We start from the raw sequence: 288,358 nt of genomic DNA, 5'->3' as shown, positions 1-288,358 counted from the left end.
AATTTTACATTAATCAATAGGTAAATGAGTATAAATCACCCTCTCTAAATCAAATCAAATAGTTATTGTACTGAGTTCTATGATATTTATAACTAAATTAATCAAATATATATCTTACTTACATAGCATCCAATAAACGTTTAAATTTTTCACGTGCCAAATCCATAAGTGCACTAACTTCTTCTTCGCTTCTCTTAAAGTTTTCTATACTGAAGGCGTAAACTGTAACTTCAGGTATACCAAGATCAAGACACCACTGAAAGGAAAAAAAACCATCTAATCAAACAAACAATCATAGCTTGTTTAAATATGTACTATATTAATAATGTAAATTACACAAACCTTCAAGGTTTCCGACAGTTTATCAAATCCTTTGGAATGTCCATCACTCGTTTTTACACTGACTTTTTTTGCATATCGACGATTTCCATCCATAATGAATGCTATATGCTGGGGCACTCGCCCTGTTTTTACAATTTTAATACATAAGAGTTGGAAAAACGATACACAGTTTTCGTTGACCCATTCGGATGTTGACATATTTATAAAATAATTGGAAGGGATTTTATCGCCGGGAAATATTTGGATGAAGAGAATAATTAAGACTTATTTATATGAATTATCGCAAGTTTTAATAAATCGGGATATTTATGTAATGTAACAAAACAGCTGTGTATTCGAACTATAGTTGACTGAAAATAATTATTGATAAAATTGTCAAATTTTTGACATGAAATTTAGACAACAACATGACAACACAACAATAAAAAACTGTGTTATAAAATACATATGTCACAACACACAGATTATATATTTCACATGGCATTGGTGTAGTCAAAATTGTGCCAATTTCGGTCTGTGGTTATGAGTTATCACAGGTAATGACAGCTGTCAGCCGTGAACCGGCAGCTGTTTATATAGATGTTAGGTGTCTAAAATTATTATTTTTAACTTAGAATTTCTAAAATAAATATAAAGTAACGTAAGTAAAAACATCGTGTTTTAATTCAAGGCAAAATGAGCAATATCTTCAAGTTAAAGTTGTCTGCTCTTGGCCACCCGAATCCTGAAAGTTTCAATTGTGAAGGTACGACTGCATTTTCTTGTTCATGTCTTAACATTATATTTTATAATTATAATTTTAATTAACTAACATATTAAAACATGCATGTCTTGCAATACATAATGGTTTTGTTACGTTTAAAATTATATTGAACTCGCAGATGAAAAAGAATATAGAAGTGTAGTTTTATGGCTTGAGGATCAAAAAATAAGGCATTACAAGATCGAGGAGAGGGAAGGTCTTCGGAATATAGACAGTAATAGTTGGCAAGAAGCATATGACATATACCAAAAAGACTTAGTCAGTCCTGTGGTAAATGGAACATTAAATGAACAATTGAATTGGCTACTATCTTATGCTGTGCGATTGGAGTTTGCGGACAATGGTATGTTTTATCTTTTACTAGTACAACTAGACTAAACTCTAAATGGTCATAATTGTTCTCATTGGTCTTTGAAGATATGATCTCTGGATATCTACACAATTAGTAAAGGCTGATAAAGCAGAGGTTTATGTACATAAATAGTTACAAATAAAAAAAAGTCTCAAGATCACTGTAACATAAAAATGCTACTATAAATTTTATTACTATCAAATGATTAAACTCTTATCACATAAGCTATTGCACGCCTCATAAGCGAAGCGTTGAGGTGGGTACTACTGTCACTTTGCGCAAAACATCTGATTTTTCAAACTTAAAATGTCTTTATGTATCATACATTGCACTTGTAAGATAATACATACACACACATATTAAGAAAAAACACTATTTTTAACGTTCATGATATTTTTGATGTCATTTTTGTTATTTAAACTAGTTAAAAAACAGTTTAAAAAAGTTCTGTCTTGGACGTCCGTGTGTCTGTATGTGCGGAACCTTTTTCTTGTTAACACGATAGCGACCGAAATACTTTACTAATCGAGTCTTTTTTTTTCTCTTACGCTTGAGTATGCTCAGGAATAGAACCCTTTCATTTTTCAGGGTCTGATTCGATGTGGTTTAATTGTTATTAAATAAACAAAAATAATAATTAATAAATATTTATTAAAAAAAATTATGAGGCGTGCTCTTTTGGATTTTCCAAATTATTTTGGTTTATTATTACACATTAATCATCTACTTTCAGTCACCAAATACAAGGAAGTGAAATTGGATCAACCAAAACAGGCTGTGCCTAATGTAGTGTCTTCTAATCCTTTGGATAACTTAAACTGTGAGTAATATTATGTAGATTACTTATATTTATAAATTTTGAAATATTTAAGTGAGAAGGCTATGTAAGTACCTGAATTTGAAAGTTTTGAAAGGTTATAGTTATATTTATACAATTCAAAGTATTTGATTCAAAATAGGTCTCTTTATGTGGTGCTTAACCTTGGCCAATTAAATTTTTTACCATAAGACTATATTATATGCACGTAAAATAATCATAATATAAAAAATTCAAATATTTTTATATCCAACTTCAGATGTGGTTAATTTTAAATCTTTTATTTTTCCAGTTGATAGTCCCGCATTTAAGGCTGGTGTTGAGAGAGTTTGCACTCTAGCCGGTGTGGGCCCACACCCAGATCCAAAATTCCGTTTAGCAGCTCTCGCTAAAATCCTTAAAACCACACCACATCCTGATCCTCCAAAGACTGATGCTATTCTGATTAACCAGCCAATAGATGTTCTTAACCTCTTGTTCATCCAAGATATAAGGGAATTACAGACAAAGATTAATGAAGCACTAGTTGCTGTACAAACTATAACAGCTGATCCTCGCACTGACACTAAATTGGGAAAAGTTGGCAGATAAATGTACTGCCATCAAGATAATGTTGATAAAAATACTGATTTGTATAAATCTATGCTTTACTAATTTATAAAACCATATTACTAATGCCATGAAAATAAAAAATTAAATAAACCAAAACTTCTTTTATTTATATCCTTCCTTATTGACTAAAATGCAAAATTAATGCAACAATATCACTACTAATAACTATAAATTTGGAAATTGTAAAATACAATTTCTCAGTAACAATAATATTTGTTCAAATAAACATTTGTTTTATGAACACATCACATGATAATTAACTTATGTTCACTGCATGCCACCTCCCTTTTCTAGCATTTGTGCAAATCTATTTGTAATAAGTAATGAAACATCAATAAATCTCTCGACACAATTTGTGATGCAGGTTTCCGTTTTGGAATCTAATTTTGATCCTGGTTTGTCCACACATTTATCCCAGCAAAAGTCGTTGAATTCGTGAATCTGGAATAAAGAATCAATTTAAAAAGGTAAAATTTTGATTAACTCGAAAATTTAATACTAGCCTGATGCAATACATATTTTAATATTGATTATGAAACAGTTAAGAATAAAACGAAGTCGTTTTATGGTTTTCAAATAATAGAACAGGCTCAAGAAAAGCATTTCTGTAAGAAGTTTTTTATTGAAACGAAACAAACGAATATTTTTACAAAATACCTGAGCATGAAATTGAGCCTTTTGCTTTTCCACCAATAAGAAATCCTGAAGTTCAGAATCAGCTCCTTTAGAACTTGAAAAGTCTGGTAAATCAGTCATTATGTTTTTTTTAATTGAGTGGGTTTTTAAAAAATTAATTTAATATTAGTTAATATTTCTAGGTTAGAAATTGGAAACTGGAAATGATTACGGACAGCCACAGCAAATTATACTATAGAATACAGATTATAAATGAAAACGCTTCATTTCGTTCATATAGTTCGTTCATAGTTCATAGAAAGAAAGCTTGAAACTATAAGCGCTTATCGGCGCTTGTCAGCGCTGGTAACCCGCGCGGGAAAATATATGAACATGACAAGCGCCGATAAGCGCTTATAAGTTTCAAGCTTTTTTTCTGAATACGCCCATACACAGCATTACACAGAGTACTTTGTATAATATTATACAGGGCTTCATAGACGAAAGAACCTTATTACCAAAAATACTTACCAGTCTAATTATGTAAACAGTAAAAAAATGTTTCCATTCGTAGTTTGAGCGTATACGCACTATGCGGGTAGCCGCATTGCGGGTAGTCGTCCGGCTGACCGCAATCACAATTATGTACGTAATATTCATTTCTATGCGCACTGCGATGCGGCTACCGCAGACCGCACAGTGCGCATAGAAATGAATATTACGTACATAATTGTGCTTGCGGTCAGCCGGACGGCTACCCGCAATGCGGCTACCCGCATAGTGCGTATACGCTCTTTGGGCCATGGAAATATAGTATACTTCGTTTAGGCTGTGGGTCGACTAAAAACGTTAATACAGTTTACAGTTAAAATATGATCAATTGTTAGCTAAAGGCTTGATATTTCCTTATTAGCAGAAGCTAAAAAAAAACGATTCGAGCGAGAGGTCTCCCAGCTGTAAATGGTCCTTGTCTAATGTTTTGACAACTCAACTTATCATTGATGATTGTAGAAATGATATGATGATAGGATGACCATGAATTTTGTTTGACTTTACACCGTATCAAGAATTATGTATCCATAAAAAATATTTAAATTTAAGACTTATGGCATTCGCGGACGAGGGAATTTAGTCCGCGGACTTTTTTGCCGCTAAAATAGATTACTTAACGTGAACGAGGGATTAAAAGAACCGCGTAAAAAAATCACCCAAATAACCGTTGACTTGCAGGGAGAGCACATATTTCAACATAATATGTACACTACCTAATTAATTAAGTATATACAGGACATTTACACGCTCGAGTAACAAACAATTTGTCCCTAATTTTGTTTGGCCATGGTCACCTTATTAGAAAGAGACAAGTTGGGGACAAGAACCTTGTTCGTTAGTTTATATATATTATTGTTAAATATGTATTCTAAGTATTACGGGCGTGAACGTATCCGTGTGCAGTAATTCCCTCCACATTTCACTTAGTACATATGGCACGTAACTACAAACTTACAAGTAGTTACTTTCCATATTTTGCTCTGCTTGTTCATAAACAAACAGGTTTTTAACATTGTGATTGCATTTCTATGTAAATTGTAACATTTATGGATAAATTAATGTGCAATAAAAAACGCATAAACATAAAACATTCTCTAAAGAATTTTTATTTATAAAATTCATCATTTTTTCCACAATGCTTTTGCGTTCATCAACAGCAAATATATAGTTGACTGCATTAAGAGCTAATTTGGCTAACTGTGGTGGTTGCAATCCAAATATATCTGCACATATTCTGTATTCTTGGGATAGGGATGTAGAAAACACTCCTTTGTCATCGGTCTGCAACACCAAACATTTTTTATATAAGTATCTTGAACTTTAATAATAAAATAAATATATAATTTTTTAAAGATTAGGAAAAATTCGATCATGAGGTGGAAAATTTTATAAAAATAAAATAAATAAATAAAACAATTTTTTTTAAGTTAAACTATTTCTAACACGAAAGGCTGAAACGATTTTAATGATTTTTGGTTCATTGGTTCCGTCCCCGCTGGGATTAGGATACTAACTGATAACATTTTAAAAATTCCAGGTGGAGCTGGGACGAAGAGCTTTTAAAAAATAATGAGCTTTATAGCAATTAAGTTCATGAAAATCTAAGTTTTCTTCTCTTTCATTTAGGTCTTAAAAACATATAAATGGGAATACTAACACATATTATAACAGGAACATTTGCATTGTAGAGCTCCTTAAAGTGGTGTGAATTATAATCAGAAGTAGATTTTGTATTCACATTACTTGTCAAGCAGATTTCTAAAAAAAAAAGTAAAATACAATAATTTATGATTGGTTGAATTTTGATATTTTTATGGCATTCAAAATGCTATAATAAATATAATTTTTTAAATAATAGAACAAAATTCCATTACGAGGCGAGAGTCGAACCCGCATCTTCCGCCAATCCGGGGCGATGGCCAATCCCACCAGAGATTCAATAAAATTTATTCGATTTTTTCAGTTTTTTGTCTAAAGCACAGTCCGCGCCATCTATAGGAATAATGATTATTGATTAGTTCTTTACCAACTGGTATCTGTGATTTACACAATGCTTGCCATGTTTCCTCAGTGCCACCAAAATCAGGGTGAATACAGACCCCATGGCCGATACGGTCTGGTTTGAATTGTAACATCTCTAATACTTCTGTAGGGTTACACACCTCACCACAATGCAGGGTTACCTGTAATAAAATATATAATATAGCAATTTTTTTTTAATTAATGCTTAACATGCAATTAATTATAATAAAATTAGTTCTGTATTTTAAATATCATTTTTTGTGATGAATGAGTCGAAGTGACATTATTTAAAATCATTGAGTAAACTGAAACATGCTATTAGTAAAACTTTATTCTATGTATATCATAAAAAAAACTCATGGAATATCATTCAGTATGTGATAGACAATCTGCAGGGCTATTGCGTATCTCATTTGACATTTCATAGTGATGATAACTTTGCACGGTGCTCAACGATTTCTTGTCAAACCATGTTTTTCGTATTGGCTATTTTATGTTATCAACTGAAATGACGTCATGAGCACCAAATCAACTTGAAAGCCACCGTAACACATTTGACAGGTGTTTTTGTATCGATAGTTTAAAAAGTGGTATTCCGTAAGCCAAGTGACCATCAAAAGGTTGATCACTATATTATTTTTATCTGCTGTGAAAGGAACTAGTATTGAGCAGTGTTTTGTAAATTCTCAGTGATCGACACTATAATCCGGATAAGTTAAATATTAAAAATTTATGAACAAAATATAGGAAGAATAGCACGTATATGATTTAACGTCTTATTTCAAGTGTTTCTATACTATAATCAACAAAAAATATAAAGATAACATTGAGTTAATATGTACTATCAACTATGATAGATAATATAGCCATTTTCTTTTTTCCAAAAGGTTTTTACTGAGCAATAGAAGCGTAGGTATCCATATAATTAATTATAAAGTATGGCCCGTGCTTTTTTACTTGGATTTGCGGAAGAAGAAAGAAAGAGGAAAGCATTAAGAATTGAAAGGCGACGCTTACGTGATGCTAGTGATCCTGTGGTGATCCTTTATAGCTGCCTGAAAGAGAATTTATAGCGAATTTTCGTTTGACAAAGGCTGGTTTTCAACTGGTGGTGGAGATGTTGAAATAGGAAACATTTTCCTTCATTGAATGTATTAATAGTAAGTCTAAAAATAGCCATGTCTTTTGTTTTTCCTTTTTTATGTGTAATTTATTACTGATGACTTACAAATCAATAAAATTACTATTCAACATTAATAATTATTATCTGTATTAGGTTTAAAAGACATTAATAACTCATTTATAAATACTTAGATATACCTACATAGAAAATAATACAATAATTAATGTATATCTTTTCAGTTATGTGATTCCAAATTAAACATAATGTATGTGGAACAATTATCATTAAATACTAAATCTTCATTTAATTTCTGTGAGCATCATATGAAGTACTTATGCATAGAGTATAAAATATTATACCTGTTTTTAGGTGACTCAGGATATGCGCAATGGCCCTGGATGATGACACCAATATTAGGAGCAGGACCGAAGAATACTATACCGACCTTCATTGCCATGTCAGGAATACTGTTGAACGGTGTTTAGGGTTATTCAAAGCACGTTGGAGTTGTTTGTTGCACGAACTTTGTTGGCCCATAGAGTACTTCATTATGATCCAGTTACTGCTGGTAAAATAGTGAATGCATGTGTTGTCCAGCACAACATTGCAAATATGCAGAATACCAAAATACCCGAAATACAGGCATGTCTCAGGATTTAGGAGAGGATGCTATAGTTGAGGTTATACAAGATCTTACCGAACAACTATTACAGAGACTATGGAATTCAAGAAGATGATATGTTAAATAAATATTTATTGTGCTTAAAAATGTATTAGTTCTGAAAATTATTTATACTTGTATCTGTGATTAAACATATTTTCTTACTTAGATAATGTTATAGCTTCTAATCGAATATGACAATATTTCTTGTATAATTTATAAATTATCATACTGATTGTTAAAGCTCTGATATTATAAGTGTGATGTAGTTGTGTCAATTAGGTAATAGTGAAAACAAGGTATTTAAATAATTAAACTTTTGATATCTAAAAAAATATTTTTTATTTATTTTTAAAGAAATTTACACCATAATCTATGTAAATTCAATAATTGTTATTTTTAGTTAAGTAAATCTAGACAGTTATTTATGAAAAACTCAGAATAGAGTTATAAGTAAATAATTAATAATAATAAATTACATTCATGTTAACTATAAAAAATAACAAAAACTATTTAAAATCATTTTAATTTACTAATAAATAATATAATATAATATTATATTATGTATATCTTCCTGTATCTTGGTAAGTGATGCAGCTAATTTTTCTATAGCAGCTGTATGCCTTTCCTCAACAGCCAATCGCTTGCTTTCCAACTCATAGGCCCAACGAGGCACTCTCTCATCTTGGCTTACTGAAATAACAATAGCATAATAATTCACTTACATTTTCAAAATTAAATATTGTACTCAGTAGTTTCTTTGAGTAACTAGAGCTAAGTACTATTTTCGATTTCAATACTTACATTAAAAAAATTGTCACAAATAATTATATAAACTTGTTAATCAACTAACTATCTATAGTTTATAGAAAGGTAAAACACATTATTACAATAACAAGTATATTTAAAAATAATGGATAATTTAATGGGAATTAAATAATATTTACCTAATTCTCCTCAAGTACTGTTTTCCGACAAATCTATCTAATTTAGAAGCTCTCATGAATAGTCATTTTCAAAAAGAGATTAGTTAAAGATATAAAGACAATATATTTGTGCTTGAAGTAAATAACTTACATTTTATTAGATGTACTTTAAAATAGATTTTTGTCAAACATTTCATAAAACTATACAAAGCAATATAAAGGATGCAAATATTAAAAAAATTCAAAATTATTTTTAAATTAATGTTAATATTTTTCTAAAAACAAGGGTAATAAGACTTACCTCAGTTTTATTCATTTGTTACTGTTTCTAACTTTCAAATACACTTGTGTACACAAAACGACGACCAAAATTGTAATTGTAGACAGACCAAAATTCAAGAGTGTTATGAATTTAGCGCCATTTATTAGTAAACATTTCAAATCCCAAGTGTTCCGGTTAATATAACACGTAAGATTTAAATATGCTCACGTATTTATGGAATGTACGACCAAATGTATATATATTTAATTTTGCTGCATAATGTCGATAAAAAATAGTGACGTTCGGTGTCATCGTTGATAAGCACCGTAATACACCGTGACATGATGTCCACTTATAAAGATACGCAATACCAAATCTTTAAATTTTTAGTGGACATCAAAGTTCAGTGATCATCAAAACTATGTTGATCACTTAATGTGTCAAAATTAGACAATAGCCCTGCTGATTTTCAAAACTAATAATTCAAACACAAATTTGTAAGATGAAATTATAATAATACATTTAACCCAGCATTTCTAGCTTTTGTCAATGCTGGTGCAAAATCTTGAAACTTCCCCACACTGGGATTGCCACTTAGTTCAATACCAACAATAACATCAGGGTACTGTTTGTAACAGGAGATAGCTAGATCGGCAATTGTATCCGCTTCTTTTATTGTACTACTTCGGTTTATAGATACAATGAGCCGAGATTTAATAGCGAGATGAGTATTTCTGGAATGTTATAATAAGTTTATATTATGACTCAATGATAATAAAAAAATTGCATTCATGTTTTGTATGTGGAATTTATATTGATAAACAACAGATAGTAATACTTTAAATATTTTGAAAATATACCTCATAGTATCGGCAATAGTTTCAATATACTGTTTACTCGTCATAAATGGTGTCTCTCTAGGTGTGCTACGCAGTTCAATATAACAACAGCCATCGTCTTGAAATTCCTTTAACGTCAATTGCGTTGCTAATGATAATGTTTCTGGTGTTTTTGTTAATGAATGTGCTATGTTGAATACTTGGAAACAGCTGCAAAATACAACACATAATCAAATTCATTTAAAAAATGAGGTTGCATGAAGTTATATTATAGAATAAGATGTATATTTTTTATGCTGTTGTAAATTGAAATTCCTAAAGCAAGCATTAAAATACTATTATATTATGTATACGCATCTAAGGTATATGCACACTCTTGTAGTAAACGATTAAAATGAGTACAAATTGTTATCTTACTCAGTTAAATTTCTAGTATCACCCGCACCTATTTGAAATTCATCCAAGAATGCATTGGTTGTATCGCTGACACCAGAATCTGCATAACAGCGTTTAAGTTCAAGTAAAGTTTTTCGACTTAGAGAACCGTTCAAATGAGCGTGTAATTCCTGGAAATATTTTATTTTTGTAGGATAGAGACAAGAAGAGAATTTCAAATAAAATAAATATATTAGGTATATAGAATAGATAAAAAAACCTACAACTTTCGGCATTTCAGGACACAATTTATTTAGATCCATTTTTTAGTATTTAATATAATATACTTATGTTGAATTAAAGAAATAGCCAATAGGTAATGGAAACGAACAAATTGTTGTTGTTGATAACGAAAATTATAAAAATTCTCTCACAGTATTACTTTTCTATATTCTCTTTTGAGTTTTGAGTTTTGACGATAAATAAATATTGTGATTTGTGAATAGAGTGTAGATTAAACTAGTGTCTATGGTCTACTCATTCATAATTCATATGAATGAACTTAGATGAATGAACTGAAAAGTAAAAAACAAAATTTTCTCATTATTATTTATCTCACAAATGAGTATATCTGTAAAGCCTTTCGTAAAACAAATTTAATTCACACAGGAACAGAAGCAATGACTGCAGTCGAATAATTTTGCTATTAACAAAATCATAATTATCAATGTAATTATTAAGGTAATTATATAGTTCGTCTCTCGCGTCGTTCTACAAACGTCGTTGTACATGCATATAAATTTAAAAAACGCGCGGTCACTATTGGAATTTTAAGTCATAATTTTAATGACAACGACTTTAAATTACTTAAATTGTCAATAAACTGTGGTCACTGGTCAATAATATGTCAATAACTTTTTAATTTATTCAAAACCTTCAAAACCAATTCAAAACAATTTTAAATTTTTACTTTATCAACAGCTGTGTGGTGTGCGAGATACGCAACTTGCAACAATTTCGATTTTCAAATTTCATTAAAATTGAGATACAAGGACCCTAAGCAAGGACCATGAAGAAATCATTAATCCTTTTATTTTATTTATATATTGCATTAAATCAAACAAATAGTGAATTAAATATACCTATTGTTATAACAACTTGGAAATTTGAAAACTCCACAATCGGAGGTAAGGATTAAAAAAGATAATATCTTATATTTTCTATATAATATAATAAATCTGGATTTAAACAGCTGATTGATTTAGAAATTGTTCTTAGCTTGGGATGTGCTTAAGGAAGGGGGCTCAGCTTTAGATGCTATTGAAAGAGGGGCGTCAATCTGTGAAAGTCAGCAATGTGATGGAACAGTTGGCTTTGGTGGAAGCCCTGATGAAAATGGTGAAACAACACTTGATGCTCTTTTAATGAATGGGTAAGTGTACCATTATATTGTAGCTTGAATATTCCTAATAAACATTGAAGTAATCTTTAATTATCTAAAATATATTTCCTTAGCAAAACAATGAAAGTAGGTGCAGTTGGTGCTCTAAGAAGGATAAAAAAAGCTGTATCTGTAGCAAGACATGTTCTTGAACATACAAAGCATTCTATATTAGTGGGAGAACTCGCTACACAGTTTGCAGTCCAGATGGGTTTTGAAGAAGAAAATCTAACTACAAAACATTCAAAGAAACTGTGGATGAATTGGCATAATTCTGGTCATTGTCAGCCAAATTTTTGGATGGTAAATATTTTTTGAAGTTTTATAATATTTTATTTAATACTTAACACTTTTTTTTATTTGATTTAAACAAATGCAAAATTGATTAGTATATTTAGTAGCAATGATAATGTTATTTATATGGGTTAGAAATAATCTTGATAAATAGTAAGTGCATCTTAAGTGCTTTATCTAATCTAAGGATGTCACTCCTGATCCAAGCCAATTTTGTGGACCATATCAACCAAAACAAAACTTGCAAGATAGAAGTAAAATGATAAAAGGAGATAGATACAACCATGATACTATTGGTATGGTTGCTATAGACAAAAATGGTGACATTGCTGCAGGCACATCAACTAATGGAGCTAAATATAAAATTCCAGGGTAAATCATAAAATTATTCAAACAATTTAGTTACTATTGTTTTTGTATTTGTTTTTATAAGTTAAAGTTACAAAGAAAATATCTGTGAACACAATTATCTAATAAAAAGTACTATAGTGTTGTATGATGTATTTTCTGACTTGTGGTGTTGATTCTATAAAATATTAGGAATTTATATTTTTGGAATGTTTTCAGGAGAGTAGGTGATTCTCCTATTCCTGGAGCTGGGGCTTATGCTGACAATACTGTTGGTGCAGCCACTGCAACTGGTGATGGTGATGTCATGCTTAGATTTTTGCCCAGGTATTTTTTTTTTAATCTTTGTCTATTAGACTACAGGCCCATGTTGAAAAATTTATGGGTCATTTGAACCACCAGCAGGGCTATTGTCTAATTTTGACACATTAAGTGATCAACATAGTTTTGATGATCACTGAACTTTGATGTCCACTAAAAAAGATTTGGTATTGGTATCACAATTGGTATTGGTGGTTCAAATTACCCATAAATTTTTCAACTTGGGCCAAATTTTTCAACCTGTCTATATTGTCTATGTTTAAAACTACATAAGTATTTATTATTTCATTAAAATCTTAGACATTTAAATTGTGCAATGTGCAATGCAATTTTGCAATTGAATCAGAATAATAATGCACTTATAATTTTTTTAGCTTTTTGGCTGTAGAGGAGATGCGTCGTGGAACATTACCAACGGAAGCGGCGCAAGTAGCGATTAAAAGAATAGCAAAATATTATCCCAATTTTATGGGGGCTGTTGTTGCATTAAGAAAGGATGGAAAATATGGTGCTGCCTGCCATGGACTTGGCGGCATGCCCTTCCCATTTGTGGTACAGGGTGACTCTATGGATCACCATAAAGTTGAGCTTGTTGACTGTTTTTAAAATATAATAAAAATGTAAATAAATTTTTATATATCAACGTGCGTTTTTTTTTTGTTATGATTTTTATTGTTTTTATTGGTTATAGAATATGCACCAGAATCTACCAGAATACACACTTAAAATTTAATTAAATCACAATTATAATAAGAAGAATAGAGAAATTGAGAAGATGCATTATGCTTAAGTTACACGTATTTATGCTTACGTTACGTAATATCCGCTTGTTTAAAATCTGTGTTTAAAATATATACTTATTATAAGCTATATATATATCGACTGGCCGGTTGGCTTGGTTGGTAGTGGCCCTGCCTTCCAAGCCAGAGGTCGTGGGTTCGATCCCCACCCGGGGCAAATATTTGTGTGATGAACATAGATGTTTGCTCTGTGTCTGGGTGTTAATTATCTATTTAAGTATTTATTTAAAATTATATATGTATGTTTATCAGCCATCTGGTTTCCATAACACAAGCGAAAGCTTAGTATGGGATCAGATCGTGCCGTGTGTGAAAATTGTCCCGAAATATTTATTTAATATTTTAAATATATATAAATATCTTCAGATTATCAGAACTTGTCCAAATTTAAATGGGACGGGAGGCACCAGCTTTCAAATAAAAAAGAATGACCAAAATCCCGTTCCCAAAGTTCCCATAGTCACAGGTTAAAGGCTTTGTCAGATAGGACGCGTATTTTAGCGCTGCGTAGTCGCGCGAGGCTTCGTCAAACAGAACGCTTTAGCGCGCGTTAGGACACAGCAATTGATATCATTAAAGCTGCATGTTGTTTACATAATTATTACTTACGAACAAAACAAGGTACAGCGATATTAACTCCGGAGTCGGAAGAATTTTTTACTTACCAGTTTCATTAATTTCTTCTCCGATTTGTGCCCACAATTTTGCCTTCATTGATATATCTTTATAGTTTATATGAACTATCCTTCGTATTATATAAGCATGGATATTTTCTAACCAATTCTATCAAATTTTCGGTCATTATGCAGTATTTTATTATGATTTTACGCCTATTAACTACGACGCTAAAATAAAATTTGTAAAAAAATACAACACCCGACGTTAAAGCGTCCTAACGCCGCGACAGAGCGTTGCGTACTCCTAGCGCCGGCGCTCTGTTTGACGGTATTCTACGATGGTAGTAGAACACATCTTAGCGTCATATCGCGGCGTCAACTTAACGCTCTGACGCGCGCTAAGTACGCGTCCTGTCTGACAAAGCCTTTAGAGATAGCCAAAAAATCACCAAAAAATACAGTCAAAATTGAGAAGTCGATAGAATGAAAAAAGTGAGCAGCCGTGGTGGGCAGAAACATCTAGCCCGCTGGCCGCTTCATAATCTGTGGAATGTGAGTGAATGAAATGAACGAAACAGGTCAATAGCCGATTGGCGTCTGGCTTTGTCTCGCGGTCTCTGCCATTTTGAATTTGACCGTCTTATTTAGCTCACGGCTCTACGTAAGTGAACAATTTTTCTTTTAATTTAATGAAATTCATAACAGTTTAAAATTAAAAATGTGATTTTAACTAAATTATAAGCTGAATATCGTGTAAATTGTTTTAAACTATTATCTCTATAGTGAGAATGTTTCTTTTTTGTAATTTAACCTATAAACCACGTGGTTGACGTGGTTCAATGATGAGAAATAAAAATCAAATTCATTCGTGGTATCTACCATAGTGTTTACACGGTGATGGCCTTAACGCGTCTGATTTTATTATTTAATTGATCAGAAGGTGTTACGAAATTCGTTGTATTAATATTTTAGTATCGTTTACAGAATGGCGGACGCAGCTCCAGCCGGTGGACGTGGCGGTTTCCGCGGTGGATTTGGTTCTCGTGGGGGTGATAGAGGCCGTGGTGGTCTTCGTGGTCGTGGACGTGGTCGCGGTCGCGGCCGTGGACGCGGCAAGGAAGACCAGAAGGAATGGGTTCCAGTGACCAAACTTGGACGCCTCGTGCGCGAAGGAAAGATCGACAAACTGGAGAGCATCTACCTGTTCTCCTTGCCCATTAAAGAATTCGAAATCATCGATTTCTTCATAGGAACTTCACTCAACGATGAAGTGCTGAAGATCATGCCCGTCCAGAAACAAACCCGTGCCGGTCAGCGTACCCGTTTCAAGGCCTTTGTGGCTATCGGAGACAACAATGGGCACATTGGTCTCGGAGTTAAGTGCAGCAAGGAAGTAGCGACCGCCATCCGTGGTGCTATCATCCTTGCCAAGCTCTCCGTACTCCCTGTTCGCAGAGGATACTGGGGTAACAAGATCGGAAAGCCTCACACTGTCCCATGCAAGGTAAAGATTTATTTAAATTTATTGATATTGTTAAATATACAGTAGTTTAACCTTTTATGATGAAACTAATCAATCATTTCATTCGTGGTATCCACTTGAGGCCAGTCCGATGAAGCTTTAATGCGTCTGATCTCCTACAACATTATTAATAACAACAAATTCTTTGTTCAAATATTAATAACTGCATTTGAATTTTAGGTCACTGGCAAGTGTGGTTCAGTCACTGTAAGGCTGATCCCTGCTCCCCGTGGTACTGGTATTGTGTCTGCGCCAGTCCCTAAGAAGTTACTTCAAATGGCTGGTGTTGAGGACTGCTACACATCTGCAAGAGGCTCAACTGGCACACTTGGAAACTTCGCGAAGGCTACATACGCTGCCATTGCTAAGACCTATGCCTACTTGACCCCCGACTTGTGGAGGGACATCCCATTGACCAAGTCACCCTACTCTGAATTCAAAGTCTAAAATATGAAATACAACCACTTTGATTAAATTATTTTGTTTTATTTTATCAATAATCATAAATGAATAAACAATCATTTCAATTGATACAAAATTTATTTATACTTATTATGTAGCAAAAGTTAAACAAGGAACTAGATACAGACTTCATGATATTTTATTAAATTTTACACTTTCTACAAAGCTATAAATTAAAGTATATTATCTGATCTAGATAGAATAAATTCTGTTCTAGCTTTGCTATTTCATAGTCTTTCATTATTAAAAACAAAAATGTATATTATATAGCGGTATATTATATCATACTAGAGGTCCGCCCCGGCTTCGCCCGTGGTACATATTATTTCGCAATAAAAGGTGTAGATGTTCTTTCTCAAGGTCTAGAGATTATCTGTGCCAAATTTCATCAAAATCGGTCCAGTAGTTTATGCGTGAAAAGTGAAAACCATACATACATACAAACCTTTCCTCTTTATAATATTAGTATAGATATGTAATGCCCCTTACCCCACTTGGGGACACGGGACTTCAACCTATCTTTTATGAATAAATAAAACGATAGGTAACTAACTATCGAAAATTCACCAACTGTAAGTTACAGTACCTAGGCCAGGTAATAGACTGCCACAGGCCACTAGGGATTGATAGTCTTGTTTTATAATATGTCTTTTAATGTTTTTTTTTTTGTATTCAACATTTCATTTTAAGCTATACATACTGATTTTCCTTTTTATGTGATAGAATAACTTGAGGAATAATTAAGTAAAAACAAAAATTACATGCTTCAAAAAGGTACTAATGAGATAATTGTATTGTTATCCACTCTCGGTAAGCGAACCTACAAAGTATGAATTAAATCGCCCGATCGGGCCGCTAAACTTTTGTAAATTCCTTTACTTCTTTTTCAAATACATTTAATGTATGATCACAAACTTTCTGAAGATCTTGTAGTCCTCTTTTTAATACTTCTAAAGCTGGTGTTTCATGTGCCTGTATCCTAAAATGAATTTTCGATTCTGCCGGGTGAGGTAATGTGTACCCACAGAATTGAACATCTTCACTGCAAAAGACCATAAAAATTAATTTTTTATAATATAATATTACGGTCATAATATTTCATGACATTAAACAAGTTCTCAAAACTTAAGAAAATGATATTTTAATTTTCTTAATAAATAAATTATTAGTGTTGACAAGTAACAAGTGATTGAGTAAGTAACGAGAGGTGGTGGCCAAGACCCAAGGTTCATAGTTACTCAATTAATAAGTTGTCAGATCTTCACTTATAAATATTACAATGTTCACGAGTTCTACAAAGTGTTTTTGAACGGTTCTAAACAAGTCTATTGATCTATTTATTCATTTTTTAATCCATCAAAAATTCCTTACTATCTTGATTCAAATGTGTACTTACTATCTATTTATGATACATTTTAAGGCATTTCCTAGGGTGTGACTTTCATTCTGTATAACGTACGTCCGACAGGTTAAGTCAGAGTTTTCATCACCTGGAAGCTGCAAAAAAAGTTATATCAATTGGCATATTGAGGATAATTTTGCAATATAGTTCATTGTAATATCGTAGTATATTTTAATAAAATACATCGTGTTATATTTATCAGGCATTCGTTAAATTTTATTAAATACTTTAGTGAAATAGGTTATAATTTAGTTCACTTGTATTTACCTCAGATATTTTCATTTTAATACAAATTAGGACTTATTTGGTTTAACTTTGGAATGGGTAAGTTTAAGATTAAAATTTCACTAGTACAAAATAATTAATGTGCCGAGTCGTTTTTTAGAAGACAATGTTTCTGTTTACAATTTTTGACTTGTTAATTGTCAAATGGCAGCGGGAACTGTCAGCTGCCATGTGACACCCAGTGACACCCATCAACAAGCCCATCAATTATGGTGCACATTCACGCCAAGAGATTTTTTTTTCTCCCTGTTGTTGAATTAGAGTTTTTCAAGTTCTATTCGGTTTTATTTATTATTTTAAATAATTGTTTATGTTATAAATTAACGTGACATAATATACTTTTTTTTATAGTGGGGAAATCTTCCAAAGATACCCACGGCCCCCGGGGAAGGAGCCATGGGTTATGTCGGACTCTTACCGTGTACCCCACCGTGTACCAACGCGCTGCTTTAGACGGGATGCGGGTACACATTTGCAATCTTCCGCATGTCCCGCCCATCAGTTGCCCGTTTCCAGGCCCTCCACCAAATGCCCACCCCGGGGCGGCGCAAGCTGTACACGAGCTCACGCCACCCGTTCGCCGATGATTGATTGTTCCCCGTTCCATCATCGGCGTTCCCCAAACTCTCGACCCCAGTACCAACCGGCCGAAGGGCGCGCGCCGAAAGGCCCTCCGAAACGTGATTCACGCGTCTAAGGACCCTCCAGCGCACTTTTATATAATTAGCATCTTAGGTTAGCATAATATTATTTGGAAAAATTGTCACTACAGTACTTAGACTTTTACTTATATACTAATATTTTAAATATACCTATAATTAACACTTTTAATAATGTCTATAAACTATGGAAAAGCCTATTGTGAAGTTGTACAAAGGAAAGTCCATTAATTTAGATAAGGGCTTAAATCGTATTCTGTTTAGTAAAGTTATTTCGAGAGTAAATTAAAGGACACCCATTGACAAAGGTTGCTTTTAATAAGTAAAATACATCCATGAGGGATATATTATATTATTATAAATATTGAACAATATTATTTTGTCAATAAAATAGATATCTATGAATGTTAGGGACGCATCAAAAGGTATCAACCAAGTATTATCACGATTTTTTGTGTTGCTTTTATTATCTTGGTATTTCTAAGGTGTAGTTAGGTGGTGTTTCTATCGTCTACTCACCCTCCACTCGTCAGCTTTTATCAGTTTTCTCTCTGACATTATTTTTAATCTATTATTTGTTGCTTGTTAATCGTAGATGAGCAGACTAAATGCACTAAGTAGTATTCCAACTATCTCTTATTAGACAGTTACTTCCAATAAGAAGTCATAAGTAATACATTTTACAAAATAGACTTATTAGGCAATTATTTAGCGTAGGTATATCTCTTGCAATTGTTTTATTATAACCCTGGATCACACTAAATCCGTATACGTCAGGCGACTGGGGGCGTAAATCGTAAAAGTTAAACGGTGTACATAAACACTATTATGGAAGGTAGACGCTTTTATTAAGTCGACTAAGCTCACTCGACGCTAAACCACACCTAAATGTCACTCTACCCATCCGTTGTACACGTAATATGATACGAACGTATGCGTACGTTTTCAGAATAAACCTATTAGTTTGCGTACAGTCAACAACGAATATTTACTTTGAATAAATACTAAGTATAAGATTGTGTGTGTAAAGATCCCGATAGAGTGCAGGTGCTATTTTAAATTTATATTAGGTAGGTACGTAGGTACTTTGTTCATAATGTACACACCTTATAGCATTGCGAATATCTTTACTAATTGTTTACTAACTTATAAATAGACTAGCTTTCCACCCGCGGCTTCGCCCGTGCAGTCAAAGAAAAACCCGCATAGTTCCCGTTCTCGTGGGATTTCCGGGATAAAACCTATCCTATTTCCCGGGGTAAAATGTCCTATCTCGAGTAATAAAATATCTCTATACCAAATTTCATGCAAATTGGTTCAGTAGTTAAGGCGTGATTGAGTAACAGACAGACAGACAGAGTTACTTTCGCATTTATAATATATTAGTATTAGTATGGATATAATATAGCCTGTCATGTTATAGGACATGCTCAATATTTGAAGAAACTATAAAATTTGTAAGTTTTTACTTACAGTACCTCGTGATTGAACAATATAGAAAAGTTCTATACGTTATTCTTCTTATATATAAAAATGAATCGCAAAATGTGTTGGTAAGCGCATAACTCGAGAACGGCTGAACCGATTTCCATAATTCTTTTTTTATTATATTCCTTGAAGTACGAGGATGGTTTTTATGTAGAGAAAACGTAAGTACCACGGGCGAAGCCGGGGCGGACCGCTAGTTTTAAATAAAGTGTACCATTAAATATACAAATTAAACATGGTTCTTTAATAGATAACTATAATATGCAACCATATTCACCGCTCGGCGCTCACATTATTTTCAGACTTTAGAGGGGAACTAAAAGCCACAAAGCCATGCCGAAAAGTTTTGTTACAATATGAAAATTGTTGGGTTTCATATTGAAAGTAAATTTATGGAGCTCTTTTATTGTTATGACAGTTACGCCAAGGGCGGATCCAGCTTTAGTGCCAGGGGGGGGTCACATAGACGTGGTCAATTTTCAAAAGCTATATTTTGGTAATTTAATTGATACGTAGATTAAAAAAAATGGTCAAGTGCGAGTCGGATTGGCGAACCAAGAGTTCCATACAAACATTTTTATATGTTTTAATATTAAATTTATGCTTTTTGCGATTTTTCCTTTATCTGTGCTATAAGACGTAAGTTTATATTAAATAAAGATTAAATATCAAGATTCTGTGTTCACGGGAAGTACCTACCCTGTAGGTTTAGATTCCTGGCAACACTTGCGAATGTTGATAAGCATGAAATGTATGTTTTAGCAATTTTTCCTCCATCTGTGCTGACATTGCTTTTAACCAAATTTCAGAACTCTGTGTTCACAGGAAGTAGTACAATACCTATAGATTTTGATTCCCTTGCGATAATGTCGAAATTTGCGATAATTTACGGCATTAACGGCTGTATCTTTTGAATGGGTTGGCTTATAAGTTTGATTTTTTCACAGCTATAAGGAACCGTAGATTTGAGTATTCGGTATGAATTTCAGATTGATACCTCCACGCGTTCCTGAGAAAAAGGGTCTTGACAGGCAGACAAACTTGAAAAATATATATTTTTTGCAATTATTCCTGTATCTGTACTATAAGATGTGGCTTTGTACCGAATTTCAAGATTCTGAGTTTACGGAAAGTACCCTGTAGGTTTTGAGTTTTGATTCCCTTGCGAATGTCGAAATTTGCGAAATTTTTCGGCATTTACGGCTGTATCTTCTGATTCGTTGACATAGAAGTTTGATTTTATTATAGCGTACTGCGTAAAGGATTATAGACTTGAGTTTTTGGTATGAATATCAAGTGAATACATGTCAGCGTTCATGAGTAACAGGGTTGTAAGTTAAAATTTTTTTTAAATATTTTTTTATAAATTTTCGCAATTAGTAAACAAAGTCGTTGTCTCTGTGCCTATGTATGATTTAATCTTTAAAACTACACAACGAATTTCGATGCAGTTTTTTTAAAGATAGAGTGATTCAAGAGGAATAGTATATAATTTATAAGGTTTTAGAGAAAGCGGGCGAAGCCGCGGGCGGTAAGCTAGTCTGCGTTATAAGACGTTTGATTGTACTAAATTTCATGACTCTGTGTACTCGGGAACTACCCTGTAGGTTTTGATTTCTTAGGGAGTGTCGAAAAATTTCAGCAATTACAGCTGCATCTTTTGATTGCGTTGGCTAAAACGTTTGAATTTTTCACAGCATCAAGGGACCGTAGACCGTAGGATTTCGACATTAGCAAGGGAATCAATACCTGCAGGGAGCACCCTGTCCCGTAAACACAGTCTTGAAATTGAGTAAAAAGTATCGTGTTATAGCACAGATGTAGTAATAACTGCGAAAACCCTAATTATTTAATTAAATTAAATAAAAATATATTTTTTTAATTATTTTAAACTTACAATCCCTTTACTCATGAACGTCTACATGTATTTAATTGATATTCACATCAGAACTCAAGTCTATAATAACTTAAATCTGTTATTTAATTCAAATTCTATGTCAACGCAATCTGAAGAAAAAGCAATTAGAGCCGCATATTCTGTAATTCGCAACTACTTGCAAGGGAATCATCAATCAAAACCTACAAGGTACTTCCCGTTCCGTGAACACAGTCTTGAAATTTGGTTAAAAGCAAAACCACAGATAAAGAAAAAAATCCTTTAAACAAAATAATTGTAAGATACAACTTAATGAAAAAATATGTTTGCTCGGAGTCTTCGGTGCGCGAGTCCGACGCGCACTTGGCCGATTTTTTGTTGTAATTTGACTGTATTTTCTATTGTTCATTTAAAAAAATTTTTGCTATTTTATGTCTTATCCACGAACTGGGATATTTCGATATTTGAGGTTTTGTGTGAAAAGTGTAATAGCAAAAGTTGTAGAAAAAAAATTAATTACATATTTACAACTTTACCATTACATTTTATTCCGCAGTTATAGTTTTTTTTTTAAATCGGAAATCCTGTTATATTTTGTCCTTAAATTACGACCACAGGTCGACCCTAATAAACTTTTTCTATAATTTTTGTTATATTCTCTTCCGTTACCGTTTGTAATTGATTTCATTGTTCTATATTACTTTTATTTCTCAAAATTCAATAAAAACATCATATTGAACAGTATTATTTTTTTAATTTAAAAAAGTTTATATTAAATTAGTGGTCCACTTAGGTCGTGGACCTATCACCTAGCCCAGGGGGGGGTCATGACCCCGTGACCCCCCCCCTGGATCCGCGCTTGAGTTACGCAGACAATGGAACAAATACATTTAGAAAGTGGAATATTATTTCACAAATCCCAATAATGGTTAAGAACATGACCATTTTCGGAAAAACTCTGTTTAAATATCTTTGGATTGTTTGTATTTCTGATCGTGCCTTTATCACGAAAAATAATGCTGTTCAAATGGATCATTTTCATTTAATTTGAATTAGGCGAATTCAGTTCTCTGCAATAATGATTTCTTAAAGATACCGTTTTCAGTAAATTATTATTTTTAAGTTTACATAGAAATAAAAAAAAATGCGTTGAAGTAACCTTATCCCTTAATTTCTAAGTCTTAAAAGTCTTAATTAGCCGAATCGTTAAATTGGTATTTCACTTTATTGCGCATAAAGAAAACGTGACAAATGTTTCTGAGTTTAGACCGTTTTAATGGTCGATTATTTTTAACAAGTTAATTATCTCGTAAAACTTTACGTACCTACCTTGCCTACGGGGTACCTACCTATTTCCATTATTTATGACTATGACAGATATATAATAAACCAAAGTGAAATTATTGAATGAACTGAAAGAATGAGATTCAAATTCCTTTCATTCAATTTAATTTTTTAATCTTTTTTTAATGGTAAAACTTGGGTAAAACCAAACCAACCACTCTTTATTTCAGCCCCATCAAGTTCGGATTTTATGTATATCTTTCTCAGAGACAAATTACTCTCATTATACAAAATTTTTAGGAATCACTATAAACAACTTCTGTAAAAATTTATGAAAAAAAGAAAATGTTGGTATGTATCGAAGACTTATCGAAGACAATAATTAACTACATTCTTGTATAGTTTTTTATGTGTTTTCCAATTCCCTAGTTGAATTAGCCTTAATTAATGTGAATCCCCAAATTGCGAAACCATATTATGTGTAAAGCAATATGATTACTCTATATTATAATTACTATACGAGTAGGTACACTAAAGCGACATAAAGAAAAAGGAAATATACTTATAGATCAAGAGCCCACGACGGCCAGACTTTCCTTTCTTTCAGAAAGTTGAAAGTTTCTCTGTATATGTCTCCTATACAGATAAGAACGACCAGCGACTATCAAGTTTGGGTTGTGGTTACTTTGGCAGGAAACAGGTAGTAAAGGTGTATAAAATAGTACCTAACTTTCATTATAGTTTAAAAGCTAAATTTTATATATGTTACTTGGGGACCCATAAAAAGATATTACCTTAAGAGCCAGACAGTTTTCATGGTTCTTACATCTAGCCAGACACATTTAAAAAATAACTAACATATCATCAAATTCACATAACTACCTAAAAGCGTAACAAATATGAAATAACCCACTAAAACATTAGTTAACTATAATTATTAAAAAAATAAAAGTATAATATATAAGTAATAAAGTTATTACTTATCTTTTACGGGGGCTTATGTTGATGGAATTTCACGTATCTCGATGACACAATAAAAAAGTCATCGGGATACGTGAAATTCCATCAACATAAGTCTAAGTAAAAGATAAGTAATAACTTTATTACTTATATATTATACTTTTATTTTTTTAATAATTGTAGTTAACTAATGTTTTTAGTGGGTTATTTCATATTTGTTACGCTTTTAGGTAGTTATGTGAATTTGATGATATGTTAGTTATTTTTTAAATGTGTCTGGCTAGATGTAAGAACCATGAAAACTGTCTGGCTCTTAAGGTAATATCTTTTTATAGGTCCCCAAGTAACATATATAAAATTTAGCTTTTAAACTATAATGAAAGTTAGGTACAATTTTATACAACCTTACTACCTGTTTCCTGCCAAAGTAACCACAACCCAGACTTGATAATCGCTAGTCGTTCTTATCTGTATCGGAGATATATACAGAGAAACTTTCAACTTTCCGAAAGAAAGGAAAGTCTGGCCGTCGTGGGCTCTTATATTATTATATTCTGCTGTCATTATTCTGTTAATCCATTTAACTCCTGAAAGTATTTAATTAATATAGGTAAGTAAAATAAAATGAATCGACTTTAATCGATATAAATTAAGGCTTCGCTGCAACAACAATTTGCCCCATAAAAAGAGAGATTAATGTCTCGATTTAAATGAACATTCGGCAACTTTATTAAATGAGCGTGGGAACAATTTTCATTGTAACAAAGTTTAAATTTCATTTAACATCACCGACGGAATTTGGGTTCATATTTTATAAATTTCGAAATTTGTGGTGCCTTTCATAAATTAGGAGCAGTAGATTTGCAAATCGCGTTTATCTTCATGAATAAAATATGGCTGTCGTTTTATTTAATAGAAACATTTTTCTAATTAATTAAATTGGTGCAGGTACCTAATAGCATGTGATTAAAATCTGTATAATCATGTGTATAATATAATAAAAATGAATCACCAAAATATGTGCTCGAGAATGGCTGAACGGATTTCGTTAATTTTTTTTTTTATAATTTTCCTTGAAGTACGAGGATGGCTCTTATGGAGTGAAATCCGTATTACAATATTCCGGGCGAAGCCGGGGGGACCGCTGCGCCGTATTATTTATAAGTAAGTAACCTGTGTAAGTAACATTGTCTTATTTATTTTGTACGTAATAGAGAATATAAAATGTAGGTAGTAGTCATACTGATATTTTGATCCAAAAAACATTCAATATCTTAGAAACGTATTCCTAGAAATAATAAACGATTTTACCAACATTGTTACAGATTCATATAAAACATTCATAAAAAGTATTTCTCTCATAGGATATCGTATAAGACAGATGGAGATAATATTTTATGTCAGAATTCATAATGCGAGTGGATTTATTATACTAAAAAGCCTAGCGTAACGCGATATATTATTACTTTTTATCATTTTGTAATACGGGAACAATACCTATACGTTTCTTTATAAGCTGTGTTCAGACTTCAGTGTTTTATTAAGTATCTGTATTTTTTATTTTTTTGGAGACAATATAGTTGATAAAATAGGGGTGACCAAGGGGTGACATACTTACATGATTACATGGCACGATGTTTGATTACGCTCATTAAAGATAGTATAAGTAATTTATATTAAATTTGTTTCAAGAATTGGTTATTGATATTGGTTGCACCTTTAATTGTGGTAGTGGTACTTATGCTATATTAAAATCTAAAATGAGTAGTAGTGTCTGCGGACGCGGTTCTACCGAATACCCGCGGCCCCGTCAATAAAGCGGCACGGCGGAACACAGTGGAGTTTAGTCGGTAGGACCTTGCACTCAGCTGGGTGAGTCCGACATAACCCAGGGCTCTTCCCCCGAGTGCTCTGGGTATGCCTAAATGCATTCTCCACTATAAAAAAAAAGGATGAGTAGTAGTATATATAATACAAGCGTGGGTCCGGGGTCGGCGTCCGGCGATTCCCGGTAGTACTTAATAGTTCAGTAACAAGTTATATTTGGTCTGTGGCCCTTCGGCTACTGTTTGATGAAACTTTTATTAATCTAGATGGATCTGGATTTACACTTCATTATTTTTTGGAATAATTATAATTTATTAACAGGCAACTATTGATTTAGTTTTGGTTATGATTCTCATTTGTAAATGTTCGTGTTCGGTAGGTAATGTTATTTTCTCACTTATAATACCACAAGAGCTTCAAAATTATCGGGTATTTTCCGATAGGTTCGTTGCAAACAAATGAAGGAGTCAAGTTTTTAAAATTTCTGAAAAACTTGTCGACTTTATTTGTTTGCAGGGAACCTTGAGGGAAATGCCAGATAATTTTGAAGCTCGTGTGGTATTCGGGGGATTATTTTTCCGTCCCAAATGTCGGCCAATAATTTCAAAATTGAATTCAACCTGTCAGTTTGACGTCAACTACCAGATAAAATTTTCAAAAAATTATCAGTATAATACCCTCAAATACCATGTAGGTTGTACCACGTGACGTCGAATGGTGCAATTCTATTGGTCGATATTTGGGTCGGAAAAATAATCACTTATAATACCACAAGAGCTTCAAAATTATCGGGTATTTTCCGATAGGTTCGTTGCAAACAAATGAAGGAGTCAAGTTTTTAGTCAAGGTTAAAAAATCACGAGCGCGAAGCGCGAGTGATTTTTCCTGAAAAACTTGACGACTTTATTTGTTTGCAGGGAACCTTGAGGGAAATGCCAGATAATTTTGAAGCTCGTGTGGTATTCGGGAGATTATTTTTCCGTCCCAAATGTCGGCCAATAATTTCACAATTGAATTGAACCTGTCAGTTTGACGTAGGTTGTACCACGTGACGTCGAATGGTGCAATTCTATTGGTCGATAAAATAAATTGGTCGGAAAAATAATCACAATTATTTTCAGGGTAAAGAAATTGTCAAAATGTGAATAAAAGTAAAAGTATTAAAAACTAGTGATTAAATGAATATTGACGAATAGAATAAATTTACTGTGCATTTCCCTTTCAAATTCAACCAAATCCTATTGAAAAATTTGAATAAAGGCTTAGCAATAAAAATACTATCGCTACATTTGAAATATTCATATTTTAATTTTTAGCAGCGTGTTTTAAATCCCTTATAGGTGAAAGGCCATTGCACGCTAAATAAACAAAGGACTACGAGTTACCAACAGGCAACAGCTTTAAAATAAAAGCTAACATTTTAAGGATGAAAAGGTATTTAAACGTACGAAGAGACGTCATTATTAAAACGACTCTGCGGTTTAGCGCCAAACCTAGCAATTTTAATATGGGGGAGGCATGTGTTATTACAGTCGGTGAGGCTCTAATGAAAGTGTATCTATACGTAAAGACGCCGCTTGTCACCTTTGTACGGTTGGCAACACAAATTCAGGAGCTTCATCATTTATATTTGTATGATATGGGAGCAGTATTCTTATTGCGTGATGTGTGTGGCTTCTCGCAATTTGTTTAAATATACGTGTGCCATGGTTGCTCTTCTATGTTACATTAAGGTTTGGGAAATATGACAATCGAAGAAATCAGAGAGGCATTTTCAATTTCTTTTGTATTTAACTAGATGGTTGATAAAAGGGGTAAGCAGTATCGATACGATTTAGAATTCCCTCAAAAGGATCAATAAACGATGTATCCTCGTGTTGTAGAAATAATATTATGTGCTTATAAATACCAGAAAACTGTCCTTCCCTATTGCTCTTAGCGTCATATCCAGTATAATTGGAACATTGAAAAAATACTTCATATTTCATAAAGTGAGTCATCAGTTAATGCTTCAGTCTCTTTAAGTCAAGGATAATTTGACACTCTGCTGCTATTTACATCTCGTTGATTGCTTTTTATGTTTTATTTTTCTTAACGCTGTTTATTAATAATTTTATTGTAGTGTGATGTAACCATGTAGGTATACCATGTATAGGTATTGTCTTTTTGTTGTATTTTCAACAAACAATAATGTAAGAAAACGTACCTACCAATATCTCAAATTGCTAACATTTCGTAGCGGATACAAGATAGGTTTCCGGGTTTATCGATATTGAGGTTGCTACTCGCTGTTTATTTAGAAACAGGGAAATAAATGTTTTTATCACTTTCTGGCTGATCTTTTATTAGTTATGTACATACTTACATTTATGGTAAAAAATTTTAAGCTTATACATAAAAATATTCGTAAACGAATGAAATTGATAGGTATGGCTTTAATCTGTTTCGAATGTAGATACTAGGTATTTTTTTATAATTGACATGGCAATTAATATTTATAAGATAAATTAAAATATATAAGAGTATCTGATTATTTATTCAATCTAGGTAGAAGTTTCCTTTATAATATTAATTTCCACTGAAGTCGAGATTGCCAACAGCGATTAAAACTTAACAAAACTCCTCTATCTTTCGACATAATTTCCAAGCCCTCCGTGTTTAACTTTATGGGGAATTTAAATAGAAATTATTCAAAGCCTTTCCTTAATTATAAGTCGATTGTCGATCAACATTACAGCAGTTTCGCATTAAATATTGGCTCTTGGCACACCTAAAAGTTTTAATATTAATTAGGTACTTAGATATATTATATTTTTAGAACTACAAAATTAAACTTTTGGAAGCGTGAAAGAAACGATTCGATATCTTTAAGTTAGTCTCAGTTGTATTGGTATTGTATTGAATTGTTTCTTATAGAAAAAAGGATACGGTACCTCCTCATATATATCTAGGGTTAGACTGTCAGGGGAATATCCGGAATTCTTTGTTCCATAATACTTTACTGGTATAAAATATAATTGATAGAGAAATATTCTCAATGGAGAAATATTGTGAGATCCAAAGAAAATATATTATATTGTAGAAAAGATAGTTTTGATCCACACTAGAAGTTATTATAAAGTAATTTTGACCGGTCCAAATCGGACAGTATTGACGAAGTTGGCCCAACTTTAATTGGATCCTGACTTCTCACGCCCTCGCCTACTCGACCTTACAAAACTTTGGCGAAATGTATCCAAAAGTTTTAATGTAACTTAGCAAGTTCGCAAACACAATTTGAGTATTTTTATGATATTTAATCCGATACGATAACGGGTCAATGGTATAAACCAAAGATCGAGTTTTAAGAATTTTTAAGTGGGTCACTATTTATAAGAATTGAAAGAAATCTATACTAATATTATAAAGCTGAAGAGTTTGTTTGTTTGTTTGTTTGTTTGAACGCACTAATCTCGGAAACTACTGGTCCGATTTGAAAAATTCTTTCGGTGTTAGATAGCCCATTTATCGAGGAAGGTTATAGGCTATATTTCATCACGCTACGGGCAACAGGAGTGGAGCCACGGGGGTGAAACCGCGCGGAGCAGCTAGTATATTATATTTTCATAACAATTATGTGAGATGAATAATAATATACAGAATAAAAATGTTTGAGTTTTGATAAAACAAATTTCAATACATTATTTAAAAACGACACGATAAGTAAGACCATATTTGTGATTTTAAATAACAAGGAAGAATAAGCAATTTTGCATAACCTTCGGAAATCTGAAAGATCAGAGAAGTATGTTATGTTTGTACGTGATACTACTTGTAGGTAAAATTTTATACAAATAAACAGAACAACATTCTATAGTAGTCATTAAATAATCAGGTTCTTCAATTTAACAAAATAATATCAGTAGACAGTTATAGTAACGGAGTTAGACCGCACTCCCCAAGAGTAAGACTAACTAAACGAATCCACGTAGGTACAAACTGTACCAAAGTTAGCAAATGCAAGGAAATTATATTCAAGTGATATGGTTTAAACTCCGGATTCTCAACACGTACTAGTATACATTACGGTTATTAAAACTTACATATCAAAGCTCTTAGTTTCAGCTTAACTAATAAATGGCTGCAGTTTCGTATCGCTTTGCTCGACACTTACTAAGTTGTGTTACTTTTATTTCTTTGCAAATGTACGGCGTTTTTTTATTATTATTATTAAAACCACACATTAAACTGAATTTAAATATTATACTGGTATGAAATATAATTTTTTTTAGTAATGGTAATCAAACCGTAATTACGAAAAAAGGATTCTATTTGGTTTTAATTAATTTATCTGAAAACCTACAAAAATGGCGGGTTGCTAGGTTTTGAATTCAAATTGTATCTTAAAAATATAGTGGCTATTTTAAATAAGTATTATTACTAAAACGATAAATAATAATAAGGTCTGTTTTATATATCGTATTTATGTATCGTAGTAGCTTTCCTAAGGTTAAATAATGTTAAAGCCAAAAAAAAAAAAAAAATTTTTCCCTTTCTAGAAAGTAAATTGAGGCTTTGTTCCTGATCTTATATTTCACAAAATTGTAACAGAAAAAAATTCCTGTCTAAAATTCCGCATCAGCAGGCCACTGATATAATGTTATTTTTTAATTTGTCGGATTTAGAGCGCTTCAACATCAGCACCCATTTATCCGTTTACACGGCTCCACTGTTTGCGGACTGCCTGAATCTAAATTTCCATTATTCAGTGTTTGGTTACATGAACCCTATCGGATTGCATAATTATGATGAACTGGTCGGCTTGTTTGTTTTGCATTTTATTAATTATGAATTTCCTTTGTACTACCCATAGCAGTAATATGTTATTGCTTCAAGTTACAGGTCAACTTGAGTTTAATAATTGGTAGATACCGTGCGGTGATTTCTTTCTTTTACGACTGTATTCAATCATTTTATTATATTAGTAGCTGTAGGTACTATTCCGATTATAGCATTATACCTAATATACCTATTGTCTATAGGATTGAATAGTGAAGGGGACATTATTACAAAAAAGGAAAATATATAATATAGGTTTATATTTTTCGAATGTATCCTAGGTATAGGTACACAGGTAGTATTCTGTTAAAGTTAAAGTATCTTTCTTTCAATAATATTCGAATTTCGAACAAGATGTACTGTAAAATACCTTTTAAATTTTCAAGAAATTGCCTCTCTATATGACAGTAACTACATCGAATTTACGCCAAGAAAAGCGCGAACTTATTTACTTTCCGCACATCTTGGTAATGGGATGTGGAATAAGCCATTCTTCGTAGTCCATGAGATCCGTATTTCATATCCATTAGGCTTAAATAAATATGAACCTGATTATGTTCTTTTTGTTGCAAGATTAAAAAGAAAATCAAAGATTCCTGTTATCCAATATTTTTCAACGAATGGACTCTTTCTTTAGTAATTCATCATTTCCTTAGTAAGGCAAAAAGATTGATGCTTGAGATTCCAAATATTGGAAGTTGTGATTAAGGTTAAATGAAAAAGTATTTGTTGATGAAAATCTCGATGTCAAATGAAGGGAAACGCGCCACGTTAACTGAAGTAAGGATAGATTGTTAATAACCTTAAAAGCTTTGTAGGCTTCCATGAAATTTATTTTCTATAACGGATTCAGGGACCTAGTTTGTCAGCGTTTTTATTTGTTTGAAAACATAAAGATTGTAATAATATTTATTTAAATTGACCGTAATATTAATTTTAAAGTGCGTCAATATACATTCGATTCGACTAGATTTAGAAAATTTTAAATAAACATTAAAAAAGGAATCAAAAATCAATTATCAATATCATTTATTTAGAGGATATGTTTTACTAATTGTAGATATAGTTAGCACTAGCTGCTATTAAGTATTCTGTGGCATAGTTATACGTTTATTTTATCAATAGCCATATCGATTATATATCAAATGATATATTGAAGGTTTTAAGAGGTATTTCACTAGTCTCATACAGGCTTTGTTTGTATTAACGACTGGTAGCCCGGCCCTGTTTGTTTATAGGCTCAATATAGGTACTGATATAGGTAATGGTGCTTGCGTGCTAGTCGTACTGCACATATTCTTATATAGTGCCCTTGCCAGTTATCAATGTCAAATTAACAAAATTAATTTTAATAGTTCTCTAACTTGTTATTAGAAATTTTTAGTTTATTAGTTAAAAAGTTGTGCTATGAACTGCGGGGATAAAAAATGATTTTATCAAGGGCTAGAAGAAAAAGGAATTCAAAAAAGGTAAAGCAATAGCGTCACTTTCATTCAATTTTATGTGACAAGAAATACGATTATGTAAAACTATTATGAGATTGTGCGGAAAATCCCTCGAGACCTGGATAGTAGGGAAAAAATCATTTCTGTTTAGTATGAGTTGGCACGGAGGGAAATTCAATTTTTCCACCCATACATATTTTCCTTATGTAAATTTGTTTGGGAATACATATCATAGTCTACGTGACGACAGTATTCTTAAATGAATTAGGATAATATCATTTATATTCATGCTAGTATGATTCCGTACATTTACAATATTGTATACCGTATATGTGAATGAAGTGTAAAGAATATTTTTTCTAAATTTTAGCAGAATACGTTAAAAATAAGTAATAGTACCTAATAATATAATAGTACCTAACCTAGCATTTAAATCTGAAATTAAAACTATATTGAAGACGTAGAGCTACATGTATCATCATTTTAATTAACTTATTTTCAGAAGGGATTCAACAACGGTAATGTTGGAATATTTGAAATATGTATAAACGGTAACGTTGGAACTTGGAATATTTTAAATACAATGAACGTGAACACTTTGCTTAATGCAAATGAAAACTAGTAACATTTACGTTAATATTTACTTTAGAATGTGTATAACTGTTCTGTGGTAGATACTTTATTTATTAGGGTACTTAAATTAATTATAATCAGAAAGTTTGGATATAATTTACGAAAAATAATCATACATACTTCATCTGATTTATATGGACATCTTGATTGAAAGAAATGGTTTGTTGTGTAAAATAACAATAAACCAAAGCTATTTCGAAATCTGTTTAAAAATCCTTCCGACTTCTCTTTTATCCTAAGAATAATTTGAACGAAACACAAAAAGTGAAATGTAAAAGATTACACCAATGATTACAGCTTCGATGTAAAATAAAAAGAAAGAACATTTATACAATGGGTTTGTTCTAACTTGCTATCTCAGCAACACCTGGAAAGGCAAGTTTAAATTACTTTTGAACTTTTATTTAATTTATTGAGAGCGTTTGCATAATGTTGATTCCGTCTGGCGAATCTTGAAATCAGGTAAGTAATGAAATGTTTTTTACTAAATTAGGATCTTGTGGAAAGTTTTCTATATTAAATTTTGTCTTGTTAGTTTTATGTTCATTTATTTGGACGCAGATTTTAAACCATAATTGGGGTCTGCGTGAATTTCATTTCAAAATTTTCCAATAATCTAATATGAGCCTGAAAGTTTGTTTGGGTGAATATCAAAATGTTTGTCGCTTTTACTTTGCATAAAACTATTGTTGTTTTTGTTCATCATACCATAAAATCTATAATATAAAAATGAATCGCAAAATGTGTTGGTAAGCGCATAACTTGAGAACGGCTGAACCGATTTCGTTAATTCTTTTTTTATTATATTCCTTGAAGTACGAGGATGGTTCTTACGTAGAGAAAGCGTAAATATGTACCACGGGCGAAGCCGGGGCGGGCCGCTAGTCTTATATATAAAAATGAATCGCAAAATGTGTTGGTAAGCGCATAACTCGAGAACGGCTGAACCGATTTCAATAATTCTTTTTTTATTATATTCCTTGAAGTACGAGGATGGTTTTTATGTAGAGAAAACGTAAATATGTACCACGGGCGAAGCCGGGGCGGACCGCTAGTACTAAATAATAATAAAATTAATAAGACATCATTACTAACAAGCTTAAATACATTATACAAAATCATAGAATTCTTTAAAACGAATATTTTATTGTTAAAAGATTAAAGTAATAAGAAACTTTTAAATTTTATTCCGTTACGCGTTCCGTATAAAATAAATTAGATTTTGAAGAAAGATTTCTTGCGGGAATAAAAAATACGTAGACAACCGACGCTGTACCATTCTGGGTGATTTCCTTAATGCAGAAATGTCTTGCATTAAACCAGGATGAAATGGAATTGTCTCATCTCAAGGGAATATTTTACGGACAAAAGATTTATAAACCATTTATGACAATATGAGTTGTTCATTTGCGGCTACTATATCAATTGAAATTTGGCTTCAGTATGCAGGAGAGATCGATCATCATTATCTTCAGCCGATATTTGATTCCACTGTACACATTGTATATGTGTTGACTGTTGACCATTCAAAATTGTGGGTTGGTATAGTATAATATATGGTCGCACATTTCTTTCACGGTTTACCTCTAATCGATTTGAGCAATGGTCACGTAATTCATAAAACTTAATGCTTGCATTCTTATATTTAAGTCAAACTGCCGTTAAATTGAACTGGGGGTCTATACCCATGAGCTACAACCGATCGTCTTTTTATAATGCTCGCTAATTCTGTAACCAAAACCTGCAACAAACTGAGTTTAACACCCATTAGAGTAAAAGGTCCTCCTGTAAAATGATAGTATAAATGTTGAAATAACAGTAGTTTACGTAGCTACACTCTGCCGTTAGATACCGATGTACTGGCCCAGTTGAAAACCACTCCGAGAATAATGACTGTCATAAATTGCCTGCACTTGCAGTTTATGCATACAGCGTGTGTATCAGCTTTTTAGTATTTACGGGTGTACAGAATTTTGGTGATGTTAGTTATTATTGAATCTATAAATATTTGGTCATAAATTTGGTGACATTAATATAAGTTTATTGCATTAGAAATTATTTTTCTCTTATTATAAGTCACGTAGGCTTTCAATAACAATAAGTCTATTAGATGGGTATAATATTTAAAATTTACTTTCGACCGTAGTTTTCAAATATCTACTTAGTTAGGATTAGAATTTTTTAATTAACCTCATGAAATATTGTTCTAAGACCTTTAAGATATCAGGTAAGCAACGAATACTAAAACCGTGGATTACACCTGGAATTCTCCGTTGTATAAAGACTCGAGACAACATGCACATAAGACTGAAAGACGTTCCTAATAACCAAATTCTAAGGATTACTTACCTACGTTATAGAAACTTTTGTACGAAATTATTAAAAAACTTGAAAAGAGATTATTACAAAGCTGAACTTCTAAAACATCAAAACAACATCAAAAAAACATGGCAGGCAATAAAAAAAGTCACTAATACTGAAAGAGATGAAAATAAAAATGTGGGCCTAATTAAAGTAAAGGATAATCCAACTAGTTCTATCAACTTTATAAACGATTACTTTGTTAGCGTGGGAAAGACACTAGCTGAGAAGATTAAAGCCCCAGCTATGTCAACTAAAATAAACCATACTCTTTCACAAACTAATTCCATTGTCATGTTAGAAACAGACCCAGACGAAATACTTGGCATAATTAAAAATCTAAAGAGTGATTGTGCAGCGGGATATGATGGTATCACAGCAGAAATCATTAAGAGCTCGGCTACTGTGCTTGTGCCCGTCATAACTCACATTTGCAACCGAAGTCTCACGACAGGGATTTTCCCTGATGCTTTTAAAACTTCTATAATTGTTCCTATTCATAAGGGTGGGTGCAGCGATAGTGTCGAAAACTACAGACCCATCTCTATTCTCCCGGTGTTATCCAAAGTGCTTGAAAAAGTAATAAACAAACGACTAATGAGTTTTCTCGAAAAATACCAAATTCTATCTTCATCGCAATATGGTTTTAGGGAGGGCCGATCAACTGAAAATGCGGTATCCAATATCTCAGAATACATTGTTGATAATTTGGACAAACGAAAAAAAGTAGTTGGAGTTTTTCTTGATTTAGCAAAGGCATTCGATACGGTTTCCATACCCGCCCTTGTGGATAAACTAGAGAAAGTAGGTATCAGGGAGAATGCACTGTCTCTACTAAAAGATTATCTGACAAACAGGAAACAAAAAACTAAAATTGGTGACTATATAAGTGAAAAACGGGAAGTTAGCTATGGTGTACCTCAAGGCAGTGTACTCGGCCCGAGTCTCTTTTTGGTCTACGTAAATGACCTCTTTAGTATCTCCTTGAAGCAAGGTAAAATCTTCTCCTATGCTGACGATACAGCTCTAATATTCACTGGGAACAGTTGGCAGGAGGCTCAGTCAAATGCTGAGGAGGGATTAAAACAAGTAATTACTTGGCTTCAGAATAATAAGCTTTCCCTGAACATAGCAAAGACCAAGTATATATAGGTAAAAGAAGGAAAGATAAAGTCTTCTCTAAGCCCAAAACAAGCACTAAACTTGCTCAACGCCAGCAAGCATTTCTTGGACCTCTTGTATACAATAGAATGGCCAAAGATATTGTAGCTCTGCCTTCGATGTCCATAAGAGATGCCAACAGTGCCATTAGAAACTGGTTGATTGAGTGTGATTATGAAGCTATTGAGAAAATGCTTAAAGTTATAGTCTGATCCATGTTATTTTCTCTGTCTTGCCACAAATCGTACACACACACGCACACACGCACACACACACACACACACACACACACATGCACGCGCGCTCACACACACACACACAGGTTCACACATAGTTACACACTTATAAATAAAGGCGTTAATATAGGCGCAGATTTCATTTAGTTTATAAATTAATAAATAAAAATGTAAATTTAATCTTAATATGTATAAGTAAATAATGTCTTATCTTTATGTATAAATAATTTTTGATTGATAATATTAGATAATTTTTAATACCTGATATATAATGAGTACCACTTACCTTATTGTGTTATCAGGAAGGGTTGCAGGCCTACGATACAAGCTGTCTTAGTGTAGGTCTGCAGGTCATATTATCTTTTTAATCATCAGGTCCTATTATGATATCCTTGTATTTTTATGTTTAATTAATTAAGATAATTATTTCTATGTATTTAATTTTGTATTTATGGTGAATAAATGATTATGATTATGATTAGTTAAAGTTGTTATCCATATCATAATAATATGTATCATAAAATCAGTGTAAGTATATGAATTTGCCTAAAATTATACGAATACAAAATATAACACATGTATTAAATATTTTGTATAGTACATATCACCTACTACCTATAGTATACTCCTAATAATAAGTGGTCGGTGGTAAACCATGCTGAAGCAATGGCATTCATGTGATAGAAACGAGCTGGAACGACAAGTATGAAAATCCAGTAAAATACTGATGCTAACCGAATTTATGTCACAAAATTCCACCCTGAAATGTAATCTCGCTTAACGAAGCTTATAAAGTATTCATATTTCAAGTTAGTTCAGAAGTTCTGATGTCTTACTTTGATATCATTTTCTTAGTGGCAATGTGTTTTAGGTTATTTTATGGGTTTGTACTTTTAGTTTAATATTATTATAATTGTCGCACCTCGGCGGCTCGTACTTCGCACAGGAGTGTATAAGAAAATAAAAATGTTTATTATTGTCTCTAAAATATATTTTAAATAAACTTGTAAGGGTGTAATATACTTGAACGTTAACTTGAACCAAATTACTGGAGAAAACTAGCTTTTGTAGAGACAATTGAGTTGAATTCACAAAAGTGCATTGCAATCCACCCACGCTCGTTAAAACTGAACAAGATGGTAAATTGAACTGAAAATAGATTTTGACTCGATCTCATGTCGACTTATAGTTCAAGTTAACATTGGCTATTAAAACTGAAGTTTACCAACCGTGGTTAGACAATCTCGTAACTGTCTACACAAAAGCTATTTCTACACGATTGCAGTTACATTGTTAGTATTTCCATCGAAAAGTTTGGTTAGGTTTTAATGGCACTTTGTGTGCTCACATATGAAACTATTACGGGCGGGTAATATGAAACTTGTATTTAATAATGGAACGCTTGCTTGATACAGCTGTACCCTAGAAAACTTATTTCATATATTACTACCTATGAGATTTCGATAAGGTCTAGTTTCTAATAGCTGTGTGTGCAAGTAGGTATATTAAATTGACAAGATTCCAATGCAATGTCTTTCGAAATAAAACTATACATACATCTTCCATATGTTTGTATCAAATTATTTGCAATATGCTTGTGTCATCTGCATTATCAACTGCCAGTTTCACAACTTCTGATTATGACATTCTGTTTGCTTATCTTTCAGTTAAAATTACAAATAATTACAAATAAGACAGAAAAAAACAATCAGTTAAAAACAATAGACGCTCTACAATTTAATTAGGAACTTAAAAAGTTAAATATGAATGGAGTTTTCCTATAAAATTTGTTATTCTTTTAAAACTATTTTTTTTGTATGGAATAATTAACATTCGAATGCGTTTGTATGTTATATATAATATTTTATGACTTGCACATTTATAATTTTAAATATAAGATATGCAAAAGGTTGAAATTCTATTTATAAATTTGTATTTCTAAGTTTATAATGTTTACACACCAGCGCTTCATTTTTAATAAGCGGGCTGAATTTTCTCTGAGGCAAAATTTCAGACCATTTAATAAACCAAGACTTAATAATGGATGAATGGATGGAGGCGAGAGCGGATTCATAAGATGCAGTATTGATTTTGTCTACCTACAGTTTTCATGAGCAATAGCGAGTGTGAAATAAAAAGCCGGATACCTCTATCTTTTAAGTACAATAATATGAGTTAAATGTCTAAAATAGACTAAAGTGTTATAAAATTATTTCTGAAAAGATTTTGGCATTCCTATAGTATATTGAGATCGTAAAAATAGATCTAATAACTGCTGAATATCTTCTAAACGACACCTTTTATCGACATAATATCACACATATTATTAGAATTATGTCGACGAATAGGTCCTTCTAAAACAGTATGTCGTAGAGTCAAAATATTTTTTTTTGTTTGAATATTATCAGTTTGTAAATTAATAACCAAGTTTCTGTTCTCACTATTTATATACTTTAACTTTAATTATTTCAAATTAAATACCTATACGTACCTATACTTCCCGGTCGCGGCTCGACCTACCTAGAGATGGTTACGTGCGTACTACTTGTATACGTAGTATATTATTATTAGTCTGTGGTACTACATAAAATAACCTTTGTGTCTTGGTTTTCAAGTAAAGAAATAAGGCAAGGTAACACGTCCATGATTTACGAGGTCTTGAAGAAAGGATGCTTTAAATGAACAAGCGTAACGTGCACTCACTTTACTATTGAGAGGCTGAGTGACGAGATTTGATGATCCGTAGTACTTTAACCTGCATCTTATTTGACAAAATGGCTTACTTTACTTAGGTACCTGCTTGTTAAATTAAGGACTTTTTACATCTACTAAAAGTATGTTAATTTTAAAATTTGAAGAGAGCTTTTTTGAGAATCCGCACATAATATGTTTACACAAATACACAACCTATTTTATTGACACGTCTTCTACTTTTCTGTGTAGGGAATAAATTTTTAATGTTTTAAAGGTTTTAATTACATAGTTAGTCTGCGTATCGTTTGTAAAACTGTATCATAAACTAGCCTATCACTTTGTTACAAACTATTTCTTCGTAAATCCAACCACCCTCCCTGTAAGCTGTATATAGAGGCATATTCTATCCGAGGCCGTAAAACGTAAGTAACGATAAAGTAAAATAATAAACAAAGATTTCTCGGAACTTCCGAAGATATCACCCATAACGTTTGCCCTCTATGGCGTGATAACACAACTTAGCATATAACTACAGGCTTCTAAACCTTATGTTTATATGTTGAAGACCATCTTGCCTCGTAAACAAGCTACGCACGTAAGCAATAAATGGGAAACTTCATACGTGTTTAAAGTTTTATTATAGCTGTTCTTAACTCGGAGCGTCTGAGCTAAATTGCGGTCTTCATTTCTTCACTTCGCTTAGTCATAAATTCTACTTCAACAACTTTATTGAATTTATATTATAAGTTTTCAAAAGGGTTGTAAATTTCATTACGGAATGTTGGAGTTTATTCTGTTCATAAGAGTATGCTGCAGATGCAGACAGCTGCATCGGAGAATTTAATTTTATCTCTACATATTGTTATATTTATCACCTTTCTATTCGCAAACAGCTAATGTTATATTCAGATTTGTTCTGAATGTTAATCTTGAATGATTTTTTTTCTAATTTTCCACCGATTAACAATTATCATTATATACATTACATTACATTATCATTATCATAACATTTTCCTTATTTATAAAAAAATCTTAAAATTTTTAATATGCAGCTGGGACATATTCAAATGCTCACAAATGTAGGTATCGCTATATTGTGAAAAAACTAAGAATTGGAACAGATACATATCGATATCGATAAATTTTGGGAAAGTGACTGGCAGAGAGAAATGGAAGTCCTTTCCCGAGGGAGATATAAGTTATGTCGTTTTATATATTGTTATTGAAACCCAAAAAACCTTTAACAAATTTGAATACGATCATTTAAATTTCATCTTTTAAATATATAAAAAACATACAGTTTTCTTTGCAGTTGATAGTTCGATTATATACCTAATATTCGGTAAAGAAAGAAGAATTTTCTGTTAAACTAGGACTTACAATTGTTTAGTTAAAAGTCTATTTAAAATACCTAGAGTTCCAGTTATTTTTACACTTATGAATTTATCACTTATCAATATCCAAGTTAGCTATTAAAACATAAAATCAGGTAGAAGGGGAATCAGTTCACATTGTTTGTCTTAGTTCTATTCGAACTATTTGCTCCGTTCCAACTCGAACGGATTCCCGCTTGCAATCCAAACCGTCTTGCCTACTTCTCAATGGGGTCATCTGACGTCTTATTTGAATAGCCTTTATTAAGTAAATAGTGAATTGTGAACTTTATTATAGTTCTTTTTTGTGTGTTTGTTTTTGTGTTCGGAACAATGAATCAATGTCGGTGTTAAAAACTTTTATATGTAGGTATAGCACATAACAATGGTGTGATTCTTTAAGTTTTACGTGGTTTTACAGATTATTCCAAGCCTACACATAACTTGTTGGTCGACAGCCCATAAACTGAGATATCTTCGTTCTAATTAATTAAGTTATAAAGCTATGATACTTAGAAGTAAGCAAACCATACTTTAAATCCCTATCTATAAACCCTTAATGATTTAGCTATAATTTCCTTCACCATTAGCGAGTAGAAGCAATTAAATCGCTTAAATGGAAATCTCGCAATTTCTGTTTATCCAATACGGGTGATAATTTAAATAACAATGTGGTTTTCTCAGAGGGATCCGGTGGGTTTAGCTGAGCGATTAGATCGTATAAATAACCTCTGGTAATCTTGATGCAGATTCTAAGATGCACAAAGCTTGCTGTTCTATAATGTTATTTACATTGCAGATTGCGTTTATTTAACGAAGAAAAACAATTTGCGTAGAGACTTAGATTCCACGAAATTCGTCTATAAATCTAGAGGATTAAATATATAGTTTGAGAGGTGGATACTGTTTATTTTGATAAGGGTCGGTGACAGTATGCTAATGTTAATCTAATTACGAAAGCTAACATTATTAATCCGAATGTTTGCTCAGATATATTGGCTTGTGAAGGTGTGGTATGCAAATATATGGGAACTGGGATTACAAATAGGGCACTTTATAAACGAATATCGAATTAGGAATACCTATACTAAAAGTATATATTGTAAAAAATATTGTTAGTTTAATATGCAAAATGCGCAGTCCTATAAATTGCTACTGAAAAATGAAAAATCAACCATTAAAACAACTGACTGAAAAATAAAGAGGATTAGAATAACCAATAATGATAAACATATTTCCATATTTTTTCATTAGTATTATCGATAATATGACGTTGTGACAGCAATCCCCGAAGGATATCGACAGATCACATGCCTCAGAGCGCTGGCCCTTAAAAGAGGATTACTTTGCGGTTCCGTGTTTTATGATTTTATATACTTATGTAACTTAGTACCTCCTACATGAGATAAAGATATTAAAATTGCCAAAATAATAAAATTATGTTCATAATTAATGCAATGTTGATTCATTCTTTCGCTTGCAGTCCGCAGAGTATCTTCGCCTATTTCGTATTCAAAAGTTATATTTTTTGCCTCCATGAATTAAAAAATAAAACAACCTTTCAGTCATCATCAGACGTTTATTTATTAAATTAATAGTTGCTAATTAATAATCATTTCAGGTCCTTAAACACAAAATTAAATGGTCCCTTGAAGTAGTTGAGAGAGCTCTGGTACATGGTGGGCGGTGGTCCGACCCAACTGATTTGGAAGTTTTCCACCATCTTGGATATCAGTGTCTCTAGCTCCAGATCGGCTATTCTACGACCTATGTAAATAGATGAGTTAGTTTGTATGGATATATATAAATTGAAAACAGATCAATAACTGATCTTTCCTACCCTTCTTTATGTATTCTACAACTTTGTTAATTATAGTATTGGAAAGGATGGCTGGACTACGAAGGAAGGCTGGCTATATACTGAATATTATAATATATTTGGATACTTTTACTTATAACGAAAAAATGAATTAAAAAGAAATGTTTAGAAAATTGATAAGGCAATAGAAGAGTGCCTGAACTGAAATATTAATAAGTTGCTACAAAACAATTACTATTTTATTCTATAAAATATAATATAAAAATGATTATGAGAATCGTGTATCATGCAACAAATAATTTTATAATTGCAATAGTGATAACTGATACATTACCAATACATATTCGTGCTCCAAACCCGAAAGGGCTGTACGCAAAAGGATGCGCGTTTCCATGATACAAGGGATCGTCTTTATCCACGATCCATCTCTCCGGAATAAATTCATTCGCTCGAGGATACTGCTCTTCCATTTTAGCAAGGTATTGGTGAGGAAATACTAGAAACATCTGTATAAAGAAATAAAATTGATTGACTTAATAATAATATTTCGGTTCTCAATGAAATAATCCATAGGTACCTAATTAGGTCATGCCAAGGGTCATGCATATAAAAAACATACAGTGATAATAATAGAGATGCCAAAAACATTATCATACTTAAATGTATTTTGACAATAAATACGTACATCCAAATTAATGATTTCAGTTTTATAAGCATGGGAAAGAAAAAATGTTACAACTATGAAAACTGCATAATTTTCATTTGATACTGAACATTTTAGTTTTAAATTCGCTGGCTAGTCACTACTGTAACTATCAAAATTTTATTTTATTTTTAGTAACAAAATACTTTTATCATAGAAATCTAAATAACAAGACACATAGAAGTGCTATAATGTCATAATTCGTATGAAAACCGCTGTCGCCAAAATCAACACATTCAAACCGAAAGCTAAACAGTACACACAAGTAAACTATGCCTTTTATTGGACAGCTTGATTTTAGTGAAAACTAACTTATCTATTAAATTAAGCTTTTGAATATGTATCCTAACGCACGAATTTACGGTTTATTTTAGAATAACATCCCTAAGTATATGAGACTTTTTGCTGCAATACGAACAAACGTGATAATAAGAATGGTCGACTGTGTCATTCATTGTTATTTCGATTACTATGGTGACACTCGTAATACTTGTAAATATTCTATAATTTTAAGGAAAAACGGCATTATTTCTAAAAAAAAATATTTTCCGATGAAATATTATTCCTTTATAAGTATAATTACAACTTGTGGAAGAATTTCCGCAATGGAAATTGCTGAAACACACCATGTATACACTCATACGTCTCCAGAGCAACTGAACAGTGACGAATGCACTGGTGATGTGCAAATCACCTGAGTGGCGACAAGGTCACGCACGCTTACGACTTCTAGTGTCTTGATATTTAGATTTCTATGACTTTTATATTTCTGTTAAAAAGCACCGAAGAATGAACTTAATATATTTGCATAATGAAGGAGACGTGAATTTATAATATAATTTAAAAAACTTTCGAAGTGAAAATATTACCTTTAAATTTTCACCGCTCTCTTTGAGCGATAAAATTATTTTAAAATTGACAGGTCCTTTATAAAGTTTAAAAGAAAATAACTTGTTTCGATAAGAAACAATCTTACAAAGAAGTCTCGTCAGTAAAGGTGAAACGAATATTCAAGTTTAAGTGAAATGGACTTAAAAAAGTTATATCAAGTGTTCACTCAAAGTACAATTTGAATCTATAGGGTTCATCCACTAAGTGTGGAGTACACTTTAGTCGAAACCTCTCCGAAGTCCGCACTAAATTGATTCTTGGGTTTAATTGTTTAAAGACGATTCAATGTAGTTTAGATTTCACAAAGCGTTTTATTTTCTCAGCTTAGCTCTTGAGCGTAATGAAGTTGGTATTTTTAGAAAAAAGCTTTTCCTTTAGTATGAAATGAAGCATCAATAGTGGGATGATGTAAATTAGTTTAAAACATGTTGCTTTGATATTTTCTTATTATGGTCACGTCGACGATCTTAATTATCCTGTCAGACTGAAATGTATTAATACTAACTAAGCTTCGCCTAGAAGACTTGTAATAATTAGAGCGACTCTATGCGATAATTGGTTTGTTTTTTCATTTAAGTGAACATTTAATTTAAGATATTATTTATATTCTAAAAAAATATGAAATAAAAATGTCAATGTACTGAAAAAAGTGCAACCAAATTGCTAATCTTCTTAAAATTTAAGATAAAAAAATACTTACATCTTTAGGTATTTTATAGCCCAAAATGTTATATTCCTTCGTAGTGAGTCTTGCATTCCCTCCCGTTACAGGCATCGCTCTCATTGATTCTTTTATACAAGCTTTTAAATATTTCTTTTCATTCCCAGAGAGAACTTCATCCCGTAATTTGTTTTGTTTCTCCGGGTTACTCGCGAGGAGGTACAAGGTTGCGCTCATTGTGTTACCGACCTGTTGATTAAAAATTACTCATTATTAAAATTAAAATTAGTAGTTAATTAATTTAATTAATTACTCCTATTAAACTAATTGTTAATTAAATAATTCAATTAAGCATAAAATATATTGCTTTTACTGCAATTTAAATAAGTCTTTATTCATTGATGTTTTAAATCTTTGTGTAATTGGCTTAATATAATGCCCAATTACTTTTTATTTGTGCAGTTATTTCCTTAACGTACGTGAATTAATGGTAAAATATATGCGGCTTTTGGCTGTTCCCCTTGTGTTGTCAATCACATACAATTTTATCAGTTAAGTTCTACAATTGTTTACAGAAGTAGTGTATTTTAAAAGTACAAAACTATAATAAACGAACACAATTAAAGTGATATATCGAGTACCGTATCGACGCCAGTGAACAGCAAATCGCTGGCCATTATGAGAGCAATCCGTTCGTCTATCTCCAGTAGTTTTTCAAGAACACTTTTTTGATCTTCGGCCTTTTCACATTTCCCTTTCAATTCCTCTCTGGCCTTTTTAACAAAGCCTAGTGTTATCCTGAAAGGTGCTGTCGATAAAGTATTGTATTCTATGAAAGCTTTTGACGGAAAATAGTCATTCGACTTTGTGACTGCAATATTGTGTTGGATACGATCAGAAAAGATCTGAAATCTTTCATGACTTTTGTACGCATATTCTTGAAATTTGTCCACTTTTGGAATTAACTCATTATGGTCGAACCGTGTTAAAGTTTTAGTTGTTGCAGTCATTAAAGTAAAACATTTAAAGATTAAAAGAAGAAAGAAAAATTACAGTCAATTAACTATCGACTATTGTAGTTTTCCAATTAAATAATAAACAACCTAAACAAGCTTACATTTCTACAAATATTAATTAGCTAAATACTTACTCATCAATACTGCTGAAGACCTTCATAGCCCGTTTAAACGACGGGGTCGAAATATACCTCCACAAGCTGGGTTTATAATCTAAATTCTCAGCAATCGAAAAGAACTCATGTACATAATTAATTAATTGTTTAGCAGGAGAGTTGTCTGCTAAAGTATCGTCTAACGCGTGAAGTCTATCTCCGAGAGCGATCGCGCTGACCGACTCGAGAGCCCAGAGGTTCATTTGGTAGTCGAAATTGTCTTTTATCATGTTGTTTTCGTCGCGGAGTTTACGAAGCCTGAGTATATGTGAAATAAAGAAAATTAGTTATTGTGTATATTGAAGGACCCTTTATAAAAACAGTGTCCGCGAAAAACAAGGTATGCTAAATGTCCAGTAGTCTATGAAAAAACTATAAGTTCAATAATTGAGCAGCCTGTATAAAACATGATAATGTATGTAATGCATAATTATAAGTGGAATACATGCTGTAAATTGTAATAGTTATAATTTTGAGGATATTATAATTTTAGGGTGTTTATAGGTTATGGCTTAGAGCATTATGTTCTACTAATAATATATTATTATGTAGAGACACCCATTTCAAATTTGTTTAAAGTTAAAAAAAAAAAATAGTTTCTTGATGTCTTATTAATTTGATCAAATAAACTTAGTTTATATTCAATGAAGTGGAATGCTACCTTTTGATCAAATCTTCAGCAACTTCTGCGCTGACTTGACTGTACAATTTGACGATATTGGGTTGCATTACGATCGGATTCACCATGGAGCGCGTTTGCTTCCATTTCTCTCCATGACTAGAAAAAAGACATGTATCTATGGATAAATGGATAAAAATGAACTATTTTCGTGTTAAATGTAATCCTTTATATCGCTAAAATGTACTAAGTTATTTACGGTATAAGTATTCCTTTCTTGGTTCTATTTCAAAGAACTAATAATGTTTACAACCGCAAACCATTTTCATTAGGGATGTTTAAAATTTCGGGCCTTTTTTGCATTTTCCATTGATGTTCTTTGTGACTCAACACGATGTTTGCTATAAGATTGTAACCATTATTTACGTTATTCAAAACCTTTCCACGTTTCTTATTCTTGTTTACATTTTCCGCGAAAAAGGGTCTCTTGTAATTTTAGTCTTACATGGGAATTAAAGGCAGTCCCTTTACGTGCCGCGTTTATAAATTTAGAGATACCCTATTCAAAGGTAGGGTTTTCCCAAGCTCTGTTTTATTAAAAGGCAGGATTATACTTTTAATAAGCAGAAGAGGTGCTAAATGTTACTTGCAATGATTTGAGTATTGTCTGAATTAATTACTTTTTATACAGATCTGGAATTTTATTTTATTATCTGAGAAATAAGTATTTATGTATTTTGATTACGTAAAAATTATTTTGTCTACCACAAGTGAAAATACTCTAAAACTACTATAGATACCTTATTATTTTAACTATTTAATCATAATCAATTTAACAACATACTGATAGTAATATAAGAAAAAATCTATCAGTTATCATTTCAGGTAGGTAAAAAAAAAAGAACTCACTCGCTAATCAAGCCTGTTGGCTCTTTAGCGCCTCCCTTTGGTTTGTTATAAAAGTTTCGGTAATAATACAGAATTTGAAATCCAGGTCGAACAGGCAGCCAATTTTCGCCTCTAAGAACCTACAAAAGAAAAAATTTAGAAAGGATATTATTGTTTGGTAAGAACAATATTGAAAATGGAACGAAGAATAACGAATAATGTTTTGTTTTGTTTGAATAACGATCTAAGTTGTGAAAACCATTGAAGCTAGCTCAATACCAACTCAATACTCAAGTACCTATTGTTGAGAATGGGGATTTACTTTCTTGACATCAAAAAGAATAGAAAACCTACGACGATCTTATACTCTGCAACAAAATTAGCTAAGAACCGATCAATGCATAATTAATAACGAATTAATCCTGTTTGATTTCAATTCCGACCTTTGTCTATCTCGAAATTATTATTTAAAAATCAAAAGTAGAAGCTATGGAAAGATTAAATTATCTAAAGAAATACTTTACCACTTCAGTCCTGAAAGTTAGGTCTTAAAATTTTAGGATCAAATAAATTTTTAGGCTTAACTTCCATGAAAACTTTCGTTAATGTATAAAAAGTAAATGGTACTCTGTAAATTTCGCGCTGTTGACGTTAAAACGTTCCTATTACTGTGCCAAAGAGAAATGTGCTATCGTGCTATGTGTCGCCATTTCATAAATTTATGTTCCTCGCGACACACCAATTTATAAACACTCTCATTTAAGGCAATATTAGAGTTATTATAGTGTTTAAGGTGGCTATGAAATTTATGAGTTGGAGGTACGAGACCAGGAGAGCATGCAGTAAATTAATTGATTTTAAAATTTATCTGTACATGTAGATAACATCATCACTACTAGAAACGGTGAAGGAAAACATCGTGAGGAAACCGGCATATCCAAGATCAACATCTCGACGACATGTGTGATGTGACATCTACCAATCCGAACATGGCCAGCGTGTTGGATTATGGCCTAAATACCTCTTATCAAGCATAAGGACCATATTACTTATATAGGCTGATGATGATGAGTGATATTAGATTGGGAACGAATATTCGAAGTTCTAGCCAATGTTATGAATTTTAGGTTCGCTATGAAAAGCTAAACAAGCAATCCACTCTTGTTGTAATTTGAGTGCTATCTCGCAATAACGTATGCAGTTGGAGGGAAATTACTCTCTAAGGTAGAATGCAGTTTGCAATATGGGCGTGATATGCCAGAACATAGCAATTATTATTTTACGAACTTTTGGCGCTAGCTAAATCTGGGGGCACGGTAGTGCCCCCGCCAAGACGAGCCAAGCGAAAGCGAAGCGCACGGGCACTACCTACCTTTTCTCGAAGCGCTTCGACGTTTTTTTGAACCCTCATAACTTGGGTTTGGATTATGCTAGATCAACAAAATTTTCGGGATATATTGTCAATAGCGGACTTATTGAACATATTAAGTTTTAATTACATTAGCTTTTATACTTCAGATTTTATTTATATCTAAAAAACGCTAATTTCGTCACTGACTCACTGATGATCATCAAAATTCTTAAGGTATTTCCTAATGTCCTAGAAAGCTGAAATTTTGTATGTAAGCTAGTATTAGCACACAAACAACAAAAAAATTATAAAACTTGTAACTTTCATCCCCCAACCCCTTAAACTAGGGGATGGGAGTTTGTATGAGACCTGTAATTTTAAATTAAATTTTGATTACGCTAGAGGTCTATCTAATAATCTAAAACTTGGTTCCCCTATATATATATAACCTGTATACACATATATACATATATATATATGTATATATGTGTATACAGGTCTCATATATATATATATATATTTTTTTTAATATATATGTATAGGTACTCCATGTTAAAAAAAAAAAAATTAAAAATTTAATCGACATATATTGAGACATACTTCAGATCAGATCATATAAATATGAATGAATAGAAGTGTTGCGAACGTCTCCTGCCTCTGACGTCCATTCAGTAGCTAAAAATAAAAAAAAAATTGTCCTTGACAGCGAGCGCGTCGATTGTCGATTGTCTTGCTACTGATTTAAAAGTGAACATGGATTGTGAAATAGTTTCACTTGAAGTAAATCTTGGACCTTGCCATCATCATGTGTCAGCGAACTGCGAACAGCGAACAGCGAACAGCGAACAGCGAACAGCGAACAGCGAACAGCGAACAGCGAACAGCGAACAGCGAAAAGCGACAGCGACAGTGAACAGCGAACAGCGAACAGCGAACAGCGAACAGCGAACAGCGAACAGCGAACAGCGAACTGCGAATAGCGAACAGCGAACAGCGAACAGCGAACAGCGAACAGCGAACAGCGAACAGCGAACAGCGAACAGCGAACAGCGAACAGCGAACAGCGAACAGCGAACAGCGAACAGCGAACAGCGAACAGCGAACAGCGAACAGCGAACAGCGAACAGCGAACAGCGAACAGCGAACAGCGAACAGCGAACAGCGAAAAGCGAACAGCGAACAGCGAACAGCGAAAAGCGAACAGCGAACAGCGAACAGCGAACAGCGAACAGCGAACAGCGAACAGCGAACAGCGAACAGCGAACAGCGAACAACGAACAACGAACAACGAACAACGAACAATGTGAATGTGAATGTGAATGTGAATGTGAATGTGAATGTGATTGTGAATGTGAATGTGAATGTGAATGTGAATGTGAATGTGAATGTGAATGTGAATGTGAATGTGAATGTGAATGTGAATGTGAATGTGAATGTGAATGTGAATGTGAATGTGAATGTGAATGTGAATGTGAATGTGAATGTGAATGTGAATGTGAATGTGAATGTGAATGTGAATGTGAATGTGAATGTGAATGTGAATGTGAATGTGAATGTGAATGTGAATGTGAATGTGAATGTGAATGTGAATGTGAATGTGAATGTGAATGTGAATGTGAATGTGAATGTGAATGTGAACATACACAAACACGAACACGAAAACGAACAACGAACAGCGAACAGCGAACTCGAATTTTAATTCGAACACAAACACAAACACAAACACGAACAACGAACATCAAACAATGAACAACGAACAACGAACAACGAACAACGAACAACGAACAACGAACAACGAACAACGAACAACGAACAACGAACAACGAACAACGAACAACGAACAACGAACAACGAACAACGAACAACGAACAACGAACAACGAACAACGAACAACGAACAACGAACAACGAACAACGAACAACGAACAACGAACAACGAACAACGAACAACGAACAACGAACAACGAACAACGAACAACGAACAACGAACAACGAACAACGAACAACGAACAACGAACAACGAACAACGAACAACGAACAACGATCAACGAACAACGAACAACGAACAATGTGAATGTGAATGTGAATGTGAATGTGAATGTGAATGTGAATGTGAATGTGAATGTGAATGTGAATGTGAATGTGAATGTGAATGTGAATGTGAATGTGAATGTGAATGTGAATGTGAATGTGAATGTGAATGTGAATGTGAATGTGAATGTGAATGTGAATGTGAATGTGAATGTGAATGTGAATGTGAATGTGAATGTGAACATACACAAACACGAACACGAAAACGAACAACGAACAGCGAACAGCGAACAGCGAACTCGAATTTTAATTCGAACACAAACACAAACACAAACACGAACAACGAACATCAATCAACGAACAACGAACAACGAACAACGAACAACGAACAACGAACAACGAACAACGAACAACGAACAACGAACAACGAACAACGAACAACGAACAACGAACAACGAACAACGAACAACGAACAACGAACAACGAACAACGAACAACGAACAACGAACAACGAACAACGAACAACGAACAACGAACAACGAACAACGAACAACGAACAACAAACAACAATCAACGAACAACGAACAACGAACAATGTGAATGTGAATGTGAATGTGAATGTGAATGTGAATGTGAATGTGAATGTGAACAGCGAACAGCGAACAGCGAACTCGAATTTTAATTCGAACACAAACACAAACACAAACACGAACAACGAACATCAATCAACGAACAACGAACAACGAACAATGAACAACGAACAACGAACAACGAACAACGAACAACGAACAACGAACAACGAACAACGAACAACGAACAACGAACAACGAACAACGAACAACGAACAACGAACAACGAACAACGAACAACGAACAACGAACAACGAACAACGAACAACGAACAACGAACAACGAACAACGAACAACGAACAACGAACAACGAACAACGAACAACGAACAACAAACAACAATCAACGAACAACGAACAACGAACAATGTGAATGTGAATGTGAATGTGAATGTGAATGTGAACAGCGAACAGCGAACAGCGAACAGCGAACAGCGAACAGCGAACAGCGAACAGCGAACAGCGAACAGCGAACAGCGAACAGCGAACAGCGAACAGCGAACAGCGAACAGCGAACAACGAACAACGAACAACGAACAACGAACAATGTGAATGTGAATGTGAATGTGAATGTGAATGTGAATGTGATTGTGAATGTGAATGTGAATGTGAATGTGAATGTGAATGTGAATGTGAATGTGAATGTGAATGTGAATGTGAATGTGAATGTGAATGTGAATGTGAATGTGAATGTGAATGTGAATGTGAATGTGAATGTGAATGTGAATGTGAATGTGAATGTGAATGTGAATGTGAATGTGAATGTGAATGTGAATGTGAATGTCAAAAAGTTATCAGATCTCATGTAGAGCCAAGCTTCTAAAACTACACTCCCTAACTCTACAAGGCCTAACTTCACAAACTCTACACCTTAGTCAAAATATGTGGCTTGGCCGTTCGTTACTACAAGAACTATTGTATAACACAAAAGTAATGAACAGTGAATTAATTTTTCACCTTACGCCGATGTGAATGTAGCGAAATGGCCAAGCCACATATTAATCAGCTTAAGATATTCAGAAAATATAATCCATCTACACCAAAATTTAGGATTAAACGTAATCTTAATATTCATATGTAATACTACTAGCTTGTCCTGGTTTCGCCTGGTTGACCAAGGATAAAAAAATAAGATGTCACTCCTGAATAGTATAGATTTTTTGTTAGCGTAGCATAGCAACAACATTCATGATAGGAACAGTACCTATAAATTACGAATATTACTTTATAATATGAATATAGCTCAGAATACAGAACAAACTCAGAGAACAAACACAGAGGAATATAGATAACATACCTAATATTATTCTAGCCGTTCTAATCGTCATTGATACTTAAACAAGATTATCTACATATATTTGGAAAATAATTGATAAACATGATTAAATTTAGTACTTATATAAGATAATCATTATTCTCAAATAACTTTTTTGATACCTGTGCTATCGAGTCAAGATCATACAGAAATATCCCAGGTTTTCCCGCGAATATTTGGTTAAGCTTCACAATGGGCCCGTAACTTGTATATAGCTTATCCTGAAACTCGTAGCCGTTGCAGTTGTATAGAGAGCCTATCGAAGAAACATACATTATTAAAATCTTTACTAGTCTTATCAAATAGGAGTAAGTTAGTGTAGGATGAAAACTATTTATTGAAATATATACATACCAATATAAAATCAGCTTTCTATGTGTACCATTAATCGTTAAAAGATTAATTCTTATATTAAAAAATAATACATACTTATAAACAAAACATAATAATACAAACCCCCTGGAAAGAAATGATGCAATTGTCCTATAATAGGAAGGGATGATGGTCCCGGTATATTTTTCCATGACTTCAAGTGTTGAAAATGTTTAGTGCTAGTTGAAATTTTACATACAACTGTCCTGTAAAATATGCAATGAATTTCTGGTATAATATCAAAAAATATAATTTTCAAAATGTAAATTAAACATTCCACAAAGCGAAAACTTCAATCTGAAGATTTAAGGCGGTAATGCGTAGATTTGAATTTGGAATTATTATCATTATTTTTCTTTATATTTTTCTTTATCTTTCGTGCTTGAACGCTACATTTATTTGAAATATAGCGTTCAAGCACGTTTAAGTGCCAGTTTTGCAGCTGTTAGGAATTTTAAACATTTTTTGAGTGCTTAATGTAAAAAAAAAATATCTACTTAAAATAAGATACTCTATATAATTTAAAATTGGTTACCTTGCAAAAATTTTCGTGTCGGACAAAATTAAAATTGTATTTCTTGATAACATTTCGTTAGTTGCATTGCAAACTATAAAAATAAACTAACAATTACTTTATTTTTCATTGGTAACCTATATGCAGCTGATCAAACATTAATTATCAGCCTTGAAAATTTTGCAATTTACACAATAGATCAATATGTGATTAATTAATAAACAATTGAATTTAATTATATAGGTATTGTCGTGACTCTTATGTAATTTATGAACTGTTCTGTGTAAAATTTTATGCTTTATTTACAGCTCTATTATCACAGAGAAAATAATACTTTGTCGATATTTATTGTATGCGTCTTTACGCATACAATAAAAACATTTTTATATTATTGTGTAATTATTACGAACGATAAACAAACGAATTATTAGTAATTGGAATGAATTTGAATATCGATGAAATTACAAATTTAATAAAGTATTCATTGATTGAAATAATTGCATAAATTCTAATTTCAAAATGTAAACAGGCTACCAAATTTGAGAACGTGACTTATTTGGACTTTGAATATTCATTAATAATATTTATAGCAGTGGCTTTAGAAATTATAGAGCCGAAACTTAAGCCTAATAAAAATTAAAAAACGAATAAATCACGTTTTATAAATGCATTTAGAATATAATATTATGATTGTTTTCAATTTATATTCTCTCAAAATATCGATCACAAGAAGCGCTTGGTTTAGATTTACATACGTTGATTACGTAAAAAAATACCTAAATCATATCATACATGACTGATAATTTGTTTTTCCGTAAAGAGCCTTTAACTCTTTTTTACTAGAAGCACAGGAATGTAGTTGTATATTGGTTATACAAATAAAAAGCTTATAATTTTTTAAAAACTTTATTTTGTAGCGAAAATAACAACATAAAAAGCATTGATAAAAAGTAAATAAATTCAAACAATATATAGAGTAAGAGAATAGGTTCATATTTTCTAGAAAAAATGAACTTACTTTATGTACCTAACTCTAAAGGAGATTGTCGAATGAATCATGGTCACAAGTTAGTACTAAAAATATTTTATTGCTTAATCTATTTTTTAACAGCAAAATTAAGCCATAGTATATAGATATCTTTATACAATGATTCAACTGTAATATTAACAAACGAAAATGCATTTCATTCACGGACGTTGTTTTATCTTTATTAAACACTAGATTTCCGCCCGCGGCTTCGCCCGCGTTTGCAAAGGAAAACCCGCATAGTTCCCGTTCCCGTGGGATTTCCGGGATAAAATGTGTTAATCCAAGTTACCCTCTATATGTGTGCTAAATTTCATTGTAATCGGTTCAGTAGTTTTTACGTGAAAGAGTAACAAACATCCATACATCCATACAAACTTTCGCCTTTATAATATATTAAACATTAAACATTAAACATTAAACATCTTTCAAAGTAAAATATAAGGGTGGAACTATAGTGTTGATAAAAGTATAGTTAATGGAGGGTGAGGGCCCGTTCCAGTCGATGTGGAAGTTCTCAACCAACCTCGTTAGAAAAACCTCCAATTCCAACTCAACTACACGCCGACCTGAAAACAATAATATGCTTTGTTACGAAAGAAATAATCATTTATTTATATACGTGTTACCCCAAATATATTAAATTTAAATTAATAAAAATTTAAATTTAATATATTTGGGGTAACAAAATAAATAAAGAATTTATTATTATTAAATGGGATTGAGTTTTATCGGATTTATGCTTCTTCCATAATTTTGTAATATAAATTTTTGGAGCAATAAGATCTTCGCCTGAGTTGACCAGGGAAAATAAATAAGTTGCTTATGTCGCTAAGTAATCGGTTAAATAGTAGTTGAATATAAGTGTAGCATATAATATGAATGTATTTACATGTTAATAGTTAAACTTTAGTTGCATACACAAACGCAGATTTTATTTGAATTTACTCAATGTCGGAGTCACCTTCTTAAGTCAGATAATGTCATCTTTATAAAATTAATGATGAGATAAATAATGAAAATAATTAATTCTATATTGTTTATGTCATGCATATGTTAAATTGAAGTTGTTCTTATACTATGATTTCTATTGATTTTTTCAAACATAACCTACCGATACAGCTTCTAACGCCAAAGCCGAAAGGGCTGAGAGTAAATGGATGAGCGTTGCCATAGTACAAAGGGTCGTCTTTGTCAACCAGCCAGCGTTCGGGAATATACTCAGAGGGTCGAGGGTAGTGCTCCTCCAATGAACAGAGTAGTTGGTGGCCAAAGGAGAGAGTCATCTGTAATCGATGTTGTTTATTTACTTAGTAATGATGTTATTTCACAAACGGTAGTTGGAGTTTGATATCTTTGGAATGGGACTGTTCCCATTCCAAGATATTAGTTTATCTACCTGTGTAGATAAAATACGTTCATTACGATTCTGAACATTAATATTGACCTATCAACGTGTAGGTGTAATTAGTGATACAGTATGTTTTCTTTGGTATTGATAATAGTCACAGTGTATGTAATTTCATGGATAGGGTTAGGTTAATTAACGACCAGAGAGATTTTTAAATATGAAAGCATTTCAAATGTCTACAAATAGAAAGGTACAAAATTAAATAAACATCTTTTGATTGAACAAAGTTACTGAAGTTATAGCATTGATGGATAAAATTTAAAACAACGTCTGTTCTGTATTAAGTTACAAGATTGATGCGGCTGATATTAAATAACCGAATAATTGCCTCGCTCGAGAAGAATGGTTTAGGCTTGACACTGGATTGATGGATAAAAATATAAATTTCTTGAACATGTAATTTTTGAGCGAAATTCTTAAGAGACTGGGCTATAATAATTGCTTTTCAGAAAAGGATGGGATAGTATTTTTATGAACAAAATAAATAAGTCCTATATTGTTTGGGCTATTAAAACTCAATACAAGTAAACTATGAAAGAAATGAAAAAGTTCATACATCTTTGGGAATCCTATATCCCAGTATATTGTATTCTTTAGTAGTTGTTCGGGAATTGCCATTACCGACCGGCATAATTCTCATAGCTTCTTTCACACAAGCCTTTAAGTACGACTTGCCAGATTTGGACATTATTTCTTCTCGTAATTTTACTTGTTTATCCGGGTTTTTGGCAAGCAAATACAGTATTGCTAGAAGTGTGTTGGATCCCTGAAAAGTTTACTAGTTAGTAAGTGTGAAAAATTCGCAGAAAGCTTTAGCGATGCATTTGACTGAGAAATTATGTGTCTAATATGTACTTAATGTGGGTATGGTTTGGTAAAACGTGGAGTAGAAAAAGTGATACCAATGAGGTTGGTAAGAAGTGAATTTATATGTCCCCTTGTAGTTCGGATGCTGGGGCATTACATTATGCATCTATTCCACTGATCGATTTTCCATACGGAAAAGTGATTAGCTTTCCTTATCCGGCTAGACCGAAACATTTTGATCTTCGTCTTCACTGGGAATCGAACCCAGTACACCTCGGTTCTTCGCTGTACCAAGTAACAACATAAGGTAACAAAGAGGATGGCAGATGGCTATATCTCGGGGAATAAACATAATAGCGTCGAATATTATTTTTATTTTTTACTTACTGTATCAATCCCACCAAACAACATATCGGCTATGACTATCAGTGCGTAATCTTTATCAATTGCAAGAGTTTTCTCCAAAAATCCATGTTCTTTATAGACAAGTTCGTTTCTTTCAAGTTTTTCAATTGTTTCCTTAATATAGGCATTGCATATTCTAAAATTATTAAAATAACTTTGTTAAAAATGCAACAGACAATTATCAAATTATTCAGAGATCGCTTAAATTTGTATTTGTGCGGTGTACCTAATTACGCAGAACATAAAAAAAAATATTCAGCAGATTAATGCTTTTTACAAAAGTAGTAAATAATTAAATAAATAAGTATTTTCTTCATTATTACAAGAAATAACATATCTGTTAAACTCACTCATCTATTTCAGCATAAGTTTGCATCAGGACATTGAATTTTCTCGTAGGAAAAATCATCGATAGATTTGGTTGGAAATCTATCTCGTGGACGAGAGCGAAGAAAGTTTGGACACTTTTCAATAGTTTATTGACCCGTGAGTCAGGAGCCATGTTCCGATCGAAACAGTTGATACGATCTCCTAAGGCCACCGACGCGATGGACTCCAAGGACCATAAGTTAACCTCATAACTGAATTTACTTTGTATGTTGTTGTTTTCGTCTCGTAGTGATCTTAGCCTGTAAAGTTAAAAGTTAGAGTTTTTTTAGAAAAAATGGCATAGAAATAATGGAATTTGAATGTCAAGCTGTAACAATATAAAATATATTATTTATAGCGAAAGTAAGGCTTAAATATACAATTTTCCTCAGGTTTTACAATGTAGGTACAGGTGTACAATACACCTATTTTACGATTGATGACGAATATATGAATTATTATATCTCTATGATTTGATATTTGTATAGTAATAGTTAAAAAATACCTTTTAATCATATCCTGAGCGACATCATCGAGAATGGTTGAATATGACTGAATCACTTTTGGGACTAAGAATATAGGGTTCATTGTAGATCTGAATTTCTTCCATACTTCGCCGTGGCTGCAATATAAAAATAAAAATACAATATGTACCTCTCATGATTATTTTTTACAAATTGCAAAGAAAGTATAATACAAACAACAGTGTCAATTTTAAGAAATTGCTTTTTGTAACAAACCAAACATGCTTTAATTTTTGTGTAACTTTCCCCAATTTAAATATATCATCATATCACATGTACGACATGTAGTATATCATTGTAATTAGGTAGTATATAAGCAATTCCACACCACAGTTGAAGATTTCTTAATAATAAGAATAAAATGATACTTTACTCACTCGCTGAATAAACCAGTAGGGTAAGTGCTGTTTTTCTTTTTACGGCTATAAACATGGCGATAGTAAATTAAGCTTTGCAACCCTTGTCGGATTGGCATATCGTTTTCACCACGTAAAACCTGTAATATCATTTAAAAACTTGTAAATAAACTTATTAATATCTCATAAAGACTATATATTTATAATTTTAAATTTAACTTACTTGGGCAGCACTTTCTGCATCAAACACATAGATCATAGGTGGACCACCAAATATTCCATCAACTCTTGAAATCGGTCCATAGCGTCGAAACAATTCCTGGTGTAGCTTAAATCCAGAGAACTTTTGGTAAAGACCTATATAAAGAAAATAATTTATTAAAGCGAAAAGAATTCACGTCATGTTTATTTGGCTCCCTGATAAATAAATGTTTCTTTCATGTATTTGTAATAGGTATATGAGTTGACTGAAAACGTTTTGCTAACAAACGGGAGTCAGACTGTACTGGGCTAGAGAAGAAAGAGGTATTTTTCATAGTTTCGTAGAATATACGAACACTTGACGGTTTTATTCGTTTTCTTTGAAGGATTTGGTTGGAGACTTTTATTTCAATTTCGTTACTGTATTGTCATAGAGATCCTTCTTTGTTCTTTAAAGACTTTCTTTCGTGCAGTGTATACGAATGTTGACATTCTATGACCCGAAAGATAAATACGTATTTCCCGAAATGAATAAAATTTATCGTTTGGTATATTTTCTTCTATGCATGGTAAAAAAAACGAAGATTTTCGAATTACGTATTCAATATGAACATTCCGTGGTAATGTTGTGTTTGAAACCAAATGTGAAGTAACGTGAGGTATTCTAGACAATAAGTGTCATGAGTCTTGTTCTTGGAGGACTCCAAGAACACAAAACTATCTGTAACAACTTAAACAACCATTCGGTTGATTAGGATGTAGAGATATTCTACAAAAGTTACTTAAATTGACGATGTGATATTAGAAATTCTTAGAAGATATGAAATAAATGTGTTTGATTTTTAAGACATCAAGTAATTTGTTTTTCACGTAAGTCTTTACGTAAGTTTTCGATAAAAGGACGGTTATTGGAAGATTTTGCGAGTGTTAGAGTTATTTTGAAAATGCAAATGCTCTTAACCTAACTAATTATCAAGTAATATCTACATTAAACTGTTTACAAGAATGTATGGATTATGGAAATACAAGGGTTTATAAGTTATTATGTTTGTCTATTCATTGAAAATACTTTATTAATTGGTGTTAAAAGACATAATGAGCTATTAAGAGTAACTTATTGTTCCTATATTTTTTATCGCAAGTGTAACAATTATGTTATACCATTAAGCTTTTAAAAGCTTTAGTGAAACAGACAAAATGTATTAACATTAATTACCTCCAGGTAAATGGTTGTGTAATTGACCCAAAATGGGTATTGAAACTGGTCCTGGTATTTCTTCCCATGATTTAATTCCTTGATTCGAAGTTGTTGCTAAGTACCTGAAATAGAAAATATCATAACATAAATGCCATCTTAATACTAATCTATACAATATTCTATTAATGAAATACAATTGCATCTACACAAAGACTAGAATAAAAAAACCAAAAGTTCAACAACGAGTTGGCTTTACCGATTTTTCCCAAGCAAACAAGAAAATTTAAAGAGATAAAAAATGTAATGATTTAAATTGCGAGTATCCCTACTATATTAATATTATAAATGCGAAAGTAACTCTGTCTGTCTGTCTGTCTGTTACGCTTTCGCGCTTAAACCACTCAACCGATTTTGATGAAATTTGGCACAGACAATCTTTAGACAAGAACATAGGCATTAGGCTACCTTTTATCAAAACACCACGCGGGCGAAGCCGCGGGCGGAAGCTAGTAAGAAATAAAAAAAGAGATTATTAAAAACCTTACCTTTTAATAGAAGATGGTTTTATATTGGATCCATTAATGTTTGTTTTTTTAAGCGGAAAGTGAATTTTGGTGAAGATATTAGTAGACACATTAATATAGAACATTATACACTATTTTACCGATGGAAGATATTTGAAACACATGTACCTAATATTTTTTTTATTAAGTAATATTTGATAGTAATTTCATATCATATATTTTTCACGATTACTTAAATGTATTTAATATCAAACGAATTATCTTTATATTCATTTAAGTACGTATTCTAGATTACGACAAGAAAATGTATTCATAAAACAATCCACCACCACCTATGTAAATAAATTATTTAAATAATAGGAACAATACAGTGTTTACGAAGTGTGTGCGAAAACATTTTGATATATAAAATATAGCTTTGTATGAAATTGTACCAAATTGCGTCTAAATCAGTTCAGTAGAGGTGTGAAGTAGAGATAGACAGTTCGATTATATTAAGGGATCTATTGAAGTATAAATGAATGTCAAAGTACAAAATATAATCATTTAATCATATAAAAGTATGATAATGTACAAAATTATATAAAATATGAGAACTTATTTGTGCACTTAGTTTCCCTAAATTATGTCATTGGTCATTAAAATATATTCACATTTAAATTCTTAATTCTTATATAAATTTTTATTATTAATTATTATATTTACACATGTATTTTTTCATTTTACGTCCTTAAAAATAAATCCGTAAGGTCCAACAATGTAGTTGAGAGCAGAGGGCTTAATTTTTATCGGAGGTCCAGTCCACTCTATTTCGAAGTTCTGTATGACTTTTGACAGGAACGTTTCTAATTCCAACTCGGCTATGCGACGACCTAAAATGCAAATTAAATTTTTGTTAGTGTTTAAAATTTTGGGCGAGCTTTACTTTTGCTCTATTTATTCATTAAATGCTCAGATTAGCAAGAAAATGTTATGGAATTCCTTATAATGTAGAATTATTCAGCTAGTATCGTATGGTGAAATAATTTTTATTAATAACAGATAATAAAGTTTTCTAAATGTTTTCTAAATAAAAGATCCTTATAAGATTTGACTCGACTGTTAAAGAGTGTAACGTATACCAAATATGTCCATTTCTTTATACACCATCCTAAAAATGATTGGATTATAAATTGACATCTTGTAAGCCTTACCAATACAACTCCTGACTCCAAAACCAAAGGGATTGTATGCGAATGGATGAGCGTTTCCATAATACAAGGGATCCGATTTATCAGCCAACCATCGTTCAGGAATAAACTCTTTCGCTCTGGGGAAGTGTTGTTCAGTCACGGAGAGGAATTGGTGACCGAAGGTTACATACATCTGCAATTCGAAGGTTTAAGAATTAAGTATAAAAACTCGTTTAGAAATGTAGAGCCTTTTCTTAAAAACGAAAGCTCGTTTTATCGTATCTTTTCTGCTGATAATTTTAATTTGTAGTTATTATGGTGAAGATATACTTGGAAATAAAATTTTGATTATGCAAAACAATGTAACGTTAAACAATATCCGAAGTTTATATCGAAAATAAGTTCACCAAGGCCTCTGAAAAGTACCTACAAAAAAGACTCACAAATAAATCGCGTTACTCAAATAACACTTACATTTTTGGGTATTTTATATCCCAATAAATTATACTCCTTAGAAGTGAGTCGTAAATTTCCAGCAACTACTGGCATTATACGCATTGATTCTTTTATACAAGCCTTCAAGTACGGTTTGCGCTCGCTTTGCGATAAAACCTCTTCTCTTAGTTTTATCTGTTTTTCTGGATTGTTAGCTAGTAAGTAGAATGTTGCTATCATCGTATTTGCAGCCTGAAAAATATTTATTAATTTTTTAATATTTCGTAAATTTATTGATTTTGCGTTCATAATAAAAATCAGTAAATTTTCAAGTCATCATAAATAAACCCAAATGTGTCTCTAAATATAATTATATTTAGAGACACATTCACACTATTGTTCGGAGTGTAACTATCATATATGAAACTTTGTTCAAATTGTAATTTACATTCTTATTTATTTTTAAAATAACATTTAAAAATATAATAGAAAACTTACAGTGTCAACACCAGCGAATAACATATCACTGGCCATTATAACAGCCATTTTCTCATCAATTTCTAAGAGCTTCTCCAAGATTCCTTTTTCATCATCACTTTTCTCTTTCGTTTTGTTGTTTTCTATTGCCTTGTTGATAAAATATTTACTTAAACTGAAAATTAAGATAATAACTGTATAATATGATGCTTGTATAATACATAATTATCTACCTTTATTTTTTTTCAAACTATAAGAAACTCCGAAATAATGTCTTATTTTTCTAAATTACCCTTAAGCAACTGCCTAAAACTGTATAGGTACTTAAATTACGATATCCATTCATGTATGTTATACGTTTGGTCTATTTGATCTTTGTTGAATAGATTATTGTATTTTTTGCATTGTCATTATGCAAATATGCATAAAAATACATACTTAGCCTGTTCTTCATAACACTTCATAGCCTTTTTATAATTGGGTGTAGCAATAAACCTCCATAGGCTCGGTTTAAAGTCCAATTTATCTGCCATTATGAATATATCATGAACAGTTTGAATCAGTTTCTTTGCTGGAGAATCGTCTGGTAAGTTTGGATCAAGGCAGTTTATTCTTCCACCTAGAGCTACAACGGCGATGGACTCTAAGGCCCATAGATTCATTTCCACATCAAATTTTCCATCTATCATGTCTTTTTCGTTCCTTTTGGATTTCATTCTGAAATGAGGTTTTGAAATTTATTATGACTTATTATGATTTATTATAATACGTGGGATAATCTTATATATAAAATTCTCGTGTCACAATGTTAGTCTGCATACTCCTCCGAAACGGGTGGACCGATTCTCATGAAATTTTCTGTGCATATCGGGTAAGTCTGAGAATCGGCCAACATCTATTTTTCATATGTACCACGGGCGAAGCCGGGGCGGGCCGCTAGTCTTTCTTCTTATATATAAAATTCTCGTGTCACAATGTTAGTCTGCATACTCCTCCGAAACGGGTGGACCGATTCTCATAAAATTTTCTGTGCATATCGGGTAAGTCTGAGAATCGGCCAACATCTATTTTTCATATATGTACCACGGGCGAAGCCGGGGCGGACCGCTAGTATAAATGTAAAATAAAAGCAAATGCTGAAAATATAATGTACGGGCTATAAATTGACGATTCAAAAGCGCTAACTATGTAAAGAGTTCTAGTTTACTATGGATAAATAATCGTGAAGCTTGGATATAGGTAAATTTATCTATACTAATATTATAAAGCTGAAGAGTTTGTTTGTTTGAACGCGCTAATCTCAGGAACTACTGGTCCGATTTGAAAAATTCTTTCGGTTTTAGATAGCCCATTTATCGAGGAAGACTATAGCTATATCATCACGCTAAGACCAACAGGAGCTGAGCAATGAGGGTGAAACCGTGGGGAACAGCTAGTTAAATATAAAAATATATAAAAATGAATCGCAAAATGTGTTGGTAAGCACATAACTCGAGAACGGCTGAACCGATTTCGATAATTCTTTTTTTATTATATTCCTTGAAGTACGAGGATGGTTTTTATGTAGAGAAAACGTAAATATATACCACGGGCGAAGCCGGGGCGGACCGCTAGTATAAAAATAAAATAAACATTTACTTACCGAGCTACCATATCACCTGCGACTTCATCTAGTATGTTACTGTATAGCTTAATGGTTTTTGATTGTAACATTATTGGATTTACCGTTGTCCGGAATTTTTTCCAGGGCTCTCCATGGCTGGAATTGTGATCAAATATGATTTATTAATCATAACAATGTCTACTTTCCATTTAGATGATTTTATCATCATTTTAACTTATTTTTTAAAATGACCATCTCAAGGTCAACCAAAAAATATTACTGCCATCAAACAAACTATTATATAAAAGGGAATGACCGCAATTTTGCCGATTTTTTGTAGAGTTATACTAAATAACATCTCTATTAGTATTTAATAACAGCTATTAAGTTGCAATGACATGCTATTGTATAACGTAACAATACTACATAATATGACTAATATAATTACTCTGTTATAAGTCCAGTAAGTTCTTCTGGGGTGTCTTTGATTTTCTGTTTTCTATAATGTTCGAGACTGGCGAATCCAGGCCGTTGTGGCATCCAATTTTCACTACGTAAGACCTGTAATAAATGGTAATACATAATATGCATTATTTCGGAATAAGGGCTCTACTAGTAGTTGTTTGTATAGAATTTTATATTTCTTTTATAATATGGATACCTACCCTTTTGAAGATGAACTTACTTTTTTCAAAGTTAATAAACAAAAACTGAATTCTCTCGTTAGAAAATAGTTTGGACGAAGTTTACAGACACACTGATTGTCGGGAAATTAAACTAACGATTTTAACTAGGTTTGTAAGCATAGTGGAGTGTTGAAATAAAAAACAAAAATACAATAAATTTTAGAAAAGCTATTTTCTTAGAATCCATGGAATTTTCCTGTGAGTTACCAAAGTAAACATATGGATTATTACGCGACTTCATACGTTTTGATATAGTTTTCCTTACTAATCAGTATGCAATGTGTGCAATGATAAAACAGACTGTAACAACAAACAGACTGACAAGACACTAGGCTAGTTAAAACAATAATGCAGAGAGAGTGTATATCGATAAATTATTGTTATTCCACTTAAATATACTCTACAATAACACTTAACCGATTAATTAATTGTTTTTGAATCAGAAGTTTAACGTAGTTGTATAAGTAATCTGTGGTACCTACAACTAAGAATTTATCCAAATCAATTAACAAGTAGACTACCATCTTTAATTAAATTATATATATATAATAGTTTTTAACAGTCTATAGCGACTCTTATAGGAATCTTTGCTTTGAGACACAGTGTTTTCCTAATTCAGGAGCCTATTGATTCACATTCAAGCTCTATTTATTATTTCAATAAAGTTTCATTTTATTTTCATTTGCCAAGAAAACAAAATAAAATATGGATGATGATGTACTTACCTGAGCAGATGCTTCCGCGTCTAAGATAAAAATAAGTGTTGGTGATCCAAATACGCCATCCAACTTTACTATTGGGCCAAAACTATTATAAAGCGTATCGGCCATCGTTACTGGGTCAGAAAAGGAACCTGCAAATAAAATATTATTTAATATCAATGGTTGTTTACCTATTTTATGGGAAAAGATAATAGTATTATTATATCTCGTAGAAAGAAATACCACGTGAATCATCATGGATATTTGTTTTTTAATCATTGTTGTTGATAAATAAAGGATTTCCTGTTCGTAGTATTAACTCTTAATATGGTTTTTATTTTATTTTTTACTGAATCTTCACAGGTATTCTTACGTCAATTACATTAGAATAGAACAAAAAAGGGACTGCCACTAACAGCATTAAGTATAAATGTATCAAGTGTGTATACGTATAGGTTTGGCACTCAACGAAATTGACATACATTTTTCTTACAGTAGGTCAAATTCGTAAAAGATATGATATATTTTTAAAATAAATTTACTGTATACCACTCTAGCAGTATTTAAATTGTTTTTTATTCATTTGAGTACGTAATCACGATATGGTTCAAAGAATACCTGCAAAACATAATTCTGATGGGGCAATTTTCCACCCTTTTAATCTTTCGGTTTTGTTGTATAAATTACTAGCAAACCGGGCGGACTCCGTTTCGCCACCAGAGACGCCTTTTCTTTGCTATAAACCTCACGAAGCCCGAGACCTTTCCAACAAATGCAAAACCGTGGAAATCGATTCGATCCGACTTATTTTCATATAGTAAAGAAGATTTTCGGTATGATGGCTACTGAGATAATTACGTTAGTGTGCACATTCTTCTCGATTTTATATGTGTAATAATTTACAAAATGTAACAAGTCATTAATTTTCCGTTCGCATATTTAATTTGAAATACCCAAGCTACACTAAATTCATTATTAATATTATTAATAAATAATTATAATAATTAATAAATTATAGTCTATACTAATATTATAAATGCGAAAGTAACTCTGTCTGTCTGTCTGTTACTTAATCACGCCTAAACTACTGAACCAATTTTTATGTAATATGGTATGGAGATACTCGAGAAAGGACATAGGCTACTTTTTGTCCCGGGAAAATGACGCAATCCCGGAAATCCCACGGGAACGGGAACTATGCGGGTTTTTCTTTGACTGCGCGGGCGAAGCCGCGGGCGGAAACCTAGTAATTAATAAATCATTTCACGGTGCATTTACATCAAACGAACATAGAGCTAGAGCTAGACCAAGAGCATTCTTTTGTGATATTTTATAACCGACTTGAAAAAAAGGAGGAGGTTCTCAATTCGGCCGGTACATTTTTTTAGTGTAAACGAAAACTCGCATTCAGTTTAGTATAAAAACAATGCATAGAATCTTTTCGAACGCACTAGAAGAACAACGAAAGAATGCTCTACGCCTGTTTAAACTAAAAGAATTTGACATAGTGGGGTTAGAATGACCATTCGCTCGTTTGATATAAATTCAGCGTTATAATAATATTATACCTCCTGGCAAGAAATGCAGTGTTTGCCCAATAATTGGCAAAGACGATGGTCCAGGGATTTCCTTCCATGATTTAAGTTGCACATTCGGAGCTTGGTTCACTGTCGTGCTGTTAATTGCTACAGTTCTGAAAATATAAATGTTTCTTTCATACCTACTATAAAATTTCTATAAAATAACCTTTTTTCAAGAATGGTGATATGGAAAATGCATTTTATAGGTATGTGAAATTGTTAATTTTGATGACGACACTAATTCTAACTGCATTTTGATAATTCAAAATGATCGTCATTTCAAACGATAATCAAATTATGGTCTTTTAAAATTTTAATATAGATTTTGTAAATCTCATCAATAAAGATCCTTTATTTAAATTCTAACGAATCAAGTTATTAAAAATTTGCTAGAGCCCAATGATTTTCAAAGGTTTTCCATCCATGCATGCCAGATTTCGAATATTTGCAATTAGAGAAGAATTTCAAATTTTCAATTTTCGTTCTTTTGCATATAAGAACGATATTTTTCCATAATATTAAATATAAAATGTATCAATAGTACTCAGCACATAAATCATCAATATGTCTTTAGCAATTAGATAATTGTTTAGAAAATTATAAGCGGAGCAATCGGTAGATAATATGTCTTTGCAAGAAAGACAAATTCCACTTTATTATTAGATAATTATTAACCCTTAATTTGGTATAGTCCGGTGTGACGGACACTTATTTAAAATAAATCCTGCCAAGTTTTTATTTCATGTTCATCGATTTCTAATCGATTAAATGTTTATTTATACCATAAACAAATAGTAAAAAATTAAGTAATGATTGTGACAACATTGCATATGTCAATTGGGACGTAAAATGTCTGCGAAAATGCAGCCACCTGTTTTGCTCAAGGTATTTATACCTATTTTTCTTATTTTTTGTGGAAAAATGAATTGAATTATATATTTATTTATTAGATAATAAACATTTCAATCATTATTTACAAAAACATACACACTTTATTACATTTTTATGGTGTTTATTTGTAACCAAAATGTTTTGTCCGTCACAGCGGACATTGCTAATTGTATAGAAAAGTACCACTTTATTACTATGTCCGCTGCGGCGGACACCGCCAAAATGTGGGTGCTTCTGCTTGTTTGGTTATGGTTCTGAGTTTGGATTTTTTTTCTTTGCCAACAGCCTAACTGCGCAAGTAAAATTATTACTTTAGTGCCGAATGAACATGCACCTTCCGATGCTAGCGAAATATCAGATTCGGAAACTGAATGGCATGATGCAAGTACTAATTCTTCCACCCCTTGTTTTCTCCTGCACCATATTCCCTTGCTAATGTAACAATAGATACATCCGACGATGAAGAATTACACTCCGAAGATTCTGATAGACCTGCTGATGACCAGAGTCTTTCGTGCGTAAATTGGCGAGTCTTTTTATTAAAATGTTCTATCCCTATCTGCTATTCCTAGATTGCCTGCATCGCCTATAACACCAATAGCTTCTTGATTAGCACCCCGAAAAATAAGTACTAAGAAACCACCCACAGTCAAAGCCAAAAGACCAAAAAAAAAACAACTTTCAGCTGACTTACAATTATTATTGGAGAGTAACTCAATTCCGTCACCAAGCGACAATAGAAGAAGGTGAGGAGGATGATTACATAGACATGCCAGAAGATGATTCACCTTTGAGTTTCTTTCACCTTTTTTTCTCAAGATATTTTTACTAGTTTCGTAGAGCAGACAAACTTATATTCAGTTCAAAAAACCGGCAAGTTAATTCAACTAACAGAAGAAGAATTTAGACTACTTTTTTAATTTTCATACAAAATAAACATGAATTGTTTTTTTTTTAATTTCCATATAAAATAAACTGTAGTTCGGTATCAAATAGTTCTAAAATGTTCATTTCTGTATTTTTCTTTAGTAAAAAAAATAAAATTAACTGTGGTTTTTATTTTCCGTAATTTGGCAGTGTCCGCTGTGACGGACACCAGTTTTCCCAGCAGTGGGCAATGGTAGATTTTTTTTTTCATTTTTCGAGAACTTTATGACATACTCCTGAAACCACAAAATTGTCAAATTCATATATTTTGAATATTTTTATCGGTGCCAAATTAAGGGTTAAGTAGAACAATAACAACACAGAAATAATTAATACTACTTATGCACTTTTAATGCAGAATAAACAAATTTCGAAAAACAATTTATTTTTTTGGCATATATCTCTAATTAATGATTGCTGACATTTGTGTTTTTTTTGTGGTTAATTAATTTTATGAATAATTTGTTAAAATCTAAAGACAAATATTTTATTGTAGTACCATAAATTAAGATAAAATATTAAAATTCTAATATAATCTGTAGATAAGTAGGGATTGTAAGGATACAATTGAAAATATAACATTTGAATTTGAATTCGTATTTGTTTGTAGTGCACGTAAACGAAGAATTCCAACAAGAACTACGCATAATACAGTTCTAGAGTATCACGATAAAGGGCTCTTACATGAATAATAATAGATGTAACAACATTAATGATACAATTTTCCTCACCTGATAAATGCTTTAGTTACAGTTGCAGACAGCGACGTCTTCCCAACACCCAGCATGTTTACGCTTTACCTTTCGGCACACGATTGTTTACAACAAATAAATAAATCACAAATATTTAGTTGAACGCTTCACGTTATCTCATTCGTCATCATATCGCTGTATTTTCACTGATTATCTCGCAATATAATTTATAGTTGTTTGTATGTGTAATGCTTGAACATTTACCGAGACGGGACGTAGTGTACTGAGATGAATACGAAGCTAAAATAATATGACCTTCGTTCCATGTTTTGTAAATCTAATAGCGTCAGACGAATTTAAATCATAGGTACTGCGGTCAATACCGTAAACTGCTTTTTTATTCATGTTGTATTTATTGCACTTTTAGCTCTGGTTTATTTTGAAGAGATTCCAGCGTATAAGCAGGTAAAATATTCTCTTACCTTTTATGGAGTTGGGTAGTGATTTTGCATAATATGTATTCATTTACTTTTCGTATGCAGGTCAATATTATAATCTATTCAAACACAATGGATACTCGATGGAACAAAAAATACGAAAATAAGTACTTATGTAATATTATGTTTAAAATAATTATAAAACTGTTGTGTCACAGTGTTAGTTGCCCTACTCCTCAAAAACGGTGCCCTATTTTTATGAAATTTTATACTTATATTTGAATCAGACGTTATTTGTTTTTCATACTGCAAATCTAAATGATTAGGGTGTCTTGGCAGAAATCGTTTGCCGGATCAGATAATAGGTACGTATATCATAAAGACTTTCCCGGACATGTAGATAATTAATATACTTATAGAGATAATTTTATGAATTATTGAGTTATCGATTATTTTTTGCATACTGTATCGAAATAACATATTCATCTTTTATTTGTAAACAAATGTATCAGCAAATTACAACATGAATTATCTATATAATAAGATATCGGCGATTAGCTTCACAACCGGTTGAGGTGAGGAGTGACCTCGTTCTTGATCTTAGATCTGCTATAAAATTATAATACACAGCCTGTAATTATACTAATGCTTATAATTGCATTATAATAGGTACTTTGGATATTATATTATGTTCATTTATAACTTTGACCACGTGTGCATTTCGTTTTAGAAGTATGGAATTATGAAATAATAATATGGTGCATGTATAATTTTTAATAAATAATATAAATAATAATGTATAATTTTTTAATTTTACCTATGATAAGAATTACACGTCACGTCACGTGAAAATTATGGCTGCGGAGAACTTTGTAAATTGTAAATATATGAATTCAGTATAATATAAGTCAGATTGTGTTCATAATATGTATGATTTTATTTGAGTATCACGCTTATTTATTACCTGTCAATAATTTTACTAGCGTACCCACGCGAATTAGCCGGCATGAACATAATTTTTTGGACCTTTCAGTAATTAATCTTTTCTTAAATATGAAAAGGTTTGTTATAGTTTAGGAAAATGCTTTTATAGATAGAGATATAAGCTCGTGATTCTTTTTAGATCTTTTTGAATACTAGAATTTACATTTACTATATAATTTCGTCTTCATCAATTTAGACAGTGCACGCGAAGATAGGATTTTTGTTTTGAGATGAAAAGTTTTTTTTCGCAACCTGTTTTATTTACATACATAATTATTATGAAACAAATTAGAGCCTTTTATACTTCCTGATAGCTTTGAAGTAGTAAATAATTGAAAAAATAGTTTCAGTAGTTCCAACAACTATCATATTTTTTTAAATATTGGGCCCCTATGATTAAATTAAAGCAACTACTGGATAATTAAAAAAAAATCGTTTGTAAGATTAAAATTTAAAAGGGTTTGAAAATACATATATTCCAAAAAAGTATTTCTCTTAGAATCACTGAAAATGTTTCTATTAATTATGTTGCTAATAACTTTTATGTCATCGTCTACAAAGGAGCTAGTAGCCTGATGGTAATTGCTACCACCACCCGTGAATATTTGCAGAGGGGTTAAGTCTTTTGTGGAATTTACGCCTCTACAGATGGATAACTGATTTGAAAAGGTATGAGATAAACAAACGACGACGGTCGACGACCATTGAGGACAGGAACAAAAGAAAGGACTTGGAAGGATAAGGAAAAGGAGACTAATGTAGGCTTTAACATATTATTAGAGTTAAGTAAATTAAAAGACATTAGATGTATTACAAACGCCAATAGTTGATGATTCATTTCCACTGAAAATTATTTAAATTCCATAAAATAATATGATTTAGTTTAATTTCATAAAATGCTGAGTCTGCATTGTTCCACTTGCATCGATATTATCATTTCATGTACTTTATTATTGGTATGAAAAACAATTAAAATCCAAATAAGAATTATACAACATCAACAAAATGTTTTATTTAAAACTAGCCGGTCCGTGCGGTTTCACCCCCGTGGCTCCTCTCCACTTGGTCGTAGCACAGTATTACAATATCTATAATATTGTAATACTGTGGTCGTAGCGTTATATAGCCTATAATAGCCTTCCTCGATAAATGAGCTATCTAACACCGAAAGAATTTTTCAAATCGGACCAGTGGTTCTCGAGATTAGCGCGTTCAAACAAACAAACAAACAAACTCTTCAGCTTTATAATATTAGTATAGATCATTTTAACTAATTTTGTAATTATGTATAGTGTATATATGTTGGCTCAATAGATAACGGATGGTGGCTATAAACCTGAAGGCAATTTTCAGTTAATGAAATTAAATGGAGAAATCCAATATTTTTTTACAATGTAGTCTGTTGCTTTTTAACATTCGTTTTCAGTTATAATTTCTTGCCAGTAAAGGTAAAAACACCAATACCATGCAATGGTTAAAAAAAATGTGATAATTGTTTTACGTAAATCCTATATTTTCAGAAACGAATAATAAACTAAAAGCCAAATGAGTTCAGTAATTTGTTGAAAATTTAAATCATTTATCATATTCAAGAGTTGCAAAACCAAAACTCTCAGTATCCAATTTACACAGGGTAAGGTCTGAAGATGATTTATTATTAAGGACTTAGGTCATGTGGGTGACACCCAGATGTTACTTTGAGCTAGGATGCGACGGTTTCAGTTGTAAATGGATATGCTACGTGCTGCGAATATTTGAGCTTTAATAAAACGTGAGCTAATTATGAGATAAATCTGTGTCTTCTCAGTGTTTTTGTATTACTTATAGTTCTGTGTTGAATATAGTGTAGAGGTAGTCTATTAATAGTAAGATAATACAGTTTAGTTCCGTATCATTTTCTAGACACAAGAACTTGACCATCTATACTGTAATTTTTCTCTAGGCAAATACACAGTACATAAACTGTGCTAGAGAGACTGAAAATGTATTCAAATAGATTTTTTACAATAACACTTAACTTTCATGTTGTGATGTTAACAATCTTATCATCATTTCAATGCGTACCTGTAAGTGCATAAAATTGGAAGTCAGATAATTGTCATTTAATATTTACAAATATCACTTCGTAAACTCTAAATATGGAAGGTCGGTCAATGTTAGGTACTGTTATCAGTTTTTATCATACAGAGACAGATATAATTCGTCAATCAGTTTATCAGTATCATATCACGTGCAATTTACTACTTGTACCTACTCCTATTAATATTTTTATTACGTTGTATATTAGTCACACATCTTCGCTGTTTAAAAATGGAATATCAGTTAAAAAGAAATAAATAATTCAGAAATATACCTTAATAAATATTTACAAAATGAAGGTATTATGTCGCGTTTGAGTATATGTATATTCTATGGTTTTATTTAAACTTGATTATAATATATAATAATTTTAAATGAACAGTAGTTGTTCAGTTTTAAATGAACAGCAGGCAGATTAAACTTTTAATTCCGAAGTTCCGAACTATTTCAGGAAAATTGTTTACACATATGCCTCATGTTTATTTATACTATGTGTGCACGTCATCACATTCTCATTTAAAATATTCGAGGTCGCAATCCAATTTGATTCATATGAAAATTCCATACTAGGCTCATTGAGTACAGGAGTTTATTGGCCATTATTATTTATCCAATTTAGTGGTTTCCTCTCAATTCAACACTTATATGGTTGTACCGTTTAGAGAACGCGTGAATTGAATATAGAGAACGTCAAAGAAGTATAAATAGTTGGTTTAGTTAAATAGTTGGACATATAGATGGATTTATAAATATAAATTAGTAGGTATAGGTAATATGTGTGGTTTACTATTAAATTCATTGCACTTTCAATAATTTTGCTCCATTACTCCGAAGAGTAAAACTTGAAAAGTAATGTACATATATATGCACACATAATATGTTAAGGCTAAAGACTACAAGGCACAGTCTGGAAGGTTAAAAGGCATTTACAATATTGTACTTAAACAAGTACTAAATTTCATTGATGAATACATACAGAACAAATATTTGTTTCTTCGTTACGGGAGTACACATTGGTTAATAATATTTATAGAAATAATATTGTTACAAACTACAAAGAAGAACCGAATCTTCTAATGGTAAACTGTATCTCAAATGTATATAGGGTCAGTGTACCACTAGCTGACCAAGCGCCAATACATGACCGAAATTCAAATATACGCGCCAATTAAGAAAATACGGCAGCCCCAGATGATAGTTTGTTGTTTTTTTCTGTATAGCAACATCATCTATAAAAAAAAAACAAATCTTGACTGCCATTGGTCAGAAATATTGACATTTTTTCAACACGAAGGTGGCGCCCCGTAAGTAATCACATTTTTTACTAAGAGATTTTTATCGGGAGTTGATTGGAAAATCTTAATTAATCTTGAATGCAATCGATTACTTTTTATATCTCTTGTTATAGGCATAATGTTAAACCATTCTGTTATAGACTTTCGGCTTCATTTTTGGCATGAACAGTTTTTCATGATTTTTAGCGGCCTGGTTATCTTTTGGAGCAACGAAAACAACTTTTCGCCTATTGTTGACCAGTATGGTCAGCTCTTGGTTCTTTATATTTTGCTAAGAAAGACTTGCTTTGTTTTGTGCTTATACCTAATTTAACAAACCATATAAGCCGTAGTTAAGTCATAGCTTTATGTTGCATATTTCCAAAAGCTGACCACCGTAAGATTTTGTACCGAACTTAGTTGGTCAGGTTTCGGGACCGAGAATATTATTAACCTTGAGTTGTCCCCTTGATTTCCGTGACCAAGTGGTTTGATTTCATCAACCTATCTACAGACCTGAAGATCTTTAACGCATGGCAGTGTGGAATTTATCCATTTAACATTTCTGCAATAGACTTTATGAGATGTATGGACCACGAAACTAGAAAAGTTGCGCCTGTCATGCAATCTACCTACATTGGAGACTGAAGTTGGCGTAGAGATCCTTTTATTGATAGAATATAACATTTAATAAAAAAAACTTCAATTTAAATACAGACTTTTTTTATTTATTAAACAAAACTAATGTTCGAAGAAGGACATTTTGTCCATTTTGAAAATGGTCAACTTTTAGAGCAATGATGGTCAGATATTGGTGATCAGTGGTCAGGTAATGGTGTTTTTAGCAGAAGTAACTTTCAGAGTAGTTTTCATAAAACCTATAAAGGTTATCAAATTGATACTAAGAACAATAGTTGCAGTGACTATTCAATTATCTGTGTCCCAAAAATAACATTGAACGTAAAACAAATAACCCGTTTTTATTATATAGCTAAAGATAAAACCGCTTAAATGGTCAACTAGTGGTACATCAACCCTATACACTGGTATATATACATTTGAGATACAGTTTACCATTAGATATCTGCTTAGGTACTGACCTAAGCAGATATTTTGGTATGAAATAAAATGTATTTTTGGTATAAAAGGTATTTTTAATAAAATAAACTGAAGGGATAAAGTTGTAATGACAATAGTATTTTTTTACACTTGTAATTAAATCAAAAATTTAAGGATAGGAATAAAAATAAAATTTAAATCAATTTTCTAAGGGAAATTAGATCGAGGTACTTAAGATGCTTTTACTACCTCGATGCCTCGTCACAAAATCTGTTAAGGACTTTCATTTTGTGAGTATATATTTTATTAGCATTTTAATCATACTAATAAAAAATAATAGGATCTAAAACATGTGTCCCAAGGAAAATGTATCTCAGAGTCTTTTAAGTCTAAAATATCTGATAGTTTCATTGTATCTAAATAAAATACTCAAATTACTAGCATCACAGACTAATAATAATATACTACGTATACAATAGCATCCATATTTTTTCCTTAACTAATATGTCGGCCAAATGTGCGCTGGCAGATGTGTGATGTCGAGTTTTTCGTTCTTACTTCTTGTACATGCCAGTTTCCTCATAATGTTCTCACAGATTTAGACAGGCACAAATTGTATACAAAAAAAGCATCCTTTTTACTAGTTGAAGATATATTTTATGAAGCTTACTTTCCACTACTTTCCTATTAAAATTTTAAAATGTAACTTACTCATCTTTATTCACTTTTCATTAACTAAATTTAATTAATAGAAGATGCTACAAGAAATGAAAATCAACTTTTCTCATAAGGAAACAAAATTATTAAGCAGCTTGCGTATGACTTCAGTTGATGAATGATAACAATATTAATTATTTTTTATTCCGTTTGGTTGCTCGTCAAAAGATACACCTCATATTTTTTATAATGGGATGTAAAGTTACATTTTCGTGATTAATAGCGTTTCATAGGTAGGTACATAATATCTGACTATTTTTTGTATTATCCTGATGAAAATTTTGAGTAAAACCATTTTAAGTGATAAACTAAAAAAAAATGTATTCACCTTTATTTAAAATATAAGTAAATAATTTCCCATTATATCTAAATAAGAGTTATTGAGCTATTTACAAGTCACTTCATAAGAAATGTAAGCACAAATTTATTTTTATAGAAATAAATTAACTATCATAAATTATTATTTAATATTCACAACTCTTTAAGAGTAAAAGGCAAATCCCCAACAATATAGTTAGATATTGCAACGTCTACTTTAGCGGGAGGTCCGTGCCATTCTAAGTGGAAACTACTGAACATTTTGTGAACAAGTGACTCCATTTCTAATTGTGCTATACGCCTCCCTGAAAAAAAATAATTACGATCAGTAACCAAAGCTTGAAACATTTTTTTAAATTCAACAACTTGAATTTATAGAAAAATAGTTTGCGTAGATGCAGGACTAGGTGCCTTTTGCAAAATTGGTTCAATGAACAAAGACAATAATTATAATTTCTAACGATATTGACCATCTTGAAGAATAAAAAGGTACATTACAAATTAAGAACATTCCGTAATATTTGGAAACATTCGAAGAATATACAAATGACAAATTAAAATCTGAAACTATCTCCAAATTATTTTTAGAACATATTACCAATACAACTGCGAGTTCCAAAACCAAAGGGATTATAAACGAAGGGATGTGCGCTGCTATAATGTAGAGGATCACTTTTGTCAACAATCCATCTCTCCGGAATGAATTCACTCGCACGAGGGAAATGTTTATCTTGCTTGCAGAGGACCTCGTGGTTTAGTATGGCAAAGGTCTGTGAATAAAAATATGACGGTTTTTATTTTTGCTCAGTTTAGTTGGATAAAAGTTTTTGAAGTGAAACTTCTTTAGGTGCTAAGATGTCAACGTCGCGTCATGGCAATACCGTCATGGCATGGAGTAAGGCGACGATTTTGGTCTCTTTGAATCATTCAAAGAGACCAAAATCGTCGGGAATCGGACGTCACGGGCGGTTTGAGTGACAGTACGTCTTTGTGTTTACTTATTTGGAAAATTTATATTTTGGACATTACAAGTTAAATAAAGTGCCGAATTTTGGTGTTACTTCGTACCGACTGAAGTATACTGAGTTAATTACTAAATGTGTGCAGTGAATTGTGCTTCATAAGTGTATTTTCAAATCATCTGTTCGTTCAGCTGATTTTGACAAGCCGTTACACCCGCAACTATTTGTTTGTTTTGATTGAACTTTCCCAAAGCAAACTAACGCCGTGTTTATTATATTCCTAATAGTTTCAAAAACCGTTCATAATCATCTGAAGATATAGTTTTACAATAACTAATAAAATACAATTAACTAAGAATTTAGCATTGTATCGCTGACATCTTACGGACTGCAACGTAACTATCATTGAAAGTCAAAGAGATAAAATATCAATAATGGCTAATAAGTGTTCTACTTGCGGAAAGTTCTATGCGGCAACAGATGGCGTCAAATGCAATAAATGCGGTATTGTATTTCATAAGCAGTGTTTGAGTCCTAAATCGCGACTTAATCCAAAATGGCACTGCAATAATTGTAAAGTAACACTTACAAAACCTGCCGACACTTTATGCTCTCAAGAAGATGATCTTGTTATGGACGCTGATACACACCAAAACACACCATCGCTGATGCAAGAAATTAAACTTTTGCGTTCAGATTTATCCAATTTTCGCCGGGATATGTCACAACTGTCCTCCGCGATTTTACAAATTAATAAAAGGCTCGATGAGGCAGAGAACCGAATTTCAAGTTTAGAAGATCGGATGGTAACAATGCAAAACCACACTGAAAACTATAACACCTTGCTTGAAACGGTTGCGCAGCTCGAAAGACGCACCAATGAAGCCGAACAGGCTAACCTACTCAATGATCTAGAAATAACAGGTCTTCCAGAACAGGGTGGTGAAAATCTCATACATGTTTCTATGACACTCGCACGCAAAATCGGCCTTACTTTGGAGGAACGCGACATTGTCAGTGCGCAGCGAATTGGGACGCGTCGTACTCGAGATGATGTTTTATCCAATACTTCTAATAGCCCCCCCCGCCCGCGCCCCATCGTACTACGCTTATCGCGACGATCACTACGAGATGATTTACTACGGGCAGCACGTGTACACCGCGGGGCCGACACCTCCGGTACTAACCTCAGCGGGGAGCCCCGCCGTTTTTACATAAATGAACATTTAACTCGTTATAATCGCAAACTTTTTTATTTGGCTCGCCAGAAGGGCTCAATGATGAATTGGCGTTACACTTGGACACGAGGTGGTCGTATATATGCTCGTCGCGACAGTAATACAAAGTCGTATTGCATTCAAACTGAAAAAGATATAGACCAAATTTTTCGGTCGGATGTTGTTTGAGATATAAATACAACTTGCATTCTTTATGCGAATACATTACCTATCACTTAATAAATTATATACGGTTAAAAAGTAATATTGTTCTAAGTTGTAATACTGAATGTACCAATTTCAATGTCATTATAAATGTATTTTTTCTTAATGTTATCCTATGGAAACTTATAACTTATGCTGATTGTTTTTTGAGCGGAATTTTATGTAATCATGTTTTTACTGTCAGAGATCTTCTAAATAATAATACAGAATATTTTTATTGTACTTTAGTTGTTAAGATATTGTGTTACATCTTGTTTTTCTTTTTATGTAAACTTTTAACTTATAATACTGATTATTGTTTGGTAGAATTGTTATGTAATTATGTTCTTACTGTCAGAAATCTTCTAAATAATAATACAGAATGTTTTTATTGTGCTTTAGTTGTTAAGATATTATTATGTTACATTTTGTCTTTCTATTTATGTAAACTTTTCACTTATACTGATTATTGTTTGGTAGAATTATTATGTAGTTATGTTCTTAATGTCAGAAGTCGTCTAAATAATAATGTAGAATGTTTCTATTGTAGCTTGGTTGTTAAGATATTATTATGTTACATTTGGGTCAGTTCCACAGCTTTTGTTTTTATTATGATAATGATAATTTTTTCACGTAGCAGTTTGGATATAACCTTATGTATTTTTAATTTAAAATATTATACTCTATTACTATTTATTATATATATGTATATTAATTGTATGTATTATATTGCCATGTACATTCAATTTATTCGAATACTATCGACAAAACATAAGTTCCTATTCCTAGCAAATAACCACCACAGCAACTTTTTACTTAAACGCTATAATATTGAATTTTTTTACATATTTTATTATAAAATTTTTAACATTTTACAATTCATCAAATCACATGAGACAACAAAACATATACTTTTTAATGATTATTACATCCACACGCTTGGTACCAAACAAAGTTTTAATTCGGTTTCTGTTAAAAAAAAAATAATAATATTATATATGCATTCCAAGAACCCCGGCCTTATTTTCTTTTCACTATTATTCGGTTATGTCAATGGCTTGGTTATGATTTATGATTTATTGTTGTTATGAATAATAAACGGAACACTAATTTGATCTTGGGACTACTGAATGTGCAGTCTCTTTTTACAGGTTGTGAGGAATTACAGGTGATGCTGGAAACTCATGGTCTAGACGTCTTAGCTCTCAATGAGACATGGACCAAGGAGGGAATGGAGAAGTTTGCTCCCACCATGCCTGGATACAAATTCTTAAACACACCTCGTCCCCTCGGAGGCCGAGGGGGAGGGGTGGGTTTCTATATCCGTGAAGGCTTGCGAGTACGAACTCGAGCACACCCTCCTGCTGTGTTGGAACAGATGTGGGTCGAACTGACGGTAGCTGGCGTGGGGCGAATCGCAATTGGTACTGCTTACAGACCTGAGAGCGTGAGAGTTGCAGCCGCTATCGATGCTCTTAGTGAATCTGTGAGCGCATTCGGATACTGCACTCACATTTTCTTACTGACCGACTTTAATGTTGATTTAGCGAGAGCAGATAAGGGAGCAGCGAATGAGTTCCTCTCTTTTTTGACACAGCAGAACTTATATCAACTAGTTAAGGAACCCACTCGGATTTCAAAAACATCTCAAACTCTCTTGGACCTCATTATTACCGACAGCCCAGACGTCTGTGAAAGTATTAACATTGTACACAATCAGGACCTCAGTGATCATGCTTTCATTTTCTTTAAATGTAAAATAAAAAAAATAAAACCGCCACTGAAATATAAATATACGAGATTGTTAAAAAAAATAAATTTAGATGATTTTAATAAAGATTTAGTTACCTTGCCTTGGAACTCGGTACAATATGCGAAAGATGTGAACGATATGACAAACATATTTAACCAACTGTTAAATAGGTTGTTTGATAACCATGCTCCATTGAAGAAATTTAAGATAAATTCATCGCCGCGTCCTTGGGTCACAAATACGGTCAGGTCAATGATGTTACTGCGAGATAGGGCTCTAATAAGAGCGCGAAAGACAAAAAATGCCGCACACTATCGCTATTACCAAGATTTACGTAATTCCGTCATTAGTACAATGAGACGAGAAAAAACGGCTTTCTTCACTGAGTATGTGAATAACAATAAACGTAATCCACAAGCAATGTGGAATTTTCTTCGTCAAATTTCGATTACTGGTAAAAATAGGGAAACAGATAATATACCGCAATATCTAAACGACGCCAATGCTATAAATAATTTCTTTCTAGAAGTACCCGGAGACCCAACTATAGATAAAAATTTAATTAAATTTTATGAACATAACAGTTTCGGCATCAATAAATTTGACATTAAACCATGTACAATAGAGCAAGTTAAAAAAATAATTTCAGGCATTCAAACTAACGCGGCTGGTCATGACACAATTACTGTTGATATGATACAGATGACTCTATCGGTAACTCTTCCAATTATTACGCTAATGGTGAACACTTCTATATTTACCCAAACATTTCCGGATGCTTGGAAGATCGCTAAAATAAAACCTCTGCCAAAAAAATCTGTGGTAAAGGAACTGAAAGATTTACGCGCAATCAGTATACTACCTGTACTATCAAAAATAATTGAGCGAGTTGTATGTAACCAATTAGTCAAATTTATAGAGTGTGAACAAATTTTACCAAATGTTCAGTCTGGTTTTCGAGCGAAGCATGGCACAGCTACAGCTTTGGCACACGTAACGGATGACATCATATCAGATAGTGACAACGGAATGGGTAATATTATGATTTTGCTGGATTTCACTCGTGCGTTTGACTCCATCGATAAAGAACTTTTGTTAGCTAAATTAAAATATTACGGTGTCAATGCAAATTCTTGTGGTTGGTTCAAATCGTATCTGTCGGATAGGAAGCAGTTTGTCGTTACCGAAAATGAGGGTAGTTTGAAATACTCGAGAACGGAACCGACTCCGCGTGGTTGTCCTCAGGGCTCTATACTCAGCCCGGTTTTGTTCACTTTGTATACTGCCGATCTCATAGAACACATTAAACACGGTAAGGTACACTTATATGCCGACGATACACAGCTATATTATCCTATAGATTCCAAGAATTCTACAGACACTGAACGCCACATTAACGAGGATTTAGAACGAGTGTCGTTATGGTCTAAACAAAACGCCCTGGTTCTTAACGCGTCCAAATCTAAATACATAATCCTAGGTACAAAAAATCAAATTCAAAAAATAAAAAACCTTCATTTAAATATAAAAATTAATAATGCACCATTAGTTGGAGTGGATAAGGTTAGGAATCTCGGCTTGATTTTGGATGGGCAGCTTAAATATGAGGATCACATAAGCATCACAATCAGAAATGCCTTCTACAGACTGAAAGTACTGTATGGTCTTAGGCAGGATCTATCAGAGAGCGTCAGAGTAATGCTGACAGAATCATTGGTTCTGTCGCATCTTAACTACTGCGATACCGTTTACGGCCCCCGCCTGTACGCCAAAACCGAGCGAGCAATTCAGCGAGTGCAGAACGCATGCGCTCGTTACTGTTTCGCCATACCAAAGCGTGCGCATATCACACCCTACCTGAACAGCCAGAAAATCCTCAAGATGGCGGGTCGTAGGCAGTTACATTTAGCAGGTCTGGTACATAGGCTGGTGCACACTGGGGCTCCTGTCTACCTCTATAAAAAACTAACATGGACTCAAGAGTACCATACGAAAAATACACGAGGTAGAAGCGACAATGCCTTAATCATACCGAAACACCACACGTCAGGTTTTAAGGGTGGATTCAAGTATTCTGCTTCAAAGATCTGGAACGACCTTCCACCACCCTTAAAGCTTAGTATGTCTTATGTATCATTCAAGTTTAAATTCAAAAAGATACTCTTGAACAAGCAGACAACAGACTCAACATTCAGGTAAAACAATAATTCTTGATTACCAATATTACCATCCATATATATCCATACATATTTATATTATGTGCCCACCTATCTATCTGAATTATTTAAATATCTATGTAAGTATATTAAATATCTATTAATATTGTTTATTTTATAATATTTATTATATGCATATATGTACACAATATGTAGAATGTAGTTGTATTTATGAATTTTTATTTTTATTTTTATTGATAGGAACAGTTATAGATGTAATTTTTTATTAGTATTTATATAAATGTAGGACATACGCGGGCAGACTGAAAATCAGCGCTGTTCGGGTGTTAGCCCACAGCATGGCTGAGTCTGTTCCGATTGCCTAATATGTGTTTACTTTTTAAGTTAAGATAGTCTTAGTTTTTGTTGGCAATAAAGCTTTTTTTCTTTCTTTCTTTCTTTCATTCTGACACGGGTGCTCGGCACACACGCTCTTTTTAACTTTTATAATTATAATGATCGAGGGTGATAATTTGCAGGACAAAAATTTTTTATTTTTTATTTTTAATAAGACATGTTTCTTTCGTGTTAACAATCCTGATTCTTAAATATGAAATACGTTTATTATGTCATCATATAATCGTATTAATCGTATTATATCTATTACACAATAGGTCTTAAATATTCGCTATCTTAGCTAGTGAATAATTTGCGAAATATAATCCGATAAAAACTTACATCAACTGGCACCTGATATCCCAATAAATTATATTCCTTTGTTAGTTTCCTCAAATTGGCTGGTACTACAGGTATCAATCGTAATGCTTCTTTTATACAAGCTTTTAGATATGATTGTTTGGGATCCCCAGATAGTATTTCTTCCCTTAATTTATTTTGCTTTTCGGGATTTGAAGCCAAATAATAAAATATGGATATCATCACATTCGCTACCTGTAGAGAAATATTAAAATATTAAGTTTAATATTATGTTTGGGTTGAGATAACTGATAACATTCACTGTTTCATAGTTATTCGTGAGTTTTCACATAGATTTTATGTGAAAATATGTTATGCATCACCATTTCCTTCTATCATTATCCTGACAAATAGGTATTTCATTTCACATTATTGACAAATTTGTATTCTTAAGTTTCACTGTATTTCGAATTTACCGTATCTACTCCAGCAAATAGAGAGTCTCCTGCCATCAGATGCGCCGTGTTTTCATCTATGTCCAATAGTTTCTCTAAGATACTCTTATCGTCATCGTTGCTAACAGGACATTTATTAATTTCCTCTATTCTTTCTTTTATAAAATATCGAGTTAGACTGAAAATAGAATTTAATAATATAATAGAAACAAAAATAGTATTTGCAATATATCATTAAACACGATTTTAAACGTACTTTGATTGTTCCTCGTAACTTTTCATGGCTTTTTTGAACATTTGTGTCGGATAATACCGCCAAAGACTGGGTTTTAAATCTAGTTCTTCAGCCACATGGAAAACTTCTTGAACATTCTTGATGAGTTTTCTAACAGGAGAATCTTGGGGGAGATTTGGATCAAAGCAATTTAGCCTCTTTCCCAGAGCCACAACAGCGACTGCTTCCAAAGACCACAAATTTACATGACTCCTCATGCCACCTTCCACCATTTTTTTATCATTTAGTTTTGATTTCAGCCTAGAATAAACAGTTTGGCATATTATTTTTATCACGTAAAAACGTATTCGAAAAATTTCCCAAAAATCGTGAGTAGAAACAGCGAATATTTATCATAATTTAGATTAAAATCTCTTAAGCTGTTGTCTATAATATAGAAAATAACAATAATAGCTTAATGCCGTTTCTAATTAGTAAATTTTGTGATAATTACATATTATATTATAATCATGATTACATTACCTGCTTACCATATCCTCAGCTACTTCGTCTAAGATTTTTGTGTAAAGTTTTACTCTCTTTGGATGCAACATTATTGGGTTTACTTTTTTCCGTATCTTTTTCCAATCTTCTCCTCGTCTGAAATAATCATTTGTAGGTACATCGCTAATTATTATTTTTTTATTTTATTGCATACTTAAGTTTCATATTAATTTAACAACAAAAATGCAACTTTTTTATAAGACTATGGAGGAAATACAACGACATGGTACAATGTATACAAAATATATTGTATGTCGTTGTAGTAAGGAAACTTACTCTGTAACTAGCCCTGTACTTTCTGATGGATTTCTATTTTTGTTATATTCCTTTCTATAGTATTCTAGAGATTTGAATGCGGGTCGATCCGGTAAAGCATCTTCCCCTCGAAGAACCTAAAAAGCATGTATCAAATTATTAACAATTTAATTTAAAGTATTTTTTATTTTAACGTTATTTATTACAATTATTAAGGCATGGTAATATAATTTATCAACGAAAGGTATCCCAGCCAGTACTACATTTCTTAAAACATACAGTTGGAATATGAAAATTTTGATAAGAAAAAGTATTTTGAAAATAAATTATTTTATTTTAGTTGTGCTTTTTATTTCGTAAAACCATACCTGTTCGATTGCTTCAGCATCAGTAACATGAACGATTAATGCCGGTAGTCCCAAGAACTGCATTCTTACAAGAGGACCGTACTGTTCGTATAAAAACTTAATAACTTCTTTTTGAGACCTTAAAGATCCTAAAATATAGATTTTTAGGTAAATTATTAGTGCATTGGTACTTAGGTAATATTACGAAATGATTTTGGGTACGTCCTTTTAGAATGGTCTTCGTAGGTCTTACTCTACTTTGCCCTTATCAATAAGCTTCCATAATACAGAAACAGTAAAATTTTACATTTTTGGTAAAATTGTCTCAGCTTTATAGAATTTATCCAGTGCTAATATATGCAAAAAATGTAATCTTCAAAACTCTCACTAAATCTAAAATTTCCAAATGTAATGCGTCAGTATTTCGATAACAAAAACTTGATTAGTTTCTGTTTTTATACAGGCTTATTTTGAATATTTTTTCTGATTTCTTCTATCCATGGTTGTTTTATTTGAATATGGATTTAATTTCGGTATTTTTTTTTATTGATTAATTTTGATGACCTACAAAGAAATACACAATAAGTAGATAAACGTTTTTCTTTGTACGTCGAAAAATCATTTATTATTATATTTATAATTATTTATTTATATTATTATTTATAAACAGGCGTTGAAGAATGATTTGCTGTACTGATAAGGTTTTGTTTACTTGTCCCTGTGACTTTCAGACAGACAGATTTATATTATATTACTAGCGGTCCGCCCCGGCTTCGCCCGTGGTACATGTTTACGTTTTCTCTACATAAGAACCATCCTCGTACTTCAAGGAATATAATAAAAAAAGAATTATCGAAATCGGTTCAGCCGTTCTCGAGTTATGCGCTTACCAACACATTTTGCGATTCATTTTTATATATAAGAAGATGTAGCGTACAATGTACATCTGTGCATTTTGCAGATAATCCTTAACTAACATAAATAATATTAAGTATAATTAAAATTATTTTTTTATCGATTAAGGACTTGTTACAATATTGAGAGTAATAGCAAATAACTTGAGATACATACTTCTAAAAAGAAAATGATGCAGTTGTCCTATTATTGGCAATGAAGAGGGGCCTGGAATTTCTTGCCATGGTTTGATATCAGTCTTTTTGTCATTGACTACCGCTGCTTTGACAGCTATGGATCTATTAAATAAAAATTAAATAAATTAAAACCATTAACTATTGTATTATTTTTATTATTCAGCCATGGCTGTCCCACTGCTGGGCAAAGGCCTCTCTTCCCTTCGTCCATGTTTCAGTTTTATAGTAAACAATTAATATTTGTTTTGCTCTGAGACGTGATGTAAATAACACATTTGTGTGAAATAATCACTTATGAAATAAAATAATCATTCGGTTCCATTAAGATCCGGTTTACTTTATTTATGGATGTCATTTAAGATTTTTTTCTTTTCGCATTCATTAATTTATGCTTTTTGTCTCTTGTACAATATATATTATAAGAAATGAAAAAGTAATATAGATATTTTATCGGTGTATTATGTCGAAGAGACCGACATATATACAATACATATCTTCTCTTCTAGTAAAATTCCAGCTAATGGCTATATATTTATGTAGTGTAGTACATATATGTGTTTTGGTAGTGGATACCACAGATTTATTAAATGCAAAGTATACCTAATAGGTTATTCGTTAAGAAGATAGTTAACCAATGATAAAATAATATCAAAACTTACCTAACAGTTTGTGTTCCAGCATAGTTAAAAATCACCGCGCGTCTCAACGTTTGCATGTTTATTATCTTGTTTTTAACAACATGTATAATATTATCGTTCAGACGAGTGTTCTCTCGGCAACGTGAAGCGTGTGTGTCGTGTGATATTTATAGCGGTTGCCGAAATTTTGGAGCGTTTTAGTTAAAGGGTTATATCAGCTGACCGGTTTCGCTCATTGTAGTTTTATTGACCTTCTGATTTTGAATTTGTTTAGGAGTTTTGATTGTTTAAATTTATTTTATTAGCGGTTTGGTTCGTGGCATTGGTATTATGTATTAGGGTAAAAAAAATGTTAATCACTACTTTTCCTTTTCAACTTTAGAAAATGAACAAATTGAATGAATTTATAATAATTAAATTATTTTTTTGGGGAAGCACCAGGATCCACTCAACGTTAAAGATTTTATTTTAATATTGCTTAATATGTCGTCTGTTCTAGCTCTCTTATACCTACGCTTCATCCTGTAAGGATCATAAAGTGCTGAATAAAAGAAAAAGGGATTTTCAATAAGCTTAATCTACATTGTTCGAATGAAGGCACGTCCAGTCCAGTCGCATAAATATTGTGCAATTCTCTTATATAGAAGAATGTAGAAAAACTTGAAACAAATTTATTAATGTTATATTTTAAAAATGTATAAAGACTGTGTCATTATACTAAGCATGTATAATAAGATGTAGATTTAATAACAGGCAAATACAAAATGCCTTTATTTTGTACAGATCCAGTTTATCATATCTACTAATGCACAACCATGTGTTACAAAAATGTTTAAAAAACATCGGGAAGAATAGAGAAGACCATCATAGATACCAATTAGGGATGTAACGATACCGATACCGATACCGATATATCGGTATCGCCGATAATAAATCAACCGATACCGATATTTTTTTATTAAATTCTTTCTTTTCTTTTATGTTTTTGCATTGTATTCATTCATATTGTTTTATTTCTGTTTCTGTAATAATGTTAAGGAAGAGCGGAACCTCCTGCACAAGCATTTTATTTGCTTACTAGGAGTGTTCCAATCACAAATTTGTTTATGTAAAGGAAAGAAATAAATAATTTTGAATTTTTTTAATTTTTATTTTTTAACGTGATAACGTTTTTAAAATCGTTTTAGTCGGATGACATGTTCATAAACTTGTGTCACACCAAAACCTCACGAGCGCGATCGCAGGTATAACGAGAGAGAGACGGACCGATCTCCCGTTTCATCTCGAGCGCTGCCACTGCATTATGTTATCACGTAAACATCTCGATCGTAAACCTACTTTACAAACAACCAATTTTTTTGATATCAAATAATTCAAAAACCCGCACCCAATGAACGATGCGGGAGGCCGCCCGCGCGTGCGCACTTTGTTTTCTGAAAAAACTCTACCAATAGTAAACTTTTATTAGGTACTGATTGTATGTGTATTACTTAAAGTTTAACTGACTTCGTAAAATAATAATACTAAAATAAATGGTTTTGTTGTTTTTTGATTTGGCATTTTTATTTAAAAGAATACGATTAACAGTTGTCTCTGTTAAATGTTGGTAACTTTTTATGCATAATTCACTATTTATTTTTCTACCAAGCCATCGATATCGGTATCGGTATCGCCGATACATTACTACAAATATCGGTATCGGTATCGTATCGGCAAAATCATGTATCGTTACATCCCTAATACCAATACAACTGCAAGCTCACAAGCTGAAAGGAAAAAGAGGAAATGCACATTTCCATAGTATGAGCAAGGGGTCATACTATGTCGCGATCATTGTTCTAGAATGTATCCCCCCCGGGAAATGATTCTCAGACATCGATATCAACTCATATCTAATGGAAAATTTCATCTGATTTAGATAAGATCAATTTTGTGTGACATTTAAAACCTTGATTGTTAAGATTGTGTCAAAAAGTTAAAAAGATACGAAAAATAATAACAATTGATAAAATCAAGCTTATTTTAAAAGTTAATTAAGACTTAAAATAATTCGCGGCTAACAAAGTAACAATTATTACGCAAATACAGGTAAGAACCTAATTAATGTCTAGGAGTAACGGTACCCAATGATTAGGCTGAATTAGATAACATTAGTATTAAATATGTTAATGTTAATGTTATCATCCTTATTGTTATCGGCTTATCATATGTACCTAATGTGAATGAAATTTACACTCAAATAGGATTTTTTTCTATTAATGTCTATATTGGGACATAAGAGACGATGGCACATGAAGTACCTACCTAGCCTTTTTATCAAGATCCACATACAAGCAATCAAAAGCAAGTGTAGGCAGTTTCTATGTTTGATTGAATGTGTTTTTCTAAGAATATATCCAAATATTAGCTATTATTTAGACATGTCTGATAATAGCAAATATTGGTATTACCTTAATAATAATTACAGCATTTTCAATATATAAAATATCATAATAACAACGACAACCACCGAGTTCTTCGTCGAATTTAGCAATTATACTAAGCCTATACTAATGAATAATATTTGTGAAATGTATGAAAACTGTAAACGATTACCTGTGCAGAGTTTTTAGAGTCGAGAAAATAATCGGTTGCCGACCAAGCGCTCTATTCGGTTTTATTATTGTTCCGTAATTTGAATAGAGATGGCTTTGAAATTCATATCCACTGCAGTCGTATAACGGAGTAGCAATAGTGCTAAGTGAGACGGCTATAGCTATATTTTATGTCCCGTACTTATTAGAGCATTAAAGAAACAAATTGTACTTCGCTTAATAATTCAAGATAGAAAATAATATATTTTTATGACCAACAATTGTTTTGCACGAACTCTAGGATACATAAACTATTCTAAATTTAGATGTAGAAAGCAACAGGGGAAAATTAAGTTAAATGTATCGCTAATTGTCTTTTACAATTTTAATACTCTTATTGATACCTACCGCTTTTCATTTAGAACAAAATACACATTTCATTAAATCTGAGTTACACTAAAAACGTTCTCAGTTAATTACACCATAATTCAGTTGAAGGACGTCAATATACACGTGTTTAATAAACAAAGTCTGGTAAATAATGTTCTGAATGCCTCATGTTATAACTTGGGCTATCAAAATATTTAGAAAACCCTTTCGAAATGAATTCCACAGTATTTAATATCTCGGGTAGACCAACCAAGCAAATCAAGGGTCAAATCTCTTTAATATGCCAGTTTACCCTTAGTTATAGTTTACATGACAGAGAATTTACACATAATTAAATATATGTATGAATTCGGGTTCTCTATGAAGATAAACTGGGTCTGTCCCAAGAGACGTATAGTTTGTGAAGGTTGAAATGTAAAAATCCCCTGAAATTCAAATTATCTTCTGATTTTATGATATGACAACCATATTATTAAATTGCAATTGAATTGTAGTTTTGCAATGTAAGCTTATGCTCCTTATAGTAATGGAATCGTTAAAAAAATGTAATTAATTTGTAACAAGTACTTAATTGCGCGCATAGGCTCGATCTAAGAGCCCTTCGTTCCTCTTCATTAATATCAAATATGATAAAATTAAAATTGTCGAAAAGAAACAGTAATAAACTCAAGCCAGCATATTATCATTTGATAATACTTACGTTTGAGGCATTGCTAACACTTCCCACAAGGAATCTGGCTTCTTCTATTTTGAAACACGCCTTAAGCCTTTTGTTGTGCAGATTTAAACTTTTGCCGTCTTTTATTCGCTCCGATTTATTACGAACGAGATAAAACAACAAAGGTCTTACGTAAGCTCCTCGGAAAGAAAATTGTATTGCGAATTTTTTAAATCGCTGTCGAGTTACAATGAGAATACTTGAAATACGATGAAGCTGTGAGCCTTGTGCTTCAACGTTTTATAGTTTTTCCTATTCCATATCTATATAAAACCCGTTTAATTAGAGAAACGAATCTTAAGTGGCGTCGCTTATCATTTCCTCGCTTACACACGGCCGTACGGTATGCATAAAAAATAGGGTAAAGTAAAAATCACTAAAATGTTTTTGATTTTCCCTATAATAGTTTTCATCCAACATTTACAATGACAATTAGGAGGTATGCGATAGTAAATAATATTTTATTGGGATTTGACATAATATGTTCTTTGGGAAAAGTTGTTCAGTTTTATGGGCTCATTACGAGTATTATGGGGATTTTGTTGCAGTCTGTATACGTAAATATCAAATATAAATAAACAAATGTCAAATACCATAAAAAAATAGTTTGTCAACAAACAAATTAAAATAATAAATAAAATAATTATCAATTTACGTTATTTTTATTTTCTTTTTTGCTGACCCTACCATCTGTCAAAGTCAGCTTTGGACGCCATTTAAGATTCGTTTTTTTAATGAAACGCGTTTATTATACATACATATAATAAAATACATTGAATTTTTTTTAAATAATACTTGGGGCGTGATCTACAATAGATACCGAAGCAAAAAATTAAAGTAGGTAGTTGAGTCTCGTGTCTGTATCCGTACGAGGTAGGTATATGCGAAGATAGCAATTATTAGTCATAACTTGTTTACGTGTTACAATTGCTGCTGCTCGCTCGGTTCGATTGCTGTTGGGTTTTATGCCTAGCGGCCATACGCCGAAGGATGAAACTAATGCGTTTGCGCATAAGTATCTTATAATTAATAGCTAATACGATCTTACAATGTTGCGATGCAGTAGTACCACAGTATTACAATATTATTTCCTACAGTAAGGAAACGCCTTTGATGTCGCGCGATGCCGCCACCAGTGGCACCACAAAACAATTGTGATTATTAATATTATGATGAAATCATTTATTCTTAAGTACATTCAAAATAATTGCGATTATTAAATCTGATGTAATTATTTGTTCATAAATATATAATTATTAATTACAGATATTGCACTGCTAAATATTATGTACGTGGACACTTTATTTTTGGATGTTCTTAATTGTATATTATAACATTTAACTAAGTAATGCATTCGCATTGGGATGTACAATCTGAGTAGAAAATAATGAGGACAACATATACATCGCTTTGATTTTAATTCAACAGATACAATTAATACAATCTTTCTGAAATATTGTTTCCATACGGGATTTCAATGTAGATTTACATCCGTAAACGGAACAGTTTGTGCGCGCCATAATAGAATATGTAAGTACCTATGTATAATAAAATTATTACACAAAAAATACGACTGCGTCGTCCTTTCGCGCTAGGTAAGGCAAACTAAGCGTGTTTGCCTTACGCGGCCCGCGTCGCCCGACAACCCGCCAGTTCCCCTCCGTTTCTCTGCACAAGTACATTCACTTCCGTAATACTGTGGTAGTACTATGAGTGAGGAGATTTAAATGCAGAATGTGGAGTTTTCTGTGGACTTGGAAAGCTTGGAAGCCGAAAAAAGGGAACGAGAAGAAGATGATGATAAGGAATGGTTTGTGGTAGGTAAAAAAGACAATAAATTTAAACAACATGAAAAGATTGAAATAAACATCACAAGTCAAGAAAAATACCTACCTACTTGTTTTTGCAAAATATAATCGATATTTAAATGAGAAAGAACACAGTAAATAGTCAAGTACTTATAGTAAAAAAAAGTTCTATAATACATAAGTCATCTCAATCATAATAATCTCGTCTTTACGACTTATGTAGATAATATTGCTCAATAAAAATAAAATCAAAGTAAGGAACTGAACAATCAGATTTTAAATATTTCAACACTAGTTATTACCTATAACTGAAATACACTGAAATTCGTTTCATTCGTTGGTATTCAAAATTGTGTTTATTGAAAGTACATGAGGCTTGAATAAACCATATCTAGCGAATATCATTCATAGCATCAGTCCTCATCCCGAAAAAGTCGTTAGTTCCACATCCGGATAAATTACGTCATTTGCCTTTGAATTTTCTTGTTATGATTTCACTCTAAGATTTCAGTATTTTGCCGTTTGCGTGGCTGCATTTATGAGTATCTATTGTAACGCCATGCTAAGCTGTGTTCTTTAAATGTATTGGTTGATACACATAATTCGTTTTATTTAAATTAAAATTTTATACTTCGTTTTAAATAGGGAAAATAAAATATTATGAAAACAATACGTCAGCTTACAATTTTTAAACAAAAATAAACGCATCACAATATTTGCATTTCTTTATGGGCAGGAGCATGAAAATTTTTTTCATAACTGACCCAATTCATAAAGTAAAAACGAATAAAAATATCAATAAATTAATACTGGATTTGATTTATAGCTCGCCGTTATTTGGAAAGCAAACGTCCATAAATCACGTATGACCATATTTTCCCATCGTTGAATATTGGTAAACATAATTTAATAAACTATATTTGAAGCACGATAATAATACATATTTTATATTTAGTAGTACAGGCTTAGTTCTGGTTTCATATTAATGAAGTTATAGTTAAACAAATTTCTACAGATAGAATACAAATACAAATCGATACGTCACCAACTTCATCTAGTGAGAAAAGTTAGTTTTTTGCTATCATATTTTTTTCTCATTCATAAGCATAAGAGATTTAACTCATACTCATTTTTCTACAAAACATAATATAAACCTAGTATTCAAGTACCGTCATGCATTTAAGATTAATTTACATACCTACTCTTGTTTATAACAGGTTCACGTCACATCTTAATAATGTCTGCCCTTAAAAATGTTTCTGAGAACACAAAAGGCATTTTAAATGAAAAGATATGAAGAAAAAATAAAGTAGTTTCTACGAAGGTTGTGTGGGTACTTCTCATAGGTTTAAATTACACATTGCCTCGATGTGAAGCCTTGCATTTTAAGCACCTAGATTATAGACAATGATGACGGCTGCGCAAATTACTTACGTATTGAAATAGATTTGAATGAGGACCATTGTGCAATTATTTAGAAAATTATAATACTCATACAATATGTAAAGATAATTGTTTTAAATGAATTTAAAGTTTAAGATACAACAGTATTCATGAGTAATAAAGCAATATCATGGCTACTAATTCTCCACTGGAATGCCATGACACACAATTGAGAGCTTCATACGAACAATATTAAATGCGCGTCGACGCTTGGGAATATTAATGGGGATATTGAAATATTGTCTGTATGACCTAATAATTATAAAAAAAATAATTTTACTTTTTATTTAGAGAAATAGTTGATGTTTTTAAATTCTTTATAGGAACAACATATTGGCCACTTCTATTTTCTAAGGATACACCATTTATTGGCGTTAAATATAAATTAAGGTACACCGTTCAAATAATTTAATAATGTTATTTAATAACATTATCATCACATCATCACATCATAATCATATCATAATTCATTTATGGACTTTAATTCCATGAACCTAAAAGCTTAGGAAATTTCCAAATAAAATGCCATTCTTGAATATTACGAAGTTAAAAGTTCTTGGGAACTTTCATTCCTGCACATTCTGGAAATCAATTGGAATGCTGAAAGCTTTTACAATACATTCATTTTCCTAGATTCAACGACTTGCCAAGAACAATGCTTTCACTTCCAAAGTTTGTATTGTTTCCGACATCTTGATTTTCTAACAATTCAGTAGACCGAATTCTATTTTTTAATAGCTTATGCACTAGGTAAGGTCATATAATTTAAAATTCAGAAAATATAAAAGTTTTTTTCTTCAAGAATTTAGAAAATAAGCAACCTTATAAAATAAATGTATGATTTTATTTACGATATGTGTCTTTTTTAAGCGCGTGTTAAGATTTCTATTACTGTCGAGGGATATCAACCGATAAGTCAGCAATAACATAAGATATAGCTGTCCAAAAAGCGGCACACTTAACGACATCCTCCATTTTCTGAACCTCCATCGTATCCGCCTCTGTGTGGTGGAACCAGAAGTATTTATCATTTTCGTTTAATAACGACGCCCCGGGGATTCCTTTCTTGATAAAAAGTATAATATCTGAGCCAGGGCTTCCACTCTCCGTCATTTTGTCTATCGTTGGAAACAGTTTTAATATTTCAGCTATTATACATCGTGCTGTCTTTGAGCCGCCCACGTCTAAGCCAAGAGGCTTAAACGTACCTTCGTCAGATTCCATTATAAAATTAATTTTGTCTAGTTCGTCTAAATGACGTTTTAAATATGCTTGAGCACCGACTAACCCCGCTTCTTCTGAAGTCCACAAAATAGCCCGAAGAGTTCGTTTCGGTCGGATTTGGAAATGTTTCAACACCACGGGGACAAACCAACTTATCATCATACCACCACCGTCGTCCATCGCACCTTGACCGACGTCCCAACTATCAATATGTCCGGATACAATGACATACTTATCTGGATATTTGCTTCCTTTGAAATCTATAATTGTGTTTCGAGACTTCTTTCTATCATAAGTACTAAACATTTTAATGTTTAGAACAATTTTCTCCTTTTTCTCATATAATCTTCTTAATAAAGCAGCATCTTCAACAGTAATAGCTGCAGTCGGTATTTTTGGTACATCTTTTTCATAGTGTTGGTATCCAGTATGAGGAGTATATAAAGAGAATGGCGTTACACTTCTTATAAGTGATGCAACAGCTCCCTTTTTGGCTTCTCTAGATGCCGACTCGACTCTATATATGACTGTTTCTCCATAATTTGTGTAAACCTCGTCAAATAAAACAATCTTTCCTTTAACGTCCTCCTCTGATAATTTATCAAGGTCGCTAAAACTTCTTAATACTATTAACTCAGCTGTGATACCCTCACTTGGTGTGGATACACTTGGACCAAGTCCAAGAACTGCAATTTTCTTTATACGAGGCTCAAGCATTTGCACCGATTCAAAGCCTCGTACCCAATGCGGCACCTAAAAAGTAAATATTAAAATTATTTCGTACAATAATTATTATTTAAATAATAATAATAATTTCTACATTAACGTTGTTTACCTCTAGTTCTTCGGTTGTCACATCTTTAATTCCTGCTCCAATGGTTAGATTGACCATATAGTCTATAGACTGTTCCAATACATCAGTGCCGGAAGGACGAGCACCAAATTTGTCAATGAATTCAGTATACCTATAAATTATAATAAACTTTAAATAATATTAATAGATCAAAAGTTAACGTTTTCGTAGAGAGTTAGTATAGGGAGTTATTTTATTAATTAAATTACAGTTTAATAAATATGAAGACAGCGATGATTTAATACAAACAAAAACACACAAATGTTCATAAGAATTATTGTGGAAACAAAAGAACGTATCTAACTTACTTTTCATACATATTCGCTCCTAAGTCAGTGTTTATTATATCATTCATTATTTTCATTGTAACATTTTTATAACTTTTAATTTCTTCTATTAATGCATTGTCTAAATCACAATCATCATATCTGTTTATTATTGATAATGAATATACAGTCTCGAAGTATAAAATGAAATAAAATACAATATTTGTGAGATTCATAACTACACGACTGGCATTAGATACACTTGTATTGCGATTAATTAATAATGAATGAAATAAGTGGGTGAGTCGTATCTTATCATTATGCTTTGAACTTCAAACCGATGCTGTGAAATTATTACAAGAGGTCAAATTCGTACACAGTACTGTTGGTTCAAACGGGGTAACTGAGACGTTGAACGAAGGCGAATTGTATTAATTTGAGCTTGAATTAATTATGTTATTGTTTCCTAACGAATATCAAATTTTACGTTATTTTTAACACCCTTCATTTATTCACTATTCGTTTCATTTGTATGTTTGTATGTAACCGACTCCTTTCGAGTCGATTTGAAACTTATCATCATACTTACTGGTTGTAAAATCTGTCTCTCAATGGATTCGATGTGATTTCGTACATAATATCTTCGACAATATTTTTATACGATTGAATTTCTTCTCTCAAAGTATCATTAACGAAATTAGCACAGTCATTCTGAAGCGTATATTGTATGGCTCTTTGAAAATGTCGACTACATGACACTGCATTTAAAAATATAAAAATGTAAATACAAAATATCAATCTCATGTTACTTTTCCTATTGTATTATTAACACTGTTATAACGTCAATTTTAGTACTGGCTATAGCCATATAAAATACAAATTATCCATGTGACATAAATAATGAAATAAACGTAATATAACAAAGGTTTTGGTTTTATTATATTTATTCAAAGATAACAATAACGACTCTAATGAATACAGAATAAGGCAGACTTATATCTGTACCTGGTGTTCTTAAATAACGAAACAAAATTACATTTAAGAGCGTATAAGAGCCATGAAAAATCGAAATATGATTTATAACGTTATAGTATTTATAGAAATTACTGTATCAGTGACGTCTCATATTATGATAACAGCGATTAGTTTTATTTATATTTATACTGTAATATATCCTATCTCTACGTCTATGCTAACAAGCAAGAATTTTGAATGAGTGTGTCTGGATTAAACAATTCAACAGGAACAACACATTTTGAAAGTTTTAATTGAGCTACAATTATTTTTTTTTGTCTTTATTTAATAAATGCAACATTATAATTTTCTGCGTACAAATAAAATAATGTAATGCTAAATCGTTCAAAATATTTAATAGTAAATAATTCCTAAATTAACCATTAGCACACTTGCTACATCGTTTTTTAGTTATTAATATTATCCACAAATAATACTCAATGATAACACATGAAACTATAAATAATTTTTATGGTATAAATAATGACATACAAAACAAAAATATAACAACAACAAAATAACAACAAAACGTTAACAACAAAAATATATTATAATTAAAATTAAACAAAGCATAGCTATTCTAATCAAAGGTAGTTGCTTGATAATATAAAATTTGCTGAGTTACTATAATATTTAACGCTTAAAATATTATTTTGAGTCATAGTCTTAAATATTACAGATAGTGTTTATTGTCAAGATTTATAAAGATGTGCTCAGTGCTCACCGCACCGGGTTGTGAATTAATATCGAATCAAAAGAAAAGGAAATCTATGGGCATTAAAATTACAAGCTAATTTAACAATTTAAAGTTAATAGCATTTTACGTTTGTGATAATATATGGACATGGAAAATGGACAGTTATTTTAACACAGACGCCTCACGTTTCAGCTAGTCCATAAATAACTTTGGTAAAAATGTGAAAGCACAAAGTATAGTATTGTCCCCATTCTCCGATCGATATGTCTATACTGTGGCATGTGACAGTGAAATTGCTTCATGATTTTTATTGCACTTGCGGTACATAAACTTCCGAACCATAAAGTACATTTTGTTGTGATAGCGAATCTAGTCAGTATATTGGGATAGGCTATGTTGTGGAAAGATTGGATATTTTTATATGTGAAAAAACCTAGTAGAGTTACCTACTTATTTTTTACAAAGAAATAAAGTGCCTTTTAAATTATCACAAATGGACCAAATTTACACATAAAAAATTGGTCTATAATGCACGGACCAGCTTGTCATAATAAAAAGACAAACAAAATATAGCATGGCGTGTAGGTTTCCAGAAAAAGCGAGGAAGAATGTAGTGTTTGCTTGTGATATTTCAATTATACAAACTTCAACGGCACGACATGCAAAAGTTTGGCTTCCAACTAAAATGATATATGGTATTTGCCGTTGCATTTATTAACTGTATTATGATAGATAGTACAGTAAAGCTAATCTAGACATTTTTTTTAAATTGAAGTACATTAAAGATAGGGTGCAATAGTATCAAAGCAGGATTCGTAATTCGAATAACTGTAAATTCACTTCTATGATTATACCCACACCTATAAGTTCAATTTTGAGAGATCTGTGTCTCGCGGATTTACCTGCGGAAGAAAGTATTATTGATGACATAGGGTAGTAATTTCTAGCAATTTCTAGAGCTAATTTGTTATTCTAGTATATAAGTTGCAAATATACTAGTTTTTTTAGTAACAGATATACATAGTACTTACACCTAATAGAAAGACCACCATAACATCTAGAAATTGTATAAAAAATTGGCTGAGGGTAAATAGTAAATACTCACTAGGAAAACCAATTGAATAAAATTAGATTCACAAATAAGTTTATATTTATTATTTTATTATTAGCTTCCTGGATTAAAAGATCATAATATAGCAATGCACAAGTGCATAAAATACAATAACATTTATAATACTGAGTAATAAAATAATTTTGATAAACAGCAATCTAGATAAACAGTAAATAAAATTTAATTTGCCTGGTTACAAAAGTTAGTAAGATTTTTTTTCAATCAGAAAATCAGAATTTAAAATCAGTCTCTTCAAGTTTCCTTAAAGGGTAATATTATGTACTTAATTGAAGACCCATGCATAATTCTTATTATTTTACCCTTAGATTTTACTCTTGACTCTACTGATTTGATCAATAAATCTATGTTTATTATACCAAAAGTTAACTACAAAGTCTTCCTGGCACAGCCAATTTGTACCACGCTGATCTCAAGTTGTAGTAACATTTTAGATAAGAAATTTGTCTAGACGATTTCCTATCGTCTTCACAGATTAAAATAAATAAATAAATACTTACAATAACTTTGGATATTTTAGCAAAATGATTAAGTGGTTTAACTGGATATTCATTACTTTTAAAAGCCCGGCATTATTTATTTTTATTTTCATACAATTGCAAGGGAAGCGTGAGATTCTTTTTCATTTTAATTCAACGAATTAATGATAACTACTAGCCATTGTGCAGGCAGCGCGAATAAAAGCGGTATTTTAGTTCAGACTCGCTCGAATGACACCGTTAAACCGTTGATTTCCATGTTTATTGTACTGAATTTATATATTATTGTTATTGTGCTATTCACATATAATATATATCTTTGCATTTTATATATTATATTGATTGAGTAACGTATAAATATTCAAACATGAGAAACAATTCGCAGTGATTGAAACACAGTAATTGAGTTAGTAAATGAAATAAACCTGATTTTTTTTTAAATTTCTATATAGCAAACAAATAATTATTTCATATTCATATTCTATAATATTAATCCATACTAATATTATAAATGCGAAAGTAACTCTGTCTGTCTGTCTGTTACTCAATCACGCCTAAACTACTGAACCAATTTTCATGAAATTTGTTATGGAGATATCTCCATATACCCGAGAAAGGACATAGGATAGGTTTTATCCCGGAAATCCTACGGGAACGGGTTTTTCTTTGAAAACACGGGCGAAGCCGCGGGCGGAAAGCTAGTGTATTATAAACTACTAATTAGTTCTCAAAGATTTATGCGGTTACTCGGTATTAAAATTCTACTTCATTCTCTTTACTATTCATAGCAGATTATGCTTTACGGAATGCATTACGAACTACTGCATTCAATTGATCCTTGCGTTGTTTACTATCCTCCTAGACCAGACCATTATCAACATCCTCGAGTAAGGACGTGTTACGATAAAAGTATTTACGATGTATCTAGCAATATCTAAATTGATACTTGTAATTATCCTGAGTGAAGTGCAAAGTGCGCCAAGGAAAAAGTCCTATACCGAATTAAAGTCGTGTGACATTGTCAATTTAGCTGACGAAATAGCATCTTATGATACCGTGGTTCGGGATATTATGGATTATGTCATCTCCGGCCCATTCAAAGGGAAGACATATCACGAGTGAGTAATGGGACGTCATAACTCTTACTTATTGAACTGACCTTTAGAAATTACACGACCCTTTTGTTAACGACGCATTCAATTATCACGCGATACTTGTTAAATATATTGTTATTGTTAATGTTAATAATAATGAACTTGATGTTTGAAATGCTGTATTTAGTAGGTATAATTTAAAATTGAAATCTTATATGACGCAAAGCAACCTTGCTATCATATATGGAATTCGATCTCATCTTAACTTATCTCTGTATTATCCATTTCATGGCATTAACTATAAAGTGCCGTTCCTCTTTCTCCAATGATATCTCTAATTTTTGTTCTTCTGGCTGATAAGATAGACGCTTAACAAAAGGGTTTTCTGCTTATCACAACATCGCAATATTTTAGAGGCGGCGGCGGAAAAATGTATTCTTTCGGCCGTATCGCCGTAATTTTCCTTATTATAATTACTATAAGTGAGGCAAAGTCGTTGCCAAAAAGTTCAGATAAATGTAGGTCTCTCTTGGGTGATGATTTAATAAACGAGATTTCTTCTTACCAAGATGTGAAGGAACAGATATTTAAATATGTGCTTGAAGGAGAGTTTAAAAGTAAAACTTATGATGAGTGAGTAATATAAGGAACGATTTTTTTGTACGGCTACAATCCCTTTTTTCAAATTTAGCATATTTGAATTCATTTTATAATATTCATTTAGCTCTCAAGGAGATAAAGTTTTAATAAAAATAATAACTGGGTAATGTGTACATGTAATTTATATTGTTTTATATTGTAATTTTGACGACGCGGTTGGCGCAGTGGTAAAGTAACTGCCTACTGAGCCGACGGTCCCGGGTTCGATCCCCGGTCAGGGCAAATATTTGTGTGATGAACTCAATTATTTGTTCATGGGTCTGGGTGTTATTATCTATATATTTTTAAATATTATATTTATCGTCGCCTAGTACCCACAACACAAGCCTTAATTGAGCTTACTGTGGGACTAGGTCGATTTGTGTAATGATGTCCTATAATATTTATTTATTATTTATTTATTATTATTTATTTATTTATTGTTATAAAAATAAATAACTTATTACTTACTACAAATATAGAAAGGAAACTATTGAATTATATATTAATAAAAAAAAGAAATTAAATGAAATATAATTTTATTTACAAAACAGCTTCTAAAATTGTTAGTTTTTTTCAAACGAATTATTTCAAAACAGCCTGTTAAATAATAACAAAGATATTTTTATGTTCATCATCTCGCTACGATAATAATACATTAGATTAATAAAGACGATAATATTTTCAGATTGGCTAAATTTGTGGACAAGTTTGGTGCCCGTATATCGGGGTCCCAAGTGCTCGAAGACTCCATAGATTATATGATAGAGTTGACTAAGGAAGAGGAGCTTAACGACATTATAACCGAGGAGCTAGAGGTAATTAGCTTTAAATTTCAGCGCGGATAGTATTACATCCTATAATATAATTGATAATATCGAAAACATCAAAATAATATGATTTAAATATTTTTTATCTCTCCATAATTCACGGGTATTTACCATCGGAATGAAAATACCCGGTTCTTTTTGAAGGCTTATATGGGAACACAGGTCCAACACGCTCCACAAACACAGGACACAGGTCCACAGGCTCTTTAGAGAACTTCAATGTGTTGTGGGACACCATATTTCGAATTGAATAATAATATTATGTAGGTTACCTGATAAAATAGCACTTATCATTCACGTCGAATCTTCAACAAGTATATAATCCCTTTATTTGATAAATTGTTCTTATTTTTTTATCATGATTTTTGTTGCAGGTTCCTCACTGGGTCAGGGAACAAGAAAAAATTACTATGTTGGAACCACGTTCAAAACTTATTGCATTGTTGGGCCTCGGGAAAAGCGTTAGTACCCCGCCGGAGGGAATTACCGCAGAAGTAATTGTACTTTCTAGTTTTGAAAAACTGGATGAAACCCCTGTTAAAGACATAGAAGGTAAAATAGTATTATATGACCCAGTATTCACAACGTATGGCGAAACTGCTGTATACAGATCTCAAGGTGCTGCTAAAGCCGCTGAAAAAGGCGCAGTTGCATCTTTAGTCAGATCAATAGCACCGTTTTCAATCTATACACCACACACCGGCTCACAAAATTATGCTGAAAACATTACAAAAATACCTACAGCAGCAATTACGTTGGAAGATGCAGATTTAATCCGAAGATTCCATGATAGAGGCGAAAAAGTTGTTTTAAATATTAAAATGACCAGTTCATATGAAACGAAAATTTCCAGAAATACCCTTATAGATTTGAAAGGCAAGGATAATCCAGAAAAATTAGTGATTGTTTCTGGCCATATTGATAGCTGGGATGTCGGTCAAGGAGCTATGGACGATGGTGGTGGCTTATTTGTGAGCTGGGCTGCTCCTGTTATTTTAAAAAGATTGAATTTGAGACCGAAAAGAACAGTGAGAACTATCTTTTGGACGGCTGAAGAGTTTGGATTAATAGGAGCTTATGCATATGAAGAGAAACACCGAAATGAAAGTCACAATATCAACTTTATTATGGAATCTGATGAAGGAACATTTGCACCACTAGGATTGTCCGTTGCTGGGACACAAGAAGCTCGTTGTATTATTGGTGAGATATTAAAATTATTCGAGTCGATCAACGCTTCGACGCTAGTTGAATCTGATAAGCCAGGGTCTGATATTCAAGTGCTTATAAAAACTGGAGTGCCAGGAGCTAGTTTACATAATGCAAATGAAAAGTACTTCTGGTTTCACCATACAGAAGGAGATACTATGAACGTGGAGAGCCCCGAGGAACTTGATATGTGCACAGCTTTCTGGACGGCACTCGCGTACATCATAGCTGATATTTCTGTAGACATACCTCGATAAAGCTTTAATATTTTCTACATCATTACTGCGTTGTTATGGTTTCATTGATGATCAAATTGATATAAAAAATTAAAATATTGCTTTAAATGTATTTTTTTCCCCTCAACAAACACGTAACACTTAATACTGTTGTAAAATCACTAATTCATCATTTCAACAGCTAATGCCATTTATAGTAAAGTTACTAGATATGTAAATCCTTTAAAACGTTGCACGTGTATTTTCTTATATATGGATTTATTTATATGGCAGCCTTAATTGCTGTCTTTTAACGCCATCATAAATTAAAGCTATATAATTTTGTAGGCGTCGAAAATTATGCAACTCGATTCAAAATATGCAAGAGAATGAAATCATATTTCGAAACAAGTGTGCTCTGTAGCGTATTAATATGTTCTCTGGGTACTGATATAATATCCTATCAAGCCTTTCCACTCGAACTTTTTAAAGAAACATTTTTCATAAACTTGTGCACTTAAAGTCAGCGTTGTGTAGCGACTTCAACGTCGTACGATAAAAGTTATAGGATATCCATTTCAAATAACTCCGCGCAGCTGTTTAACAGTTGGAAACTGTAGAATTTGCACTTTAAACTCTTCTAGAAATATTTTATGTTAGGAGTATTTGTGGTCAAAGCAAGTACGGTCCAATAAAAATTTTGCTTACTGGTCATGAATTCGAAATGTAGAGAAGCGAGGGCTTCAGAGCAGACCGTGCATATTGATTATTTCAATATCACTGCTACGGTATAAACGATTTCATAAAAATCATATGACTGCAAGAAGATTTATTTGAAAAATGAATAACGTTTTGAAATAGAAAAAGCTTTTAAAAAATTCTGACTCAGTTATAAGTGGACGATAAATTAGCCACTAAAATATATAGGTAAATAAAATTATAAAATAATATGTTTGTATTTACTTGGCAAGAATAAAATATACTTTTAGTAATAAAAAAAGGGAAAACGAAATAACTCAATTATTGTAGGTATTGTAGTGTGTATTATTAGTATTTGTTCAAAATTCGATAAATTACGTTGTAAACAGTACTTAATATCTGTTACAACTTAGATTTTCATAATCCTTATTTAGGGAAAGGGGTACATCAAGAGGGACTAACCACAAGATTTGTGGAAAGTTTTGATACACTACTTGATTGCTTTTGTTATAATAGATGTAGTCTTGCTCATAGATATAGATTATAGAGATCGAAACAAAGTAAGTAAGAAATTGAGCAAAGCACGAAGATATTATTATTATTTACTATAATAGATGTACTGTTCGGGCAAAGTGACGGCGTTTTAGACATACCAGTATGTATATTTTAAGCAAAAGCTAAATAGAATAAAAATAATAAACAAAGTATCCATGTCACACATAGATTCTTAAGTTTATAAAAAAGAATACAACCCTTTAAGTGGCAAATTATCAATTTTAATGACATTAAAAGAAGACTATTAATCTTCACAATTAATTATTAGCCTAATTTTACACTCCAGAATATTTGTGGATATCAAAATTTACCTAAAGGAAGTATCTTCAATATTATAAGCAAGGCAACGACTGAAGGAAACGATGTGAGATCTTTGGACTGAAGCCAGTAAAAACTATCAAACCAACGTTTAGTATCCATATATTATGTTGAAGCGTTTGTTCGACATGCTTTGGTCGTTACATCTATACTAATATTATAAAGAGGAAAGGTTTGTAATTATGTATGTATGTATGTATGTATGTATGTATGTATGTATGTATGGTTTTCACGCATAAACTACTGGACCGATTTTGATGAAATTTGGCACAGACAATCTTTAGACCCTGAGAATGAACATAGGCTACCTTTTATTGCGAAACATGTACCACGGGCGAAGCCGGGGCGGACCGCTAGTCTTTTATATTTTGACAAATGGTTATAGGTTTTCTGTGGATATGTTCAATAAAAATTTTCAAGAAAGAAAAATGAATGCACACTTATGAACAGAAAAATAGTTATAATGATTATATATTGTTAGAAACATAAATAAAATAGGATATATTTAATTTAAAGACATTTAAGTTATACCATATATCTGATATAGTAAAAATAAGCAAATAAAATACATCTCATATTAAGGTAAAGTAGGTAACGGTTTGTTTACTTACCTCCCGCGAGAATCGTGACATCGCAAAATATTTGCTTAACAAATTGAAAGATACGTTTGCAATCTTTATAATGTGTTCACATTCCTTCATACTTGTAGGCCTGAAAATATAGAATATAAATATAAGAATATTTAAAAACACTTTTGCAATCACCTTAATTACCCATATATATAGGTATATAATATATTATATAGGTATCACACATGATATAGTCATTGAATGATATGTTTATTAAGATCACTTTATATTAAACTAGCGGTCCGCCCCGGCTTCGCCCGTGGTACATATGAAAAATAGATGTTGGCCGATTCTCAGACTTACCCGATATGCACAGAAAATTTCATGAGAATCAGTCCACCCGTTTCGGAGGAGTATGCAGACTAACATTGTGACATGAGAATTTTATATATAAGATATTACAACAACACTTACAAACTCACAAATTTATGAATTATTAAGTAATTGTTGCAATACATATTAGTATAAATTATAAAAACTCCTGTACACCATTTATACTCCACATATTATAGTGTAGTAATGTATGTACTGCCGAATTTATTTCCCAAGTGTAGAGGCTTACAATATGCAAATATCGTAACGATATATGATACTAGAGCTACGCAAACTTTCCGTAGAAGCTTAGCAACTCGGCTTTCATACTTGGTAGTTTCAGCCTTCAGACTTCAGTATGCTGGCAACCGTCGAACAGAGAGCGCGTCACTTCGCGAAACACTCGCGTATATTTACGATACCAAAACATAGTACGTGAAATTATTAGTATGCAATCTGTTTTGAAGATTTTTATCTCATCAACGCAAAGGTAATTTAAAATGATAATACGTAATGCTAACTGCTTTTTATTCAATTAAAATTTGTTTGTTTTGAAAACATGTCGGTGTGTGGAAAAGCATGATATACAATTTTTCTTTTGGAATAGTTTTAATATAATAGATACATTATTTTATATATTTAACAGTCTTCAAATTAATGCCTCAATACATAAAGTTAATATTAGCTTACATTTTCAGTTTGAGCTGTTAAATATTTCGTTGTTTATGTTTGAGGTGCAATTTATAGTAAGTGAAAGTTCTATTTAATAGAAACATTGGAAAATATAAACTTTACAAAATTAAATAAATTACTAATTAAGATGAAGAGATAATTAATTCATAATTATAGGGGGAAATTTAATTAAATAGATAGCTGTCCAAACGTCTCGAAGGTTAAATTGTTAGAGTGTCAAATACAAAAACTTTTTTAATAATCTGATTTGGTCGTGTTTTAAGGGGCAAAGATTTAACTTTGTCAATTAAGTTTTTCATTAATAAAGTTCAGAGAAAGTATGCTTTTCTATCTTTTTTAGAGCCGATTTTTCAATGCTTGGTTAAAACTTATCCGTCCAATAAAGTATTACACGATGATATTAAAATGTCACGTAAACTGTCAAATACGGGCAATTAGAATACGTTTTTAAAATAGTAGTTTTATACATTATTCGACGAATAAGTTTTAACCAAGGATTGAAAAATCAGCCCTTAATTATTAAAAATATTTTACGGAGGCGTGGAATTGATAGCTAGCTGCCAAATTGAGTAAGGGCTCGATCACAGGGCTCGATTAATAAACGACATTATAACATTATTTTGCATATTTCCATTTTATGTTTCTTATTTTTGGTACATTAAATGGAAAAACTACTGATTGTGTATTGATAACCTACTAATTTTGGACTCGACAACAATAACTAACCAAAACCTCGAAGACTTTGTTAATAACGAAAATATTCATAGAAAATTAATTTTTGAATGCGTACATAATGTACGGGTATAACATTGATATAATAATATCTAAGTAAAAATGTGCAATACAAAATCGTCTTTCAAAATTATAATATACAGTACACAATTTTGAAACAAATTTTCCATTTCCTTTATATTAATGAAACTATGTATAGATAATAATAATATATAGTTTAATATAGTTTAGTTTAGTATAGTTTAATTAAAAAACAAATTGCGTATTTAGAAAATTACCGGTGCAAAAAACCCATTTGAAGTTTTTTACGCAGTCACAGCTCGACGTTGTAATATTACTTACTTTTTATTAGAAAACGTGAGATGAAAGATGATTCTTGTGATTTTATTCTTTCCGCGGTTCAAGATTTTGTAATAGAAAGAGATCAATTTCCTTTGAGAGAAATTATTTACTCTATTATTATTAAATCAGCGAATTTTGGATGAAAAATGAAAATCTTTATCAAATATTTATTCATTCAACAAGTCTTTTGTTAGAAGCCCTTTTTGAATTACAAAAATTAAGTAATTATATAGATCGTACTTAAACGTTAGTCGTTACTTTTACCAAATATAATTCGCTACTACGATAGATGAGTTTGTCTTTATAAACAAAAAACAATATAAACAATAAACCTGGCAGAGATCACTGCTTAGTGATAAGGCCGCCAATTGTAATACGTCCTTCTCGTAATATCTTCTTTTTATTGTTTTTTTTTGTTATAGATATAATGGTTGTATTACAATAAAGTGTAATAAATAAATAAACAATAAGCACACATAAACGCAATAGGTATGTACCTACTGCTAGCACTGTGAAAGTGTTTACTATAGCAGATCAGTACTTACTTTATCGTTATTATTTTTTAGTAAAGCGTATAAAATAAATAACAATAAAAATTAACACCCCTATTACGAACATAATAACTGATGAAGGTAATTCGTAAAACAACAAATGATGTTTCAAAGATGATTTGGAAAAAAAGCTTTTATATTTTTCAGTTAAGATGTGCTTTTGTTAAAATATCACATACGACAACTCTTTAACCAACAATGGATACTTAATTTGGATTCTATATTTTCATAATTTAATATATCTATCAAATAAATTTACTAACCTTTTGTGGTTCCAACGATGCGCTATTATTATGACGTCCAATATCTTGTTCAAATATTTAAATACGATTGCGATTACATCATGTACAAATCTAAATCCAATCTGCATACATTTTCGACAAACAATAGGTATCTCATATTAATTATTGCACATTTACTATTCTGCTTTAAATGGCGGCAAATTTCCACAGATAAAATTCGATTACTAATGGTCCAGTGTTCTATTTTTAAAAAACAAAATTTGAATTCAGCCAGCATTATCTACGTATAAATTTAACTTAATTTTAATAATTCAATTAAATTTAAAATAAAAAGAATGCAGTTTTTACTTTATTAATTATTTTATTAATTATAATCTATAGTTTTAATGATTCCAAATACCTCTTGCGAACATTGGAGATGTTTTTGTCAAAGGCTTTAATTCTTGACGTTTATCTAATTATTAAGATGCAAATTAACAAAAAAAAAAAAATGAATTTTGATACTTTATCGCTAAAATCCACACTATTTTTATATTATAAAATTATTTTATATTTCTTCTGTACCAAGCTTACCAAGAAATAAAAATCATGATGTCCGCATCATGTCATCAAATTATTAAAAAAAAATCTGTAGTCATAACAGTAATGTTGCCAGTATCAACGGAGAATTTTGGGCGCCGAATTCGTCGCCTTATAAAAAATGGAGGGCTTCTTACAATAGTGTGTACCGTACAATAACACTAAAATGAAATTAAACGTGGAGGCAACGACATCAAAGGCATCAAAATTCATTGTATATTTGCGTTTGTTTGCGGTGTCATCCACGCGGGTTGTTTAATAAACGGTAGGGATCGTCGTTGGGTTAAATTTCCATTGTCACGAAATAAGAAATATTAAGGCCGAGGATTTGCACGGAATTTTCTCATAATTTTATGAATGTAGTACATAAAATACAAACGAGGGTATTTTGTTTTGTATAAGTAGGAGATGAATTCTTTGTGAAGAGTAATTAATACATTACGACAGACTTAATAATAATATTGTTGTTCGTATTATTTAATATTTAAATGATAATTACGATTTTGTTTTTAGTTTTTTTTTTATTATGGCAATGAGTAAAGACTTTTTGCCACCATCACTTAAAAATAATTTGAATAGGCATGACGAAAGATTTTGAAATCCTCTTCCATAATGTGTGTATACGTTTACTATACAAGAAAAACCCTATATTTCGGTAATATACTTAAATTTAATGAAGATAAAAGCCATTTTCCAAAAAATATTTATTAACTGTGCCAAAACAGCTCGCAGGTGTCATGGCGTAGGCGTGACGTCACATTTTGGTAAATACGTAATTATTTGTACGCATTGCGAAGAAAATTAAAAAAATAATTATTTAATATGTTTTATAGAAACGAATTTCAAAGTTTATAAGTGGTGTGCAGTATTGCAGTGTGAATCCACATAAAAATAATGCTCAAAAATGTGTTAGTAATTATTTTAAGCGAGAAAATAATAAGAAATGATTGTATAAAGTTGGCGCGGAGAACCCCGAACCATGTATTCGTGAATTCGCAATTATATTTCTGTTCTGAGTCGATAAATCATACGTGAAACAATAGAAAATAAATAAAAATGCGTATTCTCAACATATTCATAACAACAAAAAACATCTGATTTGAGTTGTTTACTTAAGCGTGACGTCACTCGTGTTTTAGTCAAAATGGCCAACTGCAGTATTTCAATGTTTTATTTTATTGATAATCTCATTAATCTTAATGTTTTTAAGATTTCTAAGTCACTATATGTAATTTATCTATTATACATTTTCCCTTAAAAACACTAATACGATCATTTATGGATACTGTCGTCATGCCTATTGTCTATGTTCCAAATATGAAATTGTGTTCTTAAAGAAACAAAAGAATCCATATGCGTTGTTTAGCGCGGTTGTTTTTTTATTAGATTTATTTTTTTAAGGATAAACTGAAGTTTACGTTGGTTCGCCCGGGTAGTGCCCTTTATTAAATTAGATATGTTTTTTAAATATTTAGCTACAGTTTTATTTATTTTCAGATGAAAGCGTGGACAGCGCATGAGCAAGACACATCGTTGTCTTGCTGTCGCACATTACACGTAAAACATGCTGCGTACGCGAGCGCTTTATATACTTTGGTGAGTACATAACTATTATGGAATAATACCAAAGTAATAGGTACTACATAGAATTATATTATTTATATTTATTATTTGAAATTTAAAAGTATAAGTTAAACAATACTCTACCTACCGGTAACACCTTTGTATAATATGTCGTGGCCATATCTTAGATATGCTTAAAGTCAAATTAAGTTGGCCACATCATGAAATGCGACCATTTCATGAAGTGAGCAAATCTACGATATGGCCACGACATAAACACTTTTTAGTTTAAAATAAACGATTTAATTACAATACGTGTCAAATTAGTAGTGGAAAGTGCCTTAATTTAAATGATGGCATCCTTAATGTTAGTGAAATTACGACTCGTTATAATAAGGACCTCTTACGTTACTACATTTTTCTTTGACGGACAGCAAATGGACAGTAACGCACACCGTTGTCAGGTATATCTACATTTTCACAGTAATCCATTATTCAAAACAGATTTTATGATAAGCTTTCTAAAGAATATGATACACACGTTAGTATGCAGGATTACGATACTAAAAAACAGGTGTTATGTGTCTCTCACACAATTCATATTTTCAAAAGCAAACTACAATATTCACAAGCATATCTTATGCTAAAATCCTGCGCGATGTAATAATTCCAATTTAAACTTGACCGCACAAGTTTTAAAAGTCAAATAAAGATAGTTAAAAATTTCCTTCTATCAGTATTAATTTATCTTAATACATTTCTCAATATCATAAATCGCTTAGAGGCTTCGGGCGACGGAAAGTTCCGCTAAAGTTTTTACTTTGTCAAATTTTATGCTTTCAGACTTATTAGCGTCCATTACATTTTATATGGAAGAAGTTACGGAGTGAGTTATATACCGGATGTATTCAGTATCAGCTTCATATTTTATATCATTTTTTATGAGTTACATACTTTTGAAAGTATTGAGTTCTGTGAAATATATGATGCTTCTTTCATATTCTTAACTAGCTGCGCTCCGCGGCTTCACCCATGGCGGCATGACTCCGCTCCTGTTGGTCTTAGCGTGATAATATATAGCCTATAGCCTTCCTCGATGAATGGGCTATCTAACACCGAAATAATTTTTCAAATCGGACCAGTAGTTCCTGAGATTAGCGCGATCAAACAAACGAACAAACTCTTCAGCTTTAAGTATTAGTATAGATAAAACCAACTCAGTACTCACTCGCTTAGATGTATCCAGTATCATTAGGAATTTAATTTCTCAATACGTATTACGAAAAAATATTAATATTTATATGTTTTCCAACATTTCGAAAAACATTTACAGATAATGTGCTTAAAGAAAATACCGCAAAAAGTTTTTAACATCCATTGTGTTCATTCATAAACAAAAACAAAGTAATTGAATAAAACTTTGGGTATTTCGGGAACTAAACTTTGCATAATGCCAAGAAGAATTGAGGTCAAAATAAAAACAAAAGTTTTATACACGAGGTGAATGTAACGAGTAAACTTAGATGAACAAATGAAGGGAACTTTTAACTAGGAAATACGTTTTTGATAAGCTAAGTAAATAATTAAAAATATAGTTCTGTGCGACATTTGCCAACGTTTACAAGTAAAGATATATTTGGTGTTATGTATCACAAATTTATTCTTGAAATATTTATCTTTACAGGCGGGTATTTGCGCTTATACTTATAATCTAATGACTTTATCCAGGAGGGTATCGAACTACGACAAAGATGTACAAAAATAAAAATTTCACAAATGGGATTGTGATAAATTTTACAGTTAATTAATGATATAGTTTATACGTAGACACCTTATACCTTCACCTCACCTCAGTACAACATTCGTCGTTTTTCTGTAGGAAACATTTACAAGATAGTCGACAGACAGGGGAAATTGATTATAATCACGGAAGTAATTCGTAGAATGGAAGTTATACGATTATAATGAATATTCTGAGCAAATCCTTTGAAGTGATTTTGTGTTCTATACATACGGCTTTGACACTTATATCATTATAACATTTATCCATATTACAGTAAGTGCTTAAAATTATTAAAGATAACGTCTGAAACAATCAAATTCGATAAAGCAATAATAGTTTTCATTCAGTATTTTACATACCGAATATAATATTATCAGTATACCTTTCATATCTTATTAAAATATTTGAACGTTAAAATTTATCTTATATTTTGATATAAATCCGATAGCGCGGGATAAGCTTATATGAAATGATTTTCAATTTGTTCTCGATCGGAAAATGTTCTGTGAATTGGATTTAACGTTAGAAAATTGACAAATCGCTTTTTGGTATCGAAATTTTAAGAGCGTATACGCACTATGCGGGTAGCCGCATTGCGGGTAGCCGTCCGGCTGACCGCAAGCACAATTATGTACGTAATATTCATTTCTATGCGCACTGCGATGCGGCTACCGCAGACCGCACAGTGCGCATAGAAATGAATATTACGTACATAATTGTGCTTGCGGTCAGCCGGACGGCTACCCGCAATGCGGCTACCCGCATAGTGCGTATACGCTCTAATGTGTATTTTAATTTAATCGTATTTGATTTCATTTCAAAATTCAAACCCTGGATTTTAAAGCAATTTCAATGTATTTTTGTATGTGCATTGGAGCTTAAAGCTTTTAAACTAAAGCGTGGTGTTTGTTGATGTGTAAGCGAATGAGTTTGCTTTCTTTTAATGTTGATTTAATTTCCTACAAATTGATTTACGCTTACTTTTTTAATGGAGGAAATAAGCTTTTATTAATATCCAGCATAAATTAATATTAGAGCAAAAAAGTCCGATTAATTTTGTCTCGTTTTTATGGCAAAATCTGAAACCTCGCTCAAGCTGGTAGCAAGCCATTTAAAAGCAACCGAAGGCTTAAAAGGCTTTTGAAGCATTCGTCTCGATTCAAGAATTTATTGACCGGATTTCGAATACGAAACCAAACGCTTTTTATCATTGTTTGTGTATTGTGTATTGAGTGAGTTGTGACATAATCAATTAAAAGAGTTATTTTAACTATAACGTAACTTATTTCTTTCCAAATCTTATTTAATAAAACAAAATGAACACAAATTAACAATTTAAGATCTGTTAAAGCTATAGGACTAGGTATTTCACCTTGACACATTCGTTACGTTCAACCAACCAAACAAATTAAAAAATGTGAGGTTAGGTATTTATTCCAATGTTCATGTATTTAATGAAATTACATATAATGATTTGATTAATAAAACATGAACAAATTCAGTTACGTTCGAATGAATAATATTTTGAGGGACACTCAAGAGTTATTAATTGGAAATTGAGTTTTGTATCGAATTAATTAATTCGTCTAGCTTAGCGTATTTAAATAAGGGCGAAGGTTGAACTCGTTTAGAAGATCGGGATTATTTTAATCACTTTTGAATAATTAAACTATTGTTTACTATGATAACATTGTTTGACGAATTAATTATCTCATATTTATAGATAGATAAGGGAAGAAAATTAAATAGGTACCATTAATATTCAAATTTATGATTATGTATTCAAATACATTCATAAATAATATGAAATAACATAATTTTTTTACGTTGTACGTTGTGTTTCTGGTCAATTCTGTTCCTATTCTAAACAGGGACTGGAACGATCTTGGTCAATAGACTGTATGACAGATCCTTATGAATTAGTTATAGGAAGGTTTTAGGTTTCTTAATATCAGATATCTGTAACTATTTAATTCTTCTAGTTTTATATAATAATATGAAAGATGTGGAAATGTATTAAAAATTAAAATTATTTATTACTATTTTTGTTACAGAATATATCTATATTGGTGGTGCTACTGTACAGTTGGAGAATAGGAGTAAATGCGAAGAGGTATAAAGAATTGGACGATGTTTATTATGGTAAGTTATTTAATATACAAATTATTAGAACAAATTGAGATTTTACAACGTTCCTCTTTATTCTTATATGGCGTTTATTTTAAGGGAATTTCAAAGTTTAGTCACTCTCGAACGGGGAAGTTTATAAATAAAAAAAGGCATTCGAATCAAAGCGTGTATTTTGTATACGAGTATCGCTGTTTGTTTTTACAAAACATTTATGTAAAAGAACACAGGATACTTTTTATCAGGAAAACAATGCTTGTTCGGTGTAAAAGGGGAAGGAAATTTGCATGGCGAACGGTTACTCGATAACGTGAAGTCACAGAGGAAAATCTATTGTTTTATAGTATCAGAATGATTGGAGCCGTACCTGGTCCCTTCTTATCTCTATTCTGTATAACAACAATCCCATTTGCGCTTGATAACACATGAGATAATTATTTTAACACAAAACTAAACCACCTTTGAATTGTTCCAAATAAACTCTGATCTTTGAAATTTAGATGGTAGTCCCACTACCGGCTATCGAATAAAAAAAGTATCATGAAAATCGGTTCAACCAGTCGAAAGTTCTGGGTTAACAAAAGACAAAAAACACAATCGAATCTATTTAAACCTCCTTTTTTGAAGTTTGAAAAATAAATATACAGTCACGTAGTTTTCGCAACCAAGACACACTTACCAGTGCCCAATTACTTACTGTAGTGTTTACTAAATCATCGCACATAAAATAAAGAAATAAAACAGCTCTAGTATTAATCCACGTTGATCCACATCAAGAGTGAGTGCGTCAAGTTATTTATATCCGTGGCTTAAGTAATTATTTCCCTCGGGAGCTGCAGATCGATGTTCCACAATTGTCCGTGAGTTATTGTGCCAATGAATAATGTTCCCGGATATTTTTAATTAGAGTAGCCGAGTAGTTTGTAGTTTGCTTTAATTTAAGCTGTATTTCTTAACAAACTTTGTAATTAGTACATAGGTATTAGGTATAATAATAGCATATTCTTAAGTGTTTGTGGATAATGTGGATTGTGATTACAATCCAACAACAATAAGCTCCCAAATTTTACATTTATCAACATTAACAAGATTTTGTTAATGATAAATGTAAGATTTGGGAGCTTATTACTTATCTATATTATTAGTACTGTTGTTGTAACTGTACCATATATTAAACCAGTATACATGGTACCTATACTACACTTGTAAATAATCCACTGCAATTAAATAAAAAAAAAAATTATCACGCAAACAGAAATCGAAAAAGTTTAGTTATTTGTGAACCGCTCTACCAATTTATGAATGACTAGGCAACTTTGTATTATAAGTTTACTAGCTGTACCGCGCGGTTTCCATTGCGGACAAACCCGCGGGCAAAATAAAGCTTTTCCATATTATCTGTATTATTCTGATGTATACCTAACCTATATTACTATATAGTTTCATTGAAATCCGTACAGTACTTTTTTCGTGAAAGAGTAACAAACATCAATCCTCAAAACTTTCGCATTTATAGTATAAGTAGTATTTTATCTACTTAAGTTCATTTTTCTCACTCAGTTATAATAGCTGAAAATTAACTCAATCTCATAACTTCATAAGCGGTACAATCTAATGAGATAAATTTTATATCGCGGTTTGTTCTACATCTCAGATGGATACATTAGCCGAAAGTTATTCCGCGAACATATTATTTTGTTCCCTGTAATTATACTCAATCAAAGTTAGATTACATTGGCGTATAACTTTTCTAATCATAATTTACCGCAAAGTTTTCGTTGGAAAACACTGTCTATGTTTTTATCTTTGCAAATGTCACGTTTATTTTTATGCCTGCAAAGTTTTCATTTGTTTCAAAGATAATGTGGGTGTCTTTAGTCTTTGTTAATTTTTTATTTCCAAACGATGCTTTGTCCGTGGCTCTAATTAAAGGTTTATGGCATGGTAAAGATACGTTGTCATTAAATTTTTTTTAATGTAATATGATACGATTATAATGTACAACAACAATAACGACAATACCTTTGTATTGTCGTAATTGTTCCTAAAGCTCTACTTTACATCAGTAACAGTAACTATAACAGAAAACTATAACATATCTTAAGTTGTTGAATCACATTTCTAGAAGCATTATTTTAAATTTAATTATAATATTAAAGAGTCAAGTCAAGCAGACTTACTTAATAACCTTTATAAAATACTCACAGACTCAAGAGTGATAAAAATAACGAATGAGATTTAAAAACAGATAATGAAAATATATTAAAACGAGATTTCAGGATGAAAATGTTAATTTTAAAACATATAATTTGCGTGCTCCAACAGAGATTGGCAATCAGTAAGTCTGGAAAGTTAAATTATTTTTCGCATCAACGACTGTTCATAGAACAAAGATAATTGAAAATTAATTTTGATTAAAAATAAACGTTAAATATTATTTTATCTGTACTAATAAATTATATTAACGTTCCGTTTCACAATAAGCTATTACTTTTTAATATTATAGGTTTGACAAAGCAAACGTTTTTCATCACTTAAAAAGGATAAATGTGTGGTTTTATTAAATCGAAGCCCCGATAATTGTTCTGAAAAACATTCCCAAACACCTGTACCAACACAATGCATTACTCTTAAACATTTGTACGATGTAACTACAGCGTTTCTCCCACTAACAACCACTTTACATTGTTTACACGAAATATTGTTGTATTATTCAACTCTCCCGTCGGAATCTCTTTTGAATTTCAAGTAAGGTTACCAAATTAATGTAAATTGTACACAAGCTGGGACCCCTAGTATTTGTAGGTTTATTGCAGGATTATATGGGATCTCTATTGTCGGCTTTGTTGAAATTGATCGCTGAACGGGACGCCTCGCGACCGCAAACGCCTCGGTAGTGACAATAGACTACAAGCCCACATATGAAAAAAATATGGGTCAAATGAACCACCACGGGACATATCTAGTACGAAAGAAGAGCAAAAAATAATAATATTCATCACTATGCCGTCACTTGTAAGCTGTCCAACTGAGTGCAGATGAGAATTGAAAAGTACAGGTAGACTCGGTAAATTTTGGTCATATATTTTTGTACGGCATTCTTAACCATCGATAGATCCATTAAAAATAATAAGAAACCGCTCAGTGCCGTACAAAAATGTTGGTCCACCAAGTCGGAATTTTAATTTAATTTCCGAGAGTTACCGGGGGTAAATTTGGTCATTTGACCATGTACGGCATCTGTGTCATACTATTGCTATACTGCTTTTAATCCATTATTCCGCAACGCCGTACAAAAATCATGGGGACAAGGGGAAAAAATCGAGAGTTGTAATCTCCTCTCTTTCCCCACTCCAGGGGGTCATTTGACACAACACGAAATAAATTTATTTTTAAAGTATTTTATGCAAAGATAATATTTTTTCATGTGCCGTACATTTTCGTTGGTTCAAAGGGGAAAAATCTGAAAAAGAAAAAATCCATTTAACGAAATGTTTGCTTTATATTTTGATAATAAAATATAAATATACATTAATATTAAGAAGCTCGAGGTGGTTAATTATCACCTTGGAAAGTCGGAGTCAAGTGGAATGGACTCCGTTAAATTGATGAACTAATAAAAAAGCTATGAACGAAAAGATGTGAATTATATGCAATCAGCCCATGAATACAGGTAAAGTCACAAGCAAATGCTAGTATTATATACATATTCAAAATGTACAAGTAAAGCGCTTTCAAATGATACCAAACACGGCATATTTATCTTAACTTTATTTTTTTACTCTGTATGTTTTGTCCGCTAGAGGGCGCCACATTAGATTTTGTGAAACCCCATATAGCCTTTAGCTAGCTGGTCGCTGGTTATCCAGTGAACAATTCAGATGCTTCTAATGATATGTTATTTGTCGAATTCTGATAAGTAGTTTAGAAGTTACGAGGGAATAGATGAACATACATACATGACCTGTCAAAACCATAACCCTCCTTTTGCTTTGCCGTAGTTGGGTAAAAATATGTTAATGCCGTACTGTATCAAATGGCCATAAAGCACCCTTAAAATTGTAGCTTTCGTCGCTTTCATCAGCCTAAAAGATGTGGTCTGCACAAAAATGTACGGCATCGTTTTTTCCTAATTTATCTATGTTAATACTATTCAAAACAACGAATAAAGTGTAGAAAACTATTATATTTCATTAATCTACGATGTTTAAACTTTAACAAAATTTCTGGTTTTGCATTTCTCTATAACTTTTTTTAGAACGGTTTCTTTTGAACGGCAATACTATACAACAATTGAATTTTACAATATCATGTTAAAAAAAAAGTTCCCGTACAGGGTCAAATGACCTTACAGCTCTTTATATCAAGAATTCGATGAAATTTTAGTTCTTTTTAGTTTTTTAATAACATTACGCAGTTTTGAGCAAAACATACATCCGCTGTCAGCAGGGCATTCTAACTTCTAAGGCAACCACTGAAAATCAGTGTATCGCACTGAGTGGCAGGCCTTTTGTGGCAAACATAGATTTAAGTTAGATTTAAGTTTCTTGTTTTATTTTATTTGTATTTTCTATGTATCCACAATAAACATATTTCATTTCATTTCATTTCATTTCATTTCAAATTAAGATGATTATTGGTATACATTTAAAAGAACAATTATTTTTTGACGGCATTGCTTTTAATAGTACTTTTGAGTGCTAGATAATGTTTTGGAACCGAAGCCGTACTTAGTCAAATGACCCCCTGGAGTGGGGAAAGAGAGGGGATTGCAACTCTCGATTTTTTCCCCTTGTCCCCATGATTTTTGTACGGCGTTGCGGAATAATGGATTAAAAGCAGTATAGCAATAGTATGACACAGATGCCGTACATGGTCAAATGACCAAATTTACCCCCGGTAACTCTCGGAAATGAAATTAAAATTCCGACTTGGTGGACCAACATTTTTGTACGGCACTGAGCGGTTTCTTATTATTTTTAATGGATCTATCGATGGTTAAGAATGCCGTACAAAAATATATGACCAAAATTTACCGAGTCTACCTGTACTTTTCAATTCTCATCTGCACTCAGTTGGACAGCTTACAAGTGACGGCATAGTGATGAATATTATTATTTTTTGCTCTTCTTTCGTTCTAGATATGACCCCTGGTGGTTCATTTGACCCATATTTTTTTCATATGCGGTGTTCGAGCAGAGAACAAATATTTTATTTTAAATTACTTATTATCCATAGTTACATTACATTAATGACAATTATTGAGCAATAACGTAAATGAGGTCAAGCTGCCTCAGCAGTATTATCGTGCGACGGCCGAGCCGGCCGGAAAGCGCAGTTCTTCCATAGCAGCGCCCGAGTGCTAATCTATCCGCTCGAATCCGCGTGAATTATATATAATTATTAGCGATAATTAAAGTGTTCCCAGTTGTCCCATAATATCATAGCATTATTAGCAGCATATAACGCGACCTAAATACAGTCCACATTCGATGTAATACGTAAACCGTACATGCGGGCTTGTAGTCTACAATAAATTGACTATAACATTTTATTTACCTGAGCGACTTTTAAGCTTGGCGAATAGTATCGAAGCTTTGATTGATTGGTTGGACGAATAAATCAGTTCCTTATTTTTTGTACATAGAAAAAACTAGATACATACTTTGATTATATCGATAGGTTGTAGCTTATTGAAAATATATCGCATAATGTTAAAAAAATATATTAATTTTGTTATCTAAGATAAAGTATTTCTAATTCTGGGCTTATAAATTTTTTACATTAGCCAGTACTATAAATGAAGGATCTTGTTAATTCATTTGTATATCGTGTCTTTTATAAATCATCTGCATAGAAAAAGATTTCGATGTGAAGTCGAAGAAATATTAATTAATAAACCAATAATATACGTACGTATATAAAAACATTTAAGTACCGTACAGAGGACACATTTTTTTAAATACCGTACTTAATTAATAATCCTCGTTTACTTCACAATTTTACATGAACAAATACGGCGAAGATTCAAAGAAAAGTTTAAAAATACGTAATGTTGTCTGATACTAATATGTTTTTCTCTAATTTTTTAATTTCCATTATAATGAAGGTTTCTCGACCTAATGAAATCGAGTGTTAGATTTATACTCCCAGATTTCTTTATGAATATTTTGTTTACCTAACAATGGACCTAAGGTTCAGCCCTTTGATCATTCTTATTTTAAGAGAGTTCTCTTATTTTAAGAGAGTACTCTATTCAACTAACAATGTAAAGTACTTGAAAGTTTGAAGAGTTTAATATTTTTTATGAGTGCTATTTACAAGTTAATTATCAAAGGGTTTTTATGATGCTGAAATCTTAAGACTAGGCTCGGGGGCTCGTGGGTTATTCTGTTTAAATTACACATACAATAAAATGCGGGGGACATATAAATGAAACAATTCTCTTCGTAAATGGTGTCACTTTATTCGGGCCCAAGACATTCGTCGCATAAATTAGATCCAAGCGGTTGTAAATATTGTACTTTCTGAGCGGCTTTTTCGGATTTACACAAGGCAATTGAATTGAAAACGGGAATTAGGTAATGTGAAACTGGCTGAAATATAGCGTATACATTTCAATGCTTTTTTGAATTAGCATACACTTATCTTTAAGATAAATCTTGCTGTTATCTTACGAGAAGTTTTAATAATTTCTATGACTAAATTATTTTTTCTACAAACTAAAACGATAGTAGAAAAAAGTATTCCCTATCAATAAAAAATATAAGTGATATTGAATATCAAAGTATAGCGTGGTATAGCTGAGGAAATAGACGGATCTTATTTCTAACGAGTGATCTCTACCAGAAAAACAGTATAAAAGAGAGTAAATATATTAATTCCACATCATAGATTTACCTTGAGGTTTAATACAGCTTTTTTCGAACCAATCATTTCTGGGTGGATTATCAGATCCAGTTTTTCGCGTCTGAAATGAGATATTGATTATTTCAAACTGCAAAGATATTTTAGAGATAAAATTTTAATCGAGTTGCGGTTACTTTCAGGGGATTTATTTTGTGCGATTAACACCAGTCCATTTTATCTTGCTAAAATATAAGACAAATCCCTACCGATTATAATTTTGTAAACATCTAATTTTGTTTATATAACTTTGTGCATCTACTTAATTTGAAAAGCATAATGGCAAGAAATTAAAATGTACCTATGTGTCATTAATGAAATTATTACATAGACGAGTAGTTTAGATCAATATTATTTTCACTTTCGAAGAAGTAGGTAGATAGATATATATCAAGCGATATCTAATTAGATTAATTAAATATTATTAGAAGTAAACAAGTGATCGCGAAAATTAACAGACTATAATATTTAACATTTTCATACTTAATTATATTCAGGCTGTAATCCACCCTTTACTCTTTCGATTAATAACTAAGATGTTATCCTCGTTTATTTCGAAATTGATCTTTATTGCTCGAAGACAGCTTTCTGTAATTATGAGTCTAAGATGAAAGTGCTAGGATATCAATAAATTTCCAATAATATTAAAACTTACTAATGCAATTAATATAAGTATATATATATATATATATATTTTTATAGAGCGGGTAACGGAGCAGGTGGGTCTCCTAGCGAGGTGATCACCACCGCCCATGAGCACTCACAAAGTTACCTTTGTGAGGCTGTTGTACCGACTGTATGGTTATGACTTTTGGACTTGCATGAGCATCACTGTTATTAACACTTTAAGTAATGCGTTTTATTCTTTTCTATGCAGATGTTGAACAATAAGTTATGTAATATATTTCTACAAAGTTTAATACACTGTTAATGTACGATTATTGATTACTCCATTTGCCCTCTAAAGCCCTGTATTTTACGTTAATCACGTTAACTTCACCCTGTTATTTACTCTGTGGCGAACCGCGGGCGGTCGTCTGGTTAGTTTCAGCCCCATATCCAACTAGACAGCTGTTTACTCTCGAGCTTTTGTTTTTATACTCTATGTATGCTAATTAAAGATCTTGTGTAAGAAAATAAACAAATGGAAATTTTCTATTTATCTGCGGATTGCCAAAACATGTAGCTACAACATGTCTATGTTCGAAACGATGAAAAGAAACTTTGTGATGATACAGCATGTTTAAGAATTCAAAAAATTGTGCAGTATAGTTACTGCAAGGCAAGATAGAATAATTACGATGTTAGAGGTGATAATAGATATTATATAAAAATACAATTATATTTTAACTAAACAATATGTATTTATTTTTCTTACTCATCTAAAAAGTAATAAGTGTAGAATCTATGCTTGTAGATTAATTTAAAATATTATACTAACGTTATAATGTTATACTGCAAAGAGATTCTAAGAATAGGAATAAGAAATTATATACAACTTATGCGCTACAAGACAGGTATGCATTCTGTGCATAATTTGCAAGGACTTCTAAAAGCTTTTGTTATAGAAGTAATAATATTTTATCTTAAATATATCTGCAAGATTTAGAGAAATATTTATTTATTTTTATGGTAACTGAAATGAATTTTCTTTGTTGCAGGTGTACAGATAGCATACTTCGCAATAATAGGAACGCAAATGTTCATGATTGTGCTCAGCATATTTCTGTTTTATGGTATTTATAAAGTAAGTTTGCTTACAAATTATATTTTACAAATATATTGGTGGCAGTTTTGGTTTATTTGTATCGAATGATGAGGATAATGAGGAATCAGGAATATTATGTAGACGATCTTCATTAAGAGCCATTTAACAATTAACAATCGACAGTTCAGTTTTCATTCAGTTAAAAGTTGTTTCTTAATTCGAGCAAGTACTTCCAAGTTGATGAAACAAAAGTATAGTTTTAATTTAAAACATAAAAGAAATGAGTAACTTCTTAATTCGATTTTAAAGAAAGCTTTTACTACGATTTTAAGATAAAAGTTTTTAGATTATTATTCTTGTTTCTTATATAATATGTTTGCAGGAAAACGTTGCATTTTTGGTCCCATGGGTGGTTGGATGCATGACGTTTATGGCCTTGGAAGCGATGGCCATGGTGTATTCCAATATTTTAAGAGATCACGTCAATAAAGTGAGTATATACTTCAAAGGGTTATAGTTTTTTTATAGATTTTCATATTGTATTTGATATACAATCTACTTTTCAGTTATAATATGTTCCAAAGTGGAAATGATTTTATATTAGCTTAATGTTATTTATGACATTTTTGAGTAGTGTGTATGTTAGTTCAGCATACATATAAAAGAAAAATGCATACTCATGTATAGGTAGATAATGGTGGGTAAAGAAAAATACATTAAGAATATAAAAAAATATATTATTGCATCAAATTCTATTTCCAAAAATAACATCAAAGTATTTCACACAAGTTTATTTAAATTCCCAAGCGCTGACGAGGTGACAAAATTCGCCTTTCTGTGGGTTTCAAAAAAGGTTTGTAGTCGATAATTTTGCCTCATTATAAACGTGGCCCTTATAAGAAGGAGGATCAATAACAAGGATGGGGTGGAAATTGAAGTATCATGCCGCCATGATCCAAAATTTAGTCATGTAAAGGCTTAATTTTTATGTGCCGTGTATATATTATGATAGCAGTATAGCTTTGCTATAGTGTAATGCTGCAATCCGCATAAAAATGACTAGGTTTATACCTAGTAATAAGTATTATTAATAATCAGTATTAATAACTGTACTCCAGAAGAACTTATGTTATTAATACAGTTTCCATTAATACTAGGTACCACTAGTAGTAGTTATGTCAGACGTTATTGCTCTTTAAGTTTAACATTAGTGTAAGACTTTTACCGTGATTGTCTGTTGATGTTCATTAATATTCAACAATAGCATTAACTCGACCTTAAACTTTGACACGTGTTTGCAATGACCTTCACGCGTATGGAGTACATTTATTATTAATAACACAGACTTAATTTCTTAAGTCATTGTGTAGAAACTTTGAAGGTTCTACGACACATAATTGTCGTAATTATTTAGTTCGTCAAGGCTTGTCTCGGCATTGTGACCTATATCAGATGGATTGAAGATATCTTTTGTGTTACTAAGTGTAATCCATTCCTAGATTTCATACAGTTCGCGTATCTATTTTCTTTTGTGTCTAAGAAAAATAACGGAAATTTTGTAATCCTGTGTTTTTGTGAGATAAAAAAAGCCTAGTATGAGAGTGTTGCCGACCTTTCCCTCAGAACCATTTTGATTCCAAATCCTACTTTAGGTTAAGTGCCTTTCGTGTGAATGTTTATAAGGACGGTATATACTTACATCAAGTGACGCATTTTTCGTTTAATTTAATAAAAATATAGTTCCCCAATAGGCACATAATAATATGCAGCATTTAACTGGCAATCATGAATATTAATTAATAAGCAAAAAGCGAACAAACTTTCCTGCGAACAAACTGTATAAATAAGTTCGTATAGCAAAATTTATGAGAATATGAGATGAGTAGCAGTAGCACGTAAAAAGTTTCCACGTCGTGCATTTATCCTATTAATATATTTTTTTAAGATTATCATTCCACTTTACCTCGATTAATTTATCCCAAATATAAAAATAAGACGGGTTGCACTCCGGGAGTGCCGGCAGAAGTGAAAACGCGCGTAGTAGAGAGGGGATAGCTGTCTACTCTCCATCCGTCTTACGCTTTTTCGATCAGGTCACGTGTCCTGACGTGAGTTTAAGATTTTATACCCATTACAGAAAAAGTGCTCAACGCCGCTAAAGAAGTTTTCACTTAAAAAAAAAAAATAATTTTCCTATCGTCATACAAATTGTTTTGATATCATCTGAGCTTCAAAACCCACAACCTCATGCCTCTTTCAGAATAGCTTTATATTCTCTACTTATATAAGTATGGAAAAGCAATCACGTGGCTGTGTGACGTAATAGGCACAAGTTCATGATCACGTTTATAGGTCAGCCTCCATCGCCATGAAGGTTATGAGGGGATGATTATAACGAGATCGGCTCCACTCCGCTGAGCAATGCGATCACTTGTTAAGTTATGTGCTAGAACTTGTATAAACAACACTTCATCAGAGAGTGAAAGTTGAGTCGGATATTTGATGTTTTTCGACGATATAGCATGTTGTATAGATACGTAGTTTTATTTTCGAGAATGGTGTTTGATTTGTTTTTTGAAATGAAAATCAATGCAACATTCTTTCATTTTATATTAAGAAAACAATATATGGCAATAGAAACACACATTTCAGAAGAATTGCACTGAACTTACCTTATACGTTTATTCTTAGCTCACTCCCAATGTTATTGACAGTGACGTCGGTTCCCTTTTCGTCTTCAATCTTTCTTTCAACTTTGTGTAAGCTCGAGGGACCAAGTACGTGTGAACCGTAACACATATTTCGGCAACCAGAATATCATAGCTATTCAACACGACTAATGCCTGGGTTTGTCGCCTTTACCGCAGTATCTCATACATAGAAAGGTTATGTTTGTATTACGTAGGCTTTGCTACAATTTAAGATAACTAGAGAACATAATTAAATTATACAGTTTGTACAACCTACCTACCTCGTGAATAATCCTGTTATTTAGTACGTACTTTAAATTTAGGTTCGTTGTTCTATTGTTCGCTGTCTTGTTGTTTATGGTTTTGAAATATGTACCTATTGTAAATTTATGTTGCGATATTTTAACGAAGATACCTTTTAGGTATCTAAATAATGATATACTATCGTTGAAAATATCTAGAATGTTTTTTGGTGTATTTTAGCGTATCGAAAAAACAGGTTACACGTTCAATCACTTTCATCCATTGTATCAAATATTTAATAGTTCGTTGCCATCCAAGCTAGCATTATCGAACTGACACATAATATTCTAAAACCGACATTAAACAATACACAAATTACGACAGGATTTCTATTACGGCTAAGCCGTATAACGATGAAATATAAGCTTAATATAATGTACTGTAAATCCTTCTGACCTATATGCATAGCTTTAATGGCTTCATTAGGCTTGACCAGTATGATTCAGCAAAGGATTGAAATACAGCGTAGTTAATCAGTCTCACATAACACGCCATTTCGATATCTGCTGCATCATTAAAGCCTAGTAATATATTATCACTAGTTCTAGATAGGATTAGGACGTAATATTCTAATTAACGATCCATCTAGGTAAATTTATAAACATAATAATTGAAATAATGTATATGGAATATTAATAAATTTCTATATAAGTACTAGATTTCCGCCCGCGGCTTCGCCCGCGTTTTCAAAGGAAAACCCGCATAGTTCCCGTTCCCGTGGGATTTCCGGGATAAAACCTATCCTATGTGTTAATCCAAGTTACCCTCTATATGTGTGCTAAATTTCATTGTAATCGGTTCAGTAGTTTTTACGTGAAAGAGTAACAAACATCCATACATCCATACATCCATACATCCATACATCCATACATCCATACATCCATACATCCATACATCCATACATCCATACAAACTTTCGCCTTTATAATAGTATTAAGAAGATTAAGATGTACCTACATAGGTAAATGTAAAAGAAGAAGGAAGGTAGGTAAAGAAGTTTCTTGTGATGATAATATTGGTAGTTATTTGTTAGCTAAAATCCTGGTAGTAGCACAGACTAATAATAATATACTACGTATACAAGTAGTAGTGACTTATTTTAATCAGGTTCTTATGTTTGATAACGAGAATATGAAAGAGTATTAAAATTAACGAGTGTTTAATTTAAACAGATAACCCCCTGCTTGGTAGCGGTACTGAAATTCAATTATAGAGTTCGTGTGCGACATTCCTTAATAACACCGAGAACCTAGATGCATGACAATCTTTGGAGATACAGTACACTGTTTAGGTATATGAATAGCCTAAAGGAACTACAGGTTATCAAATTCGATGGTGTATCTAAAACGTTAAATCATAACGTTGCAAAGAAAATACCAATATCCTTACAATTAAACACATTGAAGTATTAAGAAAGTATATGTAGCAAATTTATGTATATTAGTACTATAAATAGTTATAAATAAACAGTCATTATGTGTTAGTTTCATATTATGACCACAATAATTAAGTTCCATTAGTTGATAAGGGCTGTACGCACTGAATAAAACATCACGCGAGCGTGGGTGTGGTTCACGATTTTGTTGACTTTAATGGAATGTAAATTATTTATCTATATGTACAAATTATAATAATCTGATTTGTTTTACTTCAGAGCATAGTAAATAGGCTTTCGAATGGTAATATTTTTTCTATTTTTACCTGCAAATGATATGATTAATTCAATATTTTTCATAAATTGAAAATATTTTTGTACAGTTTAATATTTATACATACATGTAGTAAAATATATTACTAATAAATTATAATATTATTACTGCCAAATTGAAGCCAACCCAAGCATGAAAGAATAATAAGATTTTCGACAACACAGAGGGACTGTTTATTCTTCCGTAATTTCTTCGCCCCAAAAATAAGACAACTCTCAAAAGACTTACATCAATCTTACATCTAAAAACTTTTCCGCGGTACTTTTAAATATATTCCGAGCGAAATTGTTAAAAAGTGTTATGTTGAAAGATAATTCAGTCAGTTTGCGGCCGTTTAAATATTCCAACAGTAACATAAGAAGGCTCTAGAAGCAATTTGCTGAATTTATTTGACTGGTTCGTCGTAATGGAAGAAAAATGTTATCGGGAGATATCCTGGATACAATTACCGAATGTTGACGTTAAGAGCAGTCAACCCACCTCTTGATGAATAAAGAATTCACTTTGTTTGTAATACACAATTTGTAGCCTTTCGTGTTATCATACAAAATTAGGAAGGGTTCTCTTTAGGAATATAAAACAATGTCGAAATGCTCTTACGGGTTCATGTTTTTATCGTTTAATGAAAGAAAAACAATTCGATCGATGTATGTTAAAAATGAGAAGCTTTTCAAATATGCCGCTTTTATTTCTGTTACGTAAATCTAGAATACAGATACATTTTCATTTATTAAAATGGAACGAAGCATAAGTAATAGGATAAAGATGAAAAATAAAAAACCAATTTAGATATAAGCAGAGAATTGTACAATAAATTACTTCATCGTATATTTTGTATATTGTTGGTGCTTTGGGCGTTTTATTAGGCCCGGTAATGAATTATGAAAATGTAATTATTTTATTTTGTTACAGCAATTCGACGCGATGTGTAAAGCAGAAATATCGTTTTTGATACCGAGAATATTTTTAAACGTAAGTATTAAATCGGCGGACGCAATTTTCTTTTCATGTAATATTTCATTATAAAGTATTATTTAATTTTAAAATTATGCTATTAAATGTTATTCTGTTCAAGTTTATGTTCAATAAAATTACACTAAATTGTTAATTCCCTTTCTTTGTTTATACATATAGAATTCGTGCAATTTTATAACATTTAGATATCACTAAGCAACTTATAGTACGTTATTATTATTTAAGTATCGTTCGTTTTAATACAGTGTATTTAGGATTAACCCTAAGATTAACCCTTACCTTTCCTTCCAGTGTCTATGCATATGGTCTGTACTACGACTGTACCACCTCTTAAGGGCAGGTGTCACTTGGAAGGGCGCAGCTCCCATCGAGCTGTGACTATTGCCTCCCAAAGCCTCCGGGGACTCTGCCCCTTGCGAGTCCAGCCTGTTGCTAGGCAACGTGGAAAGCGATACAGATGCTAGCATGCACTCGCTTTGACATATTATAGTTTTGTATAGGACTGAAGTGTAATTGTGATACTTTGGAATAGTGTTTCTGGAAATGGTGATTTAGAAGTGTACAGTGAAAGTGATTTAGTTGACGGATTACTGGAGGATTTATATTGTTATTGTTTGAATGAAATTATGTTTGTTATAATATCCAAATTTTCAAAGTGGCCAATAGAATTTACATAGTGTAACATTTCTCTACATTACTTATGATCAGTAATTTTATTAGACATTTGTTGATTATGTTGTGAATGATCTGTGAATAGAATGTTTAGGATATTATATTTTGTGACTTTTTATAAGTTTCTTTTATCCTTTAATATGTTTTCATGTCGAAGTTTTTATATTTAATGATTGTCTGTAATAAATAATCGTGAATTCGTTTATAAATACATAATAACAATATTTATTCAATTCAGTCAAATGGTTAGTTGTTACACTACAGCTGTTGACAAAACAAACTTAGTTATAGACCATGTTAATTGTTATTTAAACTGATCAGTGTTTTGTTTAAAACTTCAAATAAATAAATAAAAATCACTGATTGAATTAGATAAAACCTGTTTAAAGCTTTGCATATGTTCCAATTAGTTAATTCTTGCATAGAAATCGTAAATAAAACAACAGTTAATAGTTAGTGCGGTTTAAATGTAAAATATAGTAAACATATTATATTAATCTTTACGGTAAGTTAAAGGACGTTTTATTTTTGTACGATTATTATATTTTGTGTATTTATTATATGTATAAAGTATAAAAATATTTGTCAACATTTAAATGTATTGAAAATTAAATTTGATATAACCAGTCTCAAAAATATTTTTGTTAAAAATACTTTTGTTCTTTCAATAAAGAAGTATATTTGCGCCAAATTAAAGACGGTTTACATGACTAATCAGAAGATATAGTATGTACATACATAAGAGAATAAATGTAAATATTGAAGAAATTATAATTCCTTGTTAATAACGACCGTTGCTTCTGCTGTAATAATTGTTAACAATTATATTCCAAACATGTAAATAAGCTACGCGTAAATGTATAAAGTTGAATCTGTATAAGCTGGCATATTAGTACATGAAATAAATTATTGAATGTTGTTACTGTGTTGTTTTATTTGTTTTACTTATGTGTTTTATTTGGGGTTATTGTTCTTTAAGGGTTATACATGCGCTAATAACCTTGACCATACTTGACGGATCTCAAACCTCTCCCGCTGCACCTTCTTTTTTCCTCGCATTTTGTATTTAAAAAGATACCAATCAGTGAAACAAAAAATCCTCGTCAGGGACTGTTGTGTAACTGATAATTCATTAAACATAAAATTTTCAGAGCTCTAAGTCAGCAGGTTACGAAGTTTATAGAGTATTTGCGGAAAAATCGATGACCACGGCACATTTTTTTTCTAGAAATCTATTAACTTTGGAAAAAAGTCCTCGCGAGCAATTAAAGATCAAAGACCATCCTATTTTATATATTTTTTTCGGTATCGTGCTTTATGTTGTACCAGACTTTATAGAGGTTGAACATAGTCGAAATTGCCGGGTAACGCCTTAAAAGTAAAGTTTGTTTATTCATTAAAACGGTTAATAAGAATTCCATTAAATCATTTGTATGCATAATTGCATAGGCATTAAATAAATTAGTAAAGCTTTGATTAACAGCCTTCTTATAATTCTTGAAGTATAGTACTCCATTCTGAATGTACATTCAATTCAGTAATTTTCTTCTAAATTGCCGATTCAGTAATTTTTCATGCGTACAATTAAACGTTATAAAATAATTAATTTTTTGGTTGCAATACAAGGTTGAAAAAAAATCAATACATAATACATATATGTTTAATATCCTACCTACTCTTAGAAGGATTAGAATTTTTTATCTTTATATTTTGTGATTTAGTTCATTTGAGTTGTCTCAATATTGTAATAAGTGTGCGAGATCTCAATACAAAGAAAAACTTTAAACGTACGCAACGACAAAATTTAATATTTTTATTTTCAGAAATATAAATATTAGCAACAGAATTTCTCTATACACACGTAGACTTTTTATCCTAATAAGCTTCTCATAGCGATACAAAAGCAGATACAATGTATAAAATAGCATTTCTTAGTAATTCGATACGGTACGCCCGCTACGGTAATTCTGATAAATATTTGGTTTCAAGTATATAGTTATACAGGGTGTCCCACTATTGGTATACTAAGCGCGAAGGGACTTGTACTTTTGCATACACATGATCACGTTAAAAATACTTAAACAACAAAATTGCGCCAAAATTTTTTTGCTAAATTTTTCCTTAAAATTCATGTTTACTCATAGCTTACTACTTACTCTGGCATATAACGCTTCGCTAATGTGAGCATTTTGTCTATGAAAAGTCACGTGCGGGTGGCAAAGTTGGGCGGGTTGTTTGTTAGGGGTGTAGGTACACAAAGAGTTTTAAGAATTCATCTATTTGAAAAAAAAAATGCATCTGGAATTTTTTACGTACTTTAACAAAACTATAACCTCCATTGAGCTTAGAACACCGACTGTGGGACACCCTGTATAAAGAAACGTGGGAACCGCCTGCCGTGTCACGTCGCGGCTCATTACTGCCACTTAGCTTTTAACTTCGACACTAAAAGGTTTTGTTTTCTCATACCTTTGTATGTGTTGGAGACAAAGTAGAAATCTTTGTGACTCGTTAAATATAAGCACGTATATACAGAAATGGAATATTTAAACTGGTTTTGTCTTTAAATTATAATAGTAAAGATAGGTTAGATTGGTATGTTAGGTTTTATGCTCTATTTTAAAAATAATATACAGCTTAATTTTGACTGTGGCTTTTGAAATAAGGTACCTATGTTTGAATCTTTCTAGGTAGAAGCTACGTAGCGTAGTAATAAATTAATAATACATGTGAGATAATAATGAATAATAATGAATTTTGTATAAATAAGATACTAAATGATTTTGTATTAATTATCATCATAAAAATGTGCACTCATGTAGGTAATATCACGATTAAAACATAATAAATATTTTATTTAATCGTTTGAATAATGAACTCAAATAGACTAAAAAGAAAGATATATGTCAGGTTATTTCGTACAAAAGCACTAAATTGAATACACGCATTATCCTTAATAGCTGTCGTTCCCGGTGTCTTTTTTATTCCGCTTGACTTCTCAAAGGGGATTTAACAGTAATCTTGCGAAATACACGCATGATGGATAAAAACGTGTAGAATTGGCGTTATATATATTGAGAGAAGTAAGCTTTGAAAGCCAGGACGAGGGCCAACAGCTATTAAATGTTCAATGTCCTTCGTCACTGATACCAATTTGACTGTAAATCCGTTTCGAAGCCCTCACGACTCGATGACTCCCCTCGATATCACTCGAAGGTTGATTGTAAATCTTATTGCCCGGACAGATTCGAATCACGTGGATTTTCCTGTTCTCTATGTTCATATTTATTACCTTCTTATTGGTACTTGTTTTGCGAGTATATTTAACGGTAAATAGAATTGTTAAATGAAATTTGTATTGAGTGTTTGATTAATAATCTTTTATGTATTGTTCGTAGATTTATAGGTAGTTTAGTTTATTCTGTTAGATACTCAAACATTTCTGTATGCAATAGCTATTTTAGATCTTAATTTTATAGTTGTGTTTGAATAATATTCTTTTCAAAGGACTTTCTAAGGCGCGGAATGTCTCGAATGTTTATGAAATTATGTATATCTGTGACTTTTATTGTCGCGAACGTAATTTCTAAATGGCCGTAGAGATTATGATAAATGGTACACTGGTGAGTTGTCCTTTTTTATAATATTTTCAAATTATTACCGAAAAATTTCTTAGAAATTCAACGCTTTATAGACAAGACAAAATATGTGTCCTGTTTATTAACTAGTAAAAAGTATTGTATGGATGGTAACTACAGCTATCTATTTATTCAATTGTATTTAATTTCATGCATGATAAAGAAACTAACTTTCTATTTAGACGAACTTTTCGTCAATATTCTTAGAATATAATAAACATTGAATAATTTTTCCCAACTGAAGTAGAATATCTAACTTTTCCTTTTCCTTAATCCAGGAAATTACATAAAACAAAACACCCTCGAGATATAACAACTAGGGATTATTTGCTTAGGATAAAATGTTGTCTAATTCGAAGATAAATTGAATATAATTATTGACATATAGTTTTATGGAATAAAATTAATTTTTAGTTTGTCACCGTGTCACAAGTTTCCCATGAGCTTTTTTGTTCAATAGAACCTAATTGTATTCACTTAAAATTTCGTTCTTTTTATCGTGCGTGCGTGTTGAATCACTTAATTAAAGTAGCTAAAACACATTCTAATTCATTAAACACGTTGTAATACAAAAGTAATATAATATCATAATTATAGAGATACATATTAATTGTACAACATACGTGTGCTTCATAATATGAAGTACAGTGAAATTCTAATCAAATAAAATTTAATATTATGATCTACTTTGATTGGTAATTAATTATTGCTTATTATGAAATTCTTACCCGCTCTATAACGCTTTGTTAAAATGTTCTCTAACACAGATGTTCTTGTGTATTTGTAATATATTGTAAGTACCACTTTCTATTCCTTACGTCATATATCTCATTTGTAATTAACGTGATTATAACTAATGCTAAATTGAAATACCTAACCCCATTACATCATGACAAATTCCCGCTTAAAGCACGCTAATTAAATTTGATGTCGGCATTTGATGTTCTGCAATAGTCAAATTACAAAATAGATGCGTCCGTACGTTTAAATATTTTGAAAATTTTCATGTAAAACTTTATAAGTTGATTTTCATACTGTTATAGGTTTCATAACATCATTTAAATATCCTTTGAGACTTTTTGGAATAACTTTTGAATGCGTATTATATCTACTTACTACAAATCTTAAATTCTTAGAATAGCTGTATCTATTATATAACAAATCCAGATTAAGATCTCAACTTCATAATGTAAATAGCTATAAGAACACGTCGTTTCTAACAATAAGTGTGATACATCTAGAGCTTGTTATATATAAATCTGTCAGCCCTGTCGTTACTAGATTCATTTTGTCGGAAGCGGAGCGGGGGCGGTTCGCAAGCGTTTCACATAAATGCGGTGCACGTAAATTATTTCCGACTGTCGCGAACACTGATGTAGAACGATTTGACGTGTCATAAAGCAAATGAGTTGCACACACGCCGGAATTTCAAAGTTACCCAACTTTGAATGGCAATTTAAATGAAATATGCGCACGCTTGACGTTCTATAAGTTGCTATGGAGCTAAAGTATGCATCGTTGATTAAAATTTTCCAATCGTTCTGAAATGTGTGCGAAATTTTAATGGAAATTTTATAGGCGCTTATGAAATTAAGAGAGTTCTCGAATTCCAAATGGTACGTTCCATTTATTTTTAGCTCTCAAGTAGTTTGAATTTGAACATTCTATGAAGTTAAAAAGTTATAAAATAAGCTTGCTAAAGGAGAAAGTCACAAAAATGTAGGCTAATTTTTATTCACTGCGTTCATTTCGATTAAAAAACTTTGTTCTTCTTTGGAACTCTGAATTTAAATTTGGAATTGAGTTTGAACTCATTATTTTTAAAAGTATTTGGTAGTTCTGGAAAGGACTCAAAAGAAAGAACGTAAGTACATATCAGTTTGTATTTAGAAGAACGACTTCTTTATATCCTTTTTCTTTAAAATTCTCTCTATAATTTACAAATTTACAAAGTATAAGTATTAGGCATTTAAGATAAATAAATATAAATAAAAGGTACCAATTACAGGTACAATAAAATCACGATCTTTAATTGTTAATTGTTTCGAATAAAAAAGGAATCCGTTTGTGTAATCATTGAATGGGTTAATTGTAAAATAACAGATGACGGCAGCTGACATTACGTCGCTTACAGATTCCAAATTGGCTTATTATTCCCGAAATATTTATACGAAAACATTTTCTTTCAATTACTGTTAATTTTATACGTGAACAATTCATTGAATGTTTATAAATAAGATTTTTGATGACACGGAAAATTTTCTAGCAGGAAATGATTTTTTTTTGTCAAAAGAATATAATGAAGCCAATGGAGGCTATCGCGTCAATATTACCTTATTTTGCTCAGGTTCCTCCATAATCAGGATTGTCATTTTCCCATAATCAAACGAATGGGGTAGAATATAAATATGTTCTTTATATCCAGATATTATATTTCTAATATTTTACCCTTGTATAATGAGGGTACTTATTACGTTATAAGTATTCTAAACATGTAAAATTTATGTATTCTAAGTGCTTAATAATTTGGCTAAAGTATTTATATTTGTTTCTAATACATTTTTGTCTATTAAGGGAACTTAACTTGATCAAATTATATGTAGGTAATATTTGAAATACCTATATAGTGTCGTAAAAAACTTACTTAAATTGCTTGAACATAATATAATGGCATTTCCTTTTTATGTAGAGGTTTTTGTTACAATTATCTATTCGTTAGCGATTGCTTCACAACAAAAGCCTGCATAATCCGAGATTACGAGGAAAACAATTCGGAATAGCGATACTAAATATAAGATATCGATACAATGAGCACACCACTATAAATATTTATGGAACATTCATATTGACGGTAATCGATATCGATATTATCATCACATAATAACAACCCATCAACGTTTTATCGTGTATTGTAATTATGTGGGCGGCACTATTGTTTCTATTCTCTTGTTATAATAGTATCTATGATAGTCTATCGAGATGTTTTTGTATTGTAATAATAATTATTAGTATATACCTACGAATACTCATTATAAAATGAACCAAAAATTTGGTAGAGATAAGAGAACTGATGTTGCATACATACATACAAATAGTGTTTTTTTGTGTTTTTGCTTATTCAAAAAGGTGGTAGTTTAATAAAATTCATAAGTGCGTAAGATTGCAGGGCACCTGAAAGTTATAAAAGTCATAAATCAAATACGTCATGAGTAGTCGTTTTGAACGGAGGAATTTCACTCCACGTATCATCATGATACATAAATCGTTTTTAACCGACGTTCCAAAAACATCGAAAGGTTCCCAATGCATGGCTATATTTATTTATTTTTATTTAGGTATATTACAATGCAACGTGGTATAAGTTGCGTGAAGTGGAACGCAGGTAGTATTAGTAGGTATATGTAAAGGTCAAATTCTGACTGATTGGTAATTATTAATGGTTTCTTATTTCAAATGCATACATTTCGTATTTTAGTTAATTTTACTTATTTATATCATCCAGAAGCTTAATCAGCTGTCCTTTTAATTCTTGAAACTCTTTATTCAACGGCGCAGTTCAAGTAGGTAACATGCTGTACATTTAGTCATTCAATCAAAAATCTAAAAAAAATATATGGACCTGTAAAATTATAACCGTAAACTTGTATCTATAAAAAATATTAGTTTTTCCAATTGGCACCGACATACATAACAACTATCTTATGTTTTCTATCTGAAGCTTCCTCAATATTAGTGGTGAAGTTCACCACTAATATTGAGTTAAATCAAAACTTTACGTAAATTTTATTCAAAATTATTATTCCGGACGCTTCAAGGCTTCAATGAACAAGTCTCAAATAATAATTAATGCTCTTACAGGTATTTTGCTGTAACTCAGAGCTGAATAGAGTTCATTAGTTTACTTGATTTCAAACTCTAGTAATTCACTTGGTAGCTTATATTTCACAGCCAATCAAATTAAGTACGCATTTAATTTTGTAAGTGTATACTATTTCAATAAGGGCCGATTTTTCAATGCTTGGATAAAACTTATCCGTCCAATAAAGTAAAAGGCGAAAGATTTATACGTTTTGAAGGGAAACCAGAGTGTCCAATAAAGTATTACACGACAATATTAAAATGTCACGTAAACTGACAAATACGGGCAATTAGAATACGTTTTTAAAATGGTAGTTTTATACATTATTCGACGAATAAGTTTTATCCAAGCATTGAAAAATCGATCCTAACTGTAGTAAAAATGGTTAATTAACTAACTTATTGTTTTCCTGCGTTTGATTTTATACGTCGTATAATATACGAGTATTATTTTTTAAGAATTTTTCCAATTCTGTCAGTCAAGTCACATCTTGTAGGTAAGTTAGTTGTCTTTCAACTGTGTGTGGCTTCGATCGACTCCTGTGATGCTGTGGAGGCGCCTACAGCTTGTTGTCGCATAGTACCCGCTTGACATGCTGCAGTTCCCCGCTAAGGTGGGCACGATCGCTGAAAAGTGTGCGAAACGTCGGGATAGTAATATAATGAATAAATCCGTTAAAATCTTTAATTTGTTTATTAATGTACCTATTAGTAAAGATATGTATTCATATACGACAGACATAAATATATTAAACTATACATGGCCGATTTTATAACATGCCTATTAATAGTTCAAAGGAACACAACAATATGTGTGCAAATATATTTACCCACAACCAATAATCTTGATTGCGAATACCTCGAAATTATTAATCGTCACTGTAACTATATTAATTGCTAATAAACCCTTGTATTGTAACCTTATATCTGCTTGCGTAAATTTGGAAATGTCATGGTTAAATTCTATTTCACGATATAGTGAAATGTCGAATAATTGTTCTGAGTACAATTTTACGTATTATTTTTCGATAGCTAATCATCGAAATTGAAATCAAATTCATTGACCTGGGTAAGTAATAAGCATGTATAGGTATTGTAACATTTTATCATGAATAATTAGCATCAGTAAAACAAGATCGTGCTTTATTTGTTGCCTTTAAAATTCACCTAACTTTTCCATTAGAATGTCTAAAAGCTAGACGCTCTACAGCATTAGAGAGCTTACAGCAGTCACGTCTCACGCTAATAACCTTGCTACATTACTGCAACTAATTAGAAGTAATCTGCTCTAAACATATAGTTTTAGTGAAGTGAATAATAAATAAGATACTAGCTGTGCCCTGCGGTTTTACCCGCAATGCTCCGCTCCTGTTGGTCTTATCGTAATGATAAATGACTATGGCTATCTAACACCGAAATAATTTTTCAAACAGTAGTTCTTGAGATTAGCACGTTTAAACAAACAAACTCTTCAGTTTTATAATATTATTATTAAGTTAAGATAAGAAAAACTGTGACTTAGTTCTAAATAAGTTATTTCTGTATTTTATGAACATGTACATATGAAAATATATATGATGTACATTTCAGCGAGGTTAATATATTGCCCTCTGGACATAAGACTACATTTACTTTTATACTGATAGAAAGATCGCCATTCAAATGTTGTGATTTCTTGAAAATCATTTTCAAAGCCACAATGCGTAATTGTGCTTGTGATGGGAAAATATGTGAATTCGTAGATGTGCGTAGAGGCTATAAATTCGTAGTATACGTAGCGCAATCGTAGCTTAATGTTAAGCAGTAATGTTATTGGTTTTATGTATTCACTATCTGTGCTCCGCGGTTTAACCCGTATTGCTCCGCTCTTGTTGTCTGTCGCGTGATGATATATAGCCTTTAGCCTTCCTCGATAAATGGGCTATCTAACACCGAAATAATTTATCAAATCGGACCAGTTCTTCCTGAGATTAGCGCGTTCAAACAAACAAACTCTTCAGCTTTACAATATTAAAAAGTACAGATCACCATACCTACATATTCGTTATATTAAAAAATGAACATAAATTGGAAAAAGAAACGTCTATAAATGCAAATGGACGTTCAAATCGTCAGTCGAAATAAAAAGGAACGTATTATATATTTGCATTTCTGCATGCAAGTGTAAAAGCGGCCACACTTATAAACGTCTGCCACATTATACAAGAGCAGATTAGGGTTGAATTTCGCCCGCCCTGTCCACCTTAAAATAATTCTCCCTAGCTGGGATCTCATGTTTTATTCACTTCGATTCCACGTTTGCATTATGTTCGTTTGGACTGCGGGTAATAATTCTCTTTGGTAAAAGTTTGAACGATTATAATACGTTGCTCTTTTTGTGGTACGTGGAAGTGGATTTAATCAGTTAATCGTGAAAAAGGACACAAATTTTGCATGAAAGTGTAATAGTTGTTTTTTCTGGCTACTGAGATTATACAAAATGAAACAGGATTGAAATCAAAGATTTTAATTGCGACATAGCTATGTGTAGACTATTAAAGTTGATTATTGAAAAAAACATTTCATAAGTTGAACAAAAAGCTCTAATTTAAACTATAAAAGTCTTATTTTATTCAACAAGATCGATTCGAACATTTTATTAGCAAAGAGACAAAGATTCTATTCGACTAATGTAAAACAAACGTGCTTCGTTTCTTAGATTTGCGTTCGATTTTTGTCGTAAAAAATGTAAAAAAGTTGAATAATAAAGTCTTTGAAAGGAGCAAATGTGTTTTTAGTTTTTATTTTACACTAAAAAATTACGAACCTAAAGCTAAAGTCTTTAGCTGCGTATTTTTTACTTTCTTCTTAACGCTGTTTACTTAACCTAGACTCGAAGAATGTTTGCTTCTTTCTATGTGTCAATTACACAAACTATCCAAAGCGTAAGACAGATTAAATAAAAATGAACAAATGTTAAATACTATGATTAGTTACTCTTCACGATGGTATTGATTCAAGATTATGAACTTACGCATACATTTCTTGTTTTGCATTATTACGAGATTTATTTTAATGCACGTATAAAAGTTTAATATAATAATAAAAATATAAAGATAGTTTCATAGTCATAAGAATAGTTTTATTTAACACGTTTTTTATTGGATGAAACTTACAAACTTACATAAAGGATACATTTTTTATATAATACTTTTTTACAGTCACGCCTTTACCATAGCTTTCTAATTCAGTTATCGTTGATTTCAATTATCATGAAACTAATTTTACCATTGCATTACTATAAGCACAACATCCATTAAAACAAACCTTAACCTTTAACTTAATAAATGCCAAACCCTTCAGTGATAAAAGCACAATAGAAGCAAGGCCAAGGTTCCGTATAGATTTATGATGATTGCCCGTAATGACCATTTTTATTTCGACTAACTCACTTATATAGCATTGTATTTACTTTGTCAAGCTTTCAGCATTACCTTGAGACATGCGAACTTGATATTTCTCGTATTTTCAACTCGTAACTAATTTAATAATGCCAGATTATGTTATGTAAGGTACATGTATTTTATTTTCACATAATTTAAGACGTATAAAGTTTCAGCTGAAATCTGGTTTAGTTTTCATTAGAATACCAACTTAATTTTGTTCTTTATATTTTACTATCTATAAAGAAACATATTTTTTTTCATAAATACAGACGCAATACTTAAAAAGCTTCTGTTAAAGTTGAGAAAATTTTAATGTAATAAATGCATAACAACATAACTCGATACCGAGAGAAAGAAGTTAATGAATGCTAATAAATTCAAGTGGACTCACGAGTAAAAACTAGTAAAGCCAGCTTGCTGACCTTTGCACTTTCAGAGAAATGGCGAGCGCATTACATCCATTAGAAATATTAAAAAGTCAACACTGCTGCTCAACACGAGATTGCCTTGAAACAATATGCATTTAATATAATAAATATGTATCGCCTTGTATATATTTTTATTATTATTGAAGGGCTTTTATATGAGTACGATCTTTTTATTATAGTGGAAAAATAGTTTTCTGATTACCTTGTGTGTATTGTGTCTTGTCTCTAAAAGGAAACGTTTGCCTATGTACGTGCTCCCTGTGTCAATCTATGCATTGGGAATTAATTTTAAATAAAGTGTTATTTATAGAGAATTCCCGCTAACAATGAAATAATACACTTCAAAACATAATAATATATTTTATCTTTATTATCTTGGTAAGCAATTAAATTAAAAATTACGATACAGCGTGGACTACGAGTAATTATCTACTATTTTTCTTCACGCATTTCCCTTTTTTCTTGACCGTTTTATATAAATGTATGAACTACCTCTTGCATTATTAATAATCTATAATCACATTTTACTGTTCTGTGTAAACAAACCGAATATATGAAGAGCGCTTGTAAACCAATAATGATATTCCATCAGCGTTCGCTAGTTATGTATGACCTATTTACGTATAACGCTGTTTAAACAATGTAAGTAAACACACATGTACATGTTTGATTCTATAGCTAAATTCAATATGAAATCTTATAAATGTAGTCTAGTCATATAGTTGAGCAAATTGAGGGTAGACAATATTGTGTATTTTGGTTCAAACATGATCATAATATTAGCTTTAATGCGTAGCTTACTATTATTTGGATTTTGGTTATTATTGTGCGTTCGTTTTAACTTCATCAATGTACTTAATTGATTCAATAGTAGATAATAATCGACTTTTGTGCTTAAAAATATTCACGGGAGAGGCAGGTAGCTCGTCATTAGCATTAGTAGAAATTACATAAAAAATTTGGGTCCACTTTTTAACCGACTTCAAAAAAGGAGGAGGTTCTCAATTCGACAGTATTTTTTTTTTTTTTGTATATTTGTTACGCGATTACTCCGGCAATTATAAACCGATTTGAATAATTCTTTTTTTATTTAGTAGGTCATACGTCAGAGGTGGTCCCATTGTCACCAGGTCAGGATCTGATGATGGGATCCCGGGAAAATCGAGGGAAACCCTCAAATTTTGTAGGCATATACACTGTTTATCAGAAATTATTTAAATTTGTACATATAGGTATAGTCTTGAAGTCGGTTTTTGTTTTTTTTCTAAAAATTTACTTTATATTTCCTACCTTTTAACGTGAATAATCGTCTAGATTTTAATATAGAATTCCTTCACACGTTAAGAAATGAACCGGGAGCTAGTTGTAACAACTTCACGAGGGTCAGTGTTTCATTAGATAGTTTCAGTCATCGGAAACTAGTTACAAAGTTTGGTCATCAGTATTTTGCTCAACTTTATCCAACGATTGCCATTCGAGACCAGGTTTGCGCAACGACAAACTGATCTTACATTACCTGTCTGAATTTCTGTTATTACTGAGTTTATTGGATGTTAATGTTTGCCCAAACCGGGTAGAAGTTTCACGGAAGTTTGGAATATCATTTTAACGATTCAAATATGCACAAACTTGATGTCATATGCTATATGAAGTTCCTGAACTTACATATTAGTATATTGGTTTAACATGAAAACAACGTTTATATACTTTCATCTTATTTTCCATTTACCTCTTTATTCTTTATCGTATAGTATTTTTACGCATACGCTAAGCATAAGGCAGATGCATTCATATTTCGCATATTGATATTCCTTTCACCCAGAACTGATATGCCTTTTGTGTTCTCTCAGACAGCAAGCTTTTTATTGCCCAGGCAATCAATTGAGGTCTATATACCTCAGATACTGATACTGCATCAAACGATAATTATAGACAAAGATTTCTCATACCTACTCTCAATATTACGTTACAAGTTTCAAGTAAAACTCCATAGTATTCTGAAAATATATGAACATCGAGATTGCAAATGAAAGTATAAGGAGCATGCAAATTGCCTGTCAAGTTCGAGTCTAAATATCTTTACAACATAAGAACACTTACGCTAATAGTATGGTACCATGAACCATCCATTATTCAATGTCGTCACCATCGTTTTGTGATCCCTCTATAGGGACTTGAATGTTATTTTTATCATAGAAATTACATATTAATACATATATGTGGTTATTTATGTATGTTTTTTTTTAATTGCGTTGAAGTTATAAACAATATTATTAGCATTGTTATTTCAGATTAAAAGTTTTTAACTAATAATTACAATTAATAAAAAAAAAAATCCCAAAATAATCCTTCTGAACATTAAATTCTGAGTAAGGCTTAAGTAAAATTTACTGAGTAAATTAAAGTGAAATTATAAAGGTTTCATTACCATTTCTTAATTCAGCATTAGACCCAAAGTCTGCTACCAAATTGTTTTTTTACTACTGAACGTGTTTAATAAAACACATCTGATCCGGTCAGGGTCTGCTTAATCGGATTGGGCGCTCAAGTTTCGGACTGCTCTTTGATAAAGGAACGTATTTATAGCCACTGACTACTTATTCATATAAGATTGTTCTAGAACGTGGCAAGAAGATCTTCGCTTCAGAGCTATTTTAGGACACAATATGAAATATCTGAGAGCATTAAACAAAGATGTATTTCAAATTTAAGTGCTATTCCCTATTATAATAATGTAATTTTTGTTTACATAATAAAACCAATATTTAGTTCGGTTGATGTAATCTAGTTAAATAGCCTACTTTAAAATTGAACCTATTAATCACCTATATGTGAAGGCAAAACGCAAATCTGATGCAAACATTCGAGGAAATAAAACATCAACAATAATCACAAAACTCAGTGAATTTTTCCCAACTTTTAACAAGCACTGGCGCGTAGTTAGCCGTTGTTCACAAATTAAATAAGTTTCGAATTGAGGTGTCACGGGATGTGAATATGAGGATTTTAGCGCTGTTTTATTTACATTTATTCATTTGGAACTATTTCCAAATAAATAAATGTAAATAAACAACGTTTTAAACAGCTTGGCTGGTTTTGTAAACTCGTGATAGAAAATACATAAACGATAAGTAAGTAGAGTTTTTAACGGTAATCCAAGTTTTAAAAACGGACAAACGTGCATGCATTCTTTCTTCTTTATAATATCTTCTAATCTACAGAATAGTGGTAAGTATATAAATTACACTTAAAAAGACGTCAAGCTGCACGTAGAATCGTATAACACAGATTATCCTGTGATTCCATTAAGCTTATAACTTTCAGAGACCTTGGATAGAGTTAGAGGCTTTACTTCTACAATTGTATTTTTACTTTTCTGACCTCTTCCATCTAGTCCCATTATATACGAATAGTTTCTATGAACTTATGAACTGTTTATAAATTTTATTTTTCATCTATATAAGGGCTACAATCGCGAAGCCAATTTTAATTTGAAGGTACCTTATAAACTATTCAACCATTAAACATAAGCAAAGCTTAGCCAAAAGCATCTCTTGTATCATAATACAACGCGGTATTCATTAATTTTTATAATATTATATAGAAGTTGTTCTAAGTTATCTCAGCGTGCACTCGGATAAGCGGATCAATTTCAAAAGCAAACTTTGTCGACTTTGCGATTACGCTCTGTTGTATAAGCGGCGTACTTTGTCGAGTAAAACCTCAGTCCAAATGAGCCAAACAAAACTTTAGTTTCTAAATAAGAACAAGGATAAAGAGGTTCGTTTAATTGTTGTGAGTTGGTCATTTGTTTTTCTTAATACACGGATTGTTAAGTTCTACGCTGAGGTAGTATTAGTACAAATAAGATAATACTAGGTATTAATAAAGTTATAACGTGTGATGGAGACATGAAATGAATTTGAGATTTTGATCGTATTGTTTTAATTACAATAATGAAGTTTGATGAATTCTGCATTACAAACACGTACATAATCATATATTTGAACAATATAGAATCGTTACTCTGAATTTTTTCAAAGGAGCCCATAAATTATAATAAAACAACGCATCTCAACCGAGATTCCAATCATATAAACTCTTGGTATTGGCAAAAAAACGCATAATTCTTTTCCGTCATCAGTTAATATTGATGCTCTTAATTCTCATTTTTCTAGTCCATTTTTGGACTTTGACGCTAACTCCAAATTGCGAACATTAAATACCCTCAACTCCTTACCTTCTCCTGATTTTCCTCCGTTTGTTTTGCGTCAATTTACCGATTGTGGTGTTGAGAAGTGCATATTGTCAATCACCTCTAAGGCGGTTGGAAGTGACTGTATTGGTCGGAACATGATCATCCCCATCCTTCCTATCGTTAAACCTATCATCACTCACATTTTAAATTTTTCCATTTCCTCTGGTCAATTTCCTGAAGACTGGAAAAATGCTCACATTTTTCCTCTTCCCAAGAATCCCAAACCATCTAGTCCTTCAGACTTCCGTCCAATTGCTATTTTACCTTTCCTGGCCAAAGTCTTAGAACGCTTAGTACAAGAGCAACTAAGTCGCTTCCTCAATACTCACAATCTCCTTAATCCTTTTCAATCTGGTTTCCGACCAGGTCACAGCACAACTACTGCTCTAGTTAAGATCACAGATGACATTCGCCGGGGGTTTGACAACAAGCAGCTAACGTTACTTTCTCTACTTGACTTCAGTAACGCTTTTAACACCGTCGATCATGATGTTTTGTTAGCAATGCTACGCTCTCTCAACATATCTCCAACGGTTATTGACTGGTTTCGAAGTTACTTGTCTGGACGACGGCAGCGTGTCATGGTTGAAGACTTGTCTTCTTCCTGGTGCAACGTATCTGCTGGCGTCCCGCAAGGTGGTGTGTTGTCTCCTCTCTTATTTTCAATTTTTATTAACTCTATATCCAGTAATATTAATTCTCCTTATCATATGTATGCAGACGATTTCCAATTATATTCGCACGCCTCATTATCAGAACTACCGAATGAGATTTTTCGTATAAATACTGAGCTAGCCACCATCGTTAAATGGAGTAAAGACCATGGTTTAAGAATTAATCCTGACAAAACCAAGGTTATTATTTTAGGCAGTAAACAGCTTATAGGTCGTATAAACTGGGAAACCCTACCTAGTATTGCGGTAGACGGTACAGTGATTCCTTTCTGTAAGAAGGTGAAAAGTCTTGGCTTGCACTTGGACGAAAGTTTATCTTGGTGTGATCAAATCAAGGAAGTGCAGAAAAAAGTGTTTGCTTCTGCTTCTTCTCTCCGTCGTTTACGCAACTTCCTGCCGATTTCTACCAAAATTGCGTTGACTCAATCCCTTTTGCTTCCTCTCCTAGATTATGCCGACTCCTCTTATCCCGATCTTCACGAATATCAACTTGATGCTCTCGAGAGGCTGCAAAACTTTTGCATCAGATTCATTTTCGGCTTGCGCAAGTTCGATCATGTTTCTGATTTTCGCAAAAGATTACACTGGCTACCTATTCGCCTTCGCCGGAATACTCACATCCTTCAACTCCTGTACTCTGTCCTGTTTAACCCCAAAACTCCTGTCTATCTCAAAAATCAGTTTCATTATTTAAACTCCAATAGTTCCCTTTCCCTTCGTTCCTCTGATCTCCTTCTCCTATCCACCCCTATTCACCATACCAATTTTTTTAACTCCTCCTTTACCGTCCTAGCGATTCGACTGTGGAATGCTCTTCCTGAGACTATCAGACGCGCCAAAACACCACATCATTTCAAGTCACTTGTAAAAGAGCACTTTTTCTCCAGTATTTAGTTTCCTTTTTATCTTATAAATATGTATTTATATTTTATATATACTATGTATAATATGTATTTATATGCATATATATATAAATATATATATTTAAATATATTTATTAATTTGTATTTAACTTATTATTTTTATTTAATTTGTATGTATAATATAAATATAACTTGATTAATACATATATACTGAATTATCTATGTCTATTCTTTAATTAGTAATGAATTATTTGTGTTATCTATTCTTTTTTTTAAATCTTTTTGATGCGCCCTCGCTTTTTACCAATGTCTTACATGTCCTTTATTTTTATGGTTGCCTGGAAGAGATTGCTTTTAAGCAATAAGGCCGCCTATTGTACACTTTCCAATTTTATGTACCTATTCTCTTATTTTAAATTCCTGTTATATGTACAATAAAGTGTCATAAATAAATAAATATATATTTCAACCACGGAGTAAGATATATAGACAACATTAATATTGATACAATAAGACAATGCTTTTAGGTTATGGATATGTATTCTAGTTATTTGTATTTAATCTTTTTTTCAGAAAAAAAATGAGTTATTCAATAATTGCAATGACATAAATTGCAATATAATATATTGCAATTTAATGCATATTGAAAAGTTAAATTAACGTAATTAAAATGTTAAATTGCACTGTATGCAGTTCATGAATGCATAGAGCTTAATTATGTAGTCAGTTTGCGTCAACAATATCAAAACGATTACAATGTATTATATAATTATTGTTTGTAATAGTTACATTATATTTTTTGTATCTACAGGAGCAAAGGCTACGTTTTGAGATCTAGTCAAGTTACTGAATGATTAATTGTATTTATTTATAGTATACGGGTTATACCTCTATATAGTAAACAAAACATTCTGTTAGCTTCATTTTCTTTTGTTTTATTATATTAAAACTTTATTTCGACAACCATCTTCGGCGAAACTTTGTCTAGGCAGTTAGGCACATTTAATATTGATACAATGTTGGTAAACTTTAAATTGTATCAGCCAATTTGTTGCTATAGTATTGAAATAATTTACAAAAAGAGAGGTTCCATAGAAAAGCCTGGAAATTGTGAATATTGCATGAGATTCGAAGCGAATAATTTGATCGCGGACAGCGGGACGCTTTCGGTAAGTTTAATCCTTAAATCTGCTTTCGGAATTTGCAAGCGGTCGGTTAACTCAGTATTCTGTAGTCTATTACTGGCTGCGATAAACTGCGATATGCTGCCAATGTAGTGGAAGCGAAAAATAGCTGAAAACATTTTGTTTAGTCTGCGGGAAAAAGTTGTAAGCTTCTTTTTCGATTTGGGCTTAGATGAATAAATTATTTGGTACAAAATAAGATAGAGAGAGACAACACTGTATTCTCTGTTTATTTCAGAAAATAATTTAAATATGAATTTTGATAGTGATAAATCGAATGCAATGTTATATATTTTTTGTTGTTGTTAATTAATTATATTAAGGGCCGATTTTTCAATCCTTGGTTAAAACTTATTCGTCGAATAATGTATAAAACTACCATTTTAAAAACGTATTCTAATTGCCCGTATTTGACAGTTTACGTGACATTTTAATATTATCGTGTAATACTTTATTGGACGGATAAGTTTTATCCATAGAAATCTAAATAACAAGACACATAGAAGTGCTATAATGTCATAATTCATATGAAAACCGCTGTCGCCAAAATCAACACATTTAAACCGATAGCTAAACAGTACACACAAGTAAACTATGCCTTTTATTGGACTGCTTGATTTTAGTGAAAACTATCTTAAATATTAAATTAAGCTTTTTAATATGTATCCTAACGCACGAATTTACGGTTTATTTTAGAATAACATCCCTAAGTATATGAGACGTTTTGTTTCTTTTTGTTCCAATACGAAAAAATTCGGCTTTTCTACAACAGAAGTTGTCAATTTTCAATAGATATAACTTTGAACATAAACTCATAGAAATAAGGTTGAAATTTGTGTTAAACGTGATAATAAGAATGGTAGACTGTGTCATTCATTGTTATTTCGATTACTATGGTGACACTCGTAATACTTGTAAATATTCTATAATTTTAAGGAAAAACGGCATTATTTCTAAAAAAGAAATATTTACCGATGAAATATTATTCCTTTATTAGTATAATTACAACTTGTGGAAGAATTTCCGCAATGGGATATGCTGAAACACACCATGTTTATACACATACGTCTCCAGAGCAACTGAACAGTGACGAACACGCTGGTGTTGTGAAAGTCACCTGAGTGGCGACAAGGTCACGCGCGCTTACGACTTCTAGTGTCTTGTTATTTAGATTTCTATGGTTTTATCCAAGCATTGAAAAATCGGTCCTAAATGAATTATCAAACTTCTTGCCTTGCCAAAACTCAACATTAAAATAATTTATTCTCCTTCAAATTGCGTGTTAAAAAAATTGGGTAGGTAATTAAATTCGGTAAAGTTCGTCGCACCATCATATATCATGGTACGATAAACGTTGCCTAGAAGCGAAACTACAAAAATATATTTTAACATTTTAAACTTTAAATAAAGTTGTTCCAGCTATAAATTCATATCCAATTATGTTCGGTAGTGCACATTGACTGGTGTCAGGCGTACACGATCTAGCTCGTTCCATTCTGTACGCGCTTCTGACGTTTGACATGGCACGCTTATTGGGGATTAATGGGCATTATGGAAGCTTGTGAAGCTTGTGATTGCTGCGGTTAGAAATTGTGTTTAAAACGTTTTTATTGTGATGTGAGTCCACAAAGATAGAGCTGCTTCAAGCAAGTGCTTCGCATGGCTGCTCGCTCTGTAATTGTTACACGCCTTTAAAAATGTTCATCAATAAATAAGTTATATGATTTTCATTCGTATAGGAAAATGTGTTTTTGTGTATATTAAGGAGAGTTTGATATTAAATATAAACATATTCGAAATCATAACATTTTTCCACGAGACACAATATTAAAATGTCTTGTTGAAATAGTTAAGCAAATTGATGAATCCTTCTATACATAAATTACCTATAGAAAAATGTGAATTCAGTTTATTAAGTTTTCTTTATTTGTATACTCTATGTTGTCAGAGTATATAAATATTACGTAAAAATGATATAATATATACGTCTCTATTACACGTCCTCAATGGAAGGGTCTCAAAATTCGGAAGAACATAAGCACGGTCACGTTCACTTTATAGGCTGAGACCATGTTGAAAGAGAAGGCGGGAAAACGTAAGAAAATGTATAATATATGGGCTATAACTGATGTTAATTAATAATAAAAGTATTATCATAAAACACTTAACACATGCTTAGATGTTTCGTCAAAGTAACTTCACAATAATTTTGGTCGAAATTTGGAATTCAAGTGTAATATAGGCAGAATAATTCATGCCGCAATATAAAGGCTCCTTTTAAAAACAATGAAAATAATTCTCAATAGTTTAAACACCTCAGAACGAAAACCACATGAGAAAATATAACCTAATTTATTGGAACCATAGAGATCTAGAGAGATGCCAATCGCTTGCGCTGAGTACGAAACCGTGTCTCATAAAAAATTTACGCACACAACTGCAGTAAACAAAATCAAAACAATACTTCGCGTTGTGTGCGTGTCATCACACAAAAATATGAGAGCGACTATTCGTTCGCACACTAGATTGTAAGTGACGTACGTATACAGCACCGCTACAGTTTGTTCTCTTTTTGTACATATTGCTGCGACACCGGCCCCGCCCCCTAACCATATCTCCCTTTAGTTTCTGTGATCTGTGATTGGAACATTTACCAGCTCTAAACGAAGTCAAGCATATAGGTATTATTAAATATTCTTTTCAGTAATATGAATAAAATGTTCTCAAATTTCAATAGCAAATCTCGCTTTATTCAATAACATAAACACGGTGATTCTGTCCCACTTTCGAGCTATTCATACGAATTTATTGACTTAATTTACGCACAAACACGTTTCTATAAGACATCGGCTGTTTGCGTAATTATTATGGATATCTTTTCAACATTTTCTCTAATAATTATAATGGAAATCACATTTTTAAATGTGAAAATTGAATATGTATAAATCGTTGTATATTTCTCTACAAAATAACATTTCTTGAGGCTTAAAACTAATCCCTGTACGACTGTATCTTGTAAAGCAGCTTCGAATAAAACTGAATGTAATATTCTCAGTTCTTATTTCTTTTTCTTTGTAAGCCTAGCGTCCAGATCCACAAAGTAGGATTATTTCTATTCGATTTAAAATCTCACTATTCGTCTTAAAGCGTCGGCGAAAGCACGTACACTGGATGGACAATAAAAGAGTCGTTAGAGCGAAAATAAAATATCAAAAGACTGAAATACGATGAATTCAAAGCATTTATTACATTTCTATACCACGCGGCATGCATTTGTGAGTGCTGTGGTTTAGAACCGTTGTAAAAAGGGATTTTCTGAAGACATTTAAAGATAATTTACATAGAAATATGGGTGAATGGGTGTTTTCAGAATTTTATGTGTGAAGATGTTGTGAGAGTGACTGTATTTTTTAAGAAACTCTTCGTATTCATTTCGTATGTAAGAAAAAAAATGCATTTATACTTATTCTTTAAAAAAATATAATATAATTACCCACATTAAAACAAGTAGACTCTGTTTCTACGAAAAGTTGTATTCATTTAAAAATGTTTACTTTTCCAAACCTCTCCAATAGAAAAAAAGATATTTTTGTTACATCCACATAAAAATAAATATCAAGGCAAATGCATAAAAACTTTCATTACTTCAAGTTATGGCTTCCAAAACATTGCTTCCAAATGGACCCCTTTACGTTCGATAAAAAACACATCGGCGTGGATGGCACTCGTAGTGACGTCATCGATTGAATTTGTTGGGATAAAAGCGAGTGTTTTCCGTAAATGATGCTTACAGCCTATCAACGGGTATTTGTTCAACGTGGATGAAGTGCTATTAACACTCCTAAATTGCGCGTTAAACAGGCCAAACCGCGGCGCCAAACAACGTGGCTGTAACTAGTTTAATTCAGCTTTTGATATCTGTTAATATTTACTAACTAGTGCAATTTAATGTGAGTAGTTAATGTATAATAATAGTTCAATAAAACTAAAAAAAACACGCTTTTTATAGAAAACCGAACTAAAAAATAGAAAATTTTATCAAATTAGTGTATTGTCATCGGTCCTCAATAAATCTACAAAGTTTGAACGAAATCTGGCCGTTTAAAGTGGGTCAAAATCGCGCCCAAAGAAGTCGGTTACAAACAAACAAACATACAGGTGAAGCTAATATAAAGCGTGCAATAAAATAATGTTTTATTGCGCGGTACTGGATTGTTACATTACAATATTTTTATATCCATGTATGGATGAGCACAGGCTACGTCATTTAAAGAAATATTTAACTCAGAGAATACATTTTGTATATAACATTATTTGTAAACGTTTCGCTTCAACAAAGTTTACTTCCCTATGAATAACTGAATAGTTATTTACAAAATTCAGTTCCAAACAAATCATGCACAATAAAAAATGGCGCGCAGAATTTTATCGGCAATTTTCCAGAGTGGTTAAAACAGTGTTTCCAATAGAAATAATTTGTATAGCGTAACAAAAGGGTTAGAAAAAATGGTTCAACAGCACAAAAGGAATTTTTATTTCGGTTCCGTGCTTTCGCGCGAAATACATTTTTCAACGTTCTATTTCGATTGTTTCTGTGATCCTTAAACCTAATATTTGATCATTCTTTCAGTGCTCCTTAATCTGCTCAGGGAATTAAATTAATTAGATATTTATTTTATTTGATGTATGTAATGTTATGTTAAAATATTTACATGTTTTATTCACAATGCACAAAACAAGGTTTTAGGAGTTTATTTTTAACATTATTATTCTAATTCATTTTGGAACTAAACGCATGCAGCACAAAATTTATTATTCATCCTTGGCTTGCATCCATAAAGATTGGCTGTTTACAGCCTTACATAATTCCTTTTTTACTTGGCTTGGTAAAAAGAACCATATTAATAATTCGTTATCAAGATTTAAACATATTTTCAAGGAAAACTGACGCAGATTTATTGTAATGAGTTCTGGATAAATTCCAATTTCTTATCTTAAATTAAACCCCTTAAATTTTATAATTACGTTAAGATTCCAGGAACAATTATTTAGTATGTAAATATGAATTATATCTTAATTACTATATTGGAGAGATTAATAATTTTATATATGAGAGTATAGAGATATATGAGAGTTAGATGAAAATTATTTCTTGCTCTAATCTTCTTGCTTAATTAGGTACCTAAAGCCAACAGTAGGTATTATATTTAAAACGCGACAATAAACAGAAAGTTCATATATATTTTATATATTTAAATAGTAAGTTAATTTAGTTGAAATTAATCTGCAGAAAATTTAAAAAATCTTGACTCTTCGCGTTTGAATATAATTATATATAATTTTATAAACGGCACAAAAATGAAGTACCTAGTATTTTTACCTACTTCATTTTTGTGCCGTTTATATAGGTTATTTCAATGTTTTATCGGTTTTTATTGGAAGCTGGTAAACAGATGCAGTCCTACTGATTGCTTGGCGATTCGCCAATAATAAACAATAATATGAAAACATTTCTGAAATTGAAACTGTTCTATCCTACAGAAGGTACGAATTTTTATTGTGTCATGTCCATTTAAAAACGCATTAATCTTATTACCTTCAGGCGCCACGATAATTACATTTTTATAATGAAATTTTGATATAGACCGGGAGATACTGACACAAAATTTCGAGTCATTTGTAACAGGATGGCGGTTCTACAGGGGTCTCAGTACGCAATGACAAAAAGAAAAACGATGGTGTGAACGCTGGTACCGGCGGCTTAGTCGCGTGGGCGTTAGTCGAACTCGTCGGAAAAATAGCGAAGTCAAACTATTTGTAACACAAAAATTTTAGAATTTACCGATAGCCCATAAAAAAGAAGTAGGCGGTAGTGTCATGCCATACTTTTCCGGTGTGACTTACAGCCCGCCATACCGACGCGAATGTGTTGATTGCGAAAAAAACAATTCAACCATTTGTACCAGGCTAACTTTTGCACAGGTAACCATCGTCGTGCAGCCATTTACGAAAATTGCCATGCCATACTTTTCGGACGATTCCAAATGGTCGCCATACCGCCGAAAATCTGCAAATTTTTTTTTTCGCCGAACCATTTGTAACACTCTAAATTTTTTTTTCAATAACTCCTGAATGATTATAAATAGAAGTGTGATAATGCCATACCTGTGGGAGGTGGCGAATGTGTATAAGATTTTTTTTTATTGTATGATTTTATTCGTATTTTGAACGATTTGTAACAGTATGGCAATAATCTTTCCTATAAGTTTGAGGTTCAACAAATATAAATACAAAATTTCAAAGATCTAGGTGGTAGAAATCTTCACTTCTATAAATTAATAATAAATTTATTTATGAAGTATGGCAGCACTTTTTCCCCCTACTAGAAGTATGGCAAATATAATAATGGTCACATTTTATCAAATACTCTCCAAAAATCCAAATGCAATACTGGTACAAAAAGTTTGGCGAAAAAAAAAATTTTTGCAGATTTTCGGCGGTATGGCGACCATATGGAATCGTCCGAAAAGTATGGTATGGTGATTTTCGTAAATGGCTACACGACGATGGTTACCTGTGCAAAAGTTAGCCTGGTACAAATGGTTGAATTGTTTTTTTTTTAATCAACACATTTGCGTCGGTATGGCGGTCTGTAAGTCACACCGGAAAAGTATGGCATGACACTACCGCCTACTTCTTTTTATGGGCTATCGGTAAATTCTAAAATTTTTGTGTTACAAATCGTTTGACTTTCGCTATTTTTACGACGAGTTCGACTAACGCCCACGCGACTAAGCCGCCGGTACCAGTGTTCACACCATCGTTTTTCTTTTTGTCATTGCGTACTAAGACCCCTGTAGAACCGCCATCCTGTTACAAATGACTCGAAATTTTGTGTCAGTATCTCCCGGTCCGTATTTGAGCGATAATTTCATATTTTATCACGTCTTTTTATTTTTAGACGTTGGATTAAAAAGTCTGTCGGTAAATTGTGAAGTTAAGTTATTTTTATTTCGACGGAAGATGAAATAACATGTAAAAAAGGAAAATGTCAGTATGCCAGAGTGTTTGTAATAAATCGGCGAATAAAGGTTTTAAAATAAATATAATTTTTTTTATTTATATATCTGCATTTTCATTTTAAAACAAAAACTAGCTTTATATTTCATTCTGACTAGACACGACTTGATAAATGTACGAAAAAATGTTAATCAGTTCGTTGGCAATGTTTCCCAGTATGCATAACAGCATTCAAGGGAATTCTAATATTTCGGACGATTTCATAGATTACAGCAATTAGCTGTTGGCTGTCTGCCACATAACATAATAGACATACTAATGAGCGAAGGCATTTGAAACTGGAGTTGCTGCCAAGAGTTTTATTGTTATCATCGTTTATCAGTTTGATATAATATGATAATACTAAACAATACAAAATTTAGCATACCTTTTCGAAGAAGAAGAGGTGGTAATGCGGCTCCAGTTACAACTATACTATAATAATATTTTGATGATGTACGTAAAAAGAATGCCTTAAGGGGGCGCATAAAGCAAAATAACCAATCTTCTATTAGATGATACGTGTAATATGCAAGACCAAATCTAAAAAATAAAATATATATCAAACTAGATGATATGTTCAACGATTCTGTTTAATCAAAAACATAAAATATTAAAATTTACTCGATAAAAAAAAATCACCAAGTTAGCTCTAATTTTCACACTTTTACGTTTTCTACTTGACATGGTAATACTTATTATGATTTTTTTTTCATAAACAATTATATTAAAACATTTGCAAGATATTTGTCAGAGCATTTTGTGTAATTACTTTTAGTTTTGGTTTTATCTGCGATAAACCACTTTTATCGTGACAAAATCAAACGTTTATCTCGAGAAAAAAAGAGCGCCAAAAGTGGTTTATCGCAGATAAAACCAAAACTAAAAGTAATTACACAAAATGCTCTGACAAATATCTTGCAAATGTTTTAATATAATTGTTTATGAAAAAAAAATCATAATAAGTATTACCATGTCAAGTAGAAAACGTAAAAGTGTGAAAATTAGAGCTAACTTGGTGATTTTTTTTTATCGAGTAAATTTTAATATTTTATGTTTTTAATTAAACAGAAACGTTGAAAATATCATCTAGTTTGATATATATTTTATTTTTTAGATTTGGTCTTGCATATTACACGTATCATCTAATAGAAGATTGGTTATTTTGCTTTATGCGCCCCCTTAACTGAAATCTGATCATTCAATTCATTAGATACATATTTTTGCGATTATATCCTTGATGTTATAAATGTTACTGAGGAGTGAATAAATTTCAAACAAAAACTAAAAAGCTAAAAAACTTTTATCATAATAGAAAATCCTCAAACTACCATTTCCAATTACAGAAAAACTGTTCAGTACTATGTGAGTTTATCAAACGGTTTATATTGGGAAACCACATCATTTCTAAATTGTAGTTAAAGATCTCGAAACGAGCTGTTCCATTTAGCTGGCCGTTTATTTCATGTGAAATAAACAACAGCGTTATGCAACTCTCAATTAACGATATAAGCTAGAGGGTCAGTGAGCAGTGAGCAGAGAGACTAAGCTATGCGCCGCATTATCAGGCTTTTCCATTTGAATAGGCCGTTGAAGCATAGTATAAAGAGAACAAGTAAGTTATCTTCGAACAAAGATACATCCCGCCGTTTGTATGTTAGCGGATCGCTTCGCTACGCCCCCCAATCATGTACGTACGCAAGCTTGACGCACGCACACAACACCGCTCGGTTCCTTCTCATGGACCGTTCTCGTTAAGGGTCGATGTTTGTTTATAAAATTATTTAAAACTAGCGGTCCACCCCGGCTTCGCCCGTGGTACATATTTACGTTTTCTCTACATAAAAACCATCCTCGTACTTCAAGGAATATAATAAAAAAAGAATTATCGAAATCGGTTCAGCCGTTCTCGAGTTATGCGCTTACCAACACATTTTGCGATTCATTTTTATATATAAAATATCAACGTGACAAGTGACAACCCTGCGCCTCGCGAGTTTTGGTATCGTGCTCTCCTAAACGTGGAGAGACGGCCTACTTGTTCTCTTTATACTATGGTTGAAGCCTGCTTTATTTATCTCCATTCTTTAAAGTATCATTTATGAGGCTTCAATGTCATTTAATTATAAATAGCCGTCCATCTGGGTAGATTAAGGGCCGATTTTTCAATGCTTGGATAAAACTTATCCGTCCAATAAAGTATTACACGATAATATTAAAATGTCACGTAAACTGTCAAATACGGGCAATTAGAATACGTTTTTAAAATGATAGTTTTATACATTATTCGACGAATAAGTTTTATCCAAGCATTGAAAAATCTGCCCTTAATGACGTCGTTTATTGAGTAAAGCGTATGCCATTAATTATACAGTTAAACGTACCCCATGTTGACTTTAATGTGTAAAATTTCATACTTTTGTTTTTTGTGTAATTGAAAACATGTGAATTAACTGTGTAAATATGTAATAGCTTTAGACAGTTGCTTACGTATAACGATAATGTAGTTTTTGATGCTTCCCATCAGACTACATCTAAAGACTAATCTGATTAGTGATTAGCACAGGATCCTTTATGTGCTCATCAGACAAAATTTTTTTACAAAATTAATAATTTCATTTTATCAGGGCTTTTTAGTATTTTTGTTATTCTTTATAATCTCTTTCAAGCTTATCAATACAACTGCTACTTATCAATACGTAAACAGATTAAATGAAGTGTAACAAAAAACATTTTACCAAACAGAGTTATGTTAAGATCTGTTCAATTTCCGTGAACGCCGCCCGAGTTCTAAGCTTCATAAATCTACTTTATTTAGTCTGTGGTCCCTGTAAGAAATAAACTTTATTTTTTGTAAACTAAGCGTTTATTAATTTATTCTTTTTTTACAAGACGTAATTTTCATTCTCGTGAAAGCGAAGCGATTTACATTTTTATTCGCTTTTTAGACGTAATTATTTTGGTATATTGACTATCTTATTTGCCTGACGCCTGTATTTTTACGGATGTATCCATTATACCAAGGAATAGTAATTTACCGTGATCAATATCATCAATATCAAAGCGTAATTTATTGAAGTCACTTATCTCGGCTTTAATATTTCAAAGAATACTTGATAAAATGGAAGAAACAATGCTACACAATAAATTCAAGTACTTTTAACAAGAAACATCTCTTCAGTTAATAGGCGGAAGGTGGATGAAAATCTCCAAATAAAGTTAATAGAACGCGTTAAGAGTGTCGCGTATAATTTATTATTCAAAGGAGCTAATGAGGGAAAAAAATCCAAAGCGGATTTCGTAAAAATATCCCGAGTGCGGATGTCTATCTCCCTCAGAATTATTCACTCTTGTCGGGAATTGTTCGTGCATTATTCAACGGCTACTCTGTTAATATTCAGTACATCATGGTACCTACTAAATTAACTTCAAATATATTCGTATACTGGCTTCGCTCTGGTTTCGTCTGAGTCTTTATGAAACTGTGTGCTTGATCGAGTGACTTGCACTTTCATGAGGGTTGTAAAACGTTTGCTTCCATTTTATGTTGTGCTTCCTTTTCTATGCGATCTACTAATAATCATAATGAATTATATTGTTATGTTTTTAATATGATTATGTGCGGAAATGATATCATGTTACAGGTGCTTATAATAACGTTGTAACAACTACCTACTTAATTGAAAATCATTTAAACTAATGCTAGAATTTGATCAATTCCCAAAAAGAAAAGCACATCGGGTTTACATACGGGTTTGTTTCAAGGAATCAATATTTCGTATTAAAGCATAGCAATCCCAACATATTTTTCTTTAATCATTTTCTACGTAGACAAATTGAGTTTTCATTTGAAACTTCAGCGTATTTAGATTCACACTGTCCTCAATGCTAAATGAATTACCGACCACAGTACGCTTGGTTAGGCTGTTTGAATTATTCATGTGAATATTTACGACTTCTGTTCTAGTCAACTGTAAAAATATTCACGTTTTTGCACGGTAAAGAAGTTTAGACTAAGCTCCTTGTGAATAAAAATGTTTTTACTTTTATATAACTATTGATGGAATTAATAAATCGAAAATATTCACAGATTCCTTGATATAAATAAATTATAACTAGATTGCATTAGTCAGAATATAAAATTTTGGATATTTTAGAAAGATGAGATGAGATGTCATAATAAAAACAACATTGTTTATTAATTATTTAATTGCTAAACAGTAAATATTGTGGAACTAAATATTATGTTATGAAATGTAAATTGTTTTAAATATTTTAATTTATTAATTTTTTTTTTAAATATTATGATTTATAAATTTTCTTCTTGTGTCAACTTTAAGTAAAATTTTCTTTGTAACTAATTACTATTTTAATGTATTTTATTGAACTATTCTAATGTATTGTATCGGGAAGGCACAGACTCCTGAAACACAGCGAAAGCTATATTGGGAGTCTGGGGTCTATATTTTGATGTAAGGAACCTTGTTCAATAAATGATTTTTATTTTATTTTATTTTTTTATTTATTTTATTGTCGATTCTAACTGCACCCTTTTGCAAATTGATTGCAAATTGCGACTATATTTTAAAGGTAAGTGACTGGTGGAGAGTGATGTTAAAGTCCCTTTAATGGTATTGTGAGTACTTTTATAAACGTTACGCGCTTTTAAAAAGTAGTTTTATACAGCAATGGTTGAGATAAATTCGTGTCTCATAAAAATCTATCTTTGCCACATTAAAATATAATAACTACCTGAAGTATAAAATATTATTCGACCATTTTAAGTAGAACCAGACAGCACCTATTTTATAAAGTGCAGTTAATAACCGAGGGATCTTATTAAGCTGGCTGAGTGAAAGTCAAAGGTTTCCTGAGAGCTATTACTCATACGTCGAGCTGAAATTAGATGTTAAATCGCTGTCTACCCAAATACTGATGTGAGTGATATCTTGATCGCAATTTGGAGATAAAAACACGCTTTTGAACGCCTTAATATATTTAATGACATTTAAATATTGATTTATAGATAAAGTAGAATTAAATTATGGTATTTTAGTTTATTAAGATTCAAAATGTTTAAACTAATTATTATTGATTGATTTAAAAATCATAAATTTAACTTTCTGATTCTCTTTTATTTGAGTTATTTACATTTGTGAGATGTATTGCAATTTTAATCGAGATCTGCAACAGCTTCTCATTTGCTATTGTACCTATATTATCGCGCAGACCAATTTCATTTACCTACTGCCAACAAGATTTGTTTTACTATGACATATTCCTTTCAATATTTATCTCTACATCGAAATTCATCCATGTCACTGGTGAAAACTTAATAAAGAAACAGAATTATTTTCGCATTTCTAAAGTGATGTATTATATATTTTGATCAACTTGAGTATCACTATCGAGTGGTCTTGAGTTTGATCCCTATTAAAGCGAAGCATTGACCGAATACCTCAACAAGCGACTAGAGACTATAAAAACAAAAATATGAATAAAAAATGTATTAATATCAAGTTGACCACGACATTATTATAAAAATAAACTTGTGGAAGTTATCGTACAATGTGCTGAATAAAAAAAAATAGTATGTAGCTACAAAATAAATTAATGCATGGAATATTTTACCAATCATATTAAGATAAAATGTATCTAATGCATTGGTACTCTTATTATATTAATATGATACATGTAACACTTTACTTGTTATTTCTAATTGATTTCCCTTGTTATATTAGATTGAAGTAGAAACCTTATAAATTCGTGCCGAATACAAATTTGTTTCAACGTAAAAAAATGTTATTGTATTTTTCCGATATCCCATTTCCCACTTTTGGTATGAAGCCCAGTATGGAATCGAATTTTTGTTTGCCTTTATACACGTGCCATAAAAATGTATAAAATAATGTTGAACTTTGTTTTTGATATTCTTTATTTTGCATTTAAAAACAAATTTAACATTTTATAACTGTATAAAACTGCAGTAATAAATCGAGACTATTAAAATTCCTCTCACTTCACTCAACCTGTTTTAAAGTACTCATAAATATTAAAAAATAAAAAGCTCTTCCAATTGAAGTGGCGACTGAAGCCTCTCTGAAACAGTGACGCGACTTTAATAACATTATTTCACAAATTACGTGCCTCCTCACAACCCTTTAAAGAGGTCATTTATCTGCATTATGCTCGGTCACAACACGCTGCGTAAATTGAAGTTGATGTTGCTTGCATAAGTTATACCTTCACTCACTTTTGCGTATTCTGTCTATGATTGTTACAGAAATAGGCTCTTTCGTAAATTATGTTTGGGATTGGCTTAATTTATCCGCGCATCATCCCTTCATCAGTGTCATGACATAATATGAACAAGAAAAAAAATGACAATCTCAATAATTAATTGTAAGGTTTTGGAAATTATCTATTATAGGTAATCTTCATAAATTCCTTGCCTTCAACTCTATCAAAAATATACCGGCCGAATTGATAAAGTCCTCCTTTTTTAAAGTCGGTTAAAAAGTGTATAGTAGGAAAATTTAGATACAGTTTTCGGAAGATTTTAGCTATAAGGTCTATTTTGGTAAACTTAAAAAAAAAACATCCTTTTTGCATATACGGATATTTTGTGACGATACCTACATAGTGCTACGATAAGGTTAGAATAATATGCTTTTCAAAATATTCATTCAAATGTATGAATTTTACATTACTCTTAAAAATTACTCTTAAATAGTTAAGTGCTCAATTTTATAAGTATATAACATTTTATCAGCAGTGTGATTTCATACAATCTCGTACAACCTTTAATGGGGCTAATTAAGTGCTATAAAAGCTCTCTGATTTCACCTGCACTGTAACACTATCTTACGGTTTTAATGATAAAATTTATAGAAAATGACTTTTTCTGTTTGTACGTCACAAGTTACAGTGCACTGTAAATAAAAATAGGTTTCAAAAGGTTTGGATTATTTTGTGGATTTCAAATCACATAAGGCCAGAAATTGTATGTCTTATCATATAACAAAACTTTGTTTTTTGTAATCTACTTATTTCCAAACGCAGTGCAGAGTATTTTATTAATTTCATTGCTAGGGGTATTTTTAGAGGTAATTCATATTTTATTTGCATTCATTTCTAAAGGAATTTGCATTGCTGTCATAAGGGATGTGAAAATGAACTTAGACATAAACCACAGGTGAGGTGTAAAACAATAAGCTTCCGTAATTTGACTCTATAATCGAATCTGTTATAAATATTCATACCTTCTTCTTAATCGCCATCGTTAATAACCTAACAATTTCCTTGTTTAAACGCAATAGTTTGCACATTTTAATTGTTCCATAAATGCCTGTTAAAACAGGCCTTCGAGCAAGTTTATAATTAATGTAGCAAATGTGCAGAATTAAATGTAATTTTCATTTTATTGCCGATCGTATTTGAATGCTTGATTTGTATTTGTAAAGAGTTTCCTTAATTTTCCATCATTTATTTGATTAAAGCAAGCCATATCGTATTTATTTTCATTGTTTGTCTTTCTCTACAAATAATTAATTAATACCGTATTAAGTACCTTTATAAGCCATAGTACATTTTAGGTTATTTCTTGTACATAAAGTCTGTATAAAACTAATGTTGATTCCAAGTGTTTAAATTGAAGTGTCATGATATATTGAATATGTGTAATCTCAACTTTTAAATATCGCATAAATAATAAAGTATAAAAACGAGTGAACCAATATTTAAACATGTATAGAATAGCAGAAGGGAAATATTTCAATGTACTCTCATTATTTGCACGACACGCTTGAAACTCAACAGCATTCATAATTTTAAAACGTCATATCCACGTTTTTAAAGTACCATTCCAGTCCATACCTTTACTATATAGATACATATTGACTTGGCTGTATGGATGATTGAGTTTCAAGGTAAATTTGTCATATTGGATTTACAAAGAATCAGTCCTTTTGTGAAGTGTTGCCTGCGGGAAGTGTGAACATAATATTGTGTTGTTTGCTATCTTAACGTAGCGTAGCGTAGCGTGGGGTAGTTTAATATTTTTTAAATCAACAGATTGAACAATAGATCAATGGATTCATTAATATTTAAGGATTTCGCTTTGGAAATTGCTTTGGCGTTATGTTTTTAGTTTTTCACGTTTGTAAGAAAATTATATTAAGAGAAAATGAATTATTAAAACCTTATTCTATTAAATAAATAACCGAATGAATAACAATGACTGAATTTAAGAAAAATAAAATAAAATACACTGTATTTAAGGTAAACAACGTTCCACCATATCGCGTATCAAGCAATTTGCGCGCTCTGTACTTGAATAATTGGCTGCACTACAAATTATCATTTAACATCGCTAATTGCTGAAACTAATTAACCCCTGCCTTTGATACGCAGTAAAGCTAAGGTCTAATGTATCAAAGGGAGACAATTAAACAGACAACGAATTCCGAAGTAGAAGCACGTAATCGATTGCCGAGTGTACAAACAAACTGGAATCGATCAATCGTGCTTGCGATTTTAGCTTTAGAAGAGTTAGAGCATAGTGGTGATGAAATCGAATGATTATATTCCCAAAGATTTTGAATTTCGCTACGGATACTCCTATGTTCCTGAAGAACTCGCGGCCAATATACATTTCACATCTATGTTCATCACATAAATATACTTGCCGTGGGAGTCGATCCCACGATATATGGCTTAGAAGGCAGGCCAACCAGTCAGTCTATATTAAAGGTCGAGCTCTAAGCCCATAAAATAGTATTGATAAAAATAACTTGGTACAGAAATTTAGAATCGATTTTTCATTTTATAATGACGATATAAAATTGTTATATTGTTAAGTTTGTAAAATTTATTCTATAAGGTGTATGTATCATCCATTCAAAAATCCTTATTAAAACGCATTTTAAAAACTAGCAACAGAAATGTTGCTACGACAGTGCTACGAAGATCGTAGAAACATATTTATACTACTTATGGTATTTTATACGTATAGATCAATTAATATTTTCAACGCCGCTTCAGAATTATTCGTATTAAATATTTTGTTTTAATGTTGAATTTGGGGTGTACCTAATTGTAAAACGATAAAAGAATATTAATTTTTTCATCATAAAAAACTATAGCTTACTTTTTTTAATCTTCCCGAGCCTTTTTCTTATATAAACGTACTAATAATAATTAACTAGCTGGTATTATGTTCCTTATTTCGTTCCGAGATAAAAGTATGAATCCGTAACATTATATCTTCATTTCATGTTATCCTATTATTTTACTTCAACCTTTGCTTTTGGCGATGTATGTAAGCTACAAAAAAGAAAAATTGAATGTTTATTCTTATTTTGTCACAAATTGTTGCCCTTTTATAATGAAATTGAAGATCTTTGTATTAATGTTTTAAATTAGCTCATAGTCGAATGACATTAATATATCTTATATTACTTCTAGTTTGAATAGAAATAAAAAATAAATGCTTTGTAATCGTAAATGAAAATTATTAAATGTTTCTATAAAATGTCCACAAAGGTTCTGTTTGTTCAACTATAAAATGTTTGTGCTACGCATTTTATATGTAATGCAAAGAAAATATCCCTTTCATATGTTACAAAGAAAGGATCAAGTCACAATCGCCTACGGGATGAATACGTAACCTTTGAATGATATTCATACAAATTCAAATTGAATGTAGGATCAGTGATTCAATATAATTTCTATCTCTTGAAAATATTATTCTAGCATCTCTCAATCAGAATATGGATAATATGGGATTTTTATTCGACACGAAGTTTATAAAAATCGAACTATGAAATAACAGTCAATATACAGCCATTATCTGATCTGGGCTTATCATTTTGTAAAACTTATTTTGTTTATAATATTATCTTTCTTATGTATTGAGATAGTCTATGTAATTATGTTTATTATATCTGAGGTATAATAAATTCTGAAAAAAAAAACCATTCTAAGTAATTTATTTCATACTATGTGTCTAATATATTTTAGTATAGATTAGTTAGATTTGATTTACTCGACTTATGTAATTGGTATATTCCACTTCAATTAAATAAAGCCAATTAACAAACCGAATCAAGTTCTGTTTCAGGCTTATATCAATTCAGTAATTAATAATAAAACCGTTACAATATTAATACTATTTTTTTTTTTAATTCGGATAGGTAGACATTTGACCACAGTCCCACCTGATGGAAAGCGGTGACGCGGTCTATGGTGGTAAATCATGTCTACCTAGAAAATGCCTATTTATTCGCCTCTTGAAGGAACCCATATTGTAGTTCTCCGGAAAGACAGACGCTGGCAGGGAGTTCCACTCTTTGGCGGTTCGCACTAAGAATGACGACGCAAAGCGTGAAGTGCGAGCATTTCAAATATTATATTACCTATTATAAATACTTCAAAATAATTTCACGAACAAACACCTCTTGTTAAAACTTTAAAATGTACAGAACATTAAAAACAAATTGAAGTTAGAGAACGAATTTGGCCACACTTTAAAACTAAATAGAATTCATTCAAGTTATTTATTTCTAATGCAAATAATTTCGTGTGTTATACAAGTTATATATATAAATATTACTTGTACAACAATTACGTTCATTACTAAGACTTTTCTATAATTAACTTTAGCAAAAATCTTAAAAGATAAATAAGACATAGGGTCAATCCTAAAAAATCTTCGTCATTTTCGTTTGCATATAAACAAATTAGTTTATAAACCCTTGCCCAAGGGCCAAGAGGTAACAACAAAAATACGGTTCATAAATCTAGTGAGGTCAATTTATAACTCCCATGTTCCCAATATATTAACTGTCCCGGGTGAGCTGTTACACTCAGTGATAAAATGCGGTTAAAAGCAAAACTATAATATGTTACAAGATACGACGTCATTTATATTTCAACATTTAACTCTAAACAAACGGTAGTTTATTACAGAAAGTTCTAATTAACTTTCATTTAGTTGAATGGAACGAGTGATGACGGTGGAACAAAGAACGTATAATTGTGTAGCTTGAAATATAACAATATAATTGTTGTTCATTCTATACTCCAATTGCAGATGCTTGAAAATATATTATTACCAATAAAAAAAATGTGTATTTGTTACTCTTTCACGCAAATACTACGGAACCGATTACAATGAAATTTAGCACACATATAGAGGGTAACTAGGATTAACACATAGGATAGGTTTTATACCGGAAATCCCACGGGAGGAACTATACGTGTTTTTCTATGAAAACGCGGGCGAAAATCTAGTAGCTTAATAAGTGGGAAACTTTGCTTGGATAAAACTTATTCGTCGAATAATGTATAAAACTACTATTTTAAAAACGTATTCTAATTGCCCGTATTTGACAGTTTACGTGACATTTTAATATTATCGTGTAATACTTTATTGGACGGATAAGTTTTATCCAAGCATTGAAAAATCGGCCCTAAGATAAGTAAAAGCGTGATAAATATAATAAGGGCATACTTGAAATGTGTTTTAAATGTTTTATCATTATGAAAGCTACTAGGTAGTTAAATATGCAAATATTGCACTAAGCACTGCAGAACATTGTAATATATTTTTATAGAAGTGCATAGAAATTTGAAATTGCAAAAATAAACAAGCGTTTCGTGGAATGAAAGCTAATAAAATAAAACTAGGAACAAGAAGAAGTATTATGGTAGCTATTTAATGATATACTCGTACTGAGAAACCAGATTCTGTTTTACAACTAGAGCACGTTTGAAGCACCTGCCTGCCGGTTGTAATCTGCATGTATAATGCTCAAATAAACTTCGTAGACGTAGGAAAAAACGTTAAGAAAATATACGAGTGAGTTAACTTTTATCTATGATATTTTTATAAGGATACGTTACAGTGTTTATTACATTATGCAGAGAACTGATAGGTAGGTACATTAAAAAATTAACATCTAATTTTCAATGCAATCACCAAGCATATAAAACACCACCACGCGAAAACATCAATAATTTTACGTCCTTATCCCATAAATATAACGAAAAAATCCCAAAGTCAGTCTATCTGTCAGTATTGCTACATGGTACTTGAAAACCAAAGTCTTCTATTTCACTCAGGCAATAGCATTGATATTAAATAGCAAGATAAAACGACAGAGAAATAAATGTAACAGCTAAGAAGCCAGCTATTCCTGAGTGCAGCGAGTTGGTTAAACTAAGCCAGTTACGATTGGCTTAAACTAGAACTCTTTTTTTACACGGCTAGAACTTGGTAGTACAAATATTCAAGCTTTTAAACGTTTTATAGGTTAAGAAAGGACATCTTTATATTATGGAAGGTTCGGTAAGGTAGTTCTTTGTGAGGAACTTCGAATGGAAAAGAAAGCAACGAAACTATTGCATGCAGTCTTGTGTTAAAAATGCGTATTTTGATGTTTGTCAGCAAGGATTTGTAAGTAGTTAAGAATTTAATCAACTGTATTCATATTTTAAGGAATGCAAACCGAGACGATCACATACGAATTTTTAAAAAGATTTGTTCGATAAATAAATGTTTTCTTCTTAGTGTCAGAACGAAAAGGAACAATCAAACACCATACCCGTAATATAAATACAGAAGTATTTTTGTAAAGACTATTAGGCTGCACTGTTTAAAAATATGCATATTTCAGAGAAGTTTATCTCTATAGATTACCTTTTGTTGCAAAAATAACTCTTAAAGGAAGTGATATATTATGGCTATAAAACGTGGAGGGAGTGGCTGCTTCCACCCAATGATGTGAAGTGCCAGTTTGCGATGCTATGAATAAAAGAGAATAAAGTCTCTACATATAAAGTCTTATTTAAAATGGTACCGATTCTCAAACATCTTTTTAATGTTACGATATTGATGTTTTCTTTTATGGGAAAGGACTTATACCAATAGCCTAATCCCACACGCTATAGAATTAAAAGGGTAAATGTTTTTGTTCACCGAGATCCATTCGTCTTCATCTGTTGAAGTGCGCGGACAGAAAGATTGACGGCAGTAATTGTATGTAAGAACTAAAAAGAAATTCTTTGTGTCGCTTCTAAGTTCCCAAATAATGAATGCTTCACGGTGATAAAAAATTGCTTGATAGTGAAACCATAATATCTTTTAACTCTTTTTTCATAGTATAATTAAAAACTTCTTAAAATTGTTGGTAGTACATATTTTAAATACCTAACATTGTTTCTTTTTCTGTGTTTTTCTCACTTGTAATGCTAGATTGAACTGCTAATGGTGTACCTTATTATTGGCGTACTTAATTATTAATTAGGTATTATTAATTACTGTATAATAGCTGTAAGGTACCTTTTATAAATAAATAAAATAAAATAAATAAATGAATACAATTTAATGTTAATTTGTAACTCATAAACGTGTGCTAAATACGAGCTTATGGAAAGAGTTGGTTTTAGCTTTGAAAATCAGTATCATTTAACTGCAATCTCACGTTAAAATCTTGACATTTAATTAAAATTGTGTGATAAATATTTGCGATGGAACCGCGGTTCTCTTTTAAATAATGCGCAAATGTACAGAAACCAGCTAATTGTTATTTAATTGCCGCCAGAGAAACGGTTGAAAATAAAACAGAAAAATCTTAAGTTGATGACTTTCTCTGAATGAAATATGGTACAAATGGAAAAGTGTACGTCCAGAATCTCTTAAAACCTTGTAAATTTTTCAGTTATGCAAAAATAATTGCCTTGTTAAAGTCAATGTTTAACTTCCATTAGATAAAAAGTAATTGGTCTAAAAATAAAGTACGAGTAAAATTTTACACAATTCTTACAAATACCTATTTAATAGCTGTTTTACTTTTATATTCATTTATGAACGATACTTTATGAAACATCACAAATACTTACACTCAAGGTTATCCCGATCAATCTTATTCAGCATCCATTTGAAAACAATAAATAATACATAAGGAAGATCCCCTAATGAGGCCGAATAATCTAAGGTCAGGAAATTTGAGAAATATACCAAAACATTCTCAATAGAAACAGCAATCGACGGACTGACAGGGTGAAATGGGAAGAAAAATAATACGCCGACCCAAGTGCGATCCTTATATCATATTTCCGCTTTAGTAACGAGAAAGCCTAAGGTCTGGTGGATACGGTTGTAATGTTCGTGAAACTGAACACTTTCTGTAAGTTCATTAAGAGCAATTAAAGATTATATACTGAACGATGAACGCAAGAAGAAGGGTCTGATTCGTAAGTTTTTAACAAAATAAAGACTTTAAAGTGCATGAATTGTATTCAATCACATGATTGAATACAATACTCATCACCTTTATAAATAGTGCGAATGCTTTTTCGGAGTACTCCATTAATTTTTATAATATAATTTATTAACATAAAATGATGAACTTTATACGGCTAAAATAATCTTCGATTCATCGCCGTTTAAAAAAGAAAGACTACGAGTGCTTCAAAACTACAATACCTATAAATTCTGTTCACCAAAGAAAAGGTTTGTGTACAAGAAACGTCTGAACACCGACCGGATAGCTGATTGGACCCAATATCCTAATGAAACCCGGCTCACGATATTGCTCAGTCGAAGTCGCAATAATAATACATATTGACGTATTTATATCAATCACGATGTCAATCGTAATATTTAATATTTATTTTTATTATTGTAATTTTGTACGAAAAAAATTCTGCACAATATGTGGACGTGGTCTTCATGGTAGATGGTAGCATTGAAGTAGAAAAAGATACAATTTATACAGATCAAGAAGTAAATTAATAACCCAATTTCTAATTAAATACAATTAAGATTGTAATAAATAAATTTAATAATATATTGATAAGGTTAAAAGATATCGTAGCACTTATTCACAATGAAAAAAGTTCTTTATTATTTTCGACAACGAAAAATAATACAAATCCTTATTTTCCTGTTCAAGTGCTATTATTTTGTTTAAAGTTATAAAACAAAAACGCTTAACTTCTACGAGCTCGTAATGACGATTTATGGTTTATAATTTTTCTCTCTCTGCAGTTGAAGAGTTTAAATTGCTTACTCGAGACGTCTTATTAACTTTTCTTTGGCATTTATGAATGGCTGAAATAAGTGTTCATTTCTATGAATTTACGTATAAATAATTTAAACATATTTTACGGTTCGATGAATTGGGTTATGCTCGTTTATTAGTCATTAACTGCTTGTTTTTAAAATTTCAGTTGAAATCTACTTGAAAATAAGTTTACCTATATTTTTTTGCAAACAAAAGTATTTGTGCTAAATTTCAATTGAAAAGCAGGCTTTGCGTTGGCTTGAAAAATATTTAAGATAATTGTATATTTAATTGTTTATGAATTGTTCATCTAAATACAATACATCATCTTCTCTTATCTTCTTATATATAAAAATGAATCGCAAAATGTGTTGGTAAGCGCATAACTCGAGAACGGCTGAACCGATTTCGATAATTCTTTTTTCATTATATTCCTTGAAGTACGAGGATGGTTCTTATGTAGAGAAAACGTAAATATTATGTACCACGGGCGAAGCCGGGGCGGACCGCTAGTTTATAATATATTTGTTCCTTACTTTGTAAGAAGATATTTCTTCATCTCTGGTAATCTTTGTAAAGTTATCAAGATCTCTTTCATTGAAACTAAAAGATTCTGATGTTCACCTAAACTTGCATCTTTCAAACCTAAACAGAAATAGGTACATCATATACTTATGTACACAATTGTATCGAGATATTCCATCCCCGTATTCCCGTGACCCGACTTGTATTTGTAATTAATTAATTGTGTAAGTAATTAGAATTGCTTAGGCTTCGCAAGTGTTTAAGAACGATTAGAGGGTATTATGGCGAAGTTGTTGTTTTCGATTGTTGTTGAGTGGTGCGTGACTCGACAACAAACACGCCTTTGTTGGAGGGTTGGTTAAGGTTTGTGCACACCTGGTAAAATCCTTATGTGTACTTAGGTTAAATAGGTTATAAATATGTTAATGAAAAGGGAATATCAATCGCAAATAATTTTTATATTGTTCTAAACTTCAAACCTGATAGAATTTGGCTAATGCATGACCGTAAAATCAATAGGTTTCCGGTTCGATTCCTGGTGGAACAGATAAAAAACAATTCTCATTCTGGTATGTATTTTGTTGGAAAGTTTATCACCTATTTATTTGTGAAGGAAATTGATCACTGAAACAGTTGTCAAATGCTAATACCACTGCACGGCTACACGGAATTTCATTTAGCATTGATAAACTTAATCAACGGAGGTAGGTACTTTAATTCCTCTAGAACACGTATCAAACACAGACCTTCTCAGACGTAAGTTACACTCAAAAGCAAACCACTGTAAGAACTTCTTTTTACGTTCATTCGACCGTTACGATACGTTACACTTCGGTCAAATGACTGCAGTGAATGAAAATTCATTCTAAAGAAACTTTTTAGAAAAAATAACACCTACGTTCCTGCCAGAACTGAAAAAGAATGAATAGCACCAACATAAAACGGATTTCTATTATATTTATAATGAAAGGTAGTCGGTGCTTCGTATTAAATTTTTTTTTCTTATTTTCTGCACTGACGGACCCAATACCGATTAGCTACATTGACGGTGTTATTCGAGTGTAAATGATATACCTATCTTTAAAAATAAAATTTAATTGAACAGAACAGTTGAATAAACAACTTCACAAGTCATCGAAATGTGTTAATAATTCAAAATTGCATGGTTACACACCTGATTCAATAAACGACATATATACATTCTCAAACACACCGAGCATAATCGTTGTTCATTTTAGAAAAAAAAAAAATTCCTTCTGAAAGTGTCAGTTCATCTGTTGATTTCAAATTGGAATAGTTCCCAGTTTTGAAGTTTAGCCCAACAGTGATGGGTAAAGTAATCAACTCCAGTTTTTGTAAGCATTTCGAGTGGCGAATGTAGAAATTCCGAACACTTTTACTATTCGAATGAAATACGAATATACGAAGTGCGATACAGTCTTTGTTTAATATTTAACGGACTTTGAGAACTGCTTTTATTCAAATACTAGCTGTTGCCCGCGACTTCGTCCGCGATTACGTCGTTTTTCGTCATTCGTCGTTTAAAAAAAATACGTGACACTTTATTTTTGAATGTTCTTAATTGTCTCTTATAGAAATTAACTACATTAAAATTGAATACTCTGATAAGAAAATCTTAAAATCGGAGGACATCGAAAATCTGAGGAAAACATGAGTGAATTTGATTTAAATTCTACATTACTTAGTAATTCAAATAATAATCTAAATTAAATGTAGATTAACAGTTTGAGCGCATCATTATACAGGGTGTAATCGTTAAGTGTGCACAGGCGATTTTTCCGTAAGTATTACAGATAACAAAAAACTTTAAACTGATATCGAAAGTACTTAACCTAATGAGTAAAATGACCGTAATAAATTTTTAAAAATAAATCGAGAAATATCAAAAAAATTATCTTTAAACCCTCCCATACATTAAGTATGAAATATGAATATCCCATATACATTAAAATATGAAAGATTTTAGCTTTCTTTTTCTTTTTTGGTTTTCTGCTTTAATTACTTCGCAAATATGAGTGGCATTTTCCACGCTTTTTCCGGACATTTTCACGCATTTTCCGGGGATTTTCCGAGCATTTCCCTGGCATTTTCCGGGGATTTTCCACGCATTTCCCAAAGATTTACCGGACATTTCTCAGGCATTTTCCGGGGATTTTCCAGGCATTTTCCGGATATTTTCCGGACATTTTCACGCATTTTCCGGACATTTTCACGCATTTTCCGGACATTTTCATGCATTTTCCGGATATTTTCCAGGCATTTCCACGCATTTTCCGGACATTTTCCGGATATTTTCCAGTAATTTTCCAGGCATTTCCGGATATTTTCCGGACATTTTCACGCATTTTCCGGACATTTTCACGCATTTTCCGGACATTTTCATGCATTTTCGGGATATTTTCCAGGCATTTTCCACGGTTTTTCCGGACATTTGCACGCATTTTCCGGATATTTTCCGGACATTTTCACGCATTTTCCGGATATTTTCCAGGCATTTTCCGTACATTTTCACGCATTTTCCAGGCATTTTCCGGACATTTTCACGCATTTTCCGGATATTTTCCAGACATTTTCCGGACATTTCCACGCATTTTCCGGACATTTTCAAGCATTTTCCGGATATTTTCCAGACATTTTCCAGGCATTTTCCGGGAATTTCCCAGGCATGTTCCGGGAATTTTCCGAGCATTTTCCGGGAATTTCCCAGGCATTTTCCGGGGATTTTCCGAGCATTTTCCACGCTTCTCCGATTTTCCACGCTTCCGAGCATTTTTCGGGGATTTTCCAGACATTTACAGGCTATGTCAGGGAAATGTCCGGAAAATGCCTGGTAAATATCTGGAAAATACCCGGAAAATGCGTGAAAATGTCCGGAAAATGCGTCGAAATGCCTGGAATATCCCCGGAAAATGCCTGGGAAATGTCCGGAAAATGTCCGGAAAATATCCGGAAAATGCGTGAAAATGTCCGGAAAAACGTGGAAAATGTCACTTCAAATATGCGAAGTAATTAAAGCAGAAAACCAAAAAAAGAAAAAGAAAGCTAAAATCTTTATTCATAATATTTCATACTTAATGTATGGGAGGGTTTAAAGATATTTTTTTTGATATTTCTCGATTTATTTTTAAAAATTTATTACGGCCATTTTACTCATTAGGTTAAGTACTTTCGATATCGGTTTAAAGTTTTTTGTTATCTGTAATACTTACGGAAAAATCGCCTGTGCACACTTAACGATTACACCCTGTATAATATGTACCTAAGTATTAAATTACGTTAGTTTACATAGCAATTTTACTAAAAACACGATGACTTTCTTTCGCGCTCGGTACAACAAACTAAGCATGTTTGTGGTACGTGGCCCGCGTCACTCGACCCCCCGTGAGTTCCCCTCCGTTACTATGCGAAAATACATTCGTCGCCCTACTGTAGGAAAAATTGTAATATTTTAAATTCGAGAAATATTGATTTCTAGTATTCGACTATTCGTTGTAGTCGAATACAAAATATATTTGAAGAAACTTAGGTTGGCCTTCAGGCAAAAGGGATCCTATCAAATGATAAACTTGACCTTGTATCTTAAAAGTAAGCATGAAAGGATCCTCTGATAATTGTTGAGCACCAAAGGATCATTTAAAACGCACTACTATAAGAGCGAATATTGTCTAAGAACTGTTAAGATTGCACATGTTCCTCTAAAAGTAGTGATTTCAAAGGTTCTGGTGTATCTTCAAACGAAAGCCGACTCCTTACTCCTCTTTAAAGCATTACAAAAAGAACATACTACGTTAATATCGCCTATACAGAAGATGATCTGTAATCAATTGTGAGGTTATAAGCAAACCCACTTTTATATTTGTCGGACCACACCACCGAATTCGTAGATTGATCTTCTATGTTTACCTCTAAGTCATTAAGACTGTCGAAATCTGTCTACAGTAAGACGGGCCTCTCGCTATTCGTCCGTTTCAAGAGACCAAATAGTTTCAATTCTTAATCTTTCATTAAACAAACTTATTAATCGTACTTGTCTCAAATAATCTTGTCTCAAATAATGGTAATATTCGCGTCCCTACTCTAGTCATTGCTTATGCTCATGTTCATCTTCAAGAGATCGAATAATATTATGGTGCACCCTATCATTTGTCAAACGGTCTTCATATTGAGTAAATGTTTCAGATTATCGAGATAAAATATGCCATTTGCGATCAGCTGTGAGACGTTATACCCTCTCAGTGAAGGTTTCGGTCTCACAGGATAGTACATGCCGTTCGCGGTCAGCTGTGAGCCGCAATTCTCGTTGTGAAGCGGTTTCTGGTTCTCGGCATAACACATGTTGTTTTCGGTCAATAGTAAGCCTCTTACCTCTAACGATCCTTGAGAACTCTTATTTCTCATTTTCTTAGCTTTGCTCGAATTTCGATATAAAGATTTTTTAGGTGGCACTGATGCGAGTGAATAAAAATTAAGTAAAAACGGACTGAGAGTGTTATAATCATCAATCATCATCATCATCAATACATATAATAAAATTGTGGAAAAGCGATGTCTGTACAATGAAAATATGTAGAAAAAAATTAGCAGGTGTTATTATTAAATCGATCTTGAACCCAAAACTGTACTTAAAATTTTTTTTGTCTGTTTGTCTGTATGTTTGTGCACGCTAATCTCAGAAACGGCTTATCCGATTTAGATGCGGTTTTCACTAATGTATTGTGGTAATCTTCATTTAACATTTAGTGTTTATTTCATGTCAATCGGTTCATAAATAAAAAAGTTATGACAATTTATAAGTAATCACGGCGAACATTTGCTAAGGCATTCTATTGTACACTGTACAGTGTACGATAAAACGTAATTTATCTGTTATACGCTACAGTTATTCCTTTACATGTCCAGATGATCATATCAAAATTCCCCAAGGGTTTGGGGGTAAGCTGAGGTAGTAGGGGGGGGGCGGGGTCAAATTAACATTATGGTTACTTTGACTACATATAGGTAAATTTTCCACATAAAATGTCCTTTAAATTATGTCGTATTATATTTTTAACCCCCGACGCAAAAAGACGGGTGTTATGTGTTTGACTGCTATGTATTTCTGTGTGTGTGTGTGTGTGTGTCTGTCTATGGCACCGTAGCTGGCTAACAGGTAAACCGAATTAGATGCGGCTTTTTTTTTTGTTAGGCAGCATATTTTCCGACGCTGGTTCTTAGATAAATTGTATCAAAATCGGTTCATCCACTTATTATACCTACATAGGGGTAAAAGTGGGAATGAAAAAAATGATATAATAATTTATTTTTAAAGATCGTCGGGAAGTTTATGAAATTATTTATTCCTTTTTCTATACACTTTTCTTCGTCTAAACGGTTTAGTTACGTGCTCCCTCTCTCTCTCTTCAGCCTTTAGTTACGTGCGTGAGACAGGAAACATCTAATTTGGATTTGTTGCTGGATTTGATAAAAATTGAGTATCGATTAAGCTGATCAGTGGCTACACCATACATTATTAAAAACATCCATTTAAGAAAGGAAGGAAATAGAATTTGCTCCTCTCCCTCCCTGGTTCCTAAAAAATAATATGACATAATTTAAAAGAAATTTTACGTAGAATTTGTTAGGCATTTCTTTTTTGATTTTCGATATTATATACTAATCATAATTTTTAATTACAATATTATGTAGTAACTATTTGGTATAGGTTAGGCATTTCATTTCTTGATTTTCTTTAATAAGTTGGTACGTAAGTTTTTTAGCTCAGTTTAGTAAGAAATTTTAATAACAATTCTTTTAATTATTTATGGTAGTACGTATTTACTCAATAATTGTATGTTAAGTAGTAATTCAGAATGGGCGTAGCCACGGTGGGGCTGGGTGGGGCGCTTACCCTGGCTTTGATCTGGTAGGTACCAATTGTGAAGGGGAGTGGGCGTGGGCGTTGGCGTGGGCCTGGGAGTGGGCGTGGGAGTGGAAGCATGAAAATAAAAACAATTATTGTTGCCCCACCCTTAGCCCATGGTCATAGGTCCCATAGTCACTATTCCACGCGGACGAAGTCGCGGGCACAGCTAGTAGACAAATATAATCAGAAAGCTTTGAACTCCTAAGCTCAACCATAAAAGATAGACATTTATGATGTCGGGAGATATTTTTTATATAATATGGAGAACATTTCTTTCATACTTGATTTCTGTGTAGGTTGCACACGCGACGAAAGCTTAAAAATGGAGTTACTGCTCTGCTCACGAATATGAAAAATAATTGTACCAAGTTTCGTTTAAATCCGTCGAGTAGTTTTTGTTTCTATAACGGTTATACAGACAGACAGACGGACAAAAATTTTTGGCGTCAGTGTCGATCCCTAATCACCTCGTGATAGTTATTTAGGAAATATTATATTTCATGTACAGAATTGACCTCTACATATTTAATATAAGTATATAAGTAGATATACATTTAATTAGATTCCAATTTCCATGTAACGTTAAATTCGACTATACAATAACTAACAGACAACGCAGGTTACTCTCGTTTCCGTAAGTTGAGGCGGCTACATATTCGGTCCTTATAACTTCACTTTTTGTGAACGAAACGACAGCGCGGTTTAATTCGATGCCAACACCATCAAAAAAAGGAAATATTTTTAATTGTGAAAAAATATTATGATTTACACTATTAATACTATTTTAACATTAGGTAACACAAAATATAAGACTGAGTGTGTAAAAATAAATCCAGCTAGTTTCACATCAAACTTATGTTTTTAATTAGGTATACGACATGAAAATATATTATAATTACCAAGCAATAATCATACAGGTAAATACTGAACAAAACAGTCAAAGTATATTTTTACTTACAACATGTAAATGATGAAGGAATAATAATTATCAACGAACTAACCTTTTTGTATTATTGTTTATAAATATAAATTCATAAACAATAAATTTATAAAGAATAGAAAAAATTCGACCACAAGAATGCTGGTTCGAGTCCCGCCTCGTTATCGAATTTTTAAAACACAAAGATTTTTAAAAATGTAACCAATGAACACAATCAATATTAGATTAACTGTAATGGTGTCTAGTTTGACTTAAGATAATAAACATCTACCCTCACTTTTAAAAATGTAGTATATTCACACGAATTATAAGCGCACCTTATAGAGAAGGGAAGATATGGGTTAAAGAGTTTTAAATAAATAAATAAAATAATTATATTTAAATTATTAATTTTTAACATTGTGTTCAGTAGTGTTAACATGTAAATTGATTTGATTTTTACGAAATCTCATAGATGGCGCTGTTTCAAATTTGTATACTAATAAATTCATTAAACTGATTCTCTGCCCAAATTACGTAAATGACATAGTTTTTATTGTGTAAAGCTAGATAATAGCATGGCTTACCCGAAACCAACATTTAAACATGAGTCTTTAGTTTGTACGCTGTCGTAATACACGGAATACGTAAGAAAAAAAAAGGTTCACAGCTCCTCCCCCGGAGGTGATAGCATGATAATATGTTTAAAAAAGCCTCACCAGACCTGTTAGTAATATTCATGCAAAATTTGAAGTCAATCTATGCAGTACTTTTCGAGATTAGCCTGGACAAACATACAGACAAACAGACAAACAGACAAACAGACAAACAGACAAACAGACAAAAATTCTAAAAACTATGTTTTTGGCTTCTATATCGATTATAGATCATGGATTATGTATTCTTTTAAAAAAATATTCAATGTACAGTTTTGACTTTCCTACGATTTTATTATATGTATAGACTGGCTGCTTGTCGTCGAATGGACGCATTTTCGAAAGGAAAATTTTAAACTGCATTGGTGCTCATCTTTTTTTAATAACGGTTAATGCATCCTACATTTTTTTTATTATGGAAAAAAGCTTAATACTAGCTGTAAGAATTATAATAATAATAAATAAAATCTTTTATTTGCCAAAAACATTCACCTTACAAAAATATGTACACTGACTCTTAAACTAGAGGAACTCTGTGTCTTAAATGTCGATAAAAAATAAATCCTTGTTATTAAGTACTTTACTATTATTAAGTACCTAGCCTACTAAAAACAATAAAAAGTATTCTATATCCATCTTAAATAAGATTTTTCACTTTCATTTTTAGGGCCGCTTTTCAATGCTTGGATAAAACTTATCCGTCCAATAAAGTATTACACGATAACATTAAAATGTCACGCAAACTGTCAAATACGGGCAATTAGAATACGTTTATAAAATGGTAGTTTTAAACATTATTCGATGAATAAGTTTTATCCAAATTCCAAGCATTGAAAAATCGGCCCTTAAATAAATAATAATTAGATAGTGTATACTCAGCTTTAATAATCTTAGTAAAGGTGCGTAAATGTAATTAATGAGATTAATTGAAATTTGTTTGCCATTGTTGGTAACGTATAAGAATATTTAATTTGAAAGGCTCACTCCGAAACTAAAAATTAATTTTCTTGCAAGCCATTTTTTCTTCTTTGTAAGTTTAATTATACTCTACATCATTTCGTTGTTATACTCTTATTTATTTTAAAGTATTTCATTGTTTCTAAAAACTAAATTATTTATTTTGTTTCTTAGAAAAATCTGATTGAAGTTTGAATGAAATTAACATACAAAATTTATGTAAAATATGTAAGTAAAAAGCAATTTATTACAGCTGCTTTGTAACATTGTTTAAATAATAATAATCGGTCATTAGCATGTAACTGTGATAATGTGATGTATATCCGTTAAAACTTCCGTACGTACCTATTTTGTTGCATTTGTAGAGCATTCATACATTACCTTTTTGTTTAGAACAGATAATAAATCTCTAATATTATGACCATCCCCGAAAAAAGAAAACAAATTAGAACAACACTGAGTCTGCAACACACATCAAATGATATAAAATAGATATTTACACAAAAAGTTATACAAAATCTCTAGATAGCTCCATAACAGTTGAACCATTAAATCTGAATTGTTATGCAAAGCTATTATGAAAATCGACTCGTAAACAACGAAAGAAGTTTCTTATGCGGAAATCATTAGGATTAATGTACTGAAGACACTTCGGATTGTTACGGATTTCCCTTTTCGACCAGCGCAAAACTGTAAATAATTGCTTCGGACTTGAATCGGAACAAAAATTGTCTAGAACGATTGATAAATATACTGTTCTTGGATAGAGAATTTTGCCAGAGAAGTTTCACTTCTGACACGTGTGCTCGCTCACACACGCTCTTTTTATAAATATTACCATGAATTATAATTTAACATTGCTTGTAAGTTTGTTGAAAGCAGAAGAAATCTGTAAATGAATTATGAGTTTAATACTACGTAATGTAATTTTCATGAATCTCGTTATTTTACACGCGTTGTTCGTCGAAACAAAGTCTGAATAGTAGAAGAGACAAATCGGATTATCCTAATGAATTAAAAGTAAAAATTAGAGACCAGTTTTTCTTGTTAATCTTATAATAAATTGTGTTCACTCTTATGACACCATGAGACCTTAATTTGTCGTAGTGAGCTTTAAACATACGTATAAAACTTACTCATAAAGATTCCAATAATGAATTACAAATAATTTAATACAACCACAATTAAATCCGCTTCTTCGTTTCGGAAGCCTACCATTATTTTTAAATTCAATAGAGCATTTCGAAGTCATAGAAATATTCATTTTAATTATCCTTTCCTTTACTTTATCTTCTACAATCATGTCCTATTACTTCGTTAGTGTAGTGAACATACTAGAAACTAGCAACTATTTGAGAAAACGGGATACAACTCGTGTTTCAGAGATTCAAGTCGTACCTACACACGTGTACGCGGCTTGTATGTAGTCGTCTTAGCAATTGAGTATTTTTATTTAGATGTTTTTGTCTTATGTTGGCTGTAACCTAACTCGGTTGTAATATTAATATAAGTGAAAGGAGGAATATATTATAAAGTATTAACCATACATTCGAACATTTTATGTGGCTTTAGTATTTAATAATAACGCGCCCATCAACTATAAATCAACAAAAAAGGTTTAAGGTCTATTTTTTCCTGATTTATAGTACGTAAGCATAAAGAATGAATGCTGGGAGAAATTAATATAGTAGTTTAATTAAAAAATGGACTCTACTATCGCCTGCTAATTATAAAAAAGAAATACAATTTTACACTCTTGCAAAACTGGTAAAAGCAGCAGATTAACTCAAACAGAACTTTCTCTACAAACTTCCGTAGCTGAAGTTAATATGCGAACTTTAAACACAATTCTTAGAAAATTGAAATTTTAATGCTGTATTATTAAAGTTTTTTTAATACTAGCTAACAAATTTCAGTCAGTTCTAGTGTTTATCTTTGAATAATATTCGACAGTATTATAAATGTATGTACTTACTGAAATAATCCTTCTAATATTATATACTCTATAAACTTTCTTTGAAAACAATGACTTAAATATTTTGTATGTTTACATGTTCTTTAAACATTGCAAACAAAATTAAAGCATATCTTTTGCACGCCTCATAAGCGAAGCGTTGAAGTGGGTACTACTGTCACTTCGCGCAAAACATCTGATTTTTCAAACTTAAAATGTCTTTATGTATCATACATTGCACTTGTAAGATAATACATACACACACATATTAAGAAAAAACACTATTTTTAACATTCATGATATTTTTGATGTCATTTTTGTTATTTAAACTAGTTAAAAAACAGTTTAAAAAAGTTCTGTCTTGGACGTCCGTGTGTCTGTATGTGCGGAGGATTTTCTTGTTAACACGATAGCGACCGAAATACTTTACTAATCGAGTCTTTTTTTTCTCTTACGCTTGAGTATGCTCAGGAATAGAACCCTTTCATTTTTCAGGGTCTGATTCGATGTGGTTTAATTGTTATTAAATAAACAAAAATAATAATTAATAAATAATTATTAAAAAAAAATTATGAGGCGTGCACTTTTGGATTTTCCAAACTATTTAGTATTATACTGACCATAATATACTAAAACCAAAATATATAAAAAAGAGTATGCGCGTCGCGCGAACATTTTTGGCTATACAAAGTGAAACAATTTCACCAATCAGCCAATTAGTCCACCAAACCACCAAACCATCCATTTATTAGCGGCGGCCGCAACGCGATGCGTTTTCCATTTATCTCTCCGTTCCATTTAACTTAATTCCTTAAGACGGACAATTAATTGAATTTGGATTTTCTTATACAAGATTTTTGTTAGTACAGTCACGTAGCCCTCGAATTCGGTTCCAACCGTTTCAATTTGCGCGGGTCCACTTTTAGTTATGTTTGCGTTACTCTCCATCCTCTGTTAGTTGGGAATGTAGCGAGTTTGGACTTTGAACCTTTTCTAGAATATTTGTCTTGATTCCCGCCCTATTTGTTATCTATATCTTGGTATATACCTATCATTAGAACTGTATTGAAACAGGATAACCTAATTAAAAGACAAAGATTTTCGTGCTCTGTTTAAATATAAAAGGTAAAAATATTTGTGATATTATTGCCTATGAGTTAATACAACAATTTTTACCTCAAATACATGTGTACATTAGACAGAATACGACGTCGAGCATCTGGCTCTTCCAGTGTTATTAGATACCATAAGTTATTTTTTTTAAGAATATTCTGTAGAAAATTTTTATTTGATTACTTAAAATGCACTAGAGATAGCATTTCAATTACGACAAGGTACCTGCTTGACGTCAATCTTCCGTCGAGACGGTCCTTCGCTAAATTGAGTGGATTCTTATACTTCAGCTAGCTTTATTACTGCCTGTGTTACTGCTTTAAAAATATTTCCTTAATGCTTTTTAGATCAGTAGATACTTAGCAAAAATACAGAAATTCACAGGACTTGTTAATTTTTTACTTATGTTGACTGTTGTCAACTTTAAAAAGTATAACATAATCAAACATTATTATCCGTTCTCTTGTTAGTAAGTATACGTATTAAATAAAAAAAAATCAATGGTATAGGTATATTATCTGTAAGAAAATGATCAATCTTCAAACTTACATATTATGATTGTATAGTGGAGATGTTTAGCCTTGGTTGTATAAACGTCTTTGAAATTGAAGGGAAGCAAGGGCGGTATCCTGTATCACATAGGTACACAAGTAAATATATACCTATTTATCGAGGATTGCGCAGATTAGAGTAACCAAATACCTATTATTTCTGCTATGTTGTGAATTCACAGTTAATGTAGCAGATTATGTGAACAATGTTTGTTTGATATACAAATTTTAACTATTTTAGAGGTGGAATGTTTGAAAATTGTTGCTAATTACGCGATCGTTTATAAATATTATATGCTAAATGTGTTTTTGATTTCTGACAAAATTTAACGGTACATTTCTTTTTATTGGAATTTAAAGTAACCACGAATTGTTTAAAAAGAGCACAATTATTGCATATGTTATCATTAATGTTAATCATTCTGTTTCATATCCAAGAACCAAGTATTATTACATACAAATATTGCTAGTATTACTCTATTAAAGTCAACCTTGCAACCTCCCCAAATAAATGAACGTAACAATTTAATGCCATACATCATTGCATTTTCAAAGGGCCCTAAATTGTGCTCCCAAAAGTCAAAAGAGCAAAGCGTATTGAAATTGAGAGACATATATCACGCAAGGCGGCCAAAGGATAATTACATCGTCCTAAAATTTACGGCCTATTTTCCATGAAACGTGACTTTATATACGCCAATATTTTTCATAAATGCACGGTCATTGGATATGAAAGAACGTGTTGATGAAATGAATTATTCCCGCTCTATTTCAAAGGGAAACGGATGCTGGCTGTGACAGAAGAATATTTTGTTTATCGTATTGGATGTGGAATACAAAGGAGCTTTTGTGCAATATTCGATATAAATTATGGTTGTGTTTCATAACATACATTTTTTTTATTGTACCCACCTCAGCATTACTTAATTTTTGTAAATTGCCAGAATGAGAGATGCGTGTTTTATGTTTATAATTGTCAATCGAAGCTACGAACAAAAACAAATGGGTCACTATTTTGTAATCTACCTAAGTTTAAAATATTACTCTGAATATTTCCAACTACGTTCGAAAGAGCTCATTCTACCATAAAGAGCGAACTAAATCAAAATCTATTCTAGCATCCTTACAAAAAATACCCTTTCAGAGAAAACAGATGTATACCCTGTAATAATTCAAGAATCAAGCAAGCCGCATGTAATTTATACTCTAAGCTGGCTCCACCAGAGAGGCGACTGTAACAGTAATAATTTATGGGACCGGTAGTAAGAAATGACTTTCGCAAGAAACCTTTGAACCATCTGAGGTCTTTTTCCCGAATTATATGCATGAAATTAATTCTTATTTGCTTTATTTTATACGATTTATGAACTAATAATCATTTAATTTTCACCAATAAAGAGAAAAGGACAACAAATGAAGAGATATATACTCATATAAAAACTCATTTCAAATAATTCCGTGGTCACTCCATTTGGTTGTATTTTTCGCGACCTTTAAATCTTAAAACATTGCCTTCTTTCACGCCAAACCTTTTATCAATAATTTTCAAGGACTTTCCTTTGAATAACTTGACCTATTTCTTAAGAAAAGAAAATCAGTATCAACAAGGGTCAAATATATGCTGGACCTTCGTCATTCCAAACTTGGTGAAATATTAAAACTTTCAGAAAAAATCTGTTCTGAAAACCTTAATATTTTTTAATATTTGCATAAAAGAGCGTAGTGTCTTTAATGTATATTAGATATGGATAGTTCGGAATTCAGATAACTAACTTATACAAAAAATACTGGCACCAATTATAAAATGATAATGTAAATGTGCATTTATATCAGGGATGTAATTGAAACCAACTTCAATAAAATAAGGAAAGGTTAAATGATAAAAAATTGTGACAATAAAAATATACCATAGAATCTCAAAATAATTAACAAATGACACACAATGATGATACATATTTGCATTGGAATCTTAGCTACGACCGAGTAGACAATATTTTAAAATTGCCAAAGCTCTCCCGACAAAAATGTATAATTTATAAAATGTCAGCGTAGGTCCTTGAATTCGATTCCATACAATCACCCGTTAGCTGAAAGCATCAAAAGATACTATTTGCTCTCCATGTTGTCCAACCACTTTGAATGAAATAACCAATATTTTCATCAAAGGTTTTACAGCTTATTTTCACGTTGTACCTATGTATGAAAACGTTATTTATTTTGTTGGTTTAATATATGTCGCTCCGTTGTTTTTGTATTTGGTTTAACGTGAAAGAATATTTGTTTTACGCGTGTATTTCATTTCGCTATTATTGCCTTTTTTAAGACCTGATAAAAGCGAGACGTTTCACCCGTAAGATGCACGTTTATTTTTATAGATGTACAAAATTGGAATTATACTTTATTTAATAAGAAATATTCATGTTAAACTCAAACTGAGACATTTATTTATTCAATTAGATTTTTTACATAAGCACTATTGTGTCGTCATAACATAGTTTTACAATTTACCACCGATTTGGTAAGCAGTTTCTACAGAGAAGAACCGGCAAGAAACTCTACAGTTTCTCTTTTAAAATCATGTCAATTTACATTTTAATTTTACGTAATTGCATTCAATATTGACATTGTAAATTAAGACCGACAATCATTATAATTTCACCCAAAACGAGCCTTGTTGAACAGAACAAAAACGTTGCATAAGTAATTATTACATGGTAGTCTAACGAAATATATTTGTCTGCGCAATAAACAGAAGGACTTGACATATTTTGGGTTGAAATCTAGCACAGAACTGCTTATGACATAATAATTGTTAGAGGTTTTGAGGAGAGAGTGATATAAGTAGATTTAATAATTTAAAATGATTTAGGGAACTTATACTATAAAGTAAAGCAACGATAGTAACCTTTAATTCAGTTGCATCTTCATGTTTCAAAAGCTACCTAAGAAGAGGAAACCCGACATTACACATCGTTATCTAGATAGAGTTTGAAAACCTTACACTGCGGACATCGATTGACCTGCGATTTACAGAGATTACGTTTATCACAATATCTGTTACTTTAGCAAGACTTTTTACTACTTTAACTTAACTTTCCTGTTATAAGAAAGGCTACACGCGCGTATTAAAAAAAAAATCCTTCAATTCCGATCTAGGTACTTATCGCCCGAATCAACAAAAAAGTGTATGTAAATTTATACAGTACCAATCGAACTAACATCAATTCAAATATTTGTATGTAATTCGAAAACAGTTGTACGTGTCACCCCAATCAAATATACCGGAAAACGCAAACAGAGCGTGTGGCGTGAGCGTGTACAAATTCAATTTGGTGTGATGGCGTCACCAATGTAGAATAGTTCTGTGTCAATATCCTATGGAAAACGAGGCTTTCCGTGGATTACTTTATTCGATAGATTTTTTGTTAAAGAAATGTATGCTTTTAGGCTGTGATGCTCACGTTATTTAAACTTGAAAACATGTATAAAAAACCGTCATGGAGTATTTGAAAGAAAAAGAAAGAAAAGAAATTTATTGCCAAAAAAGGCAATAAATAAGTATTAAGTTATCCATTGGTGAAAACGTCTTTGGTGGAAACAGAATGAAAATTGGTGCAGTATTTTTTTTTTATTTTATTGACAGACAGACACAATAATTTATTGGTTAAAAAAAGAAGGAAATAGATTATGCATACTCATAAAATAATTCTTCTTGTACTTAATTTTACATTCTGTGGGCTGTTATACTATTCAACAAATCCATACTAATATTATAAATGCGAAAGTAACTCTGTCTGTCTGTCTGTTACTCAATCACGCCTTAACTACTTAACAAATTTGCATAAAATTTGGTATAGAGATATTTTGATACCCGAGAAAGGACATAGGCTACTTTTTATCCCGGGAAATAGGATAGGTTTTATCCCGGAAATCCCACGGGAACGGGAACTATACGGGTTTTACTTTGACTGCGCGGGCGAAGCTGCGGGTGAAAAGCATTTAAAATTTAGTACCTACGATACTCTTAGATACAAGTAACGATAAATCTAAGTTTAATCACAATATAACGACACATTTAAAAATTACATCTAGAAGGCATACAATTGTTGCTTCTAGTATATTGATTTGCAAAGTGTTCAAAGCTAATCAAGGATCAAAGCTAAGCCTAGCTTGTCACTGGAAACCTGTGCTAACGAACCAAAGCAAATGCACTTCTAACGGTTAATAATGGCTTTATGAATGCGATGAACTGTAAACTATTCGAGGAATTTGGATATTTGGTAATTGAGGTAGAGTCAAACACATTTATCTGTATTTAGACCACATGGCGATTGGCGCATATAAATTTATGCTTAATTTCATGCAGTTTTTAAGTAATTTTCGTATTCTTTTAAATAGGTCATAGTCTGTAAAACACGGTAATTACGTTTGTTATTTACATTTCTATAAAAATAACATTTAACAAATTAGAATAATTGTGGTCACGGAGTAAATACGTTCGTTTAACATTTTAAAATTTGTTACTCCTGAAATTTGGAATGTATTACGAAGTTAAATAATATAATAATAGAATGGATTACGAAAAACAAAAATCTGAATTAATATTTGATGTAATTTACCACCAAAATGTTAGCTATGTTTGCTATGTTGCTATGTTAGCTACATTCTCATTTCACGAAACAAATGAATAAAATTATTTTCGTCACGTTCTCTAAATACATTATCGAAGTATGATTTTATTTATAATTCAGTTTCTCGTTAATAATACGAGTGCTTTCGAACGATTTCAACATGAAATACATCTTCGCTAATAGCACCCAAATTTTTATGAAGATTCTCGGGAACGGCCCATTTCTTATTACCGAGTCCTTGGTTCTTTTGATATTATATTTATGGTACCGTTGTATATAATAATACCTGATGCTTTATTCATTATACTTCGATTCATGATGAAGGTCAACCAGGTTCATGTACCCAGCTGTTAATGCCAAAGGTACATTCAGATTGTGTAGTGTTCACTTATCCTACCCATGAATTACCTTACCACGTTTCTTTGGTTGTTTGAAAATTGATGACCGGTTCTTTATAACTATATTAAATTTTTATTAACAAAACTAACATTTCTCCTACTTTAAGGGGCAGTTGTATAGTAAATATGCTTTCAGATAGATTTCTTACCGAATCCGGTCTAACTCATTTAAGCCACTCCTCACTAAGCCCTGGGAAAGCTAAAAGCGATAAAAAATCTCATAAACTCAATCGTACCTTAGGCCATTCCTTTCACACCAAAAACAGCTCATGTATTGATACGTACATAAAGCCAATGTCACAAAGAGAACGATCCCCACTTATGTATTCACATAAATCCTTCCATATTGACAAGAGACGCCCTAACATCGCCGATCCTCGTTTTCTTTGTTGACTACCCGCCAAATATTATGAAAATATCCTAGCCGTATTTTAAGCTGACTGGAGAGAATGTTCTGGAAAGTTTGCTGAACACTTTAAGTAGGTGAACTATATGACGACGTGAATATTAAAGCATAAGTACTAAGAAGCATATTATGTAGTACTTGCATCTTAATCTATTAATAATTAGTCACCCAATTTTACAGGTCAATAAAAATAATTTTTATTCAACAGAAATCAAAGAAAATTAGGCTCTGTTAAGAAATCAATCCATATCCATTACATACCTATAATATAACAATAGTATCAATATATAGTCTAATTTAACATGTCGTATAACAGTGTACAAACAAACTTAAACGTTACTTAAATACAAGCCCATCAATTAATCACTTATATGTAATCAAAGGTTTCGATACAACGAGAACGCTATACAAATATGAAGTTTCAACATTCATACAATCACAGCACGTGTTACAAGTTACAAGTTACAACCCCGCTAACGAGATGTGCCCAACTAAAACTTTAGATGTGCTTTAGATTAATGACTGTTGTTCCTGATGTTTTGGCCTCTTTCCAATGTACCTACTTTATTAAACCTTTATGAGTTTTATGTTGTTATTAAATAGAATAATGTGATAATAATATTTGTCCCTGGGGAGTTATATGGTAGATGCATTTGTAAAATTTAATGGAACACGGAAACTAGTAGTGTATGTACATGATAAAGATGCCTTTTAGGAGAGAAAAATATAAGTTTTTATCATAATTGTAAGTTACTACAAAATTTTCAATACACAACTTTGTAAACATTGTAATAGTAGAGCTAATATATGAACATCGTAGAGACGTTACTACCATTATTTATTCTGTGTTGGGATGCAATATTATTATCATAAACAAGTAACTTTGTTTCAAATTATTACGGAATACGGATAATAGTTTACCTTACTTGTTTTACTCTCCGTATCAAATATGTATAACCTGAAAAATAATTTAACCCTGAACCGTGATTTTATTCCACTAAAATTAAAGTATCTTCAGGTAATCGAATAAATTAATTAAAAAAGATTTATAAAGTAAATAGGTAAATCGAAGAACCCTTTTGACAGTACAAAATAAGGCATATTGTAATAAATTCTGCCGTAAAAGAAGTACCCTGTTAAGCTGCCTTGGAGAGCAATCTCAGTGGATTGACACTTCTAATTAAGGTCCAATTTACAGGGACACTCTTTCTTTTTTGGCTTCCTAACCGTGATTTACCGATCTTGGACCTAATTGCCGAATTTGTGTGGAGTGAAAGTTTAAATCCACGTTACGTAAACGATCTATTGTACCTTTTACTCTAATATTTTAAATGCGAACATGAGTCTTTCACGTCTCAATGGAGGTATTTTATGGTATATTTTTTGTGCCTGGCCATAGGCTATTTTTCCTTCCCGTGAGAATTTTCTTTGACCACGCGGAATTTGACGGAATCGTGAGGAACACGCGCTTTGTATTGCTAGCTATTGTATGTATGCGGCTTCACTGTAATTGTACCTTTACACGTAGCGTTGGAGTACGCAAGTTTTTTAGCGCTGTCAGTTCAAGGTTATACCTTAAAACCCGTTTTTAACACGCTGACACTGCCAGTGACTTAGTAAGAGGAAGAGTTTTAAAAATATAAAAGTGTATAAATATTAGTGTAAGTATTTCCACTTTCGTCACAGCCAACAATATCGAACGTCAGCCGCTAATGGACCGTACCTGTGGGCGACACGCTTTCAACTTATAAAATAAGGAAGGGCCATTTCAACCTCAAGATATTATTTTGACCTTTAGACTCGCCTTTTTACTTTATTGTTCATAAAGCGATGACGACAGAGTTGAGTACTATTTAGAGGCTTGTAACTTGCTAGTAAATTTACGATGAATTTGAAAACGTTATAACTTACTTATTGAATTTATATAGTTATTGAATCTTTTTTAATTTTTTATGAGATTTGATTTCTTACAATTTTATTTACATTTTTGAAGTGAAACTTCTTTATCGGGGGTGGGCAAAAATTTTGTGTAACATTTTTGCGTTACGTTACGCCGCGCGCGTGACATTTTTGCGTTACGCCGTATCCCTACCACGCGTGATTCGACGTATACTTTCTCCAGCGGAGTAGGGATAGCGTATCGTTTTAACGTACGTCCAATCACTTTACTTGACCGTTTTTCTATTGCACTCGTATTTATTTCCAACGCTCTATAGTGACGTGGTAATATTATATTAAGTGATCAGCAAAATCAAAGTGTTTATTTTAATTCTAATTCTAGTGAATTTCTAAAAAAAGTAAGTAATTACATCTCTTTTTCTAATACTTAGGTGTAATTATGGTATTTATTTCTAATACTTGAATGTTGATTGTGGTACATATTTATTTTTCTAATTCTAAAATATTTAAAGTTATTCTCAGTTTTTGATTGAATTTTTTAAAACACCAACACGTGGGCGTGCCGCGTGATCATGTTATTTATTTTTCAAGTTATTTAAGCTTAACCTCTGTCTTAATATGTATATATTATGTACTATGTGCGTCATTAATTTCTGACTGTTTCGAGATTTGGTGCAAAATAAAACAGTGTGTAAATAAAATTAAACAATTGAGTTAAAGTATAATTTCATAGATAACACGTTGAGAAGTTCCCTGTATAAATATATATACATATCTTGTATAAATACATACATAATATGCCTATAGAATTTTACTCAATTGTTTTATTTTATTGATTTTTTACAAATTTTATTTACACACTATTTTATTTTGCACCAAATTTCGAAACAGTCAGAAATTAATGACGCACATATTATATGTGGGGCATTTCACGCCAAGCGGACACAGATTTCAGGGTCAGGTTTCAGATTTCGGTTATATTTTAGTATGTTACACCTGTATATATCCTCGGTATGTATACGAAATATTTTTGCATTTAGAAGCTTAGTTTTCAAAATACAGGTCTTTGAAGATGTCAGTAAGCGCGAGGTATGGGGGACTTTGAATGTAATTATCAGTTCAAGAAAAGTAATTTTTAAATAAATTGATGACTGAATAATATACCCCATGAAATAAACTTTTTATGCTCATATTTCGAATTTCGAATTTATATTAAAATTCCTTAGAAAAATAAAAAAATATTTTTCCTTGTCATTTTTTACAAACTTTGCGTATTTTTAATTTTTTTAAAGATCATTAAATAAATAGCTTATATTATGTTTAAACTTCATGCAAAGTTCTAGAGTGGTCATCGCAGGACTTTAGAATCTACATGTATTATAATGTCGAAGCGCGGCAATATCCCCATACTAGCGCTTAGTTGGTTAGCGCACCGTACTGCAGTATTTATCTCATTATAGTTAGTTAATAACACCGTTTCAGGTTTTAATAAGATTTTATAGTGGTAAATAACAAGCAAGAAAATATTACTTTAGTTTTCTTAAAAAAAAAATATTCAGTAAAGTAATATGACATTTTTACGACTTTGAATACGTATATCTCGTCAATTATTTATTTTAGCATAAAACTTATTTATAAACCTCTAATCAATTTTCAAAGACCTATCTGTTGACACTTCATTTAATTCAAATTTCTTGAATTTATTTTTTGTCCCCGTTTCTATGAATTTTGCAGTGCGTCGCGCTAGGCGCTAGTATGGGGATATTGCCGCGCGTCGACATTATAATACATGTAGCTTCTAAACTTCTGCGATGACCACTCTAGAACTTTGCATGAAGTTTAAGCATATTATAAGCTATTTATTTAATGATCTTTAAAAAAATTAAAAATACGCAAAGTTTGTAAAAAATGACAAAGAAAAATATTTTTTTATTTTTCTAAGGAATTTTAATATAAATTCGAAATTCTAAATATGAGCATAAAAAGTTTATTTCATGGGGTATATTATTCAGTCATCAATTTATTTAAAAATTAATTTTCTTGAACTGATAATTACATTCGAAGTCGCCCATACCTCGCGTTCACTGACATCTTCAAAGACCTGTATTTTGAAAACTAAGCTTCTAAATGCAAAAATATTTCGTATACATACCGAGGATATATACAGGTGTAACATACTAAAATATAACCGAAATCTGAAACCTGACCCTGAAATCTGTGTCCGCTTGGCGTGAAATGCCCCATATATACGTTTTAATATAGAATATTTTATTTTATGCTTTTTTGAAGTGAAACTTCTTTATCGGGGTTGGACAAAAATTTAGTGTAACATTTTTGCGTTACGCCGTACGCGTGACATTTTTGCGTTACGCCGTACGCGTGACATTTTTGCGTTACGCCATACTCGTGACATTTTTAAGGTCATAAAGAAGTTTCACTTCTTACGTGTGTACTCTAGTACACGCATACATTTTTTTAATATTACTTTAGATCCAAGCACAATACCGATAAGATCTTACTAAATACATGCTTATCTAAATGGAGCTATTTCAATCTCATCTTGAAAATTTTCAAGTGATCTCGTCAATATATTCACCCATTTATTGATTACTAAGATATTCTAAAAACGATTTAATATTTTTAGTAGCTAGAGCAATGCCAATAACCTTCAATAACCTACACGTTTTTTTTTAAGACCACTTTTTTTCTTTGACACATGTCTAGGCTTGTCTAGGCACATAACGTATTGGGGTATGGCCAGGCCAAAGATTTTGAATTCCCCTAAGAATAGGTATGACAATCGAATTATCACATTTTCTTTATTTCCAGGATTTCACTTTAAAAGCTCTTTTCACTTTAAAATTTTTAAATCATCATTAAGATCATAGACAGCGATAATAAAAAAATACGTTTGGCACTCGGGGACTACCGCGGTAAAAATATTGCATAGAATCACATCGCTGTTCCGGTTGGAGACCGGTTGGAGGGGTGTTAGGTTTTTTCGTTACGGAATTTTTACATTCGGTCGCCGCGCTCAAAGTTTGAGATAAAAGATAAAAGCTATGCTTAAAAATATCTTATACGACTTGTAAATGCCACTACACTTTATTTAAAGCTACCTAATATACCTACATTGTTATTCAACACAGTGAACCATGTATGTATTGATCAGAAAATTATAAGTGCAAGCTAATCAAGCGTTAGAAAGCATAATAGCTTCAAGTTCACGACCATAAAGGTTTAATAGGTCAGGTTCTAATAGCCGTGAACAGAGGTTTCAAGGGTGGCTATAAAAAAATCAAAATGGCGTCTTATCACGCTAGTCCCTTTTAAAAAAGACCATAGTGTACTTTAGGAAGCTTTCAATATTCTTATGTTAACTCTTTTAATACTTATTATTTTTATATGATAAGGACGATTCAAATATGTAGTGCAATTTCTTTGTACTTATTTATACTTAATTCCGTTCAAAAGATTATATTTGAAGGAACAAGAGTAGGATATTAATGTTTGAGTTTAAGAAAACATTTGTAGCATTCCTTCTATGGTGGTTCATCGAATTTAGGAGCACTTCACACAAATAAAATGTACAAAACATTTTAAGGACCGTATTTAATTAGTCTGAAACATTTAACACATAATTTAGTTTAATTAAATGTTCCTTAATTCAGTCAGAGTGTCGAAATAAATTTCGCATACACAATTGCCGACACTAGTTTCTGGTTATTATTTTCAACTATGATATACAATACTATTAAACAAGTTAATTACAAACGTAGTTTTATTTTAAAATATGTTTTGATTCATACAAACAACTACCTAGGTACTAGATTTACCTTTCTCCAATCACGATAAAAGTCCGACGTAAGAAGGTTCTAGGTAAATATTTGGTTGACACCGAACCTTCAGAAAAAATATCACTAAGGGCGCGTCTCGTTTGTGTCTGATATGTGAAAATGTCACTTTATCGTTAACAATCAATTTGTTATGCTGATAATATAAATGTAAAATCTAGTAGAGTTCTTATGTTATAAAATGAAAATTTCGAGAAATATTGTAGTTCCGCAGTATTGCATATTGCGTAAAAAGCCAATATTTTATATATTAAATGAAAGAAGAATTGAAGATTGAAGATTGAATAGCGGAAAAAATATACTACTTCGTTCTTTTTAATAAAAATATAAATCTTTGAAAATAAAAACATCATCCATAGCTTCTAATCGATTATTTTCGTTTGAAAATATAAACAGCGTTACTTAAAAAAATATACCTCTTACTGAGTATTCATCAAATTAATACATTTTATTTGTAAAATGAAATAGTGTTTATAGTATCTTCTAGTTAATTAAAAAAATAATTTTATTCCTTATCCACTATAGTGCCCAAGCAAATCTCAGGTTGTTTGGATTTTTACGACTTTGTAGCTTGGTACACCTATTGTAAATCTTATTGTGGACAGATTGGAATTGTTTCTGCTGTTCTTTTATTGGCTTTTTATTGTTTTCCGTAGAAGTGGCAAAGCTGATTGGTCCTCTTTTTCTTGCTTATATTGACCTTTCGGAAGTTTGCGCTTGTAAAAATTGTTGGCAGATTTTATTTTGTAAATGTCGGATAAAATATAAGCATGTATAGTAGTGGCAAAGGGTGATTCGGTATACAGTAATAAGTAGTTTTGAAAATTAATTTTAATGGTTATTTATTTTAAAAGTTTGCGATTAATTTCTAATAATTTTAGGATTAAGTAACTTAACTACAACAATCTATATTTTATACCTTTTTATTGAATTCCATTATTTTGTGTTTTATAATCCTTGGTATTAATAAACATATTATTGGTTCGTAGAAAATACCTTTCAAATAACTTTTAGACCAAAAGGTTCTGAGTAAAATCACTCTGACAGAAGATAGTACCTATATATACCCGTACATGATAAATTAAAATATGGGATAAATGGATATGACAAATTTTTAGGGGTTCCATTTCTGAGAAACCCTATAAAATTCCGTATTAGTCGAACCTATGTTACTTATATATTCAATTTGTTATTATAAACAAAATATTATTCAGAAAACTAGCTATGCGCCCGGTTACACCCATTCTATCTGTTTTTGAAAATAAGTAGCCTTTGCTAGCGAGTCTTCCAGTATATTCTATAAAAATGTAATCTAAATCAGCGCTTCAGCGAAAGCTGAAAGCGTAGCAGACAGTCAGGCAGAAATTTATATTTAATTATTAATATATAAGAATAAACTAATAACTTATATTATTTTCCCAATACAACTTTATACTTCCACCACAAGAATAACAATTAAATAATGCTGTTACATGTAAATTCACTTCAAAGAACACTCGCCTCAGTACTCTTGAGAGCTCACTGTAAACTCAATTACCCAAAAATAATTATAACAAAGGTCAACAATTAAGAGGGAGCCGAACATTTAAGTTGTCAAACCTAATTGCAAGTGAAATTGATGTTTTAAAACTCAATGGAAAAGGGGGATGAAGCAGATTTTATTTGGGACCTTAAAACTTATTGCGCAGGGAAATCCTTTTAGTAAATTGTACCTATTTCACATATTAAAGAAAATGAATTTTCTGCAGTGTCCTTTATTTTTGTATAGAATTAGATTTTTTGATTTATAGACGGAGATACTTTGATAAAAGTTAAATTACTTCTTAATTACTGGAAGCTTTCCAAAATTGGTTCATTTGCGTTCATAATTGTTTCGGATTTTGTGCCTTGTTCATTAATCATTTTTTAATATCTAATGTTTCTTAAGATTTTATTAATATTAATATATTTACAGTAATATAGAGAAATAACAAAATTATATGTAAGTACATGTATACGATTACGATATTAATATATGTAAAATTTGTTGTAAATATTTTAATATCATCAATTCCAACACAATGAGCATCTGAATAAAGATTTATTCTTGTTAGTGGTTCAAATTTATGCTGAAGGAAATCGCTCTGAAGGAATCTCTTCTTTGTTACATTTTTTAATAAGAAATATTGAAAGTCCTTCAAGGCTTCATAAAAAGGAGAGAAATAGGTCGCTGTCGACGGTATTCTTATAAAATTTTGAAACCCATTATTGAATAGGTTTTACAATACGGTTGTTCCAAGCACTTTTATTATAAAAATTAAAATAACAATGGAATGTCGGGGCTTCTGTTAAACGTAAATTATTTAAAATATTACAATGGATTTTTTGTGCTTTCTGTTATTAAGTACAGAATCTTTTTAAATTGCAAAACAGACAATATGTAGATATATTTATGTCACTTTACTGCTTCTTAGCAGTTATCAATGCAAAGATTCAAAAAAAAAGTTCAAAGTTCGGTCTGTTACTTATTAATTCTTCTTTTACACTTTTTTCGTTTGAATTAAGTAGGTATATTTTGAACGATCTTCTTCGCAAACATTATTATGAATTATATCTACTAGTAATTCTTGTAAATTATAAAAGAGTAATAAGACTTATTACAGTGTTGGACAAGCCAATAAAAAGTATATTAAAATAATCTTGAACAATTAATAAGGGGAAACTTATCGTGTCATTGGAAATTCAACCTAATCAAAAAAAATCAAAATCAAAATCAAAAATCAAAATCAAAATTTTTAACTGCTTAAACTTAGAGTAAACAATCCCACTGTCTTCTCTTGGACACTTTAGTAATCATCCCAGTTCTAATCTCACCTTGAGTCTAATGAGTGTTTAGGTCTTCTCGAACAAAGTGTTGGTAAATGAAGATTAATTGATGCAAAGGACGCAGATTTAATAAGTTATCTAATCTTATTCTACAGTAATTTACTTAGCTCTACAATAATGTATTTATATAGAATAGTAAATGTAAAGATAAATATTGGTGATAATTAAACAATTGTATGTGTGCTATAAAAACTGACTGAAACGGAAAAAATTCTCACCATTCGTAAATATTTTATTCTAGACATTAAAATTATTATCAATTCCATTATAATTCTAGTTTAATATCTCTAAATGTGAGGTCTCTTGTACAATGTAAAAATATATTTACGAATATTTCTCAGATCTAAAAGCAAGCTGCGGATTTCAGTAAAATTGCAGGATGCACAGAGGAAGGCTTAACCATTTGGGTCTCCGGTCTCCAGAAAATTGCGATGGCATACAACTTGCTTAGTGCGAATTTTTTATAAATATTTGGATGGATACGTGCGAAAGAAATGTAAGTTTTGTGTTATATTTTATAAATTTCTATATTAATTTATAATAGTGTTTTATTCTTTCATTATTGATTTATAAATTTAGTGATCATAGTTCTTAATCCAAAAGTGTACTGAGGAACCGTTTGTTTTCCTTTATAAGATTTATAAGATCAAAAAAACAATGCCCCAATGATACCACTAATTCTTGATCAATTGATCAAACTATAGATTCTATTCTTTCTAAGGGTGTCCCTTAGACACATAAAACTGAAAGAATAGAAAAAATTCGATTGCTCTGGCGGGTCACGAGTGGCTGAATTGGTCAGGCATCCGCCCCGGAATGGCGCGAAAGGATGCGGGTTCGAGTCCCGCCTCGTGATCGAATTTTTTCTATTCTTTATAAATTTATATTTATAAAGCATTTTGAATTCCATAAAACAATAAATATCAATTTCAACTATAGAGACATTTACGGTCTAGAATAGATATTTTGTAACGTTAATTTATCAGGGTAAGCTCACAAGTTACTTACACTGCAAGCTTTGCTATAAAAACTGAGACACCTTGACGTGAAATAAATTGGCAGTATTTTCTCCATCGAGACTATTAATCTTCTTTTGAAAGAAAGACAGTCATTGTGCTCTTGTGTTTATATTTTTGTAAGTTTTTCTACTATTTTTTATTTCATGTTAACTACTTAAGAAATAATAATAAAAGTCTTATATTATGTAAAAGATGGAAAATCTAACCTCAAAGCAAATTCTATAGTTTTTTCAAAGGCGGGTTCCCACAGGGCACAAAGCGAGTTAATTTATTTATACAATCACGAAGTAATTGCTGCGTGAAGCAGTTCGGTCATTGTGGATGTGGCTTGTGCAAAGACAATATAAGCACGTCTATTTTTTCGCCAGGCAGCTCGCTCTAACGTGGGGAACCGCCGACTACCGTAGGCTCAAAAAGGAATTGTGGTAATCATTACAATGGTAAACCTATTGGTCAGAATAAGCGCTTCAAAAGTCATCAAATTAATTATACATGAAAATTAAACGCTCAAATCTCCAATTCAATACGACGGCAATACAATACCCTAAATCAAGTATGAAATGTCGCATCATTTATTACGATGTAGGCACACGAAAGACCCAATATCAATTTCATTGTCAGTCAACAGGGGTCGCCGCAGCAGATTGAAATTGACCGCACAGTTAAAACGGACAGCTGTCGAATTATTTGAATAAATTAAAGGCCACATTAATAAATCACAGGAAGGCTGTACCGTGAATATCAATATCAATAACATACGACGCTGTTACATGTTATAGACAGTATCGATTTCAGTTAGATTCAGATATTCATTTTAGGGAACCTTTAACACATAGTGAAATTGTGTGATAGTGGAAATAAAATTAGCTATAGAATTAATACAAGAGGAAGTTTCTGTTTCCAATAAGAATTGGTAAAAAAGCTTCGTCTGGTGGAATAGCATAAGGATTAATTTAGACACTCATTTGTTATTAATAGGAATGAGTTAAATTATATGTCTAACAAATTGAAAATGAAATAGTTAAGATATAAAACAGACACATGTATCATGCATAGAATTAAATAATTTGTAATGCCACAATGTTCCGAGTTCCTCTTATGTTAAAATAAGGCATAAATTAGCGGAGAGACGTCTATTCTAATGGAACAATCATGTTAGGATAACAGATTGTTAGGGATAAATTTGAGGATTCATTGAATATTCATATTACTCGTATAGCATAAGGATAAAGAAAACAAACCATTTTTAATTTATTCTTACTTTTTATTAAGGATTTCGCAAACAAGATCATATATAATTTAAGCAAAATAAGCTTTATCGTTCAAGGAATAAGGCCCAAAGTGCGAGCTCTGTTCAACCAGTCAGCACGTGATACGTAACAACCCCAAAGCACCCGTTTTCCTGTGAACCCAGTCCTTCCGTGTAGCACTCTGAAGTTGTCAAACACACATATGAAACCTGGAAAAAATATTATGTCCATATAAATTCATACGGTCGAGATTAACGTATATGTATTATCCTTCCTTCCACTTATGGTGATACGAACATAGTAGACAGTTTTTTTGTATTAAAATCCTGATTTTTTAAATATAGATTATCCAACATTTCATGAAATTTTAATTGTAATACGTGAAGTGCAACCGTAGAAGGTGAGGAAGATTTCAAGGATATAATAAATAATTTGTCGAAAATAATTAGACAACTACGCTCATCTTCTGTAAAGGAAATGATATAAAATACATTACCGGGTTTCAATTTTATGTGCCATTGATTTTTGCTGTCTTCAAAATATTTCGCAAGGTTTCGTAAAGAGCGATAATACGCTCTGCATTCTTCAGAATTTGCAAATGCCATTGGAGATCGATCGTAGGAATTAAATCTGAAAGAAATATTGTTAGATTTTAAATTTTATTAAGTTTTGTTGTAACAATCTTGCACTCAAAGTTATCATTGAAAAAAAGTAATGAAGAATTTACCTAATTTGAGTGCGGATTATAAATTTTCAATAGATATACCTAATTTGAAATATTGCAATTTTCTTACATTTATATAAAACATCGGTTCTTAATTTAAGAATGCTACAATTTATCAAATGAAATGTCTTATAAGAGTGGTCGGAGTGTAAGAGTGCTCAAGTACTGAAACTTTTAAAGTGCTACTAGATGCAGTCATCTTGTAGCATCTTAGAAGTTAGCTCACTACTGAATAAAATTGTATTACACTTTTTTCGAATTCACATTTGAAACGAGAAACACCCAGTCCTATCAGAATAAGTTTATCATTTAGTGATGTCGATTGCTGTGCTATCTATTAATTAATTTCTACGATAACGGTATCCTCAAGTGTAATTATTTAAAGTTTGAACCCAGTTTTAAGAATTAGTGTAGTAGATGTTGGGATTTAATCTTATTGGTCGCCAGTAGAAAATTTATATCAAATAATTCTTACCTTATTTGCTTGATATCATTGAACCTATCAAGTTGTATAACTGGCGCGGAATATTTATGGAAATGGCCTTCTTCTATATACTCTGCTTCCACTTCAAACTTGGTTAGAAACTCGAAGTCTTCAGGATGCTCTTCTTTCAATTTAGTTGCTGCATAGAATCCATCCATAAAAACACTTTCACCTCCCGTCCCATTTGAGTGCTCGGTGCAGTGGAACATTTGTAAGCTAAAACCAGAAGCTACGTCTACTGGAAAATTCTAGACGCAGAATTTAAGACTACGTTCGCTTTAATTATCGTTTTCTAAGGCACCTGTTCTGAAAATTATTCGTAATAGAATGGACGCTATTACATCATAAATATTAAATGTTCACAATGAAGAGTTTTCTGAGGTCTTAACCGTTTATTCTATAGCATTTTCCTTTCTACCTTAAACGGGATGAGGCTTCTTTTATAGGGCTATCAACACCGATACGGTATTAACTCCGGCTCAAACCAATTTCATTAAAGTCTAATAAGCGAGCAAAAATCTAATATCATTCATTTTCACGGTTCAGTGCTAAAGGTTTTAACCTAAAAGCCGGAGGGAATAAATGTTGAAAGGTTAGCTGAGGGCCGTGGATGTATATTAAATTTAATCTTGGGATAAATCTAAATACCATAAAATTCTAATTTTATTCATCATCGTATCGAAAACTTTACGTGAAATTCAGATTAGGTTTCACGAGGCACAAGAGGTTTAATTACTTTAATAATAATATGATCGACTTTGTTTGAATATTCTATTAGTGCGCGACTTATAGTCCGGGATACATCGCCCATTTTTGCAAGTGATTACTATCAAGCTAATTTTTCGTGAGTAGCTTTATTTTGATGAGATGCCCAATAATTTCATGTACGAAACTCTCGATTGTGGTAGCTTACAGAGGTAACAAGGATAAAAATTTTTGATTTGACGGTTCTCAAATATTTATTACGCAATTTGTAGGACAATATGTCTGTTGAATTATATAAGTATTAAATAAGTGAAAATAAAAAAATCAGCTGGTTAGTAATCATTTATGATGACTTCGTTATCGATACACATTGGAAAGGGGGACTCTTTGATCAAACCATACATTTTGTAGGACAAATATTTTTTCGAATAATTTAGATAATTATCTTGAGATTGAACAAAAAAAATCATTCAGTTAGTAGTTAATATTTGAGAACCATCAAATCAAAATATTTTAACCTTGTTTCCTCTGGTAGCTACCACAATCGAGAGTTTTGTACATGAAATTATTGGGCATCTCATCAAAATAAAGCTACTCACGAAAAATTAGCTTGATAGTAATCACTTGCAAAAATGGGCGATGTATCCCGGACTATTACTCATTTTAATCAACACAACTGAGCATTCTTATCATTTACGTAACAATACCGTTATAACATCACTTCAATTGTAATCCTATTTAAATGGAACACAATGAGTTCTGGAAGACAAAAACGAGAATTGTTGCAATTTTTGTAGTGTGAAAAGTTAAGGGCGCCATTCGGACCTGAGAGTCGGGGCTACATTACTTCCGTCCAACCGTACTTTACGGCCAAGGAAACCACTCAACGAATTGCTAAACAAGATTTAGTCACAGCTAGCAAAGCAGTTTTAAAATGATCTCTCCGACTTAAGAAATAAGGTCTATAGTTAATAAACTTATTTGGAGAAACATTGAGTTTAAAGTGGACTAACTAAAATTACTATTATACGGATTTATAATGCTAACTTTATTTGAACAGTTTAAATGCAATTTTAAAACCTTAATAGAGGTTATTAAGGTTTTAAAATTGCATTTAAACTGTTCAAATAAAGTCACTATAAACAAATTTTTTTATTTTATCTCAATTTCCTTGTAGCAATTCGCTAAGCTAACCTAATATATAATTTCCTTGAAACTATTATGTTTTACTCTCTATTACCCTTGACACTAGAAGTGATAACGTTTGAAGCGCAACTCCTTTCATAAAGACCCAGGACAAACATGACAGTTATTTCATAATATAAATTTCTTCAGATTCTCACCCAGCTGGTTCCGTGAAGTACGTGTTGTCAGTATGCTGTTTCAACGTGATGTTGGAATATGCTGTGTCAGCATGCTCTGCGTTTGCGCTGACACTCCACATACCACCGAAAAAAGTGTGCTGCACGCCTCCCAGTGCTTTGCCGACTGCTTCTGTTGCTTCTGGCGTTGGCTCTACCTGGAAATGTATTAAATTTTTAGCATTAGTTTAGACACTTATCAATTGCCTTACCAAATCCACAAATTCATAGGATCATATTTATAAATTATGAAAATACTTATGACTATAACATTTGGACGTCATAAACTTCAACAATAATTCCCGATGGAATGAATAATAGGAATATTAACAGAAATAATATGAATGTTCAATCGTCAAATTTCCTTACTTGTTCAATCAAAGCAACTCCATAATCGAGCAACGACTGAAATACCAATTTGGCTCCATCAGTACTATTAATGAATTCATCCGCCGAGATTCTGGCAACTCTTGTGGCGACTTCAGGACCTCGCCATAGTTTTGGTGCAGATTTTCGTTTATTACACCACGTTTTATAGTCAAATTGTACTAAGAAATCAGTCTTATAGCTCGATTCGTGGCCATCACTCCCTAAAACCAAGTATGTATTTATCAGAATTGAAGTATAACAAAAATTAAAATATCTAGTGTCCCTATTATTTTGAACGTTATCAAAATTAGGCTATAAAGGTTACCATTATATCATAAGCGTGTTGATTTCTGCTTTTTTGCTTCATATGACAAAGCAAAGCATAACGTATCAGTATAGCGTCTTCTACTTACATTGAACCGAAAGTAATGTGTCTGCAATTGTAACTTTCACAAAAGTAACGTCAGGTATTTCTAAAAGATGTTTAGCTCTTTGATTGGTATCTATGTGGAAACATGATGTGCACCTGAAATGAATTTAATGTTATATTATTTACCGTGATTTAGAACATAAATGTTTCAGTCCTCTTTAAATATTTTTAAGTTAACTATCTCCATTGTGCTATGTTTATTTTGATGATCATTTCTTATGATGACGAAGCTGGAGTTTAATCTTACTTCTTCTCGAAGGTTAGACAAGGTTAGAAAAGTCAATTTAAACAATTTAGACTAACTGTTCAATTTGAGTTCATACAATATTATAGAAAAAAAATTATAAAAAAAATAATAATAACCTGCAGTGATCCCGAAGCCAACAATCTTCGAAATTTATGGATAATCCGTCATCAAATACAAGTTTTAACGTTCTACCATCAATAGAATAACTATTTATTGCTGAAAAAAATGCTTAGATATAAATTTGGAATGAAAGGTTATTGAAAATAGTATCTATAATTGGTCGAATATCGTTGCCAGGGCGCATGCCCTTGTCACAATGGGCAGCGTTGGGCGAATAGAGGGTATCACGATTATGTAGAGATCCTAAATATAAGTAACGTAATGGCGGCAAACATCGACGATCATTTATTGGGCCAACGCTCTCGATTTACGCCCTGTTGCACCGAAACTTATTTTTATTGGAAGTATTTGATTTCAATTCAGTTTTCATGACCAGCCTTATCTACTACCTTACCTAGTAGAAGTTTGAACTAATATTACATAGAGATTTGTTTTGTTTGTTGCGAATGCAAACCTACATCATTGATTCATTATCTACCGATTAACTTAGGCCTTTGACAGAAATATTAAAATAAATTAGTGTGTAAAGAAATGATCTATTAGAATTGAAACTGATGTAGGTAATTAATAAGAGATATTGCTTTTGTTGCACAATGTACATCTCCCTTTTTTATTTTATAAGTATAAACAAGTGAAATATGTGCAATAAGCCAATCGAAATTAACACAAACCATTACAAACAATGATGTTTTTATTTATTTATTATTATCATCTTAAAACAAATAAATGTCCTCTGTTTACCCGATAAGTCGAAATTTGTTTTATTTTAAAAATAATAATTTCTTATCCAGCCTCATTGCAATCTCAATAAAAACATAACGATTAATAGTTGTGTAATGATAAATAAAAGTTGCATGTGCATTTAAAATATCAAATCATGCATTTTTATACAGTTCGCGTCCAGCCTTTTTTTTTAGTGGGGAAATCTTGCATAGATACCCACAGCCTCCGGGGAAGCCACGGGTATGTGTAGAATTCATCCGTGACTAGTTCGCGTCCAGCCGGAGTATAGTCTATGAAACGCTTTATGCATGACAGCAACCAATCTTAACGATCATGCTGTGTGCGACTCTAACTAAAAGGATAGAAAATAGAAAGCTTCATCAATCAGCTGCTAGTACACGGTCTGCATATCATTCATTTAAATCAGTTAACTAAACGATCATTCATGCAAGACTAGTCTAGGGACTTAGTACAGCATGTGGCTAGACTAGCGTCATAAGTCAACGAACTGTTATCAAATCAAGCAATAAAATTCGCGTATGGAAGCTCCCTTCAAAATAGGTTTAGAGGAATATATTTTATTATGTTTTTAACTATTTAATATTATAGCGGCTAACTCCCTGTTTTAGCTAACGAACTATTTTTTTTGTGTTGTGAAAGACCTTAAAATGAAGTCTAGTTCATATGTTTGAAGAAAGTAATCTCTGTAACGTAATTTATATTAATAAACCTTATATTATTAATCCAAAAGTAACTCTGTCCGTCTGTCTGTCTCTTCTTCACGCCTCAGCCACTGAACCAATTTGGATGAAAATTGATACCTAGATAGCTTGAAACCTAAAGGACATGGGATAGTAGATAGATTTTTATACCAGAATACGCGGGCGAAGCCAGTAAACGCCAGAATACGCGGAAAGAACTGGCTTTCCGCGTATTCTGGCGTTTACTGGCATACTGATGCAATATGTGAGTATCATAATATGATAATAATATATTGGAATGTAAAATAATAATATTATTTAGCGTCCAACGGTTCGTGTTGATGAATAAAAGTGTTTTAAAAATAAGTCAAGCTTTGAATAAATTACAATTAAATCGGAATTAGAATCACAAACAAGTTTACATTATTAATTAAAGATCCTTATTTAAATAAATCTTAATTGGATTAAAAAACTTACTCTTCATATTTGTATATACGAAACAATTTTTATCACAAATCCGCGCTATGGCACGTCCGCTATAACCCGATGTGAACTTTAAACAAATTATGTAATTAGCGCCAGATATTTATAAAAGACGTCACTTATCAGCTATCTATCTGGATAGCATATACTGGTCCATTCTGTAGCTATGTGTTTAATTATATGTTAATTTATTGTAATTATTTTATCTCATGTGGGTGTTAGATGAACGTTAACATTTAAATATTTGATGATTCAATGGGTTGATAACTAGATAGTTTGAATGAGCGACAATAGGAGGTGCGTGCGTACCTACTCCATGCGGATATGGATATATAAGCGTTATTTTACCTATAATTTATTTATTTTTATTGTTTACTAGCGGTCCGCCCCGGCTTCGCCCGTGGTACATATTTATGTATTCTCTACATAAAAACCATCCTCGTACTTCAAGGAATATAATAAAAAAAGAATTATCGAAATCGGTTCAGCCGTTCTCGAGTTATGCGCTTACCAACACATTTTGCGATTCATTTTTATATATAAAGATTATTGCGACTTAATTAGATTTGCGACACAAATAAAGTCTTGACTTCCAAGCAAAAGCGAAACGAATCCATTGTTTATTATTACCAAACCCAAACACTCTGTTTATATTATAGAAGATCAGAATTTTGTTATAATTAATTGCTGTTTATGAATTATTACAATATTTTTTGTAATATTTCTGCTATTTTAATTTGACTTTTTGACTAATGGCCCTTGATAAAGAAAAGCTGTGTAATTAAGTGAACCCCTTGAGAACCCTCTCAGTTTTATTTTCAAGGCGCAGGTAATTAAATAACAATTAGCTGATTCAGTGAACGAGAATCCTAAAAATATATTTTTCTTCTTGAGCTTTATTTTAATTATAATTTAGAAATTTGTGTGCTGGAATACATTTAATTGGACATTGGACAGACGTACATAATTTAGCGTTATTTTATACACTAATCACTCAAAAAAAGTCAATTCTAGAGCCTTAATTCAAGATTTAGTAATAATTGTTGGTTGTAGGCACAGCAAGTTGTAGGCTTATTTAATAACTTTTTATAGTATTCCTTTTTTAATGTAATTACCAGCATGAACGGCTCTATGACATGTTGTCTATTTCAAATTTTAATAAAAATTTAAGAACCTTCGTACTTGGTACCACATTGGTACTTCCTTGCTGCTACAAAAAGTAATCCATACGCGAAAGTAACTCTGTCTGTCTGTCTATTACTCAATCACGCCTTAACTACAGAATCAATTTGCATGAAATTTGGTATAGAGATATTTTGATACCCGAGAAAGGACATAGGCTACTTTTTACCCCGGGACATAGGATAGGTTTTATCCCGGAAATCCCACGGGAACGGGAACTATGCGGGTTTTTCTTGACTGCGCGGGCGAAGCCGCGGGCGGATGGATAGCTGGTGAAAAATATTTACATTTTATCATACAGATATTGAAAGTCATAGGAAAATTTGTGTAGTAATATGTAAACAATGCTATATCAAGTAAGTCTTTTTAAAATGGGAATTTCCTTACGACTTCTAAATTTATATCATCAAAGTTATCCTCATACAGAAATAATTAAGATATTTCATAATATAACTTATAATTTCGTTTATATTGATGATCTCTACATGCCTTTCTTTTAGTATTAAACACTAGCATTCCGCCCGCGGGTCCCCGTGTTTTCAAAGAAAAACCCGCAGATCTCGTGGGATTTCCGGGATAAAACCTTTCCTATATGTTAATCCAAGTTACCCTCTATATGTGTACTAAATTTCATTGTGATCGGTTTGGTACCTAGTATTTGCGTGAAATAGTAACAAACATACGTAAATGCTTGTTGAATGTTTAATTTGAACTACCCTTTTCCCTCTAAACAGACCTCTGCTATTTATAAGCTGCTAGCAATAATTATAATAAATGTTTACAAACATAAAATCAAATACTTAATTTTAGACATTATGTAATTTAATCAGTGTACAGGAAGTATATAAATTCTTGTTTACAGGAAGAAAACCAGGCTGCGGTTAATTTTTAACTTCTCAGTCTCGGCTTCTTATGAGGCTTTATCTTTACAACTTTGTTCGGCAAATGAGCAAATAAATTATTTAGACCTTTCACTTTAAAATTGGTAGGTATATTTGATACCTACTTTACTTTGATTAGCCCGGGTAAAAATAAATCTTGAAATAACGATAAACTCTGAGGGCCAAATTTTGGTAGAGACATTGGGTTTACCAATAGAAATAAATTGTCAAAATTCCTCATCATTGTGATTTATAAGTTTTTCATAAATATCATTTAAATGTTTTTTTCGTATTTTTCGAAAATGGTAGGTTTAAATCTACACATAAAACTTTAGGTCTAAAAATTATCTATGCTATTTTTTTCTAAGAATCACCTGTTCGATATTGAAAGTGCATCATAATATTAAGATTTAAGTGCATAAATTGCATTTAAAGTTTATCTTATAAACGTATATACAAATGATAAAGTTGAGGTGATATAAATTTTAAGATAAAAATATTTAAATTTCCTCGACAATAAAATAAAAAAAACTTTTGAAGTGAAAACTTCTTTAGCGGCGTTGGGTATAAAATCTTAAGAGGGCGTATAAAGCCAGATAATTCTACGATTAAGCCTCGCCCATTACGCGCCATGCCGCGCGCCCTCACAATACCCTCATACACCCGGCTCATCCAACGTACGTAAAGTTCATCGCACGCTAAATTATACACAATATTCTTCGCTCGTTCAACGCGTATTTTCGGTAGTTAGTAGGTATGTTGTCTAAAATAATTGTATAAAACAGTGAAGTTGAAATCATCACAAATTATGTAATATGTCTTTTTATTATTATTTGTTTATAATTATTAATGATAATCTATACATATTATAAAACAATAAAAAAACTGTCTGTATGTAATATATAAAAAAAAACAATATTAGGGAAACAGTATAGAGCACGAATCCGTAAAAAAAGTCTGTCGAAATAGCGAGTATAGATACTATTTTTAAATAAACATACGCAGTCGACGACACACATTCCTCCAGAACTTTATTTTGATTAATTTGGTTATAGTCCATTGAATGAGTCCCTCCAAGGGGGGTCTAGAGTGCGTGAGTTAGTAACGTAAGATGTTTCTTCGGAAACATGTCATGTAATAAACATACTAAAACCCCGGGCCACTAGGAGGAGCCCCGGAGTGGGGGGAGGGGGGAAATGGGTCCATTTTTTCATTTTTCGCTTAAATCTCAAAAACGGTACATGTTAGAGAAAAACTTTCAAGGAAAAGTTGAAAGGCCATAAAATTATCTACAAGTTGTACCTGAATCATTTTTTCCTATATCCTACCGTTTCTGAGTTATACGCAGTAAAACATGATTTTGGCTCAAACAATTTCCACATCAATCGATCAAAAAATATTTCTTTCTTCCAAAAAACTCAAAAGTGCAACTTGTGACCGGTACTGATAGATTGCTCTTAATTAGGTCTATAATTGGTAAAATAAACACATTCCTCCATGGAAGCCTTTAGGAGGAATCGATTGTCAAAATATTATATTATGGTAGTTTGAGTTACTGAACTTGATCTTTTTATTTTTTTCTTCCAAAAAACTCATAAGTGCAACTTGTGACCGGTACAGATAGATTGCTCATAATTAGGTCTATCATTGATAAAAATACCAGATACCATGGAGGCGTTTACGGGGAATTGAATTTTATTAGGGTAGTTAGTTAAAAAGTTCATGTATCGTAACTACCCTAATAAAATTCAATACCTCCTAAAGGCCTCCATGGTGGAATCTGGTATTTTTATCAATGATAGACCCAATTATGAGCAATCTATCTGTACCGGTCACAAGTTGCACTTATGAGTTTTTTGGAAGAAAAAAATAAAAAGATCAAGTTCAGTAACTCAAACTACCATAATATAATATTTTGACAATCGATTCCTCCTAAAGGCTTCCATGGAGGAATGTGTTTATTTTACCAATTATAGACCTAATTAAGAGCAATCTATCAGTACCGGTCACAAGTTGCACTTTTGAGTTTTTTGGAAGAAAGAAATATTTTTTGATCGATTGATGTGGAAATTGTTTGAGCCAAAATCATGTTTTACTGCGTATAACTCAGAAACGGTAGGATATAGGAAAAAATGATTCAGGTACAACTTGTAGATAATTTTATGGCCTTTCAACTTTTCCTTGAAAGTTTTTCTCTAACATGTACCGTTTTTGAGATTTAAGCGAAAAATGAAAAAATGGACCCATTTTCCCCCTCCCCCCACTCCGGGGCTCCTCCTAGTGGCCCGGGGTTTTAGTATGTTTATTACCTAGGGACTCTGGACATGTTTCCGAAGAAACATCTTACGTTACTAACTCACGCACTCTAGAACTTTTTATTCAATGGACTATTAGATTGTACGACATTTTTCGACTCAGCAATTATTCTAAAAATAAAAATAAAAATTATCCTTTATAAAATATTACAAAGTTCTTCGAAATTTACGTATTATTTTATCGAGAGCTGGTAACTTTAGCAGGTACCTTTCTGGAGTATTTTTTTCTGCGTGGCAATAGTCAGTAGACACAGGTTGAGAGTGAGGGTCCACATTTTCCAAATTTAAAATTGTTCTGTGAAATTAGACTGAATCATCAGACTGAAAAATTTTTGTAAAACGTCATTCTTATAAATGTGTAGCTGGGCTCTTATGGGTCTATATCAGATGTTCCAGATCTTTGATTTTTTTTAATCAACAGAAAATTTCCATCAGACGCAACAATTTTTGTTGACGTCACTCCTATAAATGTTAGAGTGTGATCTCAGGGTCCTTCATCATACATTCTAGATCTTCGAATTTGTATATAATTATATTGCCCAGATAATACCTACACAACAAAATAACTTTCATTCAAAGCCGTCCAATAGTTCCGGAGATTGGCGTGTACAAACAAACAGACACATAGAGTTTTTTTAGGATTTACGGGAACAAACCTATCCAATGTCCTTTCTCAGGTCTCAAGCTAAAAGTCTCTATCAAAGTTAGAGCTTAGAGAGCCAGACATACATACAGACAAACAGACAAAAATTCTATAAACTATGTACCTATATTTTTTGGCTCCTATATCGATTGAAAATCACGCCCCAAGTATCCGTAAAAATATTCAATGTACAGTTTTGACTTTCGTACAATTTTTTTTTATACCTATGTGATTGTAATATTATTATCTAATACAGATTGTAAATATATATAATGTGTAGTTACTATTCACAACTTGTATTGGTTATTTACTGGAGCAAACATAAGAATCTACCTATAGTAATACTATAATATATATATATATATATATATATATATATATATATATATATATATATATATATATATATATATATATATATAATCTTATATATATAAAATTCTCGTGTCACAATGTTAGTCTGCATACTCCTCCGAAACGGGTGGACCGATTCTCATGAAATTTTCTGTACATATCGGGTAAGTCTGAGAATCGGCCAACATCTATTTTTCATATGTACCACGGGCGAAGCCGGGGCGGACCGCTAGTAATATTATAAAACATTCCCGATTTGATTGATTGCATTTGCAAGGCGACCGTAGGAATTAGGTACCTACATAACTAAGTATAAAAAGTGTCTTTGTAAATTGTAGGTACCCACTATGAATGTAGGTATCTATAAATATCGTCGCATGAATACTCAATTCGCGGAAACGAATTTACAAAATTTACACAAATAATAATATCCAAACTCGCCTGGATAAACTTTCTCAAATGAATCTATAGTTTAGGTGGTCTGTTGCGGTTCTGCATCAGGTGTTTCAGTTTTCAAAATAAATTATTATTTTATATTTCCCGGATAATATAATAGTACCTACACAACAAAATAACTTTCATTCAAATCCGTCCAGTAGTTCCGGAGATTAGCGTGTACAAACAAACAGACAAACACAGACAGTTTTTTTTATTTACGGGATAAAACTCATCCTATGACCTTTCTCAGGTCTCAAGCTATATCTGCACCAAAATTAGAGCCCAGACATACATACAGACAGACATACAAAAATTCTAAAAACTATATTTATGTATAGATATGTACTACATATTACTATGTAATACAGATTATGAATATTATATTATATATATATATACATATACATATGTATATTATAAAAAAATACCTATTCAATGTAAGTACAGTTTTGACTTTCGTACGAATTTGTTATACCTATGTATAGATGTTATGTATGATTATCTAATACAGATTGTAAATATAATATAATATATGTACTATTCACAACCGGTTTACATATTATTTATATTATTATTTACTGGAGCGAACATAGGATCTGCCTATAGTAATAATCACTACATAGTATAAAACAAAGTCGCTTTCCCTGTCCCTATGTCCCTATGTCCCTATGTCCCTTTGTACGCTTAAATCTTTGAAACTACGCAACGGATTTTGATGCGGTTTTCTTTTATAGATAGAGTGATTCAAGAGGAAGGTTTATATGTATAATAAGATCCATTAAGTAGTGGAGAAGTACTGTTATTTTTGAGGTTTCTAATGTGATGTCGTAAAAAATTACATTTATTCCGCTTACATTGCAAACGCAGGCTGAACCCTACGAGTTTTATCAAAATAATGTACTAAGTATTATACACATTGAAAAGGTCTACAGAAAAGTCCGCGATGGTATATGTCTATCTCTTATGGATAACCCACAATAACTTTTTTTTGTCATTTACTTTTTACGACAAATAATGGCTAATTTTCGAAGCGATTTTAACCAATACAGCATTAATCCTTAACCAATTAAATACCATGGATACATTGTTCATTTAATATAGATCTATATGGCCCTTTACACCGTATGATTTAAGTGAATATTTTCGAAGATATTACAGATTTAAAAATTGCAGGACGTAGCGTTTGCGGCCGCCCGGCTATGTATTTTATACCCGTGCGATGCCGGAGGCCGGAGCGGGCCGCTATATTTTTATACCTATACAACGTTCACAATTATTTTTCTGTAGTGTATTTAGTATCAGCATTGCACCCGTGCGAAGCCGGGGCGGGTCGCTAGTAATATTATAAATCTTTCTTGACTTGATTGATTGCACCGCGACTGTAAGAATAAGGTACCACTATGAATTTTATTTACCTATCTATAGTTGCTGCTGCTATCGCGTCAATACTCAGCCCGCGGAAATTATTTTACAGAAACTAAACTTTCTCAAATAGGTAAATCAAGACTTATCTTTTTATATTATAATTATTATTTATTAATATTATAACAATACTATTATAACCTTCGACATTTAGTTATCTTTTCAATTTGAATCTTCTTTAGTTCTCGTTTCTTAAGTCTTTTCATTTTGTTGTTTACCATTTTCAACAAATCAATATTCGGCGTAATTATAAAACACGGCGCAGCAATTTTAGCGTGGTCTACTCGTCTCAACGGAGCGATAGCGTCTGATGTATGAAATAGAATTATGTTTTTAGCTCCCGGAACGTGCGATGGAAGATGATTTCTTGCGTAATTAAAAATATAGTAAGCGCCAAAAGTGTTTTATCGTGTTTAAACCAAAACTAAAAGTAATTACACAAAATGCTCTGACAAATATATTGCAAATGTTTTAATATAATTGTTTATGAAAAAAAAATCATAATAAGTATTACCATGTCCAAAGAAAAACGTAAAAGTGTGAAATTTAGAGGTAACTTCGTGAATTTTTTCTATCGAGTCAATTTCAATATTTTATGTTTTTGATCTGACAATATCATCGAAAATATCATCAAGTTTTACATATATTTTATTTTTTATATTTGGTCTTGAATATTACACGTATCAACTAAAAGTTGATTGGTGATTTGACTTTATACGCGCCCTTAAACTCGCGTCAGGACACGTGGCCTGATCGAAAAAGCGTAAGACGGATGTTTTTTTTTTGCCCTTATATTTCATGTGTAAGACGGATACCATCCCAAAATAACAAACATGCTGAACGTTAATAATCAAGTTTTCACTTCTGCCGGCTCTCCCGGAGTGCAACCCGTCTTTTTTTTAACAAGGCGTTAGGCGATCACTAACGCAGTGGTTGCTCAGTGGTGAAGACCCCGGAATTCAAATCGATAAGTCGAGACCAGGCGAGCGTGCAGAAAATAAACTAATATTTCAATTTATCTGCGCATGTGGATCACCACTGCTCGAAACGGTCAAAGAAAACATCGTGAGAAAACCGGCATGTCGAAGAATCAAAAAGTCACGACGACATGTGAAATCTCCCAATTACTCCCAAACCACACTTGGCCAGCGTAGTGGATTATGGTCTAATCTCTAGCAATGGGAACATAATACATAATATGGTTACAAAAAGTATATTAGAACGATGAAAATGTCGTTTTAAACTATCTGAAAGGCTACAAGAAATACCTATCCTGTGACATTCACCTAAAGGTATTACGGAGCGCTTAGTATAAATCTATTGCATACCGGTCGATCAGAGGAAGTATAATAAATCATTCTCTAAGAAGATTGAGTGTCAGGAACTTTTATAAGCTATAATTTTATTACGTAACTTTCTGATGGTGTTATAGAAAATCGGCTTACCATTCCGTAAGTTTTCTAAAGTCAATAATTTCGGGAGTAGGTAAGTATATTAAGATTACTCAAGAATTGTGATTACAAAGTTGGAGATGAATCAATTTTCTGAACGAAATGAAATTGTCATTATTTTTTTTCTATCAGAGCGAACATTTCTTTTTAATAATTTTTCAATGACAAGTTAAATAATTTTGAATGAGCACTCTCTTATAATACAGGGCGCTGACTTTATGTAACTATTATAAAAATATAATAAAAAATATTCAATACTATTGATTGACTTTTTTATTCTCCTATAAAGCAATTGAGATTCTTTATTAGTATAGGTAGTATTAAAACGGCTTCTCCCAAAAAGCTTAATGAAATTTTAAACGGTAAAAAGCAAAAAGCGAATGAAATTACCCGATCCGAGAGTTGTAATTCAATTATACAAAGATGCAAATGGACAAAGGAAACAACAAATAGAAGTTTCCGATTAAACAGAATTGCGAATTTTCGTTTGTTTTTGATCGATGAAGGCGTTAATTGCTGAATGTGCTCGTATTTTATTGCATCACGAGAAAAGAGAATCTCAAGTTTCTGAACAAGTAAATGAAAAATATTTTATGTTGAATAACTACGTATTTAATAACCGCTGCATTTTCTCAATTTCTTCAAGGATTAAGATTGCAATTATCAATTCTGGCATCTACAAAGAATACTACTAATGTGTGGCCTGTAAGCCAGAGTAGATTTCATTAAAACGTCAGAACAGCATTGAAAAATTTCACTATTTACCAACTCACTAAAATATTTATCAAATACCAAATCAAATACCACCCTTATCCTATATTTTTATCTTTTAACACATCCCATAATCGTAACAATATAATCCTTTCCAAAATACTTATCTAACTGAAGTTCTTACATGATCATAATATTCTCCAAGTTTTTGGAAAATATAACATAACACGTATCGCACGAAATAGTATGTAAATTGACCTAAACTTTTCAGTTTCCTCTGGTTTAATATCTCTGCTGAACAATGGTAATTTATATCATTTAACACGACCTTAATATCTCACATATTATATCCTATTGAAATTGTCGCGATAAATGCTTATTGGAATTCTCGCTAGCATCTCTTGAACAGGCAATTTAACTTATAAGTATGCGTGGAGCATTAACTTCCATTTGCACTTCAAGTAACTGTAATCGTGTACGTTTGAGATAAATCGATGTTACTAATTTGTAAGGCGTTATTTATAATATATTTATATTATTTTAGATTTATTACTTCAGAGCGTAATATTTTAGATTTATTATCACCGTTTTTCCACTTCCCATAATTTTACATATAAAAACCTAATGTTTTCAGATGCAGGTGCAAGTTCATTTTTTCTAGATGTCTCTATTATTATTCTCTTCTATACTATCTTTGCAGGGCAGATCTATCAGATTTATTCAATTTGTTTGCAATATTTAAACTGAAACGCCTGAAAATTTTTTCTTCACAACGTTTGTGTTTGACGTAATGTGCAAATTATATTGAAAAGATATATTAATTTATAACATGAACTAGCAACAGACGTTTACATAAATGGATAAAATGATATTTTTCAATGATATTTTTCTGGCAGCGTGCCAAAGACATCTGCTGTTTTACTTCATTGGTAATTCCATTATATTTGAGGGCAAATAGCCAGCAACTAAAAGATTGCTGTTATTGGACTTAAGATATAGGTAGGTACTATGTATTAATTTTTCCGTTGCACATCTTGACATGAAAAGTGGTGCAATATGTTTATATCACAATATCTATTAACCTGTCACGATAGTTATGTATGTATTTTAATATATAGGTATCCTGAAAGGTTGTCATCTTCCAAATAAAATTTGTAAGCAAAAGTTCAAATAGTTCAAGTACCCGAATAGGTAAATCATGCCACACTAGAATATTTATCTCGTAAAATACAAAAATATGCTAAACCGGTACCTCGGAATGTTTACAACTACCCAGATGTTTAAAACCACGTTACTAAAATATGAAAATACGCAGTTCAATCAGAATCAAAACTAAACTATAGGCATTTGATACGATATAATATATGATAATAATTTAAGTATATTTTGAAAAAATATCTTAAATATCACCTACTAACTTAACAACAAAATTCCTTAAATGTGTCATCCCAACAGTAAAATTAACACGCTCGTTATTTTAAACAGACAAAACTTTACCACGACTCGAAGGCGGTAAATTGTTTGCCAAAGCCAAATACTTGCAAAGTCAGATTTAAACTTTTAAGAGACGTGTAAGAGAACTGCAGTTGCAACAAATACCCATTTGAAGTTCTACCACGGAGGTTTGTGAGTTGGCTCGGTGTCGATTGCTAATTCTATTACATTTGGTTTTCACTGTATGTGCAATTTCCTCAATTTTATTGCAGCTAGCACGTGATTGTGGCTTGTATTCCGTACTAGCTGCGCTCCGCTGTTTCACCCGCGTGACTCGGCTCCTGTTGATTTTAGCGTGATGATATAGCCTATAGCCTTCCTTTTTTTCAAATCGGATCAGTAGTTCTTGAGATTAGCGCGTTCAAACAAACAAACAAAAAAACTCTTCAGATTTATAAATTTTAGTATATATATAGATTACCCTATACCTACGAAATACAGATATAGATCTAAAGTTTGTAAAATTACATATTATTACGGTATAATAAGTAAATTGTATAGCTTTGAGACAATTAAGATGAACTAATTTGGAATTACGATCTTACAATAGAATTATGTGAATATTCGTTAAAATTTACTGTATAGTTTAGTAAAATTTACCTTTAGTTTTCAATAGAGTCTTACCGAACTTAATACACTTCATAGTTAAGGTAACGGATTTAAATGTTACACCATTTATTCTAACTGGAAACTTCGTTCATGGAACTTTAGCAATAAACTATAGCAAGTGTAGATATTGTTTCTAAAGTTCCACGAATGAAGTGTCTTTTATACAGGGTGTCCCAAAAAGTAGTGATATACTGAAGCTGGGAGGTAGAGGACTTAGAGGGCTATCCGAATCACCCCCATGTGTGTTATGCGATTTTTCGTATTTTCGGAGTTATTACATTTTTTTCAATTTTTCATCTATCGCCGAGTACGATGAGATTTTTATTTATGGTGACGTGAATTATTGCGCTAGATGCTTGATTTTTTTTGTGTGCTAAGCTGAAAGATAGGCCAATTCAGTATGGTAACATTTACTATCGTTAGATCTTTGAATGGAATAAAAAAAACAATTAAATGCCAAGAAAGATAAAATTACCCAGTATGTTCATAACTTCAAGGGCCCATAAAAAAATAAAATCACATAAAAAAGGTTTTCCATTTGGCTTTTAAAAACTTGCTCTATCGATCAGGTAGCTACCCTAAAAATTTCATTTTATTATTCTGAAGGCTTCAATCGAAAAATTGAATTCTTAATGTGGTAAGTGCAAAATTTTTATTAACATGATGATCATTAAAACCAATAAATAGGTGTTTAATTACCAGATTTTTTTTAAAATAGCCCCGCTGTTGCTCAATGCAAGTGCGACATCACCGTAAAAAGTTGTCTTTTTAATGTCTGAATGTTCTTTAATCATTTTTAATGGTTTCTTCTGCTATTATGAATTTCCGGGTTATTTCGTCCAAATTGTGGCAGTCTCTCGTCTTTGTAGTATCCCCACAGAAAAAATTCAATAGGGTTTATGTCCGGAGACCGTGGAGGCCAGGCTAAAGGGCAAAAATACCCTGAAAGATGGATTGGTCGTAGCAGCCTGCGCATGCGCCGGTGACGCCTACCTTAAAGCCTGGCCTCCACGGTCCCTCGACCTAAACCCCATTGAATTGTTTCAATGGGGATACTAAAAAGACCTCGGCTACTTGAGAGAATGCCCCAATTTGGACGAAATAACCCGGAAATTCATAGTAGCAGAAGAAACCATTAAAAATGATAAAAGAACATTCAGACATTAAAAAGACAACTTTTTACGGTGATGTCGCACTTGCATTGAGCAACAGCGGGGCTATTTTAAAAAAATTCTGGTAATTAAACACCTATTTATTGGTTTTAATGATCATCATGTTAATAAAAATTTTGCACTTACCACATTAAGATTTCAATTTTTCGATTGAAGCCTTCAGAATAATAAAATGAAATTTTTAGGGTAGCTACCTGATCGATAGAGCAAGTTTTTAAAAGCAAAATGGAAAACCTTTTTTATGTGATTTTATTTTTTTATGGGCCCTTGAAGTTATGAACATACTGGGTAATTTTATCTTTCTTGGCATTTAATTGTTTTTTTTATTCCATTCAAAGATCTAACGATAGTAAATGTTACCATACTGAATTGGCCTATCTTTCAGCTTAGCACACAAAAAAAATCAAGCATCTAGCGCAATAATTCACGTCACCATAAATAAAAATCTCATCGTACTCGGCGATAGATGAAAAATTGAAAAAAATGTAATAACTCCGAAAATACGAAAAATCGCATAACACACATGGGGGTGATTCGGATAGCCCTCTTGGTCCTCTACCTCCCAGCTTCCGTTCATCACTACTTTTTGGGACACCCTGTATAATTAGGTTTAGCTGGTTCTTAAAAAATATTATACTTACTATTTCCGTTTTTTATCCATGAAAGTAAAACAAATTTACAATTTTTGAAGTGAAAACTTCTTTAGCGGCGTTGGGTATAAAATCTTAAACTCGCGTCGGGACACGTGACCTAATCGAAAAAGCGCGGACTTTTTTTTTTAGCCCTTATATTCCATGCGTTAGACGGATACCATTCCAAAATATCAAACATGCTCAACGTTAATAATCAAGTTTTCACTTCAGCCGGCACTCCCAGAGTGCAACCCGTCTTCTTTTTTCATTGTATTTGTTAAATTTTCCTTCAGGAGCTCCACTTAATATATTCTGTTTCGGGGGAACAATATCGTAGTATAATAATTATCATCTTATATTTTTTACCTATTACAAAAGGAAACGTACTGCAGAAAAATACATTTACAATTCTTCTCAATGATATCCAAGTCCCATTACATTAATGGATCTAAACCCTCTAAACCTTTGTAACTATAATGTCGTAGAAATCGTTCATTATCACTTTAAAACAAAGCTTGTATTTTCCATCATTTCATATACAGTTCTCGAATGGATGCGGGTATAAAAATAAGTTACGGGAACAATGGTTTGGCTTCAGTTGTATTCTAGCTAAAAGCGATCCGTAGTTAAATGTTAAAAGCCCCTTGATGAGGCTCTAAGTAATGTAAGTCTCTAAAGGAAACGTAGGCTTTTAGTTTTACGAATACAGTGTGCAGATAATTGTTATCAGGGACCTTTATTTGTTTTCTAGGTATTAATTCTAGCTATAATTTCGAATAAGTTATAATCGTGTTAGTTAATCATTTATGATATACTTGTATATAAAAATAATTGTAATTCAGTACCTGTTTCGAGCAGTTTTATCTTTTCTATTTCACACCAGTCATTTCTGTTTGAAAGAAAAATTGCCAATATTACACGAAGGTTGCCTTTTTTTTCTTTACTGTATAAAGAAAATCACCAAAATCCTTTCAGTAAAGCGTGCAAAAGCCGTAACTGGCAACTAGTAATGAGTATTTATAGCTGAAAATGTCGCAGTTAGACAAAAGAATATGATTTGTAGTACTACAAAAATCATACAGAACCTCCAATGTCTGGGAAAAGTCGAACTTGGCAGTTGGCGTGTTTTATTGTTATGTTTCCATTTTATTCGTTCTTTTATAGTTTAGCTGGATGTGTCGGTGATATTGTTATGTTGGTGAACACTTTTACTAGGAACGTTATGAGAATTAAAAAAGCGTTGCTGAAATTTATACGTAGAATTAAAACGAAAAGTTTTGGTTTTACCAACATTGAATGGTTGTGTCTGCAATACATCTCAATAATTATTTTCTAGGCACTTCAAATTGTGTACGACGGAGACAATTGTTGATTAAATCGATTACATACATTTGAATGAAAGTTATTAAGTTCTTCTTCCGTAAATGGTGCGATAAAATTCAAGTAATAGAATGTACTTATTGCATAATCTCGGTGCTATCGTTCAATAACGATATTTTATATTTAATTCAAAATATAACAAAGCCTTCTTATCTCAATAAAGTTCCAAGAAAAAAATGATCCTTATCTCAAGTTCCCAAAATAAATTAAGTTTATCAAACATCGTTATTTATAAACCCTGAAACCCTCACGATGCTTAGGGGATTTGTCGGCCATTTCGTTCCGAAGGAAAAAGGTAAAAAATTGGGGTCCTACTGGATTGATACCTGCATAATAAGCGATTTTTCTGAGAAGGGTTTTCAGTATCGCAAAATTCCACCCCGAAAAGCAAATATTTTATGACAAGTGATGAAGGTGGCTATGAATATAGGTCTTACAGTATTTTAATAAATCTAGATATAACAAGCCTTTTTCCAGTCTATTTGTATGTATGATTTGGTCATCACATTTCTGAGAAGCTTAGCTTTGGAAGGCTTTCTGTCCATTTTCTACGGACGGTCTATTAATTATTATTAAAGTTCAAGCAGTCACCCGTGAATCAAAGTATTATTGTGTATGTATATTGTACCAATTTTGTACTACTTATTGATTTTAAATATCGAATCATTACTCTATTCCCTTATAATTTCGTTCCAATTTTATTAATGTGATTAATTATCGCATAATTATTTTGCTTATAATCTAAGTCAAGGGTTGTGTAATCTAATTTCTATTATAAACAAAGTACCTACATCATTACGTCAAATATGGGTCAAGCTCGATTAAATTATTATTATAAAACAATAATATTATTTATTTGGAGTTGGAGTTTACATTCATTTTGTTATTAATAAGACGAAAGTCCAATAAACTATTGCAAGGCATCGCTAAAATTATGATGCAGATATTTATTTTTATTACGAAGTTTTTAAGACTTTAGTTATGAATTGCGACTGCAAAATATCAATGTAATAAATTTATATTTTCTCTTAATTAATCCATTTTAAGTCGATGTTAAACAAAAAAATTATTATCTCCTAAATAATATTTAAGAAGTAGAAACGTCTTTCTTTCGTTCAGATAAGCCTAGGTACATTAGCCTCTTTTACCAGTAAAAATAACATCAAAATCAATCCAGCCAATCATTTCAGGTAGAAAATAAATTCATTTTCATAGGCAAAACAAACAAAAATATTTTTTTTACAAACAGTCCATCCAATACTTAATTTATTTACTTTCTTTGGTATACATTCTAACTATTACAATAAATTGCAATAAATATAACATTTTTATACTGTTTATTATGTTTTCGAAGAAAATCGTAAATACGAAGTGACTGTTTTTATGTTAAAAACTAATTAATCTCTTAGACACATTCCATCAAAAATCTGTTGTTATAATTAATATACTTTCGATACCAATCGAAAGAGGCTTATAGGATTTCTACGAAGATTGGAGATCGGTTACAGAATCAATGTGTAGATCGTGTGGAATGAAGGCTTTCTCCTTTATTTTCCCTTATAGTTAAGATAATAAGCATCTTACGTTATAGAAAATTGATACTGAGACTGGAAAAATATTTGCAGAAATAAAACATGTTGTAACCTTTTTAAATGTTAAAAATTAATGTAATAGTTACTGAAATATCTCTCAATCACTCTTATTTTTAGTAGGTTGTATCATAAATAATTAAGTCTAAATAATTAATTCTGTAAATAAATATAGCAACAGGATTTTTACATACAAATATTCGTATTTTTTACCGGGCCGATATTCGAATTATGCAATAAGTTTAAGTATATAATATGAAAGAAGGAGATAAGTTTCTACTTATCAATCTTAACTTGAAAATGTGCTATTCACATTATGATTAATCGTGTTAAGTTCAGTCATTGGCAAGAATGGTACTTGAAGGCAAAGCTAAAGCATTGCATTTGACGTACACAGGTCAAGAACTTTGATAACAAATGCGTTTAAATGCGATTGTATTATTATCAAAACGATTTAAGAGTAATATAAAATAACATTAAAGCTTCAGCCTTTATATACAAGAATAAAACGAAATTATTTAAAGGAGAGCAAATTAATTTAAAGTTTTACCAAAAATTATTAAATTATATTTTATAAAACATGCTAAAATATATTTTATTCTAATTAATAGAAAGGCAATTAGACAGATTTTATTACCAAGATTTCTTTGAGCGCAAAATCGTGAGCTACATTAAGAGGACCTAAGTCCTCTGGAATTCCTGGAACACGCTGCAACAGTTTAGTTCTCTCTAACTAATTGAATTAGCACACCTAATCCCTGTTTTGTAGTTAACCAACCGCTACATAATGTATTGCTCTTACTTATAAGTTTGAATTTATGTAATGTTGTAGTAAGTAGTCGTGTAATATCTTATATATAAAATTCTCGTCTTATATATAAAATTCTCGTGTCACAATGTTAGTCTGCATACTCCTCCGAAACGGGTGGACCGATTCTCATGAAATTTTCTGTGCATATCGGGTAAGTCTGAGAATCGGCCAACATCTATTTTTCATATGTACCACGGGCGAAGCCGGGGCGGACCGCTAGTATTATATGTAACTAACCATAGATACTATTTTACTTAATATGTATATTGAATGCGTTTAACGTATTTTAAGTGTAAAATATACCTTAATATATTGTACTGTTGTGCGAATTTTCTTTCCAGACAGCTAAAATAGTATTTATTATTCCCAGAAAGATCGTTGCAGTCTAGATCGGTTATATGATCTCGTGAATTTTCTCAGTTGTAAAAGTGAAATACGATCAAAGAATAAATCAAATGGAAAATGTACCGTTACATACGAAATATATTTTTTATACAAGCTTAAAAACTGTTTCAGAAGTGTATTTATATTAATGAATCAATTCTCAAACTAATAATAGAACATATTTCTATAATAGGTATACAGCTAGATAATAAGATTGTGTTTTTCAATAGCTTATTTTTGGTAATGAAATAAATTTAATCGTTTAAAATTGCAGTATAGAAAATGTTAGAGCAAGAATATTATCAAGCACTTAAATATATTAGTTCTGTGCTAATGTCGATGTAAAACTAGGCTTTAAATAGTAATTAGGTTGAAAGTGGGCAATAAAATGAGCACTTTCTATGTAACGACGTACAACTGCAGTAACTATTTTAACTACGTAGTTACTCCTAGTAGGGAAAGACATTTTATTATATTTTTTAAGACAGTTCTTAAAAAATATTTGATTATTTAGGGATATAAGCATGAAGACATTGAAGTGCATTTTCCAGCGTTTTTATTTTTATTACTTACCAAAATCGTAAATCCCTGTATTCATAGATTTTGCGCTAAAAATTGAGAAAATTTGAAACAAGCTTGCTATATTTACACCCCTCGGGGATGAAATATCTGAAAATCATAGCACAATATCTACTAGATTTATACAAGAAATTATATTTATAATACTTAATATTATATTCCAACATGAAATAAGTATCTCAATTTGAATAAAATGAAAGTCCTGACTTAATTTCATCACTCGCGAAATTTTAGCAATTTACAAAGAATGCTTAATACCTTTGGGTCGATAATCCCCAATTCGTTTTCAAAGGGTGAATTTGTCCTTTTGCCTAAAAGAAACCTTAAAAATAACTAGTTTTATATTGATAGAAATAAAACTTGTTATTTTTAAGGATTTAGTTTACGCGTGTATTGTGTATACCTAATAGCCTGTAAAATTGTATTAAGGGGGCGCATAAAGCAAAATAACCAATCTTCTATTAGATGATACGTGTAATATGCAAGACCAAATCTAAAAAATAAAATATATATCAAACTAGATGATATGTTCAACGATTCTGTTTAATCAAAAACATAAAATATTAAAATTTACTCGATAAAAAAAAATCACCAAGTTAGCTCTAATTTTCACACTTTTACGTTTTCTACTTGACATGGTAATACTTATTATGATTTTTTTTTCATAAACAATTATATTAAAACATTTGCAAGATATTTGTCAGAGCATTTTGTGTAATTACTTTTAGTTTTGGTTTTATCTGCGATAAACCACTTTTGGCGCTCTTTTTTTCTCGAGATAAACGTTTGATTTTGTCACGATAAAAGTGGTTTATCGCAGATAAAACCAAAACTAAAAGTAATTACACAAAATGCTCTGACAAATATCTTGCAAATGTTTTAATATAATTGTTTATGAAAAAAAAATCATAATAAGTATTACCATGTCAAGTAGAAAACGTAAAAGTGTGAAAATTAGAGCTAACTTGGTGATTTTTTTTTATCGAGTAAATTTTAATATTTTATGTTTTTGATTAAACAGAATCGTTGAACATATCATCTAGTTTGATATATATTTTATTTTTTAGATTTGGTCTTGCATATTACACGTATCATCTAATAGAAGATTGGTTATTTTGCTTTATGCGCCCCCTTAAGTATAAGTTATCCCATTTTTCAAACTTTTTTACTAGTTAATCTATGAAATAAAATTTATAGTATAAAAAAAAACTAAAAACAAGTATTTCATTTCATATACATATCAGTAATAAATGTAATATTTCAGAATTAATTTTATATAACAGGTTTATTAAATATATTTCCAAATATATTACAAGTTTAGTGTTTACTTACATATGTATGTCCCAAACATTACATTAAAGCATGCCACGTCAGAACAAGTACATTCCAGCCAAAAATACTAGAGAAAGCTTCCACTTTACAACATCAAAGGTACACCGAGCGAGACAATAAAACACCAAAATAAAGGGAAAATATAGCTCCAAAAACTAGAAATACGATGAAAGCCAAAGCATTGTGTTCGTAACTTATTTCTGTATGACTACGTCACTGCATTTGAGAACTAAAGAACACGATTTTCGTTTTAAAAGTCTGGTCACATAAGGGATTCATAGTTTGCTAGTTTCACTAATGTTTTAAAATGTATTCGTCTAAAATTCCTCTGTAAATATTTACTTTTTTTGTAGCATTGCTTTACAGATATCCTATAAAATAAATTGTTCACAAAATTTACCCATTCAATATGATTGGAGAGTCATAGATTGTATAGATGAGATCATAGATAGAAAATATATATTTCATCGATGAAAATAATTTATTAGAATTGAAAAATCGTCTGGGATATAAACTTTTGTAACTATTTATTTACGTTGATAATATATTCATCATCACTAAGTTATTAAATTTAAAGAAGGAATTGAAGTAATAGGTAGGTCCTTTAAAAATAAAGAAGCAGAGCGAAGTATAAGTGGAATTACTGAAATGGTAGTTGTATCAGACACACCGGTGTTGGTTAACTTAGACAATTTATTTCACCGCAGATCAGGTGCAAGACTCTTAAACTCCTAACTTTAAAATTGACTCAAGGATTTGGTTTTGTCAAGCAATTTATGGTTATCGCTTCCTGAGTTATAGCCGAAGTTTTGTCTTTACAATAAAGTTACGGACACATTAATCTTATGGCATGTGAAGTGGGAAGCTTCGTACTTTTATGGAGCCATTTTGCGACACGAGTGCCAAATTAAATACCAGTCTTCTCGCTTTGATTCTACCGACCAGTGTAACATGAACTCTCTGATGTGTGGTGATTCATTTGTTTTAAGGGTCTTTGTGCAAATCTAAAACACGTTTCTAGTTTGAATATAATACGTGATAACTGAAATGTGCTAGTGTTCTGAAAACTGACAGGATTCATTTATTCGGACGTGATTATTGAAATGTAAGTATAAGTCTACTTTACGTCCTAGAATCTAAAAATATTTTTAAAGAAAAATAAATGAATAATGCAAAATTAAAATGCACGGTAATAAATCAAGCTTGATCTCTGACCCTTACATGATTTTTACCATGATTGATTCCAATCTAGTTTAATCAATAGAATTTTCCGTGTAAGTACTAATAGGCCAGTGGAAATTAACATTAAATTCGCAAAGCACGATGTAGATTTGAATTTTTGGTATGTTGTTTGGATCAGTTAGGGTGATGTAAATCCCAATTTGCAAATTCGAAAAAGTTGTGCTCGCTGCGCACCACGTGATAAACTGCGAAAATTTTGGACTTTTTTCACTTTTTGCTCTAAAAGTCATAAACTATGCGTTTCCGACAAGTATGATTCAGTACATAAATTAAGGTTATTAAATTTGCAACAATTTAAGCCTAACCGCAGCTCTCTAAACCTTATAACGACTAAACTGTGGCCATTCGAAGATGGTTCATTTTTCCCGAAATATTGAAATTTTTAGTTTTGCTCCCGTTTGAAGCAAAATATTGGCAAAAACCGCTCGTTCTATGAGAAGGTCGTATAATAAAGTTGTAGTGCATTTAATTTTCTTTCATTAGAGCATAGAACAAAGTCTGTGAGACAAATAGTTCACTCACAATATCTGAAAAACAAAAAGAAGGTAGAAATAGATTTTTAAAGAATTGAAACTGAGGGCATATAAAATCATAAAAAGGATAATACTTTTTCATTTGCAGGATAGGTAATTAACAAAATTAAATTTTCTACAACTTTATTTCATGACCTTCTCATAGAACGAGCGGTTTTGCCAATATTTTGGTTCAAACGGGAGCAAAACTAAAAATTTGAAAATTTCGGGAAAAACTGACTATCTTTGAAAGGCCACAGCTTAGTTGTTATAAGGTTTAGAAAGCTGCGGTTAGGCTTAAATTGTTGCAAATTTAATTATTTTTGTAATTTTGTTAATTACCTATCCTGCAAATGAAAAAGTATTATCCTTTTTATGATTTTATATGCCCTCAGTTTCAATTCTTTAAAAATCTATTTCTACCTTCTTTTTGTTTTTCAGATATTGTGAGTGAAATATTTGTCTCACAGACTTTGTTCTATGCTCTTATGAAAGAAAATTAAATGCACTACAACTTTATTATACGAACTTCTCATAGAACGAGCGGTTTTTGCCAATATTTTGCTTCAAACGGGAGCAAAACTAAAAATTTCAATATTTCGGGAAAAATGAACCATCTTCGAATGGCCACAGTTTAGTCGTTATAAGGTTTAGAGAGCTGCGGTTAGGCTTAAATTGTTGCAAATTTAATAACCTTAATTTATGTACTGAATCATACTTGTCGGAAACGCATAGTTTATGACTTTTAGAGCAAAAAGTGAAAAAAGTCCAAAATTTTCGCAGTTTATCACGTGGTGCGCAGCGAGCACAACTTTTTCGAAGTTGCAAATTGGGATTTACATCACCCTAACTGATCCAAACAACATACCAAAAATTCAAATCTACATCGTGCTTTGCGAATTTAGGGTTTTTTAGTGTCGATTTCTACTGGCCTATAATTACCGCATTATTATGCATAAAACCCTTAAAGACGCAGATCGCACGCAGCATGTTAAGAATATATAAAATTGAATTTTATTCTTGGTTGTTATTAAAAAATGTTGTGTGGTTTTATGAAACCACGGTAAAAGTGAAACTGTTCGAACGGTTCCGAACACTGCTTTGTGTAGCGCATACATGCGCTACACAGACCAAAAAGTTTGAGACGATGTAATAAAAGTTTCACTTTAAAAATGTAAATAATATATAGGTATGGGATACAAATTTTAACGCTGATGAAAATAGCATAATACTAAAAATATAAATTCCCACATTGCAATAATTTATAAGTCTTTAATAAATACATATAATTGTCAACAGCTAATTTAAAACACCTTATTTTTTGTCGTTTGCTTCATTATTACTCGCTCAGGACATACCTAAAGTAATGGAAATTGATCACTATTTTAAGTTCTACATAAATAATGACAAAGGCGACCTTTGTTCAGCTCAATCGCAATGTTCAAATTCCTGCAGTTTAATGGATTTATCTCTACACGAAGACAGTGGTTCTTTGGCGAGATGCCAACGACTTATCTATTAATCCACTGAACGTCTATTACTTGTTTATGTGAAATGGTTTAATCCATTGATAAATTATTGAGTATTTATAATATTTTTTATTATAAATATGTACTATTATTTATGTATTATGCACTGCGTCGCCTTGTCCACCAGGTTGTCTGGAAGAGATCGCTGTCTGAGCGATAAGACCGCCTGTGGTGCTCTTTTATTGCTTATTGGGTATCCTTATTTACACTTTTCTCTGTGGTGCACAATAAAGAATTATTGTTTGTTTGTTTTTTTAACAATATAAAAAATATATAGTAAATCATAGTAAATCTTCACTCATCCGCAATTTTTTTGTCAAGGCGTTACTTTATTATTACAAATACAATATTTTAGAATTTTACAATAAGTGAGTTGTAAAATCGTCCAAAGAACTATTAATATTTGAACAATAATGTTATAAATCTTGTTAAATTGATATGATTTAAAAAACAGAAACTACAATTTTAAAAGCTTCTGAAAGTGTATATTATAACAGAGTAAGAAATCTCTATATAATTTTGCGCTGGAAATTACATGAAATATGTAAGTTAACATGGCAAAGTTACCATCAATTTCGAAGTAGATATTGTTCGAAAGTTTACAAAATGACAGCTGCCAATAACGATGACTAGATTGAAACTATCTTCAACTTTTTAAAATAAATAAAGTAAATAAAGATATGTTTTAATATTTTTGTTTGAATAAAAAAAGAATAAAACGAAAACAGAAAATATCTTATTATTTTTCATCTTGTTTAAGTAAGTTTTCAAGAAATTTTTTTTTTTTAAGTGATAAAAGTAGGAATAGTTCCTAATTAACATGTATAAAATAACTGGATAAACATCCTCATTTCTTTTAAAAGCTAAATAAATTAAAAGTCGCTCAATCGAAATGGGAATATCGCAAATATTGACGTTGTCGAAGAACAAAAGAGTTATTTTCTCCGATTTCAATTGGACACATCTACATATTCATTTTTATTGAATAATCTTTGATTGGAAAACTTAATTGATTTGGTCCCTTTTGTTAACTTCACACCAGAAATGAAATGCTTCTGGATATATTATTATGTTTACATTATTTATTAGTTAAAAACATATATTTCGTAACATATACGGTCTAATACAACAAACGCTATATTTTCGTAATGCTTTCGTAATATTAATCATAATAATTATTATGATAGCAAAACAATGATGATAAGATGAAAGAAAATTAACTAGTATCAAACGACTATCTACTATTACATCGTAATATGATCTCGTAGTATGAACTCTGGGTAGTTAAAATTGTCACTCTGAAAAACTTCGTCCTTGCTTGGAAAAACAGTTGGTCCATTGAAAAGTTACATTTGGGGTTGCATTTTTTAGAGGACGCAATTTTATTTTTTTGATGTGTAGGGGTGGTCAGTGTGAAGCTATCACCAAGTTTGTGGGGTCGCCACCCTTGTCCCACGGCCGCCATCTTGAAAATAGCGGTTGATATGGTTTTTACGATATATCTCTTAAACTATTTATTTGATAAAAAAAATTTGTTTGCATTATTTGTTGCAAATTAAATACTCTACAACTTTGATCCTGCAACTTTTTGTCGTAGAACTATAAATAAAAAAGTTATAAGCGAAAATGTTCAGAAATTAGAGATATTTATATTTCTCAATAAAACTTTTTTTTATAATTTTACGTAGAAATGATATTTGACCATTTTTGTAGATTGTTTTTCGAGGAACAACTTTTATATACAACATTTTTTCATTAATTAAATAGCTAAGGTTTTACAGCGCTCCGAAGTGAGTACTAATTTTCAGTACTCTGAACTATACAGTATACTTATATTATGTGTGTACTAATAATAATTTGTCATCAGTAATGGTTTTTTTTGTTATTATAATATTTTTAATAATTAATTTTGCAATATCACTAATTGAATCTTTTCCCCACCACCCAGGAGGTAGAGTCTGGAAGCGCGACTTTTTTTTACGTCGAAAAGCAGGTCTGAAATGTTCTGCAGTGTGATTCTATTGTTCTGGAGTATGAGAAAAGAGCCAATAGCCAATATATGTATAGTTAAGAGTACTGAAAAATAGTACTCACTTCAGAGCGCTGTAAAACCTTAGTTATTGACGTTATGAAAAAATGTTGTACATAAAAGTTGTTCCTCGAAAAACAATCTACAAAAATGGTCTGATATCATTTCTTCGTAAAATGATAAAAAAAAGTTTTATTGAAAAATATAAATGGCTCTAATTTCTGAACATTTTCGCTTATAACTTTTTTATTTATAGTTCTACGACTAAAAGTTACTACACCAAAGTTGTAGAAAATTTAATTTGCAACAAATAATGTTAACGATATTTTTTATCAGTTAAATAGTTTAAGAGATATATCGTAAAAACCATTTCAACCGCTATTTTCAAGATGGCGGCCGTGGGACAAGGGTGGCGACCCCACAAACTTGGTTTTAGCTTCACACTGACCCCCCCTACACATCAAAAAAACAAAATTGCGTCCTCTAAAAAATGCAAGGTTAGGGCTAAAAAATGTAACATTTCAATGGATCAAGTAACTTTGACAGATAATTGCTTCTACGTATCTATGTCAGCACAGAATTATACGACGTAGTTTTATAACGTTTTTCTAATACATTTTACTCAAAATATATTTTTGTGCGTCGTAAATCCTTAAGAGTCCACAAAACATGTTCGTAACGTGCGATAAACCGTTTTTCTTTAATACCGCCATAAAGTTACGTAATAAAATTATGGCATATAAAGTGCCTTACACTCAATCTTCTTCGAGAATGATGTATTATAGCGGCATCGATCCAACGGCAATAGATTCATGCTAAATGTCTCTATGTGCGTTTACGTGTAAAGCTCATGAAACGAGCATATTTTGTAGCAAGATTTTCCGAGAACTTGTGAGGGAATTTATATAACTTACAAGTATGATATAAGGTAGAGTAGTTTTTACCCAAGTGTAAAATAGGACTTCTTGGTATAATTGCACGATTTTGATGCGTAAATAAGTCCTTATTATTTATATTACTTGTACTTATAGCTTAAGTACTTAATATATTAAACAATATTTAAAGAGATAAAGATAGATTAACGTCAGAGTATTTATTAATGAATGAATGAATGACGACGATGAATGATTAACGTCAGAGAATTTATCACGTGTTTACAAAATTTTTACCGATATATGGCTAGGTTTATTAGGTAGGTACTTATTCTGTAAATAAAGGCGAAACAAATACACAATTTCCAATACAACCATATGGTTGATATCATGAAGATATCTTCATGACATAAAAACCCAATCTGACAATAGCAGGAACAACCCTCACAATGAATAAACATAAATTTAACCTTTGCGGTATCTTCAAAGGTTTGCCGTTTTGAATGTCGCATACATTTTGACAGTTTTTAACTTTTTTTGTATTTGGGGTTTGGGTTTGGTTGGGTTTGGGATAGGTTTTCCTATTTGGGGTGAATTTAGGGAGTAATTATATGAATGTTCTATATTATTATCTATTATGTTTTATTTGCTGAGAGAAGTCAGGTATCAGGCATAAATGTTATCTATCGTATTTTAGTTATAGGTGATTGATGTTATGATATAGTTTGGGCACAGATTAGAGAATAGTTACTTCGGTTTGGGTGGACGTTAGCATATTTCAAAAACTAACAATATGTACATTGTACTGTGTACATTATAATATGTATTGTTTCATTGGTTTTTATTAATTCAGAGTCCAGAAAATGCAGTTAAATGCACGCATTTTTATGCATAATATGGCAGTATATCTTAATTACCCTGACCAACCTATACGATGTAATAGGCACAAGAACGTGTGACAAAAAAAGCACGTGTGACGTGTTCAATGTTCATATTTATAAGGGCCGATTTTTCAATGCTTGGATAAAACTTATCCGTCCAATAAAGTATTACACAATTATTTAAAAATGTCACGTAAACTGTCAAATACGGGCAATTAGAATACGTTTTCAAAATGGTAGTTTTATACATTATTCGACGAATAAGTTTTAACCAAGGATTGAAAAATCTGCCCTAAGTCAAATAGTTATTGCTATTCTTATCTACTAACAAATAACACTAGATACAACACAAGGAAAACGGGAGAAAAATACATTATCAACAAAGATTAAAACTCAAAGGTGCAAACAAAGGTTTAAACAAATTCGGCGTATTATTACCAAATGGTTACCTCTAGGTTTTATTTAAAACAGCACCTGGTCGAGTTCAACGTGCATAATGTTCGAATAAACTTCAGCTGTGGCCAGTAAAACTATAAAGTTTTCCTGGAGAATTGTAAAGAATCTGATTTTATAAGAGCCACGTAGTGTCCGTAGGAGTACCTACTCGCCAATGAACGTTTTAACCTGAAATAAAATGAATTGCGACTGAAATTGGAAATCTTTTTCATGAGCATTATGTTTTATATTAGTTTTTTTTTTTTATTAATCCAAGCATAAGGAGACAGCTCTTAATTATATGTTGTAAAATAATTGTGTCAGTAATGAAATATTCTAGATTTAATACGTAGTCACAATGTGAAAGTCTGTCTGCGCGTTCACGGCTACATTAAGGTTGTTATTTCGATGAAATTCGGTATGAAAATAGTTGAAAACCAAGGATAAATAATTGGGTTTTCAAAAATTCTTAGAGGATTGAAACAAAAGTTCTGCCCACACTTTACTAAAACGATGTCAAATCTTTAACCTTTAGAAATTGCTTCCATATATTTGATAATAATATTATCTAAGAGCTAAGACTACTTGCTGTAATGTTTTTAAATATATTTAAAGTTACGCTATAGGTGGTTATAGACTTTTTGCCTTAACAGAAATTTTAGATAAAACTACATAATAGCAATAAATTGTTATCAATAAGAATGGCGACATGAATGTTTTTAGAAATTCACTATCACCAGTTTTGGCCGGATAGGTCATGGCATTTATTCCTTAGATATTTTATCTTGTAGTTATTATATAATAAACATTCTTTGATTTATTTGTATCGTTAGTTTTATTTTGGGCTAGTAACTTCTCGCGGCTTTGCTCGCGTGTTTCTATAGAACATGCTTAGTCTGTATCTTCTTGATTCTCCAACAAATTATGCTCATTTAGCGCACTTTTATGTTTTGTAAAGGAATACTAGATTTTATTGTAATATAATGTAAAGCAGTTAATTAAAATAACAGTGACCAGAACGACCATTTTAAAATTTTAAATTATATTTGAATCCATTAAATAGTGCACAATTTCTAATCTTAATTCCTAATCCGATCTTGATATCCGCGTAAAATACAAGATTAAAAGCGCAATACACATTGAGCCCGCCGGGCCGCCGACATATGTCGGCAACTTTTTGTCGGCGGTCTAGTTGGCGGCTTCACTTATTACAAGTCGGAAAATTTGGTCGGCGGCTTGAGATGAGAAATTTATTTGGCAGTCAGTGATTGCCGTGTGTCGATAAAGGTTGTGTGGTAAGTGGTTGTGTCATATAATTTTGGTGGTGTATCTTCGATAATTCAGTAAATAGAAATAATCTTAAAAATGAAAAATACAAGCACGTCACTACAGGTCGAGCGTCGCCGCCCGCCGGGCAACTGAGCGCAGGCGTACCCAAGCCGCCAACATGTCGGCGGGCAACACGCGCGGGCGCATGTTGCCGACATGATTCTTTTCATACAGGCCGCCGGGTTGTGTCGCCGGGCTTTGTCGGCGGCCCGGCGGGCTCAATGTGTATTGCGCTTAAGAAGAATTTTTCAGTCGTTGCAGATAAAGGTCTCTAAATATAAAAATAATTTGACATTGAATAATTTAATCAATCTATATTTTTTTTATTTTCAATTAATTTCACTGAGAATAAAACAATGAAATTAGAGATTAATTTAAATTGAAAATACTGACAACCTGCGGCGCTCCTAAAAAACTAAGGCATTGGGGACTTCAACAAAAACCACCGACCACTGTGCATCTTGGCTTGACTGCTCATTTGCTTGTTGATGTTAAAAAACCAAATCCAATGTCATCTTTAATAAAATAAAGATTTAGTTGCTAAGTTGGTGACATTTGATAGAGTGGCCACATGGAAGGAAGCATGTTCGTATTTATTAACGAAAATCTGTCTCAGAGCACAGGGGGATCCACCTGCACCGTTTGTGTACTATACAGTATGTGCAATAGAACTTAATTTCATAAGCTGATCCTTGATGCATTTTTTTCGATGAATTTTTAAAACTCTTAATGCACATCTCTCACTGGCAACCCGCCGCTCATCTTCGACAATCTTTTTGTCGTCAGTTTGTTAATAGAATATTTTTACATAATTATAGCGCATGCAAAACTACTTATACATTTAATTTAGCATACTACACCGACGGCGCGGCGGCACGCCCTGTATATTATTAATAGAGATCATTGATAACTACTGACTTGTATTATTGTTTACTTCATCATAGCAGTATTATATATTCTTGTTGGAAGTTGGGAGTTTGTCATAAGCGTGCCGAAGTGTATCCTATACCTACGTTTTATGTTTGATAAGTGATTGCGAATATGAGGGGTAAGTTTTTTTAATAGAATTTCAGGTTATGAGCGTAATTAAGAATTTTGTTTGTAATGTACTACATATACAATAGGATGGTTTTTAATTTTTATTCATATCGCTCTGTTGTCGAATTTTCTTTCATTCCAATGGTTTTTTTATGATTATAATAATGGTTATTCTAACTTTAAACATTATTAAAACATACCAACAACTCTATACCATTCAATTATATTACAGCATTCTGATTGTATATTTATTTTTGTGTTTTTGCTTTTTTTTTATCATTACTATTACTTGTATACGTAGTATATTATTATTAGTCTGTGCTATAGTGAAGTCCCGTGTCCCCGTAGTGGGGTAGGGGGCAGATGCATTATTCATACATATGTTTCACTGATCGATTTTTCTTTAGGGACAAGTAGGTGATCAGCCTTCTGTGTCCTGCCAGACCGAGACATTTTTTTTTCGTCTCCACCGGGAATCGAACCCAGGACCCCTCGGTTCTACGCTCACGCGTCAACCACTGTACCGAGGAGGCGGTCTATAATAACGACGGCTATAATAACGTTATATAGCCGCAACCATCTTTGGCCCCGATGTTTATTTTTTTTTATAAATTATTATTTTTTTAATATATGAATCCAATGAGCTTAAAAAAATAACGACTTTGAAACAATTATATTCGATGTCTATCGAACATTTATTTTTATTGCGTAATTATTCACAATCTAAGCATGTTTATTGCTAATTACATTTTAATTGACTAGACTAGTTCATATGAAACTATATTGTAAACAAAACATTGTATGCTATAATTATGTCAAGAACAATTTGTATAATATTAACCTTATAAGTATTGATAGAGCAAGGATAAATAATTATAATTAATCTCAGTAAAAACTTAGGTATATTATTTATAAATCATATTTGCAGTCGAATTTTTTAAAATAGTTTCATGCTAAGAAAATAGAGAAGTTCTTATAACTTTCAAAATAATTAAGCGAATAAATTTATATCAATAAAATATTAGCACTATGTCGATATCTTCCAAAAGCAATGGACCGATTTCTTATTGGTTATGTAATATGTGGAATTTTTTTAGCCCATAAAATTGCGATTATATTCAATAATAACATATTTTATTAAAGTACATAAGTGTCAAATTGATAACTAACATTCTAGACAGTTAAAAGAGATAAAAACATGCACATAATATGCTTAATATGCATAATATAACTTCCCATCCCATTGCGAGAACATAGTAGGTAATTTTAATTGATAAATTTGCTTTAATTTTTCTCGATTATTATTCCTTATTCGTTACATATTTACACATTCCTTATTTTATACTTGTTTGGTTTCAAGTCCTCTAAAGATGATTGAAATAATTTAAAAGAGTATAAACCTAATGGAATTGTCTTGTTTTTTCTGTATTTTTTTTTCGAATATACCATTAAATATAATATATTATCTTATCAATGCTGTATGAATTCGGTTTTATTTACCTAACTACCTATGTTGATCATTTTATATATTTGGTGAACTAATGAACCTCAAACTTTGCGTTACAGGACATTCTACTTTCCTCTTGCTTATTAGATTCTCTATGTCACAATCAAGTTCTAAGATAAACTTTGTTGTCGCAAAGGCAATCGAAAAGTTCGCACCAAAATTGCTAGGTCACAACTTCACGCAAGTTAGTTATCTGGAACGAACACTTTGACAGTAAACTTTGGATTTAACCCCTCGTTTTCACCAAGAAACAAGTTAAATACTAGTTTGATACAAAACTTGTAGAATACTTTTCAAAACATAATTATTTATTTTACACATGTATTGAGACTGTCTCAAACATTCTTTCGTTCACACTTTGTAGCCAACAAGTATTTATACAAGTATAAAACACATTGGCGTTTACACTGAAGTCTGTGACATGGTAGAACTTGTCTGATCCATTGATAGCGTTCTCACCTACAAAACACAGTCGTGGTTTAGATAAGTATTGTTTATTTTATTGCAATTTCTGTATAATAAACAAACAAGTTTTAAACTTTATCCATGTTTGTTGGATAAAGTTTTCAACATACATACATATCACAAGTTTTTTTTTTAGAAATTATAAAAGTAGGTACGACTGAATTTGTCTCGAATTCTACAAGTATTGCTACAACAAAAACAAGAGATCATAAACATGTAGGCAACTTAGATCAGGCAACTAGAAGTTTTCAACCAACAAGTTTCATATAAGTTATCCTACATGTATCAAATTTTGTATACAACATGTTTTACACATGTCTATGAGAAACGAAAACATTGCATCAAATTTGTAAAATACATGTATTATACTTTGGTGAAAACGAGGGGTAATAGAGGATAGTGTACAGATACATGGGAATGAACACCTATTTAATATTTTATATTTCATCTAACAAGTATTGGGAAAGTCTTTCAGAGAGGCTTAGTGTAAAACTAATTATTTTTCTCACCACCGACTTTTGTTACAATTAATTCTCAAGATAAATTTAAATAAAGAAAACAGTAGATATTCATCTGAGATCCCTATATTCACAAATTAATTTTAAATAGTGCCATTATATAGCTTGATAAACTGCAATGAACTATTATTACTTTATTTTTGTTTGTCATGATTCACATAATCTTACATGCAAATTACTTCATAAACAAAGTCACTCAATCGGTAAACAATGCACTACGGAACCGTTAAATTAAACAACAAATAGGTATCTATTTAACATGTTGATCGAATAATTCCAGCGGGAACCCGTCAATATTGCTTTTATTAAAAGCGTATTAAATTCCTGATAAAAGGGAACATATTACTGTTTTTACAGGAAGCTTGTTGTGTAGGCCGATACACATTGAATAATTCATAGACCTTCGCTTTGTGGTCGGTAATTCAATTACGGTGGCTGGCCGCGATCAAAACAAGTGGTATTATATTGAAAAATAATATGACAGACAGATCTGATAGTTATAGTAGTATAGTTAAAACCGCCAGCGATAAATAGGTAATTAAATAATTCTAGGCTATAGTAATGACTAGGTTCAATAGTCATAAATTAAATAATAGCAAAATAATTACTGCGAAAAACTAACTTATACTAAGATATAAGTTTGTTGAATATTTTTAAATTGAACAATAGACGTGGTCAAATATCTCAGTCGTAGTTCAAAAAAATGTTCTCTAAGCTAAGAACCGCCGTGAACTTTCGAAAGAAATTTCAAACAATAATTATCAGTAACAGAATTATTATATTTATTATATAATAATACCTCAATCCATCGTTATTTTTTACTCTTTAATACCTAAATGTAATTTTAATAACTTAAAGAATAATAATGAATTAAAACAAACCTTTGCCGCTCGTTATACAATTTGGCTGCGGCCTCGCGATAGGTAGCCCAAAAGGATCAAAATTATGAATAAGGATTTATATGTAATAAAGATGAAATGAATAATTAAAACGGGCTATCGGAACTGAGCAATGGACGGTTTCATTGTATAAATTTACTTAAATCCCAAAAGGGTTTTCATTGGATTACGCGTATTTAAATACATATTACCTGTTCACAAATTAATATTTCTAGGAATAACTTTAACTACGTTTCTGCAAAAATTTTTAAGAGATATTTCTTTAGGCGTGTTAAGGGTAAAATTTCAAGATCGCGTCATGGAATACCGCCACGTCATTGAGTAAGGCGACGATTTTGGTATTTTTGAATCTTGCCAAAGAAGTTTCACTTCTGACACGTGTGTTCGGCACACACGCTTTTTTTAAATAACCGAATATTTTGTACAATTGATCAACACATAATTTTGATTTAAAATTACTTTGAAAAGTAAAACCTCAAGCGCAAACGATAAAAAGATAGCAGTCATTAGAGGGAAAGTTTTTGCGGCTGGCAACACATGTCGGGAGAAAAGCTTACATGCGATGTTAATCCTAAAGGCGTGCTAATTAGCGCAAAAACAAACTTGTTGCGGCTGTAAATCACGATCCAGTGTTTGTATTGCCTTTAGAATTCGTAATTACGCGCAAGAGACGGGTTGATTTACCTACGTTGGGATGTGTTACGTATTCCATGTAAAATTAGTGTCTTCTGAGAGGATGTGTTTGAAGAATCTTAAAAAACTGTTCTGCCTTGAATGCTGTTTGACAAAATTTTTAAAATAATATCAATTTTTTATACATGACCGCTATGTATGGACGGAATTATCATATTCACTGATCGATTTTCTTTAGGGACAAGTAGGTGATCAGCCTTCTGTGTCCTACCAGACCAAGACATTTTTTTTTCTTCGTCTCCACCGGGAATCGAACCCAGGACCCCTCGGTGTTACGCTCACGCGTCAACCACTGTACCGAGGAGGCGGTCAATCTTTTTGAAATAAATTAGTATAAATTTAACATCCAGAGCTTTATGTATCTTTCCGCATTATCCACTAAAATTCTGATATTCTTACATTATTAAAAATGCGAATAAATCTAAGTACCTACATATATATTATATTATGTACCTTATTTATGACCACATTTATATTTCATTCATTGTAAATGTGATTATGCGAAGCAAATAACTGACCAACAAATGTTTTTTGTTCTAGAAATTAAAAGTATTGAGAGAAAGGGAACAACTTTAAACGTTACATTTGACGATGGAGAGTCTATAACATTTGAAGATTGCTGGCTCCGAGATAATTGCAGGTAGTATACGAGTTTCATAAAAATTATAAAAAAATTTTTTGTTGTATAAAATATTTCATATCATTTCATCATCCAAATTGAGGACTTCTAAATACGATTTTACTTTATTATGAATAGTTAATGTTTAATTACGCAAAAATACCCCAGTGCTCACAATTTGTGCGATAATATTTTATCATTGTTAGAGCATTCTCGTCTCGCTCCACGGCGTCATCGTATCTAGAAGCTACGCGTGCATTTTTGAATGACAATATATTTATCTTATTTAATATTAATCAAGTTTATTGTACCACTCCAAGAGAATGTGAAAAACACGCAACGTGTAAACCATATCAACAATAACGACCACATCCAATGTACATTCTATCAACTTTATTTATTTTTAATTTTGTTTTTGCTAGTGCGGAGATAAATGAAATGAATCAAAGATCATAGAGATGGACATAGTTGTTCTTTATTTACCAATGATTATAGCATCGATTTTGAATTGATTTGACCTTTATCTACTATATAAGATGTTTCATAAATGTTATAAAATATTAAGCAATTCTATAGCTAAATTCATTTTTCTGTAAATGTTGTAGATGTTCAAAATGCTTCAACGCAGCAACAAAACAAAGAGCTTTTCATATTTTAGACCTTCCTGATGTATCTTTTCAAGAAATAGAATGTAATAAATCAGGCCTCACTGTGATTTGTAAGTATAATGACTATAATATGTTTACGCTTTTCTTTCTGCACATTTTCAAATGCCTTGCCTTGATGATTTTGTTTTTCGTACCAATCACGCACTAAGCACGTTGGATTTTGATAGCACCTGGTATGTGCCGATGGCTTTAATAAATGAGAGCATAAATTTCTTATTTAAGAATAATGAAGTAACACACTTTATGCGTAAAATATAACAGAATAAAAAAAGAGAGTAACAGAGTATAGAGTAACAGTGTCAACAAGAGAGTAAGTACGTAAGTAGGTACCTACTTAATATTATTTTACTATATTTCATAGGGAACGATGACCACGTATCTACATACACACCAGACTTCTTACTACAATTCCACAACAAAATTTGGAGCAACAGCCGAAGAATGGCGCCAAAGTTATGGCGGGGGAAAGTTCCAGAAGTTGCTAGAATCCCAGTTCACACATTTATTAACAGCACCGATGGAGCCAAATTAATATTTCAATCACTTCTCGACTATGGACTGGCGTTTGTTGAACAAGTAAAGTTATTAATTATTATATAATTCAAAAGAAATTATGTACCTAGTTCAGGAACATCACGATCATATTATGACATATTATTATGTAGATTGTAGACCATTATAACAGTATACAAAACGCTACGTCCAACTACGGCCTACTGAGCCGACGGTCCCGGGTTCGATCCCCGGTCAGGGCAAATATTTGTGTGATGAACTCAATTATTTGTTCTTGGGTCTGGGTGTTATCTATATATGCATTTATTAAATACATATTATATTTATCGTCGCCTAGTACCCACAACACAAGCCTTAATTGAGCTTACTTTGGGACTAGGTCGATTTGTGTAATAATGTCCTATAATATTTATTTATTTATTTACGTTACGCCAGTTGGCAGTTACGCTACGGCTACGCTAACGTTATAATTATAATATTATACTAGCGACCCGCCCCGGCTTCGCACGGGTGCAATGCTGATACTAAATACACTACAGAAAAACTGTGAACGTTGTATATAAAAACATAGCGGCCCGACCGGCCGGTACCGCCGCAAACGCTACGTCCCGCAATTATTAAATCTGTAATATCTTCGAAAATATTCACTTAAATCATACGGTGTAAAGGGCCATATAGATCTATATTAAATGAACAATGTATTCAAGGTATTTAATTGGTTAAGGATTAATGCTGTATTGGTGAAAATCGCTTCGAAAATTAGCTATTATTTGTCGTAAAAAGTAAATGACAAAAAAATGTTATTGTGGGTTATCCATAAGAGATAGACATATACCATCGCGGACTTTTCTGTAGACCTTTTCAATGTGTATAATACTTATAGTACATTATTTTGATAAAACTCGTAGGGTTCAGCCTGCGTTTGCAATATAAGCGGAAACAATGTAATTTTTTACGACATCACATTAGAAACCTCAAAAATAACAGTACTTCTCCACTATTTAATGGATGTTATTATACATATAAACCTTCCTCTTGAATGACTCTATCTATTAAAAAAAACCGCATCAAAATCCGTTGCGTAGTTTCAAAGATTTAAGCGTACAAAGGGACATAGGGACATAGGGACAGGGAAAGCGACTTTGTTTTATATGTACTACTATGTAGTGAAGCTGATAACTCAGCTCGTTTCCATAAGTTTAAGCCATAAAATAAAAAAAAAACAAAATCTATGTTACAAACGTTTATTATAAGTATTACAAAGGGATCATTAACAAGGAACCTTACCCAATATTTTTCGCCATTAATTAATCGGAAAAAAAAGTTCTGTTATATTATCCTGTTAAAAAAGGGTAATACATCCCAAAATTAAAAATATTTTTTGTCCGTGGAATAGAATGTTTCTCCTTTAAATATTGGCTATTATTTAAATGGTATTATAGGAAAAATACAGGAACATAAACGAAACAAAAACGAACATAAAGCCTGAAGGTCCCTTTACATTGTAAAAACAATATTATAGTACTTTTAAATATATTATTAATTATACGTTTAATAAACTAATTATCATAATCATATTTTTAAGGTTGAACCTACATTAGAAGCGACAGAAGTGGTTTGCAAAGCGCTAGGTGGAATCCAGAATACCCTTTTCGGAGGAATGTGGACGATCAGCCCAGAGCCTGGAGTCAATGATACAGCTTACATGAATATTGCTCTTAAACAGCACACAGATTTGTCTTCTTTTACAGAACCAGCTGGGTAATTAGTTTTTTTTACATAAATTGAAATGTTAATTTTAAATAATTATAAAATGATTGGAAAATTGCTTTTGCTTTGTTCATTTTAATCCATCAGGCCCCGGAATCACAGACACAATAGAAAATCTATTGTGTCGCGGTCGGATCCTGGCCGCTCGGTGGTTGAGAGGTTAAAGAAGCTTTCAAACCATGATATATTAAGTTCAAGTAGTTAAAAATATACCTACAGACCTTTCCCTCTTTGAAAAAGTAATATTTGTTGACGTCAAATCCTGATAATGAAAAATTTTCATAGATTAAAAGTTCACTGAAGTGGAAATAATTTCGTGTCCTATTTATTAATGTTTTTTTTTCAGTCTTCAAGTATTCCACTGCCTCCAACATGACGGTATCGGAGGAGAAAGCGTCGTGTCTGATGGTTTCTACGCAGCAAATAGATTAAAGGAGGAGCATCCTGAGGACTTCGCGTTTTTGACTCAATATAATGTTGAAGCAGAATATATGTTCGACGGACATTCATACAGATATGCGGCCCCAGCTATTGAATTGGATAGATTTGGAGATCTGAAGGCAATCAGGTAGATATAGATTTGAAATTTCTCATTAAAAACTATAAATCCAAGAGTAGTGACTGTTAGCACGTTGAGCAGAAATAGTTAACTGACGGATTGGTCTATTGACACTAAACAGATATTACAACTACCAACTACTAACATTTACGATGTTTGCGGCAGTCACAAAACTGAAAAACAGAAACTTTTCATCAGAGACTCTTTTCAAAAAAATTATAATTAACTCAATATGTCATGAATTTATCTGAAAGGTTTTTTTTCATTTCAGGTTTAATTCATTCGACCGAGCACCAATCGCTTTCGATAAGCCTGATGACTGCAGAGCGTATTACCGCTCAATGAAGAATTTCGCCAAGTATATAGAAGATCCAGCTTGCCAATGGCAGTTTAAATTAAAACCAGGTTAGTTATATTGAGGTCTATATTATATTAATTGAAAACTGTTTGCCAATCTAGTTCGTGGAAATTAATATTCGATGCAGCACCTGTTTCGTGGTTAAGATCGATTCATCACATTAAACCCTGTTATAGAAACTCTAAATTATAACAATATTTGATACTTGCAAGTAATTATTCTATAACGTCATCTTCGGTTAGTTTATAGATTTTAATCGTAAAAACTTAAATTACCTATATCTAATTCTGAGGTCACGAAGTTCATTTAATTTAGGGGCTTTCCACGATAATATTTAATTTATTTTATTTCATTTTAAACGGCACAAGTTAAACGTAGATATTATTTCATGATCAAAACTTATTCAATGAATATTAGAAATTCTGTATGAATATAGAATTTATAAGTGCCAATGAATATTCATGTGTCTCTCAATTAAAGGGGGAAGAATTTTCTTTCAGGGTTATTTATTTATAACAAAGCAATATATGAGGTTGTTATCTGTTGCCATCAGAAACAACTTTCGGAAATAAATATAAAAATAAATAATCGCCCACTTATTACAGCCAAAAAGTTCAGAATATAAAACATACTTAGTTCAAACCGTGATCAACGCTAAGTTGCTTCGAAGTAACATCTTACTTACATCTTAATTACTTTAAAAATATTTGAGAACCATCAAATCAAAAAAATTTATCCTTGTTACCTCTGTAAGCTACCACAATCGAGAGTTTCGTACAGGAAATTATTGGGCGTTTCATCAAAATAAAGCTACTCACGGAAAATTTGTTTGATAGTAATCAAGTGCAAAAATGGGCGATGGATCCTGAACTATAAGATTACACAAACCTGCAACGCAGTTTTTGGTTTAATTTCATTCTCTATCTTAATACTATTATAAAGGCGAAAGTTTGTAAGGATGTATGGATGTATGGATGTTTGTTACTCTTTCACGTAAAAACTACTGAACCGATTACAATGAAATTTAGCACACATATAGAGGGTAACTTGGATTAACACATAGGATAGGTTTTATCCCGGAAATCCCACGGGAACGGGAACTATGCGGGTTTTCCTTTGAAAACGCGGGCGAAGCCGCAGGCGGAAATCTAGTAGTTTATACTCTTTACCTTGTATAAAATATTTTACATTACTTTTTCAGGTACAGTTCTGGCATTCGACAACTTCAGAGTGCTCCACGGAAGGACTGGTTTCACCGGCATGAGGGTGATCGGCGGCTCCTACGTAGCAAGAACCGATTGGCTTGATAAAGCCCGTTCTTTAGAACTTATTAAGTAAAAATAAACTATAAAAACTTTGAATTTTTTACTCCATTTAAAATTTATATTGATAAGATATTATAAACCACCTGAACAACATGTTACAAATATTAATAAAATATAGTATTGTAGTAATACGTGTAGTTTTATTATAACCTCAATAAATTAGTGTGTAAGTACTTACTGCTTTCAATATTCTTTGTAAGTGAACAAATATGCTCGTGAATTAAAGAAAAAGATTTCCACATAAAGATATCCCACTCATACACTATGCAGTAAAGTATTAATAAAATCTCGACATAAATTCAACGCAATTAATTAAATTACCTATAGAGAAACGTGATCTATTCAAATAATTTAGATTGCCTAATTTCATCGTATGATAACATTGAATGTATTCCCATTAGGGCACGTAATGAATTCCATTTATTCTCGTACTTCGTACCTTACCTTTGAAATTCCATTAAAACATTGATTATAGGTATAAAAGCTTTTAAGGTAAATAGACAAATCTTGTTACTGTTGTTTTATCGCAAATTGAAGTTTCGTCAATTTCGGCAACACAAATGCGAGGCTTATGAGCATTGTATGTACGAATCCTAAGTACGAATCTCATTACATCCAAATGTTTAAGAGATGTCTTTTATTTTTATTGTGTTTAACAAAAGTCAAGTTTTTTCTTCGGCTCGAGCCTGATAAGGTTATCAGTGGGAATTAATGTTCCCATTTTGTTCTTTTATACTTTTCAAATGTTTTTTTTTTTTCATAAGTAAATAAAAATAGGTACCTAGGTACCTACGATATTCGTAATGTTAATGTTGTAGGCCATAGGAGATTAAAATAAAACCACATTTTGGAAAACAAAATATTTTACTTAAAATACTTAAAGTCCATATTTACAAACCTTTATTCGGTCACCTTTTTGTACTATTACTATTCAATGAAGCGGTCTATATTTTTTTTCACGTTTAAACACATAATATTATAAATATTTTGTGAAATTTACAAATTATTGAATTTTGAATATTATATATTGTAACGATCCCAAAATCATAATTTACGTTGATTATTGTAATGTATTTAATAATTGAAATATAAACCCTGTCCTCATACAGTTAGTACCTATATTCACAAAATATACTCTTTACTACTTACAAAAAAAATCTGTCTGAGATCCTAAGTCAATTTAAATAAATAAATTAAAAAAATAACAAAATGGACAAGGAATCAGTTTACATATTTATTACATTATATTGTTTAGATATGGTTATTTATCCTTATTTCAACATTACAGGTACTTCATAGCATATCTATAGGGTATTTCATTTGCTAAATACACGACGAGTGAATAATTATACTAATTTGTGATATATATGAAGAAAGTGTTATTCATAATACTTTACTAGAATAATACCAATATTTGGTTTTTATAAAAATACAATATAACTCGGAGAAATTAAAATCTCCACTAGTTAGGATCCAGATATGTATAAGAACTATATTTGAAAAATATTACAGAATTAAGTATTGCTATTTATTTGTAGTAAAACTGTTTAATACGTATTAGTTTATTTATTTTATTATTTAAATAGATAATGTTTTGTTTACAACATGTTTTCTCTAAGGAACTTCTCGAGGCCGTGGTACAAGTGATGTCTGACACCTCCTAAGCCGTGATCTTCGTCGGTGTAACTCTGAAAATATTATTAAAACATTTAAATGCAATATCAAAAAGATGTTAGAATTTTAAAGTTGTTTCGTGTTTTGATTATTTGTTCGTGACGAGTCTAAAATATTTATCAGAAATGGAGAGACTAAAACTATCATTTGTAAACTGGTTCGACTGGCCGGTTGGCTTGGTTGGTAGTGACCCTGCCTATCAAGCCACTGGTCGTGGGTTCGATTCCCACCCGGGGCAAATATTTGTGTGATGAACATAGATGTTTGCTCTGTGTCTGGGTGTTAATTATCTATATAAGTATTTATTTAAAATTATATATGTATGTTTATCAGCCATCTGGTTTCTAAAGCTTAGTATGGGATCAGATCGTGTCGTGTGTGAAAATAGTCCCGAAATATACAGTGGTGGACGTTTAGTTAGAAACAGGTAACACGATGAAGTAGTCATCAAGTTTATTTAACATTTGTGTATTAAAGTATTAGAGATTAAGCATTATTTCATATGTAATAGAACACCCGTTTATCTAGTTTTATAATAAATTGCTTAATTTTAATCAAACGTTAGCTTAAATTAATAAAATCAAACAACTTTAGGTGAAGTCTGATTTCCGCGTATTTTCAGTCTGGACAACAAATTAGAAACAGCATGTTTCGAGTGTTCTAAAGTCAAAACCTATTAAAATGCCGTCAATATTTTTTTCATCTATAAATATTTGCACCGTTTTTTAAACATTCTATCTAAAAGTTTCTGAAAATTAATTTACTTTGCAGCAAAAATGGGTAAAAGTAAGATTCGTGACCCATCGACAAGAAAAATAATTTTAAGTTTACATTTTGACAAAAACTGGAGTTACAGGAAAATTGCAAATCATTTAGAGTGTTCGATAAAAAGATATTCAATGTTACAGTCTATTTCAATAAGCATGGTAGTTCTGATCAAGTGTCTAGAAAAGCTGGACCATGAAAAATCACTGCTCGCGAGGATAGGCAAATGATTCTTTTGGCAAAAATGGTTCCATTTAAAAGCTCAAATTCTATTATAAAATTAGTTTTTTCCGAAGATGAACCACGCCATGTGTCGATGAGATCGGTTTTTGGGTGGTAAGTCGAGGCAAAATTGTTTGTGAGAGACGCCAGGAAAGTACAGCTTCTTATTAGGCAGGGAACGACGATTTGCATTTACTAAGAAATATTGTTTGAGAACAGTCCGCTAGTGAAAAAGTTTTATTTTGGGACAAAACAAATTAATTTAATCAATTCTGATGGCAAAAGATACGCGCGTCGTCCAGTTAACCATACCTTAGATAATAAATTAAAAACAGTTAAGCAAGGCGGAGGAAACATTATAGTATGGGGTTGTTTTTTAGATTGTTATAATCTTTATAGACAACAACGGCTTTACAACGTCGTGGCTCAGATTGTAAGAGATCTTCACACGTTTGCAAAAACATATTTCCTAATAGAATTGGAACCTTTAAATGGATCTATCTTTGCGAAAAGAATAATTTACCTATCCTCGCGAGCAGTAGTTTTTCATGGTCAAGCTTTTTTAGGCACTTAATCAGAAGTACCATGCTCTTTGAAATAAACTGTAGCATTGAATATCTTTTTATCTAACACTCTAAATGATTTGCAATTTTCCTGTAACTCCAGTTTTTGTCAAAATGTAAACTTAAAATTATTTTTCTTGTTGATGGGTCACGAATCTTACTTTTACCCATTTTTGCTGCAAAGTAAATTAATTTTCAGAAACTTTTAGATAGAATGTTTAAAAAACGGTGCAAATATTTATAGATGAAAAAAATATTGACGACATTTTAATAGGTATTGACTTTAGACCACTCGAAACATGCTGTTTCTAATTTGTTGTCCAGACTGAAAATACGCGGAAATCAGACTTCACCTAAAGTTGTTTGATTTTATTAATTTAAGCTAACGTTTGATTAAAATTAAGCAATTTGTTATAAAACTAGATAAACGGGTGTTCTATTACATATGAAATAATGCTTAATCTCTAATACTTTAATACACAAATGGCAAATAAACTTGATGACTACTTCATCGTGTTACCTGTTTCTAATTAAACGTCCACCACTGTATATAGGTAAGTGTTTAATTTTGGCGGGAGGCGGAGAGTGTCCGTTCTGTAGCGTTTAGCTATTATTATGTATTCTGTGGTTTTTAGTTCCGCTACGGCACACTAGGGGCGCTGTACGAAAATTTTATACAAACCGCTACAATCGCTAGCGAGTATCGTGTGCTAAACTCATGGTAGAGCTACAGATGAACAAAATACATACCATCTGCGTGAAATACACGTCGTTCTTCTGCAACACTCGCGAGAACAACATGGCGTGTTGATAGTGTACATTGTCGTCTTCTGTGCCGTGGACCAGGAAGTAACGCTTATTGCGGTATGCTTCCACCTGGAGAAACAATGGGAAGTATAGAGTTTATAACAGGAAATCCAAATCTTAATATATATAAATCTCGTGTCACAATGTTTGTCCTCAGTGGACTCCTAGACCACTTAACCGATTATAATAAAATTCGCACACCATGTGTAGTTCAATCCAATTTGAGAGATAGGATAGTTTAAACATGTAGGTACCACGGGCGAAGCCGGGGCGGACCGCTAGTTTCATTGTATGTTTAGGATATGCTATATATTTGGTGGCGAACATGATAAATTATCCAATTTAAATTGTAACATCTTATTTATATCTACACAATAATTATTATTTATCCTACTATGTAATATTATAAATGCGAAAGTTTGTGAGGATTTGTGTGTTTGTTACTCTTTCACGCAAAGTCTACTGAACCGATTACAATGAAATTTAGCACACATATTATAGAGAGAAACTTGGGTTAACACATAGGATAATGTGGAAATCCCACGGGAACGGGAACTATGCGGGTTTTCCTTTGAAAACGCGAGCGAAGCCGCGGGCGGAAATCTAGTAGTTTTATCCCCATGTGAATTAAAAAATCACCACAATCTTGTAACAGTTATTGGCAAATAGAACCACAATTTAAATTAGTTAATGTTGCAATATAACAATTACAAATCATTACCATCATTGCCAGTGCCGTGAATCGTGTATAGTGTAGTACTTATAAGTTCTTAGTTTTAGTTGTAGGTATACGTAGTATATTATTATTAGTCTGTGGTTTTAGTTATAAATTATATTACTTATATGTATGTTAGTCTGTAAGGTATTTATTCTATGGGTCTGTATAATTTATTGTCTGTTACCTGAATTAAATGTTATAAATAAAAAATAAATAAAAAAATAAAAATTACAATACTGATTACTGCAAAAAATAATTTTGATAAAAGCGCCATCTATGTTAACGTTTCTATACTACTTACCACTGAAGGTGTTAGGAGGGAAGCGTTGGCGTAACCCTCGGGGTTGACCTGAGGAGTGTCCATGTACCGCTCTGTATAGATGGTGTCTGTAATCAAAATGTATTTAGTTAATACAAAGTAAATAACATCAACAAAATTATATTTTTATAGATAACCTACCAATGTTATCGATTTAATAAGATCTAATAGTGCGGTCAAATAAAGCCAAAAGAAGGTAAGGTTACATTAATTAATATCAAGCTGATAGTTAGAATTTTTTTTAAAACATAATTCAAAAGAAAATTTGAGAGTACCCCATCATTCCAGTGCTTGCAAAAAAATCTATTCAAGGTCAAAAATATGTGTTTTTCGCTATTTTCTCGTAAACGGTAAGTTTTATCAAAAAAATACTTCTGACCTAAATTGTAGATCTCAAATTTCTCTACAAAAAAGGTTTCGATGCACAATGTTGCATACTCGGCCGACACTGTGTGATGCGACCCAGTGTATCAATCGCAGTTGATGTTGCAAACAATAACAACTAGACTAATTTTATTTAAAAAACGGCCATTTAAATTTGACTTCACCTTCACATAAATACATATTATTATGTTTTAATTCGGTTGCTCGTGTATGCTTACTTGACAGATAGTTTCAAACACTTTAGCAAACGATTAAAATGGTTTGCCTCAAAATCTAAGTGTTTGAATCGAACCGTTTGACCGTTTAAGGATTTTTAAGAGATCACACAATATAGTTAACTAATATATAATTCCCTACTACAGTTTTTTTAACTTAACAGGGAAGTTCGAAATATTTGTGTGCTATACTGATAAATAAATAAATTGTAATATTTTGTAACCGTGTGCTATACTGATAAATAAATAAATTGTTTGTTAAATACGTCACACAGTAGTTACACAGTATCCTACTAATATTATAAATGCGAAAGTTTGTGAGGATATGTGTGTGTGTGTTTGTTACTCTTTCACGCAAATACTACTGAACCGATTACAATGAAATTTAGCACACATATAGAGGGTAACTTGGATTAACACATAGGATAGGTTTTTTTAGGTCGTGGGTTCGATTTTCACCCGGGGCAAATATTTGTGTGATGAACATAGATGTTTGCTCTGTGTCTGGGTGTTAATTATCTATATAAGTATTTATTTAAAAATTATATATGTATGTTTATCAGCCATCTGGTTTCCATAACACAGCGAAAGCTTAGTATGGGATCAGATCGTGCCGTGTGTGAAAATTGTCCTGAAATATTTATATTTTATTTATTTATTTATTTAACCCGAAAATCCCACGGGAACGGGAACTATGCGGGTTTTTGTTTGAAAACGCGGGCGGAAAGCTAGTAGCTAATAATGTTACCATAGAACCGCCAGTCGACCACGGGCGCCACAGCGACAGCGCAGCGGAAGGGCCCGCGCGCGAGCGCCAGCGACGCCGCGTAGCCGCCGTACGACCAGCCCCACACGCACGTGCGGTTGCTGTCCAGCCACGGGAGCTGCTCGTGGAGTAGCCTGCCAGGAAAACTTAACGTGAAATCACAGAATACTTAATAGTAGCAGTAAACTTAACTCTAATCACTAATGTCTGGCATTCAGTTCGCGTATCGCGTAAGCCATTCGCGGACAAAGCCGCCATAGTCTACACACTACACAAGCGCAACGCTCGCGTTACGTGCAGATTTGTTCACAGACTTGTCCCTAGCGAAGTCCGGCGGATTGGCATACCAATAAATGCCATAATGTAGCAACAATAAAATAATTAATTTCTTATAATAATATCATACAATTAAGCGTACATGTGACACACAAACACTAAAAATCTACGTTCATCGATTTTTTAAAATTCATACGAAAAATTTATTCTAACACTCGCCGAATACTGCCAGAATACGATCACTGCACTCGCTCTGCTCAAGCAATAGTTCACAGTCAACCCTACCACATTTGTAGTACGTAAATTCCTACACTAAAAACTACATAACTTTTTTGTATGATAAATTAAATTGTTTCAAATAATAAAGATCTATCCTTCGTATGGGGTTTTTTTTTCATTCCTAAAAGTACAACGTTCAATGAATGACTTCGATCTTTGCGCATAATTACTATTTTTTCGTCGATATTTATCTTAATAAACATTAAATTACAGTCTATATTTATTTATTCATATTACAAACAAATTGACTCTACTAAATTAGTAGAGTCACAACTCTTAACTAACCAAAACCAAAAAAAAAAAAACAAAAATCTCACCTAGTAACAGTAACCTGATCATCCACTTCCACAGTTCCCAGTTTCCTGTTCACCGCGAACATATTATCGACACTGGACAACCCTGAGCCTCGTCCATCGATACGAGCCACGGCAATGTTGTACCGGCTCACTAGTGATGTGCCCCAGTCGACGTTCCACCGCTTTGTCACTTGTGCTGTGTCGGGACCGGCGTAACTGTAAATTATCGATATTTTTTTATTAATCAGAGATTGGGGCAGTTTTTGGCTTTAATAACCGGAAAAATCATTGCGAGATATTCTTTCGAGGACAAAGTGCCAAATTCTCTTTCGCATTCTTTTTTAGATTATCTTTTTATTTAATAGAATATGACTTAAAAATAACACTTTGTTCTTAAGTATAATAAGCGAAATGCGATTCATACCTCATGTCGTGGTTTTTGTAGCTTTTACGCATAGTATATTTTTATATTTTTTAGTAAGACTGATATTGTTAAAGATATTGAATGTCATGATATTTTATTAGAAGCCGTAGCGCCTGCTGCGCCGTCTCCACACACGACAGTCGGTTGATTGCATGAATCTTTAGTTATATATCGCATCGCGATGAACATTAAGCTGTTATAGGCCGGAAGAGACACAAAATTTTGGGTCATTTGTACTTAACAGTATGACGGTTCTAAATTTTGTGTCAGTATCTCTCGGCCTATTATGAGAGCTCAATTGCACTACAGCTGCGACTCTATCACTCACACATAGACCAGCAGCGGCACGTTACTGCGGGCTCTATAGTCGGGCGGCGCCTGCAGCAATACTTGGGCATCTGGTAATCCTGCACCGAGAGATAGAGACATAGAGAGAGTAACCGGCATCTCTATAGTGTTGGCGAGTTGGGATACTTTGTCGTTGTCCTCCCAGGTTCTGATGCGAGTGCCGTTCTGAAAAATTACACAAAATGCATATTAAATAAATAAAATACGATAGTGGCATCCTATAATTTCACCATTTAGTAAAGAGACCGCTTTGAATAAAAGTAGATGAATAGGTAGCAAGAAATATAACTCGATGTATAAAAAAATGTGATGTCCTATCCAAGTTGAAAGGGTGGCATTCATAAACGAAAGAATGACATCATTTTCTCTGGGCTCTCTCTTATTAATGGACATGACCATTGTGACATATCCGATCCAAAGTAAGTTTAACCCGCATTGCTTAATCATAGCATCACATAACACAATCAATTGTTTACAATCTTCACTTTACAACTCATAAAATTCGCATTTACCACCAATAATCACTCACCACATCATAAATAAATATCTGCGGTACATCGGGTCCTGCACAGGTCACAGTAACACGAGTAGCTTCTTCATTAATAACAGCATCATTGTAGAGACACTCCCCACCGCTTGTCCGCGTGACGTCACACGTGAAGCAAGTGACAACTCCGGTAGAGCTCACTGTGTATATGTGTTGTTCGCTGCTGTCGTTCACGCTGGTTGCTTTGTACCAGCTGGGGAGAAATTTGTAGAGATATAGAGTTTGTTGAATAAGGTGATTCGGTAGAACTGTTTTTTGAAGTGAAAACTTCTTTAGCGGCGTTGAGCACTTTTTCTGTAATGGGTATAAAATCTTAAACTCGCGTCAGAACACGTGACCTGATCAAAAAAGCGTAAGACGGATACCATTCCAAAATATCAAACATGCTCAACGTTAATAATCAAGCTTTCACTTCTGCCGGCACTCCTGGAGTGCAACCCGTCTTTTTTTTATTGGGATGTATGTAGAGCAAACGACTAATGAGTTAGGTAAAGCAGTTCGCTATGCCGGTAGAGCTCACTGTGTATGTGTTATTCGCTGCTGTCGTTCACGCTGGTTGCATTGTACCAGCTGGATAGAGATGTAGAGCTTGTATTATGGTAGCGCTCATTTTTATTTTATTGGGATGAATATAGAGCTAACAATGTAGGAGTTAGGTAAAGCTGCTAAATATGCCGTTATAGTTAATTGTGTATATGTTTTTCGCTGCTGTCGTTCACGCTGGTTACTTTGTACCAGCTGGGGAGAGATGTAGAGCTTTGATGTAGAGTTATTGAATAAGGTAATTCGGTAGAGCTGTTTTTATTAAGATTGAGGTGTATATATATATATATACTGGGAGAGAGTTGTAGTGATATAGAATTTTTATGTAGAGTTGTTTATTAAGCAAGTTAAGTAAAACTGGAGTTGAGTTTTTGATAGAGCAGGTTTGTTTTAGAGCAAACAATAATGGAGTTAGGTAAAGCAGTTCACTACGCTGGGAGAGCTGACTGTGTATTGTTCACGCTGATCGTTTTGTGCTATTTGGGCCAGATTGGTAGAGCTTTATATAGAGTTCTTGACTATTTATTTTAGGTAGAATTGGAAGTATGTATGTAAAATAGAATACATTATAGAACAAAGACTTAGGTAGAGCAAGAATGGACAGATATTATAGAGCAGAATGTAGATAGTTAAGTGCATTTTATGTGGAGCGGGATATAATATTAGTGTCTATATCAGTTATTAGTACACTTAGAGGTATATTATTTGAAAAACGTTTTTAAAGTAAGGTAAAGTTTCTTACATAACATTATTAGCGGTCCAAGTCATAATCTCCAATACCGTATGTGCAGTGTTGGAGCGGCTGCTCATCGTCCACATCGCTGTGGTTGTGGTCCCTTGTGTTATTTGCACCACTTGCTTGTATAGTACGTTGTTTACTGCCTGAAATTTAATTTATTTATCTATACATATAATAAAATCGTAGGAAAGTCAAAACTGTACATTGAATATTTTTTTAAAAGAATACTTGATCCATGATCTATAATCGATATAGAAGCCAAAAATATAGTTTTTAGAATTTTTGTCTGTTTGTCGGTTTGTCTGTTTGTCTGTTTGTCTGTATGTATTTCCGGGCTAATCTCAGAAAGTACTGCATAGATTTAGTTCAAATTTTGCATGAATATTCCTAAGAGGTCGGGTGAGGATAGTTTAAACATATTATCATGATATCACCTTCGCGGGAGGAGCTGTGAACCTTTATTTTTCTTACATATTCCGTGTACTACGACAGCGTGCAATCTAAAGACTCATGTTTAAATGTTGGTTTCGAGTAAGCCATGCTATTATCTAGCTTTACAAAATAAAAACTATGTCATTTACGTAATTTGGGCAGAGAAACAGTTTAATGAATTTAGTAGTATAAAGACAAATTTGAAACAGCGCCATCTATGAGATTTCGTAAAAATCAAATCAATTTACATGTTATCACTACTGAACAACTGTTGAAAATTAATAATTTAAATATAATCATGTTATTTATTTAACTCTTTAACCCATATCTTCCCTTCCCTATAAGGTGCGCTTATATTTCGTGTGAATATACTACATTTTTAAAAGTGAGGGTAGATGTTTATTATTTTAAGTCAAACTAGACACCATTACAATTAATCTAATATTGATTGTGTTCATTGGTTACATTTTTAATCTTCGTGTTTTATAAATTTATAAAGAATAGAAAAAATTCGATCACGAGGCGGGACTCGAACCCACATAATTTCGTGATCGAATGTTTCTATTCTTTATAAATTTATTATTTATAATATTTATATTTATAAAGCATTTGAATAAATAAATAAATAAATAAATAAAATTAAAATAAATGTCATAAAACCAAAAATATCAAATTCAATCTTCGTGTTTTGTGAATTTTCACCATGCGTTCCCACAAAAGGTAAGTTGTTACTTTTATAGGTATTTTTTTTTATAATGATAGCAATTCATGTTTTTTATTGGTTTTATAATGGTTTTATATTACACTTTTAGAATGAAATAATAAAATGATGAATTCTTTTTGACTTTTACAAGATTTTGAGGTGCGTTGGGAACAGTAGTTTGTTGATAAAATTTTATTTGTAAGTAGCTTTTTTTATTGATTTACAATTATTAACGTTTGATTTTTTATTTACAGATTCAATGTTCATAAAATTATATCGCCTTTGGAAGACTATTTCTGCTGACAATTTTACAACACCACTTGAAAATTGATGATTTGATGATGAAGATAGTGGCAGCAAGGATTAAGTGGAAATTAGTAATCATCCGCTTCGTCAATTTTTGACTGAAGTTAATGTCCAACGTATGGTTCAATCATTGGAAGTATCTCGGGTAATTTTGGAGGATATTTTTCAGGAAGGAGAGGAGGGGCAGCCAACCACATATTTAGTATCGAAAAAAATGTTATTGCCAAATGAAACATAAATTTTGCACTCACAACTGTACAAGTTATGATTTTTATTCTGACTTTGCTGTTATCTGATTATAATATTTATCGTTATGGCTATCGAGGTACCGACCGTACTGGGATGAGAGTACATGATATTATACCTACTCATCATCCAGGATTGCTTAGAGCATTTTCACACTGAAAAAGATGTTTTCTTTGAATCGTAGTTGCTTCATTTATTTATTTTTAATCATTTTACATAATATGTTTTATATTTGCCCATTTTCATTATATTTTATAAATAAAATGGAACCAACATAACTTTGTTGTGTAGGTATCATTTCTCTATTAATAATCCGTAGGCATATTTTCCGAGCACCCCATTTAAGGTGCGGTCCTGAAATTATAAAAAGTTAATGTATACTTTTGCCTAATATAAGCTCAAGATCATTTTTAGATAAAAATAACAAAAAGAACTTATTTATTAAAATTTAGTAGATAAAAGAAATTATGTTACGATTTTATAAGAAAACACAGTATATTTATTAGGCGGCGGTGATCTCTTCCAGGCAAAAGATATTCATCAGCTCAATAAAATTGAATAGTTGTTGTTAGTTATTCTTTAAATTCACTGATTGTAATGAGCATTTCCGCATGCAAGTTGTATCGTAGTTTAGATATATCATAGTTTTGACACATTACAGTTCCAACAAAACCCTCAAATTTTTGAGCAGAGTTGAGCAAGATAATTTAAAAAATGTGCTGTGTTAAGTATTATAGAAAAGGTTAGTTCGTTGATAATTATCATTTCTTCATCATTTACATGGGTGTTGTTAAATGTTAGTAAAAATAAACTTTGACTGTTAATACTTTTGTTCAGTATTTACCTGTATGATTATTGCTTGGTAATTAATATGTATATTTTCATGTCGTATAGCTAATTATAAACATAAGTGTGATGTGAAACTAGCTGGATTTATTTTTACACACTCACAGCCATATATTTTATATTAAAATCATAATATTTTTTCACAATTAAAAATATTTCCTTTTTTCTGATGGTGTTGGCATCGAATTAAACCGCGCTGTCGTTTCGTTCACTAAAAGTGATGTTATGAGGACCGAATATGTAGCCGCCTCAACTTACGGAAACGAGAGTAACCTGCGTTGTCTGTTAGTTATTGTATAGTCGAATTTAACGTTACATGGAAATTGGAATCTAAATATATTATGTATACTTAGGTATATTAAATCTGTACATGAAATATATTTCCTAAATAACTATCACGGGGTGATTAGGGATCGACACTGATGCCAAAGAAGCAAACAGTAAAATTTTTGTCCGTATAACCGGTATAGAAACAAAAACTACTCGACGGATTTAAACGAAACTTGGTACAATTATTTTTCATATTCCTGAGCAGAGCAGTAACTCCATTTTTAAGCTTTCGTCGCGTGTGCAACCTTAATGGTTAAAGCTACACAGAAATCATGTATGAAAGAAATGTTCTCCTTATTATATAAAAAATATCTCCCGACATCATAAATGTCTATCTTTTATGGTTGACTCACAATAACACGTGTAACTTCCGATAGCTTAGGAGTTCGAAGCTTTCTGATTATATTTGTCTATAACACTCTCAGTCCGTTTTAACTCAATTTTTATTTTCATGCATCAGTGCCACCTAAAAAATCTTTATCTCGAAATTCGAGCAAAGCTAAGAAAATGAGAAATAAGAGTTCTCAAGAATCGTTAGAGGTATACTCTAGGCCGAAAACAACACGTGTTATGCCGAGAACCTGAAACCGCTTCACAACGAGAATTGCGGCTCACAGCTGACCGCGAACGGCATGTACTATCCCGTGAGACCGAAACCTTCACTGAGAGGGTATAACGTCTCACAGCTGATCACGGCCGTCACATTTTATCTCGAGAATCTGAAACTTTTACTCAATATGAAGACCGTTTGACAAATGATAGGGTGCACCATAATATTATTCGATCTCTTGAAGATGAACATGAGCATAAGCAATGACTAGAGTAGGGACGCGAATATTACAATTAATTGAGACAAAAACGATTATTAAGTTTGTTTAATGAAAGATTAAGAATTGAAACTATTCGGTCTCTGGAAACGGACGAATAGCGAGAGGCCCCTCTTACTGCAGACAGATTTCGCATAGTCTTAATGACTTAGAGGTAAACATAGAAGATCAATCTACGAATTCGGTGGTGGGGTCCGACAAATATAAAAGTGGGTTTTCTTATAACCTCACAATTGATTACAGATCATCTTCTGTATAGGCGATATTAACGTAGTATGTTATTTTTGTAATGCTTTAAAGTGGAGTAAGGAGTCGGCTTTCGTTTGAAGATACACCGGAACCTTTGAAATCACTACTTTTAGAGGAACATGACGTGCAATCTAAACAGTTCTTAGACAATATTCGCTCTTATAGTAGTGCGTTTCAAATGATCCTTTGGTGCTCAACAATTATCAGAAGGTCCTTTCATGCTTACTTTTAGATACAAGGTCAAGTTTACCATTTGATAGGATCCCTTTTGCCTGAAGGCCAACCTAAGTTTCTTTAAATATATTTTGTATTCGACTACAACGAATAGTCGAATACAAGAATTATCAATATTTCTCGAATTTAAAACTGAACTCATTTCACAATTTTAGAACATGTTTCATCAGGTTAATTCGTATGTATGCAGTTTTAAATCGACATTAGAAGCTTTTCCTCAAGATGGTGATATTAATATAAGATTGTTATAAATGCCGATAGACGGACATCTATCGGCACTCAGGAACTCCCTGGGCGTGTATAACGCCCAGGCCACAGTATTACAATTTTTCCTACAGCAGGGCGACGAATGTATTTTCGCATAGCAAAGGAGGGGAACTCGCGGGGGGTGAAGTGACGCGGGCCACGTACCATTAACATGCTTAGTTTGTGGTACCGAGCGCGAAAGAAAGTCATCGTGTTTTTGTTTTGTTACTATGTAAACTAACGTACATACTTAGGTACATATTCTATAACGGTGCTCTCAAACTGTTAATCTACATTTAATTTAGATTATTATTTGAAATACTAAGTAATGTAGAATTTTAATCACATTCCTTCATGTTTTCCTCAGATTTTCAATTTTCTCCGATTTTAAGATTTTCAGAGTGTTCAATTTTAATGTAGTTAAATTTTATAAGAGACAATTAAGAACATTCAAAAATAAAGTGTCACGTATTTTTTTTAAACGACGAATGACCTAAAACGACGTAATCGCGGACGAAGTCGCGGGCAACAGCTAGTTATTAAATAAAATATTTAAATCGTTTTATAACACTGATCGACCTTCGTTTCGCTTCAAAATTTAAATGCAATTTTTAATAAACATTATCTGATGCTCTAGCGATGCGAATAGCGAATGAGATGTTAATGCCTCATAAACATATGTTTTTCCAAATAAATATAAACGATAAACGAGAACTCGTTGAGTATTGTAGAAATAAAGATGAAAAATCGTTATACTTACGAAAGGCAAAATAGTAATAAAAGCATTTCCTTGTTGGTTGAAAATCATGGGAATGTTGTCGATCCAACCATTTGCTTGTGTGTAGCTGAAAATCTGAAACACATAAATTCGTATTATTATTTGGCTGGGAAATAATTATAATTTATGCGGCTATCACTTTTCAACAATAAAAATATAAATATAATATCTTAAAAGCTTTTCATCCAGTTAAGCTATTTAGGAAGAATTTCTTTACAACTCTGTGACACGAGATTTTATACATAATATTTTAGCTACAAAATAAGTCAGTTTCATTTTTTTTATATTATATAACATATTAGTCCGGGATACATCGCCCATTTTTGCAAGTGATTACTATCAAGCTAATTTTTCGTGAGTAGCTTTATTTTGATGAGATGCCCAATAATTTCATGTACGAAACTCTCGATTGTGGTAGCTACCAGAGGAAACAAGGATAAAATATTTTGATTTGATGGTTCTCAAATATTAATTACTAACTGAATGTTTTTTTTTTGTTCAATCTCAAGATAATTATCTAAATTATTCGAAAAAATATTTGTCCTACAAAATCTATGGTTTGATCAAAGAGTCCCCCTTTCCAATGTGTATCGATAACGAAGTCATCATAAATGATTACTAACCAGCTGATTTTTTTATTTTCACTTATTTAATACTTATATAATTCAACAGCAATATTGTCCTACAAATTGCGTAATAAATATTTGAGAACCGTCAAATCAAAAATTTTTATCCTTGTTACCTCTGTAAGCTACCACAATCGAGAGTTTCGTACATGAAATTATTGGGCATCTCATCAAAATAAAGCTACTCACGAAAAATTAGCTTGATAGTAATCACTTGCAAAAATGGGCGATGTATCCCGGACTATATTATATAAAGTAAACATACTCGTTGGCAAGCCAAAGTTCCCTGCGTGCAAAGCTCGACCACCATTTGTGTTTGAACTCTGTCCGTCCACATCACTGCTATTGTGTTCGCGTTTATAAATGTCACGTCTTTTAGGATTGCTCTGGAAATTGAAATTTTGGAATTGAAAATATGTTAAGATACAAGAATTATTAATATTTACGGTCAAAGATTACAATGAAAATCAAGTAATTAACATATTATATTTTGAATTGTTTATTATTATGGAATAAATGTTACTTAATCAAATTTAATCATTTTATACTCATATAATATTACTGTGGTATGTATCACTAAAAAAATATGTGTATTTACACATTTCTGTATGATGAAATTTTCTCCTAATCCATACTAATATTATAAATGCGAAAGTAACTCTGTCTGTCTGTCTGTCTGTTACTCAATCACGCCTGAACTACTGAACCAATTTGCATGAAATTTGGTATAGATATATTTTGATACCCGAGAAAGGACATAGGATAGGTTTTATCCCGGAAATCCTATGGGAACGGGTTTTTCTCTGAAAACGCGGGCGAAGCCGCGGGCGGTAAGCTAGTATTCCATATATTTAATAATATTCCATAATAAATATTCATTAATTATGGTATCTCGGCTTGGGGTGGCGCAAACAAAACAACACTTCTTAAGCTCGAACGCACACAGAGATGTATCCTAAAAGTACTGCAATTTAAGCCGTTTAGATATCCAACAAATCTCTTGTACACCGAATGCCGCGTTCTGACTGTGAGGCAATTATTTATCAAAGTAATAGTCCTGGAGCAGCACACAGTTCCTCCATCTTCTTCCGTTGTTACAAAAAGAAAAACCCGCATTGAAGAGATTTACTGTGTGCCGGGTTGTAAAACTCGTTTTGCGAAAAATTTTGCATATTATATTGCTCCCTATTTGTATAATTATATTAACAATAAAATTAAAATAAAAGAAATGAGTAGATACCTTTGCAGTAAATCTTTGGATAAATTTCTGCTTAGCCTCGACTACAACGAGACAGAAAAACTGTTTGTGGCTAGTGCCTTTTAGTACACGTATTACTTAAAGTTACCTAATTATTGTTTATCCTCATAAGTTTTATATCTTTAAACCGTAGTGTAAACTTTGCAAAAAATAAATAAATAAAAATAAAATAAAAATAAACTTCCCTACTGTAACACAGTGGCGTCAGCGACTAGCACGGAGGGAAGTAATTTATGTTTATTTGTAATAATTACTATGTCTTACTGAAATAGATTAATTGATGTTTGTAAATTGTCTGGAGGTAAATATATAAATATAAATATACTAAATATACTAAATAATAAATTGTTGTAGATAGTTTTTAGAATTTTATAGTAGAGTGTATTTAGTTAATTTATGTATGAGTTAAGCATTTAATTAATTTATGGCATTTTTTTGTATGTAATTTCAGTATTTATACTCTAAGAACAAGCATATTTTGTATGTCACAAAGTTTATCTCGTGCCTTTTATACCTACGAATCTATGTTGATGATTTCAAAGACTAAAATTGTTACATTGTAATATTATATTGGTGGTGGTAAGGTGAAATAAATAAATAAATAAATAATATTCCATATAGAAGAAACATTTCTGCGGCGTACAATAATACAAAATGTTTATTATAAATTTCGCATTTAAAACGTAACAAAATTTATTTACTTTCAAAATAAATAATTCTGCAAAAACAAAAAAAAAACTTACTGATTAAGATCTGTTGGTGCGTTATAAACAGTTTGAGCAGCGCTGTTCAAGTCACGGACCGATACCGTCACAGTGGGGTTCGTTGTACCGGACTGAAAATTTTGATAAAATAATTAATAAATGAACATTTTATTATAGGAATACGGAAAGATACATTTTCACTGAAAATGATACAGTTGAAAACATACAATAGTTAAAATTGTTATTTCTGTGTAGATATCTATTCGAGGAAACCATGGTAGAAATTATTATTTCATAACAGGTAACAATAGTAGGTAAGACCCATATTAATTGTTTGTATTCTAATACTAACTGACCCATGTCAACTTCGTCTGGCCTCAAAAGCAATGTGATCGATCTAAGTTATGAAATTTAGTACAGAGAAATCTGGATTAGCAAGTAGTTACACTTATATTCTAGTACAACACGAGTGAAGCCGCGGGCTTTAGCTAATCACTACATAGTATAAAACAAATTCGTTGTCGTTGTCTACCCATCCTAGATCTTTAAAACTAAGCAACGGATTTTTTAAAATAGAGTCTTGAGGAAGGTTTTAGTATATAATTTTTTAAGTTTTCAACAAAGTTGGCAAAGCTACGCGCGGAAAGCTAGTATAGTGAACATTAAATATGACGTCACATTTCATATACCTAGGTACTAGAAACTGAATAGACTTAGAATAGACAATAAACAGCAAATGAGATGAAAAGCTATTATATTAATTATAAGCAATACAAAGTTAGTCAGCTAGTGGTTTAATTAAAGTTCAAATCTTGTTCGAAACTGTAACTGCTTAAGGCAAGTTTCAATTTGTGTATGCAATTATTAACTTCGCATTTAGTTGTTGTTTAGTGGTTTTAATCTTTATATTATCCTTATTGAATGAAATTGCATTAATTAGAATATAGAATTTTAGAGTTATCTGTCGGAGTTATCCATACTAATATTATAAATGTGAAAGTAACTCTGTCTGTCTGTCTGTTACTCAATCACGCCTAAACTACTGAACCAATTTGCATGAAATTTGGTATGGAGATATTTTGATACCCGAGAAAGGACATAGGCTACCTTTTATTGCGAAATATGTACCACGGGCGAAGCCGGGGCGGACCTCTAGTATTATATAAAAATCCTCCTAGGAAAACTTTTCTTTGATTGGTATTTATGCTAAATAATAATAAATTATTCAAGATGATGCGTACTACCATGGACTAATAAAATCAATATTTGTCTATGGTACTACCAAATATTTTTAATGTGCACTTTTGGTACTTTGAGCGTTTCTAACGCTCGTCTAAGCAGAATTAAAAAATTGTATCGCCGATTTAATATTGTTTGCGAGGGACAATTTATATCAATAAATACTAATTACTATATATACCTTAGGATACCGTATCTCCCTATGATACGTGTATTGATATTCAACTCGTCCAGGAATACCAAAAGTGGGGATTTTCATAATCTTTACATTGGTATCATCAAAGGTGGCAAAAGCTAACCGATTGCCGTCGCTTGAGAACCAAAGAGCGTTGTTCGATGAGAATACTTCCTCTGAAATTATGGTTATTAATCATTTATTATTGAATTTAATTTTAGTTTTATAGCTTAAATCTATACTCAATATAATAAAGCTTAAGATTTTGTTTGAACGCGCTAATCTCGTGAACTACTTGGTCCGATTAAAAAAAATATTTCGGTGTTAGATAGCCCATTTATCGAGGAAGGCTTATAGGCTATATAATATCATCTTACTAAGACCAAGGGGGCGGGCACTGCGGGAAAAACCGCGGAGCACAGCTAGTGCTTTATAAATGAATTATTGTTCTCTTTATAGAATGTTATCAATCATGTTATATAGCAATCTTTATTGTTCAATTGTAGTCATGCGTTCCGTGATCACTGCTATAAACTTAGACTAAAAATGATTAAGTAAAGAAATTTAATAATTGGAGATTAAACCTGGAAATGACTATTTAAATTAATTGAGTGTAATCTTTTTTTACTTTTAGGTACGATACCTACCTACCCTGATTTTACAACCAATAAAACAAAATTCTTATAAACTAAAAAGTAAACAAATATAAAATGTCTTCAAAATAAGTAATTTAACAAACATTTACTTCTACAAAGAAAAAATAAAATATCTTACCCTCATACACCCAATCTGGAACACCATTATAGATATAATCCTGCCCGCTAGTAGTGATCCTCACGGGTTCGCTCGTCAAAGAGGCTTGGTAATAAACATCGTTCTCGTATACAAAAGCAATAGACCCAGAAGGTCCCCATCTAAAGTTCTGGAGACTAGCTTCATTGACATCGACTCCGGGGGGAACAATGTATGTAATGTTGCCCATAAGAGTATCTACTATTGCGTATTGGGCTAGGAAACTGTGTCTGTAAATCTGTGGGATGTAAAACTTGTTAAACTGATTTGTATAAGTTGTAAAATAAAGTACTTAATACTACCTCTAATTATCCAAAAAGTTTCAAAATCAAAATTGTGGTCATCAATCAATTCGTTGCAGATATGTTTTGATAATTGCGTTTTGATCTGAATTATAATTTACAACTTTGTTTCTTTAAATAATTGTCATTTTCTAAGAGGATTCTTATTGTTAGTATTTTGACATCAACAAATCACGATCTTATTAAAATTTATTACCACCATAGCATTGACCGCTTCCTTTGGCACATAATATTATAGGTACTTAAAGTATTACACGATGGTATAAACAAATTTGGATACGTTACCTAGCTTGTCTATAATGCTGATAAAATATCCTATTACGGCATAAAATACAGTTATAATAATAATTTATACGTTCTGGCGTGAAAAATAGATACGCCTAGTGGTATAAGTTATTCTGCCTGAAGCTAACACATTTGAGCACCCTTTCTCATAAAGTGAAGTCCATAGTGTGGCGACATAAATATACCGTGAATTTACCCAAATTTTATTTATATTTACATAAATAACATTAACAAACTGTGAATATTGTCGAGAAAATGTGAGCCAAAAATATTAAAAGGGATTCGCGAGGATCTAGTGGAAAATTGAACATTATTTATGATCACGTTTCGCTTTATGGAGCTTTTAGCTGGCGATGTCTCATTTAATATCATTCTAACAATTTATATAGATTATTTATACTAGAAATTCTTTGGAAATAAAAGCATATTTATTCATAGACTGTTTTGTTAAGTTACCCGAGTCTTTAATAGCCTTTACAAGAACATTATTTTCTTTCATTTAGTTTTACGTGAATAATTTATGACCATGATCAAAGTTGTAGTGAATATAATATTACAATATAATTTGCCATTTTAAAAGCTGTTTAATTCTTTTAGACTCGAACGCCATACTAGTATTCGTTTTATTATTTTAGAATTCATTAAAAAAGAAAAGCATCATTTTAAACTCTAGCAAACATTATTATTTATTACAATCTATTAATATTTTAAAGGAATTTTCCTTTAAACTTCGAATAAGGAAGAAATTAAACTTACCGGGGCTTCATTAAAAGAGAGAGCCACATAACGTCCATCTGGAGACACCTCATTAAGGATGGATGAGTTTTGCAAGAACTAAAAGAATAAAAACATGAGATCACTAATTAAAGCACTCAACTAAATAATTAATTATAACGACGTACTGTGAACAAGTATCTTATTAATGTAAATTAACCAAAAAGGGTTTTACGACCCATCGTGTAGTAGTGGCACATTAAATTAATGGTGTGCTTTTAGTTAAAACAAGCCATAACTATATTTATAGCTACTTTTAATTTGTCTGTCTCTACTTAGAACTAAACACAGAATTCTCAGTTCTAAAGCTATGCAACCTAACCAATGAATCAAAAAATTGATTGACTCTAGGAATAATACTAAATAGTATAAAACAAAGTCGCTTTCTCTGTCCTTATATCCCAATGTATGTTTGAATCTTTTAAACGCGACGGATTTTGATGTAGTTTTTTTTAATAGATAGAGTGATTCGCGATGAAGGTTTTAGTATAATATCATTTATTGGGTTTAGTGGGTCGGGTCGCTAGTTGATCATAAAATAAATAATATTTACCACGGATGAATTGGCGACCAGAATAGTAGTGCTGTCTTCGTCAACATTGTACACCACGAGATGGCCATTCTCATTACGGAATAATATTTCGTTTCCTGCAAAATATAACATTTTCATAATTATTGTTGGAATGTATTGGTTTGTCTTCAATACATTGGTAAACAAAATATAATTTCTGTTTCTATATCTGTGTCGAAATATTTTAACGGGTGAAAGAATTTTGTGAGACTTTCAACGGATATAAGAGAAATTAAAGCGGACATCGGAGTGTAGTTGATATTTTAGCCCTGAAACTACCTGAAACTTCAAATTATATGACTTTTTTTATTAAATTTTCAATTTATTCTATATCTCATCTTCATTGAATTTAAATATTATTCAGTTCCCTGTTAATTGACTGAATTAATTAGTAATAACTATTATTATAAATTGACGATGAAAACAACTGGGAGCTTCAAATTTACATTTTAAGATCATTTTAAAGTGGCGAATCTAAATATTTATACAGTATGTAAATTTAAAACGCGTTTAATGTTACAATTATTTCTTTAAATTATTAACAGTATATTATTTAACGCGAGAGCTTTTCTGGATATCTATAGCTTTTTCACATTATTTTATTTTATCTCACAAACATACTGGACAAAGTATGGCCGTAATAGTACGTACACGCCTACACATACATACATAATATATAAAACTGATTTAATGATACAATCAGTATTGTAGATAGCGCTAAATCAATTAGGTAAGTAATTTATCTGTGTTAATATAATATTATAACGTGTTTTATGTACCTAATTGAGCATTATCTGAAAACGGTAGCTAGTGAATTCTACAATATGATGGCACGTGCTAAGGAATTTACCGCTTTATTTCATAATAGCAAATTATTATTTAATAATAGTATAGTACTAACATTTTTACAGGTAAAGTAATTCCAATACTTGGCACGAATAACGTTAACAATGGTGGATTTCATAAATGATACTAATATTTTGTACTATACCTGAAGTCCAAGAGCCTGTGAAGGAAGCGGCACTGAACTCTCCATTCAGAATATCATCCAAGGTGATTTCTGGTGGAGGCGGTTCCGTTATCGGCGGTATGGTCGTCGGCTCCGTTACGGTCGTGGGCGCGGGATCCGGTGTCACGGTCGTGGTCGTCGTGGTCGTGGTCGTCGTTACCGTTGTAGGACCGGCCGTGGTGGTTGTGACCACGCCCGCATCCCCTTCGTTACCAGACAGCACGACCACTAGAGTCACGACCACGGCGATTGCAGCGACCATGGCTACGAAACCGACTATGTATATCACCTTCTTCGACTTCTTGGCGGCGACCAGGACCTGTTGAATGTATGAATATAGATAATAATATTTAGATGTTCGAAATAAAACACCTCTGTCATCATTAATTTCAATTCTACATATAAATGTGGGATGCTATTCATCTGTTGGGCAATTACTTATTAAACTATTATTATTTACAGCCTAAATACATATAGGCCTATTATTATAATTATTGTAATATAGAAAAAGAACATTAAATTAAATTAACTGTTATACATACTTTTTTTCAATCGCAAAATCTATAGGTATAAGTACTATAGATTATATTATAAGGCAAGTCTTAAATACAACAGGTAGGTGAGTACACTAGAATTTTATTATATTTAATTATTAATTATATATTGTAAGAATTTATGTTGATAAAAATGTATAAAAACTTAATTAATATCGTACATTCAACACCATTAATCTACTCAATATTTAAATACTAGAAATTCATTAATAATTTAGGCTTTATTATCTGTTATACCGAAAATCGAACGCAAGATTTGACTGTACGTAAACAACCGTATGATAATATTACTGTTTGATGATTTAATATTATGTAAAGTTATCGTAACTTTATCAATATTATGAATGAACATTATAGAAAAAAGTCGTACGACAACGTCGTAATGACAGACTAGAATGGAGAAAACAGGAGGAGGCCTTTACTCTTTAAGAGGTCCTTAATAAAGATTAATTAGATAAGCAATTCAACAAAAATTTAATAATAATATAAAAAAATAAAATAAGAAATTAAACTATGTATTAGCTGTTTAACTTAGAATAATTTACTTTAATTTTGTCATTGTATAAATCAACTAATATTAAGAACACTTGAAATGTAAAATATATTTCATTAAGGAAATAAAACGCTTTTTTATTTATTTTTATTTATACTGAATTACAACAATACAATTAAATTTCACTAAAGAGGGCGATCAAATTCTAATAAAGTGGGTGTCATATAAAATTATAAAATAAGCATCATGTGACTCACGACTCTCTATCCCTTATTTCTCATAATATATTTTATTGCTATCACTGACCTTTACACTAGTATCCTTTAATTTTTTCTAATATTTCATCTTAAATGCTCACTGCTCTACTGATATATAACTAAACTATATTTTTTCCTCCTCTCTAGTGCTGTCATCAATCTTATCATATTATAAGTCGGGGTTATCGATACTTGACTTAATCTTCTAGTGTAGTTTTTCTTATATTTTGTTTATTTAACGGCTTACGATAATTAATTCTTATGTTTCTCTTGTTTATAATAGATAATAGACTTATTGGTTTAATTATTTCGTTAGGGTCTTTACTCTTTATGCAATAAAAACAGTGACTGGGTGTATCTCACGCCTCGATCTCTGATTTAACTACATTTTTAGATAATAATTAATATACATATAGGTACATGCATAACACTATATTCTAGTATATATCTATTAAGTAATCTCTGGTTGTATTAAATTGATAACAATTGAATGTGTAAATTTTTGAATAAGCACATAATCATTTTAATCCGTGTTTCGTAGAATTAGGAAATTACATAAATAAAGTGAAACGTATCATATTCTAACTTTTTCATTAGGAAATTTAATTATTTATTAAACGATTTATTAAAGAAATAGCCTATCATACTCGATAGGCTATTTCTTTATGTCGGTTCAATCCGGGGTAAGCAGTGTTAGCCAAAAGTTTTGCTAAGAGTATTTATATACATAATCTGAAGTAAATACTGTAATAATACGTGACATAGGTATTCTTCAAACTTGTGTGTCACTATCATCACATCATAAATATAATCATAAGTAGATAAAAAAGATAATTCTATAAACATATTGTTAATAATAATAATATGTTTTTACCTGGTCACTGGTGCCCATCTCCATACTGGAACCCTCTTGAGCCATCTGGTCGGTTTCGTTTCACCTGAAACAAGGTACATAATGTTAAGTTTAACGTACTCTAAAGATATTAACTATCCTTAATGTGCACCTTGATACAGACGAGTATATAGAAGTCCTGGGGGGTAATCCCTAGTCTTTATAAAACCCGTTTCAAATTGGGCAGGCCACTAATGACTAACGGATAATGTAATGTTTTTTCACTTTCATTGAAAGGAAGAAAGGATACATTTAATAGCACAATTTCCATTGCTTACTTATGGACCTGAACTATAACCACAAACCCCACAAATAACTAAGTTTGCAGCGATTGGACTGCATCTCAGGCAATGTTAGTACCAAACTAACTGATACTATTGGAGCAATACTTTATCTAGAATCTCGCACCATTTAAATTCTTATTAAAAATATTCTGTTTCTACTTGCAACTAGAGGACCCACGCTACAGCCTACAAGGAAAACCCCAAAAAAAACCCCTTCAAAAAAACCATGATCATATAAGTAAAATGTATTATACTCTTGACATAAAACACACAACTACCCAATGAAAAAAAAAAGAAATTAAAGGATTGTTGTGGAAAAAGAACCATGCTCACTGCTCAGCTATTTAAGAGTAAGCTTCCCTTATAAACAATGAAAATTTTAAAATGGAATTTTTTGTTGAAGTCCTCATATTGTATTCTATAGTTTAGTTACGTCCTTTATAAGATATTTACTTACGCTGCCAAAGGATAAAGTAAAGAAGCTAAGAGTTTTCTTCCGTTTTCCTGGATCTTATAAATCTTGACTCTTATTATATTCGACTTCAAATCATTTTACATCAAAGGAATCAGGAAATTTAAACAAAGATAGGATTTGGCCTCATCTATTTTTACAAGCCATATTTTTACTATATTTTCCTTTTCTGTAAATAAATTTTATCAATAACCAATTTGTGTTACTGACAAAGAATAGAATAAAATCAAAATAATATAAATGTCTTGAAACAATTGATCAGACGGAAATTCTTAAAGTCATTTAAGATGTTTCACGAACGTAAAAATTAATTGTTACAACAAAATATTTTCACATATTTTATGTCAATGTTTCTTTCAGGAACTTTAATATCAATAATATTAAGGAGAGAAGGTAGGTAATTAAATCTGAGGGAATGTATTGAATAACAAGACGTTGCTAATGTATAATTACTTCACTACTCTATAAAATTTTAGGGTCGATTTTCTTATACATTTAATGAAACCTGATGAAAATGGACTGAATAAAGCCACTGCAACAGTTTTGTGGTTGTTTTTATCAAAACAAAGGCACGTAACGTTGGTGTTAATCTGGTATATTTAATGATATAGAGTTAGATTGAAAATCCTCCTAAAGTCGTATTTCTAACGAATGGACCAACGAGGTACCTAATTGGTACCCGATTACTAGTCTATGATAATCTTACTAATAAAACATTATCATGATATAGTTATCAGCTCTTGGATATCATGTTTTATCTATTGATATATGTTAGCCGTCGATAAAGCTTATAAATATTTGTGCACTTGATGCATTAATCTTTCATTAAGTACATATTCCAATAATTTTAATAAACTATACAAGAACTGTAACTTTTATATGGATTAAGGGCATGTACATAACTGATTCCTTGTTACATTTTAAGAATCTTCGATTATAATAATTGATGGTGCCCCACGGTTCTAAGCTGACGCGCTGGTAAAATGGTTAAGAAGATGCGGAATTCCTCAAATTTATAATATTTAATATTCTAATAACAAACACATGATATTTCAACTATTAGTTAAATTTTCACTCAGTAACAACTAATAATTAAGTATCAACATGAAGGTCGCATATGGCATAGGTAAGTAACCCAAAACACGGTGACACCATCACTTTGAATAGTGCATATTTGCATAATGCATTGGCCACGCTCAAAATATGAAAGAGAAAGTGTGTATGTATGCAATTTTAATTATTATCATTGAAAACAATAACATTTTAAAAGAAATTTAACATCGTAACCATTTGTATGTAATATAAATTGTAATTAAATGTATGTATTTAAGGCTATATTAACATTGTTGTTTCGTAAAGTTCTTCGATAGTAATTGTAGACTATATTATAGATAATAGAAACCTATAAGATACAGATTTTAAGGTCAGTTTAAACTATGTGACAAATAATCGCATCAATACAATTTACATTAATCTGGTAGTAGAGATTAAATAAAATATTTTATTCGTTATCTAAAGACGATAAACACAAAAGTGTTGTCATAAAATAATTATTATTCATGATAAACATTGTCACGGATGTGTTACAGTTAAGAACACTGTATAATATAATGTCTATGAAAAAAATGCAGACTAAGTTTAACATGTTTTCTAAAAGTTAACAAACAGCCTTAGTTTTTCCTAGTATTTTGTTTCAGTATTCAGAAAGTATAAAGTGCTCTGGAATTCGATTCTCGGTCTGAACTAAAGTAATTCAATTGCCTTATTTTTTCATTTCATAAACTTGATATTATTTAATATTAACACCTTTGTAATAAATTCCAACAAGGCTTATTCTATTTATATCACAGGACGTTTTTAAAACATCTCATCTGATTAAGGTCAGGCTGAAACGAAATAATAACACTCGCGTAGGATACAACGTAATTACTAGGTACGTAAATAATATACAAATATAAATGTAATTAGCTGTATTTTGTTCTTTTTCTTTTTGATGTAAAGTTTAAATTTCTATTTGAAACAGTTTTATTCAAAACTGAAAGAATCACATGTTAAATTTTGCCAAAATAAATAAATTTACATTTGCTTTTAACTTATCTTTAGGCGTTTATATTTTAACATCAGCCTTACTTCTCTCACTAGTCACGTTAAAAATATATTTAACATGTTAATTATGAACAATCGAGTTATTACTTTAAATTTAGACCTAATCTTAACTTACTTAACAGATATTTAAAATAAAGAAATTCTATATATATAATAGCTTAAAGTTTATTTACTTCGGTGTTAGTCTATGAAGTATCATACAGTAGTTACATAAGCATGTGCTCTATGTCAATGTAATATTTGATTATTTTCCCAACTACAATAAGAATCTAAATATAACACTCTCTTGGGCATGATAAAGAAAAACTTACCCCCACAAATATTAAACACACTTATACGAAACCGGCCTATGGCCGATTTTCCGCCGTACTGAGTGCGGACCAAATTAATTCAGATTAAGATAATAGTATCTTTACTGTAGATAATAAATAAATTGAATAATAATCGACATATATCGAAGGTAACAATTGATAAACATTGATAATAATAGATAGATTAAATAACTGAGAAAACATAAAAAAATCTAGTGATGGTGTACCAATTTCAGTTAAACTATTAAATACTTATGTAGTTAAAAGTTAAAAAAGTCCTATGTGATTTTTTTTTCAATCTATATTCATAGTTACTAAATACATAGGTATACAGTCTTGCTATATTATTACCATGATACAAGAAAATATAAAAGCTTGTTATGTGATTTTGTTGATACTTAACAACAATCCATTTTCTATTAACAAATTTCAAAAGGACTTGAACGTTAAATCAACTAATTAATTTTGCGAACTTCAAAAACAATATTAATCCGGATGAATTATTATTTTTCCATCAAGTACACTTCATAAGCTTAAATTATTTTGACGAGATTTTCATCTTGGAAATTAATTTTTGTAACCCAGAGGAAGATTACTCGAGTTTCTATATCCGATGTGAAGCCACAAGCCATAATAAAATTCCCTCGCTTATTTCAATTTCCTGTCTTTGACTTACTTCGCTCATTTCAATTTTAGGGGATCCTTGGTTTACGTTTGATTAAACAACATCAAAGAAAGAATTTGTGGAGTGGTGATTGATATTTGACGTAACAAGTGAAGCGATTTATTTTGCTTGGCACAATCTCTCTTCTTTTAATACTTGATAATAATGGAAAAATCCTAAGAATGAACCTGCTTAACCTATACAAGCTCTTTTAAATTAACATGTTACTTATACAATACATTCTCAGATGTTTAAAAGTGATTTATAACAACGTTGAGAATTAGATAGTCACGAAAAATGTTCATAGTAAGTAGAGAAAATGCATAAATAAAAAGAAAAGGCTCCTATTTCCAAAAGCTCGAATGCGATTTCAACTTCATTATGTTTAATATTAACTTGTTAATATTACGTGTTAAACTATTATTGTAAGCAGTAAACAAATAACATCGACCATATTTACTATCTATACTAATTACTGCATAGGTTCATTGCGTGATATGAAAGTAACATACTGATGAGAATCCCTATAAACCGTGCATTGGCGGCCGGTGCCTCGTAATTGGTTCCTATTTGATTCGTTTAATTAGTTCGGGTGATTCACAGATTCCATTACGACTTCCCTTGATGGAAGCACTAGGAGAATGGATTACCCAGCCTATGTCATCATGTATTACCTACTATGTAGCGTTTGAATATGTTTTTTACTTACATAATATACTTACTTTCTTTTATAGCATTGGTCGATGTTGGCGGCCTGTAGTGGCCATCTCGTTAAGCGCGTCACACACGGTGAAGATACTATAATATTTTATCTTAAGATACTGTTATATTTTATATTACAGTATTTTAACGCATCCGGTATCAGCGATCGGACCATCATTTTTCTTTTTGTCATTGCGTACTAAGACTCCTGTAGAACCGTCATCCTGTTACAAATGACCCACAAAATTTCGCGTCATTGAATCGTAAACAATGGACTATTGTTAATTATTTAAAATAATAATTTAAAAAATATATTCATGAGTTTTCAATCTAGGTATAGTGGTTTAAAGTTAACTCAAAAATGGAGCATTTTCGTAAATTTTCTAAAAAATCTTAGAGAAAGTGTAAGAAATGTTATAGTATACTATATATTCGTGATCTACTCAATAAGCTCTTTCATTTGATACCCCACACGGCATGTTTTGGAAATTTTTATTTTTTTCTTTGTATGCCATATTCAATTACCGGGGTGCGGGGAGGGGGACCACAAAACTGGTTGGCAACATCTGTCTATAGGATGTCTGGGATCTATACAATATATATCAGAAGTCAGATTTAGGTCCGCTATTTTTGCAAACGAACATCTCCTTGGAGCCTGCTCTAATCTATGTAAGCAATATATTATAATTATATTCTAAATTCTAATATGATTAATTGATCGATTTACTAAGTGATAATTAAATTATGATGATTAAAGTTTTTTTAATCCTCGTTTACACTACTTCATTGTTTATATTTACTCATTCAAAAGCTCGTTAAAAACTGCTTCTTTGCGTGTCGTATGATAAGAAGTTTTACATTGTCATAAATAACAGTTACATATTAATTTTGTACGTGATAATAATTGATACATATTAATTTTGTACGTGATATCTGACTATTTTAAATTATTTTTTACAGATAAATATTTTTTTTTAAACATTGAAGTACCTTCAGCAACGTTGGAACATTCTAAATTTGGGAATAGAGTATTAATATATCGTTTTGACATGTATACAATAAGCTCTGTATACAAGTAACGAGAGGTACCTATAAATCCCTACAAACTCTCTGTAGTACAAGTGGCAAAAAAAGTTTCCATATTTGCTGCAACGTACACATACCCCATTAGTAAGTTAAAAGAACTAAATAAACAACAGGACTTAGATACACAGCCATGTATTGCAAATGGTGATTGGCTCGAACTTTGTTACGCTGCACCTTCACTAGTACATTACAGGCAAACTTTCCTCACGGCTCGTGTGACAAGAATAAATAAACACCTCACGTAATTTAGCGTAACGTATCATTTACTGTATATTACATAAACGATTTGGTAACACGTGGCATTAAGGACGATAGTGTTTTGTAAACATTGTGACCGTTTATTTGGAAACGATTATCACGATTATCTCATCACTTCATAAGTGGACATTTTTTATAAATCTGTAGGTAATTTCAACAATAAAATCTATATGTCTAATTTAAATGTATTAAACAATTTTTTTTAAATACAAGTGTTTATTTTTATTTTTTCTCATTTTGTATAAACGTTTTCCATCTGAATCATAATTATTATTTATGGAAAAAGTAGAACATCGTAAACTTAAATTCAGAATTTTTTAATTTAAAATTTATATAATATGTAATAATGTAGATATCTATTTTTTTTGTCCTCTTTGCTATGATGAACATAATTTTAAAAATTTGTAATGGACTGTATTTGTCGTTGCCCACCCGAGGTCCATTTGTAACGGAAACGAAGTAATAACGACTAATGCTCAGCCCCTAGGGGAGACCTTGCGTATTTGACAAAATTTGGTCGGTCGTACTAAAATATTTGGAGAGATAAGTTTATTGAACAACATCCGAAAGCTTTCCCGTAATATTACGAAAGAAATCGAGCTTTTGTTTAATATTTTTAGGAAGCATTTTAGTAATTAAATATTTAGTTCTCAAATTGCAATTGTAAGCCATTCTGCAAGTACACAATGTATTTGATATGTAAGACGATAAGTTATTTTTATGATTAGGGACATTGGATTATTTATATATCGAATGAGGATAATATATTTCGACCACATTAATTTCATTATTATTAATGCCCATGTTTATCACTTGGTACACAAAATATCCACAGCGATAAAATTATGAATAACAAAATGTTGATGCAATTGCTTAGTACCCAGTAGCGTGACAAGAAATACTGAGATCAATTTACACATTGATTTTACTGGACCAGCTTGACCTTAAAAATGGACTAGTAAAACATATTTCAAATTGGTCGCTACTGGAATAGCAGCCCCCCTAGTCAAGTGGTTTTCTGTTAGCGTAGCGTTCAATAGAATAGACTACGAATGTATGAGATTGACGTAAGCTGTAGATAAACGTATCTATAGCTTACGTCAATCTCATACATTCGTAGTCTATTCTATTGAACGCTACGCTAAAAGAAAGCCACTTCACTAGGGGGGCACTGTGGGGGCAGGCCTCTACTTTCTAAATCAAGCTCATAATGTTGCTAGCTGCACATAATATAAAATCGACTATCACGTTCAGAATCTAAACTATTCCAGAAAAGAGACCTCGATGAGAGCCAAAATAAAATCAGTTCGTATAATCTGATTACTTGGGAACAATGTTATTTGAAATGACAGCACGTCGCCCGATAGAGTAATTCACTGGACAGTCCCTTCTGTGAACAATTCCGTTAACTAGATTGAAATTGTTATTTGATAGAAGTCAGTTATTTGGAAGCCGCAGTTTTGACTATTTACTCAAAATACACGAAATTTTACAGATTACTGTGGCTAACAAAGTCCATTTTCGTCTCAATAAATTGCACCACTTAAATGGGTTTATAAGAAAAAACATGATAGCCTCTAAGATGAGTTTTCTCTAGTATTACCCTTGTCCATGAAGATTCCCCTATCAATTTTAATAAATCTTTCTCTTTAAACATGGGTCAGTAGAAAATATCGTCAATGCCATTTTCAGATCTATCGATTGAGTTTATGCATTGTCTGTTATTGATTAAATACAGTATAAATTATTCAAAGTGCAATTACAATTAAAAGCAGTTTAACCTTCTTAAATAAAACAATAGTATTCGTCAATCCTTAATGTTAATACCTTTATCGTGAACCTTGTTACGACCTCAAGAGACTCCAATTGCTGTACTAATTACTGCATCTATTAAATGACATCGTTCTTATCTAATTTCCTCTGATGCTAATTTCACTTTGAGTTAATTTTGAAGCCAGTTATACAAATGTGTAGATTAATAATATGTATATCTTTAAACTGTTTCTTCATATTATTCATATTGATTGCCGCATATAAAATGGATTCATGATCATCCATCATTATTTCTTATCTAACTACAAATTATAGAGTACCTTATATTTATATTTACCACATTTTAAGCCATTATTATTAGTAGATAGTAATTCCAATTTTGTGACTTATCTGTTTACCAACCAGATAAATTAACAAAATGTGATCTGGCACCTCCGTTTCACTCTACTTTATTTATACATAACCTATTGTAAATATTCGGTACGGTTTCAAAAATTGATAACAAAATCCAATCATTAAGACATTTTTGCACCAAAAATTATGCAACTTATGCACTGAACAAGTAGCACAGAACGTTATTTATGCAAAAGAACTCGTTTTAGGCATATTTGACCAACTTTACTATCCGTACCGTAGGTGACCATAGTTAGTTCTGCAAAAAATATTTCAAGTGTATCTTGTTCGTGCATCCTATTTTGACAAAGTGTTGCAACAAATTTTAAAATTTACCAAATAAAAATACTATTGTTTTATATAATAATGTTCTAAAGTAAAATTATCTACATAAACGTTACAAATTGTAAATTTTATACTAAAGTAGGAGTATTTGTATCGCAAATTATTCCTCATTGGAAACTTCATTTTTACATTGTGTTTAAAAATATACAGGGTTATTATGTATAGGTGATAATTAAAACAGAAAGTCAAAACTCCGAAAATACGAAAAATCGCATAACATACATGGGGGTGATTCGGATAGCCCTCTAGGTCCTCTACCTCCTGGCTTCAGAATATCCATACTTCTTGGCACATACTTCTTGGATAAATTAAACAAGTTATAAAAATGAAAATATTATGTACTAAAATAATAGCGTTGTCAGTAACAGTGTAGCAGCTACTAGTTATTATTCTGTTGTGTAGGTACAATAAAAACATAATTTTAACGAGCTTTAACAAAACACCCAACTAAAGTGGTAACTACGACGATACGATGATAACTTAGCGATTAAGCAATATAAATTATTATTACTAATATAGATATATAATAAAGATATGTCTCAGAAAGACAATACACGTTAATAAAGTGCCAGTTTATTAGCTGCTATTGTTTCTGCGCCCCAGTTATTGCATCAAGGTTGAAATGTAAAGCCTTTGAAATTCTGAGGGAGCTTCACTACGTCTGGGACTAATCAAATCAAATGAAAAATAAATGGAAGCATGTCGTTCAGCTCTTCGTTTGCGATCACTACTTGATTGTTAACAGCTTTTAGTATTGGTTGGGAATCTTTTGTGAAGTTCAAAATTTAACAGAGTAGTTTTATGTTTATGTAGTTATCTACATTTATGATTTATCTGGTTTTGATGTCCAGTATTAATATTATACCTATAATCAACTACATTTACCGATAAAAGGACGTATATCTCGGAGATTAATCACCTAGGATGAGAGAAAACAATAAAATTATATAGTCACTTCTTCTCTTCATCTTCGTAAAAATATTCCAAACATTATTCTTTAAAAATTAGATATACTTTCTAAGTGTTCACAACATAGCGGTATGAATAGATCAGCTCTCGACAATGAAGGTTGACCAGTGGACCTACCATAAAAGGCTACTCGAGATAAAGACAAAGAATCTTATTGTATTAATATTTCGAGTACTTATATTATGTATTAAAAATCGAATCATCATCTTTGCGCCAATCTCATTTAGTATGACGTTTTACAATTTTAAATTAATAACTTAACGACCACCAGACAGACTATCCATCGACATTCTTGTATCAAAATTTTCCTATGTATATATATTATATATAACTAGCGGTCCGCCCCGGCTTCGCCCGTGGTACATGTTTACGTTTTCTCTACATAAGAACCATCCTCGTACTTCAAGGAATATAATTAAAAAAAATTATCGAAATCGGTTCAGCCATTCTCGAATTATGCGCTTACCAACACATTTTGCGATTCATTTTTATATATAAGAAAGATAGTAGATAGAAATTATAGAAATGTAAATTAGTGGAGGAAAAAGCTCCTATCTTTTGGAATTTTAATACAGCTTAGTGATGAGCAGTACGTAGTGCTATTATTGTCATTATCAGTCATAATTTGTACATTAGTTTAAGGTATTTCTGAATTTCCTTCCTTATTTTGACATATTATTATTTTAAGCTTACCGATAACGGAAAACAAAATTTGCAAAAGCCAATTTTATTTATTTGCAATAAAATAACATAAATTGTTATGTATTATTTACACTTGAGTTTTAATAAATATCTGTAAGGTATGACAAAGTATTATACAAATATTATAATAAACATGACAACGATATAATGCATACTCACAAAAATATCTATATAAATTCTCTCGTAAAATGAGATATCATGATAATTTAGTTTTTAAAGAATATCTTTTATTTTTAATCAAATATAACAAACACAACTAAGTTGTATCCATGTTGTATCATTGTATCCTTTAACATAATATTATCATGTAAGTACCAAGATGATAAACCTATTTGATTAAAAAAATATTAGTTAGGGAGCCAGGTGCAAATTGGGTTCATTATTTCCTCTCAAGAGATAATTCGTCAGAAGCATCAGAGTATAGTATTATAAAGCCTCGTGAACGTCAGCTGGCGCTCGGTTGGGGGGGTGAGCGGTTGTAGCCTCCCACGCACGTAGGAAAAAAAAATACATTCATTCATTTCCTCTCAGCTAAAAATTTGTCAAATTGTAGCTAACCCAATATCTCAACGAAAAAAAATAATCAGCTGGTTACAGCATGGTGTATTATACGTCAGCTGGTGGCTCGAACATGAAAAAAAAAATATTATTTTCCGTGATTTCCTCTCAAACAAAAATTTACCTGATGATAGCTTATATGTAACTGTGGATAAATATATAAGTCAGCTGGCTGTATCTTGGTGGAAAAACCGTCAGCTGATACTTTGAAACTTATTACATAGGAGTTAGACAGAAGCATCTATTGCCAATTTATATGCATCAGCTGACTAGATTTTCCTCAACTTATTGCTAGCTGATTCTTTTATTTATCGCATCAATATATTTTTAACACTCTCACTCACAAATTTTCATCTGAGAGGAAATGACGATATCTTTAATTATTCGACATTACGCTTCAATATAAGAGTTGAGTTGAAATAAACATTCAGTATCAATATTTTTGAAACGAATAAGTATGTAATCAAATAATTTTATATATTTAAATAATTAAATAATCAATTAGCAATAAATGAACTAGTTACTCGATAAAAAAAACAATATAATAAACTCTGCTCTTTTACGCATATCCAATTGGTTCACTGCTGATAATTTATTATTAAATGCAAAAAAAAAACAAATTGTGTAGAATTTATCCTTCCAAATGTAAAAAAGGTGAAAAGGGATATTATTTTAAACGGGGAGGTATTATACCCTGTGGATTCCACTGTTTTTCTTGTGATTGGTTTGACACTAGATGAGAAGCTACAATGGGGGGCCCATGTTGCCACCACCGCTGCTAAGCTTAGTTCAGCTGCATATGCAGTTCGAAGAATAAGGCATCTCACCGATGAAGACACGGCTAGATTGGTTTATTTTAGCTACTTTCATAGCATTATGTCCTATGGAATTCTGCTATGGGGCAGGGCTGCAGATATAGAAACTATATTTATATTACAGAAAAGAGCCATACGCTCTATATATTATAATTTACGTGCTAGGGACTCACTAAGAGATCTCTTTAAGAATACTGGTATCCTCACTGTACCATCACAGTATATATTTAATAATATTTTATATGTACACAAAAACGCAGACTTACACACAAGAGTAGGAGATAAGACACCGTTATGGCACAAGGAACAGAAATAAAATTGAAATGCCATTTTACCGGTTAGCTAAAGTTAAAAATTAATTTATGGGCCAAGGTATACTTTTTTACAACAGAATTCCTCATAGTATTAAAGAGTTTAGTAGTGCTAAATTTAAAAATTATGTAAAAAACGTATGAGTTCAGAGAGCCTATTACAGCATTAAGGAATATATGGAAGATAAAAACCCATGGAGGGTTGTCAGAGCGAAAACGAATAAATCTCATTATAATTTTTTATCAAGTTTATATAATAAATATTATTTATCGAGTAACTAGTTCATTTATTGCTAATTGATTATTTAATTATTAAAATATATAAAATTATTTGATTACATACTTATTCGTTTCAAAAATATTGATACTGAATGTTTATTTCAACTCAACTCTTATATTGAAGCGTAATGTCGAATAATTAAACTCAAACTCAAACTCAAACATTTATTTATTCAATTAGACTTCTTCCAGAAGCACTTTTGAATCGTCATTACATTCTTTAAATTTACCACCGATTCGGAAAGCAGTATCTATGGAGAAGAACCGGCAAGAAACTCCATAAAGATATCGTCATTTCCTCTCAGATGAAAATTTGTGAGTGAGAGTGTTAAAAATATATTGATGCGATAAATAAAAGAATCAGCTAGCAATAAGTTGAGGAAAATCTAGTCAGCTGATGCATATAAATTGGCAATAGATGCTTCTGTCTAACTCCTATGTAATAAGTTTCAAAGTATCAGCTGACGGTTTTTCCACCAAGATACAGCCAGCTGACTTATATATTTATCCACAGTTACATATAAGCTATCATCAGGTAAATTTTTGTTTGAGAGGAAATCACGGAAAATAATATTTTTTTTTTCATGTTCGAGCCACCAGCTGACGTATAATACACCACGCTGTAACCAGCTGATTATTTTTTTTCGTTGAGATATTGGGTTAGCTACAATTTGACAAATTTTTAGCTGAGAGGAAATGAATGAATGTATTTTTTTTTCCTACGTGCGTTGGAGGCTACAGCCGCTCATCCCCCCAACCGAGCTCCAGCTGACGTTCACGAGGCTTTATAATACTATACTCTGATGCATTTTACTAATTACCGCTTGAGAGGAACTTGGTCATAAAATCTGCTTCTGGCTCCCTAACCATATGCCCTAAAGAGTATAAATAATTTAATGTTCTCGATTGTCAAATGTTTTCTTCGTAGACCTAAAAAACTTTCGGCGAACGTAGGAAATATCTATCGTTTTCTCTCGAATGCCGGTCGCGTTCAAAGAGAAAAAATTTGCTCAATAAAACAAGGGATTCGTTTAGAAAGATTGTTAACAATTTTTGCCGAATCTATAAAGCAAAACACACACAAAATATGGTCCAAAGTAAATAAATATAGAGGGATTTTAATTTCCAAGAAGCGTAGATATACAATATCATTGTATGCGTATTAGTCATTTGTTATGTATGATTAGCAAAAGCCCTAATATTAACATATTAATAAAATAATCTTATATATAAAAATGAATCGCAAAATGTGTTGGTAAGCGCATAACTCGAGAACGGCTGAACCGATTTCGATAATTCTTTTTTATTATATTCCTTGAAGTACGAGGATGGTTCTTATGTAGAGAAAACGTAAACATGTACCACGGGCGAAGCCGGGGCGGACCGCTAGTATATGTATATAAATACATGACGTAAATATCGTTCGTAGTCTTTGTCGAGGCCAAAGAAATTACCTAGATTACCTATGGATTTTCTCATAAATATTCCTAAAATTTGTGATGAACAAGAATGTTTGCTCTGTGTCTAGGTGTAAATTATGTGTCCTATAAGTATTTATTATAAATTATATATGTATTTTTAGTAGCCATCTGGTTTCCATAACACAAGCGAAAGTTTAGTATGGATCAGATCCGATCATGTCGTGTATGAAAAATTGTCCTGAATATTTATTTCATCATATTAACTTTTATTTTGGTACATCTCTATTTATTTTATTTTATTTTTATAGCAATAATTATTCATTGTTAAGTATAATGTAAAAACGAACCCTAATTAATTATTTTACGCGCGTGTGTACCATGTCGACGAAGTAGATTGTAAACTTTTCGAATGTCTTGGCTTGGCCTTTTAGTATGCAGTTTGCAAGTTGCCTTTGTGTGCCAGTTAAAGCATTGGGTACTATCGTCATAATAGACTCACATACAATGTTAAACTAGTTAGTTCCATTCATTGATTTAACTTTCTATAATGTGTAGTAGTCGTCTATGGTAAACTATAACGTAACGTTTCGTAATATTATATATTTTTTAATGTTGTTTGTTACAAAAAATAATATGATGAAAAAAATGGGTCACAAATATTGCACAAATAAAAATTTGAACTTGGAAAAACTACAAATAAATCCATCAATGATGTATACGCGAAATGTATTTATACTTATAGAAATGAAGTACCTATAACTTATAATTGATAATTAAATAAATTCTTTGAGAGACAGGGAAAATTTCGCGGGTTGTAGGTACTATAAGTATATTATGTACTTGAATTAGAATGCGGTATGTTTTCGGCCTCTATTATAGTCTGTTAGTAAAAAAACAACGATAAAAATACTTCCTCCCATTCATACCATTCTTCAATGTGAGATAAACTACTCCATGACATAAAGAATGAGGAAATCAGTTTTCTGTTAGTAGTTACAAGTAACAGTCTAATCGTGACATAATATTAGATAACGATCTATATAATGGCTCTAACAACAACTTGGGCAAATGTTTTTTTTTTTACTTTTTTGTCAGTTGTCTGAAAGCCGTTAAAAATTACGAAAACCGTTGGTATAAATTTTTTTTACATATTATTTAATTAAATTCAAGAATTAGTATAGTCTAATAGTACATTCAATTATAGCAAAATTCCGCATTTGTGTAGTAAATCTTAATACTATTATAAAGGCGAAAGTTTGTAAGGATGTATGGATGTATGGATGTATGGATGTTTGCTACTCTTTCACGTAAAAACTACTGAACCGATTACAATGAAATTTAGCACACATATAGAGGGTAACTTGGATTAACACATAGGATAGGTTTTATCCCGGAAATCCCACGGGAACGGGAACTATGCGGGTTTTCCTTTGAAAACGCGGGCGAAGCCGCGGGCGGAAATCTAGTAACATTATAGCTTTGAATTTTAAATGTGCAGTAAGTTAAAATAATTCTTGTTACTTCCTTCATCGTATCAAGTTTGGAAGTATAACCTACATGCATAATACTTACCGAGATAACTAAAATAAAATCAAGTTCGATATCCTTTGGAAATTACGTAAGTCTATCTAGATAATTGAACCGCGGGGAACTGCAGCTGTTTAATACGGATATTTTAAAAACCGGAAGTCAGGTTTTCTCAAAATATATAACGTCAGCGTGGGAGAGAACCGCAGTGAAGATATTTGATCACGTAAATAATAGGGGGAATTACCTTAGGTATTATTAATGTTAAGGGCAAATGCATTAGTTAACGATATTTATGTAAGTAGAGGGACAGTACCGTAATAATTATTCATCATTTAGGGAAAACCGAAAAATGGTAAGTAAGAAAATTATGCAGATGTATTGATATAATATAATTAGTGGATCAAAAAGCTTCAAAATAATCCATTACAGCATAGGCCTGCTAGGTATTAGTTTTTATTCATGTTGTGAGAAAACCTAAAAATTATATTTTTAATTTACCAAAGTAAAGAAGAAGTTCATTAAAGTTTATAAATATTTTAAAAATCATATAAAAAAATAATAAGTCTATGAGGCAAAACGTTTAAACTAAAATACCTACTTGATCTGCCAAAATTGAATGTAGGTACCTAGTTACCTATTTAGGTACATAATTTTCATGCAATTAAACTTCGTTAACACCACGACATTGTGATAAGAAGATTATATTATAATCATACAAGAAACACCTCACATTACTCACCGTTACATACAATTTATTTACATTTGTTTACACACAATTTTTTGTTATCACAAAAATTTGAAAAAATAACTAAAATATTTCACATATTCCCGCCATATCACAGCGCACAGCTTCGTTAGCTAATTATACTTTCTAACTAACACAACCAATACGAATTTGTTTCATATTTGTAAACAATTTTCGCGGTTGCAAGTACACCACTAGTACAAGCGTCTGACACTTAAAAACGTCAAAGAAAGACTGCGCGCCAAGTCGGTAACTCAATGGGAAACTTTAATTGCTTTGTGTTCTTATGATATAACAGGTACTAAAATATATAACAACTTATTCATCATTAAATTATTGATTAAGAAATTTGGCCAAATAGGTATTCTGTATAGAAATGTGAAACTATAGACAATGTACCTACTGAAATCTCAAGTAGCTCTCTGAAAGATGTTCTTTAAAGGATCGCCTTATCTTGTTTTTTAGATTTTTAACGTGTTAAAAGTAAGATAAATTTCTTTTTATTTACCACTCAAGTAGTTAACTTCGTGATATAATCGTAAGATAATGCGAAAGAAATATTTGTGTAGTCGTTACACACCACAGTATTACAATATTTCCTATTATTGTAATAGGTACTATGTTACACACCTTTGACATTATTGTTCAAATTGATTTGGAATGTTGAACTTTAATTGTACTTGGCCCATTTCGCTTTTCGCAATCTCTTCAGAGGTAGATGACGTAGCACGTTAATTGGTAGCACGTGGTGATCGTTGTTCCGTTCTATTAAATGAAACACGGTTGCCTTGTCATAAAGATTAGATCTTTGCTTACCGTAACAGGCGTATTATGATATAGGCCTTAGCTGGTTCTTATGATATAATACGTAAGAGACGTCGTCTTATCCATTTTGAAACCTTTGTAAGCTGCGAGTATAAATCCTTTGAAACATTTACGCAAATATTCTTATGTAAGAAGTGCCGGTGCTTCACGTTTGATGATTCGTCTTGCTATTCATTTTGTGTTTTTGAGAAAATTATCACAAGTCAGTTTCGCAGTTGTGATTGTCTATATAGATAACCTACCTAGGAAATTAAAATCTATATAAGCTTTTCACCTAAATGATTGTCACTTGTGTTAATTTTCTACGTCTTAGCTTTAAGAAATTCCAATCTGGAATATTTTAATCTATAGGTAACCGATAAAATAAAAAAAAACTATTAACTATTTCATTGGATTATTTCATTGTAATACTCACGCGCCGATTCATGGTGATAAATTAAATATTTTAAAGACTATTAATCGTAATCGTAGATCGTAGATCATAAATATAGACGTAGAAATCGTAATCGTAATTATAGACGTATTAATCAACGAGATTTAAAAGAGCCTGAGAAACGGAAGTAAAAAATATGTTTCAAATCATCTCCTTCATAGAATTTACCAAACAATCCATCATCCCCTATATTATTTGATTGTAAACTTTCCAAAAACTTTTGATCCACTTTGATGTAAGTATCCTTAATGTATGATCAACAATAACTTTCACATTAAATTTTGAAACTGGGATTGAAACAATAAATTCCGCGTTGAAAAGAATATTAAAAAATACTTACATTTCTTAGAGTGCTTTCTTGTTTGTTTTTCTGCATGCTGGCGATCTGCTGTAACAAAATAACAGACTTAGTAAAGCAAGTAGTGATAGAAATGTATCTCTGGAGCTCTAGGCTTAGTAAAACTATTCCTTGATTGCTGTGTAGGGTGAACCTTCAATAGGCTAGCAAAGAAGGACATTTCCATAGTCTCTTGGTTGATTGAGCTTGCTCGTATTTCATGTATTTCGGTACAGTTTACTCATTTTATATACCTAGAGACAATAGTGAGATCATTATTATTATTCAGGTTTAATTGGTAATGACATATTTTAAACCACTTTTCCACTTTCCAGAGCCTTGCCCGTAGTCGAGCTTACATGGACATAAGTTCAAGCGCGGATCCAGGGGGGGGGTCATGGGGTCATGACCCCCCCCTGGGCTAGGTCCACGGCCTAAGTGGACCACTAATTTAATATTAACTTTTTTAAATTAACAAATTAATACTGTTCAATATGATGTTTTTATTGAATTTTGAGACATAAAAGTAATATAGAACAATGAAATCAATTACAAACGGTAACGGAAGAGAATATAACAAACATTATAGAAAAAGTTTATTAGGGTCGACCTGTGGTCGTAATTTAAGGACAAATAACAGGTTTTTCGTTTTTAAAAAAAAACTATAACTGCGGAATAAAGTGTAATGGTAAAGTTGTATGTAATTAATTTTTTTTCTACAACTTTTGCTGTTACACTTTTCACACAAAACCTCAAATATCGAAATATTCCAGATAAGACATAAAATAGCAATTTTTTTTTCAAATGAACATTATAAAATACAGTCAAATTACAACAAAAAATCGGCCAAGTGCGCGTCGGACTCGCGCACCGATGACTCCGAGCAAACATATTTTTTCATTATGTTGTATCTTAAAATTTTGTTTAAAGGATTTTTTTCTTTATCTGTGCTTGTAAGTGCTTAAGTCGTTGCTTTTAACCAAATTTCAAGACTGTGTTCATGGGAAGTACCTTGTAGGTTTTGATTGATGATTCCCTTGCAAGTAGTTGCGAATTACAGAATATGCGGCTCTAATTGCTTTTTCTTCAGATTGCGTTGACATAGAATTTGAATTAAATAACAGATTTAAGTTATTATAGACCTGAGTTCTGATGTGAATATCAATTAAATACATGTAGACGTTCATGAGTAAATTTAAAATTATTTAAAAATATATTTTTATTTAATTTAATTAAATAATTAGGGTTTTCGCAGTTATTACTACATCTGTGCTATAACACGATACTTTTTACTCAATTTCAAGACTGTGTTTACGGGACAGGGTGCTCCCTGCAGGTATTGATTCCCTTGCTAATGTCGAAATCCTACGGTCTAGGTCCCTTGATACTGTGAAAAATTCAAACGTTTTAGCCAACGCAATCAAAAGATGCAGCTGTAATTGCTGAAATTTTTCGACACTCCCTAAGAAATCAAAACCTACAAGGTAGTTACCGAGTACACAGAGTCATGAAATTTAGTACAATCAAACGTCTTATAACGCAGACTAGCTTACCGCCCGC

General features: G+C 31.8%; 17 protein-coding genes across 26 annotated transcripts in view; 6 read left to right on the top strand and 11 right to left on the bottom strand.

The window, feature by feature from the left end:
* The window catches only part of Dhdds (Dehydrodolichyl diphosphate synthase subunit), a 2,732-nt gene extending 1,984 nt beyond the window's left edge, over positions 1-748 (bottom strand). For all 3 annotated transcript variants that reach the window (XR_016316677.1, XR_016316678.1, XM_089703865.1), the window contains exons 1-2: positions 343-748; positions 123-256 (exon numbers count right to left, since the gene is read on the bottom strand). Coding sequence is in view for 1 of the 3 variants with exons in the window: in XM_089703865.1 (XP_089559991.1) it covers positions 123-256; positions 343-540 (332 nt within the window). In the remaining 2 variants the exon portion in view is untranslated. The remainder of the gene's footprint in view (positions 1-122; positions 257-342) is intronic.
* Positions 749-878: 130 nt separating this feature from the next.
* Positions 879-2,982, top strand: LOC149482450 (tRNA-splicing ligase complex subunit RTRAF). Its single transcript, XM_089703866.1, has 5 exons — positions 879-919; positions 1,012-1,087; positions 1,224-1,448; positions 2,191-2,277; positions 2,567-2,982. Exons 2-5 carry the CDS (start codon positions 1,018-1,020, stop codon positions 2,863-2,865), a joined length of 681 nt encoding a protein of 226 aa, XP_089559992.1. The 5' UTR covers positions 879-919; positions 1,012-1,017; the 3' UTR covers positions 2,866-2,982.
* Tim8 (translocase of inner membrane 8) lies at positions 2,973-3,758 on the bottom strand. The gene is made up of 2 exons (XM_089703869.1): positions 3,544-3,758; positions 2,973-3,327 (listed from the first exon to the last, which is right to left on the bottom strand). Exons 1-2 carry the CDS (start codon positions 3,640-3,642, stop codon positions 3,154-3,156), a joined length of 273 nt encoding a protein of 90 aa, XP_089559995.1. The 5' UTR covers positions 3,643-3,758; the 3' UTR covers positions 2,973-3,153.
* A 1,320-nt stretch (positions 3,759-5,078) lies between these two features.
* On the bottom strand, positions 5,079-10,882 carry Ada (adenosine deaminase-like protein). Its single transcript, XM_089703858.1, has 7 exons — positions 10,546-10,882; positions 10,304-10,452; positions 9,908-10,096; positions 9,568-9,781; positions 6,080-6,236; positions 5,711-5,811; positions 5,079-5,334 (listed from the first exon to the last, which is right to left on the bottom strand). Exons 1-7 carry the CDS (start codon positions 10,582-10,584, stop codon positions 5,098-5,100), a joined length of 1,086 nt encoding a protein of 361 aa, XP_089559984.1. The 5' UTR covers positions 10,585-10,882; the 3' UTR covers positions 5,079-5,097.
* A 12-nt stretch (positions 10,883-10,894) lies between these two features.
* LOC149482447 (N(4)-(Beta-N-acetylglucosaminyl)-L-asparaginase) lies at positions 10,895-13,284 on the top strand. Of its 2 annotated transcripts, XM_089703860.1 has the most exons (7): positions 10,895-10,990; positions 11,243-11,448; positions 11,540-11,693; positions 11,777-12,005; positions 12,184-12,368; positions 12,564-12,671; positions 13,040-13,284. In XM_089703860.1, the coding sequence occupies exons 2-7, from the start codon at positions 11,331-11,333 to the stop codon at positions 13,269-13,271; spliced, it is 1,026 nt and encodes a 341-aa protein (XP_089559986.1). In that variant the 5' UTR covers positions 10,895-10,990; positions 11,243-11,330; the 3' UTR covers positions 13,272-13,284. The 2 variants fall into 2 exon arrangements, with proteins under 2 accessions (XP_089559986.1, XP_089559985.1); XM_089703859.1 differs by lacking the exon at positions 10,895-10,990 and having other exon boundaries at positions 11,053-11,448.
* Positions 13,285-14,615: 1,331 nt separating this feature from the next.
* RpS2 (ribosomal protein S2) lies at positions 14,616-16,079 on the top strand. Its single transcript, XM_089703832.1, has 3 exons — positions 14,616-14,743; positions 15,067-15,586; positions 15,785-16,079. Exons 2-3 carry the CDS (start codon positions 15,068-15,070, stop codon positions 16,049-16,051), a joined length of 786 nt encoding a protein of 261 aa, XP_089559958.1. The 5' UTR covers positions 14,616-14,743; position 15,067; the 3' UTR covers positions 16,052-16,079.
* On the bottom strand, positions 14,706-17,925 carry Polr1D (RNA polymerases I and III subunit AC2 l(2)37Cg). Its single transcript, XM_089703833.1, has 3 exons — positions 17,736-17,925; positions 17,463-17,563; positions 14,706-17,108 (listed from the first exon to the last, which is right to left on the bottom strand). The coding sequence occupies exons 1-3, from the start codon at positions 17,748-17,750 to the stop codon at positions 16,922-16,924; spliced, it is 303 nt and encodes a 100-aa protein (XP_089559959.1). The 5' UTR covers positions 17,751-17,925; the 3' UTR covers positions 14,706-16,921.
* Positions 17,926-42,175: 24,250 nt separating this feature from the next.
* On the bottom strand, positions 42,176-53,625 carry LOC149482444 (cytochrome P450 CYP12A2-like). Its single transcript, XM_089703870.1, has 10 exons — positions 53,551-53,625; positions 53,100-53,221; positions 52,766-52,899; positions 47,342-47,460; positions 46,475-46,591; positions 45,793-46,071; positions 45,284-45,440; positions 44,682-44,891; positions 42,722-42,893; positions 42,176-42,335 (listed from the first exon to the last, which is right to left on the bottom strand). Exons 1-10 carry the CDS (start codon positions 53,601-53,603, stop codon positions 42,181-42,183), a joined length of 1,518 nt encoding a protein of 505 aa, XP_089559996.1. The 5' UTR covers positions 53,604-53,625; the 3' UTR covers positions 42,176-42,180.
* A 1,339-nt stretch (positions 53,626-54,964) lies between these two features.
* LOC149482443 (cytochrome P450 CYP12A2-like) lies at positions 54,965-60,476 on the bottom strand. The gene is made up of 10 exons (XM_089704116.1): positions 60,373-60,476; positions 59,846-59,949; positions 58,652-58,785; positions 58,450-58,568; positions 58,054-58,170; positions 57,530-57,808; positions 57,162-57,315; positions 56,524-56,733; positions 55,671-55,842; positions 54,965-55,125 (listed from the first exon to the last, which is right to left on the bottom strand). Exons 1-10 carry the CDS (start codon positions 60,474-60,476, stop codon positions 54,974-54,976), a joined length of 1,545 nt encoding a protein of 514 aa, XP_089560242.1. The 3' UTR covers positions 54,965-54,973.
* A 457-nt stretch (positions 60,477-60,933) lies between these two features.
* Positions 60,934-69,786, bottom strand: LOC149482442 (cytochrome P450 CYP12A2-like). Its single transcript, XM_089703854.1, has 10 exons — positions 69,555-69,786; positions 66,994-67,118; positions 65,450-65,577; positions 64,487-64,599; positions 64,078-64,194; positions 62,874-63,152; positions 62,457-62,610; positions 61,998-62,210; positions 61,545-61,716; positions 60,934-61,223 (listed from the first exon to the last, which is right to left on the bottom strand). The coding sequence occupies exons 1-10, from the start codon at positions 69,608-69,610 to the stop codon at positions 61,069-61,071; spliced, it is 1,512 nt and encodes a 503-aa protein (XP_089559980.1). The 5' UTR covers positions 69,611-69,786; the 3' UTR covers positions 60,934-61,068.
* A 6,593-nt stretch (positions 69,787-76,379) lies between these two features.
* LOC149482441 (cytochrome P450 CYP12A2-like) lies at positions 76,380-90,850 on the bottom strand. 3 transcript variants are annotated; one of them, XM_089703855.1, is made up of 10 exons: positions 90,599-90,850; positions 86,278-86,399; positions 85,228-85,355; positions 84,881-84,996; positions 84,584-84,700; positions 84,083-84,361; positions 83,848-84,004; positions 83,414-83,626; positions 76,982-77,153; positions 76,380-76,688 (listed from the first exon to the last, which is right to left on the bottom strand). In XM_089703855.1, the coding sequence occupies exons 1-10, from the start codon at positions 90,607-90,609 to the stop codon at positions 76,537-76,539; spliced, it is 1,467 nt and encodes a 488-aa protein (XP_089559981.1). In that variant the 5' UTR covers positions 90,610-90,850; the 3' UTR covers positions 76,380-76,536. The 3 variants fall into 3 exon arrangements, with proteins under 3 accessions (XP_089559981.1, XP_089559983.1, XP_089559982.1); XM_089703857.1 differs by lacking the exon at positions 90,599-90,850 and adding an exon at positions 86,957-87,205; XM_089703856.1 differs by lacking the exon at positions 86,278-86,399.
* A 3,839-nt stretch (positions 90,851-94,689) lies between these two features.
* LOC149482440 (carboxypeptidase Q-like) lies at positions 94,690-97,014 on the bottom strand. 2 transcript variants are annotated; one of them, XM_089704232.1, is made up of 3 exons: positions 96,800-97,014; positions 95,927-96,056; positions 94,690-95,844 (listed from the first exon to the last, which is right to left on the bottom strand). In XM_089704232.1, exons 1-3 carry the CDS (start codon positions 97,012-97,014, stop codon positions 94,756-94,758), a joined length of 1,434 nt encoding a protein of 477 aa, XP_089560358.1. In that variant the 3' UTR covers positions 94,690-94,755. The 2 variants fall into 2 exon arrangements, with proteins under 2 accessions (XP_089560358.1, XP_089560357.1); XM_089704231.1 differs by lacking the exon at positions 96,800-97,014 and adding an exon at positions 96,253-96,540.
* Positions 97,015-100,384: 3,370 nt separating this feature from the next.
* LOC149482439 (carboxypeptidase Q-like) lies at positions 100,385-103,637 on the top strand. 2 transcript variants are annotated; one of them, XM_089704312.1, is made up of 3 exons: positions 100,385-100,647; positions 101,951-102,080; positions 102,467-103,636. In XM_089704312.1, the coding sequence occupies exons 1-3, from the start codon at positions 100,448-100,450 to the stop codon at positions 103,556-103,558; spliced, it is 1,422 nt and encodes a 473-aa protein (XP_089560438.1). In that variant the 5' UTR covers positions 100,385-100,447; the 3' UTR covers positions 103,559-103,636. The 2 variants fall into 2 exon arrangements, with proteins under 2 accessions (XP_089560438.1, XP_089560439.1); XM_089704313.1 differs by lacking the exon at positions 100,385-100,647 and adding an exon at positions 101,030-101,256 and having other exon boundaries at positions 102,467-103,637.
* Positions 103,638-106,394: 2,757 nt separating this feature from the next.
* On the top strand, positions 106,395-274,178 carry LOC149482436 (uncharacterized). Of its 2 annotated transcripts, XR_016316679.1 has the most exons (8): positions 106,395-106,519; positions 110,666-110,764; positions 114,569-114,656; positions 123,209-123,294; positions 123,638-123,745; positions 128,870-128,929; positions 129,224-130,462; positions 274,093-274,178. XR_016316679.1 is itself a non-coding variant. In XM_089703867.1 (7 exons), exons 2-7 carry the CDS (start codon positions 110,666-110,668, stop codon positions 129,308-129,310), a joined length of 528 nt encoding a protein of 175 aa, XP_089559993.1. In that variant the 5' UTR covers positions 106,395-106,519; the 3' UTR covers positions 129,311-130,526. The 2 variants fall into 2 exon arrangements, 1 of the variants encoding a protein (XP_089559993.1); XM_089703867.1 differs by lacking the exon at positions 274,093-274,178 and having other exon boundaries at positions 129,224-130,526.
* Positions 198,992-205,415, bottom strand: LOC149482438 (trimethyllysine dioxygenase, mitochondrial-like). The gene is made up of 8 exons (XM_089703891.1): positions 205,321-205,415; positions 203,416-203,515; positions 203,036-203,148; positions 202,623-202,843; positions 202,236-202,411; positions 200,179-200,403; positions 199,476-199,609; positions 198,992-199,188 (listed from the first exon to the last, which is right to left on the bottom strand). The coding sequence occupies exons 1-8, from the start codon at positions 205,325-205,327 to the stop codon at positions 199,052-199,054; spliced, it is 1,113 nt and encodes a 370-aa protein (XP_089560017.1). The 5' UTR covers positions 205,328-205,415; the 3' UTR covers positions 198,992-199,051.
* Positions 234,474-244,498, top strand: LOC149482437 (trimethyllysine dioxygenase, mitochondrial-like). The gene is made up of 8 exons (XM_089704388.1): positions 234,474-234,582; positions 239,195-239,294; positions 239,879-239,991; positions 240,303-240,517; positions 242,040-242,215; positions 242,571-242,792; positions 243,055-243,188; positions 244,343-244,498. The coding sequence occupies exons 1-8, from the start codon at positions 234,576-234,578 to the stop codon at positions 244,477-244,479; spliced, it is 1,104 nt and encodes a 367-aa protein (XP_089560514.1). The 5' UTR covers positions 234,474-234,575; the 3' UTR covers positions 244,480-244,498.
* Positions 245,312-285,435, bottom strand: LOC149482435 (venom dipeptidyl peptidase 4-like). Of its 2 annotated transcripts, none has more exons than XM_089703851.1 (18): positions 285,093-285,435; positions 269,462-269,525; positions 267,266-267,602; positions 266,257-266,351; positions 265,686-265,763; positions 264,325-264,580; positions 263,557-263,726; positions 262,176-262,267; positions 260,440-260,560; positions 259,531-259,623; positions 254,355-254,494; positions 253,052-253,262; positions 252,503-252,687; positions 251,772-251,966; positions 250,882-251,033; positions 249,517-249,602; positions 248,441-248,566; positions 245,312-246,154 (listed from the first exon to the last, which is right to left on the bottom strand). In XM_089703851.1, the coding sequence occupies exons 2-18, from the start codon at positions 269,504-269,506 to the stop codon at positions 246,065-246,067; spliced, it is 2,472 nt and encodes an 823-aa protein (XP_089559977.1). In that variant the 5' UTR covers positions 269,507-269,525; positions 285,093-285,435; the 3' UTR covers positions 245,312-246,064. The 2 variants fall into 2 exon arrangements, with proteins under 2 accessions (XP_089559977.1, XP_089559976.1); XM_089703850.1 differs by having other exon boundaries at positions 285,198-285,435.
* Between the last annotated feature and the right edge of the window lie 2,923 nt (positions 285,436-288,358).

The sequence above is a fragment of the Colias philodice genome, chromosome 15 (genome assembly GCF_061535455.1).
Source record: "Colias philodice isolate Cphi_HAF_F1 chromosome 15, ilColPhil1 Martin Lab GWU primary, whole genome shotgun sequence".
Taxonomy (NCBI): Eukaryota; Metazoa; Arthropoda; class Insecta; order Lepidoptera; family Pieridae; genus Colias; species Colias philodice.
The sequence above is the reverse complement of the archived record's forward strand: the minus strand, read 5'-3'. Positions and strand labels throughout refer to the sequence as shown.

Coding starts and splice junctions, on each gene's coding strand:
- LOC149482438 (XM_089703891.1), bottom strand. Junction 202,844..203,035: donor CACATTACTTTCGGTTCAAT/GTAAGTAGAAGA, acceptor ACTTGGTTTTAG/GGAGTGATGGCCACGAATCG. Junction 200,404..202,235: donor TACTTCACGGAACCAGCTGG/GTGAGAATCTGA, acceptor TTCTGGTTTTAG/CTTACAAATGTTCCACTGCA.
- Ada (XM_089703858.1), bottom strand. CDS start 10,584: ATGGATCTAAATAAATTGTGTCCTGAAATGCCGAAAGTT. Junction 10,453..10,545: donor GTCCTGAAATGCCGAAAGTT/GTAGGTTTTTTT, acceptor AAATATTTCCAG/GAATTACACGCTCATTTGAA. Junction 5,812..6,079: donor TAAATCACAGATACCAGTTG/GTAAAGAACTAA, acceptor TTTTTTTTTTAG/AAATCTGCTTGACAAGTAAT.
- LOC149482435 (XM_089703851.1), bottom strand. CDS start 269,506: ATGGCTCAAGAGGGTTCCAGTATGGAGATGGGCACCAGTGACCAG. Junction 262,268..263,556: donor GGGAGATACGGTATCCTAAG/GTATATATAGTA, acceptor CAAAATTTTCAG/TCCGGTACAACGAACCCCAC. Junction 259,624..260,439: donor GAACTTTGGCTTGCCAACGA/GTATGTTTACTT, acceptor TATGTGTTTCAG/ATTTTCAGCTACACACAAGC.
- LOC149482444 (XM_089703870.1), bottom strand. CDS start 53,603: ATGTTATCAAGAAATACAATTTTAATTTTGTCCGACACGAAAATTTTT. Junction 46,592..47,341: donor CCAACAGGCTTGATTAGCGA/GTGAGTTCTTTT, acceptor TCTTTTTTCTAG/TCATGGAGAGAAATGGAAGC. Junction 45,441..45,792: donor GTCTTCAGCAGTATTGATGA/GTAAGTATTTAG, acceptor AGCACCTTTCAG/GATAACACTAGGCTTTGTTA.
- LOC149482437 (XM_089704388.1), top strand. Junction 239,295..239,878: donor TGGCTCCGAGATAATTGCAG/GTAGTATACGAG, acceptor TAAATGTTGTAG/ATGTTCAAAATGCTTCAACG. Junction 240,518..242,039: donor GACTGGCGTTTGTTGAACAA/GTAAAGTTATTA, acceptor CATATTTTTAAG/GTTGAACCTACATTAGAAGC.
- LOC149482436 (XM_089703867.1), top strand. CDS start 110,666: ATGAAAGCGTGGACAGCGCATGAGCAAGACACATCGTTGTCTTGCTGT. Junction 123,746..128,869: donor TAAGAGATCACGTCAATAAA/GTGAGTATATAC, acceptor ATTTTGTTACAG/CAATTCGACGCGATGTGTAA. Junction 128,930..129,223: donor TACCGAGAATATTTTTAAAC/GTAAGTATTAAA, acceptor CTTTCCTTCCAG/TGTCTATGCATATGGTCTGT.
- LOC149482439 (XM_089704313.1), top strand. CDS start 101,054: ATGTATTCTTTCGGCCGTATCGCCGTAATTTTCCTTATTATAATTACT. Junction 101,257..101,950: donor AAAAGTAAAACTTATGATGA/GTGAGTAATATA, acceptor TAATATTTTCAG/ATTGGCTAAATTTGTGGACA. Junction 102,081..102,466: donor TTATAACCGAGGAGCTAGAG/GTAATTAGCTTT, acceptor TTTTTGTTGCAG/GTTCCTCACTGGGTCAGGGA.
- LOC149482447 (XM_089703860.1), top strand. CDS start 11,331: ATGAAGAAATCATTAATCCTTTTATTTTATTTATATATTGCATTAAAT. Junction 11,449..11,539: donor TGAAAACTCCACAATCGGAG/GTAAGGATTAAA, acceptor AATTGTTCTTAG/CTTGGGATGTGCTTAAGGAA. Junction 12,369..12,563: donor GCTAAATATAAAATTCCAGG/GTAAATCATAAA, acceptor GAATGTTTTCAG/GAGAGTAGGTGATTCTCCTA.
- Tim8 (XM_089703869.1), bottom strand. CDS start 3,642: ATGACTGATTTACCAGACTTTTCAAGTTCTAAAGGAGCTGATTCTGAA. Junction 3,328..3,543: donor AGGCTCAATTTCATGCTCAG/GTATTTTGTAAA, acceptor TCTTTATTCCAG/ATTCACGAATTCAACGACTT.
- LOC149482441 (XM_089703857.1), bottom strand. CDS start 87,012: ATGCAAACGTTGAGACGCGCGGTGATTTTTAACTATGCTGGAACACAA. Junction 86,400..86,956: donor GCTGGAACACAAACTGTTAG/GTAAGTTTTGAT, acceptor TTTATTTAATAG/ATCCATAGCTGTCAAAGCAG. Junction 84,997..85,227: donor ATGCTGAAGCAATCGAACAG/GTATGGTTTTAC, acceptor CATGCTTTTTAG/GTTCTTCGAGGGGAAGATGC.
- Polr1D (XM_089703833.1), bottom strand. Junction 17,109..17,462: donor AAATGTATCATAAATAGATA/GTAAGTACACAT, acceptor GGTCTTTTGCAG/TGAAGATGTTCAATTCTGTG.
- LOC149482443 (XM_089704116.1), bottom strand. CDS start 60,476: ATGTTCTATATTAATGTGTCTACTAATATCTTCACCAAAATTCACTTT. Junction 56,734..57,161: donor TGTTTGGTGGGATTGATACA/GTAAGTAAAAAA, acceptor TAAACTTTTCAG/GGATCCAACACACTTCTAGC. Junction 55,126..55,670: donor TGGCGTTAGAAGCTGTATCG/GTAGGTTATGTT, acceptor TATTGTTTTCAG/GTCGGCGTGTAGTTGAGTTG.
- LOC149482440 (XM_089704232.1), bottom strand. CDS start 97,014: ATGAGATTGATATTTTGTATTTACATTTTTATATTTTTAAATGCAGTG. Junction 96,057..96,799: donor AGAGACAGATTTTACAACCA/GTAAGTATGATG, acceptor TATAATTTATAG/GTATACTGAATTCATTGACA. Junction 95,845..95,926: donor TGACAACCGAAGAACTAGAG/GTAAACAACGTT, acceptor TTTACTTTTTAG/GTGCCGCATTGGGTACGAGG.
- LOC149482450 (XM_089703866.1), top strand. CDS start 1,018: ATGAGCAATATCTTCAAGTTAAAGTTGTCTGCTCTTGGCCACCCGAAT. Junction 1,449..2,190: donor ATTGGAGTTTGCGGACAATG/GTATGTTTTATC, acceptor ATCTACTTTCAG/TCACCAAATACAAGGAAGTG. Junction 2,278..2,566: donor TCCTTTGGATAACTTAAACT/GTGAGTAATATT, acceptor TTATTTTTCCAG/TTGATAGTCCCGCATTTAAG.
- LOC149482442 (XM_089703854.1), bottom strand. CDS start 69,610: ATGCTGGGTGTTGGGAAGACGTCGCTGTCTGCAACTGTAACTAAAGCA. Junction 64,600..65,449: donor ACGCGGAAGCATCTGCTCAG/GTAAGTACATCA, acceptor CATTTATTACAG/GTCTTACGTAGTGAAAATTG. Junction 61,224..61,544: donor TGGAGTCAGGAGTTGTATTG/GTAAGGCTTACA, acceptor TTTGCATTTTAG/GTCGTCGCATAGCCGAGTTG.
- RpS2 (XM_089703832.1), top strand. CDS start 15,068: ATGGCGGACGCAGCTCCAGCCGGTGGACGTGGCGGTTTCCGCGGTGGA. Junction 15,587..15,784: donor CTCACACTGTCCCATGCAAG/GTAAAGATTTAT, acceptor TTTGAATTTTAG/GTCACTGGCAAGTGTGGTTC.